The sequence below is a fragment of the Gymnodraco acuticeps genome, unplaced genomic scaffold (genome assembly GCF_902827175.1).
Source record: "Gymnodraco acuticeps unplaced genomic scaffold, fGymAcu1.1, whole genome shotgun sequence".
In the NCBI taxonomy this organism is placed as follows: domain Eukaryota; kingdom Metazoa; phylum Chordata; class Actinopteri; order Perciformes; family Bathydraconidae; genus Gymnodraco; species Gymnodraco acuticeps.
In genome coordinates this window covers 472936-761293 of record NW_022989947.1, presented here as the reverse complement: position 1 = coordinate 761293, position 288358 = coordinate 472936, and the positions used below count along the sequence as shown (strand labels likewise).

The 288358-nt window shown below is 41.0% G+C and overlaps 10 protein-coding genes across 12 annotated transcripts; 4 read left to right on the top strand and 6 right to left on the bottom strand.

Moving 5' to 3' along the window:
* Positions 1-5724: 5724 nt before the first annotated feature.
* Positions 5725-22270, bottom strand: LOC117542530 (brevican core protein-like). Its single transcript, XM_034210245.1, has 14 exons — positions 21868-22270; positions 16585-16664; positions 16011-16370; positions 15479-15653; positions 15239-15366; positions 14651-14944; positions 13635-14501; positions 11514-13262; positions 8143-8250; positions 7869-8027; positions 7698-7780; positions 7180-7324; positions 6871-7053; positions 5725-6470 (listed from the first exon to the last, which is right to left on the bottom strand). Exons 1-14 carry the CDS (start codon positions 21885-21887, stop codon positions 6343-6345), a joined length of 4479 nt encoding a protein of 1492 aa, XP_034066136.1. The 5' UTR covers positions 21888-22270; the 3' UTR covers positions 5725-6342.
* A 10214-nt stretch (positions 22271-32484) lies between these two features.
* mrpl24 (mitochondrial ribosomal protein L24) lies at positions 32485-41047 on the bottom strand. Its single transcript, XM_034210269.1, has 6 exons — positions 40962-41047; positions 40532-40718; positions 40251-40346; positions 39839-39942; positions 33242-33372; positions 32485-32864 (listed from the first exon to the last, which is right to left on the bottom strand). Exons 2-6 carry the CDS (start codon positions 40712-40714, stop codon positions 32728-32730), a joined length of 651 nt encoding a protein of 216 aa, XP_034066160.1. The 5' UTR covers positions 40715-40718; positions 40962-41047; the 3' UTR covers positions 32485-32727.
* A 430-nt stretch (positions 41048-41477) lies between these two features.
* LOC117542591 (hepatoma-derived growth factor-like) lies at positions 41478-47225 on the bottom strand. The gene is made up of 6 exons (XM_034210349.1): positions 46806-47225; positions 44680-44756; positions 44185-44323; positions 43744-43902; positions 43462-43650; positions 41478-43141 (listed from the first exon to the last, which is right to left on the bottom strand). The coding sequence occupies exons 1-6, from the start codon at positions 46890-46892 to the stop codon at positions 43121-43123; spliced, it is 672 nt and encodes a 223-aa protein (XP_034066240.1). The 5' UTR covers positions 46893-47225; the 3' UTR covers positions 41478-43120.
* A 129-nt stretch (positions 47226-47354) lies between these two features.
* utp23 (UTP23 small subunit processome component) lies at positions 47355-49476 on the top strand. The gene is made up of 3 exons (XM_034210348.1): positions 47355-47891; positions 47961-48135; positions 48560-49476. The coding sequence occupies exons 1-3, from the start codon at positions 47704-47706 to the stop codon at positions 48956-48958; spliced, it is 762 nt and encodes a 253-aa protein (XP_034066239.1). The 5' UTR covers positions 47355-47703; the 3' UTR covers positions 48959-49476.
* LOC117542588 (double-strand-break repair protein rad21 homolog A-like) lies at positions 48973-58965 on the bottom strand. 3 transcript variants are annotated; one of them, XM_034210345.1, is made up of 14 exons: positions 58515-58965; positions 57170-57359; positions 56949-57078; positions 56456-56555; positions 56183-56289; positions 55886-56095; positions 55203-55325; positions 54973-55101; positions 54542-54765; positions 54288-54444; positions 53782-53927; positions 52266-52433; positions 52044-52127; positions 48973-50681 (listed from the first exon to the last, which is right to left on the bottom strand). In XM_034210345.1, the coding sequence occupies exons 2-14, from the start codon at positions 57311-57313 to the stop codon at positions 50490-50492; spliced, it is 1914 nt and encodes a 637-aa protein (XP_034066236.1). In that variant the 5' UTR covers positions 57314-57359; positions 58515-58965; the 3' UTR covers positions 48973-50489. The 3 variants fall into 3 exon arrangements, with proteins under 3 accessions (XP_034066236.1, XP_034066237.1, XP_034066238.1); XM_034210346.1 differs by having other exon boundaries at positions 52266-52430; XM_034210347.1 differs by having other exon boundaries at positions 52266-52427.
* Positions 58966-63818: 4853 nt separating this feature from the next.
* Positions 63819-64966, top strand: si:ch211-153f2.3. The gene is made up of 2 exons (XM_034210464.1): positions 63819-64314; positions 64465-64966. Exons 1-2 carry the CDS (start codon positions 64090-64092, stop codon positions 64585-64587), a joined length of 348 nt encoding a protein of 115 aa, XP_034066355.1. The 5' UTR covers positions 63819-64089; the 3' UTR covers positions 64588-64966.
* A 1-nt stretch (position 64967) lies between these two features.
* LOC117542656 (protein FAM167A-like) lies at positions 64968-69750 on the bottom strand. Its single transcript, XM_034210463.1, has 2 exons — positions 69339-69750; positions 64968-66462 (listed from the first exon to the last, which is right to left on the bottom strand). Exons 1-2 carry the CDS (start codon positions 69519-69521, stop codon positions 66160-66162), a joined length of 486 nt encoding a protein of 161 aa, XP_034066354.1. The 5' UTR covers positions 69522-69750; the 3' UTR covers positions 64968-66159.
* A 2574-nt stretch (positions 69751-72324) lies between these two features.
* On the top strand, positions 72325-79635 carry LOC117542655 (zinc transporter 8-like). The gene is made up of 9 exons (XM_034210462.1): positions 72325-72847; positions 73900-74066; positions 75523-75669; positions 76341-76494; positions 76660-76820; positions 77014-77126; positions 77656-77761; positions 77884-78018; positions 78809-79635. The coding sequence occupies exons 1-9, from the start codon at positions 72774-72776 to the stop codon at positions 78952-78954; spliced, it is 1203 nt and encodes a 400-aa protein (XP_034066353.1). The 5' UTR covers positions 72325-72773; the 3' UTR covers positions 78955-79635.
* Positions 79636-101842: 22207 nt separating this feature from the next.
* On the top strand, positions 101843-138160 carry med30 (mediator complex subunit 30). Its single transcript, XM_034210465.1, has 5 exons — positions 101843-101952; positions 102961-103225; positions 105487-105645; positions 112788-112895; positions 137112-138160. Exons 2-5 carry the CDS (start codon positions 103046-103048, stop codon positions 137205-137207), a joined length of 543 nt encoding a protein of 180 aa, XP_034066356.1. The 5' UTR covers positions 101843-101952; positions 102961-103045; the 3' UTR covers positions 137208-138160.
* A 9035-nt stretch (positions 138161-147195) lies between these two features.
* On the bottom strand, positions 147196-268851 carry LOC117542614 (exostosin-1b-like). The gene is given in 12 exon segments (XM_034210395.1): positions 147196-151093; positions 153261-153432; positions 154727-154887; positions 156749-156838; positions 166312-166407; positions 171099-171149; positions 171151-171218; positions 173780-173912; positions 180437-180556; positions 182759-182866; positions 187701-187794; positions 267000-268851. Coding segments are annotated over 12 exon segments (2223 nt in total). The 5' UTR covers positions 267944-268851; the 3' UTR covers positions 147196-150907.
* Between the last annotated feature and the right edge of the window lie 19507 nt (positions 268852-288358).

The window sequence follows — 288358 nt, the reverse complement described above, 5'->3', positions numbered from 1 at the left end:
CCGCCAAAACAAACTTTAGTTTGTGTCAATCACTTGCACGTCACTTCTGGTATGATGGGCATTCTCTTTCCGGTTTGATTCTCTAGTTTGTTAAAGTGTTTCGACACTTGTAAATGTGTCTCTAGCTTTGTAAAAGTGTTTAGCATCTTGTTAATTTGTTTTTGTTACATCGTTTTTTCTTTGGTAAAAGTGTTTTGCTAATGTAAATTTGTTTTATAAAATGTAAATTTGTTTTATAAAATGTAAATTTGTCTCAAGCTTTGTTAAAGTGTTTCACACTTTGTAATTGTCGATAGCACCTCTCAGCCGCCGTAGCTCGAGGTGAATGTAGCTCCATGAAAAACACTATGAAGAAGTCCCAGTATGAAGGAGAAACATTTGTTTCAAAATAAACATTAATGGTACCGTTTGTTATAGTAAAATGTTAATATTACATAACATTATGAGCAGCTCATAAGGAAAGTTTTCCAGATTTCCAGTTAAGTTCTCATTTGTCAATTGTGAAATATATAAACCTGATTCCATTTCTGCTACATTGAAAGAAAAAATATTTAGCATAGATTTGTTATTATAAGTCTTGTATGGATCTTAAATAATTGTGTATCTCATGCCTTATTAAGAGATGTCCTTGAAACGTATTCACTGACGGAGAAAAATGTTCCTGTCCAAGTTGAATTTTAAAGCTGGATATATAACCTGCGCACAAAACCACACACTTTCCCATGAGTGTATGCCCGAATATTGTATAAGAGCATTAAGACAGGAAGGAAGTCAGGGAAGCCGCTTAGACCCAAAAGCAAAAAACACTCTGCATTTGTCTAAATGAAGAGAGAGAAGCCACAAAGGTTGTTTGTCCCAGTGAGCGCTGGTGGTGGGGTGAAGGGTTGTGGGTAAAGCTCACTGCCGAGGTTCCCAGCCAACTTGGCACGCCTTTTCTACTTCTCATCGCCCTCCTGCCTTTTCATTGTAGGGACCAACAGATCTTGTTAGGTCTGACACTGTTGTTCAGTTATAACCGATATGTTCATCATTGTTCAATCGTTTTCTGATTTTGTTGAAAATCCGGCACTTTCACCATAGACTGAAACCATGCAACACACACACTTTTATTAAGCTGATTAGATGTCTTTCAATAAAAAAAACTATTGGTATGCTTTGTTGATAATTTGCTGATTTTAAAATATGAATCAAAATGGAATATATTTGGGTGCTGGACTGTTGGTCAGCAAGCAATCTGAAGTAACATTTAGAGTTTTGTGCACTTTTTACTTTTAAAAGTCAAAGTTGTATAAAAAACTGTCTCGCAGTTAATTGATAAATAAAATATCATTAATAGTGCCAATCTAAGACTCAACCACACAACTTATTTTCTATGATAAAATATAATTTACAAATGTCCAATAATAAGAAAAAAAAGGATATCATCAATAAATAATCAACACTGACACACAGCATTAGCTGCAGCTCTAACAGCACACGGCTCAAACACTTTGCACCTCCCTCTTCCCCCTGCAGGTCACACCAGCGGTCATTTTCGGGTGTCAAGGACCTCGCACTTGGGGTTTGGGGAGGTGGCCCTCAATTAGTGAGCCACGCGTCCTTTGGAAGAAAGAGGAACTCCGTGAGGAGTCCTTAACGACTGGCCTCTGTTCACTCTGCTGTGACCCCGGGTCACAGGCCACAATACGCCCCCATCTGGAGCTGTGTTATCACCTCTGTGATGAAGGGGCTGGACTGCATACCCTATGCATTCAGGCCGAGCAGCGTGACGCTATTCAAGGCATGAGAACTAGGGTCCTGCTCCAACACCTCTCTGAACGTCTGCCCAGCTCTATGAATTCAACGTTACCCTCTGATCAGGTTCGATAATGTGGATCGGTCCATTTTAATTGAGCTAGACCAGAAGGAAGAAAGGTTGCACACATACTGCACACCAGGGGAGCCTCCCGGGGAACTATAATCCTGTATTTTTGGCCACTGAGCATCACTAATGTGGATCTGTTTCTGGGAAAATGCCTTGCTCAAAGGCCCATTGTTGGGAAAAAGAAGAAGAAGAAGAAGAAGAAGAAGAAGAAAAAGAAAAAGAAGAAGAAGAAGAAGAAGAAGAAGAAGAAGAAGAAGAAGAAGAAGAAGAAAAGAGAAAAGAAGAAGAAGAAGAAGAAAGAAGAAGAAAAGAAGAAGAAGAAGAAGAAGAAGAAGAAGAAGAAGAAGAAGAAGAAGAAGAAGAAGAAGAAGAAGAAGAAGAAGAAGAAGAAGAAGAAGAAGAAGAAGAAGAAGAGCTTTCTTGTACCATGTCTTTGAATTGTCACACATACAGAATATTAATGAGGGAAAATTTCATTTTTTACGTTATCTTCCTATTTAATGCTGATACTAAACTTGACTATATAGTCATTCCAACATTACACTGAAGCAGTGGTGGAATGAAATTAAGTTTACTCAAGTAAAGTGTTTAAAAGAATAGTGCAGCATCAAGCATGGCAGATCCTAACTGAAACCCTTCCCTTAAAATACTGCTCTAACAACGCGCCAAGGGAAAAACAGTGTTAGTGACGGTATCTTTCACGCTTTAAGCCGGAGTCAGAGGTCATCCTTACCCTAACACCAAATAAGAAGCAACAAAACTCATGCAGCAGCCATTGCAGCAGATAAACAAGTAGTCAGAGAACTACGTTGGCTTTTAGATAACGTAACACGTTAAAAGGCCAGAGTTTGTTTTGTCTGGTCGGAGCTATTTTAGAAACGTTGCCATGCAACATGGAGGAAGCTGAAAAGAAAGAAAGCAGAGGATGGCATTTTCACTTAATAAATAACCATTGCTAAATGAATCATTGATTATTTGAAAATATATTGTTTTATTTGCTGATCAATTTATATAAAATTAGATTAATAGGGTCACGGAATAATTTAGAGGAAAATGTTTACATCTACCAAAGGTAACATTTGTAGGTTGTAGGCTGTATATTTTCATAAAGCTGCAAATGTTTGTTTTGCAAAGAACAAACACTTTTTTTTATCTAGTCAAAATAAGGTTACTTTAACGTTTAAAATGTAAAATATTGTATGTCTCTTACAAAATAGAGAGATCTTCCTCATCTTTCTTTCTGAAAGATACTTTCAAAATTGATATGGAAAGTGTTGGCAACTATAATATAATTATAGTGATTGCATTCATTGGTAATATACAGCAAGCAGTAAGAAGAGTCAAAGCTGAATTGAACTATTCACATCTTAAACTGCACTGTAACTTTTATCCATGTATTTTTTCTTTTAATGTTTATTTTATTATCTTTTCTTTTTAATGACTGATTTTAAATGCCATTTTCTTAATGTCTTTCGTTTTTTGTTAAGCACTTTGTATTGCCTTGTGTTGAAAGGTGCTATATAAATAAACTTGCCTTGCCTTGAATAAGATCAAAGTACAGACACAACACAAATCTTTCCTCAAAATAACCTGCTAACCCATTTGCCATTGTTCGTCCATAAGCTACAATTCTCGGTAGCAGCTTTGTTTGTTTCAGCATTTCTACTGTTTTGACATGGTGTTGATCCAAATATTTTTGTATGGTCTCCTCTGTGATATCAAACACTGTTCCCTGACATACTGCCATCTACAGTTTCAACGAATCACGAGACAATGATGCCCCCTGGCGGCGGGAAAACGTAGGCTGCTGTTATTGCAGTCAAAAAAGTTGTGCACAAACTGCTGGTTTTATTATAATGGATTATAAACTGATAATTAAATGAAGTGGTAACCAGGCAACCATATGGGAAATGCTCCGTTTAAATGGCCCGTTTCAGAATAATATTATTTAATATTTCCCCCTGAGATAGTGGGCGTAGTGCAGTAGACCTGAAACAGCATACTATCGAAATATAGTTAAAGTGTGTAATTTGGATATTCACCTGCTTAGTTACGACTACACATTTAAACACTGCAATGTAGGCTGTGTGAAGTATACATTTTTCTATATTAACCATCTTGTTTTTGTGACAAAATAAATGACCTGAAGGAACAACATCAGTATTTTGTGAAGCTAGCTTAGTCACCTGCCGCAGGTAGCTACAGAGATCACGTGAGCACAAACACATGTGTTTAGATTAACAACTGCCCTCTACTTTATTACTGACGGTTTCCCGGATGTACAATTTGAAACTTTACATTCAAGAAACACACATTTTTAAACTCAACACTTACTTTCTGTGTTTTTCCTGTTTTTCTCTCCAACTTCCTTTTTTTTGGGGCCGAGTGACGAAACCGTACAGCATCATGTTTCAGGTTTATGTTATTGCAGGTGAAGCCGCGCGTGCGCACAATTACTTTGGTCAATCAATGTTTATGTATATAGCCCAATATCACAAATGTTACATTTGTCTCAGCGGACTTCACAGTTTGTACAGAATATCAGTATGACAATACCACACCCTCTGTCCTTAGACCCTCACATCGTACAAGGAAAAACTTCCGGAGAAAACCCACAGTTTAAAGGGAAAAATGGGAGAAACCTCAGGGAGAGCAACAGAGGAGGGATCCCTCTCCCAGAACGGACAGACGTGCAATAGATGCCGTGTGTAAATTGAAAAGATAATACATTTGCAACATAGGTAGTCCAAATGTTTGGAAATGCATGTGTGTATAATAGGAAGATGAATCCACGAGGATATCCATCTAGGACGGACCTATTCCAGGACCACAGCATGACTCAAGATCCAGGGCTCGCGATCCAGGACACAGGACCGCAGGATCATCCATGACTCCGGATCCTGGCGTATATAGACACCAAAAAGAAAGAAATTTGGGGAAGCTGGGTTAATCGGAACATGGGAGTACACAGGTATAGACAGAGAGAAGGAAGAAGTAAGATGTCCCCCGACAAACTAAGCCTATATCAGCAAAACTAGGGGCTGAATCTAATCAGCCCTAACTATAAGCTTTATCAAAAAGGAAGGTCTTAAGCGCACTCTTAAAAACGGATAGGGTGTCTGCCGCCCGAACACAAACTGGTCACCTTACTTTTAATGTATTCCGGTTGTTGTTGAAGCCTATTTAATTGTAGCTTATGTATTAATGATGCAGAAATGAAATCTTTACTAAAGAACACCTCTACTAATTATTTCCTTTTTTTTATTAAAACTAGAATTTGTTTGAATACATCGTTTTTAATGCAGTTTTATTAGATCGTTTATTAGTTTTATTATAAGTATTTGCAACAAATTGTACTTTAAGGGTCTAAAGTAAATGTACTTATAATGCACCCCATCCAATGTATTACATTTAATATATATATACTGTTATTTATGTTGTAGCCTACCTAATGTTTGTTAGAGTTGTAGTTTGTTGGTAAATGTAGTGCAGTTAAGAAATTAGTATTTTATGGTGAGTAGAGTTTTGAAGTAGGCCTACCAAAAAATAGAAATATAGAGTTAGGTACTTCACACTTGAACTGTAACAGTACTTTAGTAATTGCACACTCAGACCACTGCAAACAATAATTGTATTAAAGTTGCAACTTACAAACCCCTATGACTGAGACACAACTTACCCTAAACCTTGTGTTCCAGCATGAGGAGAGGGCAGGGTCTAGTTGATGCAACCAATGAGTTTTATTTGTTTAATAACACTCTTCCTTAATAACTTCACCAGAATCCTTCTCTTTATGTCACCCTTTCTTTCTTGAGATGCCGCAATATATAGGAACAAAAACGGACTCACAGTGCTGCAGGTAGAATAAGACGATTTAATCTTTGCTCTGTTCTACAAAACTTTATTACAACATAAAGCTGACGAACAAAACTGCGTCCGCTGGAAATAAAAAATGGCTTCCCTCAGCAAATTTGGGACAGCAATAATCACAGGTGAAAAAAAGAATATATGTACAGTACTTATTGAATATTTTGTTAAGATTGAGAGAAAAAGGTTCTAAAGACATTAGCACCATTTTATAAAAAAGGTTCCTGATATAACAAAAACCACAAAGAGGACCATCCTTACTGTAATGTAGATTTGGAGCTGACAGTAATTTGGAGTTCCACATTTACTGTATTTCAGCTTTCATTCTTCCTACTTTACTTATTTGTTACTCCGCTTATCACTACATTAAACAAAAATACAGTAGAAATATTTTAAAGGACATGTAAAAGTAGGAACGTTTAACAAAGCCTTTCTTAGCACTCAGACTTCTTTTCAGTTTGTATATTTTGTTACCGTTTAATTTTGTCAGGTTTAAAGCGTTCATTGGTAAAAAAGCCTTTGATTCTTGGCACCTTTTCATGTTACAACAGCAGAGTTTGAGAAACCAGGAAGAGAGGAAGGAGACCAGGAGGAAAAAGCATTGCTGACTTTTAAAACTTGATTTCCCAGTACTGTGGTGTCTCTTTAGTGGCTTCAAACTCTTCCAAGTCTTTAATAGCTGCAGAGTTGCTGCTGCTCTGTGACGTCACTTCAAGATGCTGGGTTGGACCTCCGGCCTCTGAAAGGTAATTCAGAGGTTATGTGCAGGAGTGATTTAAGGGATAAGGCTGTCAACATTTTTTTATATTGCATGCTTTGTCAACAATGACCATTTTTACAATGTTTGTCTATGTCTGATTCCTAAGTTTATTCAAAATACATTTCAGTGCTTGGTTGTGAAGGCAAAGTCAGCCAGTACAGACCATACAGACATACAGACGTTTGGTGCTAGTACGGATGTGCTTTTCAAAGTTTATAGACAAAAGCTCTATGGCACAGAGGAATAAAACAATAGTAATACTATTGACTAAATACTGAGATATACTGATACTGCAACAGCCTGTGTCACTTCATCTCTGACCAAGACTTAAATTCATGAAGAAATACAGATTATTTTGTGATAGTTATGGTAATCTTACCTGGGATGCACAGGATGTGGGGCCTCTCCCACCTCCCTCCAGACAAACACCTGATCAGAGGATTTAGCCTCTGCTGGAAACCCTCAGCGCAGTGAAAACGCACAACTGCGTCAGTCTCATATTTCTGTCGAACTTTTCCAAAGATGGATGCGTTTCGGACCTTGGGTGGTGGACCACATGAGGCTGTTGGAAGAGTTCAGACTAGTCATTTGGCCTGATGCGTGTATGATGGTGTAACGACACAAAACAACCACATGAGGGAGTTGAAAACATTAATGAGCAGCTCTGAATGTCTGTACTATTACTCACAAGTGCCTTTCTTGCAGGTGTAAGCGAGGTGATAGTTGCAGGGTACATCACTCCAGCGTCCGTCATCGTGCCACACCATCACTACACAGTCTTCACCAGACAGGAAGTAGCTGTCCGGCTGACCTTTGTACCAGTTCTCATACAGCTGTAAGCATGGAGAGAAGAGACTTAAGTCATTTCTTTTTTCCAACTGCATTTAAAGAAATAATAATTCATTACATGGAGAACTCAATCACATTAAACATATGGTTTCCCTTATTCCCTTTTTTAATAATAAGTAGCACAGCCCTTTCAATAATGTAAGCTCTTAATTTGTATTTCAGTGAAATGCTCCTTTACATTTTTTTAAATGTTTGGAAATTACACCCCTGTGCTACACTATAAAATATTGTTTTGTCTTTGGATATGTAATGTTATGTCTCCTTGTCTATCTCCTCATTTGTGTCTTGTTTTTTCAAATGGAGCAAAAAAACAGACTTGATCTGACAATAAAGTATCATCATCATCATCATCCTCACCAGTGGGTTACCATCGGACCAGCGGAAATCATCCTCAATCGTCTTATCATTCAAACCGGTCCACTGGTATTCTTTGTAGTTGTCTGTGGAGGACAAAAAAACATTTTCTTTCAGTCGTCAACATACATTTAATAAACACATGAAAGGTGAAAGCCACATTGTGGAATGTACTGTTGATGTAGCTCTGTTCCTCTGGAGTTATGATGGACACCAGATGAGCTCCCAGCATGCGGCAGTGCAGCTCCGCCACCTGCCAGCTCAGACGCTGGCCGAAGTGTCGGTAGCAGAAACCATGAAACTTATCCCAACCCGGTTCACAATGCTCCAGGTCTGCAAACATTAGAGAAGAGAAGACAACATCATCCATTTAAAATGTTTATGAAAGAGCCAGTATCTTCCAAACTTGTTTGACAGACATGACAAGAACCATTTCCAGACAGCTCACCAGTCTGACAGAAGTCTCCTCCATATGTTGGCAAACATAGACATTGAATCTGCCCTCCTCGGTCAGTACAGGTGCCACCGTTGAGACAAGGGTCTTCCACACAGACATCTAGAAAAAACAGACGTTTTTGCGAGAATAACTATAAGGACAAAAATAGGTTTGCTGTGTCAAAGCATTTAAGGAAGAGGAATACATGTTGAGGATGCAGACAAATCTCTTACACATTTACAGATGTATAAATGTGTGGAAATATAGTATAAGGATAGTGGCATTTACAGGCCACGAAAGGGGCACGTTGAGGTACCAGAATCCACCTGCACCTGAGCCTACAGATGGCAGCAGAGGACAAACTTCAGAGAGTCAAATGAGGTCAAACTCCTCAGGTCCTCTTCTGTCTTCTTTGGTGCATATCTGACGTCGGAGACTTTCTTTTTTAGTTGTCTTCCTTTTACAATCATCATTATCAAGAAACCTTTTAAATGCTACTTGTGAATCTGTAGTCTTAAGGATGCCCGATGCTAAATAAAAAAAATGCTTGCATTGGGCCATTGTTCAGAATTGAAGTTGAGGTAAAAAGAGTATATAAATTGTAGATTATTCAACAGATTTCATAAAGACATAGGGGAAAATCTATCAATAAGTCACATAATGTCATTTCTCATAAAACCTAAATTCAAGTCTTTGTGCTGACCTATTTGGAAAATGTACTCTTGTTAATGTGACTTTATTTAGTCAAACTCTGCACAAGAGATCTGTTTTTGCCCTAGGAAAAGTGTCCCTGTACAAAAAACCTCTAGCAGTTAAAAATCCTGGAGAAAAGGAGGGGTTGGAGTTAATTTTCTAAATTTGTAAAAGAAGGCAAGATAGAGGCATGCGTTATTTCAAAACTTAAATTAAACAAGTGAATATGGTATATTTACTTCCTTTGACACCCTGTAAGCAAGAGCTTTGTGGTGTCTGTCATTATACTGATTATACTGCACACTCACAACATGCCTTTGCGTGTGTGTGTGTAGGAGTTAATAACTGTTTAAGACAAGTCAAATCATTATCATGTGCATCTTAAAGTTAAACCATCATTACGTTTTGCAGAAAAATAAACAACGGGAGATATGTATCCATGTTGGCAGCTCTTCTGAACACAGACCTAGGTTTAATTCTCCACCATTTGTGTGATCAGTCTGCATGATTTCTCTGTGTTTGTGTAGTTTTCCTCCAACACACAACAATAAATGGTCTGTAGGTAATAAGGTGAATTTATTTATCACATGCAGTGATTGGTCGCTTTCCCACTGTCTTAAACAGCAGTCTGCAGTCTTTTAATGCCATGAATACATCCGTATGCAATCATCACTCTGCACCAAAATAAGGCTAAGAAGAGGCTCTGTAACTGAGATAAAGTGGAAAAATATCTAAAGCATCTGCATGCTCTGGGCCCTGCAACATTCAATAAGTGATGCAAGCTTTCTGGTGCTGTCTGATAGCCTGTCTTTTTTAAATATGATCTCTCATCACCATGACTACTAGCATTCTAGTAAAGGAACAAGATGCAGCACCTACCAACCTCATTATTAGTCTTGAGTTAAAATGTGAGATCATTCAGCAAATCTGGATCCATTTGAAAAACAGCAGCACAACTTTGTGAGAATAATGCAGAGTAATTTGACCCTGTTAAATACAAATATATCCAGTATTTCCATTTGTAATGATTTTTTCTCGTTGGTCCTCTATTTCTGATTAGACAAAACTCTAACTAACTAATATTTCTAGATACCACATCTTAATTTGTAATACAAATGTGCTGTTGCTCAGGGACTGCCAACTATCACCAACAAATAAAGCTAACTTGAAAATGTTAAGCAGTTGACAAGACAGAATTGGCCATAAAAAAATGATTGTGATGCTGGACACCAATGAAATAGCTCTGCAAAGATGAATGTAGCTGTATGCAGCGTCATCTAGTTTGTTTATGCATCATTAAAAGTGCTGTTCTGGTGCTGTATGCACTATGCCGAGAAAAGCTTTCCAATAATAAGATGGGCTGGCCTCGTCTTGTTTTCTGAATAAAACATTAGTCTTGCAACTGCTCACTGTGTTAAAAGGCAATTCGCTGGATGTGTGCAAAATAGTACGGATGCCAATTTCTGCCAAAAAAGATAACAATTTGTGCAAAATAAATTATTTAAAATATGATGGATCACAATAATATACGTATATATATATTATAAGAAAATTAGTCAAAACTTTAAATCCTTAAATTGACTTACCTTTATCTTTTTTCATAGCCTAAATGTATGTTTTTTAAGCTTTTCTTGGCAGAAATTGGCTCCCATACTTGCAAAAACAATAAAGAAAACCTTTTCCAGCAAATCAACAAAAACTGAAGGAAAACTTAATAAAGGATCTGATGGTGAGACGGGAAGCAAACTTAGATTAGTTGATTTTATCGTTCTTACACCTAAAGCACAGAACTGTACAAACATTGGAAGATTGTGATTAAATAAAAGAACATGAATTCAGTATGAAACATTAATGAGCTATACAAAATAAACATTAGAAAACATATGGCTAAATGTTACCACTTACAACAAATCAACAGTGAACAATATTTTTGCTTATAAACATAATAACACTGTGCTTCTGGAACTGTCTAAAATAGCAATGAAGTCTAAAAATGTGACAAAAGCATACCGTTTTAACAATGTAGATTTATGGATTACATATAAAACAGCATTGCTGTTGTAATGGTCAGATCTGTTGCATTCAACATTATTTCCATTACAATTCAGATAAAAGTCTCATTATCAAGTTACTTCCAGATTACTGCAAAATACACTGCAAGTTAGTGAGAAGCTGCTGAAGATAACCATCTGCACTTTTCAATTGCAGAGATGTACTATTTGCTTATAAAATCAACTGATGAAGAGAGGATTACCAAGGCTACCATCATCACTCTTAGTAAATAATTGTAGAAGAAGCACTGAATCATTCTTTCATAAACAAACCAGTATTTTACAGTACTTCACAGAAGTCAATCTTCGGATGAGGAAGAAATTATCATGCACAACAAGAATGGGCTGTTGACCAAAGTCAAATGGGAGCCCTCCCAGAGTGAGTATCTCGGAGGGGAGGTGTGATCACAAGGAGAGAAGGGAGGAGCGTTTAAGGTGAAGTGGGAGGAGTCAGAAGGGTAAGGGCTTTTTTAAACAACAAGTTAAATATACGTGGGAAGTCATTTGAAAAAGGAGGGGAGGTGTTTTACAGAAAATGAAGCAAAGCTAGGTTGAGGACAGATCGGGGATTTTAGTGCATCAATTCGTTGAGTAGCAAGAGGAAGACGGTTAGGCTGATAAGAGTGGCTTTAACATTACCTGAAGCTTTCCCTGCACCGCCTACAGCTGCCCTCTCATTGGGCAAGTTAAGCAGAGTGGGTGGCTGGGTGAAACTAAATTCAGCATCCACCAGACCTTGTCCCACTGGCGGTATGAAGCTGGTCTCCTTCTGGGGCTCAGCCGTCTTGTGGAAAGCATTTGGTGCTGAGGCGGTCGGGCTCCAGGTGCGTCTGGACCAGTGTGTGGTGGTCCTGATGGTGGTGCTGGTCATCTTTGTAGAAGCAGCTGTGGGTTTTGTACTTGAAGAGGATTCTGGAGCTGTTGTGGAGGTTATAGGGGTGTTTTTTCTGCTGTACTCCAGATCTTTCAGGGACTCTTGGGGTCCTGTTGTGGTGGTTAGCAGAGCCCAGTCAGATGTTTGTGAATCGAAAGTAAAGACGGTAAAGTCTGGGTCAAAAGTTGGGGCAATGTTAGATTCTTCTTCAAGGGTTGGGCCATTGCTAGCTTCTTCCTCAAGGGTTGGGCCAATGCTAGCTTCTTCCTCAAGGGTTGGGCCAATGCTAGCTTCTTCTTCAAGGGTTGGGCCATTGCTAGCTTCTTCTTCAAGGGTTGGGCCATTGCTAGCTTCTTCTTCAAGGGTTGGGCCATTGCTAGCTTCTTCTTCGAGGGTTGGGCCATTGCTAGCTTCTTCTTCAAGGGTTGGGCCATTGCTAGCTTCTTCTTCAAGGGTTGGGCCATTGCTAGCTTCTTCTTCAAGGGTTGGGCCATTGCTAGCTTCTTCTTCAAGGGTTGGGCCATTGCTAGCTTCTTCTTCAATGGTTGGGCCAATGCTAGCTTCTTCTTCAAGGGTTGGGCCATTGCTAGCTTCTTCTTCAAGGGTTGGGCCATTGCTAGCTTCTTCTTCAAGGGTTGGGCCATTGCTAGCTTCTTCTTCAAGGGTTGGGCCATTGTTAACTTCTTCTTCATGGCTTGAAGCAATTCTGGCTTGTTCCACAAAGGTTAAAGTGACGTTAAACTTTTTTTCAAGAACTGGGAAAACATTAGCTTCTTTTTCAAGGTATGGTCCAGCACTACCTTCTTCAAGAGTTGTGGCGAGGTAAGCATCTGTTTTAAGGGCAAGGGTCGGGGCAATCACTTCCTCTTCTGGCGAAAATGAAACTTCATCCTCCTCTTCAAGAGTTGGGGAAACTACTTTAACTACCTCCCAAAGAGTTTGGTTGACTTTATTTTCTTCTTCAACGGTTTGGCTAACATTTTTTCCAACAGTTGGTGCAACTTTAACTGTTTCTTCCAAGGTTGCAGTAACTGGAAGTTCATCTCCACTTGCCTCTTCATACTCATTGGTTGTAGCATCTGAATACACTCTGTAATCTGATGTTTCATACTGTACAGTGGAGTAATCAGTAGGCATCTGAGAACTGTTTGACCCCTCTGGAGATTCAGTGATTGCTAAACTTATTCCAGAAACAGGGTGGTATTCAGATGTTGTTGGGTGCAGCTGTTTTCCTTCACTTTCCAGAGTCACTGTGTCTTCAATTTCTAAGCTTGTACTTCCCTCTTGTCTAGAAATCGAGGACTCCCACAGCTGTGGTGCTGTGGAGAGGATATCAAAGCCAAGTTTGTCAGAATGACGTGACCCAAATGAGAGGGTTGGTTCTGTGAGTGCAGTCTGAGACTCGGCTGAAGCACTGCTAGCCGAAGCAGAAGAGGACGGATGAGTGGTGAAGCTGGAAGTAAAAGACTCTGATGTGGGGATGAAGCTTCCTGCTTCGACGTCCTTGTATCTCTCTAGAAAAGAGCATAAACACATTTTTAGTGCAGTAAATGCATCTAATAATAGAAGACTTCACCATCTTGGGAAAGCCTCTTATTTGCTTAATTGATGAGAGTTATATATGGATACATTCATGTAAATAAGAAGCTACAACCGCTAGCCTAGCTCTGTCAAAATATGCCTTACAGCACCTATTACGCTCACTAATAACACATTATGTTTATTTGTTTTAAAAAAAAGTCTTCTCATATTACTCAAAAATGCTAATTACTGTTGTTGTTTCCCCTTGAACTCATGCTGTTTTCCCTTGACATCAGGAAAATACTTGAGATCAAATTTGACTACACCACCGCAGCCCAATCAATTCACATCTATGCTTAACATACCTTGAGAAATATCTCCAGACCCATCCACGTAGTCTGACGAGGAAAGCTCCTTCATGGACATTTTGGTAGTTTGAGCTGGTTGGGTAACATGTATTCCTTCTTCTTTTGAGGCCTGAGTTGAGACAAACATTTGTGCAGAATCTTCTACCTCCGCCTTGTCCAGCTTCACCTGAACCACGGGGTCAAGTGTGACAGAGATCACCTCCCAGGAACTCTCTCCTCGGGTATGATTCCTTTCTGCCTCGCTGTAGTTGGCTTGCGATCTGTTAAAATCCAAACTGGCGTCTTGTATTTTGTGGGAATCCTCTGGCCTCTCAGATGTTTTGTCTTTGGGAGTTGTGTCTAGAACTGTCTGATTATAAGTGGTAGGTTCATATGATGATTCGGGAAACCCTGTGGTGTTTTCAGGCTCAGATTCGTCAAAGGTGAAGTTTAAGTTGTGGTGGGAATCTGTCTCGTTGTGAATATCAAGCAGGAAGGACATGTTTTGCGGGGAACTATAGGTTTCTGTGGTAATGAATGTGCTATTTATCAGTGCTGTAGGATGCTGTGAGCTCATTTCTGTGGGAGATAAAGTTTCATTCATTGCCTCGAGGAGGTCCAATGTAGGTGTGATGTTGAGAGGAGACTGTGTTGTGTCTGATATAACTGTTTGATGTGTATCAACAAGGTTTTCCTCTGTGAAAGAGCTGGAGAAAAAGGGGAATGATTCAACCAGAGTTTGGGCTTTGAGCTCCACCTGTTCTGCCCGTTGGTTCAGTTGAAGCTCATGATCCTTTTCCATAAGAATAATCACATCTTGTCCAATGTCCTCAGGCTGAGTGGCCATGTAGCCCGCGGGAGAGTCAGTGCGAGAATTTATATTATCTGTAAAGGTCAGACAAGTGATTGCAAGTTTAATTTAACAAATATAAAAAATGGTTATTTGATTTCAACAGTTTTTATCCAATGTGTTTTTGACATGAACATTTAATTCTAATTTATGTACAAGATCTTTTCAGGCACAAAATACTCACCTCTGAAACAGTGTACATCATGGAGGCTGGATGGCTCGGGGAAGCCAGTTTGGTTGCTGAAGCGATAGACAGTTTTGACGCCTGGCTGAGGCCCTCCGCAGCGCTCTCTGGGGGTTATGATGGGATAGCGCACACTGCCATCAGCCAGCCAGCCAGGGCTACAGCGGTCCAGACCTTCAGTCCAGGCCAAGTACAGCTGCGCTGTTGAAGCCAGCTCCGCTCCCGCCGCTCTGCAGTACGACTGCGCCTCATCAAATGACAACTGCTGAGGGATGGGGTCATGAAAAACCTCCCCTGCAAACACAACATATGTATCCTTATCAGCTCATTTTATTGTATGAGAAATACGTAATTCATTTATTTTCTCATGATTATATGTAGATATGTTCAAACTGAAACATTGGATTAATATAAATAGCAATTCTAAGCATGATACAACTTTGCTTTAATAACCGATGGCAGATATATTGGTTCTTTTTTCAAATATTGATCTCAATATTATTTTATTATTCATATGAAATATATTATAATTGGCCTAAAAATATGCAGTACAGCTCGGGCTTTAGAAAAAGGTAGTTATATTCATACCATCAGATTCCTCCAAATAACAATAAACATCAAAAAGATGATCTGGATTCATTGTCCCATAGTTTCTCACGCCTGGTTGGCCATCCATGTCTCCATAACAACCTTCACGGGGCACTTGGATTGGGTACCTGCAGAAATAGATGTGCAGCCATTTAAGCATGAATGCTTTACTGAGTGTAGGCACCAAACGATGGTTAAAAAATGTAATGTAGAAAAACGCAGAACGAGAGGTAAAGGTACCTGACAGACTGGTCTGCCAGCCAGCCTGCATCACACTGCTCGTAGCCGTCATAATAAGCAGCCAGCAGCTGGTCAGGAGTTGTGATTTGAGCTCCAATGGCCTCACAAGCCCTCTGGGCCTGATTGAAGGAAAACGCATAGCGGCCCAAAGCATCTCTGTAGTGGAATACCACACCTGAAAACACACACAAAGGCAGATAAACACACATATAAGCATATATTTATTCCATCTTGTGAAGGGATCATTGCATGGGTGAATGTGGTCTGAAAAGCATAAGTGCAAGTCCTCTCAAAAAATAAAATGAAAATGGGACTTGCATTTTTAGTTTTTTTATCATATCATATCCACGATCCCTCCTTTACAACATAAAGAAATACAGTACACCTAAAAGGATCTAAAAAGCACCACCAATGTGTATTCAAATTCCATTCTACATTCTTTATAAGTGTTTTACCAATGAACGTTTATTTTACATTTATTTAATAATATCGCCATAACTTCAGTGATAAACCACATCTTGCATTTTGTTACCTTTGACCTTGAGTTGTACAATGTCACTGGCGTCCTCCAGGCCCTGCTGCACCTCGCAGCGATAAAAACCAGAGTCACTGGAGCGTAAATCTCCCAACCACAGCGACAGATCTTCGGGGGAGGAGGTGTAGTTCAGCCAGGCAGCGCGATCTCGGAACGCCTCGTTGACCTTCACCCTTTGACCCCGCGCCACTAAGATCTGTGTTTCCACCCCGCCGGACACCACAGTCCACTTAACCCGCGGTACAGCAGGGGAGGACGAGGACAGGGACACCAGGCAGGGGATGGAGATGGAGCTGCCCAGTGGGGCGGAAATGGGACCTGAGTCTGGGATGTTCACCTGGAGCTGCTGGACATTATCTGCAGGAGGAAAAATAAGTATAGAGAGCGTAAAAAACCTAGAGCTGTCTTTGTAGCCTGTGACCTAAGATTTTCATCGGCATAACTACACTGTAGCTATGTTCGTATAACTAAATAAAGAACCTTGAACCTTGAACCTTAAACCTTGTATTATTAAAGTCGTATGTGAATGTATACTGAAAGCAAGAGATAATGGAAGAAAATACAGACGTACCATCGGCAGATGGAGTCTGTGTGGGGAAGGCCACCGTGATGCGACAGACTGCAATGAGAAGTGGGAGTATTTGGACATGTCTATTGAGAAAAAGAGGAAAAGACAAGATGATATTATTGTTAATATTAGATAAAATATCACACACATAAAGATGAATAAAGCATTGTCTTTGCCTGTCGTAAATTGAGACACAAAAATCACAGATTATTTGTCCCTACCAGTTTCCAATTTCACACATGTGTAACCTTTAATAACCTGAGCGATTATTGATACTGGAAGTCATGTATTGTGTTGGTTCAGTTCCACTGATCTCACCAAACCTGCACACCTTTGTGCTGCAGATTCAATGTTACAGTGTAGTGCTATGTTTGTAAGCCATTTATTTGATGTAGAAAATCATAATGACCGATGTACAAGTACAACACTAGCATATAATCACTAAAAAGCGCATTTTAAAGCTTAACTATGAAGTATAGAAGAGCAACTTCTCTGGTTTTCAAAGGGAAGCTCGGTGACCACAAGCCCATTCATCACCTCTGCAAGCTAACGACACGGCGCCTCAGCCCAGCGGCATCCTGCCAGCTCTCTGTCACCAGCCTGGCCCTGTTATTAACCCAGCAGGCATGCCAGGATGCTCTCAGTGACCTCACACAACCTCCTGATGCAGACACGCTGAAGCTGTGAATCTTCTTAAAAAGCAGCGCTCCAAAGTACTTAAAATATTTGTTAATTGACTCGTAGGTAGAAAACTATTGACATCAAAATCAATTCTTAAGCAAACATGACTGAATTTCACAAGTTCCAGCTTTGCCTTTGGAATAATTAAAGGACAAAAAAAGCTATATGAGATGTTGACTTGGGCTTTAGGAAGTTGTGAGGGGATGGTTTTTACTATTAAGACATTTATAATTGAGCCACGAAAAAAATAAGCATTTTAAATGATAATAGAAATGTAGATCAATAGGCAGTGGTGATATTAATATAATTTCCAAAAGTTACAAAACTTGGAGAAACTTTCGCAGGTAAGTGTAAAAATAAATTCATTTTTTACTGTCACAAAATAAATTATTCATCATAAAGTATCAAGTATTCATGTCGAAATGAAGTTTTAACAGGCATACGATGAAGGTTGTCTTATTCATACACCATGTAATCTTCTAAAAAAAAAAACATATAGCATACATGGTGTTAAAGCAATTAATAAAAAAAGAAAAAACTATTAAAATTACCAAACGCAGAAGCGAACCAACAATTTAACAAGCAATTGATACACCTTTCTGCATCTATATATCAAGCCCATCAGCACAAACACAACTCTCCAACTTGTGTCGGATTAAATGTCCTTCTTTGATGGCAGAATAGTTGCTTTCTGTTTCCTCAGCCAGCTGGGTGGACTCCACTGAGTTGGTATCACTATTAGTATTCTTGACGAGAAAATGGCTCACAAAAAGCGAGCAGTGGGCCAGGAGGACAGCTGCACACTGTGCTTTCACTTCAGGCCGACTCCCTTACAAAAGGCCCTCGGAGGAAAATTAAAGGACGGGGCACTGGCACACTTGCTTGCTTTTTCTCTTGGCTCTTTTCAAAGAAAGGAAATTGAAAACCACTGAGAGCCGTTCTGGAGCAAGCTTTGTACAACACCACACGTTAAGACACTGCACAATGTTTCTGATGAGAGAGAAGGCTTGTGTATGAATGTGTGCATTCAGATTAATGACAGAGGAGAAAAACCTGGTTGCTTCGGATCATTTTGTGACTTTTTCTTCAGCCTCGCAGTCAACAGCCACTCTGCAGCTCTGCTCTTTTTAATGAGAGTTACAATGAAGACAAGTCCAGCTAAAATCAATGCCACCCACTGCAAATACAGGTCTAGAAACGGCAGCCAATGCATTATTCACAAGCAGAGCTAATCCAGTCTCCCCCTCCTGCAGAAACATACAAGTAAGCAAAAGAAGACTGACCTCAGTTAAAACCACATTTAGCCTACAGCATATCTTTAAGGATGTCATCTTTAAATGTGAATGTAATTAATAATAGTGAACATGAAACCAGATGCAGAGCTTTCTGTCAGTGCTGCACTGACAACTAAAGCTTGCTCACTACATCTTGTGGGTGGTCTCTGCAGTACTCTGCATCAAGTTCAGCTCAGGCAAACTATGTCTCCAACAACATGCAGGAAAATTATCTCAGTTTAAGCCAGGTCAAACGCTTTGGCAGTCATGAGTCTGATCAAATACAGGGATTTCCTTAAATACAGGGTAATTGGGTTTTAAAAGAAGAAATCCACTCTAGTACCGGGTTCTGTCTACCACATGAGTAAGGCTTTATTCCTCCAATTTTTTCAGATTTATTGACTCAAGACTATGATTACATACAGAGTTCATACCAAATATACAAACTAAATGAAGTGCAATATAGATAACTTAAACAAGGAATAACTGTCTTTGAATCCTTAAATCCAAACTCTAGCAACAAAGTTACGTTTCGATAGAACTGGATGGATTCTTCCCTTTTTCTGATGAGTGTTTTAAATATGACGTACAAAGGTTTTCAGAAATGGCTTAACAAATATAACTTTTGCCACCCTTCCTGTTAAGACTTTACTTCCAACATCAGCGTCTTTCAGTCTGAATATTGGACGTCAGACCAAAGCAGATGCAAATTTGCAATAGCTGCTGCTACGTATGTACGTATTCACTGTTTCAAGCATTCACACACACCAACTGACAGAGCTCATGCTTATGGTTGCAGCTAATAAATAGTTGTCTTTGATTTTAATTGTAATAGTAACTGGCATATTAGAGTTGATTAATGTTTATTCTTGTCCATTTATGTCCATGCGGGTGGATATTATATCTCCAGTCAACAAACTGATGTTAAAAATGCACCTTGGACAGATTATAAGTGTATAAAGAATAGACACAATAAAAGGGTCTCAATCCTAGCTGGCCTCCAAAAAACAGCTCCGGGAAACTCATCTATGTTGAGTGCATTCTCCAGGTTACTTAGCAGCAGAAAAGTGAAGAGAAGTCGACCTAGCTTGGAGTGTTTGTAAGGACAAAATGTTTGCCACATATGTTGCACAGCCATCTCCACAGCCCTTAACATTGTAAACTCTAGAGTAAGCTGTCCCTGTCTGATCTTCAGTCCTATTCTCTCAACATCACTCCTCCAACATTACCCCATCAAACATGACACCTCCACACATCCGATGGATTAATCCCACCTTCCTAACCGTGCTGACATCTGACTGTCCACAAACAAGACGACCAATGGGGAAAATTCACCCGCCCACCCACCACATGATTCACCAGAAGGATCAAACGAATCTCAGACCTGACTCAGCAAATCTGTGGACTGACCACAGTCTGTGTGTGGCAAGCCCATTCATGTACCATGCAAAGACACACCACCATATTGACTAGCCTGATAATGAGGCTGAACCGTTTCATTTGTTGGGAAAATTGAATCACTGGAAAGAACGAAGATGTTGGCATCGATTCAGAAGCTAGAAATGATTCCTTATAACTCAGTGCCTGTTTTCCTCTACAGGAATTGTTACCAACTTTATCCACAATATGGAGTAGGTTTCCTTGCCCCTATGAGCTGCAATGATTAGTTGACTGATAAATTAGTTGATTGATAGTAAATCATCTGCAACTATTGAGATAACCTATTAATCTTTTAGGTAATTTTTCATGCAAAAAGTGGGGATTTTGGAAAGTCAAAAAAATAAACGTTAAGACCTTTTGAGAAACTGGGATGGGTAGTTTTCCAACCCTTTTGTGTCATTTTATAAATCAAAGGTCAAGTCATTGGTGGATTCAATATAATCATTAGTTAAAGCACTATTGTGCAACTTGTGTCACATGATCGCAGACAATTTACTGATTTTTATAACATACATAACAATTGTGTGAAATCTTCTCTTAAATCAGTGTTCCAATAAGGCAGTGGTTCTCAAACTTTTTCTGTCAGGCCCCCCCTTTGGAGAAAAAAAAAAGTCGGGCCCCCCCAACACAAATAGTCAGGCTCAGTGGCGGCGCCAGAGATTTATTTTGGGGGTTCTGTTGGGTAGCTTGACGTTTCATAGAGGGTGCTCAAACATTTAGGGTTTCCCATTAATGTACCGGTCACTACAGTGGAATTTTCTACTGCAACACTCCCCACGCAAATATACAGTGTACCCGCGACTGTTACAATGAAGGCACGATAATCAGCTCACGGCATATAGGTGTAAGCAGGGGTAAAGTGCTATTTTTTATAGGTGGTGTGTGGACCTAACATAGGGGGGTCCGGGGGCAAGCTCCCCCGGGAAGATATTTTATTTTCGAATCAATAATCTTTCAAATTATGATATATCTTTTTTTTATTAATCTTTTTTTTTTTTTTTTTAATAACCATTTTTCCTCCTGGTCTCTCGCCCCCCCTGGCATGCCTCTGCGCCCCCCACTTTGAGAACCACTGCAATAAGGGCTGAGGTTATGACATCATTGACACTTTATGTCCTTTTATGTCTTAACAGCCAATGTTTAGAATCAACATTGAACCATCTAAATAAGGTTTTATTTGGTTTTTAAAAACATTGTGTCAACACTTTGATCAAAAAATAGCAAGGAAGACATATCATTGCTTTGACTTTCGTTTTGCTTCACAGGCTTATTTTAGAACAGAGTGCCACTGGACCCTGAACTATAAGCAAGAGGAATCCTTAAAAGTCACTCTTTTACCATATCTGTACCCGTCCATTAAGGAAGTATCCCTGAACCCTGAGGTGGAGACATTGAACAGAAGAGGCATAATGTGCACTTAAGACAAAAATATTGTTTGTTGTGTCTCTTCTTCAGGGCATAAGAATACAATTTCAGAGTGCAGTGGTGTTGCCTTATGCAAGGGACCAGTCAGTAAAGTACAATGCTCACCTGTGTAAAAATCACTATATTGTTTTCAAATGTAGGCTACTTAACAATCATGACGATGAGGAGGTGGAAGAGGTAAAAGATAATGCTAAAACAAGGTGAAAACAAACAAAAGGAAACACGGGGCGAATTGGCAGAAAGTTAGGCTTAACTAAGTGCGTCAGTTTCTCAAAAGGAAAATTTCCGGGGATAAAATTAACTACTAACCATCATTTCAGGACCACCTCTGAGGACAGCAACTCTAAAGCAATAAACTGGTAAAGAGGATAATTTCCCTCAGTTTCATTACGCACACCTTTAAGTTAGTTACACCGCATCAACTGCTTGTCATTAACACGAAATATCTAAAAAAAAAAAGACATACCGGTTTCTTCTTAGCAGCATTTCAGCTGATACAGGATGGATTCTCTGCTGTTAAAAGTATTTTCCGTCAGCTCCACTCAGCGTGCTGCACTGCGACTGTCCTGCTGGGGGAAGGCTCTGTGCGCAGGTATGAGGGGAGTTTGGACTGATGTCCGAACCACTCCGATGCTCGGTGAGAAAAGGAGGGAGTTGAGTGAAAGTCAAGCCAGATATGAAACCCTGCACTGCCCACTTTTTCACCCAACATTGGGGAGATGGGTAACGTTAGAAAGAAATTGACTGATTCGACCCATAGGTTCGTCTCTTAACAACAGTAGTAAGGTGAAAATCTTAGCTACAACCACATTTTCATCCAGACAAGCAAATACATGCCGTTCTCCGAGTCAGACAACTTACATTGATCGATCAGCAGCCGGAGGAGAGATGAGTGCCAGGGACCGTCCACAAAGTGCAATGCCAAAAAAAATAGGCATAATTGCAAACATTTTCAATAACTTCCCTGTGAAGTGCAACCAAAATCCCTTCACACATTGATGGTCTACTATTGGTTATAATACAACATTTAATCAAAAATAGTCATTTTTTGCATAACTTTGGTGATTTCTTCATGTGGAAAATATTCAATAACTCCACTATTTTTCATTCAAGTGCTACTAAAGTCACTTTAATCACACATTAGTCTACTACTGGTTAAACTTCCCCAACAGCGAGAGCTGGCCAGTGGTCCAGCAGGACTTCACACCAGTGAGGGGGCTCCCAAGTCAAGCTCCTTTTACACTCGCTTTGGTGAATTTGTATGGTTAACTATTTTCAATAACTTCCCTTTTTTAAGGTTTTTATCTAACCAAAACATAAATATACAGTCTCGGGGTAAATGGGGGTCGACCAATCACTTTATCTGTGGTTCAAAGTGCAGGATACATAGGCTACAGTAGCCCCAAATTGGTTCTACAATATTAAAGTGAATTTAAATCGCAGGTAGTTTTTGGTAGCAATGCACTGTAAAACAGTGAAGTCGGTAAAACATTTCCACAATAAATATTAACCAACGGTATACAAAAGGATGTTTTCCTTACTTGTTGGTGTAGTGTTCCCTGCAGAAGACCATTTGTGACCCGCTCTATTGAAATTAGTCGGAAGTCGTAATGGCTCATTTAAAAATAAACGTGGATTTTCGGGGTTCGGGTGTTTTGTTTGATTTTAAATAAACAAAGTCTTGGCTTTCAGAATATGAAACTTTTATTTCCAAAATCACACGATAAATACATCTTTGAAGATGACAGGCACCTCTCACTCGCACTCTGCTCTTCCGCAGCGCCGCTCCCCCTCCCTCCCGCTTAAATTATAAATGTAAGGCGTATAGTAAGTAGGTAACACGGCAGGGTCCGTGACAGTTTGTTTTCATCTGATTTCAAATAAACAAAGTCTTGGCTTTCAGAATATTAAACTTTTTTCGGCAAATTCAGATGATAAATACAAATGTGAAGCTTGTAACGGCATAATTACAAGTGGAGAACGGAGTAACTTAACGTCACATAGGCATAACAACAGCCGGTGTGTCTCGTGAGTGTTTTCCCCGGGAAACAAACACAATACACACAAACGCAAAAATACACAAACACACACACGTACACACACACACACACACACACACACTCGCGAGCTTCCCCCAGACCAGTAATCCAAACGAAAATATCTTCCCTCCGTACTACTTTGATCATTTGCTCCGCTAATAATCAATCAGATCGATCCAGAGAAGAGGAAACTTTTAAGGCTTTTTTCTCAAAATGATGACTCGTGACAGTAATTATATAATGTGACATATTTCGCTTAATATTTGGAGTACAAATACAATCCTGATATCATTAGAAAGCTAGGAATCTCCTCTTTCCAGCAGTGTATACAACTCAAAATGTGTCTTCGGGTCAATGCGACTGATTTCGTTAGAGCAAGTCACATTTATGTGCCAAGTGATTTTGGTAGCACTACACTGTATAATAGTGAAGTTATGGATATTTGACAACATTTAGCAAAAGGAAGTTTTTCCTAACTGTTGCTGTGGTTAGTATAACCAACAGGAGACCATTGACGTGTGATGTGATTTTGGTAGCACTCTACTACATGACAGGGAGGTTATTTAATATGTTTGCAGTAGCCTATGTTTTTGGCATTGCCATTGGTTGACAATCCCTGAGAACTCTTCTCTTCTCCGGCTATATATAACAACGATTTGATTATGAATGACTGATCTGTCTGTCAAAGGGGATTGGGAGGGATGACATCTAAAATAACCAATGTTATAGGCTAGGAAATGAAGAGAGATGACCCCCATGTGGAGCTTTGTTTTTCCTACAGGGAAATGCATTGAGCCTCATTGTCAGCGCAGCAGCAATACACAGCTGATGCTGATGCTGCTGCAGGTGATATTGCAGCACAGTCACCTACTGTAAGAGGAGGGTGAGGGAGCTGACGGAAACACTTCCTCTACATCAGTAACTATTGGCCTTTTAAATACCCTTCGAAAACTGTGCCTTTATCCCCAGCAGAGTAACATCCTGCAGAATTCTGCTGCACAGTGTGTCGGTGCCCTCTATTCTTCAATCTGCCAGGCGTGTTAGACACCAGCTTTTGATTTAGGAACTGTAAATTCAATGCAGTGTCACTATTTGTCATTAACTGCAGCTCATCCAGAAATAGCCATAAAAAGAAAGGAGAAATGTCACGCCAATATATTTAATTACCAACAGTAAATTTACTTCAAAGTAGCATGAAAGTATATTTTTGTAAATATAGCCTACAAAACTGCTATAATAATCTTTGAAGCTTTTTTAAGAGATCTAACAAGCTCGTAATGCTTTTATGAATGCTGTTGAGGAGCAAAAAACATGCATTTGTGGCTCTTACCATGGCCGTATTAACTTTAATTGGGCTCAAATATTAGCCGTGGGCCCCTTGGACCAGACCACAACCCCATTTTTTTGGGGTGAATTTTCATTCTGTGTTCTGCAAGTAAACTATTTCAACAAATAATACAAAAACACAAAGTTAAGAAGTATTTAAAATGACCAGTGCAAGGCAGGACAAAACGCACATCTGTGTGCCAAAACAGGCTCCATGGATCTTATTGTATGACAACCAGACCTTGCCACCTGTTTAAACTGTATGTAACACAGACATGCAAAATATACATAACGTGAAGGTAGGTGTGTACCTGTGTCTCTGCAGACAGGGCGCTTTGAAAGGGTTATCCGGTGGCTTGGTGCTTCCCACCTGAGGAATCTGACACCCAGGTACCAACAGGACTGTGTTGGACGGCGATGTGAGGTGTGCTTTATGTTCCCGCTATGACTGTCCCAGTGACCCAGACTGTCCACTCAGCAGGTATGCTCACTGTAAGACGTCACTCTCTCTGCTGTCATGTGTCAACAGCAGGGTGGTATACTGAAGAAGAAGAAGAAGAAGAAGAAGAAGAAGAAGAAGAAGAAGAAGAAGAAGAAGAAGAAGAAGAAGGCCCCTCCTCAGACAGAAAGAGTCAATCCAGCGGGGGGGGGCTTTATTCACCGCCGCTACTCTTCTGACGTTTGACTTGACTGTAGATTTGGATAAACATGAGAATATTCTGCTGACAAACGATATTGCAATAAGCCGGAAAGTGGCTTTGGGAAATTGAAAGTAAATAAATGTTTGTTTCTACACATATGAAGATAGAAAGAAATACTGAATGAGAGATTGCATGGAGAAACATTTGCTTCTACGGTCAGACAGGTCAGACTGCAGCTTTCTATTACACACAGTTTTGTTTAGTTTAACTAACCTGGCATGTTTAAGCTCCTTGAGAAAAGTATTTCCATTATATGTTACTTTATACATTTAATCAACAGCATTTCAGTGGGAAATATTGTACTTTTGACTTCATAGGCTATGTTTGACAGCTGTAGAGTTACTATTCTCTTGAGATTTATACACAAAACACATGATATGAGGAATAACCTCTTGGTTTTATAAACCGTTTTGTAATTACTTCTTCATCCATTTTCAGATCTCTGCTGGGTTTTCTTTTAAAACCCTAAACCCCCCCTTGGGGTTGGTCCCTCCCCTCTCCCTCTGCGGATCTAAGGTCCGGTAGAGGGGGATGGGGCTCAGAGTAGCTTATCCAGGCGGGGGAGTGCATCTGACGAAGAGATAGGTTGTTGTGCTCTCTATCTCTGTTTCTTATCCTACATTTTCACCCTGGACTAGAGGGAAAGCGTTCTTGGACGCCTTTTCAGCTCTGTTTCTTACTATATTCTTCCTACCCCGTTTACCTTGAACTATTCTAGGAGAGTGTGTTGACGTTGACTCGTTGGGCCTTTCCTCCTGTACTTGTTTGTTCCCCAGTTCTTTCCTTTAACTGAATCTAGGAGAGGGCATTTAGGCCTCTCTACTTCCTTCTTTTGATTAGTTTAGTTTTTCCCCCCCTTTCCCTTGAACTAATTTATACAGGAGAGTGCATTTACGTAGTCACGTTGTGCCTCTCTTCCTCTGTTTCTGGCTGTTCTTTTCATACCCTTGTTTCTCAGATATAATACTATTCTAAAAAGGAGCTGACACATGGTGTCTCTTCACTTGTACACTTGAGGGGTCAGAGTTCATATGGTGAGGGATTCCATGAGCGGTATGCGCCGGCCTGTGCCTTTACCTTGGACTTCTAATAGAACTGCTCGGGTCTTGATAGATTGAGTGGGGAAGTTCATGAGATCTTTCTAGAGGGTTATCAAGAATAACTTTTATCCAATGACCTTTTCCCTCTCTGTCTGTGTCGGTGTATTCTCTTGCTTCGATTAACCCAGCCAAATCTTTTTTCTTGTTTTGTATCTATATCTACGCCGGGATCCGGAGTCGAGGCTGATCCTCTTGCTGTAGTCCTGTGTCCTGGATCCTCTATCCCGAGTTCTGGATTAAGTCGTGGACGTTCGGGTCGTGGCTGAACCTGTCTCTGCGGTCCTGCCTTGGGTCTCGCCATGCTGCTTCCCTGATGGCTTCCTCAGGATTGTAGCTGACATCCTCGTGGATTCATCTTCTTATTACAGACACATGCATTTCCTAACATTCGGTCTATATGCTGTAAAATGTATTATCTCTTCGATTTACACACGGCATCTATTGCACGTCTGTCCGTCCTGGGAGAGAGATCCCTCCTCTGTTGCTCTCCCTGAGGTTTCTCCCATTGTTTCCCCTCAAACTGTGGGTTTTTCTCCCGAAGTTTTTCCTTGTACGATGTAGGGGTCTAAGGATAGAGGGTGTCGTTTTTTCTCATACTGATATTCTGAATAATCTGTGCTGTTGTATTTGCTGTAAAGTGTCTCTATTGTAGGCTAATTTTATTATATGTACAGCACTTTGGCTCGACCAAAAATCGTTTATAAATGTGCTATATAAATAAAACTTGATTTGATTTGATTTGATTTGATACTTTGTAAAAACAAAGCACCGGTACAAAATTCCTTGCAGTGTAGTAAAATGTAATTCCACCTTGAACAACTACAAGATAAAATCCCTACTATATGCTAAAAATACAGTATTATAGCTTATTTTGTGAACTACAGGCCCTTGGTGAATATATTCAACTCAACATAAATATATATATTATATATATATATATAAATCAAGTCTGGATAAGGGAATTAAAGTCTGACAGAAAAGTATGGGCTGTGTTCTACCTTCCTTTTCAGCTCAGAGTCGTATCATATTGAGGTCATTTACAAGAATCCAGTGAGAGCGTCTGAATTAGACCAAACAGTTACACATGCGAGCCTCAGACCTGCGTAGAAGTCAACGTTACATTTTCCAGCAGCCTTCAAATAAGCAGCCTATAATTAGACACCATCATTATATTGTAGCTGAGCTTAGATCATCAAGTGAGTCAAAAGCAACACTCAAATTTTGTTTTAAAGTGTTTTCAGATGTTCAGGAGATGCTCGAGCGATCACAAATCCTACTGCAAGGAGATCATTATACCTTGTTTTAGGCAGGGTGATTATCTAAAATCATTGTTTTATGTGCAAAACCTGCACAGCAAACTTGCAACCACTAATGATATAAAGACAGAGACAAGTAACTAGAAGCACTTCTGTGAAAAAAATTAAGATATACTGTAATTTGATTAAAGAAAGCTCTTAAAGACCTCCATAAGCATTATGTTAGAGACTCTGACACGTGCCACCTACACCACCAGGTGGGATTCATTAGATTACGTGGCTGAGGGAGCAAATGTGACTCAGCTGAAAATCTAGAGCATTGCCTGCAGTTTATTTTTATGTATTCTTAATTCTGCGTCATGAGTCATGTTGTGCGGTTTCATTCAACTGGCTCCAGAATTGCTCTCAACTCACCACAAAGCAGAAATGACAAGACAGGCTTTCTCAAAACTAGTTATACCCTTCACGAGTTAAGATGGTAATACATCTGCTTTTTGTCTGTGCAAATGGAAATTATAAAGACAAATGAGGCGATACAATGTTCCACTTAACCGACTTTACACTTCAGCTTGATGTAATCCCAGACTGAAATCCACGAAACACTAATGCAATGACAGGAAAGATGACTAGCCTTTGAATCGTTTTTCCTCCCATAAAAGCGAAAACCTCAAAACCCAGTTTCCGCTGACTGGCTGCTTTTATTCCCTCTTGGAGTCGAAGAGGCATAGGCAAACAGGTTCAGGAGAGACGAGTCTGGGAAAAACTGCCGCACTCATCCAGTCTCCAGCCAAACCAACGCCTTGCCATGCTTTCTGCATGATGTTACCGACTGACCAGAAATGAGGGTATCGAGAGCCACTGGGATACTTTGACACATCATTTTTTGTGTCAGTGCCTGGCAACAAAGTTAGTTGCTTCTACAGCTGAGGATCTGGCAGGCCCTGGACCTTCAGTGAATCAGTACTTGTGGTTAACCAGCAGGGGAAAACTGATTTTGCCACCTCCCTCATATGTAATATAGAAATGTGCAGCTGAAGAGAGTTAGAAAAAAAGAGAATTGACCAGAGACCAGGCTTCCCTCTGATAGATGCAGATAAAACGTGATATTGGCAGCTACAAAGGGCTATTTTAAGGCTATTTAAACACAAATTAATAATGGGTATATCCAGGCTTTTAAAAATATCGAGGTCATAAAGAAAAATCCTGTAAAACTTTTTTCCGATATTTGGAAATGTTCTTTATTCATTTAACTTAAGGTGTATACAGTATATATGGGTTTTCTTCGTTAAAAAAAGTGATAAGTGATTCTTATCAGTTTTTTGTCACTATCTGCTAAGATATGCTTAACATATTTTAAAAACACATATATTTAACAGATAATTGATTACTTTAGATTTTTTCATTTATTAATTATGCAACAAACTATGCAAGATATAAATGTAAGTATAAGAAATTAAACATTTGTTATCTAGCTGATCAAAAAGGTGGGAATGTAAATTGAAGGTAATAACAACGTTTACCTGTAATTCAAGGAAACATTTTAATCTAATGGAATATATAATGATTTTATTTGAAACTTTGACAGTTTTCTTAATTTATGTTAAATAATCATAAATGCACGTTTAGTGCTTCCGTATACAAGGTCATATTTGAACCTGATGCCGTTGTATAAAAGTGAAACGAGGTGAGTGAAAAAAAACGGTTCCTTCTGCCCACTGTTGCCCAGACCCGTTGGAAAGAGAGACTCATTCGTCTCAAGGCTTTAAGTTCTTGGAGAGCAGCATGTCTGGGCTTCTGTAAAATAATATGCCTTTTTTTTTAAGCCTCATGAATGATCTGGACAGGCTGCACCCATTACCATTATAAACCTGCTCCCTGGCTAAATGACACACTGCGTGCTAATAGAACCATCCTTCGGGCAGCAGAGCAGAAACGGTAGAAATCCAAACACCGTGACGACCTCCTAACCTATCAGGCTCTCCTCTCCTCTTTCTCTGCTTCGATCTCTCAGGCAAAAAGCACTTTCTTTCAAGATAAGATCCAATCTTCCTATTCCAATCCCAAAAAACAATTTTCCATCTTTTCCACCCTCTTGGACCCTCCCAAAGCCCCTTCCCCCTCCTCCCTTCTGTCAAGCGACTTTGTTAACCACTTTGAAAAAAAGGTTGATGATATTCGCTCTTCTTTTTCTGACTCACCTTTACTCACCGCTGGGTCACCAGACCCTCCCTTCACCCACACACTAACCTCCTTCTCCCCTCTCTCTCCAAGTGAGGTTCTTACCCTCATTACTTCTGCCCGTCCTACCACCTGTCCTCTGGACCCTATCCCCTCAAACCTCCTTCAGACTATCGCTCCTGATATTCTACCGTTTCTCACCCATTTCATCAACACTTCTCTAACTTCTGGTCACTTTCCAAACAGTCTCAAGGAGGCAAGAGTAAACCCTCTCCTAAAGAAACCCACTCTCAACCCGTCCGATGTTATAAACTACAGGCCTGTCTCTGTCCTCCCATTCCTGTCTAAAACACTTGAACGTGCTGTCTTTAAACAACTCTCCTGTTATCTCCACCAGAATAACCTTCTGGATCCGCACCAGTCTGGTTTCAAGGCAGGTCACTCCACAGAAACTGCTCTCCTTGCTGTCACGGAGGAACTGCACACGGCTAAAGCAGCCTCCCTCTCCTCTGTCATCATCCTTCTCGACCTGTCTGCTGCATTCGACACGGTGAACCATCAGATCCTCCTTCGCACTCTCCAAAAACTTGGAGTTTCAGGCTCTGCACTTTCCCTCCTCACCTCATACCTCAAAGACCGTACCTACAGGGTAACTTGGAGAGGGTCCGAGTCCGACCCTTGTCAATTAACTACAGGGGTCCCTCAGGGCTCTGTTCTTGGTCCCCTCCTCTTCTCCTTGTACACAAACTCGCTCGGATCAGTCATTAGCCCGCAAGGTTTTTCATACCACTGCTACGCTGACGACACCCAATTAATTCTGTCCTTTCCCCGCTCAGAGACCCAAGTCGTCGCACGCATCTCTGCTTGTCTAGCGGACATCTCTCAGTGGATGTCTGCTCATCACCTCAAGCTCAACCTTGACAAGACTGAACTGCTTTTCCTTCCCGGAAAAGATTGCCCCACTTTTGACCTAACAATCAACATCGGCACCTCTGTTGTTTCCCCGACTCAAACTGCAAGGAATTTGGGTGTGATCCTAGATAACAAACTGTCCTTCACTGCAAACATCGCTGCTACAACCCACTGCTGCAGATACACACTTTACAACATCAGGAGGATACGTCCCCAGCTGACCCAGAAAGCAACGCAGGTTTTGGCCCAGGCTCTCGTCCTCTCACGCCTAGACTACTGCAACTCCCTCCTGGCTGGTCTACCTGCATGTGCCATCCGACCTCTGCAGCTCATCCAGAATGCAGCGGCTCGTCTGGTCTTCAACCTTCCAACATTTTCCCACACCACTCCGCTCCTCTGCTCCCTTCACTGGCTTCCGGTAACTGCTAGAATCCACTTCAAGACACTGGTACTTGCGTACCATGCTGCGAATGGATCTGGCCCTTCCTACATCCAGGACATGGTTAATCTGTACACCCCAGCACGTGCACTTCGATCTGCATCAGCCAAACGACTAGCTGCACCCCCGCTGCGAGGGGGACCCAAGTTCCCATCAGCAAAAACACGTGGGTTTGCTATCCTGGCTCCAAAATGGAGGAATGAGCTCCCCATTGAAATCAGGACAGCAGATAGCCTGCACATCTTCCGTCATCTTCAGACTGAAAACTCATCTCTTTCGACTCCACTTCGAGCGATAGAATTACTGACAAAGAATTGCTAACAAAGCACTTATATACTAATAAAGGACTGGCTTATCTAAAGCCAGTTGAGTAGCACTTGAAATGTTTGGCTCTATGAAACCTGATGTACTTATATGATTCTGTTTTCTTCAAGGTTGTATCTTCCTGGTCGAATGTACTTATTGTAAGTCGCTTTGGATAAAAGCGTCAGCTAAATGCAATGTAATGTAATAAACCCTGCTAATACTAAGAATAATGTTATCTTTCAAACCATGCAGACTTTTCAGCGTTTATGGAGTATTTTACGACACTAAATGTCAAGGGATCCATTTCCCCCTGGGACAGAAGCTACTGTTTCTTATCTCATTACAGATGTGTAATTCCACTGTTTGCCTAGCGTGGAAAAAGTGATTATCTCTCCCAAAATGACTATGTTGTCAATGCTGATATATCAAAGCCAAACCTTGACGTGTTAAGTTATGGAAACATTGTGGTTTTATATTTTCTGTCGCTTAAGAATCTTTCAATTAGACAAAATAAATCAGGATTGGGAATCTAGCCCGATGGGTTAGCGTTAACGGTTTGAATTAAAATGGAAGAGGATACATAAAACAAATAATCAACTTCATACTTTAAAATAATCCCTGAACCAAAACATGTAATTTGCTTGAATTTTCAAAAAAACAAAGGTTCATTTCAAATGGTATGAATGATATGATTTTCTTTTAACGTTAGCATCGTGGATATGCAGCAGCTATTATACATTCTTCTCCTTTTCTGAGAAGTAACAACTGTAAGGGATCATAATTTAACAAATAGTTTGTATAACAAAGAGAATATCAAGTTACTCTATTAATTGTATTAGTTTACATTTGACATTTATTCACGGTTACAAAGAAAAGAAACATAATTCAAACTCTGACACTGCTGTGGATAGAGAAGGACTGCAACTGAAATCATAGAACATTTGAGAAGAACGTCCGTTTTTCCTCATCCTCTCTTTCATTCTGCATGACTTCCACAAAAACATGGTGTTCAGAGTCCCTGTGAAAACTGGATAGCACGATTGGGCCTGAGTGTCTCTGATGTGTCTGGTCAGTACCAGTAGGACCCTTTGTGCCTTCTGGTCTCCACAATGCCCATTTTCTCCATGACTTCCTCCTCCAGGGTTTTGAGAGACGGTACGTAGGTTTTTTCTAGAGTGTCATCTGGACTGGTGTCTTTTGGACCGTCTGTAATAACAGAAAGACACAGTCTCATTCAAAGATATATATAGATTGTAAAATAACACAAGGAAAAAAAGCAGAAATGTGACACCTGTTCACTCAACTAGTCAGTTCCAATAATTTCCCAGAATTGATGGAAAACAATTATGTATTGGTAAAGGTTAACAATTTCCAGGTGTGTTCTAGTTTAGAAGAAAATGTGTTTCTTCCACTATAAAACAATCAAACTCCATCTCTCACACACCTATTTTTAGAATTAAAGTCTGCATATGGTGGAAAACTGACTGGCAGACAGTTTTATGGGATGACTCTTAGCTAGACATCGAATAAACTGGTTAGTGAAAATAATTATTCTCTAATAATAAAAACACAGACAGACTCACCTTTCCACTGCTCTGGCACGATGCCATCTCGTCGCTCTACGACCGGTTTGGGGATGATTCGCCCCGTCCTGAGAGACACTCGCACTCTATCACCCTCCTCTGTGAACTTCCACTCCACCTCTGTGGGCTTCCTGCAAGATCAATACCATCACGTCATGATTTATGAAGACACAAATTGATTTACATTTATCCACAGTAAATCATCTAAAAAAAGGTTAGGATTTAAAATAATAACATGTCTTCCACAAAAGACTAGATGAATTGCTAAAGTTAAAGGTTGAAAGTTGTAGTTAGAATAGATTGTAAGACCGTGAGTACAGGGCTCGAGCTTAAGGACGTCGAAAAAAATAGTGTCGGGGAGGATAAAAAATAATTTTGGGACGAATTTGGGACGAGAGTTAAAATAAAAATAACCTGCTAACTCTACTACAAATGGCGATGAAAATGAAACCGACTGCACGTTTTGTGTAGCATATTAAACCTCCTTGTCAACATAAACACACACGCACAAAACATTTAGAAACCCGCGAAATACACATACATGTAGCTACAGCTGTGCCGCTGGCTGTCAGCCAGCCGCCCAGCTGGCTGTGCCCGCGAATTCCTGGCCCGCAAATTCAAGGGTCTAGCTATGTACTGAGTGTGTGTATTTCGCGGGTTGAGTGATGTACAATGGCATCCCGCGGAGGAATTCTGAAATGTTTTACCGTTACATCACAAAAACGCACAGCAGAACCAGACCCTGGAGCGCCGGCCTCTTTATTCACTTACTCCTCTTCATCCCCTATGAGTAATAAGGCTGAGAAGAGAACCCTCCATCGTATTTAGTCCTTAGCAATATGATGCGCCTCTCCCCATGTAGGGATGGGTACCGAGCCCCGGTATTAAACGGGCCGGAATTATTAAAGACAGTGGTAACGTTAAGCTCCGACGTTATCGGACTTTTTATCGGTACTGGAGACATACAAAAAATATATGTTATATGTAGGGGTGCACCGAATGGGAAATTCTTGGCCGAAACCGATACCGAAAATAGGAAACAGTTGGCCGAAAACCGAATGCCGAAAGGCCGAAAATTATTATAGAAATATATATATATAATGTATACATTTTTTACCAATGTTGTTCAGCTACCTGATTATGGAAATAGACATGATTATGGCAAAACTTAACTTAAATAATAATCACTATTATGGGTCCATAAAACATTTATTCAGCACTTTTGAATGCATACAGTACATTTATATATGTCATGTATTATTGCTAAAAAACATTATATCGCAGTCTTAGTGTCGCCAACTCGTTTCTAATATGCAAAGACAACAAATGCGTCTATGATGTATTTTCGATCAGACGAGCTCTCTCTCCCCCGTCTGTGTGCGAGGGGGCGGGGCAGTTTACACACACGCAGCTGCTACATGCAGCGGAGCACACTGCGGAGATGGCGGAGAGAACGCGCTCCGAGGTGTGGTTAAACTTTACCCGTCTCGATGTGGAGAATACTTGTTACCATAAGTGCAATAAGAGTTTAGCATGTAAGCACGAGCAATTTGTCTAAACATTTAGCAAAAGTGCACCGCATGCAGACGGAGGAATGTACCGGGTTCGACCGTCTTTCTAGCAGCTCTGTAGCCCCATCCACGAGTAACGTTTCCACGTCAGGTGTTATGTATGCTAGCAGCAACACACGGAGTTAACTCCATGATACAAACATGGGTTAATGATTAGAGGAAACTGAGTTATTTAGTTTGTTAAAATTTCAGCTATTCTGTTTACAGTCTGTCATCAGATTATTTAATATGATTTGTTAAAGGCTCAGGGCAATCTCGATGACAAAGGTCAATGTTCCCCCCCCCCCTGTGAGCCAGCCGCGAGCATGGTCGCCGCGTCTTTATTACGTCATCACAACAACACGTTAGGTTACCAACGTAAGCCTGTTCTGACATTCGGTGAGATTTTTTCGGTGCTAAAACCCTTTCGGCCGAAAGCCGAAAGGGCCTTTTTAACCATTTTCGGCCGATAATTTTCGGTGGCCGAATATTCGGTGCATCCCTAGTTATATGTATTATTGCTACATACACATTATATCGCATTTGCAGTTTTAGTTTCACCAACTCCGTTTCTAATATGCAATAAGACTACAACATGCGTCTATGATGTATTTTCAAGCTTTCCAATCCAGACGAGATCTCTCTCTCCCGTCTGTGTGCGAGGGGGCGGGGCCGTTTGTAAAGGTCTCCTGACTGTGTTACAGACTGTCATCCTGGTTAGTGGTTACTCTGGGTTCTGTCTTCAGGACAGTATTGGATTGTGTTTTTAAATTGGATTGGACTTGATTGGATTCAATATTAGAGTAATTTTCTCGTTTGTGTGTTTGTTTAAATATATTTGGCCTTTGTTTATGTGATTGAATGATTTACTCAAATAAAAAGGTTGATGAATTATCATCTAATGATTTGTATGATGTTTTATTTATGTTAAAGGTCACTTTGAATGATTTTAACTAATGATAATGTAGAAAAACTAACGTTTTAAATTCGGGACGGTCCACATTAATTTCGGGACGGCTTAGATTGTATTTCGGGACGGTTCCGGGAGGATGGGGAAAAAAGTTAGTCAAGAGCCCTGCGTGAGTATAAACACAAAAAGGCTGTATGGTGGTGTACGAACATTCTCTGTTGTTTCATTAAGCAACATTTAGTGGGGAAATGACAGACATATTTTATGTCGTAGATCAATATGTGAAAACCTGTTAAGCACATTGTGTTTAATAAATCAACCATATTTCAGGCCTCTTTCTAAAAACCTATTCAAAGACTAATTGACTTCAAGACAAGGGAACTCATTTCCTAGTTGTAGGACTCATTCTTGCAGCACTAGGAGATCTCTGAGTTTAGCACAAGCTGTTTAAGACTCCAGATAGCAATATCGCAGGAGCATCTAGAAAAAAGGATTACAGCCAAGACTTCTTATCTGTTGTTAGGCTATTGTCAATGTCCTGGGGTGTGTGTGTGTGTGTGTGTGTGTGTGTGTGTGTGTGTGTGTGTGTGTGTGTGTGTGTGTGTGTGGGTGTGGGGTGTGTGTGTGTGTGTGTGTGTGTGTGTGTGGGTGTGTGTGTGTGTGTGTGTGCAATGGCGTAGCGGAGGCCCCCGCACCCCCCGCAGTGCGGGGGAGCCCCGGAGCTTAGGGGGCCCCGCCCCCACTGTAGGCTATCCTCTTAGATTTCGTAACACGGGAACAGGGCGCAGAGGGCGGGCCCCCCCCCCTCCCTGCTATGTTGCTACGTCATGTGTACGCTGCCTGTAGTAGTACAACAGTGTATCATTATAATTATTTGCTCACCTGCGATAGGGCTAGCCGGCTGATAACTAATGTTCATTGGCAGGCTGGGCAGCGTTCAAAACAAAGCGGGAAGCATTGCTCATATAAATAACGTTCATTAGTTGCGTTGCCGGTAAACATGAAAAATGAAGCGCCACTACCCAACGGTGCTCAGAAAAGCAAAATGAGAGCGAAAGCCGAACAGGAGAGGGCAAAACTACCTAAAATAACGTCATTGTTCCGGCAGGCAGCAAAGGTAGACGTAGACTCTAACGTTACTGCAGATAGACCGCTAGCAAACCCCCCCCCCCCCCGGCGGTCAGCTCAGAGTCCAGGCAGACAGCAGCCCCGTTACAGCCGAGCCAGCTAGTCGTGCCTCGCGCTTCGAGACAGGTTAGACATTAGAATAATAGAACGTTTTATTCGCCATAACCAGTAAGAGTATGCTACAGGTTACATTGGAATTGGAATCTAATCCGTTCCTTTTTGCAGGTCAGCAAGAAGTCAGCTGTGCCCCTCCGAGGCCAGTTCAGACATAGCCAAGGTTGCCCACCCAGCTAGCCGTGCCCCGACAGTGACAGCAGCTCCCACCCACCCCAGGAACACGTTGGCCAGCGACAACTCTGTGACTGAATACCCTACTGATAGGGGGAAATTCCCTGTAGATTTAGAAGACGATGATGTTAAACGGTACATTCTGAATAACGGGCCATGCAAGCATGAAGGGCCATTCAAAAGGGATGGGAAGGGAAGGTGCTTTTCAAAAGAGTTCTATAACAAAACACCGAACATTGGATGTAGAATTCCGCGCAAGTGGCTATGTTACTCGCCATCTATGGACCGGGTGTACTGTGAGCAGTGCTGGCTGTTCGGTGACAGACCGTCTGCCCATCACCTCCACCAAGCGTGGAGAATAGGAATAAATGATTGGCAGGGTCTCTCTAAAAAGATTAAGGAACACGAATTCTCTCGCTCTCATTTGGCAGCATGTGTCGTGTATGATACGTGGAAAAATAATCTGACCATTGACGCGCAAATATCATCTGAGTTTAAGAGAGAGGTGGGGTTTTGGACCGAGGTCCTAACCAGAATAACTGATGTTACACTAACACTGGCCTCTCGCAACTCTGCTTTCCGGGGTCACAGAGAGAAAATAGGTGATATAGATAATGGTAATTTCTTATCTACCATATACGCGCCATACCACCGTATGGCGCGTTATGATCCAGTTCTGCAAAGGCTTATTGAAAGCAAAAAGAAGGTGCACTATAAGTCCTCAAACTCAAAACGAAATAATTTCATTGCTATCGAAAAAAGTGCAGGACACAATCATTACAGACATACAGAATGCAGAATTCTATTCGATTATAATGGATACTACCCAGGACATTTCAAAAGTAGACCAACTGAGTCAAGTGTTCAGATATGTTACTATAGCAAATGATGAAAATGGAAACCCTACAGAGGTGAAAATAAACTAAAGTTTGTTGGGCTTCCATGCAGTCACAGACCAAACTGCTGCAGGTCTAGAGAGAGAAATTCTCGAATCGATGGAGAGAAAGGGGATACTACTTGGGAAGTGCCGCGGACAAGGATATGACGGGGCTAGCAATATGACGGGGCTAGCAATATGAGTGGCGTCTACTCCGGTGTACAAAAACGCATAAGGGATAAAGAGCCCAACGCAGTGTACATTCATTGTGCTGCACACAATTTAAACCTTGTACTCAATGACGCATGCCAAAATATACCTGCGATAAAAGACTTCTACGACACTGTTGAAAGGCTATATGTATTCTTTAGTGGAAGCATCAAACGATAGGAGCTTTTGGAAACACACCTCTCAGTGCCCAAGGCTGACCAGCCTACACTGAAGAGACTATGCCCGACACGATGGGCATCAAGACAAGACGCCGTCCAATCATTGCGGTTCCGTTATGCTGACATTATGCAAGCGCTAACTAAGATAGACTTGCTCTCCAGAAAAAGCGAGGAACGTGCCGAGGCGACTGGCTTGAAAAAGGCCATGGAGAGCTTTGAGTTTGTTGTAATGACTGTAATACAGGGCAAGGTCCTTGAAACAGTCAACATTGTGTCCCAAGTCCCAGGGGAGCATTTTAGAGTGGCAGTATTTTACGCAAATATCGATATTGTCGTTGCCGAACTCAAAAATCGATTTGTTGGAATGAGCGAAGTTGCACAGCGATTTTCTTTTCTGCTTCCCCGCGAACTTTTGCACGCAACAGACAAGGATCAGTCTGAGTCCGCAAGTGCTTTATCAGGCCAGTATAAAGACGACCTGTCAGCCGAGTTTCCTTTCCAGATCCTGTCCCTCCGTAATGCTCTTAGGCCTACTATAAAGAAAATTGAGCGTGGAACAATCAAAGACCTTGCACAAACCCTGCTCATTGAAAATCAGTCCATTTTGCCAAGTATCCCCGATGTTGCCACAGCACTGAAATTGTTTTGAACTATACCCGTGACTGTTGCCAGTGCTGAGAGATCTTTCTCAAAACTTAAATTAATAAAGACATATTTGAGGAGCACAATGTCGCAAGAGAGACTGTCTGGGTTAGCAGTCCTTAGTATTGAGAGCCGACGCGCGCAGTATAGATTTAAAGACTGTTATACAGGACTTTGCGCAGAAGAATGCCAGGAGACGTGCTCGTATAAAATAATAGGCCTACAAAGCAGCTCCTGATTGCATCCTCTATGTAGCCTATAGGATGTGTTTTATTTGTTTGTTTTTTGTAGGCTACTTTTCTTTTATACAGAATGTTATATATATGTGAACCGTTCCGTTGTGTGAACTCCAATGATGATAGGCTATAACGTTCTACAATACCTTCATGTTACAAAAAATACACAGCCACTTGTTTGTATTTGTCAATGATGTTTAAATCAGATGTATATTATACAGAAAGTTCCTACTGACCCTATACTGTTTAAATCAGATGTAGCCTATCTTTATACAGAAAGTTCCTACTGACCTATAGGCCTACTGTTTACAAAAGTTGCCTGAAAAAATAAACATTTAAAAAAGTGGCCGCGATGTCTATCCCATGTCACTCTATTATTGATTTAGGGGAGGGGGCGGGGCCCCATGGTCCGACCTGCGGGGGAGCCCCGAAATATTGCGCAACGCCATTGTGTGTGTGTGTGTGTGTGTGTGTGTGTGTGTGTGTGTGTGTGTGTGTGTGTGTGTGTGTGTGTGTGTGTGTGTGTGTGCATATGCATAGCCAACATTTATTTCCTTAGTAGCTAGGTTTACTGTACCTGTCTGAGGGGTCAACAAGCGCAATATCTGCGAGCAGGAGGGGAGCCTCACTGGCAACGTAGGACCCACGGGATTCCTCAGTTTTCCCGACGTACCTGAAATGCTAAAAACAGAAAAAGTTTTCGGAATGTTGTATTCCAACAGATGGATACAAATGTTTCATTATTTTGCACTTTGTCAGCTTGTTTGATCTTTAACAAGACATCTGTCTCCATCTGGTGGTGTGTGACACTTCTACAGTAGTAATTCAATTGAAAACGTAAGTATTTGGTAAAGAAATGGTAAAAAAACATACGGAAGCATCACCAATCAAGAATCTAACTTTATTATCCTCTTAACAGCAGCTCAACAAACTATACTGTGATGCAGTACACAGCTTCCTCTGGGAAAGACACTACAGAAGTTCCTTACTGTGTTCAGGCCCTGCAGAATAACCCAGTTTCTGTGTCTGAAGACTTGATTCACTCTCCCCTGCTTCCCTTTGTCCTTCCCTGCGAGAATCTCCACCTGGAAAACAAAAGAAAAGCAGATACATGAGTCCATGTTGTATTAGTCTCATATTCTGGAATGATATCTCTAAACCAGTTTATTTTGTCAATCAAAGTTTAGCCAAGAACGCTTGAATAATGAGTTAGAAGGCAGGCAACTGAGTCCCACTTTGCCCATAAAGACTTGTGACTTGAGTTCCTCACCATGTCCCCTTTCAGCACCGACCAGTCCTCTGCTGCGATCGGCTCCACGAACACCTTCCTCCTCTTCTTCCCTAAAGGATTTAGCCTCTTAGCAGCCGGCGTCCAGGGTCTGTTGGTGCCGAATCGGTAATCTTTGGGCACAACCACCTTGGCTGCCATCGACAGGAGAGCGGTCAGCCTCATTGTGCTAAAATGGGACAAAATATGTCAAAAGAGTTATTTGAAAAAAGTGCCGAGTTTCCCTTGACAACACAAGCTATGCTAACGTTAGTTTGTGGGAAGCTATCACTATACTTGTGTTAAAACGGCTAACCAAATGCTAATGTATTTTCAAACGCAGTGAAATCTTGAACAAGACTGCTACCTTTCTTGCCACAGTGTGGTTATAACAATAATAGAGTTAAGTAATATAACATGCACAATATCTTACCCTCTGTTGATGTCAATGTCACATGTAGCAGCTCTGCCTCGAACACTATCCTCAGCAGGCAGCGCCCCCTAGTGGAGAGGAGGGTGAGACCCGGCCGCACGCATGCGCACTGGCCCAATAATGTATCTGCATGTATTTGATTCCTTTTTAGGTTACAAAAAACATACAAGGTCTCGCAGATATACATTAAAAATGATAAAAACGTTATAAGAATACAATACAATTAATTATACCAGATTACATGTAGAATTAAACAGAAGGTTCTTTATTAATCATATTGATATTCTGTACAAACTTCAAAGTCAAAATTATAATTATAATCTTCAAATGTAACATTTGTGATATTAACATTTATATATAATAAACATTTATTGATTGATTGAATTACAAGGGATAAATAGGAAACATAACAAAGAGGAATATGGAATTCACAAAGCTTTCTCACTTTTGTACCTGTAAGTTCATAATCCACATTCAAAAAGATGTATAGAATATAAAAAAAGACAAACACATTTCTGTAATCAACATGTTTATTAAATGGACTGGCAACTACAACAGTAAGCAGCAGATAAAGATGAATGCTTCTGAAAGGAAAAGAGAAAGCTTAACCAAGAATAACACCTCAATGCCAAATGATACCCTCGATATTACAGATGGGCCCCTTCGACCATTTTTTAGTTGCAATTAGGGCAATGTTATAGGTGGGGGTATAAGCCGTTTTTAGGCAAAGCAGTCAGTTTCATGATCATTTTTAAAAGCTGAAATTCCCTTAGGTTCTTCACTTGATTAACTGTAACTCCATGTTGCCAGATACAGGCAAGAACACTAAAGCGATGACAATGACATCCAAGTAACACAGTGTCTAAACAGTAGTCTAAACAAATGATAAAATAGAACACACCTTGTACATCACAACTTTGTTTTACAGCCAAAATAATAAGACCATTGAAGTAAAACAGACTCATATTCCAGTTAAGAGGTTTGGAAAAAACTAAGCTTTACAGATGGTTCACTACACTCTTCTCATGAATTTGTGGAGATCATATGATGGCATTAACAATGTGAGCTATACATTAAAAAAACAAAAACGTATTTGGTACAACCAATTCATGAATGCAACTAAGTGTTCTTCCTGGTTACATTTCAAGTATGAACCAATGGCAGCATTAACATGAGCTTAATAAGAACTGGGAGGAATTGACAGTTGACTTGATGGATTTTGAAATGTTTGCCAGATCATTTCTCCAGAAAAAATTGCGACAAATAACTTTTACTACCTGCAAAAGAACTCCAAAACTTAAAGACTGAGCAACAACATTCAGGAATGTCTTTCTGGTTCCAATAATTAACATTCATCAGCGGATGGAAGTAAAATAGGGCTTTGAAAAGTGACTGATTTGATCCTACAATAGCACTTTTCAAATGGGCTTTAAATATTCAATCTGGAGAAAAGAATCCTGTAATTTGGTCACCTGCAATGAAGCATTCCACTACACTAAAGCAACAAAACCTGTGTTGCATTAAAACATCATACAGTGAACTAGACAATGATTAATAGGGCAGCTGAAAAAAAAAACCTAATTTTCAAAGTGCAACTCATCATGTATCCAATGACTGAATATATTATTTAAGAAGAGGCTGATAAGCTAGGTGAGATAGATGTAAGTAAAACATTGAATTTATGAAAGCTTGGGTGAACATTTGTTCTTATTCCTGTACAATAATGTGTTTTAAAACCATCAGATATAAGTATTTTGAATTTTTGTGGGGTTTAAATGTTTTTATATATTCAGTTTTGTATTCCCTCTGAACTGAAAATGTTTTTGACACCTAGCATTCAGTCTTTGTAATTATGTAATTGCACTTAGAAATAAAAAATATATACACACCAAAATCCCATTTATAAATGAGCCTTTAAGTGCTCAGTTCAATAGTTTGGAACCAGATTAGCAAACGTTTTGTTTCTGGGATATATGATATCCCAAAAATGGCAGATGAAGATTTGTTTGTCTCTGAATACAAACTTTTTGTTTTTTGTTTTTTTATTATCCTTTCAATTAAACAGTTGAAATCTGGCATCCTGCAGGTAATCATGTTGATGCTTAAATTCCTGGGAAAAGCATCAAAGTTTCTTGGGTTTTTTCTTCTGAGAGTTGACGTTAAGCGCTGTCTGTCACAGGCTGCAGGGAGAGAAGTGGAGAGCAATTAATGCATTAAGTAAAACACTTGATATAAATAGTGACTCTGTACCAATAACTGCATTTTACTTGTACAATTATCTCTTCTAAAATGGTATTTATTTGTATGTCTTAAAGTACATTGTATGTTGCATTGTTGAAGGTGCCTTGTATTAACATGTTCCATTGTTAAAAACTGTGTTAGCTGTTTTTCAAATGACAGTAAATCCTTTTAATCATTTTTAATACCGTGGTGTTATCCTAAAACCTGCAAAAACACCACAATGGCCACATTCTGTCCTCATCCCTGTGTATTGTCTCACCTTGTCTGCTGTTAGCTTCTCTCCTGCGGGAGCCTTGTCCTGGGCCTCTGCTTTCGACTCGCTCTGTGAGGAGGGGGCATTTGCCTTGGGTCCGGCCACATCATTGAGCTTGGCCTCCGCTTTAGACTTGCTGCCGTCGACTTTCGTGTCACCGTCTGCCTCAGTATCCTTCGGCCGCTTGGGTGAAGCCTAATGAAAAAAGGTTTGAGGGAGTGTCAGAGAGATAAATAACTACGAATCTTCCTACTTGGAGTATGTACGACTGACAGTCTCAAAGCTCACCTCTGTGGACTCCTCTGCTTTTCGTTTATTCCCTCCCCTCTCGTTCTTCTCGTCGATTACCAGAGCCCCTTCATCTTCATCGCTGCTGCCCTCGGCGTCTGCTTTCTCCGTGCTCCCAGCATCCCCTGCTCCTTCTGAAGCGTTGTCCTTCTTAGATGACTACCGGCAGAGATTTAAATAATAGTGTAAGAAAAGGGAGTCGGACCAACAGAGAGCACACGCTTGAGTCTGACTGTTGCCTTGAATAAATTAAAAGGGCAGTTCTCTGACAGTCCTCAATGGGGGTAAAGAGTGGAATGCCATTTTTGTAGAAACAGATTTCACCAGGTTTATACAGACATCAGCATTTTTCTTTAAGGTGTTCTAAAATTACCAAAGTTGGACATAACACAGACAGATTACTCACAGTACAATAAAACAGACTCGAAGAAATAGACCTACATCGTTGGCTTCATGCTTGACGGTGGGGTTGTTCTCGATCTCCCAAAGTCCCTCAGCAAAGCCTTTCCTCTTGTTTGCTTTACCAAACTTCTCTTTGTTTTCATCGTAGGGGCACAAATCCTTGGCCCCCAGGAACGCCCTGTGGTGAGCAAACATAACTCATTCAGTTTCGTTAAAGTGTGCACCTATACACTCCAGCATGTTCATTTCAAATGTCTGTTTGTCAGAGACGGAGTTATGCCACACAATTAGCTTTGTCGACATTCTACATACGGACAGCGATATACGATATAATAAGAAGGTATTTCCGTGATAATTTTCACAACAAATAATCAACTTTTCAGTATTATTTTTTAATCTTTTAAATATTACTGTTTTTCCCCAAAACTCAGAAAGAAGTTGGCAAAAGACAATTTTGTTCTATTTTCTTAAATTCTTAATGTTTACCCATCATATTTTCTCCACCTGGAATAAAACACACAACACATTACTCACGTCTCATGTGTCCCAAAGAAGAACACCTGGTACTTGTTTGAGGGGGACTTCACAGCTCCTTCGGGTAATTCGTCAATCTGTGAATACAGAACACAGCTTCTTAGGAAAGGCAGGAAAATAGGACTATCAAAAATGAAGGAAATAACAAAAGTAGATTAAAATACTGTAATGAAAACCCAGTACGACTAGAACAAAACATTTGTATCCTGAATCATGTTTACAGATTATAAACTTTAAACATTCTTTAGAAGTTAACGTGTTTTGAGTTCACAGAGCATCAGCCATGCAAGAGATTTTTTAAGTCAGGCTTGGATGTAATTATTTAAATTTGTATTTGCCAATATTTATTTGTGTTAGAGCAGAGGCACAGGAAGGCATGGCGTTTGTTTGCAAACTGCCAGACAGACAGCTTTGGCATTCCAAGATAGGGCCGTGGTGTCAGGATAGGTGGGGCCCTGTAGCCTGCTGGCAAGGGCCATGGCTGATAAGACTGAGAAAAAGGTACCGATCAGGACTTTGCGATTTTGGTATAGTATGTTCTGTCATTCAAATGCATAAAAGATTGAAACATAAAAACTCAAACACTGACTAAAATTGTAATTAACTGTTGACTTTCAACTCCAGAAGGTTACGGTTTTTGAGTTATTGTTTTGGCTATAGTGTAGAATAAAGAACAACATTGTTTTTTATTTTGATCCACATTTTATCTGATTTTGTGAGTGCAGAACAGTTTTTTTATAAAGCTCTGAGTGAGGCTGCGTTTTAGAGGGAAATGTAATTCTGTTGAAAGTTCACACTTTCTGTAATAATGAATGATTAGGAAACACTGACTGTAATGCGTTTATAGAACTGGTAGAGATTACGTTATGGTCTGTTGTTATTAGCATGGAACAATGTATTTACCGTGATCAGAAGTGGAAGAAGTACTCAGATTGCGTACATAAGTACAACTACCAGAGAGCAGGAATACTATTACAAGTCCTGCATTCAAAATGTTACTCAACTAAAAGTAGAAAAGGATTGAAATCAAAATATATACTTAAAGTAACAAAAGTAAAATTACTCATTATTAAGATTGGTCCATTTCAGAATTAGATATATTATATGTTTTGAATATAATTATTGATGCATCAAAGTGTTTATCACAGCTGGTAACAGTGGATCTAAATGTAATAACTTTGTATACTGGAGGGTAGCTTGTGGATTTAGTCCAGGTGTGACTAAAGTCTTATTTAAGTGCTGATTATATTTCAGCATATTTAGCTGACGCTTTTTATCCAAAACTAGCTATAAACCCAACCAGATTAAGTGCTACTGCAATAGCTTGTCTTAAAACCAATCATATCATTAATCCAAATCTGAAAAGTAACTAAAATAAAATAAATGTAGTGGGGTAAAAAAAACCACTCTGAATTGTAATGGGGTAGAAGTACAAAGATGGATATACTCAAGATAAGTACCTTAAAATTGTACTTAAGTACAGTACTTTTGTAAATGTACCTTTACTTCACATCACTGGCAGTAATGAAAGTCTATGCTTAGGAGCAGAAACAGTTACTTGTTGCACCAAGTCTGGGCAGGCATGTTTACAAAGTATCAAACCATATGGCTACACACGCAAACATGTAATGCAACAATTATACACAATAACCACCTCCAAATTAGTAAGTAATGTAGATACAAAGTGGATTCCTATCAGTGTCCTCAGGTGGCCCTGTGTTCACATAGCGTGTGCTACTGGCGGTGTATAACATGACCGTTAACTTGTGGCTGCTCTTCTGAACGGTTAGCTGTTATTAGCCTAACAACAGGCCCCCTGGGAGACAAAAGCGGCACATGAAGAGCAGCTTCGGCGGCAGAGAGCAGCTAGCAACGCCAGTCATATTTAGTTAACCGAGCAGGGTAATGATGTCTGTGTCCACGATGACTCACTCGAAAGACATTTGTCTACAGTTGGTTAGCTGTGTGTGGAGGCTGGGCAGCGTTAGCTAACACGGCTGAGCTAAGCTAACTCATCAAAGCTAATGCTAACCAACGTTACTGATAGGCCTGGTAGGTAAACAGAAAGACTTAAATGTACATCAAACCTTAAGCTGGTTCAAATAGATTCAACGTCAGGTGCTTACCCTCGCAGGCCAGTGTGGATACCCCTTCATTTTAGCAAACACCAGATCTCCAGGTTTGTATTCTTTTTGCCTGTTGGACCGCGGCATGTTTCTTGCAGAAATTGCTTGCTATGTCCGCCAAAAAAAGAGTAATAGTTTAGGGTGGGTCAGTGTCCGGGTTGGTCAACACCTGCTGCAAACGAGTCGGGTTTTCATTCAAATGAACCAGGCGCGGAAAACGGGAGCGAAGACGCGGCGGCGGACGAGCTATTTCGCGGATCCAGTGGGATAAAAAAAAAAAACCGCGGCCTTTGATTAGGACAATGCACTGGTTTATGAAAGGAAACGTAAAAATGATACGGCTAAACGCTTTAACGTTTTGGTGTTTATGTTATTCTACAATCCAGGGGCCCGTCCCTCGGTCTGTTAGGGTTTGAAATTGAAACCGCTTCCCACTTTGCAGACGCGCCCCCAGTACCTGGCGAAGCTGCAGTTAGCGCCCCTGTCGACCGAAACCTCACACTGGAGGTTTATTCTCATACAATACATAAATAAAAAGGGACCCATTTGGGGTAAGCAAGTATAAAAACAGTATTTGCTTGAGAATGTGCAGGGCAATTTGATAGAAATGTAAGTACACAGAATGATAATTGTTTTCTTACAAAGACAGCCATAAATAAATGGACAACCATGACTGCCCGGAACCATCGTCGCATATGTTGTTTCCACCCGGAGTCATGAGTAGCAAGCACTGCAAGCATGTTTTGAACTCTGGAAGTGTCCATGCTGAAATATCCGATAATAATCCTTTGATATTTTTGTGTTAAATCCATAAAACGAGTCAATGTAACCGGAAGAATAGTCTGGGATTTAACAACAACAATTACAGCCGTATTTCTGACTGCACCTATCAGTCACCATGGGACTCAAGCGACAGAAAATAGCCAAGAAAACCATTAGCTTCTACAAATACAACTTCAGCTTCAGACAACCATTTCAGATCCTCATCGATGGGACTTTTTGTCAGATGGCTTTAAAGAACAAAATTCAGATCAAAGAGCAAATGCCTAAATATCTGATGGGAGAAGTGCAGCTGTGCACCACAAAGTAAGTAGAGCTACTCATGTATAGTGTTTATGTTAAATGTCAATATCTTACATCTTGCTTATTTTCCAGCTGTGCACTGAAAGAACTGGAGACTCTGGGGAAAGAGCTGTATGGAGCAAGAATCATCCTGCAGAAGTTTCAGTCCAGGAGATGTGCACATCTTAAGGATCCTGTCCCGGCTTCAGAGTGTCTGCTGTCCATGCTAGGGGAGACAAACCCACACAACTACTTTGTTGCCACACAGGTAAATACCAAATAGATCCTTTGTACACTCACACACACCAACTAGAGGGAAAGCAAAATAAGGAATAATGTGTTTTTTGGGTACTTGTGGGTTATCTGTTGCCTTTTTCATTTATCAAAATAACAAACGTTAATCCTAGGGGTTAATGTTGTTTAGAGAGTCTGAAAAAAAGAAACAAAAATGGTGACAGATAACCCACAAGTACCGTTTTTTGTATGTTGGAAATCAGAATCAGCTGACCTTATCTTATGTTTAAACACACCTACACATACAGATATAAATAGACATAACGCTAAAAGGTCAACAAAGCTGTAAAGTAAACATAGAACTCATGTACAAATTAGAACGGGTATATACAAAAAAAATGTCTAAAACTACTAAGCAACAACCTGATGCATTGATTTTGTATCTGTGCGTACTCCAGGACCACACAGTCACTGCAGGTGTGAAGAAGATCCCAGGCGTTCCTCTGCTCTACATCATCCTCAACACCATCGTGCTGGACAAGCCCTGCCAGACGTCCCTTGATCACGTGAAGGCCGTCTCGCTGGGAGAGATGGTCAGCGTGGCGCAGCAGCAGAGCATCCGCAGCCTGAAGGAGGACAAGGGCATCGCACAGAAGGACGGAGAGAGGCGGGGGAAGAAGAGGAAGAGGAAACAGAGCAATCCTAACCCTCTGAGCTGCCTGAAGAAAAAGAAGAAAGGGGGGCCGACACCACCGAAGAACACGGAGCAGGGGGAGAAGAAGAAAAGCGTTAAAAACAAGAAACAAAAGACGGAGGGAGGAGACAACTTGCCAGCTCCTGTGGTTACAAAGGCATAGAGACAAGACATAGACTTTATCCATTCGTTTCTTTAATTAATGATATGAAAAGTTCCACAATCTCAAATATGATACTTGCTCTAGTGTGTTTTACCGATGTTATTAGAATAAAGCAATGTTTTTCACATGATAACATTTTTAAATACTGTTCACGGTATGTTTTCTATTTTGAAAAATGTTGCAACAGTTTCAAGACTAAGGACTTACAGGCACAGGACTGATATATGTTCAGAAACATAGCAGTATTTTTGAGTCATGGAAGATTTGTCTAGGCTTTTTTACAAAATAAAAAAGCAGATTTACAGGCACATAGTTTAGAATATAACATACTTGGACATTACATCATATAAGGTTGAAGTAGATATCAAAAACAATGCATTTAGCTGTCTTTGTAGAAGCACAAGTGTTGTCACAAGGAAATGTACTGTATGCTGTGTGAGTCCAACAACCAATTAGACATCTTGATTGTGTAATTATTCATTCTAGAGATTAAAAATGTTGCTTTTTAATAAAAAAAAGTGAATTCTCTTTATATATACATTAATACATTGACATTGAACAAGTATCAACTTGATTTAAACTTTCAGAAGTTATTCTTAACAGTTTGTTGTACAGTTTTGACTAAATGATTATATATACATAAAAAGGACACAGGATAAATTGAGCCATTCACAAACTTCAAGTATTTTAGGAATATGAAAGCAACACAGTAATACAAATGTTAATTTCTTGAGCAATTACACCAATACATGTCAGGACTAGCATGCAAATATGGCCGGCCACTGCTGTTTACATCATCTACAGGTTGAAACCAAAGCTGTGTCCCACTTCCATAGTAGATACTATTTATATGCAGTATGTACAATATGTTTATAGTGTGCAAAAGTGGCACACTCAAAACATTTGAAATAAGTATGTAGTATGGCTTTGGGACACAATTATAGCTTTGTGCAAACAGTTGAAGATGCAAGCCACGCATTTACAAAATGTACAACTGGAAGTTAGCAATACTTAAAGTGCTACACTACAGTCACACCATGATTAGTTGCTGGTTGAGTTTCACTACTGTAGTGACTGTTGAAATGTTCTCTTGCAGGCTCTGGGTATAGTACATGCTCCTTTTGGCTAATGTCAGTGTACATGAGAACTATTTGTCCTGCAGTGTTGGGACAGAAGTGTCTCCAAGTAACAGGGTTGATTGAGTTATCACTTGCACCATAAACATATTTTAAACTAGACACATTTTAACTTGAGTTCCATGCTGGTGCAACACAACATCTCCTTAGGGATAAAAGTGCTTATCAATTTAAAAAAAAAAGCAAAATAATATAAATAGATCAAATAAATGATAATAAATAAGAAAAGTGCCAATTGTTTTGATTTGCAACCCCCCTTGAATTTGATTTTTTCTAAGAAGACATAATAAACAAACCTGGTTATTCAAACATCTTCGCTCCCACCACAATATTTAAATATTGCAGGAAGAAGAACATCCCACAAAATAACCTTTTCCTTACTAAACTAGTGTTTTCTAGATGATGTGAAAGCGAGGTCCGGGTGTAGCTACGATGTCGCTGTACGGCTCCTCCTGCACCAGCTCCACCGCCTGCTGCTTCTTCAGAACCAGGAAGCTGTAGAACTTGGCCGCCGCCTGCTTCTTGTTGTTGTTCCTGCACAGATCCAGCAGGCCCACCGACTGGGCGCCCGTTTTGTCCATCACCCTCTGTGGCAAGGTGAGACAGAGGAGGTCAGATCAACTGTAATTCTTTAAGCAGCAGATGATAAGATCCTATACCAAATAGAACAATCCAAAGCCTCTTGCGTGTACAATCACAAAAGCGCCTTATCAAATTGAAATTCAAAAGAGCTTTATTGTCAAGTTGTAAGGAAATGTAAATCTGTATTTTTTCAATATATTGTAATTTGTTTGTTTGTTCTAGTGATATAATTCCTAGTTTTGTGTAATATCTATCATAAGTGGGTCAAAAAGGACCCGTATTAGAATAATATGTGTTTTTATGCCATTTCTGTCATTTTGGTTAAGAAAATCACTTGTAATATTTAGTATTATATTTTGGTTCACACTAGAAATACTTTATATTGAATTTTTCACTATTTATAATTTTAGACATTTTTTTTACATTTTGAAAAAAAATGTTTTGAAAATATTGATGCAAAGATCTCCGCTATTCTGAGACCCTCACAGTATTCCAGTCCCTTTTCAAAACTCATCTCTTCTCCTCTTGTCTACTCATAGCCCACCCCCCATCAATCCATGCCGGTTGATCAAGTTTGATAGTCCCACCCTAACCTTCCCTTATATTGTAAAGCGATTTTGAGTCCTTGAAAAGCCCTATACAAATATAATATTATTATTATTATTATTATTATTATTATTATTATACTGACAGGTATCAGATCTTGCTGTGTAAAATAATCTTCCTGAGAGGTGTCACTTGTGATGTAGTCTGTGTGGTCTACAGTGAATGTATTCCTGACAGCAACAGGTGATAAGAACCAAAGGTTCCCATAGGGTTCCATAGGAAATGCATGCGGGTCATTTTTGACCCACTTATGGAAGCTTGGGGTAGTCATACAAAAACTACAATATCTTAAAATGTATTACATTTAAATTTAAAATTTGAATGGCATGATATCCAAAACATGTTTCTTGAGGAATAGCTGGAATATGAAATGATAAAAAAATGTAATTACAAAGATACTTAAAGAAAACCACCTCACCGGGTCAAAAAAGACCCACTTCTACATCTAAGGGCTACAGATATCTGTTTCAGTTCAAATACCTTATTTCCAATTTTTCCGAGATAAAGCACGTTTTCTATTATTATTTTCCCCTAAAACATCAAAAATCATGAATATATTTCTCTCTTTATAACAATTCCTGAAAGGAACATTTTACATAAGCGTGCCTGTGCAATGTTTCATATCTAGTTCTACAGGCCAAATATTACGTATCACTTAAATAGAATATAATCCAGGGTGTTATAATGTATGAATTTGAAGTAGTAGTTGCAAGATATGCTGTTATTCTGGCTCTTCCAATAAGATGTAAACACAAAGATACCTGAAGGCCATGGAGCATCTGCTGGGTTCTCTTGTTCCACTTCCTCTCCTCCTGGTCCTGGTCTCCTCCCTGCACCTCCTCCTCCTGACAGAAAAACGTTTTAAACACTAACAAATTCTCCTTATAATAAAGTAATTGAAAACATAAATCCTCCTTAAATTAATCTGAAAAATAAGGAATAAAATACAAATCCCACAGGAGTACTGTAGATCTGTATCTCACCTCTTCATCAGAGTCGTCGTCGTCCTTCTTCCTGTCCTTGTCGCAGAGCAGGTCCAACTCTATCATCTGGCTGATGTTGGTGCTCTCCTCTGGAGGCAGATCCACACTGGATGACTCCTGCTGCTGCTGCTGGGACTCCAGCTGCAGCTGCTGCTGCTGCTGCTGCTGCTGGTCCAAAGGTCCCATTTAGAGAAAAAAACGTTAACGGATGCTAGAGATAGAATAGAATCATTTAATGTCATTATACAGTACATGTACAATGAGAGAAAGAAATGCTTCTCCTTTTCAAAAGGTGCCATCAAAACAAAAAACATCACAACATAAGACAACAAATACACGAAGCATACATACTTAGGAATAAGGAATAAAGTGCAGTAATTATTTCCAGGGGTATACAAAATAAAATCTAAAATGTAATAAATAATAATAGTAGGTATGTATTTATAATAATAATAATGATATATATGTATATATATACAGAGTCACATTTATTTCTCATGCAGGATGATTAAGAGGTATGACTTTCAGGTGTTAAGAGCGATGATGGCTCTTGGGAAAAAACTGTCTTTGAGTTTTTTCCCAGGGTGGAGACTTTGGAGTCCTGACACCAAATATGGGGTGATCTCAGATATGGATCATGAATGTAACTTTTTTATTTATTTAACCTTTATTTAACCAGATTGAGATCAAATCTCATTTACAATGCTGACCTGGCCAAGAAGGCAGCAACGTTACACATTATTACACATAACACATATAAAATACAGAGAACACAACTAAGTAAACAAAAAGACGAAAAGCAGTCACTACATTGTGCACATTTGGGACAGTAGGAAAAGTACACAAGAGCAGCTGGTGGTAAGGACCTCAGACAACTTCAATTTAAAACAGGCTATTGGGACAAGTGCCATCAGTTTGAGGCGTGATTGAAGGTCATTCCAAGACCAAGGACCATAATAAAAAATACTCCTTTTTCCAGCCTCAGTCCGCACGACAGGTACCTGGAACCGTATCCACTATCCAGGCACTGGTTCTGAGGTTGTAAGAGTCACAAACTGGAGCAAATCTGGCACATATATACAGTGGAAGCTTACCTAAAATGGCTTTATACATTAATAAAAACCAATGCTGCATCTTACGCATACTAAGTGAGGACCATCCAGTTATACCATCCAGCTATACAGTGTGCAATGATGAGTCCTATAGGGTGCATTTGATATATAACGCAGTGCAGCATGGTAGAGTGGGTCAAGTTTGGCCAAAACAGTGGGACAGGCAAATCTATAAATTGTATCACCGTAGTCCAGCTGGGACAGGACCAGCCTTTTTACGGGAAGAAGTTGAAAAACAATATTTAAGTCTGTAAAGGAAGCCAAGAGTGAATTTCAATGTCTTAGTTAGAACTTCAATCTGGTGTTTAAAGTTTAGATTTCTGTCCAACCAAAAGCCAAGATATTTGTATGTATCGACAAACTCAACGGAGACGATTCATCTGCAAGGGGAAAACTGTACTCACGGGCAGGGCTGGCTCCGTGTCCTCGGCTTTGCGTTTCAGACCACGTTGGGAGGAGGGGGGGGGCATGATCGACTCGTCTAGCGTTGTCCTGCTGCCCTCAACAGCTGAAGTCTGCAGAACATTAGCCTCTTCCATGATGGTCTGGTCTGGAGAGGAAATAGAATGGTTAGAAAAAACAAAATATCGTCTTGATTATGCCTGAGGAAAAATGCATGTTTCAGTTTAATGTCACTGAGAGAATACATTCACACCACCCACCCCCCTTTTTTTTTAAGCAAGGTCGGTTCAGGTCTGTAGCAAGTTCAGCTGTTAATTCTGCTATAAAATACTTAGAAACTGGTTTAGTCTACATTTCCAATCGTTTCCGCAAAAAATACATTGTTTTTGTCTGCCACCACCCAATTTCATACCAAACCATAGCCAACCCAAATTCAAGCACTTCAGTTTGTGTTATGTCGGTTCGCCAATAAATCCTTCATACATGTACACAAACACCCATTTGATACCCATGATGTCTCTCTGCTGCTGTGCTGTTGTTTCCTCTCTGGGCACCTCCGGGTTCTCCAGATCCTTGAGCAACTCATCCAGACTGTCGGCCTCTCCGCCTTTCCTCCTCCTCCTCAGCTCGTCTGGCACCAGGGGGGTCAGACACCTTGTAAACATCTACAGAGAGAAAGCAAAGGGGAGGGTGGATATGAAGAACCAGAAAGACAGAGCATTTTAATCGTAGTTTGTCCCTGACTAACTTTGCATCACTAACCTTAAGCAGCCTAACATTCCACAGAGGCTGAGCAGGGAGGGAGAAAAGCTTCTCCACTCCTCCCGTCTCCTTCCACATCATCAGCTTCTTGGTGGGGGGGGCCAGGTCCAGGGTGGTCACGATGTCAGAGTAATCAGACAGCTGTGCACGGATGGTCTTACTGTCCAACTCCTTCACGCTGTCCACAATCAGCTTCCTCTTACGCTTGGCCTTGGTTTCCTTTACTGCACCGTCAATAGAGAGAAAGAGATGAATCAGCAAAGAAAACCAAAACAGCTCTCAGATTTCGAGCCAAAACACTATCCCTGTATTGGTGAAATACATGTCAATATAGATTGTGATATTTGAAACGATTCCAATGCACATTTTCTACACAAGCACACTGTCTTGCTCTCTCTTTGCTCCAACAGCGAGTCGAGTAACTAAATTACCTGTGATGTCAATGGGCTCCAAGGCGAAGGTTTCTTCTTCGTTGTGAACGAGGGTGGTCTGTTCTGTCTGGTCCGCCATGGCTGGTAGGGGCTCTGTTGGGCCGGAGTCGGGACTATCTGGGGCTCCGGCTAACAACACACACCATAACATGTTTGATGTAGGTGATTGTATTGTAGTTTTAGTTGCATATAACAAGTTAAGGGTCTACAGCTGCAGTTGTGTAACTGACCTGAGAGAGCATCAAAGTCGTCATCATCACATCCGTGGTCCTGAGGCATCATCACGCTGTCTGTGATGGCAGGAGGGTCGTCAAAGATGCCGTCTCCTTCCTCGTTACTCAGCAGCTTGTCAACTACACAGACAGGTGAGGTTATTCAGTTATTACAATAAAGATAATTCACTTTGATTAACTGCCAATCTAAATGCTAAAAGTGTTTAGTGACATTTCCGGACGACTTCCTAAATAACCCCAGGAACCTGCTTAAGCACAAAATGTGATGACATATTTCTTTACTCCTAATAAGAAGTGAGGAGGATAAACAGTATCACTTACAGATGAGGACTGTACCTAAAAATCATTATCGAATCTGCTGATTCATTTGTATAGTACTGTATCATGTCTGTATCACCTTTTGTTTCATTTGTATTTTCTTTGGTTTTACACGCTCGAAAAAAATAACTAAACTAAACTAAACTGATTATTATTTTTATTTAATTATCCATTGACAAAATGTCAGAAAAAGTGAAAAATGTCCATCACAGTTTCTACAACTCCAAGGAGATTTCTTTAAATGTTTTGATGTTCAGTTTAATATGATTTAAAACAAGAGAAAACATGGAAAAACTCCATTATCTCCATTATGCGTGTTTTTCATTACAATCTCAGTGTCTATAATATTGACAGGATCTTACCCAGCATGCCTCCCTCAGTGCTCTCCATGGGGTTGTCTCCGAAGTCGTCCTTGTACTGGTCGTCGTACTCCAGATGGTTGGATTTGTCCGCCACGGCGTTAGCTCCTCCCTCGGCCTCCAGCAGCAGGTTGGAGGCGGACACTCCCATGATGTCCACCTCAAATGCGCTCTCCTCCCGCATCATCTCCCGGTCGTCCATGCCAAAGTCAGCTGCACAACAGAATTGTGTTTCGAGTGTTCAAACATATGACTCTGACAGGTTACAAAAGCATGAATGTTGGAAGGAAAGATTTCTACCAAAGTCATTGTCCTGCAGCAGGGTGAGGTTGCCCACCTCCTCTCTCATGGTGATCTCCTCCACCCTGCTCTGGTTCAAGTTGAACTGCTGAGCAATGTCAATATCACTATACAAAACACACAACAGTAAAGTCAAATTAATCTTGTATTTACACCACTATCCTTTAAGCTATTTCATATTTGTTCCTATACGGAGTAGGGTAATTGGGGTGTGCCAATCCTCCAGTTTGAAAACCATTTTACAATTCAAAAGGAGGGGGTCAAAGGACTCACTCTAGATCTGGAAGTGGCTGGTCAAAATCATGGAACTCCTCAGGCAGCGTGATAGCGTTGTAGGCTGCTTCTCTGTTCTCTTCAGGAAGATCCACAACACCTGAAACACCACGACATAGGGTAAGAGTTACACCATGTGCTTTAGCTCATAAGGGTATGGTGAATGAATCAGGGTATGTATATGTTATGCAATTTTAGTATTGCATGTAGGTGTGATGTGTTTCAGGATAAAAGTGCTGCCTGATTCATTGTAAAATATTTATAAACTTGAAAAATCTCCTCATTATGCTGTAGAATTAAAATAATAAATAATGTTGGTCTGTGCACGCATTTGTAGATGCAGATATAACCTTAACTAAATATTGTCTTTATCTAGGAACATAGGAAAGGCTTCAATATCTGACTGACAATGCATGTAATGAGCACTAGAGGAAAGAGTATAATGAGTCACTGCTGAATATATTTGACTTAAAAGTTGCATTTTGTTACCAACCCGGTCGAAACGCCATCTTGATCTTGATGAAGGCTTCGTTACAATCTGCCAGCAAGTACTTGGCCTTCCTGTGGTAGATCCTCACCACCCCCAGCAGCAGATGCCCTGATGTTCGTAAAGCCATTTTCACCTTTAAAAAGGTATGTTCAGAAATGATCAGTGACAGAACTGTAAAATATACTTGCAGTATTTCACATTACCTTTGTACATTGTGCAATTACCTTGGGTGAGATGATGCTCTCTACGCTGCTCTCCAGATTGCACTCAAACACATGAGCCTTGGTCAGCTTCTTGTCCCAGTGGGCCGCCAGCCAGATTTTGGCCAGCGGCCCACGTTTGCTGAGTACAAAGTGAGCATAAAACATCGCCTCACCGCCTTCTCACCACAAGGGAAAGGGAAAAGGGGGAGGCCTAAAAGAGATAACACAAATAAGTGTGTATTTGATGGAAATCACAGCAATTAATAGGCAAGCAAAGCATGACACTTGAGAGAACACATTCATTGTGTGATATAAGCGTTTGCAAGCATAATCTTTGAAGATGATGTCATGCTTGTCTAGCTAAATAGGAGTTATGACAGCAGTTCAAAGCAGGGTGCAAACTGATTAATTGAGACTTTTCTAAAACCTATTCTGTTTTTTTTATAGCAACTACCATAGCCACATTTGTATTTGTATGTTGATCAAGCTAACAGGAAGTGAGATAAATTGGTGATTGATGTTTTGGTTATTTACTTCATTTTAGAAAGGAACAATCTTCGAGCATTCTCATAATGATAACTTGATCAATAATACATAACATAATCCATGCTATATCCAGATAGCATGGCTTATGTTATTTTCAAGTTATTTTAACAAACTGTGCCGTGCAGTAACAGTAACAGTCATAATGTCTAAGCAAAGTTGATATACACCTTTGAGAAATTCAAAAGACAATGTTTAGCAATATGAGAGCAGGTGTGTTTACTTTTTGAATACTTTTTTTTTAAATTATAGAATGAAATTAAAGGTTACTGTGTAGCATATTCTAAATAGCCTACTTGTCGCCTTATTGACTTGAATTATTTCCCCACCAATTGGAACTACCTGACCACTACACAATAGCCTGTGTTGTTTTGTTTCAGCCCAGTCTTAAGATGTTGTAAATGAATACTTTACTGTAGGCCTACATCATGCGATTTTAAGGTGTCTGTCAGGTAGCCTAGGTAGGCTACAATTGGCAGCCATACCTGCAGCACTTTAATGTAACGTTACCTTTAACTGCCCCAATATGTTTTGATTACTCTAAAACAATAAGTCAGTAACGTTACACTCTGGTTAGCATCCAGCGTTATGGGGGGAAGCAGGCACGTTAGTATAGCCGTAAAATATCGACCGCTTAACAGCGTTACACGTTACCGGTGACAGTCACATTTAACCGCATTACAGCTGACGCTCTGTGAAAACAACAGGTGATGATGCGGACCAGCTACCGTTAGCCTCTGTCATGAACCTGAGCACCGCGGAGGTATCTCTGTTGACACTGACAAAAAACAAGGCATATCACACCCTAACCGATATGACTCACCGTTAAGCCGTTTAGGGCTTTCCTCGTTATGCCGGTGGTTCGGCTCCGGGTCTGTTTTTCCACCCCTCCTCTCACTAAAACAAACAAGATGGCGTCCTCTCCCCCCTCCCTGGACGGTTATAAACCTCAGCAAGATGCAGAGTGGTGCTGATGTGGGAGATGATGGAAGGAGGCTTAACTCTGCACCTGTGCATATCTTACCTGTGTCTCTACCCTTAGTGGTTGAACAATAATTCAGATCTCTTACAAACACAGCAATACTGCAGTGTAAGAAAACTAAGTTACAAGTAAAAATACTGTTTTCTGAAATTGTTCAAAGAGTAAAAGTACTCATTATGCAGAATGGCTAATTTCAGAGTAGGCCTAACTATATTATTGGATTATCTGGAACTAAGTGGCTTTCTTTTTTTTATAGGTACAGTTCTATACTTGATCATACATACACATAGCCTACACCTCTTGTTGGCATTTCAAAGTAAAGTAGGCTATACAGAATGATCCCTTTCTGTAATTGTATTACAAAAATGTATCATATCTTCAAAACTGAGCACATTTTTTCTATGCAAAATATAAATCTGCAAAGTCCCAAACTATACTCGCGAAATAAATGTAGCAAACATTTAAGAACAACTCTGTAATGTTATTTTTCTTTGTTGTATTGTTATTTTCCTACCTATTTCTCACCCTTTATGTATCTATGTTTTAAATCCTAGTCCTAATCTTGCTTAATTTTCCACAGGAGGTTTCTGCAAATATATTGTTTGGTCTGTACAATTGTGTCTAAACTTGACCTTGTACCTATACATCTCTCTAGTTTTTATGCACAGAACACATTTGAGGGTCTAGTTTAGCTCCACTATGAAAGAGTTGAAGAGACACAAATAGCTTCACCTGCCTGTCCTATTTTCTTCTAACACAGTTTCTCTTGATGGCACAGAAAACTGCACCAGCCTCTGTTCATTGTTTTCTCCCATGTTGTTTCTTCTGTCTGCAAGTCCACTGGTCCATTAGTGTGTAAAACACATTCTAACATGATGAGTGATACGTGATACATTTGATGTCATGACTTAATCTTTGAGTTAATATTCCCCAGTTAATCTCCCCAGCGAACCAGCTAATGCTTGTAAATAAAAATAGTCTCAATTTGCAGAAATGGCAGTACAAGTTGCATAAATGTAAAATGATTTACTGTTTTTTGAGACTGTAAGTAGCTAAATGTGCCACCAGGTGACAGCAAAGTTGGCTGAAAGGTTACACACCATCAGGAAGCTTATATGATGTGTAACATACTAATTAATATGAAAATACAACTATAAAGGAATGTCATTTAAGGTAGTGACATCACATTTAATTAGATTTATTAATATAAAAGAAAAATAATCCAATAATGCTTCCCCAATATCATTACTTAAAGAGTGACTTGTCATTTAGTTACAAAAATGTAAACAGTGGGACTGAACCCTTCCTGAGTCCATTGCTAAAATCTATTTTTCATCTATAATTCCAACATACGTTCTCACATTAAATGTACGTGTTTGTTCTTAGCTGAAAATATACCAAGTTATCCTCTAGGCGAGTCTGAAAATATAATATTTGCTGAATCCATTAACACATTTGTTTTAAAAAATGTATCGAGGCAAGGCACAGCCAAGACAATGTTTAAGTGGCCCTAAGTGTTTTCATGGAAACCATAACGCCCAAGGGAAAAACATTTCTACTAGTTTATTTAGACTTGTCTCACATGCATTTCACTTGAATTAATCGGATAAGTTTGATGATAGGACTTGACAAAATTGAAAACAACAAACACCAATAACCCGTGATTCATCCTGAACATTGTTTAACTTGCAACATGTTACATACAAGCCAAAACATTAAAAAGCATGTTCTTAAAATTACAGTCACATTTCATACATGTAAAGGTTGGGAAATGTTATGGCAAAATGAACAACCTCAGAGGAGAATCCAAGAGGGCACTTTTGTGGCTTATTTTTCAAACCTGAAGCCCCCAGTGTCCAGGTCCCTAACCGCATCTCTGCAGTTTACACTCACTAAAAAGTGAACACGAAAAATACATTGCATCGGACTGTTGTACAGTGTTAAAGGAAAGACCGCTCTATCCCACCACCTGAGGCTCAGTCTGTGCTTGTGTGTGAGTATTAATTTAAGTAAAGGTACTTATAACTCAATGTGAAAATACTCCACTAGGTGAAAGTCTTGAATTCAAAAACCTACTTAAAGGGATAGTGGAAATGGAACCTCAAATAGTTTCGTTTTAACTTATATACAAGCATAATTACGTACCAAAACAATCACACCTGATTAAAAATATATAATAATTGCCTTACGCATGTTAGAAGCACTTTATTGCAGCTTCCCCGAAGTTTTTTAGAAACGAAATGTTCGACTCAGCCAAACCGGAAGTGACGAAAACTTAGGAAGACGATAAGATAACAAACCATGGCGTCTATGCAGAATGAACGTGGAAGGGCAAATATACCAGACAAAGAAGAAGGATTGTACGAGGTATCCAGTGATGATAGCGAGTCAGAAACATCCTCTCGGCTTTCCTACGAAAATGTCGTTTTAGGAACTGAATCTGAATCCGGTTCAGTAAGCGACGATGGTGACAATATTGAGCCAGACGATGGACCATTACGTCCTTATTTGTTCGAGCCCGAGCCCGAGGTGATGGTTCACGGCATGGGCAATGGCGAGGATGACCAGGACCAGGCGCCAGATGATGCACCCCTACGCACAAATAATCTTGACTGGTAGGTCCCTAAGCATAGCTCACGCATCTTAAGATCACCTGTAGCCTTTACAAATATTAATCATTGTTAACCAGTTAAGCCCGAAGGTCCCCACAGTTTTTTTTTCTCTCACATGTCTCAGGGCTTCTTAACATTTATGAAACTATTAATGTTTCATACCCTTTTAAAGGTAAGAAACTCCGCTAACTGACAATAAGAACAATTGTTAGCTAGAAAAAACACGAGTAATACCAAGCCTTTGAATTAGCATTGAGCGAAACAATGCTAACTAATGCTAACGCTTTTTTACACACAGCACACGGTAGAAATGCCCTTATTACTATCTTAACTGCACAAACAAGATATACGATTTAAAGCTGAGACTCCACAGATTCCACACATGTAATGTCATCACTGTAAGACCTCGAATTCCTGGAGCTATCAGCCAGAAAAGAGAAAGTAAACAACATCCGGTTCCAAAAATATTACAATAATTACGTCTTACCTTTTTTGATTTGTGATCAAAAGTTGTGTTCAACGGAATAAAAATGCATCTCAAGGTTAATCCAATGTCGTTGTGTCACGTATAATTTTTTTTACTGATAATCAATCATCATATTTATGGCAATATACTCGGTATAAAGTATTGACACATCTATTCACCATAATAAAGGTCGGCTATTCACATGCAAATGCTATTGAATGTCCGCCATTGTTTGTGCCCGTCTTCCTATGCTCTCGTCATCACCCGAAGATTCCCGACGATTCCCGAAGTATTTCGTTTCATTGAGAGGGCGCAGTAAAATTGAAAATAAAATGAAACTAGGCGCATGAAATTAAAAAAAATTGTTTATTATGCTCATTTTTAATACAAATACATAAGTTAAACCCAAAATTCGCGGATTTCCACTATCCCTTTAAAGAACCAGCAACATTTACTTATACATCTATAAAAAGTAAACGTATTTCTGTAAATGTTAAAGTTTGTGCTAGTTTTATCTCCTTCACATACTGTTAGTGCATTTTCTAGCTGATTAAAAAGGTTTTTTGTATTGTTTATTTAGCTAGACAAGGTGATGACAAAATATGTAATCTAGAAAGTGACTTAAACAGCCAAACAATTGATGGAAGTAGGCTACAATATTAGCCTTTAAGATCAAGTGCAGTAAAGGTTGGCTATTAAGTATAACATGGACGTAAAGTACCTCAAATTTGTATTTCAATGTACTTGAGCAAAAAGTAGTTACATCCCACCACTGGTTCCTGTCATTGCTGTTATGTATTGCCCTGCTTCCTTGACCTTCAAGACTTACGGCCCAATCCCTTCAACCTCTTCTCACGCTCCACAGATCTCTGCACAAATGGAGTCATAGCTCACATCTTATGAGCTCTGACGAGTGCACTACTCTGTCTCTCTCTCCAACACACTCGTCCAACCGTCTTTACAGATGGCTCTATGACAGAATTGCAAATCTAAGCCATTTATAGGATTATGATTTAATGGTCAATGTGTGGACTAAGCGTTTTGTAATGGGGTGTTGGACACGACAAGGTCTCAAATCTCTCTCACAAACACACTTCGTTTCCAATGACATAGTACTTAAAACTAGCTAAATATTTCCTCAAAGTAATAATAATAATAATCCTTATATTTATTATAGCGCTTTATCAAAGACTCTCAAAGCGCTTTACAAATACACATTACACATACAGATCATACATGTAATGGTCATCTACTGTGGACAATACCCACAGGAACAAATTCGGGTGAAGTGTCTTGCCCAAGGACACAACGGCCTGACGCAGTGTGGCGGGAGCGGGTTTTCAACTGGAGTTCCCCAACGCCCCCCTTGATCTGATGATCAAACGCACAGACCACTGCGCCACCCGTTCCTAAGGTAAATAATTACCTTGGGAAACACTGACTGAGAGTGGTGTCTCCTGCACATTTGCCCTCTCACTCTTCACAGCCAGGCCCATGAGTCAGGCTGGAAAAGACACTAGACACCTGTCTCATCTCTGTACAGAAGTCAGAAAAAAAACTGCTCACAGCCGCCAAAAACCATCCCACTAACCCCACAGGGAATGGACTTAACTTGGGCACAAAGGACCTGGTTATATTTCACCGTTGGATGGCCTTTGTGCCTCTGAATCGGCTAACACTGAGGCTGTGTCTCCTTCCTCGTCCAACCTGTCCGTCTCCTAAGCTGACAAGCAGGTCTTATTTAGGGTGAAGCACTGAATAAGTCCACTGGGTGTTTGATGGATTTTGTCTTACACACACGCACAGGTTTCCACATGGACACTTTCCAAATGAGAGCTCACTCGCAACAGATTTCTCACACTAGAATTGTAAGAGGGCGGGATTGACTGAGAAAGGGGGGGAAAGAGGAGGAGGGTGTGGTGGTGCTGGTGGATGGGGGGGGGGGGTCTTTTCAGTTCCTTTTTGGAGGCAACAATAGTCTTTGTCCGAGATCTTCCACCATTCTTATTAGGGTTACCAAAAGGAGGAGGAGGAAGAGAAGGAGGCGGGGGAGAAGGGGCATGCAGGCGGAGGGCAGTTTCTCCATAGTAACAATGACAAAACAAGCCAGTTCAACACCAGGCAGGCAAAAGGGATGATTGCAGCTGCTGAACAGGAGCACACAGATTTTGGCCGCGTGGAGTGCAGCTCACATAGAGAGAGAGGAGGAAGACCTGTTCAGAGAGGTGGAGATCCATTGTAAAGAAGATTCCCAGAGTGTTATGAGAAAGTGCCTGTCAAAGAAAGTGCTGGGAGGCAACACGTGAGAGGGCACACACGTACACTGTACCCTCCCAGCATGGACCGAGACAGTCACAGCGAGGATACCTTGTCCACCATGGTTCTGGAGAACATCAAAAACAAACTGATTCATGCCTTCAGGGCAACAGGAGAGTCCAGAGTAAACTCTCAAGACTCTGGACCCACTGTCAGACCCGTAAGCATCGGCAGGAGTTACCAAGCCAACGAAGAGCTGCGGAGGGCGCAGATAGATGGAGCGATAACCTGGCTGAGGTCTGAACTGGTGAGTTGACTAAAATATTTTACCTTATATGCTGTTTTCCTTTGTAGTTTGCCACTGTTGTAATGCCTTTATCTGTTGGTGGATATCACTTTCGAATCCAACCTACATTTTCAAAAATGCTGATTAATTTCTTTCATTATTGTTATGCAGCTGGAGATGCGCTCACAGGACCTCCAGCTAGCTCAGACACTACTGGGGCTCAACACAGAGATCCAAAGACTGAGGAGGGAGAGTTTTGGAGGTGTGGAAGTAGAGGGGGAGGATCAGCAGTAATCGGCCCGAGTAAAGAGACCTTTCTTTGGGGGAAGACTTCTTGGAACCTATAGTCCTAATGCAACTGAACAGAAAAGATTGAATCAATTATCTTGGCTCATTGTAGTAAAATGTGTCATGGTAAAACTAGACAACTGTTGCATGTGAAGTAATTTGGGTAGAGGAGAGTTAAATGAGCGCTTTTGTGTAATGCTGGCATTGTTTTTGAATAGATATTTTGCACTTATGCAGAGTTGTACTAAAGACACCTGTATGTACATGTTTTGTTAGGTCATAGAACAAGGCCGTATGAATGGAAAACTGAAATGGAAAACCACATTGTCCAAATTCTATGTTGACATGTTTTGTGATTTGACAATAAATACAATTTGCACCATGAGTGATTTCATATATTTATTTTTATGGCATACTATACTGTAGTACAGCACCTGTTTCAGGATGGTTTGTTAATCCATGTCTCACACTCAACATAAGTAGCTTATTCAATATTACATTCTATACACAAACAATCTGACCAACATTTCAAACATGGATTCACAGGTGTGTTTCCTTTTGACTACTAACTAAAGTATCCCTATAATACTTTCTCAAAGAGGTATTCAAGAATAGTGTCACATTGTCTTCAGAATGATTCATCACTGCATGTGAACAATAACGAAGCATGAACTCCAGGCTGCTGCATTGAATCCATTCTTCATGGCGTTAGTCGTTAAAGGTCAGTGAGCTTTCAGCACATACATATATTATAGAATTTATTCATAAGATATATCGAATATACAACAATCGCAATCTCAACAGTGTTTGGTAAAACCAGCTTTGATGTGTCGCAAGCAGCTGTTAACATTCATTTGGGTGAAGAAAACGTTGCTTTTCTGACACACACACAATGCTACACAAATACATGAATGATTGCCTTTAGGTCAATGTCTGATACAGGACTTATTATATCCTCTGTCACATTTCTACACTTACTCAAATGTTTTTAGACATTTAAAAAAAAAAAAATTGAAGACAAAATTGAGACTGCTCTTGTTTTAGCCATTGTTAGCTTAGCATAAAGACTAAGAAAACGAGGGCAAACAGCTAGTATGGCTCTATTGAAGTCAACAAAAGCCACCTTAAACACCCCTATTGCTCACTAAACAACAATATATTACATTTATTTGAATCTTTACAAAAAATGAAGTCAACATGCTGGCAGTCAAGCTAGCTCTTCCCTCGGTTTCCTGTCTTGAACTCTTTGCCAAAAGTAGATAAGTGTATTTCCAAAAACACCCAACAGTTATTTTAAATTCAACCTGTCTGAAATGGTTGTGAATGAATGAATTAAGAAAGGATACATTGTAAGCTAAAGAAGACATTAAAATGGCTTTAAATTAAGGGGTTTGAATTGTACGAACAGCAGGCCTTTCCTTTTTCCCCCTCAACTCCAGTCAAACCCTTTGCTTCTCTCGAAGAAAAAAAAAATACATGGAAGAAAGCTAATTTATTGTGGGATATAGCAAATGTATTTATCTTGCTCCACCTTGTCTTTGTTGACTGAGACTTTAAAAGTTATATTTCTTATTATTTTCAAGGCACAGAGCTCCTCCTGTTGAACACCCTCTTTGATAAAACCCTTGAGTAAAGGGATGGAGGTGTCTTGAGACAGGAAATGGCAACGCCCACCCCTCCTGAGCCGGACGAGTAGACGCTGCCACTTCCTTGTTCACTCTCAGAGTCCCAGTAGCTGCTTTCCTCTTCCTCCTCTGCTTCCTCCTCATCAGTTTCTTTTTCTTGCTCCTCCTCTGACAACTCCTGCTTCAGCTCCTGGATGCCGGAGTGAAGATCCATCAGCTGCCGGATCAGAGCTTGGTCCTGGGAACGCATCTCCATCTGCAAATACAAAGGGAAAAGTTCAGTTCTCCTTTTTGCTAATACTTTCATTGCTGGAAAATCTGAAATTTCCGTTTCTTGCACCATTATTTAATTGATTTATTTAAAACAAGGGACAGTGTACATTAATCAACATATTAAAAAAAAGTAAAAGTACTCGAATTAGCCAAAAGGCTAGTTTTCATCGATAGTCCCTTTGCCAGATGGTGATAGACATCCTAAAAGCAATAATACAAATACCACTAAGCAGGTTCATGCTCAGTGTGACACCATTTGAGCGTTGCCTTCTTTCAAATGCAAATGCAACTTACTGCCGTTCTTTTTCTTCCCTTTTTTATAAGAGGCTGTCTAATTGCCAGCATTGAAAAATAAGATATTCTGAGTTCCCAAACTTCAGAGTCCAATTTTGTCCTAAGGAGAGAGGAATCTGGGCCGTTCTGCATTTCTTTTCTCTTTAATTACTCCACCAGACTGAGTGTGAGCCCTGGCTGAAAGATGCTGGTTTTACCGCCTTTGTCCACACTTGAAACATTTGAAAAAAAACGTGGATCCAGCCCGTTTTTGAAGATTTGTACTGGACACTGTGTGTGTGTGTGTGTGTGTGTGTGTGTGTGTGTGTGTGTGTGTGTGTGTGTGTGTGTGTGTGTGTGTGTGTGTGTGTGTGTGTGTGTGTGTGTGTGTGTGTGTGTGTGTGTGTGTGTGTGTGTGTGTGTGGTCTAGCATTATACTTGTGACTTGTGGGGACCTACATCTGTTTACATAGTCATGTGTGGGGACTAGTTTCCCTTATGGGGACAAATTGGAGGTCCCCATGAGGGGAATCATTAATTGTAGGGTGAAGACTTGGTTAGGTTTAGGCATCTGTTGGTTATGGTTAAGGTTAGGATAAGTCTCCTGGAAATGCATGTAAGTCAATGTAATGTCCCCTGAAGTGATGTATACATGGTGTGTGTGTGTGTGTGTGTGTGTGTGTGTGTGTGTGTGTGTGTGTGTGTGTGTGTGTGTGTCCCAAAACCTTCTAGGTTTACTATTGGTTAGTGCAAGGGAAAATACATGGTAAATTGGTGCCTTTTGGGTCTTAAGAAAAAATCAATAGTCTTTCTTTGACTCTACTTTCTGGATTATCAAGATTTCACCAAGTAAAAATCCCAGGCATGATTGATTAGATAATAAATTAATTTGATTGATAAAACTAGATAGCCATGGACTAACCAGCATTGGAACATATATAGATGTGATAAGGATTCATATTTATTCTAGATTAAAGCTCAACAGCAGCTACTCCTTGGAACATGAAGTGAGATTGTTTTGTTAACTGCTGTTTCTAAGGAAAAGAATGAACTTTGGAGAAACATGGAGAAAAGAGCTCAAAAAATCATCAAAACATCTACATTTCTCTGACAACATGGTAAACCCTGTCATGTGATATTCAAGTGCAACATCATATTCAACATCATGTGACTTTTAGCTGGTTTCATTCAAGGCTGTTACACAGCAGGATCTTATTAAACTAAGCAGGAGGACTCTGATTTTACTACACATGGTTTTTCTCCTCCTCCAACTCTGTGTCCTCTGTGTTACCATGACGAGCTGTCTGGGTGAATGCACTAAACGCCAAGAGATGTATTAGACTGTGACAATGAGCCGCACAGTTACTGACAGAGGTGCAAACACAACACACACACACACACACACACACACACACACACACACACACACACACACACACACACACACACACACACACACACACACACACACACACACACACACACACACACACACACACACACACACACACACACACACACAACCCCTTTGACCAGAGAGAATGGTTTGAAAGGGGTTGACATTGTATCAACATGACCTACATGCATCTCAGAAACAAAAAGGTAATAACTTCCCACAAAGAAAAAAAATGCAAGATGCTCCCGGGGGTCATCTTGTTGTGGTGACTATGGTGACTAAGGTCTTGACCTTCAGCCTAACGACCAATAAAGTGCTTTTACATTGTCATTGCCAAATTCCCTTTGGCTGAAAGGTTCAATTCAACAGTGAAACTCTGGAGTTCACAGCTTGTCAAATTCAAATATTCAGATCCTTTAACCAAAACACTGCCACAATGTAAAAATACCTCAAATCCTGATTGGAGTGAAAGTTTTACCAACAAAAATACTTTAAGGGAGTCTTTACAAAAGGTCCTCACACCTAAACGATACAACCAATTGTTTGCCAATGATTCGTAAGGCAAAGCAAGACAGGTTTATTTATTTAGCACTTTTCAACACAAGGCAATTCAAAGTGCTTTTTGTAAGGTGTAAGTTCATGCATTATAGCGACTTGGTCTAGAAAAAGATTGTGATTTGTAGTTAAATTAGGATTGTTTTTTTTACATACTTCATATAATGTATATTACTTGTCAATGTAGAAACGTAGTATTTTCTAAACTTAAAATAACAAAACATTTTGACTATTGGTTTGGTTTCACACAGGACCCATACTTTGTGTTTTATAGGTGAAAGTCCTGTGTTTGTTTGACTATTGTTGCTCTTTATACTACTTAAGCTTATTTCCTCCAACATCCCCAAGGAGAAATAACCCAATAGAGGTCAAATGTAGCATTTGATTGTTCATCAATTCAACTTACTAAAATGATTTAAAAAAGGCCTCCTATCATCTTAAATTCTGGAGCTCCCAAGGCACTGGAGATGTAACATATAAATCAATCAATTTAAAAAAGAAATACATATAAAATAAACCTCAGAATTAAATACTTAGAAAAATATAATTTCCACAAAAAAAACATTGATATGGACTTCATCATTATCATCATCATCATCATCATCATCATCATGAGAACACAGCTTTATTCTTACCAGTTCTCTTCGCAGCCAGGCCAGTGCGCTCTCTATGTCCAGTTTTCCAGCTTCCTCTCCAGCTGTGCATCCCGCCCTGCTGCGAGGATCCCTGCACGCACTCAGTCCTGCAGCCTTACTGTCATCAAAGGTGGAGGTTTTGCAGGAGAAGTCCCGCAGTCTGGTTAGGACGACTTCCATCATGTCAGGTTAGTGATATCCTGAATATGTCTAACTTTGTTTCTTCTCTGCTGTGTGTTCTCAGCTGTAGTGCAGATACAGCCTCGTCTGATCCCTCTGTCTCCTCTGTTATGAGATCCTTCTCAGTTCTGACGACTTATGAGAAACTCACCCTCTTTCCCTATTTCATCCACACTCCTGTCTCCCCCCCCCCACTCTCTGCTCTCTGCCTGTCTCTGTGTCGAGTGTGAATGTTGACCAGGCACGTCTGACGTCAGTGCATTGTCCAGATGCCTTAGGAGGAGTTGTTTACCACAGTTTTTGTTAAGGAGGGGGGGGGGGGGGGGTCGTTTATCAGGCTCACAAACACAAGGATCCTTAAGATGGAGAGGAGGCTGGCAGAAGTGGCCTAGGCAACAAGAGTTGAGTATCTTTAAAAAATATATATTGCAGTGGTTCGGGTCTGTTGTTTCTGTCCGTTCGAATAGGATGCAGAGGACATCACTTTACACACTCACAGACACACTCACATATACACACACATGAACACTGACACACATGCACATGCAGGGCTTCAGTGTAAGTAGGGCTCTCATGAACTGGTGAGTGGCCCGTTGCAGGCTCAGGGTCCTAAGAACAGTGTGAACAACCATGTGTAACTAACCCCTCTCGTTCCATTTTACTCTCACCCTGCAGCCCCTAGCAACCTCACTACTATCTATTCACACACACACACACACACACACACACACACACACACACACACACACACACACACACACACACACACTCAAACAGGCCCCTTTTCTTGCAGTCGTATCGACCAAAATAGCCACATTGAAAGCTATTTTGAGTGTCACAGTGACTCCACTTTTAGACCTAATCCAGAAAACAAACGTTACCACTCTCAAAACGTCTTTTGTGTGATTGTCTCGTGATCCTAATGCAGCTTTCGAAGAGACTGAAGAGCAGGGACGTAGGTTGTGTGCACTCTGACGTCACCACTAGCTTGGTGAATGTGTACAAATGAAAACAATATCACACTTTTACCACCCTATGTCATTCTCTATTTATAGCTGTTGTGTATATATAGCTCTTTATCAGGTCTTTACGACCTGCTTCACATTCTACAAGTCATGATTCACCCATTCACACCGATTCATACAGAGCAATGTGCCACTTGCTCGAGAAAGATAGCATTCACCCACCATGGCCATGCCATCAGGAGCAACTCAGGGTTAGTATCTTGCCCAAGGATACATCGACATGTTGCCTGCAAGGGCTGGGATCGAACCACAACCTTCCGATTGATGGACAAGCCATACAGTACATCATTAAGTGTACGTCATATTACTTTATTGTTGCAGCTGGACTAATTTGAATGACTTTATATACACCTGGGGAGCTCATGAATTTCCCCCTATCATCTTATCCTACTTGCTGATTTTATTTTTGGAATTATTCATCTAATTCTGCAAAGTAACTAGATGTATCAAGTAACTGCAGTAAATTAAAAGTACAATATTTACCCTGAAAAGTGGTTCAGTATGAGGGAGCATAACATGGACCTACATAAGTAGCCCACTGAAGTACAGTACTTAAGTGTAAGGAATTTAGTTATTTTTCACCATAATAATAGCAATAATCATAATATTCATAATAAGCAAAAAAAGAAAGAATAGCACCATCAGCATCCTGGGTTTCAAAAAGCTATTTTTCCTGAGATTTGTACCACTCTGAACTGTATATGGTTCAATGTCAGCCCCTTGTGGTACATTTTGGAAGCAAACATCAACAAGTGGTTCTCGGATTAGAGATTATGTTTGCAGAGTAAAAAAGGACCATTCATTCTTGTAGTGGACTTCCCTACAGACTATGAGTTTGAGAAACATTATAATTACATAAGGACAACATTCCAGAACTCATGTTGAACATTGGCAATGGCACTCAGTCTCAATACTAAAATGCAATTTGGTTTTCAGACTGAGTGTCTTATCTCAGTTTTTACTTCACTAAATTCACAATATAAATATACATTTCGGAATAATAATCCGGTTTAAGTATGTTTTTACTTACAAGGAATGTCCTTTAGGGTTGGCCTATACGTAGGTCCATAACAGAAACATAGAAATAGAAAAGTAAAATAATTAAATTAAGTCATAAAACATAAAACAGAAATATAGATATATTTCAAATATATCTGTAATAATTATTAGAGATGTGGGAGGAGGGGTTTCACAGGTTAAGGCAAACGTTTAGATTAAAAAGTATACAAAAATAATGACACAAATAACCGGAAAAAAACATATCAATAGTATACTTATTATGCGTAATGGCCTGCTTCACAATACATTTCTGGATTATCATTATTGATGTATACATGTGATTATCACGGCTGGTAAAAATGTCATTCATTTGAACTGTTTCAGTTTGTTTAATGCTGCTGGATATTTTGACCTATAATTATAAGTGTTTATTTATTAGTTAATTTTAGTTTTATTTAATAATCTATCTGAGTCTGTCTATAAAGTAAAGTAACTGAAGCTGTCAAATAAATGTAGCCTAGTGTAGTAAAAAGTAGACTACAATATTGGCTCTCAAAATATAGGGGAGTTGTTAAAGCAGCATACATTTAAAAAACTCAGGTTTAGAATAAGAACCAAACATTTTCACTAAATTACACTACTTGAGAAAATTCAAATGATTGACTACATTCCTCCACTGGGAATCAGGAATGAAGGGCCATGTGATAACGGAAGCGCACGGCACTGAGTTTGATTGTATAATCAGAGAGTGCCGGCTGGTCAAAATAGGGGGGCGGGGCTGATCGTTTTTGGCTGGCTGAACAACAAAGTGCCCTCCGGGATGTTGATGAGCGAACTGCTAATTACTCAAAGGTGGTGAATGTGTCGTCCTCTTCCTGTGGAGTGTTAAAAACATACTTTGAATCCCCGTGGACCATCACCTTGTTTTGCAGGCGTTGCAAGCGGCCATGCATTTGCACACGGTGCTGCATTGGTCACAAGGCTGCATCACGTATGTAACTGTGTGCACTCTGCTTCATTCCACAGGATGCCCATCATCGGCTGCTTTACGAGAGGAGATAACAACGCCCGAATTAAGTTATCATTAACATAACTATAGCTTTTTTAAAGTAATAGTTAAACATTTAAAGTTAACTTGTATTTTTTGTGTGGCACGTTTTTGTAATCCGGGCATTATACCGACTTTGAGGATTTGTTTTTAAAGAATCTGATATTCTTTAAGAAGTAAGAAATGTTCAGAAAGAAGGATCCGGAAAAACTTGTCCTGGTGTCCGGCGTGAAGAGCTCATACACTTCCCTGGGAAGGTAAATGTTATTTTATTTGCTGCTCTGATAGTAACTGGAATCATTATTATATGTTAAACGAATTTTAGAGAAATTATTTCTTAATGGATATATGCGGTTATTTGACATTGTCCCGGATTATTTGTAAAAAAACACAGTTGCTAATCCTTTTGTTTAAAGATACAAAAAATACTTTTCTCTGCCAGTAATGGCAGAGGAAACTATTTTTGCCCACGTTCCTTTGTTTGTTTCCACACGGGACTGGTCTGGGGTTCTGCTGGTCTGACTGGCAGTGCGCAAACTGCACTTTTCTCTTGTCACCAATGATGGGAAACGTCACACTTAAAAACACAGGGAGGTGTGCACTGTGCACAGATTATGAAGCACTAATATTTCAATGGATAAATTATCCACTTTATTTCTGTATGGCTTAATAACGGCTGGTGGTATTTACTTATGTGTATCCTGCTAGGTGGGCAAACTTTTAAAACATTATTAAGCAGCTCCAATTGGATATGACTTCGATCTTTTTTCAGTTAAATCCTGTTGTTTCTGCTCCTTTGTCAAGTTGGGTTCAGCTGATCAAGAACCAATTTTATTTTTCAGTTTAAACGATACAATTATTATTCAGCTCACAATTTCCATCATTTGAAATGCCACTTAACTTTCCTCATTTGTAGTTCATGTTTTCTTTAGAATAAAACAAAACCACTTCTCATAACTTAAATGTTTTTTGGTTTCACATTTAAATGTTTCCTATATAGGGGCTTTGTGTGGATTTACAGAAAAAGCACTGCATCCTTCCTGTTATATTAATACATATTTTTCATAGTAATGCTCAATAAGTATTAAAGAAATCTTGTTTAAATAGCCAGTTATTTTATTTATTTTCCTAAACCATAAATAACATTTCACCTCTTCACGTATTAAACTGTTTCAAATGAAATGAGTGACCAGTTAATCAACAATAAAAAGGATGCACCTAACATTAAACTAAGCCAATTAGTGATACCTACATGCTGTTATTTTCTGTCAATTCACTGCATTCATTCTGAACTTTGATGTGCGTCCAGCGAGGCCAACCAGGAAGCATTACAGATAGACATAGCTGGTGGCATCAAGCATTGCCATGACAACAGCCGAGCACAGGAGGCCCGTGACCGAGAGAAGAAAGTGGCCAGGAGGAGATTGTATGTGGTGACTGTCATCTGCCTGATTTTCATGATCGGCGAAATCCTTGGTGAGTCTTTTTTGTTTTTCTCCCATTTAAAATCTTTAATCCCTTTCATCTTTCTCTACCTCTTATTTTGTTTTCCATACCAGCGTACATGATGCTTTTTCAAACTAGAACACCTGATGCTTAGCTGTTTTAGCGAAGACGTTCACTCACCAACATTAACATAAGGGGATATCTTTCTTTGTTTACCTGCTAGCTCCCTCTTCAAATCCCTCTTTCCCCAATAGGTTTTAAGAGTTTAGGTAAAGGTTATCTCTCTTCAGGAAAAGCACATTATTTGTTTGCTGTTGAATAGTCCATTATTTGATGCACAAACGCTAACTGAACAGGACCACAAAGCACTTAAGTACTTGTTTTTTCACTTAAAACATTTGTTTTTTGTGAGGTTTTAAAGAGCTGCACTTAGCAAAAACCCTATCAACTTTGTAGACATGGTAATACATTTTTGGATTGAATTTTATCCGCTCATTTATTCACTAAATCACATACTTCTCCTCAGGGATGTGCACAGACATTTGGAGGGGCTATTGCTCTAAACTGGAAAAAGGGCCTCCCCCCCGAAAAAATATATAAGACCTAAACGATTATTACATTAACTAATTTGAACAGTAATTCACATCATCATCTCATAACAAAAAAGGCAACTACTTGCATTCGGTGACTTGATTTTTCAAATGAAAACCAGGGACATTTTTTGTTTTGCGGTCCGTATCTCATTAAAATATTTAATGTTAGTAACTATTAAAGAAAAAATGGGGACGATTCAATGTAGTTTGACCATTGTAACTGCTGTGCAGACATACTGATAAAATAGGGCTTCTATAATTACCTTTTTAAATAAACTCACTAATTAATGAAACCAGTTCAATACGCATTATTCGTATTCTTATCAATAAAAACGTAGGCCTACCTGGTTTAAAACATTTTTGTGGTCATACTGTGGAATGAGTTCACACTGAAAGGAGTTCTTCATTAAAAAAATTGCGGGCAATTACATGTAAGGAGAAGAAGTCAAAGAAGAATGAAGCTGGTGTGTTTCCCGCAGCGAGACGCTACAATACTAACTGTGGGCTTATCATGTTGACTCGACCACAACAGAAAGAAGAAGAAAAAACCTCTCGCTCTCTCCAGAGGGGCAGGTCAGCCAAAAAGAGAAAACGGGCCGTTGCCCGGGCAACATTAGCCCGTACCTGTGCACGTCCCTGCTTCTCCTTCTCACTATAGTTTCCTCGTTTTTCCACTCTTGACCTTTAGTATTTCCTGTGTTTGTCTCCTTTCACTTCCTCAAATGTTTTCTTCTCTATCATGTGCATCTTTTTTTATCTTCGCCTGAATACGTTTACATTTTTTTTAATGTACATTTTTATTTCTTAATTACTTCCCACACAAGTATCAATCTAGCATTCCAGCATCATAACGGTATGATATTGGTGTTGATGTATTTTCTCTCTTTCTGCAGGGGGGTATTTTGCAGGCAGTCTTGCTGTGTTGACAGATGCAGCCCACCTCCTTGCCGATTTAATCAGTTTCCTCATCAGCCTGTTGTCCCTCTGGCTGTCCTCCAGACCCGCCACACACAAGCTCAGCTACGGCTGGCATCGTGCAGGTGCAGTACTGACATTTATCTAGCAGAATTTTGTTTTCAACTTTATTTTTATTCATATTTTCAGACAAAAAGAGTGGGAAAGCATGGGCAACATATTAGTTACAGAAAAGTCAAATGGAGGCTTATTTGTTTTGGTACATAGTAACGGATATTCTAAAACTAGTGGAGACTTAAGACCTTCAGTGCTAATTCAATTGATTGTTGTAATGGGCTGCCCCAATATTTATTTGTTCTATTAATGCTTTTTCCTTACGTTGCGTTAATTTATCAAAAATGCTTCGAAAAAAGGTCAGATTTTTCTTCTTTTAACCTTTCTGAATTTAAGTGATATAACTTGATATTATAAAACCCAATTAGAGTGTTTGTAATTTGCAATACAATTTCTAAAGTTAAATAAATTAACACATTTCACAAAAGGATGTTTGAGGGTACTATAGCTTTTTTTAACTTCTCTAAATGTATCCAAATGTCCTACAATTTTAACTCTGAAACCAAATGAGATGCGATTCTATCCATTACAAAATATTTTGTAAATGATATTATGCCAGCTGTCCTTGTTGTCTGACATTATTCATTTGAAAACCTTTAATTGGAAGCAGCTTCCTGTCAGTATTTGACCACAGTTCTTCTTGTATTTTTCCTGTATTATGTTCCTCCTCATCCTCCTGCAGAGATCCTGGGGGCTCTGCTGTCAGTTTTCACCATCTGGCTGGTAACGGGGGTGCTGGTTTACCTGGCTGTGGAGCGCCTCATCAGCGATGACTTCACTATAGATGGCACTATCATGCTCATTACCTCCGGTTGTGCTGTGTTGGCTAATATTGTGTGAGTAAAACACATCGATATCATTTTTAATCAGCATGCAGTGTGTCTTTGAATTTTCATTATTTAATTACAGAGAGGTGACCAATACTTAATGTACTTTTACGGACTCTGAGTGTTGCATTTCTGCATTAGTTTTATAATTTCAATTGTTCCTACCCTTGAAAGCATGGCCCTGGTGCTCCACCAGTCTGGACACGGCCATAGCCACGGGGGTCTCAGCTCACACGGCCACGGCCACAACACAGGAAAGGGAGACAATCAGGTCTCAAACCACTCACACAACAATGATAACCATGCCGACCTGGAGCAGAGCACAAGCGGTAATGGTAAGTGTCCCCATACACAACTCATTCTTTTTTTCTCTCAAATATATATGCTGAATCAATGTCATATGTATTGCAGCACTGTGGGGGTCACTACTGTCCACTATCATAACATTATAATGGAATATGTAATGAATTATAACCCAGTGTATAATGAATTGAATAGCATGTGTCTTACTCTACCACTTTCTATCAGGACGGAGGGCTCAGCAGGACAACGCCAGCGTGCGAGCGGCCTTTGTCCACGTGTTAGGAGATCTGCTCCAGAGCATCAGCGTGCTCGTCAGCGCCATCATTATCTTCTTTAAGGTCTGGAGTCTCTCTGTGTTTCTCTCTCCTACTTTAAGATAGAGGTTGTAAATACACAACGACATTTGGGACAAACTATTCTCTCTCTGGTAGAAGCAGAAACGGTTGTAACTTTTCTTAACCATAATTTCCTATCAGCATCTCTTCAAAATATTTCTCTTTATAATGAAAAAATAAAGCATACAGTACTGTAGCTCCCATTTATTCACTCATGCATGAGTTTATCTTCAGATTGTCCAATAAAACCCCGCTGTAACTCTTGAGAAATGTCGAACAACACAAGGGTCTGTGTGCAGGAAAATTGTAAGCCGTGTTTTCTGTCCACTAGCTGAAGATTTTTCTCTCCCCAGGCAGACATACACTGCTAAAACTATGAGCTTCTCTTGCATAATAAATACTTTATTAGTTGTTAACAGCCTGTGTCCTTTTAAGTATTTTTCCCATTACTGAAATAAATATTTAAGCATACTTATCCTTTGATGCTTTGGCCAGCAATCCAATATAAATTATTCTGTGTTGTTTTTTTCAGCCCGAATATAAGATAGCTGACCCCATCTGCACCTTCCTGTTCTCCATATTTGTCTTGTGCACCACATTCACCATCTTGAGGGATATTCTTCTCGTCCTGATGGAAGGTGAGGCTCTCAGTCCCCGACACTAAGAACATTGTCAACATAGTTTGTTAGCACTCTCTCACTCTTTGTGCTTCCTCATAATTTCTCAAATTCTTAAATGTTCTCCTTTTTTCATGTCCCAGGCACTCCCAGAGGTGTGAAGTACGGTGAGGTGCGGGAGGATCTGCTCGCAGTGAAGGGAGTGACTGCGGTCCACAACCTACACATCTGGGCCCTCACCATGAACCAGGCCTTACTCAGTGCTCATGTGGCCATAGGTGAGAAAACAATGCCAGGCTAAATGCAAACCTTTGAACAACTGTCTGCACCATTTAACTTGATATTACTTTTCAATTGGTGCCACAACCAGAAGATGTCTAAACACCGTCAGTGGGCGTATCAACTAACTAGCACATTTTGTTCATATGAATTTGCAAGGAATTCTTTGAAACCATCTCTGGGCTAAAATACAAAGGGGCATTAGGTTTTGCTCATACATATTGTAATGCCATGAATATACAAATAATGACTCCATGCCGATGACAGATGTGATATCTCAGGAATGCGCGAGGGAATATCTTTACATTTGGAAAAAATGTCCACTTGAATGTACTGAGCAGATTTTGATGGTCACTTTGACCTCATACAACACGTTTTTGTCCATGACTCAAGAACTAAAATGCTAATTATGTCAATTTCACACATTGTCAAATTTTACAAGATGAAGAAGTGATGACATTTCGGACAAACATGGAAGTAAACTGAAATTTGAGTGGTTGATTTTTTTTTTTTTTTAAAGATGATCATTTGTTTTTAAAAGTACATTTGAAACCTTAATTAGAAAAGTTACTTGTAAAGCTGTCAAATAAATGTAATGGAGTAGAAATTACCTTTTTGAAATAAAGCAGAGCGAAAGTAGAGAGCAGCAGGAAAAGGAAATACTTGCGTAAAGCAGTGGCGAACCGTGGCCATCACAACTGGACCTTCTGTAGACACACCCATTTGCTACATTTACAAACAAGGTGACTAACATGTTCACTGACATTTCTTTTGACTCCCTCTCCACAGATGAGACCGTGGATGCTCAGACTGTCCTGAGAGAAATGACACAGGCATGTTACTCCAACTACAACTTCCACTCTGTTACAATTCAAATGGAGAGGCAGGCTGACCTGAAGCCAGACTGTAATCTGTGTGTGGAGCCCAAGAAGTAGCTACCTGCCATCATTATTTTATCTGACCCCAGCAGAATAAAGCAAATGCTGTTATGGTAAAGAACCTTCAGTTCTGCACTTCTCCTTGGACCCTGAGGTATATTACTGTGACAATATTGCCAAAGTCATATGACTGTCTTTAGTGCCTTTGTGATTACATTCCCAAATAACTGTTTTTATAGCATGTGCCTGAAGGAAAAGCAACCCTGCTCATGATTTAAATTATTTTAGAAGGGACATTCCCTTTTCACATGGTGCAACTTGTCTTTATATCCCTGTGTTGTCTTTGCTTTTAGGTGTATTCATGTTGATATAAATCTGTTTATCCTTTAAGAATCAATAACTGCTTTTATGATTGAGAAACTATTCATTTACACTTCGACTTACTGTCTTGAACGCACATTTTAAATAGTTTGTTTACCTTGTGAAGCAGTCAGACCGAGGCAAAAATACCCTTTATTTGAGCATTAACCTACTTTATCAATATAAAACATTGCACACAGTCGGGTATGTAAATATAGATCAATACATATTTCTATGCATTGACTTTCACACCAGCAATCTCAGAAGTACTGTATGTGGAGAGAATCAAGTGTATTTTAAAAAAAAAGGTGTTTCCACTGCCTTTGTTCAGTTGTAAGGTGAAATGAATTATTAAATAAAATGTATTTCTTTTTTAAATATGTTGTATTGTGAATTTTGCTTTTGTAGTCTGATTTACAAAGTCATGAAATCCTTCACGATGAAGCACTGTATCACTGCAAACACCAACTCCTCTGTTGCTGGGCAACAAGCTAGCACATGGATGCATTGTCCCAAGGTCTTGAGGTTGTTCCCTGTTTACAGTCCCCCACCTCTTTGACCCTAAAACCAAATTGTATGCTGTACAAAGTCAGCCATTTTGGTGTACAAGGGTCCTTTCACATGTTTCTGACACTCAAGTGTTTACACCTCGTTTGGGTCTTTTATTTTGAAAATATCTGCCATTAAGAAGTGGTAGATAATTATACAGGTTATTGACTTGAGCAATGCTTTGTAAAATATTGAGGTACTTTATACTTAACATTTTCCTTTTTTATGTTGCTTTATACTTCTACGCAACCACTTTGCCACTTAAATATAATTTTGTACTTATTTTTGTGAGAGCTGGAGCTGCTTTTCAGAATAAAGTGTTACGGATAAATCAAATTATATAAGGGTATAAACCCATATCTGACCGTATTTAAAGATGCAATAGCTTCATTGCCAGCTTTGGTTAATGTTTCATAAATAAGATTCAGACATTTAAATGCCTAAATGGCCTATTGTCCCCAAGCCATACTTTTACTTATGATATTTCTTAACTTCATCTTCAATCCTGAATGTAAGACTTTTATCTTTATTTTTTTTTACAGTTTACAAATTGCATACCTGCTTTTATTTATTTGTATTCATTCTATCCACATTAGGGTATTCTTTCATTTAACATATTTGAGTTGGTGTTAATCCTCATAACACACAATGTTAACTCTTGTATCTCCTCTTGTAAGAACATTTATTTTTGTTTACATACTGTACTTTATATTGATGTGTTGTTTTGGTATAAGAAAGTGCTTCATTGAAATACGTATTGAGAATAAGTATAGAGCGAATGTGTAGGCTTTTTGCACAGATATTAAATAGATTTAAGTCAAAGGTAAATCACTCATTCACATGGAAGCAAGCTACCATGAAAGGTGCTCTCAATTTGGGAAGTGTCTTGCTCAAGGACACTTGGACATGTAAACAGAAGGAGCTGTCCATTGTTGAGATCTCCATATTAGGTTGAATACTTGAAACGAAAGTTAATATAATCAAATATATTCTTGTATAACCCACAATGAAAATGCTTCATATTTTATGATTTTCTATATTTACAGTATAAACAAAACACAAGTGGTTTGTTAAATTGAGATTGAGGCCTATTATGGTTTATGAGTGTCACTGATAAGAGAGGAGAGACAGTTTATTCCCTCTTCTCTCACATCAGTACACAGAGGGGGGCTCCTGACTTAAGGAGAAATAGACTGAGGCCCCAAAAAGGTGTTTGTGCCATAGCCGAGAATAATATTTTGCAAGTCTTGCACACTAGAGGTCATGACCTTTTTACACAAACATGGGAAGGTGTGTCTTATGCCATAGCCATTGAATATGTCTGGTCATGTCCAGTCCTGTACATCAGAGGCCATCCCTGCAGTTTCCACAAATATGGGTATGGAGGAGGTGTCTTTAGGTTTTTCTGTCCTGTTTTTGAGCATAAAGACACTGGCAGAGAGGGAGCAAACTGGAGAGAGAGGGGGGGTTCTCTCAAACTTGGTAAATATCTCTCGAGTTCCTTTGTTGAATGCGGACTGAATTTCTTGGTTGAATGAGCGGAATTAATTTATGTGTGTTTGTGAATGTTAGTCTCCCGCCACCTGTGAGGAAAGGTGCTTTTTATTATCAACGGTCGTTTATGAGGAGATGCCTCTAAATTATTTCGGGAGATTTAAATATCTAATAATAAAATAATACAATTCAATAACGTGCTTTAACCACCAGGTGTCCCTTTCTATCAGCTCTGCACCGTTATGGTGTAAATACAGCCTATCTACCAATTGGATCAAATATAAAAGTCAGCTGAATTAGTGTTGATACTGCAAGGAGACGTATTGTGTGAAAATAAATGTAAGATGTTGTTTAATTGCTTATATATTTATGATCCACGTCACGTATTCAGTTTTGGCAGCAGTTCTCCTGTTTGTCTAGAAGTCTTCTCAGCAGGGCTCTATAAATAGAGAACTACGGCAGATGTAATATTTAATGCAGCCGAACCGTGTATTACAATGCCGTTATGTGATGACTTTCAAAGACAAAAGCAAGCACACTCGGAATAAAGTTTTATTTTTTTTAAACGTACACCAAATCCCAGCATTCATTAATGCTGGGATACTAAACCATCCAATCATCGAGCTGAGGATCTTGCCTATGTCTGTTTCCGGTTCCACATCCACACACATCTGTGTCCCAATTCAGCGGCCGCATCCTCCTGAGGACCCAGCCTTTGAATTCCGCAGAGGACCCAACCGACGTGGGTCCTCCGCGGAATGCGAAATGTCTACGGAGCATTTCCTGGTACGTCACCGGCAGTTATCCCTACCTTTTGCCGCCCCCGTCGCCTAGCAACCAGCTGCAGTCACAAGTGCTGGTAATAATTTCTGACATTAGGCAAAATATTTTCAAACGGTTCAGTCAGAGATAGTGCTTTTTTTGGTGATTTTCAATATGTTGAAATCAATTTCCCAAGGTCACAACAGGCGCACCATTTATTTCAGATTAATGCAGTGAGTAGTATTATTCATACTGTTTCAATCACATTAGTATGCATGAAAAGTGACAAGTGGACACGCCCCCAATTATGCAAATGAGCTAAGTCCCGCCTCCTTTTGTTCGAGATCCTTTGATGTGAGTGGGTACAATTATGTTAATGAGCTAAGTCCCGCCTCCCTTTGTTCGAGATCCTTTGATGGGTGTTATAACAGGTAGGTGTGAAAAGCCCCCCTGTGTAGTGCCTTTGTTGTCTAATTCTTTGATGTGTTGATTAAGGCAGTCTCTTTGAAGTTATGCTGTCTGGCCCCTGTCCCCTCACACCCCTTTGTAGTCTAATCCTTTGATGTGAGGTGTTATAACAGGTAGGTGTGATATAAGCCTCTGATGTTAATCTAGGTGTTGATTAAGGCAGTCTCTTTGAAGTTATGCTGTCTGGCCCCTGTCCCTCAAAGTTGACTAATCTAATTAGCCTTTGATGTTTGCCCTTTGATGTGAGGTGTTATAACAGGCAGGTGTGATTTCACACTGGTGTGTTATAAGCCTTTGATGTTAATCTAGGTGTCTCTTTGAAGTTATGCGTGAGACTGTCTACCCGCCCCCTCCCAGCCCAGGCCTCGCCCCCTTTTCTCCACCCCTTCCTTTGGCTATGACGCTAGCAACTAGTGGGGGTGGAATTAGATGAAGATAGAAATACGCTCAAACTAAATAAAAAGACAGTCATTTCCACTTACCAAGTCACCTTTTAAAAAAGAAAAATGGCCAAGAGACGCCTCGATAGGGGTTTAATCAGCGAGAGGCCTGTGACAACTTACCGCCGTCCGGAGCGCCAGTCAAGAAACGAATGCAGCGTCAGTGCGGGGTTCAGACGCCTACAGCCGAAAGATCTGTGCACAAACTTATCTCGTGCCCTCTTTTGGTCATGTGTGTTGGAGGAGGGGCTCTGTGAGGAAGTGGCAGATTTCCCCCCCCGGTTGTGTACTTTTCAAATATGTAAAGAGGGAAATAATAAAATATCCTATTACCCCCATGATCTTTGTCTTTTTTACAATTACTTTACACCACTATAAGGAAACCCAATATGAAGTTGTGTGAGGTTGTATGGGTGTAATATTAGAATTTGTTGTAGGCAACAAAAAAGGTTTGACTGCAAAAGACTCTCACTTTTTACAGAGGGCTCCTCATGTTTCTTTTTAAGTTTTTGTGAAACTGTTAACTACAAGGAAGTATCTGTTTTGCAAAGAGGGTATTCATATTCATTTAAAAATATCTTATTTAGGTTTTTTATTAGTGATACCTAAGGATATTCTCTTTAGTTGTAGGGATTGTGAACTAATGTGTAATTACTTTATTAACTATAAGAAAGTCTCCCCGAGAATAAAAGAGAAGTTTAAAAAAAAAAAAATGTGTTTCTGCTCCATTCACTTCATCGCGGCTCCAGCTTTTACAGAGGGCTCCGCCTCCCACTCAACATAACAAGTCCCGTCCTCCTCACCAGATCATTTAAAAGTAAGGGGGTGGAAATAGATGAAAAAAGAAATACGCTCAAACTAAATAACAAGCCAGTCATTTCCACTCGCCAAGTCACCTTTCAAAAAAGAAAAATGGCCAAGAGACGCCTCGATATGGGTTTAATCAGCGAGACGCCAGTGACAACTTATCGCCATCCGTCCGGAGCGCCAATCAAGAAACAAATGCAGTATCTGGGCCAGGTTCAGACGCCTCCAGCCGAAGAACTTCATGAAGAATGGACTCTGAAAAATGGCGATGTTTGGGGTTATGTATTCAACTATATGGCGAATGAACTGCATTTCTACAATCTGAAGAATGGAGAAACGTATGGACCCCGTAGTGTTAAAGCGACACTAACCTCAACAGATTGGGCTGTGTTAACTCTGGTGTCTTCCAGAGATCTCCACGCAACCATTGTATCGGAAGAAGTAGTGCATCAAGAAACCATAGTGGAACCAGTGGTGTACAAGATATTTGCATAGAAAAGCAAAGAAACACAGACAGCATGCGAGATCAAAGAAGAGTTTGCACCGCTGCCCCTCAAGGTGGAGGAAGAAGAAGGAGATATTTCCCCGCCGCCAGAAGTGAGAAGAGTCCTGACAAGCACCGTCTGGGAAACTAAAAGCGGACCATCGGGGCGATGGTATTACCGCGCAAGCCGTTTGGTGACGCTGGGGAAGGACCCCTCTGATGATTTTGTTTTGGAGTATTTCAACTCTACATGCGGGGTTTTTCAGACATCCTTGCGGGTGCCTCTGACTGCTTGGCTGAAAATGATTGATGGAAAAGCTACAAAGCTTAAAGAACTTTTTAAACAGAGTCAGACATCGATGGACATTATACTGGTGAAAAAGACTCTCACTTTTGCAGAGGACTCCGCCTCCCACTCAACATAACAAGTCACACCCTCCTCACCAGATAATTTAAAACTAAGGACCCCTCAAAGAAAAGCATTGTGTTTTCTACCTATGTAAAAAGAGCGTCGGGGTTGTCTTACGAAAATGTGTTATCTCTGTATCAAGATGATGTGTTTAAAAATGAATTTTGTGAAAAATACCAACGGTGTGAGAGATGTCATAAAGACACTCATCTTAACCACAGTGTTTGTTCTCTACAAATGTTTAAAGATTGTTACAAAATGTAAAAAATAAAAATAAAAAGGTCTGGAGACAAAATTAATTCAGGTGACTGTCTTTTATTAGGAAAACAAAAATATAATACAAATGGTTTAGGGGGTAAAAATGTAACCATCTTGGACTTAATAGTCTAACAAAATACTTTATCTGAATACATTTTCTTTTAAATGCACTTTTTGAAATTATTTATTTATTATTTCAGTGGAACAATCCAGTTTTTGTTAACATCAATGCTTTTTTCTCTTTTGTTGTGTTACTAAGATACTTTTAGACACACTTTGGCATATGCAACACTTAACAACTGGTAGAATATGAAGTACTTTGTAAGGAATTTGTTTTTTTTAAAAACACATGTTCAGTTAAACAAGGTTTTTTTCTTTTCTGATAACCTTACATATTTTAGTTATTTTCTGCTACCAAGATACACCTTGATGTACGCAACACTTAACAAAAGGGTATAATATGAAGTACTTGGTAAGGAATGGGGTTTTCTTTAAGGGGTGCAACATTTTAGAACTGGGTAAAATATTCATTAATTTGTAATGAATTGAGTTTTCTTTCTTTTGATTTTCAACATACTATGACCAGAGTTGGGTGTAACGCGTTACAAAGTAACGGAGTAGTGTAACGCGTTATAATTTAGTAATCACACTACAGTTACTAACATTGCCCCGACACGCGTTACTTCGTTACTTTTATAAAATAATCACACTCACTGACAGACTAGAGGGGTTTCCGCCGCAGGTTTATATACACGTAGGCCTATGTAATCTGCGCGACTTGCGAGACCACATCTCCACGTGCAGCAGTGCTGCATAAACATGGATGAGTCTTCTCATCTGTAAACTCCCTCAACGGGGCCGCTCGCTCTCTTTTGTTGATCGCCCTCTCACGGGTGAACAGTTCAATGTCCCGCTTCATTGTAGGAATTCTGTCTCTACCACTTTAGTTTGACCATCTCTGTTACTAAGTTATGGAATACTAAATACTTAAGTAATTAGATACCTTACCGTTACTGCGCTCATAAAGAATGATAAGAATAATGCGTCTTGAACTGGTTTCATTAATTAGTGTCTTGACGTTTCACAGACTGTTAGCTTGTTGTGGTAGGCTGGTAGCCTATTTTAGAGCATATAAAAAGAAAGACTTGTGTTATGTCTTCCTTAATGCAATAGTAATTGGGGGGCAAGTGGAGTCTCGCAGAGGCAAAACTGTGGCGCGCACACTGTAGGTGCACCGCAGTCTGCGTGATCTGCCTGTAGGGAGGGGCGGGCCGGCCCTGCGAGTAAAGTAACGAGTAAAGTAACGAGTAAAGTAACGAGTTACTTTATGTAGAGAGTAACGAAGTAGTGTAATATATTACTTTTTTTTTTTAAAGTAATATGTAATATATTACTTTTTTTTAGTAACGACCCCATCTCTGACTATGACACAGGCATACTATCGGTTTATCGTTCAATTCACACTGCCCAAGTAGATGTTTAGGAGTCTCTTGGAAGTATACGAATGCATTTTTTATATCAGATAAATGCATTAACATCACATGCAAATTCTCTGTCCTTTCACCCACAACGATTATAATCTGCTTTGCTTCTTCTTCGGTTTCACCATTATTAGCTCTGAATGTAATCCTTTCTGGGGCTTCTTGTGCTTCTTGTGGTCTGTTGAATACCTGGCGTAGGATTTGTTTAGCTGTAAGGACAGGTACCATATAATTGTCTTCAAAAGCTTTGTCTATGTCGTCACACGTTTTGGCATATCCTTCGATGTAATGACAACCGATACTAGAATAGAGATCCTCCAATAGTCTTTTAATACATGTTCTGGCACTGTCGCCAATTTGGGCAATTCCATAGTATCTCGCTTTTTCTCTCATTATACTGAAGCAAAGCTCTGCCATTGCTTTTGGTATTTGTTCAACACACTCGCAGCAGTCGGTTAGTGGTAGATGATCTATAAGATTATTATGATCCGGTAATGGCTCTATAACACCATCAGCATCCTCTAGTTTAAATGTCTTCACTTTGTTCCTTTTTCTTTTCACCTTCCTTCTTTTTGTCTTTTTCGTTTTCCGTCCTATGGTCCCTTTTCTTTTCATTCGCATTCTGCGTTTGCTTTTCATTTTTCTTCTCCTTTTCATTTTTCTTTTTCTTCGTTTTTCTTTACTTTTTCTTTTCATTTCTGCTAATTGTCATTTGCGATCTTGGCGAGTGGTATGAGATATACTGTTTCTATAAAGGTTATCTATAATACCATCTTTTAAAGAAAGATATTCTTCATATGTCATGTTATCATAGTCCTCTTTTGTCCTAAAGACCTTACATGGATATGATATAGAGGAGAGCTCTTCTTCGGGAACATCCTCTCCCCTACTTTGTAATATCCAGTCATTAGGCCCATATCCGTTATCCTGGTGATAATAAGGGGAGGCTACATCAGACTTGGTTTTTCTCAGATCCATGCCTAGTTTTCAACGGTCGTCATAGAGGGGTCCTTAGTTTTATATGATTTGCTGAGTGGGGTGGGACTTATTGCGTTGAGTGGGAGGAGTCATCTGTAGAAAGTACTCTGTTTTATTAGATTTCGTAAAGCATCTGACTCTTAATGGCAGTTTGTCATTTTGAGGCTATTTCAGTGAAAAACAAGGCTGTTTTGAACATTTGACAGATTTATGCTTAATTCTCTCAAAAAAGGTTACCGAAAGATACACTTTTCTTTTTAAAAGCTGACCACTACCATGAAAGTACTCTGTTTTATTAGATTTCGTAAAGCATCTGACTCTTAATGGCAGTTTGTGATTTTGAGGCTATTTCAGTGAAACAAGGCTGTTTTGAACATTTGACAGATTTATGCTTAAATTCTCTGAGAAAGTTACTGAAAGATACACTTTTGTGTATAAAAGCTGAAAAGTAGATAATGAAGTACTTTGTTTTAGTAGATTTCGTAAAGCATCTGACTCTTAATGGCAGTTTGTGATTTTGAGGCTATTTCAGTGAAACAAGGCTGTTTTGAACATTTTGACAGATTTATGCTTAAATTCTCTGAGAAAAGTTACTGAAAGATACACTTTGGTGTATAAAAGCTGAAAGAGTAGATAATGAAGTACTTTGTTTTAGTAGATTTCGTCAAGCATCTGACTCTTAATGGTCCTCTCTAAATTTGATTCAGGGTTTGTTTTAAATGATTTGTGCTTTGTGTGTACAGACAGACAGAAAACACTGAAAAACACAAAAAGAAGGACTGTAATACACATGTATCAGACACGCTCCCCTTGCTATAATGAAGACAACAGTTTTTAAATGTAAAAAAACACTTTTTTTATTTTTTCACACACAAAATCAATAGTTATACTGATTGTAACATCCCCATGACCGTCTCCAGCTTAGAATTCCCCATATTACTGGAAATATCGTGATGGAGTTTTTTCACTTCAGTCAAAATATTCATGTGTATGCTATTTTCGACACAAAGATGCATTACATCTACAAACAGAGCATACAATGAGAGCACATGATACACTTTTGATGTTTGTTTCATTTCTGAGATAATGTTACAGAATGTTTCGGAAAATGAAGATTCCAGGACCACTTTAAATGTTTCGTTTACAATCGTTTCCCAATGACCCGGAATAGTACTGCCAGAACGAACGATATCCAAAATGTCTTCCAGTTTACAAACTTCAGCCATTCTTTTTACACAGGGGTCACTACTCGTTCTGTTCTCAATCGTCCTCATCACCACACTTATTAAAAGGGTATTGACTACATTCTGATCAATATATACAGAGCGTTTTGCATAGTAGTTTCCCATTTTTATTTTACTTTAAAGAAAAAAAGTCAATGTATCGAACAAGTCCCTGGCTTCAGTCAACTGCTGGTTATTAGTCTTCTTCTTCTTCTCCTCCATCCAACTCGGCATGGATCTTTTCAAGTCTCTCCTTGAGGCGTCTGCAATTTTTGAGATTGTGAAGAAAAGCCTCCGAAGCGCCTTGGATCCTCCAATCATCCGTGAAAATGTCTTTATCAATAAGAGTCTGGTCGATCTCAGTAATGAAGTCGGTGAGCCAGAGTCTTTTCATTAATGCGTTGTAATTATTTCTGAAGAAAAAATCGGGCATGTCATTCAGAAAATCGTGTTGCCTCTGGCCGGGGTGACTGACTCGGCACCCGTTGCATATTTCTTCTCTGTACCGATGTATCACCCTCTCCACAATATCAACCAACACCGATTTCACTGTGTCCATAAACAGAGACGTCTTGGCCCAAGGAGCAAAATCAGCAGCAGTAGTATTGCAAGATTCGGGTGTCCAAAATGGTGGTGATGATGGTAGTCCAGGAGTCTGTTCCTGGCTGCAACTCGCAGGGGGAGTCTTGGTTTTTCTCAGATCCATGGCTCGTTTACAACGGTCGTCTTAGTGGGGTCCTTCGTTTTAGATGATTTGCTGAGTGGAGGGTGGGGCTTATTGCGTTGAATGGGGGGAGTCATTTATAGAATTGAGAGTTTTAAAAAAAAAAAGTTCTTTAAGCGTTGTAGCTTTTTCATCTATCATCTCCAACCAAGCAGCAATAGGTCAACATTTAAGAATAAGTAATAGTTTGTCAAGATTTTACGGAAAAAGTCAAAAAAGTATAGTTTGTCAGAAATATGGAAAAGTCATTGTGTACAAATAGTATGTTGAAAATCAAAAGAAAGAAAACTCAATTCATTACAAATTAATGAATATTTTACCCAGTTCTAAAGTTTTGCACCCCTTAAAGAAAACCCCATTCCTTACCAAGTACTTCATATTATACCCTTTTGTTAAGTGTTGCGTACATCAAGGTGTATCTTAAAGTATCTTGGTAGCAGAAAATAACTAAAATATGTAAGGTTATCAGAAAAGAAAAAAACCTTGTTTAACTGAACAAGTGTTTTAAAAAAAAGAAAAAGAACACAAGTTGTAAAAATGTGCTAATAACGTTATTCTGAGAGTTATTTCCCTCTGCATTATGAACGCGCATCTAACCCATGGGACCGCGCCGCCCGGCACCTTCAAGTTACGTGTTCAGCACTACATGCGTTTGTCTTTACCCATGGATGCACAATAAGAACGGACCCATATCCCCTTACTGCCATCCCACGGAGCTGTAATAATGGATATATTGTACATGTTTGCTGTAATTCATCATTTGTAAAATATTATACTACATGGGCTGTATGATTAAATCTTGTACCGTAAATGTTGTATTAAATAAAGTTAATATTACCGACGTTAGATTAACGTCCCTGTAGCTTATTATTGCACTAAGAAGCTTATTGCACTGTGTATATATATATATATATATATATATATATATATATATATATATATATACAGTGCAATAATTATTTCATGCTAAATGAAGCTCTGTTGGATATCACTAGATCCTGTTACAGCGTAATATAAGTACATAACGATTGATGTGTACATTAGCATAATTACTAGCTAGCCGCTAGCTGCTAACTGCCGCCTCGTTAATATCAAATCCATCATAATAACAATCCATTACCATGCTGTCATGAACGCACGGTGCTGTTACGTGTACGCAAATTTACGTGCTTGATGTGAACGAGCATTTTGGTTAAAGTTGCGCATGCGCTATGAGCGCACATACGGGTACTTCTCAGGCATGCCGGGTAATCTGTGACGTTTCACTCTCTCAAAAGTTGGGCCATTTTATCATCATGCGCCAATGAGCAACTCTCATAGGAATGAATGAGGCCTCGCCTCCCACGCTGTATCCAGTTATTATTATACATCCATGATTGCGATCAACAGAGGTTTCTCAATACTCAAATTTCCCCTCCTCGACTCAGCAGATAAAAACCAAAATAACAACAAAAAAACATAATCAATCTAAATCCTGCTTGTTAGTTACCCAGCATATAAACTGCTAGCGATTCATTACTGAAATCTTACCTTCAAAGCTGACGAAGTCGCGCTAGCTAACTAGCAGGCAATGCTAGCAAAATTGGTTGTAACAACCAAGATAAAATATAGATAATTACGCTGTGCATATACAAATGAAGACCAGTATAAGCATCATAATGAAGCATCTGATACAATATAGACAGTTGACAATTCAAAAGAGTTCGATATTTCAGCAACTTACCTCTGGAACTAATCGACGTGCCAAGTGAATGAGGTCCAACGCCCAAATGACAATATTTGGAACTATTTCGATGTCCATACCCCGGAAGTAGGCGCCGCCATTTTTTACAACGGAGGTCTATGGGAGTGTCGTAACTCTTAAGAAGCTTCTCAATAGAGAGGCGAAGTCCCTCCCCTTCCGGGAGCCTCCATGGGACCCCGGAAGCGGAAAATTATACATTGAAGTCAATGGAGAGAGAAAGGTTATCTTTTGATCCCGTTTGAATTGTGCCACGAATGACACATATGATGTTTGTCAATTTAAAAGAACATTTTGCAAGTCAAAAAAATAAAAATATGTCGTAAAACTGTGAAGTTACACATTTGTTTGTGTGAAACCGCTCAGTGAACTACAGGTCTCTGGTCTCGCACAATACGCGTCACCATCAAAAAGACGGCCGTCACGTTAGCAAATTTCACCTGTTTCTTTCAGAATGAGGCGAAAAGTATAAAACGAGGTGAACATCACTACAAGTCTGGGCATGTTGAGAGCTGTACATACACGAAAGGGGAGTTAGTCGGTTCTGTAAGAGCCAGCATGCGGGACCGGTGAGTAATATGAGTGCAATGTGTAACGTTAATGTCAGCTAGCTAACATTAGCTAACAAGGTACACTAACGTGTTTTGTTTTAGTAACTAGTTTTCTCCTTAAGAACTTAGTGGTCTCTGTGTATGCTGTGGATAACATTAGTGTTCACAAGAACAAGGTACACTCCCGTGTTTTGTTTTAGTTGCTCTTCCGATTGAAGCGGATAGTTTTATATCGACTATACTGTATGTGTGATCTCCTTTTTCTCGTTGTGTCATTTGACTTTATTTGCTGTGTGTCGATTCAAGGATTTTGGTTATCTAGGCACAGCTGTGTGTGACTCCCTCTGGTACACTGGTATGTGTTTTCCTAATGTAGAGAGCATTGATTAATTAATAAACTACACACTGAGTCTAGATCCTGACCAAATCCTTTTTTATTGTTGATCAAATGTTTACATTTTTTTTATTCATACACATTTAGAAAAATACAATGTACAATCACAACCAATACAACACAAATTACAAAAAATACAGAAAAAACAAACAATAACAACAATCAGACAAGAGGACAAAACTATGGAAAAATAAACCCTCCCACCCCCAGATCCGGACCGTCCTTGTATTATTGCTCATTCAATCTATTATAGCATGCTAACAAATGGTACTTACTTTATTTTTACAGATCTGCATGGGAGACGATGGCGCGATGGCGCGATGCAGAGATACATCGATACATCGATACATCGATACATCGCCAACTGTCAACTGGGGGGTTGTAAACGAGGCCGAAGGGGTGAAGGCTTTTGTGCAGGCCTATCGGGTGACAGTGTTCGAGTCTGGTCTCTTTGTGAGTGAGTCGGGTGTTTTGGGAGCATCACCCGATGGACTTGTGCAGCCATCTGCCCTGCTGGAGGTGAAGTGTCCACACAGCCAGAGGAACATGACCATCATGGAGGCAGTCCAGTTACCATCCTTCTGTCTCTGTGAGGAGGCTGGGTCATATATTCTCAAGGAGAATCACCCATACTGGCACCAGGTCCAAGGGCAGCTGCATATCACAGACCGGAGTCTCTGCTACTTTGTTGTGTGGACCACGAAGGAGGCGATCATCATCATCCCCATCCCCAAAGACCCTGCATGGCATGGAAATCTCCTCCTCCTGGAACAATTCTACACCCAGCATATGCTCCCTGTGTTGGCCAGTAGAGAGGAGGACATTTAAATAAACATACTCTTAACACCCTCGGACTCTGCGTTGTGTTTCGTATGTGTGATGGGGTGTTATGCAGAGGGGAGGAAAACAGTACACAGCAGATTGGGATTGTGGTGGAGATGCTGAGCAGTTATTTAATTGTTGCATGTAATTATTATTATACTGCGTGCTTCTTAGTTATTCCATCTTTTGCTGTAACATGGATCTGTATGTAACTCTATATTTACTTGTTATCTACCACACTACATCATACACCATCATTATACATGATGGTGTATATAGGATATATATATTTGTATACATATCTGTAAATTGTATAATTTTATTTAAACGTCTTTTTGATCTCTCTGTCTATAAACACAAACTGAGTAAGATTGACAATAAAGTTGACTTTGAAAAATATATATATTCTTTATGAAAATAGTTGACTGTTGGAGAAATGAATCCAAATGAAACGTTGGACTGAACTACAACTACGCCTTTAAATCTCTACGGACTGTTTTTCAGTGGGATGGCAAGTTCCTATCTTTAAACATGTATTAGTTTTTTCTCAGAACAGATTTGATTTTCTGAAGTTAATTTAACTTTGCCGACCATGTAAGGTCATTATTAAAAGGTACAATCAATTTGTTTAGGGTTGACTAAAATAATGAAAAACATTTCATTTGGATAATTTACTGACAGAATAAGAAACTCAATGATGCTCTACTCACCTGTTCCCTTTTTATAAAGTGAAACAGTTGAAACGATAGATTTTAGTAAACTTAAAAACAACCTTCTCCAAAAGCTATCAAGGAATATACCGAATACTTGTTTTAGAACTTTATTACATATTTGTATATAGTTTGAATGATCCATAATTGACAGAAGCTTGTGTTTACACTGACCTGTTACTCATATATGAATGTCTTTGTAACTTTAGTAAACCACTACCTCACTAATTTCTTTCATTCATCACGGTTCAGTAAACTAAGTGATACATGAACCAGTTTAATCATTATAATAACGTAGGATTGCAACTCTTTGAAACTGTAGGTGGCTCTTAAAAGAGCCGGTGTGCTGGTCTCAGGTCAGTCTAAGCCCTCTCTCCGCGGATGCGGCGGGCCATCTGGATCTGGATGTCCTTGGGCATGATGGTGACCCTCTTTGCTTGGTTCATCTTACTGGGGGGCAGCTACATGGATGTCGGTGCAGTCCACAATTATTGTGCAGTTGAAGGCAGAATGAATTTAATATTGACTCCGAATGAAGCACAACTTCATGTCATACAATACATTGACTTTATTTGTAATTGTGTAAAAAAATATGAGTATTGATTAGCAAGCAGGACCTGCAGGAACAGAGAACGGTGATGGATGGAGCTGGGAAGAGAGAAGAATAAAGAAAACAGATCACCTTTATTATCGGATATTAAAAATTCAATTTCAAAACAAGTTGCCGCTCCTACAGTTTTCTAGTGTGTAAAGATGATTTCACATGACCTATGCAAAATATCACACTCAATACATGTGTGTCTCTGGGGGGTGCATTGTGCCTTTGATGTATATAAATAATATACCATAACCAAATACTATTATGTACAGTGGAAATCAGGTTGCCAGAGCAGGTCAGTGTGCATGTTCCTCAACGTCTCAGTAGTTACAGGTGAGGTAAAGAAAATAAAAGAGAAAAAGGTCAGTAACAACACTTAGTTTAAAGTAACAACACTTAGTTTAAAGTAACAACACTTTGAATAATTATCTCTTCTAACAATTTTCTCTCAGTAAGCACACAACGACTGTCTTTCCAACAAACAGATTGACTCACTGTCATCACAATGAAACACGTCCAGAAGAATGTCATGCAAAGCTCCCTGCCTGCCTTCGACTCTCCCTGAACTGCTTCCTTAGCACCCGGTGGAGGGCGCAGTAGGCTACTCTTCAAAAGTTTCACGAAATACTTACCATCATGACTACTCTTACTGTTTAACATTTTGGTTTACTTCATGTAATAAAATAATAACTTCATGGTAAGGCTACTAAAAATGACAAGGCTAAGTAATGTAATGCTAACTAACGTGCTCGCTACTCGTCGCTACTAGCTAGGTAGCGACGAGTAGCGAGCACGTTAGTTAGCATTACATTACTTAGCCTTGTCATTTTTAGTAGCCTTACCATGAAGTTATTATTTTATTACATGAAGTAAACCAAAATGTTAAACAGTAACCAAACATGATGGTAAGTATTTCGTGAAACATTTGAAGAGTAGCCTACTGCGCCCTCCACCGGGTGCTAAGGAAGCAGTTCAGGGAGAGTCGAAGGCAGGCAGGGAGCTTTGCATGACATTCTTCTGGACGTGTTTCATTGTGATGACAATCTGTTTGTTGGAAAGACAGTCGTGTGCTTATTGAGAGAAAATTGTTAGAAGAGATAATTATTCAAAGTGTTTCAAAGTGTTGTTACTTTAAACTAAGTGTTGTTACTGACCTTTTTCTCTTTTATTTTCTTTACCTCACCTGTAACTGCTGAGACGTTGAGGAACATGCACACTGACCTGCTCTGGCAACCTGATTTCCACTGTACGTAATAGTATTTGGTTATGGTATATTATTTATATACATCAAAGGCACAATGCACCCCCCAGAGCCACACATGTATTGAGTGTGATATTTTGCATAGGTCATGTGAAATCATCTTTACATACTAGAAAACTGTAGGAGCGGCAACTTGTTTTGAAATTGAATTTTTAATATCCGATAATAAAGTTGATCTGTTTTCTTTATTCTTCTCTTCCCAGCTCCATCCATCACCATTCTCTGTTCCTGCAGGTCCTGCTTGCTAATCAATGCTCATATTTTTTTACACAATTACAAATAAAGTCATTGTATTGTATGACATGAAGTTGTGCTTCATTCGGAGTCAATAATACATTAATTCTGCCTTCAACTGCACAATGATTGTGGACTGCACCGACATCCATGTAGCTGCCCCCCAAGATGAACCAAGCAAAGAGGGTCACCATCATGCCCAAGGACATCCAGCTGGCCCGCCGCATCCGTGGAGAGAGGGCTTAGACTGACCTGAGACCAGCACACCCAAACACAACGGCTCTTTTAAGAGCCACCTACAGTTTCAAAGAGTTGCCATCCTACGTTATTATAATGATTAAACTGGTTCATGTATCACTTAGTTTACTGAACCGTGATGAATGAAAGAAATGAGTGAGGTAGTGGTTTTACTGAAGTTACAAAGACATTAATATATGAGTAACAGGTATTGTATTGTAAGTATTCGGTATATTCCTTGATAGCTTTTGGAGAAGGTTGTTTTTAAGTTTACTAAAATCTATCGTTTCAACTGTTTCACTTTATAAAAAAGGAACAGGTGAGTAGAGCATCATTGAGTTTCTTATTCTGTCAGTAAATTATCCAAATTAAATGTTTTTCATTATTTTAGTCAACCCTAAACAAATTGATTGTACCTTTTAATGATGACCTTACATGGTCGGCAAAGTTAAATTAACTTCAGAAAATCAAATCTGTTCTGAGAAAAAACTAATACATGTTTAAAGATAGGAACTTGCCATCCCACTGAAAAACAGTCCGTAGAAATGTAAAGGCGTAGTTGTAGTTCAGTCCAACGTTTCATTTGGATTCATTTGACAACAGTCAACTATTTTCATAAAGAATATATATATTTTTCAAAGTCAACTTTATTGTCAATTTTACTCAGTTTGAGAGATCAAAAAGATGTTTAAATAAAATTATACAATTTACAGATATGTATACAAATATATATATCCTATATACACCATCATGTATAATGATGGTGTATGATGTAGAAGGAAGTGTGGTAGATAACAAGTAAATATAGAGTTACATACAGATCCATGTTACAGCAAAAGATGGAATAACTAAGAAGCATGCAGAATAATAATAATTACATGCAACAATTAAATAACTGCTCAGCATCTCCACCACAATCTACCTCTACTGGCCAACACAGGGAGCATATGCTGGGTGTAGAATTGTTCCAGGAGGAGGAGATTTCCATGCCATGCAGGGTCTTTGGGGATGGGGATGATGATGATCGCCTCCTTCGTGGTCCACACAACAAAGTAGCAGAGACTCCGGTCTGTGATATGCAGCTGCCCTTGGACCTGGTGCCAGTATGGGTGATTCTCCTTGAGAATATATGACCCAGCCTCCTCACAGAGACAGAAGGATGGTAACTGGACTGCCTCCGCGATGGTCATGTTCCGCTGGCTGTGTGGACACTTCACCTCCAGCAGGGCAGATGGCTGCACAAGTCCATCGGGTGATGCTCCCAAAACACCCGACTCACTCACAAAGAGACCAGACTCGAACACTGTCACCCGATAGGCCTGCACAAAAGCCTTCACCCCTTCGGCCTCGTTTACAACCCCCCAGTTGACAGTTGGCGATGTATCGATGTATCGATGTATCTCTGCATCGCGCCATCGTCTCCCATGCAGATCTGTAAAAATAAAGTAAGTACCATTTGTTAGCATGCTATAATAGATTGAATGAGCAATAATACAAGGACGGTCCGGATCTGGGGGTGGGAGGGTTTATTTTTCCATAGTTTTGTCCTCTTGTCTGATTGTTGTTATTGTTTGTTTTTTCTGTATTTTTTGTAATTTGTGTTGTATTGGTTGTGATTGTACATTGTATTTTTCTAAATGTGTATGAATAAAAAAAATGTAAACATTTGATCAACAATAAAAAAGGATTTGGTCAGGATCTAGACTCAGTGTGTAGTTTATTAATTAATCAATGCTCTCTACATTAGGAAAACACATACCAGTGTACCAGAGGGAGTCACACACAGCTGTGCCTAGATAACCAAAATCCTTGAATCGACACACAGCAAATAAAGTCAAATGACACAACGAGAAAAAGGAGATCACACATACAGTATAGTCGATATAAAACTATCCGCTTCAATCGGAAGAGCAACTAAAACAAAACACGGGAGTGTACCTTGTTCTTGTGAACACTAATGTTATCCACAGCATACACAGAGACCACTAAGTTCTTAAGGAGAAAACTAGTTACTAAAACAAAACACGTTAGTGTACCTTGTTAGCTAATGTTAGCTAGCTGACATTAACGTTACACATTGCACTCATATTACTCACCGGTCCCGCATGCTGGCTCTTACAGAACCGACTAACTCCCCTTTCGTGTATGTACAGCTCTCAACATGCCCAGACTTGTAGTGATGTTCACCTCGTTTTATACTTTTCGCCTCATTCTGAAAGAAACAGGTGAAATTTGCTAACGTGACGGCCGTCTTTTTGATGGTGACGCGTATTGTGCGAGACCAGAGACCTGTAGTTCACTGAGCGGTTTCACACAAACAAATGTGTAACTTCACAGTTTTACGACATATTTTTATTTTTTTGACTTGCAAAATGTTCTTTTAAATTGACAAACATCATATGTGTCATTCGTGGCACAATTCAAACGGAATCAAAAGATAACCTTTCTCTCTCCATTGACTTCAATGTATAATTTTCCGCTTCCGGGGTCCCATGGAGGCTCCCGGAAGGGGAGGGACTTCGCCTCTCTATTCTGAGCCCGATCTCTGTAGATAAATAAAAATAAAGAACTACGACAGATGTGTAATATATTTAATGCAGCCGAACCATTTATTACAATGCATTCATGTGATGACTTTCAAAGAGTAAAGCAAGCACTGCTGAATAAAGTATGATTTTATCTTTTACGAAACGTTTTTTTTTTTCATATGGAATGCAGTTGGAGGTCAACCAATCACAGAGCTTGAGAACTAATCACGGGGTTTGTCAAACAGAGCACATGGTGTAGTCCTAAACGATAGCTGGGGATTCTGGGTAGTGTAGTGTCTTCTGCCATCCTTTACTCCGAAAAAATATTTGTTTCTCCGAATCGAAGGGGAAAAATACAAAAGCATTGCCCACAATTTAAACCAATCAATGTTGTGTAATTAACAAGGATAATCTGGTGTTTTTTAGTCGATGAGTAGTGCAGATATCACTGTAAAATCAATCGACAGTAAGGGGAATACTTACTTCCGGGTGTACAATTCTCTGTTATCCAATGGGAATGGACGCTCGCATTGCCTTTAAGGGCAGCCGACACAAACGAATGCCGTGCTTCCATGAGCGTCAAATCCCGCCGCAGATGGGAATACATTGCAATCAGTTGAAAGCTATTTGCGTCCCTTTATGAAGCTGAAGGAGCCTAGGAGCGTCACAACTGCACGCCACGGGACCCTGACCAAACGTCGCTCCTGGACGATTATGGAGTGAGAGTGTGTTGAAACGGAACACAAAAGCAGGACCAACCATCATTGAATTCCTTGATTAACAAGAGAAAGATTCATTCATTTAAATAAATATTTAACAATTTATGGGCCGGTTCTAAAGGGTTATTCAGTTAAGCCCGATGAGAGGGGATACAGCTGTGCACATGTCATCATTAACAGACGTCGTTTAAAAGTGACGTTTGAGTGAACGAGGACATCCCAATTAATACCTGAGGACTCCTCTGTCCTCGCGTCACCTCCTCGTGTCTCTCGCTCGCATCTTACGGAGGCGGAGCTAAGACGCAAGGAATGGAAGCGAGTGAGGGAAAGGAGGAGTCGAGGAGGGGTATTGGGATGAGGCTCACATCTGCTGCTTCCCCTCCTCTCTCCTCGGTTCCCCTCCTCGGTCCTCCGCTCGCATCTCCTGTGGGCGGGACTAAATCTCGAGGAGGGGAGTCGAGGAGGGGACATATAAGAATTGAGAAGCCTCTTTAGTATCTAGGGCTCTGGGTAGGGCCACACCTCATTTACTGATATCAAAATCCTTCGGGATCGCTTAAACAGATTTAGCGGGTCGTCTGAATTGAAAGAGCAGTTAATTAAACCTGGTTCTTCAGGAGTTAATATAGGTGAGATCTTGCTGACGTTGGTGGATCTGAGCCAAGCAGTACACTTACATGGACTCAATAACTTCTGTTAGGTCAATTAGTAGGTCTGAGTAATTTGCCGGAATAAATGATCAGCCGTCCTGACTCCAACACCATCCAACCAACAACAACCTGCTCTAACCGACACAGTAAGCCATGGCCCTCAGTGAATAGCAAGTGCCTGTACTGTACATATTTATAAGTATGCACACCAGCCCCTGTTCTCCCTGTTACATCCCATTCATGCCGTTTATCCGTGTTTCTCATACCTTCAGCCATACTAATCCTCTCCTAGAGACTTTGTAAAGTGACATTTGCTGTAAGCTTTACATGCCGCTGCCTTCAGAGCAGACCATTGTACTCCCTTCTGTCTCCCTCTGAACTTAGCCCTGCAGGGACCAGATCAGTGTGTATTTAATTAAAGCAGGAGTAATGCACTAGGTGGCTATATAATCCTGTTTTAGTCCTGATACCCCCTCAGCTAATTATAATACAGTTTCATCACAAGGGGTGTTATCTTTCCATTTGTTTTGTTCTTTGCTCCCTGTTGCTTCCTCTCCAACCATTTTTCTACGCTCTCCTATTTGCTTTCCGTCCTCCATTCCCAACCACTTAATCTATCTTTCTCCCCTCTGTCAGTGTCGGTCTCACCCTTTTTTATGTTCAAGGTCCAAGTCCTTTCAGCATTAATGATACAATGCAGTGCCATCAGTTTCAAGGTAATTTGTGTTGTATGACGTGTTTTTATATTCAAGAAGCCTTACAAACATGCAGCGGCACATGGTGCCAAGCATTTTGCACAAGGGTTTATCACCTTGATAACACACCTTGTGATGAACATAGGTCTTTGATTACATTTTGTTTTATACTATATATAAATGAAATTGGAATTGTTTTTTGTCAGCTTGCCTTGATGTGATCAACACACTCACTCACACACTAATTTGTCTTGTCTAATCTGTAATATGAATATGATGTGTGAATGAACTTGAATGATAGATTTAAAACAAAAACAAATGTTTCTTACAACTGGGATATTCATCTCACAACTGGCCCCCACTCACTCTCCATACTCTCTCGTCCCAATTAAGCACAATAAGAAGACAGGCTGGATGATTATGGGGAAACTTATTCCCAAGTGGCATGCCTCAGTTGGTCAGGCTGTATACAACAGATGCAGATTGTAACGATCATTCATCCTAACCAGCACTTATGCAAGTAAGAAGTCAAGTGAACTAAAAACATAGCTTTCACATCAGTTTTGCATATTGCAGATAGGGTGTTTTTTTTAGAGAAAGAGAACAATTAACAATGGTTGTTATTACCGAATATATGTTCCAGATAGAAGAAGTTGAAATACAGCTCCAAATTAGAATAAATAATGTAAATTAAGTAATAGGCTGACTAGTCTACTTTTCAGCCCCACTCAGGCCTAAAGGCAAACCTTTCCTTTTCCCTCTTATTTGCAGGCTCTGTGAGTCAGAGCAGTAATTCTGCTGCATGGCAGAGCACATGCTGAGGAAGCAGCCCAGTCTATTTCTCTTGTATTTCAAATTAATTTGAATTCGGATGGCTCACAAATTAATCCAAGCACAGCTATACTTTATAAGCAATACATGGATGGATGGATGCATTGAATGATTTATTTATATAAAGGCTACAGAGCAGACAACCTACCCATTTATGGGAGGATTTTGATTTAAGCCTTACTAAAAAAGTGATAATGACCCATGAGAAGCAATCATGTGGCGTAAATTGGCCTGAGGCATGAAGAAGGCAGATGTGTGTGACTTGGCTGTTATAGAAGAGTAGACCAGCACATGGCGCTGTTACCCTATGCAGCCCGTACAATCTGCTGTGCGCCTTGCTTTACCGAAACGTTGTCATTAATTTGAAATATTTGAAGGAAGGGGGGCAATTTCAAAGATAAACATGGTTTCACTTCAACCTGAAGGAATATCATATTTCAGTTTCTAGAGATTGTAATATATTATTTTCTAAAAAAAATCATTACTAACTAAAATCATTTTTTCAAGTGGCACTTCTACTTCATTATTTACCGTAACCAGTCATCGTTTTAGGTGGAATTCTCGCGATATTTGATGTAGCTGAAAATCCTAGGAGCAGAGCAGGGAACTTGACATGTCAACAAAACAGATACATTATCACCACACAGGTAACATTACACGTTGTCTTATGTGCTATGAAATAAATATGAAAACTCATTGCGGGGTTGAGTTTCACGTCGTGTCGGGATAGTCAAACGACACAGAAAGAAACCGAGCTGAAGTGCCGTGTGTAGAGTGACGGTCCACTTAGCTTTGCTGTCAACCACTCCACGTTAACATGGTAGCTAATTATCCCGTTATCACACTGAATGCTTTGGGTGTGGTACTGACAACATATAACAGACAGTACTGATGTAAAGGCACGCTTAACTGTTTCTGAAACCCCGCTACATAACTTATATTTCCGGTTATACCGTTAGCTCAGATACTTTGTCAGTGTTGAATCTGTTTAGCTAGATAGTGCATCGTTTTTAATGATTTGTGACAGCTGTTACACTTGAGAGATGTACTGCATTTCCTGAGTGTAAATGATGTTAAACATCATTAACTATACCATTAGGCTATGTCTGATGTACAGCTCTGTCTTTGTTTATATATTTTGTATCGCTACTTTAACTACTTGCATAACAGTTGATTAATTCGAATTTAGTGTAGGCCTATCTGTTGAAGGCAAATTCATATTATTTTATACATTACTATATTTAACGTTTGCTGTATTTATTAATATTTGCATTTTTACATGTGTTTCTATGCATATTGTATGATCCTTGTTAGAAAGAGCCTGAGAAATAAGTTAGCCTCTTCATTGCCAAGAACTGATACTCTCTAATTGTTGTCATTATGAAAATAATGAACTTCAACTTGTCTACATATACAAGCTAAATGATGCCACTATCATTATACATTAATTGGGGCAGTTGCCACATTATTCAGATATTTGCCCGTAAAACAAATATAAGGGGCAACAATTCCCCTGTGAAAAAGACAATTTATTATGTGACTTCTGTTTTCATTTTAGACACTCATCTCATATTAAGGACAGTGAATTCTGTGACTCATCTTCTACTTTCTCCTTCCTCATCTACATTCTCCTCTGTGTTAAATCCTTCATGTAGGCATGTAATGGTGTGGAGGTGTGGAATAGCCTGACAGGTAACCTCACCTGGACCTAGATCCTCCACCAGGATCTTCACCTGCTCTATGACAACCCCTCCGCTAGTGTCGCCTTTTGGCGGGCAGCCCCCCCTGCCCCAGCTGCAGCAGCAGGCCCAGGCAGCACGGGATGTCAACACGGCCTCGCTGTGTCGCATTGGGCAGGAGACGGTCCAAGACATTGTCCTCAGGACCATGGAGATCTTCCAGCTCCTCAGGAACATGCAGGTCTCTCTCTCTCACTTTGCTTGAATTCCTGTCAAATGTGGTTACAGCCCCCCTTCAGATGACAATTTACTCTCCTTCTGCCTTTCATGTTATTTGCCTTTTTCTGCCAAAGCTTCAAAACCCTTACAAAACCCTTAATGCCCTTATTGCAATAGCATGAGAGAAGTAAAAAAGGGAAACATGGTGACACATGGTTAACATAACATATTAAACAGCAGAATGTAATCACAAAAAGCAAAAAGTAAACATACAAAAATATAAAAGAGCATCCAAAAAAGTAATAATAGGTCTTATGGTTACAAAACAGAGCACTATTATGCAAATAACAAAACAGCTGTCATTCAGGAAGGCAATTCTTTGATGTGTTTGGATGCAGGATTATAAAACAAGTCAGTGCATGCAGAGTGAATAGTAAAAGAAAAGCTGTTTACGAAGGCGAGACATCAGTACAGCCAAACCGCCAGAAGCTTAATCAGCTCTTTGTAAACTTGGGATCAACTCCCAAGTGGATTTATGGGACGGAAGAGAGTATCAATTTCTTGTAATTTGGTCCTTATATGGATTGTTAAATAAACAAAGAAGTCCAAATGATGTGTAATTTAGAAGAAATTAAAATCAGAAGCGTACATGCAGAATTCTGCTCAGGCTCAGATTTAAATAACTTGAAGAAAAAACACATTATTGTAATTTGTACAACCTCTATTCTACCAGGGATGTCATTAATAACACATTCTTATTCACAATAGCAGCCTTTCGTTTTGGCAGTTACAAAATATATTTTGGCGAAAGATAAATCTAATTAATTATGATTAATGATTTACTAAAACATGGTCACTGTCACAAATAACACATTAGTAATAAGTTGAGAGCCTGATGATGAGGGCTTCAGAGTTTAACGGCATCCAATACATATTCAATGAAGCCAGATATTTGTAATAAAAATGTTGGCTGAGCAATGCATATTTCCTAACAGGAGTTGTTTGACCAGTGTTGTCAACTTGCTTATGATAGGATATCCACACTAGCTAAACAAGAGTTGTTTCTCTTTGGTATTCAGTGATTTCTCTTGGTTGAAGGAGTACTACTTTCTATTTATATTGTCAGAATGTGACATTGTGCTATTTTATATAAAGATCCACAATCAAGGCCACAAACTAACTTTACGTTGCATATATTCATACGTTGTTAGAGAAACGTATCTTTTGGGATGGTGGAAAGTTGCAAGAATGACATAAAAAATGAAGCTATTGGACCTTTTGGGTATTATATTCAGGATAATGGAAGTATTTTTTATCAGTTTACATGTAGTTCAGCTCTGACGGTGTCCTGAAGGCGAGGTCAGCATGAGTTCATCATGGATGTGCGCGCTCCTCCTTAACCTTGTTAAAATCAGAGACGGGCCAACAAGCTCGCCTCCGCCACAGAATACACAAACAGCATTGTTGTGACTTTTTCTGATCGCAAGCTGCCTTTATACTAAAATTCTTAATTTCTCTTCTCTTCCCTGCCTCTCTCCCTCTGTCCGTCTGTCTCCCTGCTGTTTCTCTGACTCTGTCTTCTCTTTGCTTGCCCAGGCTTGTTTCATGTTATGTAGGGTGTTTATAATCAGACAGTTTTGCCCCAAAGGCTTGTCTTGTTTTTCTTTAACACCCGTTGTAGTTAGAAGACAATGATGCCGCCTCAGTATGAGACTTAGTAAAACATTTAAAAGTTTATCAACTAAAGCATTTAGTATTTGATGTAGCGGAGTTGTTTGTGTGATTTTATTTTTATTATGAAAACCACTTACCATATTGTTGCGGCATGTGGCGCAGTGGGTTGTGCATAGGTGTTGGGTTCAGGGGGTCACAGGTTCAAATCCCACTGCAGTCAGCATGTCGTTGTGTCCCTGGGCAAGACACTTCACCCCAAATTGCTCCTGTGGGGATTGTCCACAGTCTTGAGTATGTAAGCATAAAAAAAAAGCGTCTAACATGTAATGTAAAAAATGTAATGTTGCATGAACACAATGATATTTACTGCATGTTTAAGACTGGTTGCTCTTAAGTAAGAATACATGTATTTTCATTCAGTGAACGTTCATCTTCCCTGCATAAGTGCACTGCTTCTAATGAGATATTACCAGTTAGGGGAACAACAGAGGATTGGAAGTGCATTTGGCAGTCAGGAGGGATCAATGACTGTTTATTTTTATTAGCTCAAGCTAAATTGTAGGGTTGTGCTTTGCTTAACACAACGTTTTCCTCTGTGGTGATCCTCAGCTGCCTAATGGAGTCACTTACCAACCCAACACTCACCAGGACCGTCTGGGGAAGCTCCAGGAACATCTCCGGATGCTCTCTGTGCTGTTCCGCAAGCTGCGCCTCGTCTACGACAAATGCAACGAAAACTGTGCCGGGATGGAATCTATTCCTCCAGAGGTGAGACATTGAGACACTGGTAACATTTGACCTAATTTTCTCATATCGATTTGATTAGATGGTAATTGTATGTTGCCAGTTTGAATACAGGTAATATTTTGGATACTGAAGTCAAAGAATCATGTTTAATCAAATCAAATCAAATCAAGTTTTATTTATATAGCACATTTATAAACGATTTATGGTCGAGCCAAAGTGCTGTACATATAATAAAAATAGCCTACAGTAGAGACACTTTACAGCAAATACAACAGCACAGATTGTTCAGAATATCAGTATGAGAAAAACGACACCCTCTATCCTTAGACCCTCACATCGTACAAGGAAAAACTTCCAGAGAAAACCCACAGTTTGAGGGGAAACAATGGGAGAAACCTCAGGGAGAGCAACAGAGGAGGGATCCCTCTCCCAGGACGGACAGACGTGCAATAGATGCCGTGTGTAAATCGAAGAGATAATACATTTTACAGCATATAGACCGAATGTTAGGAAATGCATGTGTCTGTAATAAGAAGATGAATCCACGAGGATGTCAGCTACAATCCTGTGGAAGCCATCAGGGAAGCAGCATGACGAGACCCAAGGCAGGACCGCAGAGACAGGTTCAGCCACGACCCGAACGTCCACGACTTAATCCAGAACTCGGGATAGAGGATCCAAGACACAGGACTACAGCAAGAGGATCAGCCTCGACTCCGGATCCCGGCGTAGATATAGATACAAAACAAGAAAAAAAAAGATTTGGCTGGGTTAATCGGAACAAGAGAATACACAGACACAGACAGAGAGGGAAAAGGTCATTGGATAAAAGTTATTCTTGATAACCCTCTAGAAAGATCTCATGAACTTCCCCACTCAATCTATCAGGACCGAGCAGTTCTATTAGAAGTCCAAGGTAAAGGCACAGGCCGGCGCATACCGCTCATGGAATCCCTCACCATATGAACTCTGACCCCTCAAGTGTACAAGTGAAGAGACACCATGTGTCAGCTCCTTTTTAGAATAGTATTTCTTCTCTTCTCAGAGAAACAAGGGTATGAAAAGAACAGCCAGAAACAGAGGAAGAGAGGCACAACGTGACTACGTAAATACACTCTCCTGTATAAATTAGTTCAAGGGAAAGGGGGTGAAAAACTAAACTAATCCAAAGAAGGAAGTAGAGAGGCCTAAATGCCCTCTCCTAGATTCAGTTAAAGGAAAGAACTGGGGAACAAACAAGTACAGGAGTCAACGTCAACACACTCTCCTAGAATAGTTCAAGGTAAACGGGGTAGGAAGAATATAGTAAGAAACAGCTGAAAAGGCGTCCAAGAACGCTTTCCCTCTAGTCCAGGGTGAAAATGTAGGATAAGAAACAGAGATAGAGAGCACAACAACCTATCTCTTCGTCAGATGCACTCCCCCGCCTGGATAAGCGACTCTGAGCCCCATCCCCCTCTACCAGACCTTAGATCCGCAGAGGGAGAGGGGAGGGACCAACCCCAAGGGGGGGTTTAGGGTTTTAAAACCCAGCAGAGATCCAAAAATGGATGAAGAAGTAATTACAAAACGGTTTATAAAACCAAGAGGTTATTCCTCATATTTCTAAAATGTTCTAATCTAATTCAGGGTTATACCAACTCAGCATCAAGCTACCAGATTTAGCAACCAATTCAGTCTAGTCAGAACCTTCTCTAAGGTCTCCCCGCCCCCAACCTACTAATCATAAAAAACTGAAACCCCATAAAACCCCAATAATATTAATAACATTTAATAATGTTAAAAATAGTATCAATTCTGTGGATAACTAAATAAATAAATAATTAAACAAAAGCCAGAGAGAAAAAGTGAGTTTTAAGTGTTGATTTAAAAATCCCCAGGGTCTGGGCCGACCTCACATGGAGGGGCAAAGTATTCCAGAGCCTAGGGCCAGCTGCTGCGAAAGCTCGATGCCCTCGGGTTTTAAGCCTGGTCTTAGGCACTATCAACAACAGCTGATCAGCCGACCTTAAGGCTCTGCCTGGGGTATAGCGATGGAGGAGTTCGGCTATATAGGCAGGAGCCAGCCCATTTAGGGCTTTGAAAACAAATAAAAGTTTAAAATCTATTCTGGACCGAACTGGAAGCTAGTGCAATGAAGCCAGAATTGGGGTGATATGGTCACGCTTTTTATGGCCAGTGAGAAGACGTGCAGCTGCATTCTGAACTAGCTGGAGGCGTCTAATTGAGGCCTGATCCATACCCACATACAGAGCATTGCAGTAATCCAGTCTCGAATGTCAGTTGTTTTCGATGTGCTAATGTTTTGCTCTTTAGGCTTGGTTAGGCAGCATTGGGCAAAAAAGCCATTATAAACTTTGAGCATATTGTGATTCAAATGGTACACCAGGTTAGGCCTTTTTAATAGAAAAAGGCAAAAAAAAGAAAAGCCAGAATTTGAAAGTACCTCATCCTGCAGCCCCCCCCCTCTCTCTCCATGCGCTTCATACGGTAACCAGCTAAACTATTAGCTTGAAACATGTTACCCTCTATTTGAAGTAATGTTTGTCTTTGTTTCACTCCATTGTATATATTTAAATTGGAAAGGCAAAATGAAATATAATATTGCAATAACATAGAATTAGGGAATATATTTATTTGATCTTATTGGGGTTTTTACCTTAAAATAAATTGTGATTTTATTGACCCCCTTTTATTTTAATTGACATTTAATGACATACATAGCTTTGATTGTAACTGAATTGATTTGTTTTAACAGGGTAGGTTGGCAGAGAAAACTGTCCATGTCCTAGTAGTCCATAGTTTAGCAGAATAATATTAATATAGTATCAAGAACAGACAGTCAACAAATACAACTTTGATCTGACAGTTAACAAGATTCATGCTCAGCGAGGACAATACCAGACAGGCAGAGAACATGCTGTATAACATAAAGTTATTTAGATGTAACCTCTGGTGGTTAGATAAGTTAGATTTGAATCCTACCTCACATAACCTTGAATTGAGTTTGAATGCATACACCTACTGCACTTAGTTTTTACTGGATGAGGTTGCAATTGCTGTTGCGTAGCAACTTTTATTTAGACGTGATTGATTGATCCTTCCAGATGCGAACAATGTTGAGTCGTGCTGTATAAGCTTGTCAGGATTTCTGTTTGGTGTGCTTGCTTTCAGCCAATGCCTCATATAGCCCAGCTTTTCACACACACTGCCTGCTAAATTAGGAAGGTGTTAGTTTAAAGGAAGCAGGCCATAGTTACTGCATCCCCCTCCCCCTGATCACACACACACACACACACACACACACACACACACACACACACACACCCCCCCATCCACCCAGGGGGACTCTTATCTAACCTACTCCCTCTAGGTCTGTCTCTTTTCTCCGCTCGCAGCAGATTCATTGGTCGCTTCAGGTGAGTCTCCAGGGTCTCTTTACTGCTGGTTACGGTCACCATCCACCTTCAGGAACAGCAGCACTTGAGCTCAAACACACTCCTTTCTGCTTGCCTGCTCAGACACACAAAAATACACATGCATGCACACTATTGTGACCCGCCCAACTTCATATACACCATGTAGACATGCATGTGGCCCACTGTAACATGTCACAAACACACATAGGCTCATGCACTGTTAGGGTCCATGCAGGGCTACAGGGAGGCTATCCACCAGTGTTTGATTGGATTTATTACTGCGGCAGTCCCTTCCCAATTTCTGCAGATTGGCTCGGAGCTAATCTCTCTCACCAGACTCCTACTGAGGATAAAGGAGGATGTGGGAGGAGACTGTTCTTAAATTGGAACACATTTGTGATGCTTGCCATCATGGACATTATCCACATTGAATAATACAACCGCTCGGAAGCATTTCTTATGGTCCATCCACTGGATGTTGAGTGACCCTCTTTTGCAGTTTCGCCTCTAAATCAAAGCCTTTAAAGGTCACCTGTTATGCAAAATCCACTTTTTCATGTATTTTATACATAAACATGTGTCCCCTCTGTTTAAAGAGATTCTGAAAGTTTCAGGAAAAAAGATTCGCTCACTTTTTGTTCTGATCCATTTATATAAAAACCTGTCTGAAAATGAGCCACTTTATGATGTCATAATGATTTTTTGGCTTGTGTAACCATTAGCCAATAACCAACCAAGGTAACCCCCCCCCCCCCCCCCCCCACCTTATCACCTGAAACTCCTCCTAATCAGCACTTTTGAAACAGGGCTGAAACAGAGGGGTTCATGGGATGCTACAATGCATGATCTGTTTGGTATTTAGAGCCAACACCAATAGAGACATGGCCCATTTTGACATGTTTCTTTGCTGTAATGGTGTAAAACCGCATTGACTCATTACTCCACCTCGCTATTTCCCCCTTCTTATTTCCACCTTATTTAAATGTTTATCTGTTTCCCCTCCAGGCTGAGGCCCGGCCCGGGGCTGACCAGCCAATAGCTCAGCTCACCGTGTTTGTCTGGGTTGCTGATTTTGGCTCCGGCATGCACGCCATTTATCATCCCGCAGAATTCAGGTGCCTGCCTGACAGCCGCTCACTATTGGCTGCCCGAAACAGGAAGTGGAATCAATGACTCAGGCAGTGTGACCTCATCGCAGCCTAATTAGCAACAGACCCGTTTAATGAACAGCTGGAGCAAATGCACAGTCAGCGCTTTCCCCTTTTTTCTTTCCAGCTGTCGTTTTTTTCGTTGCAGCTTTATCCTCATCTTTTCCCCAAACTCTCACACTCTGCATCCCTTTTTTCCTCTTCCAATAACACTTTTTTACTTCTTCTTTCTATTTTCTCTTTTTTTCCTCTAATATATTGGCTCTCCTCATTTCCTTATTTCTCCCTCTTTTTCTCGTTCTTGTTTTGAATCTATTTATTAATGTTGGCTTTGTTTCACTCTCTTCCTCTCCAGCTCTCTCTTCTGCCGTTCCATTTTCTGTGTCATGCAAGTGTTCCTCCCCTCTGTCATTTCCTGCTCTGTTCAGCCACTCTTTTTCATTTCCCTCTCCTCTTACCCGTTCACCCCGCAATTTTGTTGTTATTTTCTTTTCAGCTTGTCATCTACCCTTTTCGTTTTGCCTCAGCCAGGCAACATGGAGAACTTCATTAGCCCATTCTTCTCTGTCAGGCAGGAAACCACATCCATCTTTCTGTGGAAGAGGCAGGGGTTATGACTCACACAAGCACACACACATGCACACACATACAGACACACAATAATACACTCTCCATTTGTGTTTCCCACCCTAATCAGCATATTTCATTTTCCCCTCCGAAGCTGCCAAATCATCCCGCTGCATTTCAAATTCAATATGTAACTGGCTTCGATCTGAAATGATCCACATAAAGACGTTCTTCTTTTCCTACTTTAAGTTTCCCCGAGCCAGAGACAAGCTCATAGTTTGTCTGATATAATGTCCCGTACATGTCTTTGCCGTCTTTTCTCTCTCCAACCTTCAGTTGGAGTTGCAGCTTGGCATGAACCTCGGCCTGGAAACTGACAGGAGCACTGAAAGTTATCCAGATGTTGACATCTTTATGTCATTGTACTTCTTACCCTCTTCGTCTTCGTGTTTCAAGTAATCACTCTTTACTTTTCTCTGTTTGTGTTATTTGTTCTCCTCTTTCTTGCCCTTGTTTCCACCCATCTCCCTGCTCTCCTGCCCATCCTGATCCTACAGTCCTTTCCTCACATTTCATCAGTTTGTCTTCATCTCTCTCCGTCTGCTTTAGTTTTTTTTAACTCCATGTTATTCTTGACGTTGGCCGGCTCCAGCCTTACTCAAACACCAGTCAGTCATTACTTCCAGACTGAGCAGCTTTCTCAAATCATCGTCTAGTGTCCGCAGGGCCTCCTCTCCAGCTGCACAACCTCAGGTCAAACCATGTAGAAAGGCAGAAGAATAGCAACAACTTGGCATGATTTAGATCACCATCTTGCCAAGTCATCATTGAAGCAAGGTGTGTTTTCAGAGTATACAGCAGTTTTTATTGGCTTCTAGTTTTTTGAAGTGTTTCCCACCTAATCTGTGTTTGTGATCTTGTCTGGTATGATAGTATTTGTTTGGAGAGGAAACTTTGGAGATGTTATTCTGTCCTTGCAACAGGAACTCATTGCTTCCAGTCTAATAAACTACTGAATATGTTTTTGAAGCTCTATTTGAAACCCTCTTAAAAGTGGCGCCATACTGTAGGTCTGAAAAATGGTTGGTGGGTATTTGAGTGTTAAACTATAAAATTGACTTTATGTCAACATAACTGATACGCTACATTTCCTAGAAACTCTGCACAATAGCGCAGACATTTATCTACATTTACACTTTGTGTCCATTCAGCAGCTCTACAAAGATCATCAAGCTTATCATCGATCACACATTCTTAGTGTAAGACTTTTGATGTCCTTTATGTACGATTGCCCAGGAACAGTGTGTTCTCAAGTCATCCGCGCATGACTTGATGTGTCTGCAGCCTCCTCCTGTCTGAAGCGCCCACTGGGGGGCAGTATGATGTAAAGCAGCAGGCGGTGACCCTGCCAGCTCTCAGGAACGCCGACTCGCCTGAAGGTTCTCGCACATCAGCCTCGCTGTAGTGTCAAGCAAAGAAGGTCAAGCACACACAGCGTTTAAAAATGAATTAATCTCCCACTCGTTCTCTCTACTGTCTCTCTCCACGTTGAAGAGAGACGGCTGAAACTCAGCCTGTGTTCAAGAGCTTACACAGAATCCCCATTTTCACCTCACTTCATGGAGACAAGGTTATCAGACAGCACAGGGAAGCCTTCAGTGTAGGATGGCAGTTACACGCCGAGCTTTCTCATACGCACATAGCTCTGACCTATAAATGCACTCAGCGAGCATATAGGGAATATGTGTATATGCAGCACCATGCTTTTAAATGGATCATGACAGAAGAAGAGAAGGGAGGAACAAAAAGAAAGACATACAGTCCTTCACAACCTTTCTTGAAATGAAGTTGACTGCCACTAAAGTAAAACCGCTATGATTTTACAGTGTAGATGCTGTGTGAGCTGTACTACTGTAATTGATAAACCCAATCCAAATCAGTTGTCAGCTTTCCGAAGTGATCCTCTTGCAGTCGTATTGTTTTACAGTCAATAATATAGCCGGATTGTTGTTTGCTGTCTCTCTTCCAGCAACTGATACCCTTTGTGGAGGATGACAACTCCAAACACGAGGATCGCTCGGCCGGCCAGAGCCGCCCCCCTACCGAGGAGAGGAGAGAAATCCTGGAGGTCAACAAGGTATTGTGTTCTGTTTCTCAAAAGCACAACACTGTATGGGTTACAGGATGTATTCCCAGCTTGCTTAGTAAATGAAAAACGTGATAAAAATAAAAAGAGATCGCAAGATTTCTATCATAGCTTAACATGATGTTGTTTCAGATAAGTGAAGTTTAAGCTCACCTCGGAAATTCATGCGCCCCCAGACATTTCAAATCTACCTGAGCTTAAGCGAAAAAACTCTTAACATCATCTCAAAGATAAGAAAAATAATTAAGCGTGGAATTCATTACGGATTAGTCATTTTACTCTACATCTTAAACCCTTAAGCCTTAATAGCCCTCTTTTCATTTTTTGGGTAGCAGCCATCCAGATTATGAAGCTGTGGTTTCTACAAAACAACATTTAGAGGATATACTCGATACACTTTACTGTTCGTTGATAGAGTGCGTGTGTATAAAGGGTTCAATATGCTGGGGAAAAAGGCAATTCTGATTTCCAGAGGACTTATTTGGATGTAGATGGATTTAGATTATTTGCTGGTGGTAAAAGGTCTTTAGTTGTATTTGAATGACACCTGCCCAACTCTCAATGGAGGTCACTGAAAGTCAGAAGGGGACATGGCACTAGGGGAGAGAGGTAGATGCTGAAGTTTCTGGATGTTGTTTGGCTAGCTTACTCTAAACTTGCTTAAATACATATTACAGAGTACCTATGGACTGGTGTGATGGTTCCCAGTTTTAAAGCGGACCTGAGAATGTGTTTTTTTTGTCTCTTCATCTCCTTAGCCTTTTTAAACCGTGAGCCTTGCTTAACCTCAGATTTGAGACGTGGGTCACAGGGTATCCTTCGCTGTCATCAAAATAAATTGTTACATATTTTTTATATACCATATGCTAATAGACAGGGGTGCACAAACATGAAGTCTATGTTTAAATGTTAGCACCCCCCGAAGAGGCTCAAGCTCTTACGTTGAGTCTGGAGTTTCAATACATTCGGAATTTGGCCGTGTAAAATTTCCTCTTGGGTTGCCGTACAGCCAATGCGTGACGTCATTGGTAAGCGTAACGGACCCCGAACACATCTGGTAGGCCGAACACATATGGTACCTACACCGGTCGCCGTGCGCACAGACGGGGCTGCTGTTAACGTTGTGGGTTGATTATTTTCATTTCCTCGGTCCTCGGTATCACCGGAAGTTGATTTGTCTGCGCCATCTTGAGGCGCTTATTTCTGCCGGAGGAGCGAGGAGCGATAATGGAGGAGCGATAATGGAGGAACCACCAGACCATCCTCCGATGAAATCCACAGATACTCGCCCCACCCCCTTACTGTGTATCACTCACTGATTGGACGATGCAGTGCATGCACTGATCTGATGCTTCTTGACATGAGAGCAGTTTCCCAGCGGAGTGAAGAAAATACATGAAACTCACGAGAGTCACTCCTCAGTCTATACTGTGTTTTATTTCAATTCATGTATCATTTAGTTACAAATATTTGATATATCTGAACAACAAAGTGGTAAAAAATGTTTTATTCATTTATTGGAAACATTTTCATGATCGCTTTTTTCGTTTATACATTTTAAGAATGGCGTTTATCTTTTTTGAGAATGAGTTCTTATTTTATTTAATGTATTTGGGTCTACAACAGATGATGCAAATGTTTGTGTCAGTAAATGTATACTAACAGAGGCGGGGGTGTTTGTGAAAATAAAGGGGACAGAGCTGGCTGCTGTCAGACGAACAGCTGTGCAGCGTCATCACAAACGGACGTCGCTTCACGTGACGCTCCGGAAAAAAGGACGTCCCATTGCTCTTAAAACTCATTTCCCTGCTTCTCGTGGTTTCCTTGCGTCTCTCCATGCTTCCCTGGTGGGAGGGACTAAACGCAGGGAAACGACGCAAGTGAGGGACGCAAGGATTCCATTTAATCGACCTGAGAAGGACCCCTGGTGTACAACGGAATTGTGCCACAACTTCCGGCGCGAGTTCTACGCGCTTTCTCCACTAGCGCCCACCCCTCCCGTCAACGTTCAATACCACACCCCCACAGACACCCCCCCACCCCCCGTCAACGTTCACGAAACAGAGGGGCTGAACACATAACTTTGCGTGGGCAGCCCTGAGTACCACTCCTGGTACTCATTTGAGTAACTCACTAAGAAAGTGATGTGCTCCCCTGCTAATAGAGGTTAACATATCTAGTACGGAAACATTCATTTACTACAGTAAGTAATCAGCCCACCTATTTCATGGGGGTAGTGGAGGGGTCGTGGGAGTTTGAAAAAGTGTTCCTCCTGTCTTCTGGTGGGTTAACGCCATATAACATATCATTTTCAACCAGCCTTGTATTATTGCAAGTTGGGTGGCTCCCTCGTCTGCAAATGATTGGAAATGAAACGTTTAATTCTAATAACCCCTTTTGATATACCTATTCAATGCTTAACTCATGTGCAAGTATAGTGTACGTTTCTTAAAATTGTACATATCTTTATTTAAGGGCCTTTTCCAAGCTGTGTTGATGTGATGCAAGGCATTCATTTGATTTATTAATCAACACATCATATCATGTAACATAATTTTGTTTTTATTGACACCCCTTGTAAGGACAGGTGTGTGTTGCCAGTATGCAAAACAATTTCAAAATTCTAGTATGTGTCAGTTTATAGTCTAGATTCTAGAATATGAGTATAATCCAAAAATTCAAGTGAATGAGCTTTCCATTAGCTACAAATAGCCGACTTGAGCAAGAAAGCTGCTGATGGTGTTTATACACTGAACAAAAATATAAATGCAACACTTTTGTTTTTGCTCCCATTTTTCATGAGATGAAATCAATGATCTAAAACATTTTCTATATACACAAAATAACCATTTATCTCAAATATTATTCACAAATCTGAAAAAATCTGTGATAGTGAGCACTTCTCCTTTGCCGAGATAATCCATCCCACCTCACAGGTGTGGCATATCAAGATGCTGATTAGACAGCATGATTATTGCACAGGTGTGCCTTAGGCTGGCCACAATAAAAGGCCACTCTAAAATGTTCAGTTTTATCACACAGCACAATGCCACAGATGTTGCAAGTTTTGAGGGAGCGTGCAATTGGCATGCTGACAGCAGGAATGTCCACCAGAGCTGTTGCCCGTGAATTGAATGTTCATTTCTCTACCATAAACCGTCTCCAAAGGCGTTTCAAAAACTGTGGCAGTACATCCAACCGGCCTCACAACCGCAGACCACGTGTAACCACACCAGCCCAGGACCTCCAGATCCAGCATGTTCACCTCCAAGATCGTCTGAGACCAGCCACTCGGACAGCTGCTGCAACAATCGGTTTGCATAACCAAAGAATTTCTGCACAAACTGTCAGAAACCGTCTCAGGGAAGCTCATCTGCATGCTCGTCGTCAAGTCGGTTCGTCGTCGTAACCGACTTGAGTGGGCAAATGCTCACATTCGATGGCGTCTGGCACGTTGGAGAGGTGTTCTCTTCACGGATGAATCCCGGTTTTCACTGTTCAGGGCAGATGGCAGACAGCGTGTGTAGCATCGTGTGGGTGAGCGGTTTTCTGATGTCAATGTTGTGAATCGAGTGGCCCATGGTGGTGGTGGGGTTATGGTATGGCAGGCGTATGTTATGGACGACGAACACAGGTGCATTTTATTGATGGCATTGTGAATGCACAGAGATACCGTGACGAGATCCTGAGGCCCATTGTTGTGCCATTCATCCACGACCATCACCTCATGTTGCAGCATGATAATGCATGGCCCTATGTTGCAAGGATCTGTACACAATTCCTGGAGGCTGAAAACATCCCAGTTCTTGCATGGCCAGCATACTCACCGGACATGTCACCCATTGAGCATGTTTGGGATGTTCTGGATTGGGGTATACGACAGCGTGTTCCAGTTCCTGCCAATATCCAGCAACTTGGCACAGCCATTGAAGAGGAGTGGACCAACATTCCACAGGCCACATTCAACAACCTGATCAACTCTATGCGAAGGAGATGTGTTTCACTGCGTGAGGCAAATGGTGGTCACACCAGATACTGACTGGTTTTCGGACCCCCCCCAGACCCCCCCAATAAAGCAAAACTGCACGTTTCAGAGTGGCCTTTTATTGTGGCCAGCCTAAGGCACACCTGTGCAATAATCATGCTGTCTAATCAGCATCTTGATATGCCACACCTGTGAGGTGGGATGGATACTCTCGGCAAAGGAGAAGTGCTCACTATCACAGATCTTTTCAGATTTGTGAACAATATTTGAGAGAAATGGTTATTTTGTGTATATAGAAAATGTTTTAGATCTTTGAGTTCATCTCATGAAAAATGGGAGCAAATACAAAAGTGTTGCATTTATATTTTTGTTCAGTGTATATTAGCAGAAGGAAATAAGAGTTGACTTTTTTTATATGTCATGAGGTGTTCATGTGGCGGACATCAAACACATCTAAGAGCTTTCGGCGGACATCAAACACACCTAAGAGCTTTTTCAAATGTATTCACTGTCAGATATGTTTTAGCCCAGGTCTAATAGAGAGGCTGCTTTACGACACGCTGAAGTGCAGAGCAGAGAGCTTTTCTTCAAACTGACACACCACGTTGTCAGTCAAAGTCTCAAAGTTTGTTGGAGAAAGATTTAATCCCGAGTCATGGCTTACATGCTAGGGATAAACAAGCATGAAAGCGCAAAGAGAATCATTAATTAAACATATCCAAGATTAATAAACCAAGACAAAATTGTGTTGTGGATGAGGCTGTGAAATAACTCATCCTTAACCAAGCTGCACAATCTTACAAGCATTAAGTGTTATATTTATTCTAAAAGTCATAAGTCCTTTATTTTTCGACTGCAGTGGTAGCTGTGTGTAAAACCAATGGCAGAAATATTATGTCTTGATTTGATGACACATTTTTGATGAACAATTTCCTTTCAATGCTAACCTTGGTAAAAAATACATTAGAGTTACTGTGAATGCTTCAAAAGAAAAGCCACCACGTGCTTTGAATGATTTTAATGTGAAGCAGCAGCAGTTAAAATGGTATGGTTTGCATTTGTAGTGAACTGAAGGTATACAATAAGATACAATAACAACAAACTGTAATGCAGGATTCATTCATGCATAATTTCTTGGGAATCCCTTGTGCGTAGGAAGGCAATTTGAATCTAGCATGGTAATGATAGTCACCGCCACTCACAATGGAAACTACAACATTGACGGGTAATTACGGCACTCTAATATTGTACATTGAGTGGCTGTTGCCGGAAATTGTCGACCATAGAGACTACCAAAGTGGAGCGTAATTTCATGGAAAAACTAAATGATAAAGATAAGGTTCAAACATATTTCTGCAAGTGGAATGACATTAGTGTTACATTTGAGGTACAGTGTTACAAATGTTTCAATAGCTAGAATCAAGGCAGAGCGAGAAAAATAAATCCAATTATACATTTCATTTATATAGCCCACTTACAATACAGTGAAATCTCATAAAGGGTGCACTGATGCATTACAGATACAGATACTGATATCCTACCTACACTGACTCATATAGCTGGATAACGTATTGCTGACAATGTGGCCAATCAGGGATCAGATTTCATAAAAAAACAACAACTACCAGCTGATGTTTAAGTATTTATGTACTACGTGTTGTTTCACAAAGTTAGAAAAGCAAGTCTGATGTTGCATTACACATCTTATAATAACCACTGGTATTGTATGTATTGTAGTTCTCAGTATGGGTTAAAAAAAACTCTGATTTAGGCATCCCTACACCCGATCAAAACAAAGGCTGGATCATTTACATTTGATTTTTTTTTCTAATAATAAGAGATATACCAATACAGCTCTATACGGAGTCACATCTTGACACAGTATTGATTCTTAGTATATTATTATAACACATAGGTGATATCAGCAAATATGTGAGTGCATGTGTTGAAGTGTATGTCAATGCAGGCTGCGTTTCCTTTTAAAAAGCCAAAAATATGTTTGTGTTTCTGCACTACAGTACATATTGATCAACTAAAACGCAAGTTGTTGTTGCAGATAGAGAAACTGTAGGAACTTGAGCACGTTTTAAAGATGTTCAATTTATATTAGAAATGCTGAACAAAGAAAAAGGCAGAAATTAATGTTTGAAGATGTGTTATTTTGTCAAACTGCTTCACAGCCTTGCTGAACTGACCATTGAAGCACGACACATGTCATCTTTACACTGACCAACGCTGCCTCTTTTGGCATTCACCATGATAGATTATTTTTGAGTCCAGGATTAGGTTTAATCTCTCTCTGGGAATCGGGCCCATGAACATGACTTTAAAGCGCTGTGTGCTAATATAAGTCCTGGGTCGATGAAGCCTAAATCCTGCATATATGAAGGTGAGGTATACAGCCAGGAGTCAGGCACAATACCTCCCTGGCTGTTCCCATATCTCAACCCAGTACAGTGTTATGGACAGTGGAGTGTGGCAAAGGTTCAAGTAAAACACATCATGCATTATTTAGGAGGCCTTTTTACCTCACTTCGTCTGTCATGGATTTATTTTGTTTGTGTATACTGTATTTGTGTGTGTATATTGAATGCAAGAGAGTGAGAAAGAGCTTTTGTTCTTTCTTCAGACAGAGAAGATTGTGTTTTCATTTGCTTTGACAGAGGCTTTCAGCGTGCACGTGCTGAAACCCCTCTCTGTTTCCTCTCTTTGTATGTGCATTGTGTTGGCTCGGGACAGATTGTTCATGCCAAGGCTTCTGAGTGTGCTGCAATGATAATGGGCCAAGGTCAGGAGTGTCAGCCGCAGAGATGAGAATTGGTTATTTTTAAGAGAGCAGCATGGCTCCCCTGGCTGCTTTTAAATGTTAACACTACAGTGAAACATTGCAGTGAACCCTGCGCTCAGCTGCACTCAGCCCCATCCAAAACAGACCGCATCGCCTTTTCACACAAAGCTGAAAAGAGTACGGTAAGAGCCTGCTGATGTTGTGGTAGATAAATAACCAAGTGCCTATTCCAACTCTTTGAATTCAATACTGGACTGAAATACAGAAATAGGTTTTCAGGATCAATGCAAGAATATTCTTTCCTCAGTTTTCTTTTCAGTATATAAAATACTGAACTCGGAAGTCAATGTTATTGTGTCCTATTAGAGACCTGTATATGGCTATGATAAATAACCTTGTTTGTAGTATGACCTCCTCCCTATGCAAAGCATTAGCATGCAAATTGAATTCCGTCAAATGATCCAAGTATATAGAGATTGAGAAGACAGAAAGCCCAATACGCTGAGGGCAAGCTTTCCACACATTGTGAAATCTTCAACACACAGAAGGAACTTGATATGCAGCACATCTATAACAAAACCCATCTCATTATACTGAACAGTGTGTACACACGCTTATTTTAAAGTGAAATATAAAAGGATGCGTTATCGATTTTTTTGTCAAATCTCACTTGTTGTCTTGCATCGTCTGTTTTCCTTCATCTACCTGTTTATGAATATTTTTGATTTTATAACGGGAATTTAAGAGAGATTTCTGCCCGCTGTTCTCTTTAAGCCACCTTATGGAGTTGTTACCACGGTAAATACCAAACACATTGAGTGTATTTCCTTTTGCCTAAAACCTTTGCCTTTTCTTGGAAACCTGCATGTTTAATAGCTTGTCTTTTTCTCCCCTGCCTTTGTCGTCTTAATGCTGCAGTCTTTGTGATATTTCCGCAACCTTTGGAATAATGAGAAGCTCTTGTCCCGCATCCATAAGGACTAGCAATACGAGTACCTTCACAAAACCAAAGCTGGTGGTAATTGTTGTTACGGGTTGTTGGTTTATCAGCACACCACCTAACTTTTATTACCTCATTAGGCCACATTACTTTACATTTAACAATGTAACAGTTGAGTTCCCTCCGTTCTGTTGATTGATTTGTCGTAGGCCTACTAAAAGATCAGTCATTTCACCTGTGTTTATATGGCCTGTGGGATAACAGTTTCATCCCATAGGTCATAAGAATATTAAACACCTGAACTCTGTAAAGCATTCATCTGTTTGCATCTTGCAAATTATCTATCTATATATCATCTTCCATTTACTTGTATATAGACTCTTCTTGCACTATTTCTATTTTATTAGTATTTACATTTTTGATGTTTTAGCCTATCAAAACCTCTGAAAAAAGAAATGTGTCTCTCAGAATCGAAAGAAAAAAACACAAAAGCATTGTACACAATTTAAATCAAGTAATGTTGTGATAAGGATAAACTGATGTTTTTTAGTTGATGAGTACTGCAGATATCACTGTTAAATCATTTGATCATTCGTTTTATTATGAAAACGTCGAGACCGGAAATACTGTTTTCAACCCGTAACTTTACATGGAAGCTTGCCGCATATACACGTTCTCCTGACGAAACCTCAAATCATCTTCGTAATATCTATCAAACTATAGATCCTACATATCGACTGGACGTGGATTCTAAAAGTACAATATGCACTTTTCGCTAATCAAAAAGCATTTTAATAAACGACCCTCTGTAACGTTTGCATTCAACGGGAGCACTAGAGGCCGAAATCTTTAAAACGTAATTATAGGTCGTATTAAGCGCTTGAACAAACGACATATTTGGTCGTAATAAGGGCTTGAACAATCGACCCATTTGGTCGTATGAGTTGGAGGACTTGTTGTTCTAGATTTATCATTTAGGAGATTTTTCTATCATCCTTTCCATCTTATCAGCCATACCCAGAGGACAACATGAACTCATCTGAAACGCAGCTTTTCAGTTTGGCCCAGCAGAAATCCAGTGTATGCCTCATGTGTTCGCAGCATATTTAGCTGTGATTTTGCCCGGGCTGCCCAGCTGCACATTAAGGCCGCAATAAGGACAGCAAGCTTTGGGGAGTTCGAGCGGTTAGTGTGATCAGCAGAGTAGAGATGCAGCGGGACAGGGGGAAGCAGATGTTTGTGGCCTGGCTACATCTGCTACAGTCACTCCCGCCAGACAGGGAAGTTCTGGATGATAGGGGGACGATTTGGAGGGTAAGAAAGGAAATGGTAGAAAGAGAGCTAAATGGCAGATAAATGTTACCATGAAAAGGTTGATGGAGTGATAGATGAAGAAATAGATGGAAAGAAAGCCTCTGTTGAGTAAAAGGAGAGAGGAATGAAAAGGTGTTTGAAGATGGATGGATGACCAGACAAATAGCTGTGTTGTCACTTAGTGGAGGGTAAAGGACGAGGGGATACTCAGAGAAACAAACAGGTGGTACAAAAATGCAAGTCATATCATTCTTGTAATGTTTTATAAAATGAATGAAAGTGTGTATAGCGATGACAGGGAACCTGGGATTTACAGGAGAGAAGAGACAGGTTAAAAGATAGATGAAAGAATGGATTGATAGATGTGTCGACAGCTGAGGATTGTCAGCGTTAAGCTGTTCACATTCAGATAAGGTCTTCAAAAGGAATAACAGAAGAGCTGATGAAATTCAGCTACAGAGGGGAAAATAGGATGGCTTCTGTAACAGAATGCCGAGTGAGGGAGAGAGAAAGAGAGAAGATTGATGCATAAGTGAAAAGATAAGTCCACGCATGCCTCAAACTCTCCTCCAGATATGTCACACTGGTTTTCGATTGCTTGCCTCATATTTACCCGAAAGTAGATTTCTTTTTTTGGGAAGAAGCCTTCTATCAGAAAGAATTTAAATGCACTCACTGCTGTAAATAATGAGCAATGATATACTGCATCTTCATGGGATGGGTGTGATAGGCGGAGTAATAGGATGGCAGGGTAATAGGATTCTAAATCCATGGATGGGGATTTTTGTGCGCTCTGTTCACACTTCACAGTGGAATAACCTTGGGACAGACACCCCCCTCCTGTGTTACAATTTGACTGACGGGAGTGATCTGAGGAAGCCATTGAAGTGTGTGTTCTGTGCTCCGAGAGGGAATAATGGAAAGCAGAAGTGTTGGCCCAACCCTAAATGTTCACATTGTTCAATCCCTACTTAATCCTTGTCTACAGCCCGGCTTCTGCGATAGTCTGCAGAAATATTGACTTAAGACCTGTAGCATCACCGAGGGACAGATTGAATTCTGAGGTTTGCTACCATATCCATACAATACAAATCTGACGAGCAGGGTCGAGCCTTGGTGAAGTTGGGATTGGATTGGTGCTTTCAATTAAAGTAAACATGCTTAGAAACATGCATCTCTTCAAGTGTTTGAACCTCAGATAAGACAATATCCATTAATAGTAGGCTACCACCGGGGCAATCAACCAACTAGCGAAACTCCTTTAGTGAAACACATTATTGATTAATGGTGATTAATTGATTAATTAATTAATTAATTAGATTCATTGGAGATCCTTCAATTGACATCTGCCTTTTCTTGATTAATTCTATGGTGAAATTCTCTGAGCGCAAACCTTCATCATGAAGCCCTCGAAAACCAGAAACATTTTGCATGTGTTCCTCTTACATATTAATGCATTGTGCAAAAACATTTAGAAAATATTAACAGAATTTCCAGTAAATCTGCATAGGAAAATGTAAATGAATCTTGGTTCCCACACACTCCACACACACTCATGTATCAGGAGTTATTCAAATCAAGATCAAAAACAGGTTGAGCTAATTCCCCAGTCAGTTGTCATGAGAAATCTGCAGAACAATGTAGTGCTACGTTATGAAATCATCGAAAGTACAAAACATGATGAAGTATTGCATTAATGTTAGTTTCTTGTATTCATTTGAGGAACTTTTTATGTCTCTATATTGCATATTTGATAATAATTATTTACAATTTGACCAGAGACTTTCTCTGGCCATGACTGCTAACTTCAAGGGGGACAACTAGTGTTTTTTTGTATGGTGAGAAAAACAGATACAAAAATACCTTTTTATTGAAAGTAAATCTCATGTTTTGGATTTTATGTGGACCATTTTTCAAGATCGTTTATTGCCCAATCGTAGCTGTCACTCCAGGTCAATTCCATCCCCCACAACCGCAGTCCCTACTTCTTTTCAATTGAAGCTTGAAGCCCACCCCCCAAGGCGTTGAACAGGTAGTAGAAGTAAAGATCAGCGTGGATATGGAAGGGGGGGGGGGGGGGGGTGTAGCTGGAGGAGAGGCAGATAAATGACTCCTCCATGGTAATGTCTGGCTGCTTTATGGGGTGTCCTGGCTGTGAGTGATAGCCTTGCTCTCGTTATCTGTCGATTGGGGTAATTGCTGTTTGTCGGAGTCTGGCTGACGGATGGTGATGCAATCTGCCCAGCGTTGGAAGGGGAGGATGGGGGAGGCATTACTCTCATCACTCTCCACAAGTGTCTTCACAAGGATGCATGCTGTGTGTAACAATATGTATTTGAATTCAAGTGTGTTTTGAACGAATACATTCCCCCAGTGTTAATGTGGTGGTGTGCTTCTTTGTCTTTGTTGTATATCTTATATTCTATATAAGGTTTCTCAGTGCTCACTCTTATGCATGTAGTTAATTGCAATTAATGTGTGTGTATTAAGAATAAAGTATATTTGAACATGTGTGAAAGTCAACAGTGTTTGCATAAACGTTTAAGATGCATTAGCCATAATTCATTGGTGCCTAATGGGTTGCGATTGCTCAATCTCTGTGCTGCAGACCTCCGGTGCTGTAGAATGTGATCGTGCATATCAATTCAGGGTCTCCTCCCCGTAAACACACACTGTTCCCGCTCCAATGAAAATACACCCAATTCTGTGGCACCCAAGTGACCACAAATGACATCACTAATGAATACCCTGCATTGCTGGGCACATGCCAATTAATGGAGGGAAACAACAAATATGACAAGTAACTTTTTGCCAGCAACATTTTTCCACCGTGTGCTAATTTGGACGGCACTTTCTGTTTTGAGCAGCTTCCATTTTGGACCAGCTGTCTTGTAGCAAGTGCTGTCCATGTCGGTGGTTACAGCCTGCTTTCTGCCTGCCTCGCAGACATCCGGCTGAGTGACGGTGCATTTTGCAGAATGGAGGACGGGTGATTCATAGCGGCTCTCCGGACTACTTGATAATCATTCCATCTGGGGCGTGGGACAGGCGCTCTTGTCATTGGCACATCACTCATCGTTTGTTCTCTTCATACGGCCCTTTCTCCCTCCATCTCTCCATCCCAGAGGCCTTGGTCATGACCCCTCCGCCCTGCAGGGGAGGTGTAATGCTGAACCTGTGTGACACGGTAGACCCCCGCTGCACCTTACCCCCCCCCCCATGCACCGCCCCGCTCCTGCAGCCTGCCACCGCCACTCGCCTTGCGTTTGATTTAATACCAGCCTAAGTGTGAATAAATTCCTGTCACAGCCCATTAAGGGGGCCTTGGAGAGATCTGGCCTGTTTTTAATTCTCCACAGCTCCTCTCTTTCTCTCCCCTCTTTTAGTTACTATGTCTCTCACTCTGCTGCTGCTCCCTCTCCCATGCCCCCTCACCAACCTCCTCCTCCTCCTCCCCTCCCTCACCGCACACTGCCTTGCTTTTTTTTAATACCCCATTAATTACCGCGTCTGTCCTCTTTATTCAAATGAGAAAGAGAGAAATGAAAAGCAGGGAGATGTTTGTCATTTCAAATAGAGAAAAGCTTTCCACTGTCCGGCTCTCCTCTCCTCAGCAGACCTGTGCGAGCTGGCCGTCGACTCGTGTCTGTGTGTGTAATGAATTCCAGTGGCACTTGCGGTTAGTTTTATCTGAAGAGCAGGCGGAGAGTCTGCCGAGGCCTGGTGATAAACAAACGCACCCTCCTAACTGTAAGAGCGGGAGAGAGGGATGCAGCTTGGTTGGTCTGTCTCTTTCCATCTCTCTTGCTTTGCTCCCTGATTCCCTGCCTCCCTTCTTTCCACTGTTTCTCTTCTCTTTTTGTTTCTCTTTCTACTCCCATAGACGACACGCCCTTGCTGTGCTCCACTTCCTCTCCATTTCTGTCTCCCTCTTTCCCTTCCCATCTTCCACCGCTATGTTCAGGCTCCAGAATTAGTAGTCTGTGCACAGCAGGTGTCTGTACCTCTGTCTTATTAGCAGCCTCATATGTGGCCCATTAGAGGCTCCCTCAATGCCAAGGGCTTTTTAATTGTTTTGCAGGGGTCAGAGGAGCAGTGTAGCCGCACAGCTCTTGCGGAGGAGGAATCAGAGCTGTTTTTGTTTTTGGACAATACATGTTTTCCTAGTATTTTGCTGCATTTAGTGTCAAGTGCAACCCCAATTATCTCTGCTTTGTGTTACAGTGTTTAAGGGCTATGTAAGCAATTAGTTTTTCTAAACCATTGTCTGACTGCGGTGTTGTTTAAGACTATTGTTTACATGAATACTTGAAGTAGATTGGAGATTGTATTTTGCTTGGGCTGTATTGTGTACAGCATTTGCCAATTGAGTACCTGTGTAAGTAAAAGGCACATGCAGGTACGTTTTTATATTTTCTAAAGCTTTTGAGACTGTTGTTGAAAAATAAATTAAATGTAGGAGGCGGAATTGTACATACAACAAACAGAGGTAAGTTCACTTAAAAGACCAAAGGTTCAAGCAGAGAAAGATGTTTTTAATTTGGTTTTAAAGGAGCCTACACTCGGAGCACTCTCAGGTCGGGCATCCTCTGGGAACATAACGTTTTGCCTGGTTCAAAGTTACACAATAAGTAAGCAACTGTAGGTTCACTTGTGTAAAGTTATTAATCTAGGCACTCATTGTCTTAAAATGGTAAATTCTAAAATGATTCAAGGATACAGAGCTTAATCATTCAGAAACACAAGTACATTTTAAAAAATGTGCTAAAATATAGAACGGCAGAAAATGACCGGCAACTATCCGATGAGATTGATATAGTAATGATGCTAAGGATTCTCTCAAGACATTGTGCAAGACAGGACCGAGGATATACAGAGGTTGGAGGGCCGAGTTAAGCATCCTGATGGAAATAAGTTAAGAAGCTTTTTTCAAGTCTCTTGTTTGCTCGAAAACACAAAAATGACAAATCACATATTGTAATTACGAGGAAATGTTCCTATTGGTGAAACGTTCTTGAGTAAGATTACCCTAAGTTCTAAATCAGTGTGCAAAAACATGCAGAATCATGTTAGTAGACTCATCAGAATCCAACATGTATATGTCTTTCTTTATTTCATACACTTAATATTACTAATGTTTCCTATGTGGAGGTTAATGGCTGCAACATAGGAAGTTGCGTCGCAGTGGTATTTGATGTGGTGCCACATCAAATGGTGAGATTGTGGCTTGGGGTGCCTGAAAAATACCTTGTCTGCCTCCTTACTTCCTAGTACAATCTGGAGTCCGGTCTACATGTGGAGGAGGTCAGGGTCTCTCCAAGTCTCATCCACTGATGCAGTGGCAGGCAGACGTACATGCTAAACTTCGTATGCATCTACAGTGCCATCCATCCAAGGAATGTATTAATGAATTAAATATATAGAGAGGAATTGTCAATGATTTGTTAAAATATAATTATTCTTGGTTTTTACACTCATTTTGACTGTCCAGAGAAAACAAACAAACCTCTATATTGGTGCAAAATCATCTCTCTGTTGTCTTCTTGGTCCAGTAAGAAAAACCCTAACCGTTTTTTACTGTGTCTTTTCATGAATGTAGGCTGGTAAAATGCATTCAAACTTCTCTGGAAAAGTTTGAGGATTTGGCTATGTGCGTCTTCTAGAATTATACTGAACATAATACATAGAACATTTGAGTTTAAAGTGTGTTTTCCCCCCAGTTATATGTGACTACCATGCCACAAGAGGGAACATAGCACGGTAGCTAACATGTATTAGTTTTGATTTCCAGAGGGTTTTAAGGCAGTCGTTTTGTTGCCTTGTTGAATCAGGGATTATGAAATAAACAACAAGCTTTTTGGTGTCCTCTGTTACGGAAGTGAATGGAGTGATAAAGTTAATTTGTTTTAAAGAGTTTGTAGTCAGAGTTTGTGAAGATATGATTGAAGATCCTTTCTTCTTTTGACTTTTCTTTATGACGTGCTACAGAACTGGTCTCGCCTTGCCTGTGATGTGGGCATGTTACATCAGCCTGCTAGTGTGTTTTTGCTTCTTCAAACCCTGTCATCCCTTTTTTTGTTCTGCTTTTCTCGATTTAGTAAGGGAAAGCTTCTTGCTCAGGTGTTGGCAGGAATATTTACATTTGAACTTGAGAAATAGCTTAGTGTGTAGGTGAAATATTAGGAACATGCCTGTTTCGACCTCAACTCTGTCTCACAGTAAATGAACAACATCTCCTGCGACTGGAATTACCTCTTTTATCTCTGTATAAATCTGCCTGCCTTTCTCTTTTTCCTTTTTCCACCCCCTACTGCTACCTTCACTCTCAAAGCGAAGGTGGTAATTAGAGCCAATATTAATTTGTTGGAGAGGTGCCGTAAGGGGAGCTGATTTTAAGTTTGTGAGAGTGATTGTACTAATTTAACACATCACTGAGTCGCAAGATGCTTTTGACATCTGAAGAAATGTTGTTGGCACATTTAAATGCCAGGTTTTTTCAAACCCATAGACAGTTTCCACTTCCAATTAGGAAAAACAACCTTCATGTTTACTTATGCCTCATTTCCACTGCATGGTTCAGCTCTATGCTATTGACAATTCCCTCTAACCAATCAGTGGTCTGCATTATTTTCAATTCAGCTTTTAACGACTCTGCTTGCTTGGAACTTTGACTGAAGTGTTACCAAGAAGAACAGGTACACTTTTGCTCATTTAAATCAAAAAATAATTCTAGATGAGCCAAGTTGGTTTACGCTCTGCCGTACCTTGCAGTGGAAATGCGTTTGAGACGAGGTGTTCAGCTTGGCCTCAGATGATTTAAGCTCCTGACAGACATCTAACAGAGATGAAAGAGGGACGTGCGGTCCGCTGCGAGATTTAGACGGCGGGGTATCACTCTGATAATTTCGGCTTCAAGCTTTCAACACTCAAACATAAAACATCATCTTCTCCAGTATACAAATCAGCCCTCACAGGATAGCCATCACTCTCTGCAGCTACCTTCACAATGCAGTCTGCTTGGGACTATTTCCCTACTCTGAATTCATATTTAACTGTTAATAAAAACTATAATATTTCCATTACCTGGAAAGTTTAGTGTTAAGTATTGACTGTGTTTTTATTATTTCTGTCACTTTCTATGTAGATCTCTCTAAAAAATTGCAGGGTATTTTCTAATAAATATGTATTTTTTGAGTTTTTCTTTTACTTTCACATATTAATATGGTTCTATTCCTAAAAGTCACATTTGTCATATCATATTTGTTTGGCTCTACCTGCTGCAACCAGGGCTTTGACTGTCTGTTGGTTTATCTCGGAATAGTTGATCATTTATATGCAGTCAACACATCAGAAACCCAGAAGGTTGTGATTTGAATGTTATTCTCCTTATCAGTCTGCAAGCTGCTGTAGCTAATCTGCTTCTGTGTAAAAATTAACCTGTTTGCTCTCCTGAACCACGTATGAACTGAGATATACACACGCACAAGAGCGTAATGTATGTTCTGATGCCTGCAAAAAGATAATTACTGCAAAATGTGACTTCTGCAGAGAAATAGACATTTTTACTTCATTATGTCCTTTAGTGCATTCTTTGGATTTTGATCTGATTCTGCTGACGGGTACGTCGCTTGCATGGCTGCCCATCATTGGTTTCAAAGCAACAGCACTCCAACCTTCTTGCCCCTCATTTATTATCACTGGGAACCAAATCACAAAGGAAAACACAATCGATGGGGCTACCTGGCAGAGACTCAAGTGCTTAGGAGGGAGCGAGAGGACGCCTAGCATCAGATACCTCTAAAAGGCTAAATCGATTGCAACCGTTCTGCAACAGTCGGCTGACACTGCAGGCTTTCCACCTCGATGCTGAGGACGTACTGGAGAGAACCCCCGTTATGCAAGGATGACAACATGGCTATTGTATTCCTGCCACCCCTGGAAGAGAAGGCTTTTATCTGCCTTCCAAATCCCTTTTAAAGGGCTTCATTCCCCCAGGAAAGCCCATGCCAAACACAGAACACACTTGCACTTAAACCTTCCCGTTGAGAAAAAGCCATAAAGTTTATAAAGTCAATTAAGGCTTTTTTAAACTAATGGCAGGCAGATTAAAGCTGCGTGGCTTGGCTCCCCGTGCATAGTGTCAGATGGTAAACCAGGGCCCACTTAGAGTCACAGGGTCCCCCAGGCAGGGCACACCGCAGTAAGCAGCTTACCCCCAACTCACTTCTGCTTTTTCCTCAGAATGGGCAGTGTGTTTTCCGTCAAGACATTTCCCTTTGGTCCGAGCACTTTGAGTACACATGTGTCATACTAGAGTTCAATCTGGGAGCATTCAGGATTAACTTGACCGTGATATAAAAACCACATTTATTGATACAAATAAATGGCAACAGATATTTAATGTAGCCTGTATAGACACGTGTGTTTATGTATAACCTTGGTCCCCGTTTGCCTCATTTAGTTTGTTCCAAATAAACCTAAAGTATTTTCCATAGTGTAAAACATTTAAGGAAAGGACATGAAATAGCCCAGGTCTATGATTCTGATTCAGAATATATGTATTGTATGGACATGGATACAGTAGTTTCAGAGGTTAATTCATAATTATCATGCACTGATGTTTTTGTGCTGTCTTTTTTGTCAGCAGGATCACAGAAAAACTACTTTTTCATTAAACTTGTTGTAAGGGTGTATCATGAGTGAAGAAAAAACCCATTAGAATTGAAGAGCAGATCCAAATCACAGGGTAGATTCATCATTATCGTTCACTTACGGAAACAGTCTTGGCTCCTGCTCTCTTCAAGTGCCCTTCTACTGGAGTATTAGTTTTATTAGCTCTTACTGAAGACACACTCATTACTAAAAATGTTATCCCCTTGAGTTTGGTTTGTTCTAATTCTTCTGCCTAATGGGGAGTTTCATTTCCCTTGAGGATATTTTTCAATGTTTGCATAATTTACAGGATCGTTGGTTTCTTGAAAGGCACCTTTCCACATAGTTGAGGCTTCTCTCCAAGTTCTTTGTCTCACTTTATTATAAACCATATCATTAAAAGGGATTTGACTGCATGCGTTTCCGCTAAGACACTCGATCTTACTATCTGAGGACAGCAGGAGGTGTTCGCTTCAGCCTCTGTGTGGATGATGATGGAGGTTTCAACCTGCCCCATCTCTGGCAGTGATGAGATATGAAGGTGATATAGGAGATGCAGTTACATGTCTTCCTCTCCATTAGGGACGGGGCCATGTAGTGTTTTATCACGTCCTTCTCAAGCACTCATCCATCTCAAAGTAGCAAAAATGCAAAAATGTCTTATTTTAACATAATGGACGGTAGATAAATATTTAAGCAGTCCTTCCTCCGTTTGTCGTGAGTGCCCCGGCACACTTATTGCTTTTGGTGGATGTTTCATTGACTATGATAAAGTAAATCCACATTCTAAAATCTTTAAGCGACGGTATCTTTATTTGTTGGATAGATTATGGATATAATATTAGATGAGGGATTTATTTGATGCAGAGCATACAAATCCAGACATTGTACCATCTTAGAAACATATCCAAAATGTAACCATCTTCTGGAACCCCTCTCCTCCCCTCCTTACTCACAGACTCTAACTCGTGTAATTTCCAGACATCCGTCGGATCTGTTTTGTTTCCCCATCCTCCTCTTCCTCATCTTCTCTACTCGCTACTCTTCCTCTTTTTGTCCCTTGTCTCCCAGCCTCTCCTCCCTCCTATCATCTCTTTGCTTGCCATTTGATTTGTCTTGCTCATCCTCTACTCTGCTCTCTTTTCATGTCCTCACCTCTCCTCTACTCCACCTAATCTCCTCTGTATTCACTCCTTTCCTTCCCCTTGTCTCCTCTCCTCTCCCTAATCCTTTCTCCTAACTCACAGACACTTACACTTGTAATTCGCAGACAGATCCGTCGGAGTCAAAGCTGCGATTTGAGTTTCAAGTGACAGGGTGGATTAGCAGAGGAATCCTGAGCGAAGACGTGCCTTTGCCACTTGTTATATTTCTCCCTCTCTCCTCCTGCACATGTGTGTGTGTGTATATTTTAATCTGTAGTATAAGTTGTTTCTTCACGGCAATTATCTCAGAGCTCCTCATCAAAAAGCAACGCTTAATTTGTTAACGTGCTCCTAAAGCATGGTGGTCATGATTTTTAATCGTATACGAACGGGTTAAATGCCCAAAAAGCACATGAATGCCTCATCTCATTCATATAATAATATAATTACAAGATTAGCTTCATTTTTCTATAATGTGTATTGGATCAAAAAAGAAAAACCTCCTCCCAAATCAGCTTTAAAACGTGGAGATAATGCTACAGAATTAATTAATATAGAGATGCCAATTATAAAGCTTGATAAGCCCGAAGACGCCCTCTTGTTTGTTGGCCTACATTTGATAAATCCCAAGTGATTACAGATAAGGATCTTGCGTTGTGCATCTAACGTGTCACCGAACAACATTTGAGCAGTATTGAAGACACAAAAATCCACTTAGTTTTTATTGAAAGCGTCTCTTTGATGTGAGTGTATGAATATATATTATGACTAATCGATTTCTAGTTGGGCAATGTCTTGTGTTGGCCCGAGCCAGGATCTATGTTGACTTGTCACACAGACACACAGCTGTTTGAGCTCCTCTCGTGGTAAAGTTTCACCAGCGCAGAATCTTGATATAGTGATTTTGAGGAAATATTCAGCATTTCCCCCCCCCCTCTTCTGTCTTCCCCCTTTTACTGAGGACAGCTTCTTTGATCTGATTTGGTGGAGTAAGGGAGAGAAGGAGCATGATGAAGGGATTCTGAGAAACACGGAGCAGGATGGAGTAACATCCCATCATCCAAACAGCCCCCCGTCTCTTTTGCCATTGTCCTGTTTTAAAGGCTTCAGCTAATGATGGAGCTGCTGTCCTCCGCTCCACTATGCACGATCCTTCTCTGTATAATCTTTTGTCGTTTTAGATCCAAACTGATGGTGTTGATGGTGCACAAAGCATCAGACACTGTCAGGATAAAAGCTGCAGATACTAATAAAATGAAACTAATGTAGGTCAGTGCGACTCCAGTGACACCATGTTCATTTTCTTTTAGAACATGTTTTTGATATGAATCATGGATGGAAAATGACTGCTACTCTGCCATGTCCATCAGGCTTAGCTGAAGTTACAGGGACTGCAATCGGATTTGTTTTAACCCCACCCCCCCAAGCCAAAATGTTTAATCTCTTTGCCAAAACTCAGCCCTATAAACAAACTACTCACGAGTCCATGTGACTTCTTCTTACAAGACACTCAAAACAAATCTCCCCATGACTTGTCCTATGCCCGATGTGCTGTTAGAGAGCTTCCTGCGGTTGAACACTGTCATGACCTTCTCTCTGTATCTAGACAGAACACATACACTAATCTAGACAGAACACATACACTAAATCTCTGAGCTAACTGTAACTCTCATAACATCCAGTTTCACAGTAAATGCTGACAGTTGATAATGTATTTATTGTCACACACTTACAGGAAGTGCTGTAGCATCACTAATTGGACTGAATTGATTAATTGATCAGAAAGATCTGGTTGGTCTGACACAACTAATTGTTTAAATACAGGTTATTTTTTTTGAGGATTTTCCCAATATTTTATCTTTTAAATAATGTTTGTAAAAATTGCCAAAATATTAATCAATAATACAAATTGTAATAGGTCTCTCTTGTTCAGCGTATTATTGCTGCAAAACTGCATCCAATAGATAAGAAATGGATAGAAACCATGAACACTGAACAATGCCGACATAAAAACACATGTTCCTGTGTTCCCACCCTCACACACACATTTTGACTTCACAAACAGACCAGCACATCTGACCATAAACACTTGCACAGCTGAACATTCTCCGACACACACTGACACATCGCTGCATCTCCTCCGTGCGTGCCAATCTCCATTTCCACTCCTTCTCGGGTCACTGTGCTTCTCCTCCGTCCTCCGCCAGTCCTCCGACGGCTGCCAGCATTTCCAGGTTCTGTGTAGCAGGAAGGCAGGCTGCCAGTCTGCAGGAGGCCTTCAGAGACAGGGGCTCAGACAGCGCTTCCTTGTTTACTTTCATGAGTTGTTGACTGGCCACCCTGCCGCGGCCGATTCGGTGTCAAAGCGTGTCAGAAGAGGCCTTCAGCGGATTGAAAAGGCATCAAAACATTATTGTGGGGCCGAGCCGCTGAGTGGCGTGCCAAGAAATGAAAAAGTACATCCGCTGGAGTCCTCCAGAGGTGTTTGAAATCCTTTTAACAGAATTAAAACAATGTTACAGAGCTCCCTTTCTCTGCTTTGCTCTCAGTAGTATACCCTTTTCCCAAACATCGCCTTATACTGTAGGTGTGAAGGATTAGAGTTAGGCTAATTATGAGGTTATGAATGGAAATATGTCTCCCCGAGGTTGCAGAACAATTTCTGTGGAAAAAGCACTCTTGTTATTCATATATCAAGATATGCCAGCAAGCCTTTTATGATGAATGTGCCGTGAAGGCTTCGCTGCCTCCATACTCTCTTATTTCCACTGTGAACAATTTGGAATTTCATGTGTGGTTTCAAAGAAAAGCTCAAAAAGATCTTCTGGATTCTGGAAGCAGTACATTTGGCCTTTGAAGCCATGAAACGCTTGTAAAATATCTCTATGATTGCAGCTTTTTAAATCCTGATGTCAAAAGGTTTTCAATTCAAAAAGAAAAATGAACACGTGTTGTATTCTTTGTTTAAAAAATGTTGACTGAAATGACAAAGGCTCATGGTATCATCTCGTTAATAAAGAGTGAATGACCGAGTTATTTCAAGAACTGCTCGTCAGGGTAATGAGGCATATCCCATGTAATACACACACATATGCACATGCACACAGAATTGAAGTGAAAGTCAAAGAGGGATTGGAAAGGGGGGGTGTGAGAGAGATTGTGAGGCAGCGAGACCCCCTGAGAGTTGAGTAGAGAGAGACTGGAAGGCCTCCAAATGTTCCACTCTGGAATATCTTCAAGGACAATCAGCTAAACAGTTGATATTAAGAGAGCTGTGTGAAATCGATTGCTCAAGGTGTTATCTGCGCTGCAAAAATGGCTGGTAATTAGTCACGGCTAAAGGAGTGTTACCGAGAGAGAGAGACCGATTTAATCTTAAACGATTTCACTGCACTGCAGATACAGTAGCTCCTGAATGAGTGAGATATTTGCTTCCCCCCCCCCCCCCCCCCCCCCCTCCTTCTCTGACTATCCATCAGAAGAAAAAACAGCTGAGTAAGTAGCTGTGATGTACTGCTGTTGCTAAATGTGCCTTCAGATGGAGATGTTTTGCCCGAGGTACTTGTTCAAAGGCAGCGTACATTTGGCAGCTCCTACCTGTTTTTATTCCGACCCTCCAGCAGCAGCAGAGCCATTATTTGTTTATGTATAAAGCTCGGGCATCGAGGCACTTCGGTCCGCCGCAACTGTTGACTTAGAGATCTTGGCGGCACATTCAGAGGCAATCAGCAGACAAAGCCTTCAGTGACTGACGGGAGAATGGCTTGTCTGCCCCTCTGTGATGTACCTGATGTGTTAGCTTAGCGATTAGCAGAGGCCAGGATTGATGCACTTAAGTACTCAGTATTTGCAGAGAGGTCAATGAGCAGGTGGGACAACTTGGTTTATTGTATGTTGGACGAAGACATACACTGATGTGGCTTTCAAACGTCCATTAATCATCACCATATACAAACTCTAAAGGGTAAGGCAGGTGTTATTTCAATGAGTCAATAAATCCCATGAAAAACACATTGTCTGCTTTTACTCATGTGGTTTGTCTATGGAACTCAACCCAGACACATTCATTCCTACTGAGGATGTAAAGGTTTAGATATGGGTAATAGATATTAGCAGAGGTGGGGGAGAAGTACTCAGATCTTGTACTTAAAAGTAGAATGACAGAGTGTAGGAATACTCTGTTACAAGTAAAAGTCCTGCTTTCAAAATGTTACTCAAGTAAAAGTACAAAAGGTAAAAGTACTCAAAGTTGTGGGCAAATGATATGTTTTGATTATAATTATTAAGTGTTATCACAGCTGGTAAAGGTGCAGCTAGTTTGAATGACTTTGTATACTGCAGGGTAGCTTGTACTCCAGGTGTAACTAAAGTCTGATTTAAGTGTTGATAATATTTCACATCATTTATCCAAATATGTGAAATAACTAAAGTAACTAAATAAATGTAGTGGAGTAGAAGTACACGATTTACCTCTGAATTGTAGTGGGGTAGAAGTACAAAGTAGCAACAAATGGAAAGTATCTCAAGGATTGTACTTGAGTACATTTACTTATTCACTTCACTCCTCTGGATATCATTTAGTTTTTTGTCACATTAACAAGAAAGCTGTGGGTATGGAAATGTTGGTCTATGATTCAAATATGTCAACAACTATTTAATGGATTGCCGTCAAATTGAGTCCAGAAATGTATGATTTCCAGACCCTCACTTTTTATCCCACGCCAAGTCAAATATTTACCAATAATTTTACCACATGCTTTACGATCAAACTTGCCAAACTAATAGTCTTCCCATCAGCCTCACTTGTACCTTTTTACGATAAATACAAAATGTGTGTTGGATGTGGAAAGTGTTTAACAACATACCTGCTATGTTAGCATCCAATGTGTTTCTCATGGGATTCTACGGCTGGGAAAAACCTCCCTGTTAATTTCCTCATGCTAACAGCAACAACAGCCTCAGTCATTAGGAACAATGTTACATCTGGAACCAGTTTTTTCATTAATATGGAGAAGTACATTATATTTTACAAGGACGTACAATAGTGCAGGAAGTGTGAAGTTGATGCTGTGTTATAAGCTTGTTGCTAAAGTAGTGCTGTCAGAGAAAACCTTGTAAAGTGTAGCAGCTTAAACTTGGCTCCATTGGACTTTTCAATACCAGTATGACTACCGTATGTACAACATTCATAACCTGTAAGGCTTGAATTATTAGTTTTCTGCTGAATTGTAATTGCTTTGTTGTTTGTGGAAGGTATTTGTTGTGTTTGTGACCTTTCGTAAACCCGCTAGTTAGGGTCAGGGTTAGAAAAAGGCACTCTGACTTTCATATATGTAGATTTATGCGTCTCATATAAGTCTTTTTTTTGTCATTGGATCCACAGAAGCTGAAACAGAAGAACCAGCAGCTGAAGCAGATCATGGACCAACTGCGCAACCTCATCTGGGAGATCAACTCCATGCTGGCAGTCAGGAGCTGAGCCACACACACAAAAACACACACAGGCATACATTTACTACACCTAATGGTGCAGCGGTTTGGTCGTTGACTGGATGTGTAACAGGGTACCACATGCTGGCTGAGGCTGCACTTTACCGAAGAAATTGGGACTTTGGCAATATCAACCCGTTTCCTGAAGAAGACCTGAAACAATGGAAGGAAAGATTAGAGCGAGACACATGAAGACTGAGACGAAGGTGTGGACGACGGCAGAAGATATTCTGTCTACCTCAATATCCTGTATTTTAATCAACAAAATGATAATCTGAAGAGTTGTTATATTATCTATTTGTAGCTACTAGCTCAGTAGAGGGTGTATGCCTGAAGAAATACATTGATATATTCTATTTAATCTTTTATCATAGTTTTAGAACTTTGTGAAGCCCTACATTAAGAAAAATGATTTTATATGGCCCTTAAAAACTTTAAAAAGAAGGAGAAACACTATGGCAAAAATAATGAGTCTAATTCTGACTATTGATCTGATTTTATTTGTTTGATCTGAATGTGTGAGATATGTAAACTCATCTATGCTCTTCTCTGATTGGACATTTCAATACATGCCTTGTAAAGGATTCTGCTGAACTATAAATCTTCCTGTGATTTTTTAAAAACTCAGTGCTGTTTTGTGATTTTTGTTCGCTGTTGTTTATCCCGTCTGTATTCATCCAGCATCTCAGTCACTCTTAGGAATACTGCTAAAAGATCATTTCTTATTACTATAACAATGTACCGGACGAGACCAGCTTTTCATTACTCAATGGTGGACAAATAATGTTTCAAAATGACCTTAAACCAAGTCTGTAATGCATGTATGTTACACTTCCAGCATATCCCTCACTCCTAACACACTAAGTTAACGTTTATCTATGTGAGACACTTTTTTAGATTTCTGGTGTGTGTTTTCTTGTGGAATTAAAACCTGTATTTTAAGACAGTCTTATTTCAATAGCTTCCATGTCATGAAATTCTATCCATACTCAATACTATAACTATCCTGAACACATAAGACACCCCACCTTTATTGGATATTAGTCACCCTTCTGTCTTACTGTATATGAATGTTTGTTTGAATGAAACACACTAAAATTATACATAAAGCACAATTATTTTAACTGACACTCAAAGAGCAAAACATCGGCTCAAATCTCCAAAAACGTTTTCAGCTTTTCACATAATTTGCAAATCAACATGGCACTTTTTGCAAACCACTGCACACGTTTCTCCACGTAAGAAACAGGAATCTGACATACAGTCACGTGTTAGCTGAACAAACAAAGTCGCTGAGAGGCTGAGGCCGGGCCTGTTTGATATTGTGTGACACGCTACAAAAAAGTACTTGCTGAAATCAAAAACTCTGTTGCAAAATAATGTAGTTTAATGAAAACTGGGATAATCAACTTATACTCCTTGGACATGTACATTGTTATATTAATCGAAGCAATTGCGGTCAACAAAAAAGTACAACAGCCCTGTGTCACCCACACCTCACGCAGGTTATAATGAGTGCCGCCCATATCCATATATAAAAACTAGGGCTGTCAAGTTAACGCGTTAATAACGCGTTAACGCAAAAAAAAATTAACGCCACTAATTATTTTAACGCGATTAACGCATGTGTATTTTTTGTCCTCGGCCGCCCCGTAGTTTCAGAGCGCATCGAGTTTAAAATACCATCTACAAGCTGATGCTGACAGCCCCGCTCCTGCCGCCCGCTTGTGGCAGACCACACTTCCACGCTCACCGGTGTTCCGGATTAACTGGTTCCCCGATCAACTGGTTGACAGATGTGGAGGCGTGGCCTTCGACTGAAATACACATTTCGATCGCTTCTTCTGTCGTTTACATACATCTTTTGGTATATTTGGCTGGATAGGAACACTTTGATGCACATTCAGTACCAGTGTGTGAGGTTGTGGTTACAATGGCGATATCCGGACGCGAACAGCGAGGACTACAAAAAGAAAAACGAGTTGACATGGGGATGTCTGTTCAAAACATTGCGAGCTCCAATAAATCATTTAAACCAGCTATTGTTGTACACCTTCAGACAGCCTCCAAGTGAAGCACACGTTGTTTACTCACAGTTTGAAAGCAGCGTGGAGAAGTCGTCAACTGTGTTAAGCTGTGATCCGCTCGAATACATCCTTAAAACCAGCTATTGTTACCCGACTTATCACTGAATATCGTTCCTAATGTGATACCAAATCCATCTAAGACCTGTGTACACCTTCAGACAGCCTCCCAGTGAAGCGTACGTTGTTTACTCAGAGTTTGAAAGCAGCGTGGAGAAGTTTTCAGCTGTGTTAAACTGTGATCCTCTCAGGTAAACTGCGATTCGCTCAGGGGAAAATGGGATCCGCCCATGGGAAAATGGGATCCGCCCAGGTTAAACTGTGTTACGACTTCTGTGGCTATCTACCAGCGATCATGTTTAATATGAAAGACTACACACACATTTATTCCTTATAAAAAAGGCATTCTGCAGCACTCATCCAGATAACATGTGACTGTTAACTCGTTTTGAAAAGATAGCAGCAGAATTGTCATTGCTGCATGTGCAGGGATATTAGACTTTAAAATGCTGATGGGTCATTAATGTTGGTGTCGGCAAACAATATTAGGAATCCTCTATTCAAACTACATAATATTCAGTGTCCATCGACATGAAAATAACAAAAAAGTTCATGCTGGACTCAAACCCGAGTCCCAACAGCAAAAGTCACTCCAGCCCTGCGCGTTATGAGTGCGCCACGGATCAAAACAACGTATCGAACCACCACACTATAATATTTTAGATTAACCTTGTTAAAAAGTTCCAGAAAAATGCAACCCGACCATCATTTATAATGTGAGCGAATGTATGTACACTTTAAGCCATATAATATACATATTATAATATAGTATTCTGACTGAGGTCTGTATCAAGCCTCATTAAGACCCACCGAGATCAGATATCCTAGTTTATCAGCCTGCGAGCCCACATTATGTTGTGATAAATGTTAGTTTTACCATGGTGTCGTGTTGATCCGTGGCGCACTCATAACGCGCAGGGCCGGAGTGACTTTTGCTGTTCGGACTCGGGTTTGAGTCCAGCATGAACTTTTTTGTTATTTTCATGTCGATGGACACTGAATATTATGTAGTTTGAATAGAGGATTCCTAATATTGTTTGCCGAGACCAACATTAATGACCCATCAGCATTTTAAAGTCTAATATCCCTGCACATGCAGCAATGACATTTCTGCTGCTATCTTTGCAAAACGAGTTAACAGTCACATGTTATCTGGATGAGTGCTGCAGAATGCCGTTTTTATAAGGGATACATGTGTGTGTCTTTCATATTAAACATGATCGCTGGTAGATAGCCACAGAAGTCGTAACACAGTTTAACCTGGGCGGATCCCATTTTCCCATGGGTGGATCCCAGTTGACCCTGAGCGAATCACAGTTTACCTGAGAGGATCACAGTTTAACACAGCTGAAAACTTCTCCACGCTGCTTTCAAACTCTGAGTAAACAACGTACGCTTCACTTGGAGGCTGTCTGAAGGTGTACACATGTCTCAGATGGACTTGGTATCACATTAGGAACGATATTCAGTGATAAGTCGGGCAACAATAGCTGGTTTTAAGGTTTTATTCGAGCGGATCACAACTTACCACAGCTGAAGACTTCTCCACGCTGCTTTCAAACTGTGAGTAAACAACGTGTGCTTCACTTGGAGGCTGTCTGAAGGTGTACACATGTCTCAGATGGACTTGGTATCACATTAAGAACGATATTCAGTAATAAGTCTGGCAACAATAGCTGGTTTAAATGATTTATTGGAGCTCGCAATGTTTTGAACAGACATCCCCATGTCAACCTGTTTTTCTTTTTGTAGTCCTCGCTGTTCGCGTCCGGATATCGCCATGTAAGCACAACCTCACACACTGGTACTGAATGTGTATCAAATTGTTCCTATCCAGCCAAATATACCAAAAGATTTATGTAAAAGGCAGAAGAAGCGATCGAAATGTGTATTTCAGTCGAAGGCCACGCCTCCACATCTGTCAACCAGTTGATCGGGGAACCAGTTAATCCGGAACACCGGCAGGCACCGACTGGCTATTGGGAGGACCGGGAGGGTGTGTGTATGTGTGGCACGAGCGAGCGAGAGAGAGCCCTTACGTGCATTGTTGTTGTTAGCATCTGGTGCTAGCTAGCTGCGCTAATGGATAGAAGCAGCTGTTTAAATGAAAACAGAGGAGCGACATTTCGCCACAACTGTGCCGAGCACTTGACTTTATGCAGGAAGCCAGACATTGTACGAGAAGTCAGCACACTCAGCACGGATAGTGCGCAACATGATTGCAGCGTCTAGGCAGCTCCCGTTCGAGCATATGCCTTGAGTTGCACATAGCGCCAACGATCTCTCACACACACACACACACACACACACACACACACACACACACACACACACACACACACACACACACACACACACACACACACACACACACACACACACACACACACACACACACACACACACACACACACACACACACACACACCATTTGTATTGTATTATTGTATGAGAGAGGTTCCAGGTTGAATTGAGGCGAATATTTGTAATGTTCAGAGGTTGTTGCGTTTAATATTCATGAGAATATTTGTCATTGTTCAAATGATAATAAACATTAGCATAAAGCATATTTGTCCACTCATATGTTGATAAGAGTATTAAAAACTTGAAAAATATTCCTCTAAGGTACATTTAGAACAGATCAAAAATGTGCGATTAATTTGCGATTAATCGCGATTAACTATGGACAATCATGCGATTAATCGCGATTAAATATTTTAATCGACTGACAGCCCTACTTGTTATGAAGGGAGCATCTTGAATGATTTTAACTTGTCTCTCAATGAAGTGTGTGATGTCAAAGAATGTTGCTCTGCGGCTGTTCCTCTCCTGCAGCTCACAGACTAAAGTTCTCCACTTGTCTCTGACATGGTAAGGTAACTTTCTTATTATGATCACTATATACGCAGCCATGTCAAGCTCATGCAAATACTGCACCTCTTCCATTGCGTTTGCACACGCTCGAAGGAAGAAGCTGTAGTCTTGCAGAGCCTTAACATCGTCTGTTCTTATAGGAGGTCATGAAAGAGCCTTTTGCAAATATGCAGATGCCACTTTCTGCTCATTTCCAAACTGCTCCTGGATTAGAGCTTTAGCCTTGATGTATCCCCTCTCTGGATCCATGTGCTGGCAACTTCCAACAAGTCCTTTGGGATGACCCTGAGTGTACTGCTCCAGAAAGTAGAGTCGGTCACTGGAGCTGTTTGCGTTTTTCTCAACACCATTCTCAAAAGCCTTCATAAATGTGTGATATTTTAACGGGTCGCCATCAAAAACTGGAATCTCTCTCTTTGGCAAGGATGAAAGGCATTGCTGTTGTATTAACAGTGTGGTTATTTCATTTTCTCATAATGCCCAGTATGTTGTTTTGATCTTCACTTGCGTTCAAGCTATCTCCATAATTCATTGTGTTTGCAAATTGGATTTTTTTTGGGATACTGGCTCTGAGGAAAGGAACCAAGGTGAAATGTTCTCATTAGGCCGTGTTGTTGGATCCAAGAAGTCATTGCTCTCCCTTTGGTTTAGCAACATTTTTGGAGCATTTATATTGTCCTTGACAGTGTGAGGACTTGTGGTTTAAGGTTTCTTTGTTCAATAAGAGTTCATTCCATCCGAAGGCTTTGTTTTTTAACTTTTCCCACTTAGGATGCTCCCTGTTTGCAACACATCTAATTTAGCCATGTGTGCTGCAATATCCTCCTCCATCTGAAGTTGCTCCTTTCTCCTCCTTATTCGTTCCTCCTCCATCTGAAGTTTGCTCCTTATTCGCTCCTCCTCTTCCTCCAGTTCATGTTTGTCCTTTAATAGTTTATTTCTTGCCATTAAAGCTGCCAAGTCAGCCTCTGTTTTACGACATGCAGACGAAGCAGTAGAAGTTGCAGACTTTTTCCCCAAAGCAGAATTTTGTGATCGGGTTGCTCTTCTTCTGATTTCCACGTTTGACACACTGTCCCTTGGTTGTACATCCTCTTGCATGTCATTCGTTGTTGGAATATCCAGCACAGCAGCAGTTATTGTGGCAGAATCCTCTTGTGGCTCCTGTAACCACAGTTTAATGTCCCTCTGAAAGCTTTCACTGTATTCCAAGATACTGGCAAACCATTCCTTTTGTTTCTTTAGTTCATCCTCTGGGAGTAAAGGAATCAACATTTCATGTGAAATGATGGCTTTTTCACCCAGTTGAATCTGAATGAGTTTGCACACGTGAGGCATTTCCCCTTTCTCCCATGTGTGCTTTTATTTTGTTCACACTGGTTTTACGTTCCCGTTGAAGTGTTTCGATGTTATTTACCAATGCCTTCGCAGTGAGTTTGCGTTCTCTTTTCCCATAGTCCATTATTTCAACACTTTCCACGTCAACATTTATTTGACTCATGTTCTCCGTTTGATTATTCAAACTTCCTCAGTGCATTCGTTTGATTGTAACACACTTCAACGATCGGAAGAAAATTCCTTCAAAGCATCACATTTCCACATCAACAGAGCAGCGCAACTTCCATGCGAGAGAGCGGAGTTATACAGTGAAGATGCACAGCGGTGAATACGTGCACATTCAGCGGTAAGGCTTACCTGGCTGTGATCCGCGTTGAATGCGGCTTCGAAAACTGCAGTCTTTATTAACAGCCAGTGCTTACCTCGCTCCGTGAATTATTTCAAACAATTGCTTATCTCCGTTCTCCTTGAAAGATCCTTAATCCATGCGCTGTTTGATGACGTCTTGTGTGATTGTTGCTTTTTTTGTTGACAAAATATAGGGACAGCAGGAAACAAACAAAGTCGCTGAGAGGCTGAGGCCAGGCCTGTTTGATATTGTGTGACACGCTACAAAAAAGTAGGCTACTTGCAAAATAATGTAATTTAATGAAAACTGGGATAATCAATTTATACTCCTTGGACATGTAGATTGTTATATTAATCGAAGCAATCATTCCAACTTGCGGTCAACAAAAAAGTACAACGGCCCTGTGTCACCCACACCTCACGCAGGTGAGCAGGCTTATAATGAGTCCATGTGACCCAAGCCAACCAATCAATACAATAGTCCTCAAACAAATATCTTATATAAAAACATAAAGGATTACTAAACACGTTTCATGGCTCCTACAGCAGGTTTAAAACACTGATATTCAAAATGCCTCACACATGGACCAATAATCAAGAAACACGTTTCACCTGACCAAACACCTGATAGCATAATTGTTGGCTCATCAATCAGGATGTTAGCACTATAAAAAGACCACAGGTGAGTGCTTTCTTACAGCAACAATGGAAGCCAACATGGAAGCAAGAGCAAGAGCAAGAGCAAGAGCAAGAGCAAGAGCAAGAGCAAGAGCAAGAGCAAGAGCAAGAGCAAGAGCAAGAGCAAGAGCAAGAGCAAGAGCAAGAGCAAGAGCAAGAGCAAGAGCAAGAGCAAGAGCAAGAGCAAGAGCAAGAGCAAGAGCAAGAGCAAGAGCAAGAGCAAGAGCAAGAGCAAGAGCAAGAGCAAGAGCAAGAGCAAGAGCAAGAGCAAGAGCAAGAGCAAGAGCAAGAGCAAGAGCAAGAGCAAGAGCAAGAGCAAGAGCAAGAGCAAGAGCAAGAGCAAGAGCAAGAGCAAGAGCAAGAGCAAGAGCAAGAGGAAGAGCTGGGCTGGGCTGGGCTGAGAGTGAGAGTGAGAGGAGGAGGAAGAGTACTCTCTAATGAAATGAAATGTTATCAACCATGGTTTGACGATGAGAGAGGCTGGACAGGGTTCAGCCTAATCTAAACCGATGTACTGTTGCCTCTGTAATCCGGACACTTAGACTTGAAAACAGGTTAGTTACCAGTTGTTAGCTCTGCGTAATGAAAAAAAAGTGTTTATGTAGTTTTGAGTCCAGTTCTTCACTTAGCAGGAAAAATTAGGTGTTTTGCACTTTGGGTGTGTGGTTTTTTGAATTGTGTTTAGTGTTCTGAGAAACAGAACAATAAAAACAAAAAAGTGTGTTAGCAATCGAGAAAAACTCGAGAAAAACTGTAAATGTCTTGATTTTTGTAATGGCTTCCATGTCATGTGACCTATTGGCCCCCAATCCTACTCTGATATTATTTCTACACTGGACACATAAGACATGACTCTTTTCATTGGATTTAAGAACCCCTTTTACATGATAACTATTAAGTATTTGTATGAAGACTTAGCAGTTTTCAATTAAAAACTTTGCATTACCAATGCAGCATTGTATTACTACACTGGACAAATAGGACCAACATATTTTTATTACATTTTAGGGCTTCTTCAAAATGTATGTCACAATAGTCATGTGAACAATACTCAAATGAAATTGAAATATTAATAAAATCTAATAAAAAGAGGTGTGCATTCATTTTGAGTCACAAGGTCACATGACAAGGCAGGTATTGAAAAAAATCCTTGTTTATAGATTGGAAATGTCAGACTGAGTAAGGGTAAGACGGAGAATTCCCAAAGGACATCATTCAATCCAAACATGCAACATGAGCTAAAATCTGAGTACACACACACACACACACACACACACACACACACACACACACACACACACACACACACACACACACACACACACACACACACACACACACACACACACACACACACACACACACACACACACACACACACACACACACACACACACACACACACACACACACACACCACTGCCGTCACAGATATGCATGAGAATATGGCTGTCTGATATGGATGCGTTTAATAATTCAGAGCAAAGCCGGGGTCCCATCTGAGATGTGTTCTGAGGGTACGGTCCTCAGGGAGAGCAGGACAGACGCAGCACTGGAGCTGAGAGGGGGCTTTCAGAGGAGTAAAGACAAATCAATGGTCAGAGTAGTAGTGACTAATAAACCCCCCCTCAGAGGTCTAATACAGGGCTGGTTATAATATCTGTGAGGGCCGTTCAGCATTATGACTGTAATAGTGGAGTGTGTCACTAAATATCACTAAAAATATGTCATTTTTAGTGATATTTTTTAAACATACTATACTATAACCTTTTTTGTGATATTTTCGACATACTAATGCGATTTTTTGTGATATTTTGGACATAATAAACAATGTCTATTTTTTTTATACTTTTGACATTCCATACTATGTTGTTATTTGTGATATCTTTTGGCATACGTTATGTTGTTTTTCTTATATTTTGACATACTGTACTTTTTTTTACTGTACTCGTTTTTATCAGATCTTTTCCACATAATACACTATATCGTTTTTTTTAATCTTTCAGAAATGTTTTACATACCATCATTGGTTGTTTTTTGTGTTATTTGTCTCAACCTTTTCAAAACATACCTCTTTTGTAAAGTTTCAATGACATACTATGCTGTGACTTTATGTTTGACAACATATTATTATTTTTTGTTTGTTAAACTGTAAAATTGCATCTCTTTGGAACACTATACAATTCCTTTTAATATGTTTTACTTATACTACACTATAACGTTTTTTGGCATGCTATGCTAGGATATTTTTCATGACTTTTTATGACACTGTACGCTGATATTTTCCTTATAACTTTTAACTATACTGTCTTTTATTATTGCATAGTATACTATATAATTATTATGGATATCGTTACTATAACTTTTGCATAGTGTACTTGTACTACTCACTATTATAAAGACAATGTTTTATGAGATGACTCATGTTATGCCATTCTTTGCTGACTTTTAATGGCAAAATATAGTATGAGTTTTAAAATACTAAAGTATGACTTTTCACCGGCCTTTATTGTGAAATTCAATAGTATAAAATATCAATTATTTTCACAGCAAACATTCAAAAACACTGTAAAAAAACGGAACAATGCAATGCAGTTATCATCAAATATGAGTTTATTTTTTTATAAATCATTCTTACAAAATTGGCATTTACCTATTTCATTTGTGACCTCTATAAAAGTCTTCTGTTAATTACATGGTAGGAGGAAGGAGAAGGCATCGGGACAGCTGGGCTCGACTGAGTCCATACGGATCAACAGATCTTACTGCTGATTGGTAAAGTGAAAACAGCCAAATCTCTGATAAATAATCCCAAACAGGAAGTGGTCATACGTTGTCGCCTCAGCAACAGTGTCCAAACACAAAGATGAAAACAGGGTTTTGGAATAAGGGAATGGAAGCTGTGACTCATCCAGTGTATGAATGCGGGGCTGTGGGCCCTGCTGCCCGCCTGCTGGAGGCGTCTCGGACAGACAGAGCTCGGCATCTCAAGAACTCACATGTTGATAAAAAGGCACAAATCAAGAACAGACTAGTTTCCAGCACACACGCTGTCGACACTATAAACACCAACTGCCTGGCACATTTTGGGTAAACGTTCCATCTGTTTCCATGCACACAATGATAACTTGCATAATGTTCCCCCTGATCAGGTGACAGAGGCTTTGTAAGCGGATGCAGAGGTTTTCCAGGTGGCCTAAATCACATCCGTCACACTCTGATGGAGCAGCGGACTCGATATACTGTACAGCACGCCAACTGAGGGATGGAGCAGGTCTCTGTTGCCATGTTATCTGACCCGAAAGCAGGCTTTGAGAGAGGCAATTTAAACACAGTGTGTACAGCCTCAGACCCATTACTGTAATGCATGGGGGGAAGAAGTTACAGCACACTCTGAACATGTTTCCATCTGCTTCAGAGGACCCAGCTGCTTATTATTTTCCATGTGTCAGTTGGCGTAGTCTTTATTGGGGACTTTGCAATTTGAATCCCGCACAGAGCCAAGATTGTGCGCCCCAATCCAATTCTAGATCACTGGTGTATAAAATCTTTTAGAGTTAAAACTCAACTCTGGGGAGTTGGGTTTGAGAAAGAGTGTGAGTAAGTTTCCCTGGAAAACCAATGCACAGTGAAACATAACACGAGCTGTGTATCGGCATCTTTGTGGATCAATGTGCAGCGCATAGAAAATAATCAGAATAAATACCACTACCCCCCTCAGCGATGCAGGATCAGTCTTATGTTTGCGCCACGTCATCTTAAATCGTACACTGTTTTGTTTTTTTTCTTCAAAAAATAAATATATGCCTATATACAGTGCTGAGAGGCGCATGGATTTGAAATGGGCGGTGAGCTTTGCGTTTGAAATGTCTGCAAAGCTAGGGGACGCTTGAGATGATCCACATACAGTGATTCAAACGATGGGACATGAAAGGCTTGATTTGGATTCAAACAATATGGTTTTCTAAAGAAGGAGAAATAGGAACCAGATGCACACAGAGTAAGGAGTGTGTTGTTCCCAGAATCACGTTCTGTACCATAGACGAGAGAACGTTGACTGCTGTGACTCGTAAATCTCTCCTGGCAAAACAACTAACACTCCAAACTTGAAGTCGCAGAATGTAACTCCACACATGATATTTAATGCAATGATGAGGGGAAAAAAACACATGATAGTCCTGCTGTTTGATAAATGCTGAAAACCGAGCAATGGCAGCATTTGGATATGACACTTCTTAGCATGAACGACACCTTTGTTGACACTGAAAAGGCTTGCCAATACATTTCATATAATCTGTTCGTAAACAGATAAAAACCAAAGTAAAACATGTGATAATGACAATGTTGATGTAAGCTAATGATTAACACACTGAACAGACATTACGCTGAATGCCTGCCTGGCAGAAAGGCCACTAAAAGCATGCTGCTTTCATTTATGTGTCTGCAAACTAAATGTGAGAGTCGCCTGCGCTCACAGCCGCTGAAGCTAGTAATTTAAGCATTTAGATCTGGTTGTCCAATACCAATAAAGGTCATTTAAGGTGCAAAATGTTAGGCGGTTTGCCGGGGATACTATGGGCGATATGAGCAGATGTTATAAGGGATAAAAAAAGCCCCCCTCCCAAGGCTAGCATCAGCCAGCAGGTCATGTTTGTGGGTCACTGCCTCCACATCACAGCGGTCTCTAATGTTAGAGTGTTTCATCAACAGCTTGTCTCCCGGGAATAAAACTGCACTCCAAATGAAATAGCTTTACCTAATTGAAGCCCAAACATATCTCTGCCTGACAAATGGAAGAGAAAATCTTTTGTCAATTTAATGGCTCCGAGGTCCTCTTATATGTCACGGGGAAAAAAAAATTGTGATGGCATTGGACTGATGACTCGAATATTTCAACACAAGAGCGTCTAGGCATCTCAAAATGAAGTAGGCAACGTGATGTGCAATAAACAATTCTTAAAGGCAGACCCTGATGACAGAATGGCACTGATGCGCTCAGCGTTTAAAAACGGAATCTCTCTACAAGCACTCCTGTGAAATGACGCCGGTCACTAAAGACCTGCGATGGTATGAAATGTTTCTGTTCCTCCCTGTAAGGATAGTGCTGCAGGCCATGCAGGAAGAATACATGGGCGAAACGAGTTTGGGTTAGAAAGCAACGTTATGCTCCATTTCATCTAGAAATGTTCATTATGCTCATTCCAACGGAAGGAAAATGTACTCCGCTTGAGCTTATGGTTGGATGAGCCAACTTTTCAAGGCTCTGCACACACATAAACACAATCACACACGCGCGCGCATAAGAGCGAAGAGTTTGGAGGGGGAAATAAAAGATGATGAAAGTAAGTGAAAAGAAAAAAAAGAGGAGAAATGTACAAATGCCGTGGTGAGTGTGAGAGGAAAATGGGATATGAAAGTAGATATTTTTCTAACTTAACTCAGTGATAACGGGGCAGCGGAGGGACCATTATAAAAGCCATATCAGCACATCAAGGAATGAGCCGAGGAGGGGGGGGGGGTGTTTTCAGGCTCAAGGATGTGTTTTGAATTGCAAGAAATAATGGCTGCTTTGCTATAAAAGAAACCTTGTCGGGCCACTTGATTAACAGGTTGGACACTGCTGTTTACGTTTCTGCTTTGAGAATGGAAATACGACACTGAAGACGCTCTGATTTGAAACCTCTTAGAGAGAAGAGAGTCAACAGTGACACCAGAGAGCTGATTTGTACAGAAATCAAATCAACTAAAGAACAGGGTTTCCTGGGATATGAAGCAGGGGTTTGGGTAGTCCAGTATTACATCCTGATGCAGGCAAGGGGGAGGGTTGCTAGGGGCGATCAGTAGGTGGGCGGGGTTGCCAGGTTTGTGACCGTGTACACCTTCCCTCTTCTACCCTCCTGCACATGTGCCGAGAGAGCAGGAGAGTCAATGTCGTGCTTGTTCGTGTTGTACAAAAAAATATTCTATCCAAGAGTTCTTGTCGTCAGTAGTGTGTGCTGTGTGTTTGCACGTTTGCAGAACATACAGAACTGTTTGGCATGTCCATCAGTTTGTGTACTCTTCTCTGTCTGTCTGTTTGCGATTTCTGTTTGTGTTTTTTGTATCCAAACGCCATCTGCTTGTTTCCTATTCATCCCTCCACACGTCACGTCCTGGCGCTGTGGTCGTTGGCGATGTGCTGAGTGGAAGACAGAGCGGCCCCCCCCGTCCACCCCGCTGGAGTCCTACTACTCCTTCTGCTCTCCACCGAGTCTCTCTCCCGCGCCTCCCCCTGCGTGGGGTCTCCCGCGAGGGGGCGCCGGTCCTGTCAGAGCCTCTCGATGTCCCTGTATTTCTTGCGCAGGATGGAGACCTGGTCCTTGAACAGGACGGGGTCCAGCCTCATCTGGGAGTGGACCAGCGGCATGGCGCCAAACCAGTTGGCGAACTTGTTCATGCAGGTCTGCCGCTGGGCGAAGTGGTCCGGGTCGGCCCAGCGGGAAGCCCTCGAAGACTGGGGGAAGAGGAAGAAGAAAGTTAGCTTCATATTATTACAGCAAATAATGACATTACATTGCATTGAGTTGAGGCTTTTATCAAAGTGACTAACAATAAGTGCAATAAACCGTAAAGATTCAAACTAAGAACAACAAGAACATATTTGATGACATAATTATTACTTTACAGGGGTTTATCTAGAAAAATATAGTGTGAGGGCGCTGATCTTGTTTCTAAGATGTATACTTTCTCACAAGAACATGGCGCCCCTATACAAGATGGCCCCGCAGACGTAAACAACAACGCGACGTCACAGCTCCGTAAACACAAAGCTGTATGCGTCTGACGGTCTATTTGACCTGATTTCATATTTCTTGAGTAATTGTACAGTTTTTGACAAACAGATTTTTTTTAAATGTTACGGGTAATATCGGCATTTTGGTATGAGGGCGCAGTGCCCCTGTTACCCAGATAGGACAACACCCTGCTTTAGATAAGTGATTCATCACCACGGGGTACTGATACTCAAGGATGTACTTCTGCTCTTGCTAAGGGCTGTCTCTCAATTACATGGAGAAATATACAAGGTATGAATTTATATAGCCTGATTTGTGCTGCTGATCTCTAGGAAAACAGTTTTGTCATAATAACCAGTTAGCTAGATAGTTGAGGTAAACCAGTTGACATAACAAGCTTAAAATAATGGTGAACCAGTTCAAATAATAAGAGCTAGTTTGAATGGATAAACAGCAGTAAAGAAGACCTTAAGTAACATTTTACATAATTAACTAAGGGGTATGGTTATCAGTTTGAAATGGTTAGATATAAGGAAATGGCTAAATGGTAAACAAACAAAAAGAAGCTAAACTGTGCTAAAATAAAATGATTAACTGTAGGAATAGTGAGCTTAAACACAAACAATTAAACTGCATGAAAAAGCATTGGAACAATATCCTAGTGTATGCTGTATAACTTGAGATCCACTTCAAAAGCAATTGTTATGAACTTTTTTTTGAACGTGGTGAAGTGGGGTCGATGGGATGGATGTGGGGCCAGACAGAAACCACAGCCTCAGATCATTGGCAGGAAAGAGACGTTCTCATTAAAGGAGAAAGTTCGACAATAACAGTCATCTGCATCCTTTCACTCAATCAGTCACATTTCAGACGCTGTGACAAGAGAACACCATTAATACATGATGAAGGACATTAACGCTTCTCAATAAATCATCAGCTGGATCATATTCTGTATTTGGGAGACTGGAGTCAGACTACAAAACTCTAAAAAGCCATAAAACTGACACGACTCCTCTCTGTGCCTTTGTCTCTGGGCTGTACAGTGAGTGACTTGTCCTGTTTACCCACGGGTCAAAGCATTTTAACAGAATCATTCATGCTGTTCATGGAGCAGCAAGTCATGCTGAGAGGCCATGACACACACTGATGCTGGGAAGACAACAACGATGGCTCCAGCATGAATCACCAGTTATAAAAAGCATAGAATCAAAGAGGATTATATTATAACTCTAAATGTAAGATTCTGAAGAGTTCAATCATATCCTCTTTAATGCAGATCAATTTATTTTTACTCACAAGTGTCCTGTTTCCCTTGGCAGTGTTGAATACCATTGATTCATTTAAAGGTCTCCTATTATACTGTTTTTCATCAATATATTATAGGTCTCAGATATATACAAACATGTCTCTGAAGTGTTTGGCTCCAAACACCAAACAGATCATTGCAGCATCCCATAATCCCCTCTGTTTCAGCCCTGTTTCAAAAGTGCTGATTCTCTGTCTGTTACTTTAGATGAAAATAAGGAGCCCCTCCCCACGCCCCTCTGAGAGATATTTGGTTACAAAGAACACAATGGTGCTCTAGGAGGAGATTCAGGTGATAAGTTGGGGGGGGGGGGGGGGGGGGCTTACCTTGGTTGGTTGGTTACTGTTACACACAGGGCCGCCCCTCCCTACACGCAGATCACGCAGACTGCGTGGGCCTCACCTCGCGGAGGGGGCCTCACCTGAAGCGCAAATGCGGCGCACCTTTATGCGCTTATGCGGCACAATAAGAGCAAGCTCCACTAGCAGTGGATTTTGCACAATAGGTGACCTTTAAGTAATCCATAATACATTTGAAAATGACCTGCGTACAGTCTTGAGAGGGGCTTCATCCACTCTTACCTGTCCCATCATGGTCTCCTTGTACTGTTTCTTCTGTGTGACCTTGATGGGCGGCAGCTTGGTGACGGCAGAGACCAGGAAGTTCATCAGGATGTCCTCACAATTGGCCAGCTGGTCCACCATGCCCTTCAGACTTGTGGGTAAAAAGTTGGTGTAGAGGTGATGGTAGTACCTGCAAGAGAGGACAGAGAGGAGTTAGACATATATAGAAAATAATGATTTGGGTTGCTTGGAAAAAGCCTGAGACCCTAAAATAATGATACATTTGATTTAATTTAGCGTCCACCACAGTGTAAATTGGTCTTGGCATTTTCTAGAACAGCAAAAGTATATTTTCCAATATACATAACATGACCAAACATTAAAACACCAGTACAATATACTGTACAATAGTGCAAATAGGCATGTAGCAGCAATAGTTATAGACATATTAATTAGAGCACATTATTAAAATAGCAAGCGTCCCCTGATTCAATCGTTCTCAGTTAAATGCTTGTTTGGCACAGGCAATAAAAACAACTCATATGTTGTAACTGGCCCTTAGGACCCTAAATCAATGGGAGCAGCCACAACTCTGACCATAGAGGAACATCCCAAAATTCAAAACACATTATGTGTGTGTGTACTGTATCCTGGCCCAAGTGTAACTCCAGTAAGAATCAAAGATGAAAGCATTTCATAGGAAAATAAAGCAGAATAAGGATTTGATTTGCCAACTTTGTTGATGTTCATTGCTTTTTTAATTGCCTCTGTTCGAGAAAACTGTATATCTGTGAGATGTGGTCTGATTACATTTTGTGTTTTTAACTAATTTCCCTTTCCATATTGCACACGTTAAATTGTATATTGATTTGCTTTTACATTCTTCTCTAACAATGCTGACTAAGTCACAAAGAACTGCTTCGACAACTCAATTAAGAAGAACCACACATGTGAGACACCTTTACGTTCCAGGTTGAAGCCTTTGGGCAGAACTCTGATTCCATCAGCAGACTGATTGCTGGTGTTCGAGAACAATCGAGTGTCTGAGTTATTGAAAGCGATTAAGCGTTGGGCTCCTCTGATTGGCTGGCTTCAGCCTAATGGACTGCGGCCGTCACAGCTGAGTGAAACCATATAAAAGCTGACAGCCCTGCAGTGAAACTAAACGCAGGAACTATGAAACGCCTTGTAGCAGACACATTGAAATGTTTTGGGATAAAACATACCAAGTGTCAAAACACTGGTTTCCCGAGGCTGTGCAACACTGAACATCACACCTACTTTTATAATCTACAGATCACCGCATCAAAGTGTTGCATCAAAAGAAAGACGACTGAACACTGGAGAGCAGAGCAGAGCTGTGATCCCCCGTACAACAGAAGGAGAACAGAGCAGAAGTGAAAGAGCATGAGAGGAAACAGCAGAGCGCAGTGAGACAGAGAGGAGGTGTAGTGGAAGTGTTTAATGTGAGGCGTGTTCCGTACCGGTGGTAGATAGCGGCCCCCGTCAGCACCATGGAGTAGTCATTGGTCCATTTGGACGTGTAGCCCCAGCGCTCCTTGTTGCTGTCCCAGAAGTGGCTGCGAGCCGGGTACCCAACGATTCGCTCTGGGAAACTCTGCCACACGGTGAAGGCAAAATCCACCTTGACAGAAAGAAAATACAGATTTCAACATATATGATGCAGAACATGATATTTACAACTAGTAACACATCCTGATAATTCATCTATTTCAAGTTTAGATGAATTATTTCATGATAAAAAATGTATTTTCTTATGATTCATCATTTTTTGGTTGGTTCGAGTTTTTGGGTTGCCAGGTTGGGCAAATACATTTTAAATGGCGTTTATCCTCCTTGAGCAGGACACTTTAATGAATTATTATTTGTCATTCTCTAGTTGATCACGGCAGCGGTTACCAATATATTTTATATGACATACAGTCTTCACAATCGCGTCAAATGAACTACCCCAAGGTACCCCTGTTGTTTATTTCAACCATTACTTTTAAAACAATTAAAACGATTTATTAACTAACTCTTTAATTGATTTGATTTATAAAGCATAAGTATTGCCATATGTATTCTGTCAGTTTAACATTTAAAGACGGACTGCAGGACTTTTTGTATTTTGGAGCATATTGGCGATGTGAGTAACTTTCCCATGCTAGTTTTGTAATTACTCTCCCTGCCAGAGGGGGGAGACAAAAGGTCTACACTGAAGGTTTAAAGCATGACATTTAAAATGTGGGAAATAACATTTGGTTGAAATTCATGTTCTATTTACAGTATTAATTGATCAAAACAAGAAACAAAGGCTGTGCACACTGTAACACACCATAGGGAAAACACAACAGCGGCAAAACCTCATCGAGCACAAAGCAGTCTCCTCTCAGCAGCTGCCTGAACTTCTGAGGACACGATCAAAGCATTCAATCAAATAATCAGATGAGAAGATCTAAAAGTGCTCAGCTGCTCCTCAAACAGCCTGTTCTGCATTACACCACACTGTACTTCACGGAGACTGCTTACATTATGTCAAACCTCACTCTAAAACACAACACACATTTATCTCTTCCTGCCACAATTTGTGCTCACCAACAAATCCCAGAGGAGGAGGAGAAGAGAGATCTGCTTCTCTTCCGCTCTTACTTTCAATGCAAGGCAAAAGCGTAGCAAGGAAAACTCGTTGAACCAGAATCAAACGGAAGTATGGCTGGCATATTTTACAATACATTATTATAAATAAAAAAAAACAGAAAGGAGAACTGGATGCTAGTTTTTATTTTATTATGAATATCTGCTCTGCTTCTCACCATCTTCAGCTAAGAGGAAAACAAGGAGACTGTCCAGAAAGTGATGCTATTTCTCACTAAATTGTATACACATTACTGGCATTTATTTTTCCCAAACCCTAATGTTTGTGAACATGATTCAACTGTCTCCATGTGAGCAACAGGAGTCAATTCATTTTTTCGGTGCTGGATTTTCCCTCCACTGCCAGCTCTGAGTTGCCATTTTGATCCTCGGCACAAACAGCCTTTATGAGATCTAATTCTACCCTGTTTAAAGCAGCATCTGGCTTCCCATGGTGCCACGCCAAAACCTGTCCCCGGGAAACACATGAACAGTCATGTGGAACAAAAATGCCCATAATACTGTTCTCCAATAGGGGATTCGGGAGGTACGGTGTGATTACAGGCGCCACAATGGACAGAAAAGGGAAGAGAAGGGCGGATGTGGATAGGGAAAAAAAATCACTGGGAGTAAAAGTTAGAGTGGTTTAAGCGATTTAAGAATTGAGTTTCAGAGCGATAACTTGAAAACACCAGGGACAAACCAAAAGAGTGATAATAATATAGAGAGAAAATGCAATCAGAGTTGCTTTGGGCACATGGAGAGGGTTTGGAGCTTTGTTTTGTCTCAAGAGGACCAGACTATCGATACAGACAAGAAGCAGCAAGAAAGAGAGCAAACGTTTTCTACTTTATTATATTACAACAAACCTCTGTGGTGGACAACACGGTGTCTTCATCCAGGCTGAGGACAGCGTCGGTCACTATGGTCTCGTAGGGCAGGAAGCGACTGCTCATCACCTGCAGGAGAAACACAGAGCACAGAGGATTAAAACCAGAGGAGTTGGGAGTTCATTTCCCTCATACAGCTTTCATTTGTGATCATTTAGTAGCCTGGAACACAAAAAAGGCAGGAGCAAATATATTTATGAAAGTTGTGGAAAATGTTTGCCCCTTTCTTCATTCAGGTGCCTTTTGAACTAACAGTTGAGAGATGATCATGAATAGAAACGAGAGCCAAATGGAAACAGCTTCATGTCATTCTTACTTCTTGGAGGTTGAATTGAGGGATTTGCTCAAAATATGGGCTTTTTTATCTAACATCTTTCTTTTGAGCTCTGATTTTGGTCTCTACCAACTCCAGAGGGAAAACACTTTAGCTGCCAAATGCTCCACTATGTTTTCCAGCTAACTTTATCTGTTGTTTGGTGCGTGTATAAAGTGTACAGTTTTGGGGGGCTGCCAATTGTGGGCGTAATTAAAGCCAAAGTCCAGCTTTAGAGTTGTGCGAGTGAAACAATACAGTCAATCTGTGTGCCAAAAAAAACAAACAATGAGCTGAAAGACAATACAATGCAATGAACTGGTGATCCTTGTGAGTTCACATGACACTTTTCACGTTAAAGTAGTCAAACGATCCAGAGGTAGTGTAAACACATGGCTTATATAATTGTTAAGGATGATCTTAGCTACCCTGACGTTTTGTTCTTTCAGTTTCTACCTAAGAGAGTGTCGAAAAGCTGAACGTAGGTGGCGAAAAACAAATCTCCAGGTTAATTTTGAAATCTATAAAGAGAGACTTGGCCATTATAATTTGGAATTTAAAAATGCACCACAGTCTTTCTTCTCTGACATCATTAGCAAAAACTAAAACAACGCACGTGCCTTATTTGCTACCGTCGACAGACTAACAAACAGTGACAGTGTCAGTAGCCTCTGAATTTCTATCCACCAAAATTCAGAAAATCAGACAATCAGTCAGTGCCTCTGTATCAGGTACAGCAAATGTTTTGTCCCTGTGTCCACTTAAAATCAATTCAAACACCATGACACAATTTCATCAGATTAATGATAAAAACCTAGAGGACATTATTCAACTTCTGAAATCCTCCTCCTGCTGCCTTGATATTATTCCAACAGGATTTTTCAAAAATGTTTTTCATTGCATGGCCTCAGATCTACTTCATATAGTAAACAAATCTCTTCACTCAGGTGTTTTTCCACAGGCCCTGAAAACTGCAGTCATTAAACCGCTCCTAAAAAAGAATAATCTAGATGCTTCAGTAATGAACAATTACAGGCCCATATCAAACCTCCCATTTCTAGGTAAAATCATTGAAAAAGTAGTTTTTCAACAGTTGAGTAATTTCTTGCATTTAAATAACTGTTTCGATGTGTTCCAGCCAGGCTTTCGTCCAAACCACAGCACTGAGACTGCTCTTGTAAAGGTCTTCAATGACATCCAGTTAAACAGACAGTGGCAGAACTTCAGTGTTAGTATTATTAGATCTCAGTGCTGTGTTTGACACTGTTGACCACAACATATTACTAGACCGACTGGAAAACTGGGTGGGACTTTCGGAAACAGTTCTAAATTGGTTTGAATCCTACCTAAAGGACAGAAACAACTTTGTTTCTATAGGTAAATACACATCTGAGTTGACAAATATGACATGTGGGGTTCCTCAAGGCTCCATCTTGGGGCCTCTTCTCTTTAACATCTACATGCTACCACTGGCTCAGATAATGAAAAACAACAAAATAAGTTACCATAGCTATGCGGATGACACACACATTTACGTAACCATTTCACCAGGAGACTATCCTCCAATTCAAACACTGAGTAAGTGCATTGAACTAATCAATAACTGGATGTGTCAGAACTTTCTCCAATTAAACAAAGATAAAACTGAGGTAATGGTTTTTGGAGCCAAGGCAGAACGTATAAAGGTTAGTGCTGAGCTTCAGCCTGCAATGTTCAAAACAACAGATAAAGCCAGAAATCTAGGTGTAGTCATGGACTCTGACCTGAGTTTCAACGGTCACATTAAAACAGTTACTAAATCAGCCTACTATCACCTAAAGAATATAGGATTAGAAGACTAATGTCACAGCAGGATTTGGAAAAACTTGTCCATGCTTATATCTTCAGTAGACTCGACTACTGCAATGGTGTCTTTACAGGTCTCACTAAAAAATCCATTAGAAAGCTGCAGCTGATTCAGAACACTGCTGCTCGAGTCCTCACTAACACTAAGAAAGTGGATCACATCACTCCAGTTCTGAAGTCTTTACACTGGCTTCCTGTGTGTCAAAGAATTGATTTAAAAAATACTGCTGCTGGTTTATAAAACTTTGAATGGTTTAGGCCCAAAATACATTTCTGACCTCCTGCTAAATTATGAACCATCCAGAACTCTCAGGTCTTCAGGGACTGGACAGCTTTCTGTCCCTAGAGTCAGAACTAAACATGGAGAAGCAGCGTTCAGTAATTTTTAGGGATGTAACGATATATCGACTATCGCGATAAATAAATGTCTCAATACCGTCGTGAGACTGACAAAATATACCGCGTTTTTTTTTTTAAACCTTTATTCAACCAGATGGTCCCATTGAGATCATCAATCTCTTTTTTAAGGGAGACCTTAAAATGTCCAACATGGCAGCAAGTAAGTTACAACATGAACATAACACAATAGATAACAATAAAGGACATCGTATTTACAGGGCTACATGTACATACCTACAGACATTGACAAGTACCAACAGTATATGTACTGTATATCTCGCCCTGTCAATAAGCCTCACCTTCTTGGCAAAAACTGTATTGTTTTTGAAGTGGTGGAGAGACAATGCACAGTTTTACCCACTGCTGTTACCCATGACCAAAGCATATCTCTCTGTCCCAGCAACATCAGTACCAAGCAAGAGAGTTTTTTTCCACAGCAGGGGATATTGTAAACGCCCAAACATCCCAGCTTCAACCTCGAAATGTGGACATGCTCATATTCCTAAAAGATAACCTTGATGATGCTGAGTGAGTGAGTTAGAGTTGAGTTACTTGAAAAACTAAAGTGAAACTTGATTTATTCTATTGCAGGGTCTGATTATTATATTGTTGACACTTTAAAATACTACTATCCTACTAAAATGCTGTACAAATCAGATTTATTATTTAATAAAGAAAAAAAATTCAAGTAAAAATAAAAAATAATTCACATTTTTTTCTTTATTTTTCAATATCGCGATAAATATCGTACCGTGGACTTTTTATCACGATATTATCGTACCGTGAGTTTTTGGTATCGTTACATCCCTAGTAATTATGCTCCAAATATCTGGAACAAACTCCCAGAAATCTGCCGGTCCGCTGCAACTCTGACTACTTTTAAATCCAGGCTGAAGACTTTTCTTTTTGCCGCAGCTTTTAATTGAACTATTCATATCTTAAACTGCACTGTAACTTTTAGCCATGTATTTTTTCTTTTAATGTTTATTTTATTATCTTTGCTTTTTAATGACTGTTTTTAAATGCCATTTTCTTAATGTGTTTCATTTTTGTAAAGCACTTTGAATTGCCTTGTGTTGAAAGGTGCTATATAAATAAACTTGCCTTGCCTTACCCAAAGCTCAGGAGTTTTTAAATCATATACACTGGCAGAGCTTCACCGGGAGATACATTTTCTAAAAACTTTTCTGCTTCAACTATCAACTCTATGTATTTTTGATGACGCCTTAAAGATTCACGGGAGACAACAAGCCATCGCATCAACAAACAACAGCGCACAGAGAAGAAGAGAAAAGCCAATATCCTACGCTTTACTGCCCTCCCATTTCCAACAGTGATAAAGTGCTGATACAAGTTTCCATTACTGCCGCAGGCTCGTCTTTCTCTTTTAAATCAATAAAAACACATAAATGCAGCAAGACACATACAGCATGATTCATGTGTCCTGCATATGGGATACGTTTACCGCTCCGATCCACCACTGTTTATAAACCGAGTGCATTTATCTAACGGCAAATTAAACCAAACATTACATGACAGTCCTTGAATATTTACTGGAAGCACAGAGAGTGATGGTGTCCGGGGCCTGGTGGGCGGATGTAGAGAGCAACATCTTGAGGACATTTAGACGGGGAAGTCTCTCGGTGTGTTTCTGTGATGAAAAGCGCTCGGATGAGAAAACAGCAGTTTCTTGTTGACGAAGTGTGTGTGGTGGTTGCTGGATGTGTGCTCGGGCTTAAACAACCTCCCACACAAACAAGATGCAGCTCACGAAACATAACTTTAATGGACGTAGACACAGATACACAGTTTAAACATATACACACTAACAGCCTGTTATTCAGTTATGGAGCACAGCACTGAAGGTCAGGAAAATAAGAAAAATGTTCTTTTGAATCGCCGCCTAAACTGAAAAGCCCTTTTATTTACATTGGAGGATAGTCAGTGTTGAACTTCTTTCTATATCAACTCCTGGCATTGTCTGCGTGATGCGTTCAAGCGCGGTGACTCACTCTCAACAGGTCTTCATCACTCCTACAGCCGACGGCAGCAACAAACACCCAGAGAAAATACTTTACTGTGGAGCTGTGAGGAGCCTGTTTTCCATTCTGGTAACTGCAGATAATGATTTATTTTTATTATCGACCAACTGTTAGTGTTTAAAATGTCGTAAAGTATTGAAAAAGGCCCGAGGTGATGTCTTCAAGATGCTCATTTAAGCCAACCAAAACTTTAAAGACTTTAGTTTTAGAATTACATCAGTTAAGGGGTTAAATCACCTACACCAGAGACAAGTACATCAATACCTAATTAAAAAAACATCCTCAAATGTATAACGGTCATGATTTGCTTCAGTGTTTGGGTTCTGACTCATTTGATTAGCTGTTGCAGGATGTGGCTAAATAATAAATAAGCTTTTTTTATTTTATGAATCGTCAGGGCCATCAGCTTGCAGTATTCAAAGCTGTCATGATTTCATTTTCCAGACGTCTAGCCGGTGTTCTTAAGGCAGCACTTAGTTTGAGGTAAACAATGGTGATGAAAGATAGAGAGAGCAGCAAATCTTTACAATTTGAAAAGCTACAGCTCGGTATGCCATTACATAATAATTTGTTATTGCTGCAAAACCAGTCTATTCTGATTCATGGAGGAAGAAACTGATTCTGATACCGATTTTGTATTATAGTCCAGGCGATATTACCTACAAATGTTGGTAAAAAAAAGAGAAATAGATTGCATTCACATATCAGTTGACTGGGCAACATAATACAAAATAACTGTATTTAATACTGTTAAATACTAACAATAAAGTGTTTAAAGGTCCCCTATTATACTGTTTTTCATCAATATATTATAGGTCTCAGATATATACAAAACATGTCTCTGAAGTGTTTGGCTCCAAACACCAAAGTGCTGATTCTCTGTCTGTTACTTTAGATGAAAATAAGGAGCCCCTCCCCACGCCCCTCTGAGAGATATTTGGTTACAAAGAACACAATGGTGCTCTAGGAGGAGATTCAGGTGATAAGGTGGGGCGGGGGGGGGGGGGGGGGGTTACCTGGTTGGTGATTGGCTAATGGTTACACAAGCCAGAACATCGTTATGACATCATAAAGTGGCCAAAATCTGATCAGCTCATTTACAGACAGGTTTTTATATAAATGGATCAGGACAAAAAGTGAGCAAATCTTTTTTTCTGAAACTTTCAGAATCTCTTTACACAGAGGGGGACACATGTTTATGTATAAATGACATGAAAAAGTGGATTTTGCATAATAGGTGCCCTTTAAAACCTGATTTCTAACTTTTAGAGCAGCAGATGTTCATGATTCATTTGTTTAAAAGTTTGTGAGATCGGTTTGCTGGATAGCTCAGTTGTTAGAGCTGATGGCCAATAGAAGTGTCCGCTGCCATGTAAGCTGGTTCGAAACCCTGGCCCACCGAACATGTCTCCCCTCTATCTCCTCTCATAACCCTGCATCTCCAATAAAGGCACTCTCTGGCCCAAAAACATCTTTAATAAAGAAAAATATGAGATCCATTTGGTGATGAAAAAGGCAGATTGAACATAATGTTGCTTAAATGTCATAAATAGGCAACACAATAAGGTTTTTACTGTTTTTACATCTAAAGCCATACAATTAAGTATGAATCATGGATTTCCATCCACCATCTCCTACAGCGGAGCCTTGATTTCTGTGTTTGGGCTCGTACAAGTGCCATTTTGGATTCCTCTTCTCCCCAAAAACCCACCAGAAGCAGCACCAGCATCTCAAAGTTACTGTCTCTCTCAGTTAACAAGGTCGGAGGAGCCAAGTCTAGAGAGTGACATTAGTATTAACAAAGAGACAAGGAGGGAGAACATGAGAGTGGAGAGGAGAGATTCCACTGTCACTGCTCTAATATCCTGCAGGCCTGTAGAGAGAAACTATCCCATGTTTTTCACTGGAACGTGTCAGCGGGAATACCAGCGAAGAAGAGTTAGAGACAAGAGGGGAGAAAGTGGCGGCGAGACAAAAGCAAAAAGGGACGAACAAAAATAAAGAGAGGATGAGAGGCTGGTGTTTCCAACTCCCCGATGGTTTGTAACGTTAGAAGTGTGACACATTAGCCCGGGGCTTCTTGGTGCTCTCCAGGAATGTGAGCTCTTACTGCAGGAATCAGCCTCCAGCGCTTCACCTCCTCTCTAAAGGACAGCAGCAGAGCAGGGAGAGACGAGGACCACCCGTTTGTGTAAACCATATTAAGCGCTGCAGGGATTCTCACACGGCTTAAATCAACAGTCCTAAAGCAGCCTTTTGGCCAACTTGCCAGAGAGACAGAAGGAGGGACAGAGAGAGGAAGAGAGGGAACACTGTTGATGATAAGGTGGTGTTATTCCATGTTGTTCTAACTTTCAACAAATTCCATGACAAGAGACACGCTAACAATGTTTGTCAATCTTAAAAAGGCTCAGTGATTTCCAACACAGATGGCCAATTTTTGCAATATGCACTCAAACTGGAGTGAATGCTCAGGACTATTTTAAGCTGCGGATTTGGTGCGTTGGTGAGAATTCATGGCTGTGTGTGACTCAAACTACTCTACAATGGCAACGTGGAGACATTGGATCAGAATTTAGGCCTTTATGCTTGGAAACTTTGCAGAAAACAAAACGTAAGTGTTGATTGAAAAGAAAAAAAGATAAAAAAAAGAAATTGGGGGAAAGGATCCATCAGGGGACTAAGAGTTATTAAAAAAATTCAGGCTCAAGTTTTGAGAAGACTGTGTAAAATAAGAGCGAAAAGGGGAATGAAAAGATGGATTAAAAAAAGGATGAGAAAACGATAAAGAGGGAAAAGAGAGGACATGTAAATGAGAGAGGGGATGAAAGAGACAGGGATCAGTAAGAAAGAGTCAAGCAGAAGAGATGATAAACTCTCTCTCTCTCTTTCTCCCTCCGTGGGGTGGAGGAACACAGCTTGCCTCGCCACAGTCAGCACAACAAACCACACACACACACACACACACACACACACACCACACACACACAACACACACACACACACACACACACACACACACACAACACAACACACACACCACACCACACACACACACACACACACACACACACACACACACACACAACACACACACACTACACACACCACACACACACACACACCAAACACACACACAAACACACACACACAAACACACACACACACACACACACACACACACACACACACACACACACACACACACACACACACACACACACACACACACACACACACACACACACACACACACACACACACACACACACACACACACAGCCTGTTTTGCTCACTTTCCACGGTCACACAGAACCCTCCCACTGTGATTGACAGCTTGGGAGAAAGCACTCGGAGAGGTAAACCATAAACCCAGCCTACCGCCGGGTGACTGACACTGATGTGGAAACCACTTCCTCTGATTGGCAGCTGAAGTTAAGTCCTCACTAAAGAAGGTGGAGAGAACTGTATCGGATGAGTCTGACATCCCCAAATACAGATGAGCGACCAGATCCTGTTTCCTTTTCCAAAAAAATAACTCAGATCAGCGTTTAGAGGCCAATATTCACCCTGTGTCAACGTCTGACCTTTGACTCTGACAAGCAGGGGTCACAGGGAGGTCAAGAGAAACACAGAGAGCCCTTCACCAGGGAAGAGTCTTCAGCCTAATATGGTTGCACTGAGGCTGGGAGCTTAACTTCACTCTCCTGTGACAGTGTCAGTCATAAGAACACATGAAAACAAACTAATCTCCAGACTGACATGAGAACATCTACTGAGAAAATTCCCTTACTCATGGTAAACAATCCTTTTTTGAGTCATTTTTTTTTTCTTTTTTCCCCCTGTGTACTTGAGATATTGAGAAAACAGATAAAGTTAAGGTAGTGATGTTGGTGAAAGACAACAGAGAAAGCATAATAACTATTGTATAACTACTCTCTAGTGGCAGCTTATTAACTGAATATATTGAGACTCTTCATAGTACAGTATGTTTGAATAAAAACAAGTTGTTTTAAGATATCACATTACTGATTGGGCATTTTGACCCTTAACAACAGTCATCTTTAGTTGAATCTCTGAAAAGTATATATTTAAATAAAGATTTTATTCTTATACTAATACTTTTTGTGATATTTTTTCCCTGTGTACTTAAACATATTGAGAAAACAGATAAGTTGACGTAGTGATGTTGGTGAAAGGAGATGTCAATTAAGCAAATAGTCATTCAACACAAAGCATAATCTACAATTATTCGATAACAACTCTCTATAACTGAATATATTTAGATTTTCATTGTAAGTTTGAACAAAATATTTAGAATGATTGAAATTCTGATTTTCGAGCTTAACAAAAGTCATCTGTTGAATATCTAAAAAGCATATAAATAAAGATTTTGTACTCATGCATTTAGACGGCTGCATAGATTTGAGGGTCATGAGTTATTAAACACATTTAATAAAATATAAGCTGAAAAATAATTACATCCGTGTCTCGTCTTCTGGACTTGTATTTATTGTGTTTATCCAAAGTGCATTTTGATAAATCAACTGTGACTTATTCCTCCAGAGAGATTGTGTGACTCTTCATTTAATTATGATTAAAGAGCAAAATGCAATAAAAACATTAAGGATAAATAAAAGCCACTTAGCGGTTATTGCCTCCTTATCTTTCCTAACAATATGCATTAGCTTCTCGCCACGCTTTGCCCCCTCCGATGTATATTATTCCTATTACTAAGCTTTAATTGAAACCACAAAAAATGTCCTTTAATGGAATCAGTGCAGCACAAATCGAAACTCATTAACTCCCAGAAACTCTCCGACTGAATGAAATGGGCAGAGATACAGTAGCTTTACACTTAGAGAAAATGCATAAGAAGAGCTGTGTAATTAGAAATGATAGTGATCACATCTTAAGGGTAAAAAAAAAGGGTTTAGTCTCACCTTATTCTCCCCCTCGATGACGATGACGGGCACAGATGTGGCCGGCCAGCGGTGCTTGGCAGGGAGAGGCTTGTCACAATTCCACAGGACAATGATCTAAAAGATGGAAGAAAAGGTTTTATTATCACCTGCAAATAACTGAATTATATCTAATTTGATTCTCTAACCTAAACAACTCGCAGCACTTCCAAGCTAGCTGAACATGTGATATTTACGGGACCTAAGGCCAGCAAATGTCACCGTATTACAGACTGATTAAACGTTAAAGAGCCAGAAGGGCAACTCCAGTGATAAAATAATTCCAATTATGGCTCCAGGGTGGTTCATAAAAATTCAGCGCTTAACCAATCATGTCCCATTGTCACATATCATTTCTAACTACCACGTTTCGCTGAACACTTTTCCGGCCCATCTGATCTCACTCCACATGACCGTTAAACATGAAAGACTAATGTTTTATCATGCTTGGACTGCTGTTCAGCGACATTCACATTTCACATGCAGTTTAACCTGCTCCCATCCACTGCAGTTCAATTCCAGACATGTTAATGTTTGATGAGAAACACACACATACACACACAAAACATGACCTCCATCTGACCTTACACACAGTCTTCCATTCTTATATCTCAGCAAGTTTTATAGTTTTGTGAAAAAGTTTGATTAACCACCCCTTCCCCAAACTGGCTATTACTCCAATCACAGCCTAGCAAACTTAGCTTTGCATCACAGGGACATGGCAGGCCCATCAAGCTTGAGTTTGGTCTAGTAATACAAATATCTAGATATCAGACTCAAGATGCTGCCTATTCAGTGATATTTGCTCACCTGGCTAATACGACAAAAACAAATCCTTGCTTCTGGTCACTTCAAGGTTATGGTACCATGACATTAGTGTTAACTGCTCATTAGCAACATCCTGCTCTTTATTGGACAACAATATGGTTACCTTTCCTAAATCAACTGGTAAGTTCTCATCCTAAAGCTTCTCTAGTGTATAAATTAAAAACGAATTGTTTTTCAGAACGTAAGCAATGACACAGGTGTGATCATGTGTTTCCTCATAATAGGATTCCTATTATACTAAGTCTAACATGCTTTTCCCTTAGCTTTAGACTATGACTCATATATGTGACAATAGGTGAAAATTAAGGCCCATTTTTACAATATGTTATGATAACAGCAATTTTTTTAACCAACTCATGGCGCTAACGCTAACAAGCTACATTAGCTAGTAAGCTAGGTAAGTGTGTTGGGGGGTTGACAATGGACATCAGTATGTACAAACTACATGCTATTGGCTTTAATATATATAATAATATAGTGTACATTAATGACGGAAGTCTAATATTAGTGCAGTTACCATGCAGCTCAAATCATCTGAAACTATGAGGAGAATGTGAAGATGGATTGCATATCAAGTTGAATCTTTCACCCCCCCCTTCTTTTGACATTTCAAACTTTACAAATGGCAGGTGAAAAATATGTTCTCTAAGATTTATTAGTTTCTTGCCGTGTGAGCTTTGCCTGGAGCTCCAGCACCACCATCTGCCATGCCTTCACTTCCAGTTCCTCATTTCAGTCATGCTGTTGAAAACCACATTCAAAATGTGATACATTTTAGTATGCATGCCAGCATTTTGTCAGAAAAAACAATCTCCAAAAGGAGTGGAGTATGTTTTGAAGTTTGATCTGATCATTATTTGTACAGTAAATGAACCCATGAAATCGAGGTTGATAAATGATTACATACATTGAGCCAAACAGTTAAAACTAATAATACAACATATTTTATCCTCTTGGAATTATTTTTGCCTGAGCATTTGGGAAATACAATACCCAGTTATTAATAATAAGGAAAGCGATAGGAACACATCTTCATCTCTTCCTGTGTGTCAAGCTCACATCTGCCCCGCTGAAATGTCCTTGAAAATGTCGTTAAATTAATCAATGGCAGATCCTGGCGTTCCTGATACAGGCAAACCACAAGAATCTCCCTGCGGGGATCAATAACAATTCACATGATTCTGACATTAACTACGCCAGCCGCAAGCCCTCGGGGACGCTGCGCTCTGACTGGACCTGCCAAATTATGAGCTTGAAGCCATTTGGATGGCCTGTATCAAGGTATTTGCCCTGTACCTACAGTATACAGCAGCTGTGTGGAAATATGTCCACTTGTCTATAAAAAAAAAAGGATGACACACAGCTGTTTGATGAATTGATGGATGCAAAATCACATTATTATAAGACGGTTTGGATAAAAAGCAAAACAAGCATCGCTCAAAAGGAGAGAAAGTGTTTGTCATTGTGAGACAACAGGTATACAGTGTGGATCTCTGCACACACACAGCTGAGAAACGTGTTGTTCTCTTCTTACACGGGCTCTAGTCCTTTATTAGAAAGACAGATGGTGTCTCTGTCAAGCCCACCAGCACTCTCAGGGTGCTGATGATGGCATTGTGTATGCATGCCTGCATGTTTGTGTGTATATGACTGGAGGAAAGGGGTGAAAAAGCGGTTGGTGTATCTATAGCACAAGTGGAAGAATGCATGTGCACGCAGCAGGAGATCCACTATGTCAGAAGACGCCTCAAAAGCTTTCTTGCTTCCAATTTAGGCTCCTCCGCCCTCTGAGTTCTTTCATTCTCTCCTCTCCTCTCCATTCATTTATTTATATCCCTTTCCTCAGCAGCGCCCCCCCCCCCCACTCTTTCTCCTCTTTTCAGTGTGCTCAGAGTGGAAGAAAACACCCCGACTGTGTACCTGGCTCTCCACTCAGCATGCACAGCCTGGAGAAGGCAAACACAGAAGCACCTCCAGAAAAATGTACAGATTATTTTAAAGTAATGTTGGCTAAAAGTGGATCTACCACTTGGGTATAACCACACTGATGTAGCACCATCAAACCTCTATAGTGATCGAAATGTGCCTGAAACACAACATCTCTGGAATCAATTGCTTGCTTCGATCGGTACTTTTCCTATTAGTTGATCATACATTACAATCATTAATCTGAATTCGGCTGGTTGACAAAACAATCTCTACTCACAGGCCACTTAATCACTTGTTCCACAGTTTTGAAAAGTATCACAACAGGGCATCATCAGCATTATAGCATTCCTCAATTTTCTTCTATGTTGGCTACACATTTTAGCTTGACAGATCATTTTTTACCTTGACACGGCAGTTAAAAAGGCCCACTTATACGCCTACTGGAGCTTATCGAGTAAGAGAATCTCGAGTCAGAGAATCTTTAGGGGAAAGTGTTTCATCAGAATAAACTGTCAAGATCAATAGCTTTGTTCATTACACTTGACTTAATTAAGGCAACATTCTTGTACTGGTTATGTTTGGTCAAACACATTTAAAGGGCCAATTTTACATTTCACAGATAATTAGTTCAATGGTGACTCGATGAGTAATACTCATTATAAGAGATATATAAATGTTGGGGAGAGTTTATCTTTCAGAAAATCATAGCAGTGTCATCAAGGTTATCTAAACGAAAGTGTCGATACTGTAAATCTAGAGCACGGACATTTAGCACCCAAGAAAAATATTCTACTAAATTTGATCATTGGAAGTTTGGAGTAAATGTCTTCGTTTTGGTAGATTTGGTTAATATTCCTAAAAATAAGGTATTGGACCAGGTTTCGTTTTTTGGATGAGTATAAAAACATATCAACAAACAATTATCAGTACACAAAGAGTCCAACCACTTACATGGACAGTACGTACACAGATACAACCTCAGACACAAAATACACACAAGCTTGAAATATACACATGTGCAAAGAGCCCACCTACGCAACACACATTCATTTTTAGATAGAACTGCCCAAACCAACACACACACACACACACACACACACACACACACACACACGACACACACACACACACAACACACACACACACAACCACACACACACACACACACACACACACACACACACACACACACACACACACACACACACACACACACACACACACACCACACACACACACACACACACACACACACACACACACCACACACACACCACACACCACACACACACACACACACACAAAATACAAAGTCGCTTACTCATACACTCTGCTGGCCAAACAAAAAAAGACACACACTTGCAAACACACACACACACACACACCAGCAACCGGCCTTTGGAGAGCAAATTCCATTTCATTTCCCGTGCTGGTAAGGAGCAAGCAGGGGAATCAATACATGCCGTCTCCAGCTGTGCTGAAGGGGGTTTCGCTGCCATGGAGACAGATGTAGCACTGCTACAAATTGCTCTAATTCAATCCACCGGTGTTAACACACACACAGGGATGAGTTCTGTTGGTGCTTTGGTAGGAAAATGCGGAGGATTCTGGGAACACACACACACACACACACACACACACACACACACACACACACACACACACACACCACACACACACACACACACACACACACACACACACCACACACACACACACACACCACACACACACACACACACACACACACACACACACACACACACACACACACACACACACACACACACACCACACACACACACACACACACCACACACCACACACACACACACACACACACACACACACACACACCACACACATCACACACACACACACACACACACACACACACACACACACACACACACACACACCACACACACACACACACACACACACACACACACACACACACACACACACACACACACACACACACCACACACACACACACACCAACACACTACCTGTGCACAGTACTGGGACTTGGCCACCGCGACCAGCAGCTTGAGTATTGGGCTGGGACTGCGACACCAGAGGAGAGACGGCATGGATGACTGCTGTGAACTTGGGGTACGGTTTAATGCCTGGAAAACAACAGAAAGATGATCACTTGTTAATGCAGTGTTAAGAAATCCAGGACAACAACACTGGCTGGAACACAGAGAGCCGTCTGTCAGCCATCAATGCAATATCAGGCTCTTTGAAGAGAAGAAAGGGCAACGAGAACTGAAGGCTCTCACTTACAAACACTTCATATCTATTTTCAGAGAGATTTTTAAGATGTTACTTGAAACGAGTCTGTCAGCGGTGCAAAAAATATAGATGATATAATTGTAAGGGAAGTACGTTCTCAAGATCAGCTTAAAAATATTCAACAGCGTTAATGTGTTTTGAAAATGCCAAATCTCTTGATCGCTGAATATTTCATTTTGGAAACTTGTCGGCTGGAGTCTGGAACCCAGTGAACGGACGACTAAGTGCTGACGTGACTTTAAATTTAGTCCGACTTGATGCTGCAATAGATTAATCTAAGCAGGAAATAAGATATTGAGCATGAGCGAGAGAGAACATAGAGGACGTTCAACTTTTCCTAATTTAAATGTAATCTAACCCAAACCAACAAAGCATAACACAGAAGAGAAAGCATTAGCCACGTCTCCATTCTGCCACTGAGCAACTTTTATGATGAGGTACTTAAAGCAGTCTTAAAACTTGTTAAACTATCCTTGTGATTTGTAATGAAAAAGTTTAGAGTGTGCAGAGTTTGTAAAGACACAGGATGTATGGCAAACTGGTTACAAGCTCATAAACAGACCTCCATGAAACATTTGACAAATCCTGGAGATGAATAACAGCTTTTTCTTTTAATGTGGATGCTGTTTTCTGTCCTGAGCTCATGATTCTAAGAGGCTTTTATCACGTCCTCTATCAGCTTATCACATCATTCAACAAGCTAAATGTTTATGGAAACACAAAAGGCTGCTTTGGATCGATCCAGCTGTTGGAGGCGATTTAATACCAACAATGACACTGGCCAAAATGATGTGTCATGCATGTTTACATACTTGTGTGTACTTTTAGTTGCTTCTCATGGTTTAGTTGCAAATCACGAAGGTCTTAAGGCCACAAAATGACTGTCTGTTTAGAGGAGTGATTTCCAACTTATTTGGCTTGTGACCCCTTAGAATTATCCATCCCCATCTTCACAAATGTTTATAAACTAAAAGCAAGTAAGCACCAGATACCCCATTATTTAAATTGTATGATTTTTAAAAGACAAACTATCAGACATTTCACAAGAAATCTGATTAAGATACAACTCCTCTCTCATCAGTCATCAGCCAAACTAGATAACAGCGACTTCTGCTTTTCTGGCAACAGATTGGGAAAGTCCCTCTCATGTTTCAACATGACAGTTAGCCTGTTCTCAAAGCCCAGTCTATCAAAAAATTGTCTTTCAAGTTTTGGAAGAAATGTCCCAGGCTGAGCAGACCCCTTACCCACACAAAGTCCAACACTTCAGATTTGACAGCGAGGCCTCATCACCCAACATCAGTGGTCTACATCACTTATGCTCTTATTAATGAATTGGAGCAAATCTTGTGAAAATGAATGGAAGAAACATCTCAATAGGGTTTTCTGTTTGAGTTCCTGCCATGTTCTTTTCAAAGTTAAAAGCTATGTCGTTCAACTGTCTAATATCTTTACTTTCCTTTATCAGAACATTTAATTATTGTTACTAAGTGTCACATATTGTTATTGGATTCTAGTTTTCTCAAGTATACATTTTCATATCACCCTAAAACATCCGGTATCCTTTGGCTTCTAAATAAAGAGTCCATTTAACTAAAGCAACAAAAACAAACCGTGCTCCCGCTGAGTCGGAGTGGTAATATACATAATGAGTGTGAGTGTGTCTTGTTATTTGCTCTTGGAGAACAAGAGGAAGTGTCAGTTGGAAACAAACTCTACTGCCTTGATGTTTCTCAATTACCCATCAGCGACAAGCCACCTTGTCTCCTAAAAACCCATCCGTGTTTAATTGCTTCCTCTTTGACAAACAAATAGCCAGCGTTGTAATCCCTGCCTGTCACTGTGCACATCCATTTTAATATGAACCCTCCACTCCGGGTGCTCAATCAACTGAATTTCTGCATTTGTACTATCGTGGTCTGTTTATTTAAAAGTGTGTGTGTGTAGCTGGAGGATGAGGGGGTGAGGGATGGAGGGGCTCGCGGGTCACAGACATGAGGCGGGGGATAACTCGCCGCCGCTGAACCATAGCATGAGGAATGGGCCGCACAAGTAGCACCAGTAGCCATGCTGACTCAAAACCCATTGATGGACGGGGTGGTGTGTCAATGTGACAAACATCTGTCAGTGACCCATTCCTTCACACACACACACTTGGAGGAGGGCAGCAGATCAGAGCTGCAGGCCATATTTCAGACAAGCTCCAATTCAACAGTCTAAAGTCGTTTTACAAAAGGGACAAAATACTTGCTGATGATGAAGACACTTTTCTGACCGACTTTTATGGATCAGTTCATTGCCTCCTAGGTGTGTTGAAGCGTTATCTAACAGCACTTTGTACAGTTTACGACATGTCTATGCTTCTGTGTGTGAGTGTGTGTGTGTTACTGACCCAGTGTAGCGTAGTAGAAGGGGAAGTCTCCCAGGTATCCAGAGTACTGCGGCAGGGCGAAGAGCCCCCCAGGGTGACTGTTCCACATCAGGCTGCTCCGGGAGCCGTGCGCCAACACACGGTCCTGGATGATCTGCACGGGGAAACAACACACATTAGACTTTGTATTGACCAACAACTTTTCAATTCAAGATGTTATGATTTTTACCCTCTAGTTGAATTTGTTGACTGTCAATTTTTTGTGTTTTCTACATTACAAATAGGACAAAGTGACCACTTTTTGGGGGAAATACACGAGTGAATTGTGCAAGACTCTTGTCTGTCCTCATAGAACAATCTCTATTGTTGCTCAAGTTATATAATTAGGAGAGTTTTCTTCATTTTTGATGCAAGGATTTCCCTTGCTGTTTGTTGTTTAATATGCATAGGTGTGACAAATGTGTAAATTGTAGACTACATAAATTAACTTGACTAACTCAAGATTATCCTTCAATATCCTTTCTAAAAATTGTAGGAGACAGCTAAGCGGGTAAACCAAAGCCGAGTAGGCCAACATTTTCTGACTTTTATTCCAACAAAAACGTAACTTACACTTTGGATAATGGAACAAAGATTTGTGTGAGACCCGACCTGAGTGGTAAACCACATTATACACTTGTCTTGTGAGGAAATCAGTTATGGAAACAGCATTAATTTAGTGGTCTTATTAAAATATATATATATTTAAAGTATATCAAGTAACTGTAAATGCACATAACATGATATAGATTGAAAATGAATTTACAGATTACACTTCTACTACAATTTGAATATCCTAATACATATAAAAGGGAATATCTGTGTTGCTTCGACAGCCTTCAAAATAATTAAAGGACAGACTGTCTGTATCAAAGTTTTGTCTTTTTTATTACAGCAGTGTCTCTGTTTTTCTTAAAGTCCACCCTGCAGTATGCAAGGCTTCCCTTTCTAAACTGCCTTTAAATTACATTTCACTCAGAGCCCTCATACAACTTTGTGTGTTGAACAAATCTGCCTTTCATTTCATTTCAATCTTTATTTCGAACAGATTAAAAAAATAACAAATACAAAATAACAAATGTGAAAAACAGAATACCGTATTGTTAAAATACAGTATTTATCCACATTCATGATCATATTTATATATTCAACAAAAAAAAGTCTTCATATTAATAATATATCATATGTGTCCGAAAGGGAGCAGGAGGGAGCAAATGCTTATTAATTCCCACCCCTTACTTGATCAATGATTGTCCTTTAAATCATTATGCAAGTTATTCCTACTTACATTTACACTTATACACAATAATTTCTCATCTTCAATCACCTCTCTTCATTCTCATAGTTTTTCCAAAAAGTGTTTCTGTACATCCTTTTGTTGTGGAATATTTTCCAAGGCCCATAACTTTGACCCAGTTTATCAGTTCAAACTGTCCTGACTGAGCACACGCACCTCGTAACCTTGGCTGCTGCTTCCTGCCTGTTGGCGTCAGCTGATAGAAGTGTTATGATTCTATGTTCCTGCCTGTTGACGTCAGCTGATAGAGGTGTTATGATTTTATCTTGTTATGCAGCATGTTGATGATGCTCTCGGAACTAGCTAAATACATGGGTCTGGGGTAGAGTTCTTCAGAAGTGACGTGGCAACTCTACCGTGCAGTCAGATCGTGGCTGCTGTGACTTGTGATGTGAATTCTCCGGCCGAAGCTCCAAATAAACCATCAGTGTTTGACATCAAAGCTCCTGCTCTTCCCGTGTCTCCTTCATGAGTCAGTGACTCCCACTGCATTGCTACACAGAAGTTTCCCTTACACCTTTTAAACTGAATTATGCTTCTGCTATGTTTTAACTCCTGCTCCAAACCATTCCATAAAATCACCCCACAGATTGTTAAACTCATACTTCTCAGAGTTGTTCTGACCTTGAGTTGTTTAAAATGTAGATTCCTCTCAAATTATAACCACCCTCTCTGTCTAGGAACAGTGTTTTTAATTTCCTAGGAAGTAGATTATGTCTTTCTCTGTACATGATTTGTGCTGTTTTAAATTTAACCAGATCAGTGAACCTCAATATGTGTGACTTCAAAAATAATACATTAGTGTGTTCAAGATATCCAACATTATTGATAACTCTTATAGCCCTTTTTTGTAATGTGCATAACGGCTGTAGGTTGGTTTTGTACGTGTTTCCCCAAATCTCCACACAGTAAATCAGATATGGCAATATTAGTGTGTTATATAGAGTATACAATGAGTTGTGGTCCAGAATGTGTCTGGCTTTTCCCAATATTGCGATAGTCTTAGCCAGTTTTGCTTTTACATGAGTGATATGAGGTTTCCAGCTGATGTTGTGGTCTCAAACCACACCAAGGAACTTCATTTCATATACTCTTTCTATGTTTATGTTATCTAGTATTAATTGCACCTGTGGATTTGTTTTATGTTTTCCAAATAACATAATCTTTGTTTTGCTTATATTTAATGATAATTTATTTGTGTCAAACCAATGTTTTACTTTAATCATTTCTGCTGTTATCACTTCCCTTAGCTCTTTCAAATTGTCACCGGAACAAAACATATTAGTGTCATCTGCAAATAAAATACATTTCAATATATTTGATACTCTGCAAATGTCGTTGATGTATATTATGAACAGCTTTGGACCCAACACAGACCCCTGAGGTACTCCACAAGTTATGTTCACCAATTTCAACAAATTGTTGTCTGTTGCTTAAATAATCTCTCACCCAGTCTAATCCCACCCCTCTGATGCCATACCAGATTATAGTCAGTGAAATATTAAGGATTCCATCAATGAGCCTAGTAATCAAACAGATAAAACATTTCACACGACTGCAAAATGAGTTTTTCACACAAAAGCACCAAGAAGCAGAAAGTCGTAAATGTGAATGAATATCAACACGGATAATGTTCCAACTTCTAAAAAAATCCCATTTCAATTCAGAACGATATTCAGGGTGATATTTAATACCCGGGTTGGTGAATAAAAGCAGGTGGAAAGCGGTTTTAAAAGTAAGTCTGCGGTCGTTGTATGAAAGTAAGAAAAGTGGCTGAGCTGCCCAAATGCTTGCTTTGTATCACCTGAATAGCAACTGTTGATCGTGAGTGAATCGCCAGGGCACAATGCTGAGCTAAAATAAATCCATGTTATTGTGTAATATTTCATCCTCGGACAAACATACTGAGCTCTTTTTTTGGAGAAGCAGATCAGCAAGTCAAATGAATATGTGCCGGTCAGTCACACAGACAGAGGCCATCGGAGAATAAAAGAGGCAAAACCCAGACAGAGTCATCAGCTGTGTTTAAGCGCCAGTCAGTCAGCCTGCCCGATCCTTTCTGTGCACAAATAGAGCAGTCGGTCACACGTGACAACGGCCACTATTTTCTCCCCGCCGCCAGCCTCTGCTGAGCAGGCAGGGGAAAGAGATATTGCTGCCGTGCCCTTGAGCCATGCTGAATTGCAGCAGTAAAACAGACACAGGTTTGCGGCCCTGTTTTATGGCCTTGATTGAATCGAGAGGTGACGGCTGCTGGCTTGGCAAACTCAAAAAGGGCGGACGTATAGAAAGAGGTGAAGAGAACAAGACGGGCGGAGGCTAATAGCTTTTCCAATTGTAAAAAAAGTTAATAATGTAGCTGGAGGGGGCTTGACTGTAATAATATTGACAAAGCAACATCAAAATTCATCACAGTGAGGCAGGGATGTGAAAAAAAACCTCTGCACTGGGTGAGTTTTTTTTTACTTTCCCCTAGATTTGTCCCCGAGGGCAGTCGATAACCATTTGCCTCAGTTGAACAGATTAACTCACAATCCTTTAACTTCTCTATAAAAACACCGCCTGCCACCTTAAAAACCTTGAGCCCCTGCTCGCTCGGCTGCAGCTCCCCCCCCGCGCCGGCAGCCCTCAGTCGGGACATGATGGACGACTCAATCTCACCTCAGAACAGCCACAATCAACCAATTAGAGCATGATAGATAAATCCTGCCTCTCTGGGAGCACTGTGTGAGCCCCGCTTTAATAGGTGAGTTTAATAGGTGCACCCGCAGAACAGACCCGGCTATATTGAACTTGTGATTGGTTGAAACTCGACTGCTCCCCGGCAGGAAACACTGCATGATAGGGTGAACTCATGTTTCCTGCTTGCCTTGCAATCTCAGCACACACACATAGTTTGGAGTGGAAGTGAAGTCAATAAAAACAGCAAGTGAGTTTGTGAATGTGTGCCGGCAGATTCAATCTGTCAGGATATCGGAGTGTGTGTGTGTATGTGTTTGTATTGTCAAGGATCTGCAGTGAGGAGGACGATGAGGAGGAGGTTGAGGGTGGGGGGGGTTGCAGGCTCGACAGGATGAATAAACCATGTCGCTCGTTATCTCGGGGGCTGCCACGGCAACGCCATTTACATATGTCACCCCTTCTCCTTTTCACCCTTTCCACAACCACTCTCCCCTTTTTTACAGGACAGTCAGTCAGGATTAAGCATTCAGCCCCTCGCTGTATTCCACACACACACACACACACACACACACACACACACACACACACACACACACACACACACACACACACACACACACACACACACACACCACACACACACACACACACACAACACACACACACACACACACACACACACAGACACACACACACACACACACACACACACACCACACACACAACACACACACACACACACACACACACACACACACACACACACACACACACACACACACACACACACACACACACACACACACACACACACACACACACACACACACACTTTTAGTCAGAGGCTTCAGCCGTGTCACCTTGCTCTTTAGTGCCGAGTGACAACATGTCAGCAGGGTTATGCCTGGGTGGTGCCACGTGAATCTGGGCTGACACACTTTGACATATGGAGATGTGTTTCTGCCTCTAAGTGCTCGCGTGTGTGTGTGTGTGTGTGTGTCTTTGTGTATGATAGCGCACACTGAGACGAGGCTAGATAACAAAAAGAGATGTAAAGCTAGCAAAAAATCGGAAAAAAACACTGAACAAATCTGAAAAATACTGAAGCCACACTTCACTTGCCGGTGCTTGTGTGTATGTGTGGTAAAGTCAATTTCAGATGTAAGATTTGGGAAGTTTTAATGAAAGTAAGATTGCAGTATTGGGGGGGTTCCTTAGTTTTGGATACATGTTTAAAGAGGAGATACAATTCGTGATAGAATACTTGGGTTGTAACCACAGATCAAAGCTAGCACTTAGCTCAGGTGTTATCTGTATTTATAAACAATTAATTCAAACTGAGTAATGAGTAAATTCCAGTCAATAATGTGTATAAATTAATAAGGAAGTGGATTTGTATGGAATAAAGGGATCAGAAGAACGTAAAAGCACATTCCAGAACTTATAATGATACTCCACCAAAGTCTGTATTTTGTATATGAAACCCTTTTTGTAGTTGTGTTGACATGGATTGGATGGAAACAAGTGATGACTAGTTTTTATAGTGGGACAAACATCAATCCGTCTTTTAACACTCATCGAGCTTTCGCCAAAAAACAGAAAGCAGCTTTGACCAATGCTGTTAAAGGTCACATGACATGCTTTTCCGGTTACTACCCGTCCCCTTGTGTGTTATGTAGCTTTTTATGCATGTAAACGGTCTGCAGAGACAAACCCTCAAAGTAAATCCTGTAGCGAGTAAAACTCTAACAAGACCTGTCTATGCTGCCCCAAAACGCCTCGTTGGAGATTTTCCATTTTTTTCTTCCTGGTCATAGTGACGTAACGCACACACACTCACTCAGCCTTATATTTTCTCAGTCACGGTACTCTGCGGAGCTTCGCCGGCACACACACTCACTCAGCCTTATCTTTACTCAGCCGCACACACACTCACAGCACAGTGTGCTCAGGCTGAGTTCCGCGGAGTCTCGCTGTCTCGCAGACACCACGCAGCAACCAGGAAACGGCACCAGTAATCCAGCTCACACTGTCCACTCCTCGAGCCTCAAAGGGCGGAGCAGCGAGCCCCGCCGCAACGTCCCGCCAACACGGCACCCAGACAGCATTCTCATCTGTTTGTCATTAACATTTTCATGTCATTTTCTGGTTGCTAACAAACGCCATTGTAACACATAAACACTGATGTTCCGCTGTAACGGTGGTGGACTCATCAGAACAGAGTGGGCGAGCTGACCAATCAGAGCACAGTGGGCTTATAGTCAGGAGCTCCAACAAGGCGTGTAGGACAGAGAGTGAATACACATACTATACAGAGATGCTGTATGAGAAACCAATGTGAGTTTGGAACATTGAACAATGTAAATCTATTCTAGTAGACCTCAACAATGGAATTATGATCAGTAGAAATGGCCATGACATGAGACCTTTAACATGTGCTGAAATGTCCTTTTTGCCCTCCGTAAATGGCACTGTCCAGCCTTTCATTCTGCTTGGTAAAAGACCAAAGAGATGCCTGAGAATAAAGTGATGCTACAGAGAGTCTGCTGAGGGACCGCATCCCTCTGAGAGAAAGATTGATGATGTGAGAGCAGAAGAGAAGAAGCAGAGAGGCCAGAGTGCGGGTGGTGGTTAGCAGCATGTGTGTCTTCAATCCTCACCTCCAGTGTGGTCTGCACTATCTTCTCCACGGAGGAGAAGTAGGCCTCCCAGAGGAACTGAGTCTGCTGGCGGAGGGAGAGGATCTTATCCTGGTGGATGGAGCGCACCGTGGTTGGGATCTGCAACAAAAAGACAGTAGTCAGTCAGCACTGTTGTGGGACCTCAACTGTGGGGACAGGAAGATTAAAACTGGTCCCAAAGATGCACTCAGGAAGTCCCCGTCAACAGATAAAGAACATTAAGAGTAGTATTACAACTATTTTCAAGCAATTAAGTTCAGTTCCAAATCTCAGGTGTTCTCAAAGCACTTCCAAACACAAGTCTGAAGCCGTTAAGGGAAAATCGAATTTCAGTCAATAAACTGCAAGACAGTACTAAAATGCTGACACAGCAACTCTGTGTATTGAGGATACCACAACGGGTGATGGAACACTTTAGGCGTGTCTATTTTTTTAATTTATTTGTCAACTTCAGTTTACAAGGTTAAGAAATGTACTTTTAAGCAAAACCTGTTTCACATCTCAAGTCATGTAAATCCGGATTTACAAAGTCCTAATATTTGTGACTTTTTGTGAAGAGAAGGTTTCTTACTTGGAGAAGTATAATTATTTGTTTTCTTGCAGTTAGAGGATCAATACACTGATACAAGTATCAGTGTATACACTGATACAAGTATCAGTGTATTGATCCCACTTTTAACTCTATGGTGAATTAGAATGTACTTCCATCAGTGCTTAGCATAGAAAATATACTGATAACAAAAAGGAAAACATAAATTCTTAGAGGCAATATCGACTATCCATATATCTATTTTTGTTTTCACACACAGTTTTTTCTAAATATTAAACAGGTTACATTTCTGTTACCTTTCAACAGCTGGCTTAAGCCTTATATTTAGCAAACTGATATCAGAGACGATATTTAACTGTATCTCTCCGGCCAAATAAAAAAATGTTGAACCTTTTCGTGAATGTAGCAGTCTTGTCCGCCAGGCCTTTTTAAATTCTTTAGTATAGGATCCAACACATTCTACTTTTAAATGTAGAATCCAGGGAATAAAAGCATTCACAGACACATATTAAAAGGAATAAAGCACACAACACAGGGGCTTTACAAAAAACCAACAGCTACAGCAACTATCAGTCATCAAACAGTATTTGGGAAGAAAAGCTAAAATGCTACAGCAGCCTTTGGTGAATGCTTTTGTACGTGTATTCAAATAGCTGTGAAGTTAAGTCCTTCTGTGACTTTATTTGTCATACTGAAGGGAGGATTATGGCATATAAATACTTTTTATATGCACTTTAGTAAATACTGCTATATCCTGCTTACTGGGAACATTTTAGTTGAAGAAGTGAATACACTTTATGTGTAGTATTTAACCCTTAAATGGTTTCTGTATCTAGGAGGATACATTGCCCAGATAGTTTATAAAACATGGATAATTACTATATACTTGTGTTTGGAAGCCTATACTCGGTAGATAATCAGATAGAAAGGTGTAATAACAGTGAAATATGGGTTCAATAACAGTGCAATATGGGTGGAAGACGGTTGGAATATTTGTGTAATAGGGAGGTAGCATGAGTGTAATTTGGGTTATTTAACATTTTATTACCCCTAAATGGGCAATGTATCTTACAAGATACAGAGTGTACGTTGGTAAAAAAGGTCACATTTAAAAATAAAAATAAATCATGAAATTCTTACGATGTGCTTTTTAAAAAGATCAGTTTGAATAGACAATAAATACTTTGAATGTACAGCAGATGTATCCAACATGAAAAGTGAAAAACATACATTTAAATATGTACTTTATGTTGTTTGCATCTCAGCCCATCGTATTTTTGTAAAACCCCATCCGTAAAATAGATAAATAGTACCAGGATGAGTCAGGCACATCACTGCACAAAGTTATAAAGCTCAATGTCAGACAATATTATCACACACTTCATTCAAATTAATATTTAATGAGCATATCATTACTTTTCTCCCCATGAAGTTGAAGCGATTCTATCTAAATCCATTCTCTTTTATTTATTTGCTCTCTCATAATAACAATGTGGGGTTTTGAGTGGCATTTCTAATCAGTCAAAGACTTGACATGCAGCTTGCATTTTGTTTTATCGTCAATCACTCCACAAGAAAACTAAATAAGCTGGATCCTGGGGAATTTAAGTGAAGAGCGTGTGCTCAGGATATCGACAGCAAGAAAAGTATTTTGTTTTCCGGTGTGGGGCTTGCTGCTGTTTCTCTGTCTGCTAACGTTTTCAGGTTTTAGTTTTCAGGAGCATGTGGGAGTGTTTTCTCCGGGCCGTTACCTGCAGCAGCAGCCTCTCGTCGCCGATCACTGCGGCTGTGTTCCAGTCGATGATCTCGGAGAAAGGCAGCTCCCAACCGTTACTCAGCATCACCGGCACACACGCAGCCTGACACACACAGAGAAAGAGGGAGAAGCTTGGACATGATCCTTTACAAACACAATCAGAGCTACGGCTTAAATGATGACTGCTTTGCTACATATTGATCTGGATTATTAAAGCTGTAATATGTGGCTCTTTTCATATAAAGGCTGCACTGTATTATAATTGATCCGCTTGTGTTTGTCTGTGATCCTTTGTGTTCATGCATTAATTCCCCATTTGGCAAAAATTGGATTTGATTTTCGAGCTTCTTTGGTGTCGTGTATATATCACATGAAATCACTATTGAGGCTCGTAGCAGGCGAGATGGGAAGTAGGAACAATGATACACGCAGCAGACGGCCCATTACTGTCTTTATTGATGTCAATGTTATGAGCTGCAGACTAGAGGCTGTTTCAGAGTAGAAATCACATCAATGTGCTTAACTAAACAAAAAGCAGCTGCCTCAAAATTGTCATACTAGAGATTCAATTATAAGTGTTAGCCCTAATTATATAAAACAAATATATATTACACATCATCACCCCTTAAAGTTGATATTGTGAATGTGTTGGTGTGTTTTTTCGCCATCTGACAAATGCAAGTCCCATATCTATTCTTCGTCCAGCAATTGTTTTATATAATGGGCAATAATTATTTGGGACATACTATATCTGGCTCTTTAACTCTTAAATGCTCAGCTCTGTTCACAAGCTAATCGCTAACTTTGCTGCTTCCCGCTGTAAACTATTGATAAGGTAGGTGGGTGGGAGTAGACAAAAACAATAAAGCAGCCTAAAGGGGCTACAACACTGAGTAGAGCTGAAGGGAAATGCAGTGACTTTTGATAATGCTATGTGGGTTCATCACTTTTAAGCGAACCCTATTTGCATTAGACAAAGTATTTTGACCCATTGGTCATAAAAGTGCAGCTTTGATTAAAAAAGAAGCCTTAAAGCACAGATATGAGCTCAAATGTAACTTAAACATGAATACATGGTTTCTGGGTTCTTATACATTCGAGATCAAATACAAGCTCATCACAATGCAGATAAGCAATCAGATAAACAGAAATGAGCTTGAACCTACAATCTAGATAAGCAAGCAGGCAGCCGGCATATGGTCACAGATAGTGAGGAATTCAATATAACAATGACTGATATGGATATGAAAAAAAACAGCAGCCATTTGTTGGAGAGCAGCTCACAAAGCCATTTGGATTCATACAAACCAGCCTACTGTAACAACAAGAACTCAAACAGGCACAAAACACTTTTTTTAAACTGTGGTTTAGATTATCTGTGTTTCTCTTTGATTTTGAATCACTTATGTGTCTGAAATTAAAAGAAATAAACCATATTCAGTGTTAGTCAGTGTATGGCCATTTTCTTTTTTAGATAGTTTCACCTGTTGATACATCTTACATACACATATTAAAATGGTAACTTCCCTTTCTGGAAATGTTATAACTCAAAGGAGGAGAGCATGAGTAATGACTTTGAGAGGAGAAAGGAGAAATCAAGAAGATCACAAGGCAGAAGAAAGTGGATAAATAGATGTTTTAAAAAAAAGATGAGAAGAGAGGAGGCAGTGAAGCTGAATGTGACCTTTGGCAAAGGAGTGGCAGAAGGATGGAGGGATGAGAGGAGAGGTGGAGGGAACAGCTGGTGTGTGTGTTTGTGTGTGAGTGTGTGCATGTGTGTGTTGGTGGTGGGAGTTTGACGTAATGACGGCCCTGTCACTCCCAGGTCATAAAGGTGTCAGCTAAACCAGAGCTGGCCCGCGGGCTCCGCTGCTGTCACGTCCACACACTCACACAACTCACACACAATCCCATGCATACAGATATACACACACACACACACACACACACACACACACACACACACACACACACACACACACACACACACACACACACACACAACACACACACACACACACACACACACACACACACCACACACACACACACACACACACACACACACACACACACACACACACACACACAACACACACACACACACACACACACACACACACACACACACACACACACACACACACACACACACACACACACACACACACACACACACACACACGACCTCTATTAGCAGTTGCTTTCTCATGCAAAGACTAAAGCCTGTAAATATTCTCCTTCCATCTTCCTGTGAGTCGATGGATCGAGAGAGTCATACAAATGTAGAAAGGAGAGGAGAGGGCATATTTCTCTCTTGAGTGAAGTGTGTGTGTGTGTGTGTGTGTGTGTGTGTGTGTGTGTGTGTGTGTGTGTGTGTGTGTGAGTGTGTGTATGTGTGTGTCTGTGTGTGTGTGTGAGAGTGTGTGTGTGGCAGCTGATAGTGAGATAAGCACACTTATGTGGCTGCACTCTGTGGACGGTAAGGAGAGGTAAAGGACAGTGCAGTGGTAATGCGGAAGAGTGTAAACATGGAGAGAGAAAAAGAGAGGTTTGTGAAGTGTGTAGATTTCAAAGGGTTTGAGTGAAGTGAAGGTAAATGCATTAATGGCAAAGGACTCTTGATGGGAAGAATGTACCTCCCTGGTTAGTATGACAGGTAAAGTCATACAGTCTGACAAGGTATAGCGACATTATGTGTAGCCATTTCCACTTAATGTACAATTAACTTCAACAGGCACAACAACCTGATGGGTTTTTCTTTGTAAAGCATTTTAATATTATGAAATCACTTGAACTATACCTAAAAAACAGAGCCAAAATATTTGGCATGTACAGTATGTGGGAACATTTGAATCATTTTGGCTAGCTCTCACTGCTAACACGCTAGCCAGCTGCGAACATGGCTAATCAGTCAAAATAGCTCCCAGAGTTTCTTTCTATTCTTCCTCTACATGGCCATTTACTTACCCCTGGCATTTTCTTACCAGTGAAGACATTATTTGTATTAAATAAAGTATTAGTTAAGAGTTCAGAAAAGCTTTACAAACTAGCGTACACGCGTGTTAGCTTGGTGGCTAATGGGACAATAATGTACGGGATAATACAGGATAAATCACAAAGTTTTATTGAACAGATATTTTATATAGCCTGGTGTGACCCTTCATTCTAACTGTTAATACTCTGAAGAGCAGTTTTTCAGAGGACAACAGGTTCTTGATTGTATTAAAACTAATCAAGAGCACTAACCATTTTATATAAGGTCTAATTATTTGAGCTTTTTAGGTGGATGAATACCTACAACATGATTTTTCGGTAGACTCATGGTAACTAAATATGTTTTCAAAGTTTATATTTTTCCTACCCTATCATTTTCTACGGAGCCCTGGAGGGTTCATAGAGAGAAAAATAAATAAAACGTGGCCACGTTTTACTTTCTCGTGCGCACGCTTTAGTAACTCGTGCGCACGAGTTACTAAAGCGTGCGCACGAGTTACTAAAGCGTGCGCACGAGTTAATAAAGCGTGCGCACGAGTTACTAAAGCGTGCGCACGAGTTAATAAAGCATGGCCTCGTTTTGTGTGTGTGTGTGTGGGGGGGGGGGCATTTGTTTATGATAGTATCGTTCGTTCCGGTGCACTCCGGCAGGACTATAGCACATCGAGATTAAGATTAAACACATTTCTTTCACTTGAGGAATACACTTAACTATGGGGAACCAGATTTGTTTAAAGTACTGTTCGTGGTAATTTGAAAACAAATGCCGGTGGTGTCGGATACACACGAACACGCACACAGAGCGGAGCTGAGCACACACACACACACACACATCATGCGCCCCGGTGACAGGACATCTCCTTCATAAAGCGAGGGGGAATACTCTGGTAGTTCAATGTGTGTATAGGTGTGTGTGGTTAAACGTAGCAGCCTCGATCTCTATTCAGCGGTTCTAATGAAGGGAAACGCAGTGAAGTAAACAGTAAAAGGCACAGCTCTTTGCAGCTGGTGCTGCTCTTCTCAGATTCTGCTGAGTTACACGTTACTGCCTCCAGTGCCCTGTACGACGAAGCCAGTTCAACAGACCCTGGACCTGAATATGTTCGATTTACCCGGCTTAACTGACCCTAACAAACGCGATGTCGATAAGCGGTCCTACGAAGCTGGTTATCAACTCAGTAAATCAACCAGGGTTTCTCTGTCCGGCTGAGAGCGCGTTCATGTGAAAGGGACGGGGTTAGCAACATTTGACCAATCACAAACATGGAGACGCGTGCTGACAGCGCAGCATCATACTTCATGAATGAATAGTGTAAATAGCCAATCCTGCTTCGTAGTACAGGCCACTGGTGCCGCTGAGATTTCATAAAGTGAAGGAGGTTTTCCTTCTATAAAACAGCTGTGGGCAGCAGATACTGTGAGTCACGGACAGGAATCCCTCAATTTAAATAAAACGAGGCCACGCTTTATTAACTCGTGCGCACACTTTAGTAACTCGTGCGCACGAGTTACTAAAGCGTGCGCACGAGAAAGTAAAACGTGGCCACGTTTTATTTATTTTTCTCTCTATGAACCCTCCAGGGCTCCGTAATTTTCAGACAACAAGTTGAAAGATTATCTGCAAATTCAATCCTGTTTTACAATGTACCTTTTAGTTAGAGGAAGGAAATCGCAGCAAATCTCCTCAGTGAAGGGTGTTTGTTTATATTTATTACACTATTAGTCTCACATAAAAGTTGGTAATGATTTAGAGATCCTTTATTACTGGAAGAAGCAGCAACATTAAAACAACAAATGCGAGTTGGTAAGGGATTCTATTTATTCCTGGTGATATTGCCGGTAGGCATGCATTTACAGAGTACAACAGTGCCTTCCCGTAATGAGATGTTGTGTGTAATAATGTCTGTTCATGTATGTGTGTGTGTGTTACTGCAAACTACCTGCAGCGCCTCGAGGAAGCGGAATGAGCCTAGGCGTCTGCCACGGGGCACCAAGCAGAAGGTGGAGTTGTGGAGCATCTCCTTGTAGTCGTACCTGCAGAGACACACACACACACACACACACGATGAGGTTACTGAGCAAGAACATGTTATTTATGGCAACATGCTCAAAAAATGTGTGTAATTACAGGAATACATGCATCACTGCTACCTGTTGTAATGAGCTATACAATTAGATCGTTTCTCATAGTTCAAAAACATTTTCAAGTTAAACACCGCTTGTGGGTTATGTCAGACATCAATCATGGAAAGACACTTTTACAGCAACATTATCAGCTTTTTTATGACATAAGTAGACAAATCAGGAAAACATTAAAATCCTGTTGAACATTTTCATTTTACAACCAGCCATTCCTGTGGTTTAAGCTTTGGTTGCTGTGAAACTCTACTGTTTCTGTTGTAATTGACTCAAAGGACAAGTCCGGTCTATTACAAGAAAACATGGGTTGAACGATAAGCAGTTACACGTCCTGTCAGACAATCTGTCAGGTTATCTAAACCCCTTTATTTAGAAGGTCAAAGCTGATAACAGTTTTACTAAACATGTGTCATAACTCCCTGACTGCAGCGTACTAGAACTGGTGCTAGGTCATAAATGGGTTCTATAAACCTCATTGTCTTATTTCAAGCAATGTCTAACTTCTTCCCAATGATGTGGCCGTATGCCCAAGCCACATCAATTACATTTGTGAGCGATGTTATTGTTACAAATAGAAATGACGGCAAAAAAATATGATCCGGATTTCATAAATCTCCCCCTTTTTGCTTGTTACACTTTCACTTAACAGCCCTTCCATACATAAACGTCATACCCACCCGCCTTCAATCTCCCCAACCATACGCTACTTTATACACCTCCTCTTTCTCACTTGCTGCCCTTCTCAATCCCTCTATCTCTTAAAGCAGGAGGTGGATGTTCCCTCTCCTCCCTCCCTCTCCCCCTCCATCCCTCTATCTCTCCAGTGAGGTGTGTCTTATTGCTCTCCAAACAGGGTGATCAACCCTGCCAGGGGTAATGAGCTGAGAGTGACACCTGCTACCACACAGCTGGCTCTCTCTGTGTGTGTGTGTGTGTGTGTGTGTTGTGTTGTGTTCAAAGAAATAGAAAGACTGAAATATGTGCCTCAGTCTGTATGTTTGCCTCTTTTCTATGGGTTTTGCCCGTTTACATTTTATAAATACAAGCAATGGTGCCATGTACGTACGTCTTAATAAAGTACTTACTTTCTTTTCCACTAAATACACTTTTACCAAGTAACTGAATGCCTCAATCTCATGGTTTTTTCTTTAGTTCTCCTTTCCCATCTTTATTTCTTCTTGCTTTCTCCCTCTCCGTCTTGCTTTCACCAAGTTTAGCCACAGCAATGGCTCCCTGTGTGGATTATCCTTCTCTATCTCACTCATACAGACACACAGAGCAAATACATGCCACCTAACAACTGAAGTGCCGGACCAGGAATTGCAAGGTTGTTGTGGTAAGTCTAATTATTAAGGTTAACTTCTTTTTTCAACAAAAGGTTCAGAAAATGCATTTTACTATAAAGAGATGGAAGAAAAAAGTGGAGAAGAAGATGAATGACATGCTTTGTTTGCATTAGGGTAAGAATGTCATGATTATTTTATATCCATTTATTTTAAAGGTTACCACACACACACACACACACACACACACACACACACACACACACACACACACACACACACACACACACACACACACACAACACACACACACACACACACACACACCACACACACACACACACACACACAACACACACACACACACACACACACACACACACACACACACACACACACACACACACACACACACACACACACACCACACACACACACACTTGGTGGTGATGCTGATTGCTGATGTTGCTGGCGGGATTCTTTAGCAGCGCTCTAATGAAGTGCAGGGGACATGACAGCCTGTTATAAAATCCCACCCTCTTTTACACCTACATGCATAACGTGCTGTGCAGCACATAACAGTTATTGTGGCGAAAACACATTTAGACAAACATACACACACACACAGGCAGGCAGACACACGCGGCGTGTACAAGCGACAGCTGCACGCCCTCACATTGACGTTCCGTCACCTGTCGATGGAGAAGCTATCTTAGCCCATATTTCCCACACCAGCTGGGTGCCTGGACGGTGTGTGTGTGTGTCTGTGCATGTGTGTGTGTGTGTGTTTCCACAAAACAGACAGGCATCTGATGGCAGTGAATATCAATGTGTGGATTTAACATGCAACAGCCCTTGGAAAACGTTTGTGTGTGTCAGATCTTCTGTAGGTCTAAGTTATCTGCAAATACTAATTACCTAATGTAATCTGTCATTAGCAGAACTTTTAAACTTTTAGTTTGTCTTTCAGGTTTTTTTTTTTATTCCCGAAAGTCGCTCCAGTTAATCTCCGTTTTATAAGATGCAATACACATGTGGCTGTTCTCTTTAAAAGGTGCCAGTACAACACTCCTACATGATTCACCTGCTGTGCATCTTCACCTTATCATGACATGATTTACTCTGAGCAGGGTAGAGATTTGAATTTTGGCGAGGAGGTTACAGGGAGATGCCAACATGATTTCTCTGCTGTTTAAACCCACATGTACCTCCCTTCTCCTCTCTCCTGCACCTTCCTGCTGGTTAACGCTGGGTCCAGAGGCCACAGCTTGCTTTTGCCATCTTTTCACCCTGTTTCTCTCCCTCTAATCTCCTCTCCTCATCTGTTCTGTCTAACAACAGCCATGCTTCGTTTTGTCCCTGTGACCTTGAGCAGGCAGAGGCAAACCACAGCGAGCTTGCGGGGTTTGATTGTGTGTATTTCAATCTTTACACTAAAACATGTGTACGATTCTCCATTGCATATGTGTGTTTATGAGAGACAGATGACACAATGAAAGCAGGGTATGAAGGAAACAAAGCAAGTGTGACAAAGGTAATGCGACAGCCTACTGGGAATGTGTCTTGCCATGTTTGGAGGGAACAAGTGTGCACTCAGAAGATATGAAGCAGACAGAAAACAAGGCTTTGTGTAATAAAGCGCAGGAAGTGACCTCTGTGTATGCACCCTGTCGTTTGGTATGCATACGAGTGTGTTGAGTGCACGCGTCAGCATGTCCAACAACTGTGAAGCAGTTTAGAAACACTTCAACGCAAGCCCTAACCGGCAACGTACTACATGGTTACCGTGGCAACCTGCCATTAAGGCCTTCACTTGCGGCAACTTAATTACATGGGATGGCGCTACATTCACACAGACAAGAAGGTCAGGGGGTGGAAGAGCAGGAGGATGGATACTGTATTATTTTATAAACACACTATCTAGTTAATGCTCTCTTTGTCAAGCTGATCCTTCAGTCAGTAAGTATCAATAATAATAATGAATGTTGCTAAATCTGTCAAGTTTTCCACTCTAGAGTAAAACAAATGAAGTTCACAAAGATAACAGAGGCAGACAAGCCATATTGAGGATTAAACAAGACATTGGTCTTTTGATGCAAGAAGAAATCAAAGCAAGCTTCTCATTTGTGGACAAACGGTCTCTGAGCTTTGCCATCTTAACGCGTTTGTCAGCTGTGGCTAGCTAGCAAAATAAATGTTATTCCATGAGTTTGCTCCAAAATTATCATAAATTCACTTTTTAATGTATCCTTCAGAGGCCCCATCATTTAGTACCTCTCCTGTGACATTACAAACCTATACACTACAGAAAAAGGGAAAAAAGCACAATAGGGCCCCTTTAATACTGAACGATGTACGAGGTGTCATACATATGCAACTGATGACTACACAAAAAACGACTCAAGCAGGCTAAAATGTTAATGATGCATGTGGAAGACATGAAAATAAGGAGCCCCATTGTTCTTGTATTGCAGGATAGTAGAGTCTATTTGCAGATTACATTAGAGCACAAAAGCAAGGAGCACAATGCAAATAAGCCTTGGGCTGTATTGTGTTATCCCAACTTTCACTTACTGTGCTGTCTGAGCTGTTGTTTACTTTTAAATAAATCAAATCAAAACACACTGAAAAGATTCAAAAGTGCTATGATTTCCTGTGAAATGTAGTGTAGTACACATATAAAGCACATTAAATGAAGTAAGGTATCTGAAAACTGCCCTAACTTGAGTTAATGTAACAACTTTAGTTAACTTAAGTCAAGCCCAGATTCCCAAAGGTGTGTACTTGGTGGTCTGCCATCTGGACTTTCTGGTGCTGTGTGGGCATCCAGCAGTCGCCTGAACATGAAGCCTGAGGGTGATGAAAACACAAAACCACAACCAGCCTGCGAGTCTTCCAGGGAGCAGAGAATAAGAGATCCAATGTACTTATTGCGGCTGTTGTTACATTAGCCTCCTGGACCTCTCTCCTGTCTCGCTTTCTTTAATTTCTTTGTCTTCCAAAGTGGGTTTTGGTACGTGTGTGTCTGCAACAGTGTGTGAAAGAATGGGTGTCTGGAGGTCTGCTGAAGTATTTTTGTACTGCATTGTAGCCAGGTTTGTAGTGTGTGTGTGCTCATGAGATCTTGTTACTGAAAAACAGCCCTCTAGTAAATTATTAATTTATGATGAAGAACGCTCTAATTTCCTCTCACTGTGTCCTTCTGCACATGAAAGTGAACTGCACAATGTAGAGGAGGAACATCAAAGATTATATACAAGTTATTTATCATTATGAATGTCATGGCACAGATGTGCTAATTCGTCTAGTTAATAACTCCTGAAAAAAGACTAAGGACAGATTCCAGCAGTAATTAAACAGGAGCCTCGTCCTCCTCATAAACACACCAGTGTCTAAGTTGAAGCATATTGTTGCGTGTGTTCCCATGAGAGGAGGACAGATGTGCAGGCTAACCGAGCTTCTGGGTAATACAAAAAAGGCGGCATCTCTGGCTCCTGACTAACAGAGATAGTGTGTTTGGTGAGGGGGAGAATGTGTGTGTTGTATCCACATATGCTCCAATGTGTGTGTTTGAGGATGATAAGATGTGTGCGCACATGCGTATAGCGACAGATATGAGCTTGAAAGAGAAATCAGTAGTGTGTGACAGGAATGTGTGTCCCATAACTTTCCGCCCTCTCTTCTTATTCCCCCTGCAGCTATGTGGGGAAACTTGTCCGTATGTGTGCATCCAGATGCGTGCCTGTCCATTTTTGTCCCATCTTCCTCCTCCTACGTAGCCATAACGCCCGCTGTACACACTGCATCTAATTCATTAGCCTAATTAGCGCTCATTAGCCAGCTTATGCTAGTTCCAATTAGCTTTCTAGCATGGAATGACCCAGAGGTCCGCCGCCAGTGGCGGTTCTAGACCAATTTGACTGGGGGGGGGCCAGGCTGGGGCCAGTTATTTTCTGAGGGGGGCACAATAAAAGCAGGACGACAAAGACAGTATGAAGTAATTGCGCATAAGAAGAAGAAGGGTGCTATGGGGTAGCTTGACGTTTCACAGAGGGGGCTCAAACATATAGGGTTTCCCATTAGCTCAAACATGTAGGGTTTCCCACACGCACATACACGGTGTACCCGCGACTGTTACAATGAAGGTATTATTGGGTGTAGTAGAGGGTAGGGCTGCTCGATTATGGCAAAAATCATAATCACGATTATTTTGGTCAATAATTGATATCACGATTATTAAATACGATTATTCATTGACTTTGAAAACATCCATTTATTGAACTTTAAAACAAATACAAATAATAATTTGAACAGTATCTTTTTAACTGTTGATAACCCTGAACGTATAATTCAACTGAAAAACCAATACAAAAATAAATAAAATAAATGATACATTTATATCTACATTTAAATAAATAATATCAAAATAATAAATACCAATATACAAGATCAACAAATATTTTGGAGCACACTTCAACAAGCTACTAGACATATATAAATATGATAAATAAATGAGACTAAAATAAATTAGATCAAATATGTTGCAGTGCACTGGCACAACCTAGCAAAGCAAAATAATCGTTTTTTTCGATTATGTTGTTTTTGTAATTGTGGCAGGCCAAAATCGCAATTGTGATTAAAATACGATTAATTGCACAGCCCTAACAGTGTACCCGCGACTGTTACAATGAAGGCTCGATAATCAGCTCACGGCATATAGGTGTAAGCAGAGGTAAAGTGGGTGGACCTAACATCCCCTAGGGGGGTCCGGTTTGATTTTTTTTTAAATATTGAACTTAAAAGCATCAATCTGGTGCACTTTGAGAGCAACATTAAGAGATCTATGGATACATCTCTGCATATGAAACAGAACTGTAAGCAGATTTTCTTTTTTTTAATGAATATTTTACAAATCACTCCCCTTTTAAACTGTATTCTTGTTTTACTGTCATAGTATTTCATACCTGTTTTTCATTTATTCTCTTATTTTTGTATAACTATAATGCACATGACATGTGAAACACAGCTGAGTGCATGTGAAGAAAACGATGTCATGGCGGCTGGTTTGATGGGTAGAACTTGCCACATCTAAAGAGTTACACGTTAAATGTAGCAGCTGAAAAGACAGCACAGCAGTTACAAGCACATGAAGGACAACTACTGGAGCTTTAATGTGCATTGGATGAAAGCGTCCACATATGGCGAGGTATATTTTAACGTGACTGTATAGCTTAACTGCTATCGCAGACGACACTGCTTCAAGTGAATTTGTAGACTTGTCAGCCTTAAAATACATCCTCTGTAATTTAACCTTTATTTGACTGGCAAAAAAAAGAAAAATGTTTTTAAGAGTGTCCTAGGCTGTTTCAAAGAGTTCCCAACTTGCAGAATGACAGAAATAATGAAAATAAGACTCATAAGTTAGGTTAACAAATACAAAATCGTGTTAAGAAATCACCAATATTAAAAATGTTGAAAATCACTCCCTGAAATTAAGCCAATAAAGACAAGCTGAGAGCAGTGTGAGCCATCAGACAATACATTAATAAAGCACACACATCTAGATTGTAATACCCTATAACAATATTAGCCAGATGAAAGTGCATTACAGAGAGACAGCTGTTGTCACAGGTGTGGCAGCTCACTAAGCAAACGGAGGACGCATCGGGGACCGGACCGCGCAGGCCACACACCAACATCGGTCATCTGCATAAGTGGAAGAATGTGTTCCTGCACATGCTGGTTTCATCATTGAGAGTGCGAAATAATCAGCAAAAACAGATGACAACCTCTTTGAGTGTCCAAAATAACAATATTGATCCCCGCGGATGGAGCATAATGAAGTGTTGATGATCGTGTGTGATGTTGTGACTTTGATCGTGAGCTTTCACAGACAGTTGTATGCATAATAAGTTGGAAAAGTAAAACAAGTGTTGGCTAGAGACTCTTCTGAGAGGTATTCTGATATCAGGTATGAACCCAAGACCATCTTGACTGGATTTCAGCGGAACACGGATTTATCTGTGTATAACATTTGAACAAGAGTTTAATATGACAGGTCTTTCCGCCCCGTCAAGAACAATTTATTGAGGGGAATTGCTGACTGATAGGTCCGTGGTAATATCTCTGTTATTCTTTTTTCTCCCCTTTCTAGCTCCCTTCACTCTTACCCCTACGTGAATACATTTCAATCACAAATAACAACCCTGGAAATGTTTTCAGGGACAAATACACCCCTTTCAGTTTCAAAACTAAGAATCAAAAGCTCTATTACATTATGAAAATCTGCACAGCTTGACACAGGCCCTGGTGACCTGCAGCCTTCACAGCTAACGTATATTAAATCTCCTCAAGCTGCCAATAAATGAACCATACTCGTCGGATATTGCCTGGAAAGTCCCAGCTCAGTGTTGCAGCTTGAATTCAAAAGTAACTGACTTTAAGGAATTTCTGAGATGTCACGCTAGTTTGCATAGCTGCGCTAGATCCATATTACTATTCAAATGAGTGCTGGGAAGTTTAGCTGCAGGTGGTGGGAATGAACCACATAAGCCTAAACAAAAAACATGTCCACACAGAAGGCTCATATACATGCAGAGTCACACTCGGTACTCTCGCGCAAACTTCTGAATCAGTTGGATTCAGCGGCCTGTCCTCTCCCTGCAGCTACCCATTCCCCCCTCACACGTGTAAAGCCTGAATATTTTACAAATACCCCGATAACAAGAAGTCTCCCTGCCGCGACACTAATTCAATATGACGGCTTTATCCTTGCAATCTTTTCAATTTGTCCTCTCAGATTTTTCCCACTGCCAACAGATGGAGGCAATTTTTCAGTTACATTTAGTGTCTGCACAGTAGTCAGAGTTCCAAACTGCTCACACACACACATTTCTCCAGAGGATGGAAGTGAGGTCGATTTCAAACTAGGCGACACCTATTCCAAACATGTTTCTAAGAATATTTGGGGGATTTGTTATCATGGGCATCTAGAATCACGCTTCACCCCACACACACACACACACACACCAAGTCAGTGATTGGCGCCTTGCAGATGAGGGGTCCGGACTCCGTGGATGTTCACTGAATACCAGCTGTGCCTCTCTCTGCACTTCCAGATGGCTCTCGGGAGGACTCACTGTGCTTGTTACTTGGCGTGTGTGTGTGTGTGTGTGTGTGTGTGTGTTTGTTCATGTGTGTAGATCCATACGTGTGAGATGGTCTCAGATTTAGACATGTCAGCACATGCTCTGCGGCGGCCTCTTTTTTTAAACACTGACACATTTTGTCATGAGAGCCACTGAAACGAGGAGCGCAGAGGAGGCCGGAGTTACCCCTCTCCTTTCATCTGACTGACACACACACCCCCCAGCAACAGTCTCACAAACACACATGCAGCGTTAATATGCATACACTGCACACACACTAACCCCCCCCCCCCCTTATTTTCAAAGCCCCACCGACCATTATCGGGGTCCCATCTGCCGGCAAAGACCATTTCCACTCTCATCCAATAGGTGAGTAGAGACTTAATCGCCTCTAATTTCTTGTCTGCAAACACACTAATGTATTCCCTCTGAAGACTCCTCTAAATCTAAATAAAAACCCGGTCGTGTAGCCACCTGGGTCCCTCAGCACTGTGAAGAGTGCTATGAACCTGCATCCAGCGCCATGACTACCACAGTAAATGGGTGGATGTGATGGTGAGATGCACTGTCGTCAGTTAAGATAGCACCCTTTGAAATGTCAGCTTTGCAGAGAATTTGGAAAAGCAGGCTTCTCTCCAAATAGTTATTTTGAAAAAGGCTTTAGAGTTGCCAGGGTCCAGAGACTTGAGCTGCTGCAACAGGGTAGGATACTTCAACTCACTCTTAACAAAATTGGAAAAAAAGACATCACAGCGACTAGAATGGGGAAGTTTCATGCGTTTCTGATTTATATGCAAATCTATCTATCAAGTTGGAAAGTCATATTTAAGTGGCTCTACGGTTCCAGAGAACCACTTTTTCACAGGACTCATGTGCCAGTGTGATTTTTATAAATGCGCGGTGGAATGAAACTGTGTTATGACTCTATTTCCGTTATAATTCTTGTTCATTCTTCAAATTTCTATCCATCTCTCACACACAGACCTCATACGCTCTCATTTGAGAGTGCGTTTGACATTGGCGTCAGACTATGTCAGCACCGCAGCCCGCTGGAGAGCAGCATGATGTCTGAGACAGTCATTGCTCCCAGGGTGTGTGTGAGAGAAAGAGAGGAAGTACAGCTGTCAATCACGAGCAGAGAGGCGAGCAAAGCGATACGCTACCTAGTGGGTTCATCAGTGCCATGTGTCAGTCACACCCTGAGATCACATTGATTGTCTGTCGGCACCCATTGGAGTGCGTGTGCGTGAGTCTGTAATACATGTGTGAGAAAATGATAGTGAAGAGGGCAAATTTGGCCTTGAGAGAAGTATCACGGGGAGTGGGATACAAAGGACAAGGAAAATAATGAGAGAAAAGGACGAAACGTCCGCCATGATGCAATTATGATTCAATTTAAAATCCTGCATCAATTATGCAAACACATTCAAGAGTCATGTCAAATATTGATAGGCTCTTCAACTTCTCCAACTGTATTCATTAAGGAGCCAACATGTAACCTGGACTCTCTCATTAATCATGGATAGATGTCAGCTGGAGGTCTGCATTCAAATTCAGCCAGCACTCCCAAACCTCTGCAGCAAGGCTACTATATGTAGGTGTGTGTGTGTGTGTGTGTCCATATGTCTGTTTTTCTGTATGTGAGTTGCTATATAGCTGTTGTCAGCGTTAACCCTTCACGTTGGAGTGTGTGCACGGCTGTAGTTAGTATAGGTAGAGCTGCGGTGTTAAGTTAAATATGGTGGAAAATTGCGCACGGATGCTATATTGGTAGGAAAATGATCAATGTATCAGCCATGCTAGAGCTGTAGCTTTCTAAATTGAAGTCGGCCTATTACTTTTGCATGCTAACGTGCAACAAACCAGTAAGCAGGTAAACAAAGACACCTGCAAGGCCACAGGATGATAGCATTGTCATTGTGACAAAGTTATCGTAGTAATGTTAGCATTTAGCTTGTGGCACTGCTCTGAAGTAAAGCCACACAAAGTTGCTAGCATGATGGTTTTGATTTAGAAAAGTTTTCCATTCTAAGTTTTACAGAGTTTAGATGTCTGATGGTGATATATAAGTGTATTTTTTATATATATATATATATTTTGTTGATTTGTTATAAAAAGGTAAAGGGAATAAAATATGAATGCAGTTTTTTTGCAGCACAGAAACACTAATAAAATGATCACATCGACACTGCGTTATCCCTCTTTTGTGTGTGTGTGTGTGTGTGTGTGTGTGTGTGTGTCTGTTCTGTCTATCTGCATTCCTTTGTATCTGTGGGATGTCACCCTGGGGAACGGTTCCTTCAGCTACAAGCGCTCCATCTCAGTCATATGACACACACCTCTCAAGGGCTAACCTGCTCTCATGACTATGAATTTAGGCTCCAAAGCTGGGTGGGGTCACAGTGAACAGCTCAAAGGTTACTCCGGTCCCCACCCTGAGTAACAAAAGGAGGAATAAGCCTTTCAGCGAGGCTCGCGGAGGCTGAGATTCAGTCTGACTGGGGGAGCATGCAGAGTTTGGATGATCGTGTTGGGAGTTATATCAGTGCATTTGTGTGTGCATATACCTTTACTTTATTATATACAGCTTATGTCTCTGTCTGAGTGCAAAGGGGTGAGAGTTCATGCTCATGTCAGACCACATATGTCTGTGTGTGTTGTAACTGTGATGATGAACCCATAGTGCAAACCTACTGCAGGCTTCCCCCGGAGCACTGCACTTGGCTGGTTGGTGTGTGTGTGTGTGTGTGTGTGTACAGGGAACAGCTGTTCTCCAGTGCTACATGGAGAGGTCAGGAGGAGACACGGACGAGCTACAGCTGTGGCCCCGGGGCTTGTGGGAACTGTGGCTTGAACAGCATGGGAGAGGAGGAGGCGGCGAGAGGGAGGATGAGAGAGATGCAGAAGGGTTGAGATTTAAAAGGGAAAGACAGATTTACAAGATGAGACCAAATGAAGCTGCAACTAATAAAAGAAACGAGCACATGAGCCACGACAAGAGGAAGTATTGAGGAGATGACGCAAGAAAACCAGACGTCCCTTCAGTCCTCTGGGTCTCCAAAAGCCACAGAGGCCAGGGGGCGACGTGGATGGCGGCGTGTTTTCGCCACAAGGTCTTCGCGGAGAGACGCGGGATGAGGAGCTGATCCAGACTCATCAACCACAGCCACTTGGCATTCTGCATAAAGCCCTGATGTTTAAGAAAATTAATCACGGTTTTTGCGCTCGTAAACAAGTTCACTTTCCTGGTAGAGAATTGTCACGCTGGCCTAAGATGGCAGAGCAACGCCAATAAATACCCACTGTTGGAGATAATGCTTATTTTGGGACAGTACATAATGGGATGAGTCTGAGAAACCACTTTATATTTTCGCACAGACAATCATGAGCTGCGGTTGAGAGCAGAGGCCCTGCTCCAACAGAGAGAAGGGGGGAGGGGGTGACAGTGAAAACTAATAAGCCCTGTGTATCGGGAGAGAAATTGGCTCATCTCTCTGAGGCACCAAGAAAAACTATCGGGGCTGTTGTATTTCCAAGAACAAAAAAAAAGGCCGCCTCATCTATGCTGAAACCCAACACTAAATCCCTGCTGCCTGACAGATTCGGCGAAAGAATAATATCTCCAGCAAGTATAATATTTGCAGCCTGCATTATGGAAGCATATGAAGGAATAGAATAAGAGATGGAACTAGGCCAAAAGCCAATTTATGGGACAAAGATGTTCAAGGTGGTCCTCCCTGACATCCTCTCACTAGCAAGCCTCAATTAAACAATGCCGCTCTGTGAGGTAACGGAACCTAAAATCATTAAAAGTCTGCGAAGATTAAAAGTAGACGAATGCGAGGAAACCGAGGAAAGAAAGAGAAGAGAGGAAAGGAGGTGAGTTCTCAGATATGAATGTTTGAGGTGACCTTCATGGAAATATCTTTGAGCTTTCGATCTTAAGTGTACTCTCTAGATGTGAAAGGTAACGCAATGAATCCTTCTCTATAAGGTGTGTATATGACCTGCTGTTCAGAGGCGGTGTTGGTCGGGGTGTTAGATTCAATAAACGGTATCCTAGCAACATGCTGTGACATATCAGAGGGTATATTTCCTGACAAACTGATTGCCACATGTTCAGTATGTAATATCCTGTATGTGATGGGAGCTGTGGGTCAAACAGGAACATGTTAGGTCTAAGTGGGGCTTTACTCAGATCTTTATACAGCGGAGGGTGATGCATGTGAGGAGGCTGTTGATCTCCCTGCTATCTCATATCTGTATGCAATGTCAAATCCGTGGCCTGTCTGTTGTCAGCATGGCTCTGCACCAGTGCCAGATAGATGTTATCTTATTGTGCCAGGGAGTCGACAAGTTCTAGGAAGCCAACTCGTTTTTTTAGAATAAGAAAAAGCTACTTAAACAGGATTAACAAGGGTTCCCTGTTGGGACATTGGGATAGTGTTTTGATTGGCAAATGAAATGACAGTGCGTATTGTACAACTTAATGCTTTTTCTGTGAGGTAGTGTGAGTGCCGGATCAAATCATAAAATGGCACAGCTAAATTAAATCACACAAGCTCATGAAAAAGGGAAGTTGAATTTTAAGAGACCTATTAAGTACTTGTGAAACGTTTATATTCTATCCCGGTGTCATTACTGACTACAGATCATGCTGCATCTCAGTTTAGGGTTGCAACTGATGTTTATTTGACTTGCCATTCAATTTCCCAATTATTCGAATGATTATTGGTCAACATATTTCAGAAAATAGTGAAACACTGCCATTGCAATTACTGAAAACCCCAAGGCGACAACTTCAAATTGCGTTTTGTGTTCGACCAAAAATCTACACCCAAAGAGTTTCAATGTAGTATCTAAAAAGAGAATTCTCACAAGTTAGAAGCTTGAACTGGAGAATATTTTTCAGATTGTAAACTACTATTTATCTGTTGGTTTTTCTCTAATATCTTGTCTTGCCAAGCCACAACCCAAAGATATTCATTTTTTCTTACAGAAAAATAGTTTTGATTGGATTTTGGTCAGAAACTATGCCGTCATAAAGGATTGTGTGAATGAGCCCAACCACAGGTCATGCAGTGCAAACCTGTCATTAAATGGTGATAAAAACACATCCAATAACTTCAAGATATCTGATTACTATCGCAGTCCTCTTGTCCTTATCTTTCGCAAAACTCAACAGCTTTTCGACTGGAGAGAAAAGTTCATGTATTTTTTAACAAAAGCAGCATTCTAATCAAAAGCCCTCTTTTCTAATATAATATGAATGAAGCAAGAACGAACATGAAGAGGCAGTTCTTGGAGAGAATCACTGGAGGTTTAACGATACATGCTGCAGTACGTTGGAGCATTGGGACATTCCTCCCTGATCTCTCGACTCCTCTGAATGCTGTCTTATTATAGCTGCCTGTCTCTGGGTATCTTTCGCAGGATGACTAGTTCTTCTCTGAGACTGCCTTTATACAAATCTGTCTCCTGGGGGATGAGATGAGGACAACAGAAACAAAAAAAGAGACTGGGAACGTTTTGACAGCGATGTAAAGATACGCCAAGTCCAAAAAAACCTTCAAAGTTCAGAAGAAACTAACCTGTTGTCTTATTTCTAATCTTACACATGGCATTCACAAGAGAAGAGCACTTGAGGATTAATGGTTTCTTGCTACAATCTGGATACCGGACAAATGTTAATGTGAGGTGTAAAAGCGGGGCCTCAGTCTCTAACGCATTTCTGCAGTGCATTGGAGCAGAGAGCCAGCCCTCTCCTCTTGTACCTGTAACAGAGGGATATTGTTGCAGCAGAACCCTGACTTGGGTTACCCAGCATTCCTGCTTCTTCATTTCAAAGACAGAAAACTTAAAAAGGTAAGGTGAGGCGGGATAGGGAGAAGACAAATAGGTGCAAAATAAAAAGGTGCAGAAAGGAGAGGAGAATATATTAGCAATATATTACCAATTACTGGTGACTTTCTCAACTCGCATGTTTAGCAGATCAAGCAATAATCAACACCTTACTTCTCAGGCACACACTTATCTTAAATTCAACAATAGGTGTCTTTTCCTAGGTGAACTCTGATTTGACTCGATGAGAGATTGTCATCTTCAATCCCAGCATGTCATTCGGTTTGTGTGCACACTTTGTACTTCCTGAAAGTCATAACGCTCACACCACTGCGGTGCATTAACCATCCGCGACATGAAACCTCTGCCTGGGGAACACGTCAGAAACACTCACACACACTTACACTAAAACAGTTTAACACCTTTTAGACTCACTTAGCTCAGGCTATCATTTCCATAATCTGCACATGCGTGGGATTGCGTGTCTAAATTTGAAACAGCAATCATTTCATGAACACAAATCGCTGTATTTTGTACATTCACACATTTGCCTCTGATATACAGAGAAACGTTTTTTCCACCATTTAGTCCCACAGTAATGGATTTACCTCCAACTGATAGTCCAATTACAAGAGCAATAAGTGGTAATGGTAAAGCTAATCATTACAACGGCATCATGGTTTAAAACCACTAGCTAGGACACGGTGCTTGATTTTCTCCATCAACAGCGCTGTGCCATTACAACAAACACATAAACCGGGTATTACAACAACACCTGCATCTATACTCATCACTCTTTGACAAAATATCTACCTCTCTCTTTTTATGTATTTAAAAAAAAATCTGTACTCATTATAAAATCAACTCAAACCTTCATTATTGATTTTCTTGGCTACTAGTGGGCAACAAAACAAGCCCATAAACACAATACGGACACTTGAAAGCCCAATATGGCTGGCCTGTTAACACATCCAAGGTGAGAGTCTTCGCAGAGCATCACCTGTTATATTACACACATTAATTGTATCTATTGCTAATAGGGTTAGCTATTCATCAAACCTTGTTTTAGGCATGCTACAATGTTTTTATTCCAGCAATGGGCAATCACTGTCTGTCTCTATAAAATAGTTTCCTTTTAACTGGCGGGGCCCGCCTTTCCTGAGTAGACTCAGGAAATGATGCATAAAGGCAGAACGGAAAAAATCAGAGCATGCAATATAACTTCATATTCATTTGCGTTGCGATTCAGATATGTTGGTATTAAATTAAATTATATATTGATATCATGTAGCATGTAAATATTCCAGGGTCTCTTAAGTCATTTCTATTTCCTTTTTCCCTAGGCTTCGGTACAGCTGTGGTTACAGACTTTTTCTCTATACGTGTAAACAAAGAAAATACATGTACAATGTTTTGTCCTGATGTAAAACACCTTAGGCAGAAGTAATTAGTAGAGTTAGAGAGATTAAGCCTTTGAGCATGTACAACTAAAGAAAATACAAATGAAACAAAAGATGATACAGCACTATACAAATGAATGCAATAACAAAGCGAGACATTTAATTAATAATTGAATAATCTGTAGTATCATTGTCTGATATCAATAAACAACAAAGCTTTAGCTAATTACACGTCCGAAAAGGGGTCGGAAGAAGTTTACACTTATTTAATCTGACCCCTTCTCCCAAAATCTAAATTATTAACATCTTAATAGATGTTAACATACAATATAAATGTATACTTATAATCTTGAATAATATAATCATTAATATCATATATATCAACATATACAGGCAAGTTAGGAGAATGGTCTCTATATATTTATATATATATGTACACATACAAATACATACATACACAAATTCATAAATAGAATACAAAATAAGAATATAAACAGTTATGGTTTAGCAATCCCTGTACCTTGTGAGAATTGTGTCTTTATACCTCTTTTTGAATAGTTTGATGTCTGGACATCCCTTTAGCTCCTCACTCAAATTGTTCCAGATCTTCACCCCACAAACAGAAACACAACAACTTCTCTTTGTTGTGTAACATTAGTGAGTATAAATGAACCACGTAAATAATAATTCCCTCGTCTTTCATTGAACATTATCTGAATATTCCCAGGTCATTGAACTTGGAATTCAACAAGATCAGACAGTTTTAATAATTTTAGCTTTGACAATAATGGGTTTGTATGATCCCTATAGAATAAATAGGGATTGTGTTGTAGCTTTAAAATTACTGCCCCAAACCTCTGCACAGTAACTTAAATAAGGTCAAACCAATGAACAGTAAGGAATGTAGAGGGGATTATGATCAATAATCAGTTGTGTCTTGTTTAATATTGCAATACTTCTTGAGACATTGGAATGAATATGTTTTATGTGTGGTTTCCAGCTCAGTTTCTCATCAATTGTGATTCCAAAGAATTTATTTTCTTTAACTCTCTCAATGTAAATCCCATCTATCTTAATGGATGTTTGTGTATTGCTATTTCCAAATATGATTAATGTTGTTTTATTCAAGTTTAATGATAACGTATTACTGTTTAGCCATAACTTTAGTTTGCATATTTCAGCTGTGGTCATCAATGGGGCCTGGATTTCTCTGGCTCACCTCTCATCCTCAATGTTAACTGGGTCATCCGACACACACACACACACACACACACACACACACACACACACACACACACACACACACACACACACACACACACACACACACACACACACACACACACACACACACACACCACACACACACACACACACACACACACACACACACACACACACACACACACACACACACACACACACCACACACACACACACACACACACACACACACACACACACACACACACACACACACACACACACACACACACACACACACACACACACACACACACACACACACACACACCACACAACACACACACACACACACACACACACACACACACACACACACACACACACACACACACACACACACACACACACACACACACACACACAACCTCCAGTTGAAGTAGTTCAAAGAAGGCCAATAAAACATTTACAACGTGGTAAAGCCTTTTTTCTCTCCCCCCCTTCACTCTCAATCTGCTTCTCTGGCTTGTTTTGCATCGTTCCTTCTCTCTCAGTATTCTGCCTCTGATTCTCTCTGCTCTTACGAGTCTTGACATCTCTCCGAGACTCGTCCGTTTCTCTCGGCGAATGACCCTGGGTTAAACACATTTAATTAGCGCTCACAGGATCTACACGCCCCCTCCTACTGGCAGCTTAGAGACGAGCCCCTTGGACTAACCAGCTCGTGCAGTGTGTGTGTGTGTGTGTGTGTGTGTGTGTGTGCTTAACAAGTTGCACTACTACAGTGGTAGTCAGATATCGCATGGGCACATACACACTACCCTCAGGCTTGATAATTACGATGGTGCGAGCCAAGGTCTTGTGGTGCTGAAAAACAAACGCACAGTTTGGGGAAGACCATCAGACCAACTCTCAACCTTAAGGCTTTCTACTTCCTCACATTACACCGAGCCACAGTGGAGCCACTTGCTTTGAAACATGCTGCTTCTGCGCTACACACAGCAAGATGTCTTACCCAGCGTGGGTCAGTATACACACACGCATATGGTGGTCTTTCATGTTTTTGACAGTGAGAGTGAGCAGTTATCTGGAGAGGCCCATTCAGTATGCTTACAGAGAATACTCAAAGACGTGCCCGGCTGCACGTTAATGAACTGAAAACTGTTCGGTGATACGGACTACAAAGGTCCGTGTAGGAGTAGGAGAGCACGATAGAGCAGGTCAGAGCACAAGGGTTCAATGAAACATAATCAGGCTGCATTGTGGGAAATGGAGGCTTTTAGTCCTTCTGAGGGATGGACCTGTATAGTGGAGCATCTCAGTGAAAATCATGCTTTTCTCATTGGGAGTTTTGGGGAAATACATGGGTATTGCTTTCTATGATGGGTCTATAATTTTTGTAATTATACAAATTCCAATCCCTTGTAATTGGTAATAAATTACATAGTTTTCCTGGGAAACACGCATAACAAGCTTACAGAGAAGACATTCAGTTCTTGTGGTGGCAAGAAATCCGCCAATAAACTGTGCATAACAGATAATGAGGGGACGTTTTTCGTAGAACATTTCACGCCTGAGGGAATTCAAGACGAAAACAGGAAATTTGGTGTAACGAAAGCAGCTCTTCTTCAGAAAACCAGCAGGAGCATTTTGTGTGTTTAGCTTTAAAACACAAAACGGAAAATGCATGTTTTGCCTTTGCAAGAAAAAACCAGAGCGACAAAAACTAAATGGCCTTCACTTGGTTTCGAAATGAGAAAAGAGCAATTTAGCAGACAAGAGGAGAGAAAATAAAGCTGTGGCGCTTTTGTTTGAAATCTGATGCAATCTACCTTGCAGTGGAACATCTGGGGAAATAAAAAGGTCACAGATTTATATTTAGATGCCGCAGGTAGAAATATGCCTCTCCACTCTGCTCTGCAGCCACAAGCTAACAATGGCCCGGCTATATAGAGCCAAATTAATGTAGCATTAATGGCTGCTGATTTTCTTTCTGTACGCCATCTGACATAAGCAAATGGTAAACACGGTTGGCCTCAACCTATGGCCTCAACATATGTTAGCTTAAAAGCTAGAAAGATAATAGCTCTGTTTTGTGATTTTTGATAATACAACCTTCATTATTTAGTTTGTAAGATCTCTGTCTTTACTTCTAGATTTCCCAATTTGTTCTAAAGTTACTTTATTATCCTTTGTATAAACATAGGACAACTCTGGATCATCATAAATACATCAGTATGAACAAACATTTAAATGTTGAATTAATTACTCTGTAGCTATGTTAGTTTGACAATAAAGAACCTTGAACAGTTTTGGGGGAAAAAACTTTTACAGGATTTCTTGCTGACAAGATATATTTAAACCCCTGTCTTATCAGTACGCTTATTATGAAGCTACCGCCTGTAGCATAGCTTAGCACAAAGATGATGGTCACGACACGATGACACTTAAGTTTCTATATGGGTTGAACAAGGGGATTTAACGTCTTTAGAGGTATTGGTAGAAAGGTTTTGATAGCTGTATCTCCCGAGTCTTTGAGCTAAGCTAAACTAACTAGCTACCGGCAGTTGCATCATATTTAATGTACAGCAGGGCTGTGTAATGGCAAGAATCTGGTGCTACAAATCCTGACACAGGGGAAACTGTAAGCAGCATTTTTTTTAATGCAATCACAGCATTGGGATTTCCACTTGTATTATTCAGTCACTATTATATTAAAAGTCATATATGTACTTTGTGTGTCATTTAAACTACTGCTATGAATCTTTGCATGCAAACTATTATTTAAAAAGACAATCTTTTTGTTGCTATTTTTGCTATAGTAACATAAATCCTTGCTCTACCTGCATATACTGATTTTCAAGAAGCTAAAAGGTGAATAAGAACATTCCCAGATTATGATAATATCCCCTTAAAGTTTCTGGGATTTATGATTCAATTAAAAAGCAGTAAAGTATGCTGCTGCAGTTTTCTCACATTAAACACATCTTCATTAAAGCAGAGTTAACACTCACTTTCTTAGATTTAGAGCTCAGACTGTATTTATCCTTTCTAATACTGAGTATTTTATTTTCACAATTTTCATTTACATCTTTTCATGTAAACCTTCCCTTTTCTTTCCTCTGAGCGAAGGGTGGTGCTAGCTTAGAAAATGAAAGCTGACAATAAAGCGCTGTTTGGCTGTAGGTACACAAACATTAGCTATTTGCTGATGGCACTGTCTGGCGTTAATGTCTTTCCTCTTGCTATGGAAGCTGAGATCTCATTTGTCTTCTTTATGACTATTTGTGTGGTAAATCTAACTCCCTTGGGGACACTCTGAAGCTTGAGAGAGAGAGAGAGAGGGAAATATATAGCAAATGTGCAGAATGAGACTAACCACAGGGACTAGGTCGAGGAGAACGCCAGTGAACATTTCAGGCAAATACAGGATTAATTAGGGTGCATGGAAACACCCGAGGGCGCCCAAAAGGCCTTGCTTTACTCGTATGCTTCAAGAGGCTTAAAGGGTCTTCTCTATCTCTCCAGTAAAGGCCGTGTAGACAGACTGTGATTAATGCAGAACACTTGCAAGTGGGCCTCTTTTCTGCTTAAGAACCAAAGGGGCAAACCATTCATCTGTGATTGAGCCGCGCTGATTCACCTCTAATAAATCAAAAAAGGTATTCCACCTCCCGGGCTCCTTTGGCAAGGCAGCGCATTGGTTAATATCGGTCATGGGATGCTGTTGAGGCGCTAACCCTGTCTAAAGCAGCACCATCTGTCTGCTGTCCTTTATAGCATGGAAGCTTCTCCTCTGACAGGCAGGAGGGCATCATATTACCGGCACCATGGGGTGGAGTGTGAGTATACAGGAACGGAGAGGAAATTAATCTGTATTTCAATATTTGTACGCTGCTGTGTGCTGTTGTATATGGATACCTGAGGAGCTGTAGAGAATATTGGACGATGCTGATTCTGTGTAGCTCAGCCTCAAGTTTATTACAAAGCACCATGGCATAAAGAAATGTAAAATGAGATGCTTTTTTTATAGACGGCCTGGAGTCCTCGCAGAATACAATGAATAACAAAGAGTTTAAACATTGATCAAAATGCAGCCTTAAGTTAAATATTGTCCACCAAAGTGTTGTAAAGTTGAAGTGTAAAGTAGGATGAAATGGCAAAACTCCAATAAAATACAAGTAAGGACATTGAGCTACATCAGTGATATATTTAGGGTTAACTACTTCATGAGTTCTGTTGAAAACCCCCAAAAGATTATTCTGTGTAGTCACTATATTTGCTTAATTGGGAACATGCAGTATAAGAATACGACCATGGAGCTAATTAATCATTGTATCCCTCTATGTAAACGTTTTATAGCTCTTTTACTGTTAACCCATTTGTCCTAATATCTTTAATGTAGCAGACCAAGGTCAGCCTGAAATTATATAATAAACCCCCCCCCCCCCCCCCAACTAGTGTGCAATTGGTTCGTGCAATTGACACACACACACACACACACACACACACACACACACACACACACACACACACACACACACACACACACACACACACACACACACACACACACACACACACACACACACACACACACACACACACACACACACACACACACACACACACACACACACACACACACACACACACACACACACACACACACACACACACACACACACACACACACACACACACACACACACACACACACACACACACACACACACACACACACACACACACACACACACACACACACACACACACACACACACCACACACACACACACACACACACACACACACACACACACACACACACACACACACACACACACACACACACACACACACACACACACACACACACACACACACACACTTCTGACTCCCCTGTGTGGTGTGCTGCTTTTAACAAAGCTCCCAGTCAGCTTTTCCAGACGTACTTTGAGCATGACACAGTGGGTGCCGCCGGATTCATGATTCACTGTGTTATGACAATAACACCGACTTTTGGTGATGAACAATGACTTTTTATGGACTTGGAGGATATCTGAGAACCCCAGGTTCTCCTAAAACTGTACACAGAATGAGCTCATCTTTCAAGGAGGGTTTGAAAGTGAGTAATGCCAGCTTCCTTAGCTATGCTCATTACAGCCGAATTAGGCCGTATCGTCGCGGTAAGCTCCAGTAATCAGACTACCTCGGCAGCTCGGCTTAATTGGCTCATCACTCAGCCGACACTCACTCGATGCACATTAAAATAGAAGGGACTCATGTCATTTCGCCCGCACTTGAAACGCCAAAAAACAAACTACAAAGGATGTTTTATAAAAGCAGTTGTTCCTGATCTTAAAGAAGGCAACAGTGAATCTGGGTCAAAGAAAAAAACGACAAGGATGAGGATATTGTAATCATCAAGGATATTGTCGTATTGCTCATGTTTTTCCCACAGCTACAGCAGACACAAGCATCCCCTGTGGAAAGTACCCCGTTCTGTTTTCAACAAAGAACAACCCAAGACACATGAGTAAGAAAATAACCTTCAACTGCATTTGATTCCAACAATTCAAACGGATACCTCATTATAAAAAAAAGTGCCTTGATGCTATCTCATCATCTATTTCATGAACCTCCAGCGCAGTCACAATGCGAACGTTAAGGATTGTAGCCCTACTGTTAAAGCAAATATGCAGGTTAATTTATTGGACGTCATACCAGCAGGAAGACAAAACAGGAAACAGATGAGCGAGAGGGATGGAATAACATGGACCGGGAGAGGAAATGAATGAACAAGAGTGGAAGAATGCGACAGAGGCCGGCAGTTTTTGTTGGCCGGCTCGGGCCTCTCCGTGCCAGCCTCTCTGAGAAGATCAGATATCCATCAGGTCTGCCTCTCTGTGCTTGACAGCGGGTCTACAGAGGGTCCTTTTAAAATCAGGCCTCTCCCACCGCTGGCACAGCTCCAGATAAAGGCCCACTCTGAAGGGGATTCCTACGCCCACAGACCTCCGCTGGGAAATGGCTGGGACGGACCAATGAGCGCTTTTGTAGAAGGGGAGAGCAGGGCAGAGCGGTCAAGGAGACAGACAGACAGAGAGGAACTGAACACAGAATGAAGGGGGAAAAAGAGGCGAAAGATGCAAACACATGTACACAAAACACTTTCAGGCAGCAAGACACAAGCTCGATAGGGGGTCCTGTCGGGACCTATTGGACATTTGTTCAATGAGTCCTATATACGTTTGTGTCCCCTTTTCTCCAGGGACGCTCACTGGGAATCGGAATGTGATTAAGAGCTGCAGCTATGCATTTGGTGTGTGGTGAAAATACAAAACACCTCAGAACATGTGACCAGGTTTTTAATAACTTTGATCCTTTTCTCCTGATCGTAAGGTTACTTTCACACCTGTATTTCAGATCTCTTGGTCAGAACAAAAGAAACAATAATAAAGTGCAGTTGTTTCTACTTTGTTTTGTGCTCACACTTACTCATTATAAATTAATTATAAGTTGGAAGATGGAAATTCAAATCGACAAACACAAGTCTGGAAGTGTTTTGAGATCGCCATCCTGCATAAGGTATACATAGTAAATTACAGCAAAGTCTCGCTGCACTTCACTGTGACCTTTGGGTTTAAACAGCTGGTTATTATCCACTGGATCGGCTCTAATTCTTATTTGGAAGGTTGGTTTGTATGTCTTGGGTATTGATTGGTCAATACCCGAGAGATACCATCCATCTGCCAAACACCCAACAACCAAACTTTTTTAATAAAGCTGTTTCACAACAGGTTAAAAACACACCAAGACATGCTTGGAATTGGGTAAAAATGAACTTCTTAATATATATATTGGGAGGGATGAAACCCTCTTTAATGGTCACACATGCAGAGCACACAGCACACACAGTGAAATGTGTTCTCTGCTTTTAACTAGGGCTGAACGATTAATCGATTTTAAATCGAAATTGCGGTTTTTAATGATGTGATTTTTTTTACATTTTTTTTTCTTCTTCTTGTGTGTCAGTCATCCACACCAATCAGAAGTGCTGTGCTCCACATGTACCAGCCATTGTTAACCAATCAGAAGTGGCCCATGATAGGTGATAGACAGATTGATCCAATCACCTGCCAAGTGCTTTTGAAAGTGCCTGCCCTTTCCCAATGGCTTCCAATGGAGCTTTCCTAGATGGTTTGGTGAAACAAAGCATCTGGGTCAGGTTAGTAATGCTCCATCACGTGTTTCTATTACAGGGGGAATCTTAAACTGAAGCTTGACTTTAAAGCAACCCAACGGAAGTTTCATGTAAGTTTAGTTCTTTCACTCGTAGCTCGGGCTGCGGGTGTGCTAGAGAAGGGAGCACGTTGATATGACCTTCCAAGCCGGAGATATGGCCGCATTTTACAATAAACTTCCGTTGGGTTGCTTAAAAACAAATATCGCAATTCAAATCGCAATTGCAATATTTGTCAGAAAAATCGTATTTCGATTCCCAAAATCGTGCAGCCCTACTTTTAACCCATCCTAGTACCAGAAGTCTAGGCAGCTATTGCACAGCGCCCGGGAAGTAATGGGAGTGAGGGTGGAAGGGGGTTGTCCGGTGCCTTGCTCAAGGGCACCACGGCAGGGCAAGAGGTGAACTGGGACCTCTCCAAGTAGCAGTCCACACTCCATTTTTAGGTCTGGTCGGGGACTTGAACCGGCGACCCTACGGCTCACAGTCCAATCCCCCTACTGACTGAGCCACTGCCGCTGCCACTGAAGATGTGTCAGAGTGGTTGAACACTACCAGTCGAAATAACCAAGGTTAAACCATTCTAAAGAAACCAAAACGAACGGGCAAGTGCACCGTTCAAACTGGAGAAGCTGATCTCTAAAGATGACATCCGTGGATATTCAAGGTACATTTTTTCTTATTTTGTGAAGTTTGGAGATATACCTGGCATGCTATACTTGCATTTCAGATAAAGGCCCCTAATGCATGTCTATCTATCGCACAAATCACGACCCGATTAGAGCTGAAAACTAACCCTTGAATGACACCTGTAACACTGCTGTTAAAAGCCACTCTCTCTCTGCGCTGTACTTATCAAGCTTTTTGGAGCAGCAGTGGAGAGCCAATCTGGCATCGCTCACCACCCTTCTCCCACTATCTCACTCCGTGTGACTTGTCAGGCAGCCCTGATTCTGAGATGAGCCCTCCCAAGGGCTGACAAACGGCACAGTGTTGACTGAAGCACAACAAGCCTTCAGATGTGCCACGCTTGCTAAACAGGACACACTAATATCCACTCGCCATACTCGGCTACTTAACAGTCAACGTGGCTCCGGGATTGGTTCGGTTATCTGTTTACTCCAACCAGCTGACAGCCGGTTATGCTGGAGTTAGCTCTGCAACACAATGGAGTGTATATACAGCAGCGTTTTCTCCGTAAGCCCCTCGAGAGTGTTTACTTATCGGTGGGCACACACCCCTATCAACTGCCTTGCTCCAACACACCGCGCAGAGGAGTGTCAGAAAAAAAGACGAGGAGAGAAAGAGAATGAGGCAGGAAAAGAGGCTCTCTGGAAGGTTTTGATATGAACTCAAGAACATACATGGCTACTCCACCGGCTAATGTTGCACTCCTTGAACACATCTGTGTGTGGGGCGGGAGGGGGCCGGCTTATGAGCTCCGAGGAGTACATTTCTCACCCTCTCCTGTCCCTTGAGACTCATTCTGCCGCCTGTAGATAAGTGAGGAATCCAGGCTTGGTGGCAGGCGTGCCGAGGTGAAACGGATGCCGGGGCTTCGGCTCATGCATGATAACCGACCGTTGGCCAAGACGGAGGCCTGCCAACAAGCGCCGACTGTGGAAGCTTATAAAACAATTCTTATGACAAGGCGGGATGAAAACCAGCCACCCTGTGAACTACACAGGCCAAAACGAAATATATGGGCACTAACAATGTCAGGATGATCCTTTGGGCTGTGCGGGCTTCATTACTTGTGTTTGGCTGGGCTGTGCTGGTGAGATTCCCTCCATCTGCTGAACACAATGCAGCGAGCCCTGCTGACTGCTGTCTCCTCTCTATACATCTCTAACCAAAGCACAGTCACTTTTAATTACATTTATAGTAATGGGACAGGGTGGCTTGACAGGACAATGTAAGTGTGTGTGTGTGCGTGTGTGTGTGTGTGTGGTTCAGTGGGAAAGAAGAGAGATCAACCCTCGACTGAAAGGTCTTGGCAGCCGTTGTCTCTCAGCGACAACTGAGAATATTCAAGCACCCTGAGGGGAAAAGTTGGACTCTTTCCTTCCTATATGATGAGAACCCATAAAAAGAAGCGCTATAAACCATTTGTTCCCCTTCTTTAGCAGTAGCAGCTGCAGGAAGTGGCGATGACAGTTTACATCACATCTCTGAGAATCTCTTTCCAGAGGCAGCGACAATTTGAGCTTCAGTTGCTTATTTACACAGAAAACACAGGGATGAAGGGTGACGCTTTGAAAAAGAAAACACTTAGAGGGACAAATGCTGATAGAAAGATGAGGAAAATAAAGGAAGCGAGGGCAGAAGCAAGGTGTCATGGAGCTAACACAAGCCCTGTCAGATTCTCCAATTAGTGTATCCGACAGCGTTAACAAAAACAAATGTTGAAAGCCTAACAAATGTTCTTAATGTCTTATTTATTGGATATCTTATTATTGTGCAGATGTTTCTGTTACTGTCCCCTTGTCCAAGCTGACCGGCATATACAGTACGATTGCACTAAAAAAACTCGTGCACTTATTTGATTATCTGCTCCTAATAAATGTAAATCTTTATTTTTGCACCAACTCATGATTAGTTATTGATTGTTCTGCTTGTTATTAGGTTGATTAATTCATCAATCTTTTCTTTGGTCTATTAAATGACTGAAGATATTTGAAATCCCAAAGACCAACAGAGAGATTGTGAATCAATATTAGAAAACAGAGAGCAGCACATGCCTAACAAGACAGGTGATTTGAAGTTTTCTTTTTACTTGAAAAATGACTAAAACGACTAACGATTTATCGGAATAGTTCCTGAATATTTACTTTGAACGACTAATTGGCGGAACGACTAAATATTTGGGCTTTAATGTATAAATTCTACAAAAATAATCTTTCTGAAGTTACCAAAGAAAGTAACAATTTGTATTCTTAAGAGCTCAGTAAAACAATGAGAAAGTGCAACATGCAGTACTATCTCACCAAAATACATTTCGTAAATGTATAACACTTGCTGCACGACTAAGTGACTCTGATTTGTGGAGTGAATGTGATTCCCTGCAGGGCAGACGGTTATTCACATCCAACCTCCAGTCAAATGGGGAAAAAAACACGAAGGGGGAGCTGCTGCCTCATGCTGATGAAAAGCAAGGCAGAGAGGGAGACCGGGCAGCCACTGGAGCAGGGTTAACATCGGAGAGAGCAGGGGAGGCATGTTGAGGGGGAGTGTGTGGCGGCAAAGGCCTGCGAATGTCGCCGCTACCACCTCGACCACTTTGTCTGACTGATGAGTTCAAACAGGACATGGTAATAGCCTGTCTCCAACATTCCCCTAACCATTAATCTCTCTGCAAGAAAAATGGGAAAGCAATCAGGTGGGAAGAAGGTCCAGTGTGTGGGTATGTGTGTGTATGAGAAAGAGGGAAAAGGAGAGGAATAGTGAGTGAAACTAGAGAGAGCATGTAGTTGTGCAACGCGTACCTGCAAAAGAGGGAATGGTTTGTATTTGTGTTGAACTACAGACACGAGAAGGCCACGAATGAGCATCTACTGTATGAAGGCAAGCAAGATGATGAGTGGGCACTCAAGCACTTGAGATATGAAGCTTGTTTTAGTGCACATCAAAAAATGGAGCTGTCGTTCTTGCCCGGCACTTAATATGATTAAAGAGTGAGAGACAATAGGAAAGCCTTGCCCTTTTCTTTAGAGTAGTTAAACCATTAAACGGGGCAAGAAGAGTTATTCTGGGGAGACTTTTGGCAGGCGGAGCGGGTGGAGAGTGGCCAGAGATTTAAGGCTTTACTGTGAGAGATGGAGAGGGATACGCCTTGGCTAGTAGCGGATGTATATCGCAGTACTGCCAGAGTATCGATCAGACCCTGACCCGTCCTGTTTATCATTCAACACGTTATCACGACGGGCATTAATAAATATCTCCACACCGCTGTGTCAGCCGCTGGGAGGCTAATGTAACTGTGCAAAGGTGCAGGGGGGCACACAATTTGGCGTGTTGTTGCGTCTGTGTGCTTTAAAGTCCACAGTCGCCATCAGCTCCGCACACACACAGTTGCACACGCAGACCCTTGAGGGACTAAGATGTAGGGCCTCATCAAAAGCACAATGCAGCCAGTGTGCTGGGCGCGCTGCATTCAAGCATCAGCGCTGTGCGACAGGGCCGTCAGGTCTGCCAAACAGCCTGCTGCAACACTGTGGCAAATGAAGTCGGAGTTTATTGAACGGGGAAGGAGGGACCGGGGGAGAGAGGGGCTGAGGAGAGGTGCGGAGGGGGAGGGAGGAGAAGAGTGTGAGAGGGAGATAAAGAATGAAGGAAAGTGCATTATTCACTGCAGTGAAAGAGCGAGGAGGAAGGGAAAAAGTTGGAGAGCAGGTGAGGACAGTGAGAGGCTAGTCAGTTAGGGTTAGCTAAGCTAGCGCTAACATGTGTGCTAGCGTTTTTACTGCCAGGTGACCACCAAGCAAACCAACTAGTCTTTGCTGTAGAGAGTTAACAACTATTTTTAAGGACAGCTGTGTCATGTGCTTACTCACTATTCACCCTCTTCTTCACAGAACAAACAAGCTAGCAAGCTAACTGATGCAGTAGGTAGGAAGTTGTAGGAGTAATGACATTGAAAATGAGCCTTTGCTAACAGCGAAACCAAACAAACTCTCTCACACTCTCACATCCTCCTCCTCGTTGGGGGTGAGGACGCGCTGCCCCAGTCAAAACAGCGGACGCTGTGACCGCAACGATTCAGGCAATTGGCGTGGGAGAGAGTGCGGTGGCCTTCAAACTCAAAGCTTTGTTTGCCTGAAAACAGTCCGCAGAGAGCAGACCAAAAAGCCTCCCACCAGCTGCTATAAACAACCAACAGACCCCAAGCAGGAGAGAGGAGAAGCAGGAGAGCGCAGGTAGTGTTTAAGGGGAAGGACATGATGGTGGGAGGGATGGAGAGATCCACAGCCTCTGATCCTGTGGTCTGTTACGGCGACACCTCTCTAATATCAACTCCAGGCAGGGAAACCGTTGCCCTTTGCTTTCAGTTTATATGCAAATGTAGGTCTGAATTGCTGCGCCCAAACAAGTGGGAGGAAGTTAACCATGCATGAGTATAATGTGCAATAATACAGACTATTTTATTGTGTGGGCATGTAAGCAAATGTGTATGTTAATTGAGGAGCCTGTGGTTCCCTCTGTGACCTATCAAGGTTGTTAATTTGTAAGCTGTAAACAGTACATGCATATGAATACACTGCTTTACTCCCATCTAAAACAACCCCGCACTGACATTGTGTAGATTGCTTCAACATATACTGCTGCTTTTTGCTGTTAGCCCCAACTGTGATATGAGCTCTTCAAGTCGAGGTTACTTGTTAATGTGAGGGCTTGTTGAAAAAGGGAAGAAACTGTCTTTTATAAATGTTTGTGGGCTATAAAGTAGGGCTCCACGGTATGTTTAAAAAATATATTATTTTTGTGTCAACATACCCATAAAAACACATCACCTGTCTGCTAAAAAAATCCTCCATTGGACAATTTTGTTTGCTTTCGTAACATAATGACATCACTTTGTAACACTAGCGATAGGGCTGCTCAATTAATCATATTTTAATCGCGATTACGATTATGGCTGGCAATGATTACGAAAACAACGTAATCGAAATAAAACGATTCTTTTTTTTTTATTACTTTTTTTTTTTTTTTTATATAATTTTTTTTTTATTTGGGTTTTTCAGTTGAATTATACTTAAAGTTCAGGGTAATCAACTGTTACAAACATACTGTTCACATTTTTTTCTCCAAGTCAATGAATAATCGCATTTAATAATCGCAATTACAATTATTGACCCAAATAATCGAGATTATGATTTTTGCCATAATCGAGCAGCACTAACTAGCGATCCACCACAATGTACATGATAGACTAAAGGGCGGGACGACTAAGTGGTTGACCAATCACAACAGAGCAGGCAAGCTAATCAATCAGAGCAGACTCTGGTTTCAGACAGAGGGTGAAAAGAGGTGCCACAGGCAGTATGAGAAAAATAAAGAGCTTTTTAAACATTAAAGCATGGAAACATGTCACAGTAGAGACAACATATACTAATAACAACCTGACATTTAGCATAATAAGTTGTTCTTTTTATATGTTTAATTTAATAAGCAATTTGTTGTATTTGAGCATTGTAATGCAAGCAACAGAAAGGCATAACTAATATCTGTCATCATCGCAAGTAATGTTGTTATTGCGATATTTAACAATGTTTTAGCATAGTTTCCTCATATCGTGCCACTATACAAAGCTATGCCATGCTCACATTTTACTCCAATATCTGAGTATATAAACAGATATTTCCATAAACATGCATTATAGCTTCAGAATCACTGTGATTTCCCTCCACAAAAAGTGTGCAGAATTGAGTTCAACTTTTTAAACAGACACAAATGTGTTCATCCATTCACTTTCCAATTGTGTGAAAGAGTTTCTTCTCCCTCTCTGTTCTTTCCTTCTTTACATTCGAGTAGATAATCTCTCTTTTTGGCATACAACGAATAAAGAAAGTGTCTCTTTATTCGGTCAGCTGAAAGAGGTCCATGAGAGGCACAACAGTGGCCCTTTGACAGGAACCCTGCCTCTTATTTCAACATGTTTGCTATATGTTAGGGAACTGTTTGTGCGTGCTCTCGGGCGTCATTGATATGCCGAACATGTTTCTCTGTGCCACCCTCGCCAGTTCTCACGCCCCACCCTACCTCCCACACATTTTCCACAGCACACAAACACAAACTCACAATAAGGAGAAAAAAAAAAAGTGTTCTTACCTAGATGATTGGTGTGGATGAAGGGCGGCGCAGGGAGAGAGAGAGAGGGGGTGAGGAAACACAAGGAGAAAGCTTGATTAGTGTGAGTTCAGCACTTGTAACCTCTCCTACGGCGAGCTAAGCTGCTCGCTCTTGTTCGGCTCTAACAGGTTGATGCCGGGAGTATGCCTCAACAGATCCATCTCGCACTCCTCTGGGTAAAACACTCTTTTATGTTAGCCTTTTCTCAATCCTCTCCATTTTACATTTCTCTCATCCTCACAAAAAAGGCCAGCTATTTTGTTTGATTCCCTCCCTCTCTTTTTATGAAATGTTCCTTTTATTTCTTTACCTTTTATTCCCCCTGCAGACATTTCATTATCTCATGTCCGCCTCTAATCTCCTGGGCCTCCACTTTTAACCCCTCTTCTCTTTCTCCACATGCTTTCCATCCACCTATTTTTAGCTCCCTTACCACTTGTAGCAAAGAGACAGAACACCTCCTGTGGGAAGCCAAGAAACTGGTGAACACCCCAATTAGAAAGAGTGAAACCAGCATGTAGGCCTCCTTGCAAGTGCTCCACATGACAGGGGTGACCCTTCACTACACCTCGCATCATATTATTCCCTCCCATTCCTGTCTGCAGCCGTCTAAAGGTGCACATGTATACGCCTCTCACTACTCCTCGGGGGGATGTACATCTAAAACCTCGAGGCACGGGTCAAATACAAGGGTGGAGTGGGAGTGGGCTGGCTGGAAGAAGAGTGTGCCAGACTGAAAAAGCTCCTGAGATGGTAACCACAGGAAATAAAATGTGCTTTTGTATATTTCTTATGGAAGAATTTACTCCACGTTTCCCAGGCTGTTCCTTCCTGTTGCAAAGAGGATGTTGCTACTTGCCCTGAGCGTCACAGAGCGAGGTTATATGCACTACAGCAATCTCATTATTCCTCACTTTCAGCAGGAACCTTATTCAACAAACATGTACGCTGGGAGCCTGGCTTCCTTGTAACGGGCTAAGGGAATAAGAAAAACCCTGTGAACACAACATTTTGCTTGGAAAAGCTTCATTACTTGGACTTGTACTGTACACCTTAATTGCCATGTATAAAAAAAGGTCAGGACCATCCTTCTTTTTTCTTCAAACTACTTCTTGAAAGTGGAGAATAATAATAAGTAAATTACAAGTATTCCTTTTTTGTTCTACTGCATGAGCTGTTGCCCGAGTAAACAATACATGTGTTAATGAAAAATTGAAGGAAGCAGCGAGAAACTAAATAAACAGAACAAATCTGCAATTGATTCTATGATTAGGTTATTTGAGTTTGAAATTGTAAAATAATTTGCAAAACGAATTTGTGTACATTTTAGTTCTCAATACAGACCTGCTTATTGCTGTTTCAAAAAATGAAATAGCAATGCTAACAGTGACAGTGCTTACATGCTGATGTTTAGCAGGTAATATTTACTAATGGGTCAGTATGCTAACTTTTTCTTATTAGCACCTAACACAACAGCTGAGGATGATGGTAGTGAAATCATTCAGGGGGGGGGAATCATAGAGATGAATCCTCTTAGGGTTAATTCAATATGGTTCACCCTGAACCATCACCAAAGGCATTATGATATGTGTCTGTACCTAACCTCGTGGCAATATATCCAGTAGTTGTGAGATACGTCCATGTCAACAAAAGCGATGGACAAACCGACCGACAGTCATCCATTATCCAAAATCCTACTGAAACCAAACCATTTTGTTTCTACTACACATTTCTGTGTTCTCGTTTCCAAGCCTGTCCTTGCCTGTGCCTTCAGTCCAGAAGTGCTGCCAACAAATCTCTCTTACTCTGACAGGGCCATAAAACTGATCAGATATCCACTCAAAACATGATCTGAAATGGTTTTGCAACAAAGTGCTTGATAGGAGGAAACACTGATTACGAACCAGCTTAATGTAAACTGTGGTTTTAGAGTGTGCAGACTTTAAAAAAGCCCACGCTGTTTGGAGATAAGTGAACGTGACAGCTTTTGATAACAATGAACATGTTTCCTCGACAAGGTAAACAGATGTGTGCAATATTATCTGACTGATATAATACTTTAGTACAACAAAGTAAAGCAGATTTCCTGTACTGGATTCAATTGGAAACTCACACACAGCTTTCCTTTGTGTCTTACATTAATTATTATCACAACATGTTTAGATATTTAAAATGTTGAGCAAACACAAACCTCTTCAAGGGCATGTTAAAGGTCTTAGTTCTCTCTCAAACACTCCCAAAAAGTATTTCCAGGGACAAATCGCTCCTTACTGTAAATATTCCTTAATGTCTTTCTAAGAGTGGGAGATCTAAGCCTACCAATGGCTGTAAGTTGAGGACACTAAGCAGCAGCCTAAGGTCTGAAAGTGCCTTTAAAGTCAGCCAGGCAGCCGTTCAGTCAGACATTTAGAGAGCCTGCAGTGATGGGAACATTTCCTGCGGTTAAAACAGGAAGAAAGAAAGAAAGTCAGCCTGCTGAGGAGGCTAACTCGGCCTCATGTGGCTTAAAGCAAACCCGTCAGATGACAGGGAACAGGCGAGGCGAGAAGATGCGGCATTTCTGACACATGCCGGAAGTGTGTGCGAATGTTTAACCTCTCTCTATGTGTGTGTGTGTGTGTGTGTGTGTGTGTGTGTGTGTGTGTGTGTGTGTGTGTGTGTGCGTGTGTGTGGGCAATTGTTTGCAAGAGCTGTGGGAAGTGTGTTGTGGTGAGAAGGCAAACAGGTTTGTCTCATACATTTAGAATGGCACAATCCCGCCTTCTCAAATGTCAGGATTTAATGATTTTCTTTGCTTTAATATTTATTTTAAATTAAACTTTTGGAGATTTGGCAAAACAAGTAAATGCAAGATAATACTTAAGGATGTTGGCGTTGCTATATTTCACGGATATTGTTCACTATTTTCTAAAATTATATTACGAACCCTGTTGGCTGATATCCAACTATCTATGATTTTTCTTTAAAGTTTTATATAATGGTAAGATATGTCAAGTGCAATTTGCCAGAGCTGTGAGTCAAAGGTTTAAATTGTTGGTTTAATCTGACGGTTTTATAAGATATTCTGTTAACAAATAAGTAGTGTACCCTAAAAAATATCAGGCAGTAAAAGATAATGGAAGGAGAAGGAGAAAATCTTCACTTTTGAGAAACTGAAATTAGAAAATGATAGTTATTCCAGCCTGAAAAAGGACTAGAAATTATGAAACTGTCATTTAAATGATTGCCTATCACTGACAGATTAATCATTTTAACTCAGCTCTTCAATAAAAAATAAACATTATTCCTTGCATTAATAATGGTCAAAAGTTTGAATTTGAACATGAAGTTTCTTGTGAACTGGGTATCAGACTTTTTGGGTAAATCTTGGCCACTGTCTGACAAGTATACGTCTCCCAACAACAGAAGCAGCAAACCTTTAAACACATCACACACTGAGCCAAAAGACTGTACAACAGTATCACTCTCCTAGATCACGCATCCCATAAATCTTAGCGGCGCAGGGAACAGCTGCAGCGAGCGTTGAACGATGAGCAGCCCTTCTGCTCTAAGGCTTTGTTAAATGCCACGCCAGCGAGTGCAGAGCGCATTGTCGGAAATTCATGGCCACTAAATATCAAGCTAGCTTCTGTCAATTAACATGCGGGGAATATATTAGACAGAACAAAGCCTAAAGGAGCCTTAATGGGAACCTTAATAGTTTTGCTGTTTTGAAATATATGCTTTCAATGTTGATGAGGCTCTTTGGTGGGGAGTACAGTGCTGAATGGTGGTAAAGAGGTACACAATTCACCAGCACACCACCTAAAGGGTCCCCAAGGGGGGATGTGCGTCAGTCTAAATTAATGTTGGTGTAAAGTAAAAGAGAGAAGAATGTGATTTGAAAACAAATAAAGGGCAAAGTGCTTTCTGAAAAGGTTACACAGTTATCACTGAGGTTTCCAACCAGTTTTTGTCAGACTGTGTGAGGCAGAGAAAGGTTGATAGTTGTCAGGTCCAGGCACAGCCCGCACCCCCCTCAGGTGTTTTGACATTTTAAGTGAATTTAAGCGCGGCTGCAACCCTACACCACGAGCAGCCTCTCACCGGCAGCAGCACCTGGGAGCACTTGTCTCCCAGCACCAGCCTGACATTTTGTCTTTTCCTCTGCGTGTGTGTTGCACCTTCATGTGCGCATCTTCATGTGTGCTTCCATCCACCCACCACTTTCTTTTGATAAAAGATGAAACCTGCACGATCAGGTGTCAAACTGCACAGGGAAGTCTGCGTGGGCTGCAGAATCTGAGCGAGGTAAAATGGAGAAATAAATCATCCTCCTCATCATCAGCTATAGACGATGCTGGACCTGCAGCTATCTACAGGACTGTGTTTTTAATTAATTACTCAAACACACAGCATTATCAGATCAGACAAGCAGTTTCATTTGTAACTGAGATGCTGCGTAATTAGATTAGTTTCAGATTAACTGGATTATTTTCCACTCTGGTTGCAAAGCAGCAGGAAGTGATCACAACCACAGAATGTAATGAGCTGATCCGGAAAGTAGTGGCTTAGTTCACCCACTCTGCTGACCTTTGACCCACATTGTATCTCTTGATTCTCAGGCAGGAAAGCATCTCTGAGGCCCTTTCACCCAGCAAGCACCCAAATGTCTTTAGCAGATGTTCCTGCTGTCAAAGATACGCTGAAAAACAACACATACCAGTTTTCTAAGTGTGTTTCCAAAGGAGCCCAATTATCTTTTTTACTTTTCACAGCACAAACAGAGTAGGTCTGGGCATTTTTTACCACAATATACGTGTTGATATGACACCATGACTTTCAGTATGGATTAAAGATAATAACAATTTGTATTTTGTTTGTTTTGCTACAAGATTCTTACCATATTAAACAATATATATTAAACAATATATATACACACTCACAAAACACACACACACATATATATAGTATATATAATTCAAAATGCAGGCTCTCCTACATCCAGACTACTGGGTTTGTTTGAGTCTTATTTATTATCTCAACTTTGATATTTTAGTTAACTGCTAAAATAAGGCAATTTAAGGGTTTACTAAGTATTTGCCTATAAAATTATTTTTCAAATTGTAAGTTGTTTATTTGAAATACAAACTCTTAATCAGAAAACGAGTAGACCAAGTAGATTTCCTATCTGACCAGACATTCAATGCCAACTTGACAATCTTTGTTGATCTTTGCCATACAAAAACTTCAGCTCTACGACAGAGCACAAACAGCTGTTCTTTTTGTAGTTAATAAACACAACTTTAAATGCTAAATCTTCTTTTGAGTAGGTCATTTAAACAGCAGTAGAAAACTATAAATACAAGGACATATGTAAGGACATTACCTAGTTAGTGAACAAGCTGCTTGCTATAATTTATGCAGCTGTTACAACTGGAGCTAATCTAATGTCATTCACAAACACCAAACAGTCAGTGTGTACATAATGGATATTGGTCGGAGTCCATGCTGCTGACGCCTCAAATTTCCCGCTTGAAGCACATCAAATAAATGTCATATTACGTACGTCCATTATTGCTTCCATTGCATTTCGGCCTCAAGGTTTCCCTGAGCAACAGAGCGGCTCGCTGCTGTCGGACTCAGAGTGATAATGGAGTGCTGCGTGTCAGTATTCAGGACTTCTGCATTTACTGTGGGAAGTTGAAGTTACTCTCTGGTTCTTTTGACGCTTCACAACTTGAACGGTTTGTTAATGAAACACAGCCTCTCATTTTAAGCTATGTTTATTGACTTGTTTGCTTGTACAACGATTTAGAGAGCCTTTGTGATAACTACACAGATTTGCACCAGCGAGGATAACAAGGCTGCCAATTAACAAGTCTTCCACTTCAGCTCTCTGTTAGCGCTGAAGATTCACCTCCCATTAGAGTTAGGTAAGGCTGACATTACAGCTTCAGAGGTTTTAGCTGCTCTCGTCTTGTACCCTTATCTTGTAAAGCGTGCCGGGACATGGGACACATAATTGGTTCCAGAAAATCTGCTTGTCGCTCTTGACCTGTGTTTCAATGCACGTGATCTTTAAAAACTGCAGCTTCCTCTGCTGTGAGACACATTCAGACTTGTGGGAAATCACGACACAAGTCTGCTAGTTCCTGTTCTAGAGGTGTTAGACTAATTTAATGGTTGTTATTAACACAAATGATTTGTCACGCAAAAACTCATATCCTTATGGTGAATCACTGTGGTTTCACTTCTTAAACCGTCTGTCATTTATTGCAATTACAAAGACAGTGTGGATCAATAGCTATAACAAGGGTTTGAAAGTGCTTTGCTGTTACATAACACACCATTAAGAACAAATCATTGCAAAGAAGCATCAAAACAATGCAATGGATACATGACTTCAAAACTTTACTTAATAAAAGCACAAATGGTCGAAAGTATGGTATGTGATGTATGTAAAGTATGTGATGTGTTTTTGATGATCATCTTCTCACAGCAGAATGCAAATCTTACCAACCAACTCAAACAATCTCAGTTGACTTTATATCATAGTGAACCTCTGGTCTAGTAAACAGCAGTACAATTGTCACTGTGTGTTGACATGTGTGTGTACTGCAATGGCTCCATTGACAACCGTGGGCCCTGAGAAACCTCTGACAAACTGAACAGAAACTCCTCCGCAATCAATTCTGTCCACGCAACAAAGAAGTCAAAGGTTGGCAGATTACCATTAAAAGAGAACAATGACGCCGAAACAGAGCCGGCATCTTAGTCTGCTTAAAATTGCAAATTGGGCCGAGGCCTTTTCAATGCAGTATCAAGTCTGACACTTAATTATTGTGTACTTTACATCTATTTATTTGCACGCAAGAACTTGGCAGGAACGTGTGTGTGTGTGTGTGTGTCTCTACACGTCCTCACAAGGCCCGCCTGGCTACTTTGGAATACAATAGTCTGAGCTAACAGGAAGTTAAGCTGGATACTTCCTGCGCTTTATCCAATCAGACACTTCCTTTTCACTTCATTTTGTCGTGTGTGTGCGTGCGTGTGTGTGTGTGTGTGTGCAACTGTTGCTGGCATCATGTGAGGCATCATGTGAGGGTCAGTAGGGGGAGTTGCTATAAAAACATCAAAAAGCAGCGGCAGACAACATGGGAGAAAAGTGCGCTCCTACCAAGACACAAAATCAGAGGACATCAAAGCTTGGCTAAGTTACCCTGCCTCAACAGCAACATATATCCAATCGCCATGAGCACCTGTGTGTGTGTGTGTGTGTGTGTGTGTGTGTGTGTGTGTGTGTGTGTGTGTGTGTGTGTGTGTGTGTGTGTGTGTGTGTGTGTGTGTGTGTGTGTGTGTGTGTCCTCAGACTCCCAGAGAGGGAGGGTTGGCTGGTGTTTTCAAAGAAGAGCCATGTGTGCGATAAGCGGTTGCAGATGACCTGACCTGGATAGAGTCAGCGGATGAATAAATAAAGAAGTCAACAGCACACTCAGAGACATCTCTCTGTGTGGGTGTGTGTGTGAGAGAGAGAGAGATAATTATCGATGCAGCCGTTTTCTATGCATGAACGAGTGGGAGTATGCTTGCCAGGTCAAGATCAATGTGCATATGAGGTAAAGACACAGCAGCATGGAGTGTGTGTCTGTGGAGCTCAGTCAGTACAACAAGCCCCTGATGTGATTAATAACTGCCTTACTTCGTGTGTGTGTGTGTGTGTGTGTGTGTGTGTGTATGTGTCCTTCTGCAAGTAGCCCACTGTATTTCTGAGTGTATGTGCAGCATATGTTTTGTGAGTGCTTATTAGGGCCTGTCCCATAACATTATACATTGGTCTTGCTGATTTTCAATTGTACCGTATTGGTACTTTGATTGATGATTACATATATTAATTTACATTTCTGAAACATGTTTATTGTATGGGTTTTTGTACTTTTTTCTTGAGCACGAATATTTGCTGTGCTCTAAAATCCCCATATTTCAGATTTGAGTAGTTGGAACTTATTGGAAGGATGTTTATGCAAGGTAACATGAGGACGGAGATTGCTTTGGCACTGAAAAAGTGTCCCATTGGATAGATCTAATTGCTGGAAATGATTAATGAAAGAAAATGGGCCGATGCCCAATATGCATACAAACCGTGGAAATCTTATTGGCATGTCCCTAATTGTTATATCAGATTTGCCATCACGTTTCTAAATCGTTACTGAAACTAAATTAAATCTCAGTGAGGTTTTAACAACCGTTTAATTATTTTCATTAAGTGCATGTTAGGCAAATGTAAACCAAATGTCAGTATTAGCCTAAAAAATACAGTTTTAAAATACAGTTTTTTCCCTTCCCTTTTCCCCATGTGTTGCCTGTGTGCTCATGAGGGCCAATGGCAAATACCAAGTCAACATTAATAAGAGGAGTACATTAGCTCTTCCTGTTAATGGCTCTGTGCTCTGCCAACCACTCTGCTGCTGCCCGTCTAACAAGCTTTCTATCTGCGCTCTCTTTCCCTACAGGACGCCACCGCGGCTAAAGCTTCCGGCTGTAATGAGCCAAATTGTTTAATGCAACCACGAAACAATGATACAAAGCTAAATGCATCTATTTTACATGACAAGCAAGATAAAGGCTATGAGGTTTGTAAAATGAGTTGGTGCCTCTCGTATAATGCGTGTAAACTAAGTAGGTGGTTGTTAACGTTGGCGGCGGCATTATGTGTGCACCCACATTATCTCCTAAGCTTCTTGCAGCCCTGCTTAGCAAGGTGCTCATCATCCATCTTCATTTCCCAAGGTGCCAGCGCTCGTGTGTGTGTGTGTGGTGTGTGTTTCTGTGTGTGTTGAAAGGCAGATTGAGCGAGAGTAGGAGGACATGGGATTCAGAGACGGTGCAATTGTTTGTGACTGTTAAAGAGATCCATTACAGGCTGATAGGACGACCTCCACTCTTTCTCCCTACGTATGTCTGTGTCAGGTCCCTCGTTTCCCTCCTTTCCTCCCGCACTGAAATTAGACGTTCTACACGCCCCGGTTTGCAAGACGCTGTCTGATGCACTTAACTTGCTCCCCCATATGCCTGTACATTAACTCCTCCAATGTGAAACGCCTCACTGAGCCAAAAACACTCAACCTGCAACAAATCAACCACATGAGAGCGATCCGACTCTGTACTGCAGATATGCGGCTCCTGCCAGCAGAATCAAACTGAAATGGACATGAACACATCACTAGCTATTCTTTCCACTCTGTAACGCACGACTTTTGATGTCAGAATTTAGTCTTTTCTCATCCGTTCCATCTTCTCCCATCAACGAGCATCTGTCTCAACAATGGCCTAAGGCGGTGACATTAATTGTTTCGACTCATGGCTTGTATTCCACAATTACTAATTGTGGAATATTAATGTATCAGCAAGAGTGAAATATCAAGTTTCATGCTGTAGGTCAGAATAATCATCCTCATATCTGATGCAAACATGTGGTCGTGTTTTTGAATAAGGATGAATTATTCTGATTGTCATATTAATAATCAACACAAATACAAAGTAGCAATACAGACGGCATCTGGAACCACATGAACAAGCTGTTGATGCATTTGTTTATTAATGAGTAGACAGTAGAGGTTGGGCAAAAACTGTTAGTGACATTCTGTCTAATTTTACAGAGCAATTCATCCAAAAAAAGCAAAGTGCATGATGAGTGCAGCAGTAACATATGGCCCATCTTGGTTGGTTGAGTCTGACCTCTCTATCTGCATTTTTCAAAAATGTTTCACAGTAGTTCTCAGTTTGATCTCAATTTATGTGTAGAGCTGGTTTAGAATACAATACTAGTATTTATTACACAATACTAAAGTTTCGTTACAGATGCTACTTATTTTCAAATGTATCCAAAAATGAGTCAATAATCACTTTAGAAAATAGTGAAACATGTCGGTTACAAGAAGGTAAAGCTCATAATGTTTTCAGGTCTTGTTTTTTTTCCAATCAAAAGGCCCAAATATATATCATTTCTTTATTCAGATGGTTCACAGAGGTTCAAATTAAGACAACAATCTCCACGAAGGTCCACTGAGCTACTATTCTCGAGCCTACAAACATGACATATGTCTCTGCCATTGACAATGTTGGAAGCCTCAAACTGTAGCCGATGAAAGACTCCCAAACATTGTCAATGCCAGAGACATTGAAAAAATAATTAGGGGATTTGATACCAGCCTTATGCATGAATACTGAAAGCAACACTGGCAGGGATATCATCTTGTAAAAGCTTATCAATTAAAGCAACCTGATGCTTAGTATTAGTCAGCAAGATAAAATAAAGCCGATACAGAGACCCAGATTACTTTCATGTAACATCTCCACAAGGCCTGATAGGAAAAGGATATCACCCTCATGTATGCATTTCATGAAGATACACATTTGGTGCTGATCTTGCACAGGCAAGAATGAAAACTGTGAGATAAATCGTCAGGCTCTGCATGGTCTTCCAAGGCCAAGCGACATTCTCCAGCGCTGATGCACTGCTGCTCTACCCGGGCACAGCCAGCCATCAATCTTTATAAATCATTCAGCTCTCCTGCGCTGAACCTCCACACAAAAACACGGGAGGACACACTCTGAACACACACCAAGTACACACACCTTGGTCCCCGTCTTGTTCCTGCCTTTCTCCTGCAGTGCTCCAGGATCACTGGAGTTTACGTAACCATGTGCACGAGAACGAGATTCAGCTGGAATGACAGCTAAATCTTTAAAAAAGGGCTTTTTTTTTTTTAGACGTGGGACCTTAAACAGCCTGCCCTGTGGAGTCGCTGCACAACCCGACATGACACAGACTCAATCACAAGATGATACGAGAGGAGTGATATTGATATTTCAAGCAGTGATCCATGAAATATTTATATTTGAGTAGGAAATGTCTTTTGTCCTCTGATGAATCCCAATAGTTACATCATCCTAAATCAGCTTTCATTCTTGTTCTTCAGCATGCCCATTAAATCACTGCTGCATTCAAAAGATCGTTTTGAAATGGAGGCTGGAGAGTTACTATGAGCAGCTGTAGTCAGACAAATTACAGAGAATAAAAAAACCAAACAGAGGCAACTATACCGAAGCAAACTTCCTCAGATGAAAACTCAACCACGGGATATGTCATGCACACAACGCCACAACAATGACCACAGATAAGGAAGTTGAGAAGTATCACTAGGAGGTGCATGTGATACCTTGTAAGCAACACCTGATAGTGCTGAACCACAGTGTGAATTACAAGCGTATGGGCTACCCGAGATCGAGTTCCTTCCTGTCCTCCGTTCTGTTTCTGGAAAATGGTGTAACACATACTAACATTGACCTTAATGGTGTTGCGGTCTGTACTTGTATTTTTGCTCAAAAACTGTCATTCTCACTTTTTTCTAACAGTTATGGTCTAGCCACTGCACAATGCCTGCTTAATAACACAAGTCAAACAATGATGAAGGGTTCAAGTTGAACACTTAAGATCATCTTGAAGATAAAAAGTAAGAGTTTAGCAGTCATTTGGCCTGATTGGGACTGTAAAGGGAGACAAGTGGATAACGGTGAATAATGCATCAACTCCTTTATAAACTCAGTTGGGAAAGAATTTAAAATATTCTGTTGGGGAATTTTTATCTAAAATCTTAGTATTTGGAGGGGATTTAAATCATTTAATAAGTTGTGAAGACAAAGTTAAGAAGGACTTCATGATGGAATGTCATCTGGGACAGGATAAAAAGAGACTTTTTTTGTTGTTGATGAGGGGTGCTTTCTGTTAGCAGTGCGGCTGTTGTGACCCCCCCACCTCGTCCCTGTGGTCACCTTGTATTTAAATAACATCGCGGCCCATTGATCTCTAGGGAGAGGCCATGTTGGCTCCGATTTAGACTGCAGAGGAATGCTGGAATGTCTCTGGCTCTCAGCCAGCAGCCTTTTCCTGGCCTGACCTCTGACCCCTGCCACTGCGAAGGCTGTACGCAGGGAGGGGGAGTACCAGGCTAAGGTAGGCGGCGACCACCTGCTCCCTCTTTGATCTAATGACCTCGGCTCCCAGCGCACCAATACAGACACCCACTACAGACACAAGCTAACAAACTCAGGCCCCATTGTGCTCCTGCATCCGACAAACACGTGCGTCGCAGCCTATGGACGGAGTCATGCACTGCGGCCGTGGGTAAATACACAAGCGAGGGGCTGACTGCACATGTCAACACACACTGAGCTGCCTGTTCCAATGACAGCATAAACACGCAAACACACAGATGAACAACACCTGACTGACTCAGTACATTCAGGGCTGAAAGCATCATAAAACTAGCATCATACTATATGTAACTCATGCAGGAGACAGTTATGGCTCCCATCTGGTAGCTATACATAACATCATTACCCCATCAGACCACATTCATGTAAAACTTGGAAGCGTGTCGGTGGCCTCTGCTGAGTGTGTATATTTCCGTGTCCATAGCCTGTTTCCATGTGACTGACTCGCTGGAAAAATCTGCTTCATTACATCATCTGGCCTGTGCTAACCTCAGCCGCTTGGCATGGCCAAGAACGGCCTGGAGCGCCAGCGTTAAGGGAACTTGGAAGCATTTTTTTTAAATAAAACGTGGAGCTGTAAAACCCTGAGTGACTAATCGGTGTGGAAGGTAAAGCCGGGCAGCGTGACGGGGGGAAAAAATAACAAACCCTGGAGCATGGCCGAGGTAATCAGACTGAAAAGAGGCCATTATGCCTGGCGTGCCAAGTCCACGGAGATATATGCACAGGGGGACACATAAAGAGAGAAATATGGAGGTGGAGAATATACAAGACTGTCAAGAAAGTTGCGACTGAGAGAAATATAGTATGTGTGTGAGAGATGGGGAACAGTGACGGCGATGAGGTACGGCAGAAATATGGTGGAGGAAATATGTGCAAGCAGGAGTGACAGCGACAGAGTGAGAGGCAAGATGAGATGAAATTAAGGAGGAATGTGGATGAAAAAATTAAGTAAGGGTGCCGAGTATAGAGGGAGTAGAGGGGTAATTTGAGATGATGACAGTGCTTCCTCTCCCAACTCTCGTTCTGGCATTTCCAGTCCGAGACACACGGATAGTGAAATGTAATGCAATACTGGGTAAGTATAGGCAACAGTCTGAGTGAATGTATGTAGGTGTGGTGAAAGGAGAAGCCTTTCCTATAAGAAATATCTCCTGAAGTGAGAATACGCATGTGGTCTGCCTGATTGGGGGACAGGAAAGGATATATTCAGCTCTCTGAGAAACATATACAAGTACACACACACACACACACACACACACACACTGATAAATACAGCAGCACCATCTTTGTGAAAGCAGGGGATAAACACAGGGTATTCCCTCACCGCCCCTGGCTCCCGTTTTTGTCGACGGAATGGAAACGGAGAGGAAGTCTCAAAAAAGAGTGCGAGAGGGAGAAAATTATAGATCTCTCTGTCAGTGTCTGCTTATGTCATGAAAACCGACCAACCACATAGCATTAGCCCGGACGGTTCAGCGCACTCAGACATTGAGACATGGTATTAGCAGTATGTCAAAGGTTTGGTACGGCTACGTCACGCAGCCCATAAAGAAAAAGGAAACCAACAAAGTAAAAAGAAAAGCGGCGAGGAGAGCTGGTTTTCGCTAACCGGTGAATAAAGCATGGGACCATTGAAGACAAAACGGGGGGAGGGAGGGAGGCTTCCCGAAGATGACGGTGTGGTCTTTGAGTGTCTTAACCGTGGAGTCGCTCCCACCGCAGATCAAAGGCAGAGAAGTGGCTTGGCTCTCAGTGGCATTAAGTCACGTTAAGCCTAGACGGAGGCTATACACATGCTCCCACAAATAAAGCTGGCTGGGATTAGACTGACAATGGCCCACAGTGAGTCACAGACTTTCAAACAAGGTCAGACCACAGTCACACGGGCAGAGGGCTCACAGGAAATAAGATGGGATGAACTACTTAAGGTGCGCTTGATTTAATTCACCAGTGTAATGAAAACCTTTTTGGTGGTTTGCTTCATCGGTTCATTTGAGATGTTAAACATCCAGCGTAAAGTGCCGACGCGGGAAGCAGTGTGGAGTCTATGTGGCGAGGCAGAAGAATTCTAAGGTGTCAAGGTCAAGTTGGTGGATAGGAAAGGGCCAAATCTGCATTTAATATTCACATTCTTTTTTCTTTTAACATTTATATTATATTAAACATTTTCAAAAGACAAAAACACACGGCCAAGGACATGGCTCACACACGTCACAAATAGGACAGGACATAACATGAAGGGTGGGGGGTAGGGGGATTAAAGTATGTATGCATATGGTGTTGTATTTATACATGATTTGCTTCATAATATAGGTATACGTCATTGTTTAATAGGTAAATAAATAGATAAATAGTCAAATAATAAATACATATATGCACATATACATGCACTCATCTCTTCCTTTTATGATTAATTCAACTATTCATCAATTTCCATTTAATTTCACTTCTTTCATTATTATTACCGTTATTTTTCAGTTTCTTCGTCGCTTATTTCTCTTTATTTATTAATATTATTATATTTATTGTTGGCAGCCGAGATGGTTTGAGTCCAAGAAAGCCCTTATCTTATCCCAAAGCCTGTTGTCTGGCTTAACCAAATATAACAGGGAGAAAGCAGCTTCTTCCATACTTAAGATGTTTAGGAAGTCCTCCAGCCATTTATTTAAATTGAAGCAATTGGGCTTTCTGACTTTCCAGTTCATAAGAACGAGGCAATAGTTGAAAGGCATGCTACGGCTATAAGTTTACTTGCACATTTTTATTTTATGCCATTGAGCGGGGATCCCAGCAAGCATGTAGCTGGAGTTAAGAGTATCTCTATGTTCAGGATCTCAGCGAGAGTATCTCCAACTACGTCCCATAGAGATTTTACAGCCGGACAGACAGGACCAAAGACAATGTAAAAGGGTACCCACTTCTGCACAACCATGCCAGCATAGGCCCGAGAGTGTTTGATCCATGTTTTTGAGTCTACAGGGTGTGATGTATGCTCTGTGAAGGATTTGTAACTGTATTACTCTAAACCGGACACACTTGGAGATTGATGTTGAGTTCGACCAGATGCTGTCCCACTCAACTGGGGTAAGAGTGATGCCTAAATCCTGTTCCCATCTTTTCTGTGTCTGCAGATTAGTATTGGCGGTTGAGGTGAGGAGAAGTTTATATATATATACCTGAAATCATTCCTTTCTTGTTTGCAATACTTTTTAGGTTCATATCAAGGTGTTCATGACAACCTATCTTTATACCTTTTGATGTTACGTTTTTAATATTTGATTGTAATTGCATATAGGAGAAGAAGAGGGATTTATTCAGATTAAAATGTTCCATCAACACTGAACGGAATTATGATATTGTTTTTTACTATTTGCCCAATGTGTTGAATGCCATGTGCTTGCATATGTATATTATTCAATGAGTGAATATTGGGTTTTTACATAATGGGCATGAAGGGAGGGAAACACCAGTGATGCCTAGCCTCCTTTGAACAGATGTAACCACACTGATAGAAAATTGAATTACTGGATTATTCAGATTGGATTTGGGGGAGTACCATAATGAATTTAAAGATATTGATTTATTGTTTTCTGTAATTATGTGTCCTTCCTGTTTTCTGTAATGATGTGTCCTTCCTGTTTTCTATAATTATTTGTCCTTCTATATATATATATATTCACATTCTTAAAGTCTTTTACCTGCATCCCAAACATTATAATCATAGAGATGTCACTGCTTGTTGATGTGTGACACTCGCGTTAACGATGGAAACAGCAATTACAGTGTAATATTACAGTCAAAACTCCTGGAGGAGCTACTTATTTTTTTTCAGGAATTCACCATAACAGAAACTGGTGCATTAGTTTCCACAGCAACCAAACAAACAGATGTTTTAATAAAGAGGTCTGTCAGACATTTATGAGCCGATTTCATGCTGTTTTCCACAGAACAGCAGCACATAGTGAAAGGAGAAGGTTACCTTGCAGAGGAGTTGGAGACATGCAGTCTGTCAGCCCTCTCTTCATCAAACAGTTCACTGTGGCTACTCATTCCTATTAAATTGGTAAATGCCAAAAATTACCATGTTTAGTGTGGTGTGGTTTTTTTATTGAACAATCGACGGCCAACCACAATGACAGATTCTAAATAAAAGACCAGGTTTTGCTAATTGGATACTTTTGTATGTGAACAAGTAACAATGGAAAAGGTTGGTTGGCATTAGCATTAACAGCTCATTTGGGTATAACAATAACATTGGATTACATGCTACATGTTTAACTGGGATTCTCAGGCATCTGAATCCAGTACAGCAATGGTGGACTTTGTTCCTCACACTGAAAACTACTACATTGTATAAAAGATAATGAATGAACCAGTGGCGGCCGGCCCATAGGGGCGCCGCCCCACCTCTTCCCACATTAAAAAAAATATATATAAAAAAATATTAAATAAAAAAAAAAAATTAACATTTTTTTAAATATATATATTTTATATTTTTATTTTTAATGAACAAGGTAAATATCATACAATTGGTATCAGTAAAATGTATAATCTACAATAAAATCTTGTTTAAAATTGTGTTACGATGTCTAAAGTTACTGATAAGTCACATGTTTCCTGCCTGGCCTTGCCCATGGCATTAGTTTATCATTACCAGGCGCCGTGCAAGGAGCCCCCGAGCCAAACAGCAGCAACCAGCACGTTGCATAAGTCTCAATAGTAAACTGTGCCGCCGAAACATAATTTCAGCCAATCAGCGCCGTCAAATATTTTGGTCACGAGGGCGCTCACGTTGGCGCCCACGTTGCTTACGTGCGTTGACGTGAGTTGTTTTTTAGACTTGTGAGTGACCAAGGTGACGCAGTAGTTGGATGAGAATGGCTTTGTGTGCAGGTGGAGTCGCCGGACCTCGGCCCCCGCCCAATTCCGTTCAAGAGCTAATTTCCAATCCTTTCGAAAGGAGAAGTTTGGGAGATAAACTGTTGCTTAAAAGACCTTGGGCCGGACCAACCCGATTTATATATATATATCGCAGCAAGCTCGTGAAAAAGACAAAACGTATCAACGAGGCTTCTCACGTAGCTGGTACACCAGAAAGGCATGGCTAGCTGGATGCAAACAGGTAAATGATGTCTTTTGTTTCCCATGCTTGCTCTTCAAACAGCCGGGGACAGATACGATCTGTTCAGAAACTAGACAAAAATTAAACAAGTACAAACCACAGACTGTCTGTGTCATGGAGAATACAGTCGCTGGTTTATTTATGTCTGTATAGGCCGTTGTTGTGAGTGTGGACGGTCGGAACATATATAACGTTAGCTTAGCCAAGCTCCATTCAGAAAACAAGCATTTTAAAAGGTTTTTCGCCTGCCGTCTGTCTTCAGACTTGTCAAAGCATTAATTCATGGTTTTTACTAACCGGTATCAGTATGTTGTTACGTCGGCATCATTTAGAAACGTGTATTACAATTTAATCACGGTAAAATATGTTCATTTTGTTGTAGTTGTAGCTCCCGAGCGCGTCTTGTTTGAATGATGCGAGTAAACACAGCTGGCAGCCGCGGTGAAACTCGAGCGACTAGAGCCATGCGATAGGAGCGTTTAGAGCGAAGCGAATATTCGCATTGCGTCCGGTCTGAACGCAGCATTAAAGCGAGCTCCGCACTGCACTGGAAACGCGCCATTACATCACCAGAAGTCCTAATTTAAGGGGTCATTTCTCCCCCCAAATTTTTTTTTACTCACTATATCAACAGCCCCACCAAAAATATTTTCCACCAGCCGCCACTGGAATGAACGTTAACACATCGGCTGGATATTGCTGTAAAAATATATGCTTAACATTAATACCAGAATACTGATTTGATTTCATGTGTTTTATCTGTGTTTGATTACATTAAATTAAACACAGATCCAATGTCAACATTTTATTTCGCACACCCAACACTCACATCATGGATGAGACTGCATGGTCTGAATGCTGATACTGCACTCTGAGTTCAGATTGGTGCCATAAAAAGGGCCTTCAGAGAGCTGGCGGCGGGTGAAATAGAAAAACAACAATTCCCTTTAAGACAGCTATATAAACCTGTGAAGGCCAACAGAGGGTCACCGAGGCACAAAACAGGATAAAAAGCAAAGAGACATGAAAATAAAAAAATAACACGAAGAAAAGGCGTCAAACTGTGTTTAAGTTAATAAAAAAACCTTCACACAAACACACACATAGACACAGGTGCTGGAGTGTCACTGGGCTGTCATTAGATAGCAGAGCAAGGCAACACATTTGGACTTGCCAACACTACCTGTCAACACCAATATAGGCTTTAGCTCACAGGCAGATACACACACACATATGCACAGAAAATAATTTGTACACACACACACACACACACACACACACACACACACACACACACACACACACACACACACACACACACACACACACACACACACACACACACACACACACACACACACACACACACACACACACACACACACACACACACACACACACACACACACACACACACACACACACACACACACACACACACACACACACACACACACACACACACACACAGAGACAGAGAGACAGAGAGAGAGCGACAGGCAGCTAAGGGGAGCGCTTTGGCTTTAAATATCGACGTGATGAAAGGGCGAGGCTCCACTAACTCGCAGGAAAGAAGGGATGGAGGGAGACGGTGAGGGAGAGAGTTCAGAGGGGGAACACATGGAGATCAAAGGAGTCTTTCAGAGTCAATCCCTCGTTGGGCTGTTTGAGAGCTGGTGGCTGTCAGCAGGCATGAGAACAAACACACAAACGTGACACGGCGAATGGTTTACATGCAAAGCTTTTGCCGCTGTACAGACACACACTCCTGAGTGTATACACAGAGAGGCAGACGCATCATTACCACAGATGAGTATACAGAAATAAACGTAATCAACGAGCAGGCTTCAGAGGAAATCTCTCCCGTGTTTTCTCTCTAATTTACATCCATGCATCCCCTGTGTTTGTTCCCGATTTACTCCACACACCTCTCACTGCTTCAATCCCAAATGTAGTGTCTGACTGCGCAGTGTTCTCTTTTAGCCTGGGTGGCCCCGGTGGGAATCACACCCCCGTCTGTGGCAGTATTAGCAGCGTTCTCTTAGTTACACAGGGTTTTAATTTAATGTGACATGAACATGTAATAAAATGTGTGGTTTGGATCATAGTGTGAGAGCAGCCCAGCAGATTGTAACTGCAACATTAGCTCATGTTAGGTCGTGTTTCTAGTCAAGTCATATCCCTTTCAAATGTAGTGCTTTACTTTAATACATACATTTTCTTTTTTTATTATTGGAGCTTTAAGTTCAAATGACAGCCCTCGGCTAATGTTCAGGAAACATTGTGTCCTCTGTTCAATATTGAATCTGTCAATACTGACTTAAAGATGATTGATTACATATCTGGCAAAGCAGATTAGAAGTCCATACACAAACTGTGTGGGAGTCAGGGTTGCAAACTGCAGAGTATGGCTGCTCAATTCATCGTATTTTAAATCGCAATTACGATTATGGCTTGCAACGATTACGAAAACAACGTAATCCAAATAAAACGATTATTTTTTTATCATTATTTCCTTTGGTTTTTCAGTTGAATTATACTTCAAGTTCAGGGTAATCAACTGTTAAAAACATACTGTTCACATTTTCTTTCTCCAATAAATTAATGTTTTCAAAGTAAATGGATAATCGTTTTTAATAATCGTGAAATCAATTGACCCAAATAATCGAGATTATGATTTTTTGCCATAATCGAGCAGCCCTACGGCGGAGTGTATGTGCAAAATGGTGTTTTGGGGGTTTTAAAAGAGGTTAATATCTATTCAAGTGAAGTAAAAACTTGAAAATCCCTCAAACAAAAAGGCACATTTACTGGCAGGATAACAGGAAATGCTTTCTCTTTATGTGCTGCATCCTCTGCTTAGCTTTCTTTAAACACCCACACAAACAATCAATCTGAAACCTGACATTTTCAACCTCTCCTAAAGGAAAACCGTTGCAGAATGAACCAAAATCAGTTTGCTGGAGCCACTAGAGCAGCTCGCACCTCATTTTCCTTTTTCCATGCAGATGGGTTTTCATCTTCCTCCTGGCAAAAACATCACCTATTGTTTCTCTGCTATTGTGCTTCTCACACCTTCCATTCATGGCTGCGAGAGGCGGCCTATTCAGCCGTGTGGAAGGAGGCCGATTCTGTTCCTGTTCTGTGCCCGCTTCCCATTGACTGTACAAATAAATGATCATAGAGGTAATTTATCTTACATTCTCCTCACAAAAACATCACACAAAGGGAGGTAAAAATAGTCAACCGTGGCATTTTTCTCCCGACGGATGACCTCCCTGGGAAGCTTGTATCTGTCTTTTTCCTGTTTCTAACACGCAAGAAAGAGAGGGGATTCAGTGCAGAAGGAGAGAGGGAGGAAGTAGCCCTTCCAGGATACTGACCACATGTTTTCCCCCACTGCGCCTCACTGGCCTCTGGAGGATTAGTCCATCTATGTGTGTGTGCATTGCCATTGGCTGATGGGTTGCAAGGCAAAGAGCTTCTACCTGCTTTGTGTGTGGTTGCTTCCCTCCCTCAGACACACACACATTTCTCAGACCCCCACACACATATATAACCACAAAGGCTCAGTCTGAAGCAGAGATACATGCTGGGATACACACAGCACACACAGTGGAAAGCTTCTGGCCTCATGCTGCTCAGGTCTGGGAGGAATGGCTAACAGCAGCGGCAGAACAGTGAGTCTCATCACATTCAAAGGAAAGGCTTCTCTGCAGATACATCTGGTTTTCTCTTATGCTCAAACACATAATCGCACACAATCTCCTCTCCTTAGTCCTACAATAATGTCAAGTGCGGAGCCTCAATTTCTGTTTTATTGAAGACTCTCTGGGGTTTGCTGGAAAAATGATGGTAAGCTATTACCTTTCAGGAGGCTTCACAACATAGACACGATGTGTGTGTCTGACATACCTCCTTATTTACAGCCCAGTCCACTGTATGTGTTCAGGTGTCACATATTCATTTGATTTAGTGATCAGTGATCCAATATGTTGATGCAAATTGAAAAAATTGATAGATATCATCCTTTATATAGACATTCTAAAATGATTTGAACAATTGCACTTAAAGTGGGAATAGAAAACATTCTCGCTCAAACTGCTCATTATCAAGCAAATTTCGATTTAATAATGTAATCGCTCTAGATTAATGACTAGAACAGCATTAAGATGGGTTCCCTATAAGCCTTGCTTCAAAATGCAATTCTGTTTGCCAGCATGTCACATTTAGACTTTTCCGAATAAAAGCCCAGGACATTAACCGTGCGTGCATCACTGTCTACCAGAGAGCATTTCTCTTAGAGAAAACTCAACTAGATAGCTAAGAGTTCTTATCTACTGGCAGCGGTAAAAACTGAGTAATGTTAAATGTTAAAACTCTAACCCACAAAAGTTATCCAAAGAATGTAGTAAACCACTAGTATTTTCTGTCCTCCATTTTATTTGTCTTCCAAATTAACTCATGCAAAACTATACCAATCATGGTCAATATTATGAGTTGCCTTACATTTTAATGTACTGTTCAACTAATAAGGGAACATGGTAGTCATTTTAAACATAGCCTTGATGATTACTTTACACAATTAGACTCAGGTCTTTGAACATATCAGTGCCATGACAGCAGACATCGGTTAATACAGTGGTTCTCAAACTTTTTCTGTCTCCCTTTGGGGAAAAAAAGTCGGGCCCCCCCAACACAAGTCAGGCTCAGTGGCGGCGCCAGAGATTTATTTTGGGGGTGCTGTGGGGTAGCTTGACGTTTCATAGAGGGTGCTCAAACATTTAGAGTTTCCCATTAATGTACCGGGCGCTACAGTGAAATGTTCTACTGCAACACTCCCCACGCAAATACAGTGTGACAGTTACAATGAAGGCTCGAGGCATATAGGTGTAAGCAGGGGTAAAGTGCTATTTTTATAGGTGGTGTGTGGACCTAACATAGGGGGGTCCGGGGGCAAGCTCCCCCGGGAAGATTTATTTTTAAATATTGAAGTTAAAAGCATCAATCTGGTGCACTTTGAGAGCAAAATTAAGAGATCTATGGATACATCTCTCAACACTCATATGAAACAGAACTGTAAACAGATTTACTTTTTCTTTATGGATATTTTACAAATCACTCCCCTTTTAAACTTTATTCTTGTTTTACTGTCATATAGTATTTCATACCTGTTTTCCATTTATTCTCTTATTTTTTTAAAACAATAATGATCATATAAATGTGTGCCTCGGAAATAATTGTTTACATTAATGGTGACTAAAACGTTTGAGACCCACTGAGATAACGCTGAGAGAGTCCTTTAGCTCACTGAGTCTCTCAGTCTGACAGGAGAGGACTCTCCTCCACTTTGTTGTTGAAAAAACTCCTTATATCCGTTAGTGTCGCTCGCTAGCACCAGAAGCTAACAACAACGATCTCCGGTACCGGTGCGCTCTCTCTCTCGCACACACACAAAATGGCTCGTTCTACACACACACACCCACACACACACAGCCGAGCTTTAAACACAGAGACCCAGACATAATAGTACTGTATCATATTATTTTTGAATCAATAATTTTTCAAATGATTTCTTTTAATCTTTTTTTTTTTATAACCATTTTTCCTCCTGGTCTCTTGCGCCCTCCTGTCATTCCTCTGCGCCCCCCAGGATGAATGCATCCAAAGAGGAAGTCATTGGCTCATTACAGGTCCCCGCAGAGAAGGCTTCCCTGTTTTGTTTGCTGTGTAACTAGGCGATTGATTAAATCTCAATTACAATGCGCAGATTGCAGAGCTATTTTCTTGATTTGGTTCATTTCCCCCTCATTGAGCACTTGTGACTCAGATTTAGAATATGAGATGTTTCCCAGTTTTCTTTACAAAAGGATATGTGGGCCTTTAAGCACCAGAGATGTATATATTTACAGTCGGGAGAAACATCTCTGTTACAAGCAGTAGGTCAAAGGATGAACATAGGGCCAAGTTTATTTACTGGAAAAGTACACTAACCTTTCTTGACTTTTGCAAGCTTTAATAACCTGAGGTCTTATGCCAAATTAGCAGGAATTGAACCGCTAACCACAGCAGTGCCCTTCTCTCTCCAATTATAACACAGAAACCTCAAAGCATAATATCCACATGTGGGCACAGAAACCGCACCGACCCCAGCATGATTTCTGCACTAATCAACACCCGACCCACGTGTGTCAGCGAACAGAAGGGCCACACAAGTCGCCACCATCTTCCTAAGTACCCATCATTACCACCTCACCTCTGTACATTTTCTCACCTCTCTTTATCTCTGCCTTTCCTCCCCTAGTAAAGCGTCCATGCACGGGGGCTCAGTGTTTGATCTCCTCTCCCCTTTTGAAGAGTTCTGGCCTTGACTTGTAAGGCGCTGGGAGATCTTGTGGTGCGCATGGGCATCTGGGAATACCCCACTATGCCGAAAAAAAAGCCATCGGATCATGGCTCCGAAACAAAAAGAAGAGGGGAGGAGTGAAGCAAGAATATGAGGAACGGTAAGTGTAAGGCATAGACAATGGATAAAGCTGGTCGTTGCACAGTACGATTTAAAAAGCGGGCAATAAATGGAGCAGGAACGGAGAAAACACACTAAAATGTAGGAAATGTGGAATGTGTGTTTTACCATCGTCCTACTTTTACCCTTCAGTCAACAAAACGCTTTTCTGAAAGTAGCAGCAGATTCTCATCATTTGATTATCCCCGGAGATCCATTTTCTGTTCTATACTGTTCTCTCACAGACAGATAGCTATACATCCTGTTCTAGCCCTCCTCTACCACCACCTGTCTTACCTGCCTCCTCCTCAATGCCAGAGTCCCTAATGAGGCTCCATGGGAATGCTCGGAGTCCATCCCTGAAGATAGACCAGTTAGCTTTCTGTTGTTTTTGAAGACCTGCTGGAACGGATCCACTCCGGATGACAAACACAAACACAGCCAAGCAAAGGATCTCACACTTGCATTTGTGTTGCACGTTTTGTTCAAGCACACGTCTTCATATAGAAGAGATGAACATACTGTATGTGGGAACCCAAAGACATACGCACAATCATAGAAATCTAAAAGAAGGTACGGAGGAAATACATCCATAGGATCCGTCACTGAAACATCCCTTGTCATCGATTCTTTGGCAATAAAAGTTGCTTTCATCTTCGGCAATTTAAAACGAGCCGAAGAGAAAGCAGAAACATGATGCTGAGATTATTTATTTGAACATTTAGAAGATTTCCTGGGGCTGTGCTCAAGGTGTGAAGGTTTGTCATATTTGAGTGTGTAGTTCTCCAGCGTCATGTTGTGAAAGCACTGCCGCCATTATTGTTCATTATTTTCTTTCGAGATCAAAGTAAAAGGGACTGCTTTAAGTCATGTAAGGTTGCTGCTGGTTGAGTCACGAAAACAGTTTTAAACTTGATCTGGATCAAAGACAATTTGACTAGCCTATGTTAATGTTGCTTATTTTACAAGTTGCAGAGCGTACATGCAAAACATAATCTTCCTGTTGGCAATACAGTTAGAAGATAATGTGGTCCTTCCTGACAGTAAATCTGATTCTGATTAACTGTGTGCCATTGACCAATTGAAAACGTGTTGGCCATTTCTGATATTTAATGGACCGTAGAGAAGAATGGACGAGGCTACTAAATGTTATCAGATGTACACCATCTAATGCTCTGCCACAAAGACAGAGATATGCTATTCATATCAAGTTAGACACAAAATAATTAGCCACAAGCAATGGAAGCCGTAAAACAAGCTAATACATCAACGAAATGTAAGCACCACTATTTCAGAGGAGATAAAAAATAATTTATAGTCACATTTTAGTTTGAGGTCACGCTGAGATTGACACAGCCCTCTTATTAATTGGAATAAGGCTACTTTGTGCAGTGTTTTAGTGTCTGATAAGTCTTCAAACTCATGGATCTATTTCTTAAACGTCACCGAACTAAAGCCACACACCTCCCCCATGCAGGGCAATTTTCTGTCGACTCCAGCACTATATCTCACGCCACAAAAATGTTATTGTTATCTCAAGAGGAAAAAAACATTGGAGATCAATCACATACATGGAATCATGCAGCTGACAGCTGTGTGTACAGTATCAGACCGAATGTGAATCGACCACAGGATAAAGCTTATAGTTAGGGCTGATTAGATCCAGCCCCTAGTTTTGCTGATATAGGCTTAGTTTGTCGGGGGACATCTTACTTCTTCCTTCTCTCTGTCTATACCTGTGTACTCTCATGTTCCGATTAACCCAGCTTCCCCAAATGTCTTTCTTTTTGGTGTCTATATACGCCGGGATCCGGAGTCATGGATGATCCTGCGGTCCTGTGTCCTGGATCGCGAGCCCTGGATCTTGAGTCGTGACTGTGGTCCTGGATCATAGGTCCTGGATGGATATCCTTGTGGATTTATCTTCCTATTATACACACATGCATTTCCAAACATTTGGACTACCTATGTTGCAAATGTATTATCTTTTCAATTTACACACGGCATCTATTGCACGTCTGTCCGTCCTGGGAGAGGGATCCCTCCTCTGTTGCTCTCCCTGAGGTTTCTCCCATTTTTCCCTTTAAACTGTGGGTTTTCTCCGGAAGTTTTTCCTTGTACGATGTGAGGGTCTAAGGACAGAGGGTGTCGTATTGTCATACTGATATTCTGTACAAACTGTGAAGTCCACTGAGACAAATGTAACATTTGTGATATTGGGCTATATAAATAAACATTGATTGATTGAGGATGAGTCGCCGCGGCTGGCGAAAAGCATAATGACAAAAATATTGGCTCTGCTGTTTCAGAATTGAATGGAAAAGATGTTTAGCTGCTGCCCCCCTCTCTTTCTCTCTCCAACAATATGCCAGTAATTGGATAATAAACTCTACCTTGATGGAGAGTTGAGAATATTGTGGTTTTTCTTTCTTTAGCGCACTAAAGGTCTGCGTCTGATGGGCTTAACGGGCGCTTGTTGAGGATATCGAGTGCATCGTGATGGGTCAGGTTCATTCTGTTTTGCTTGCCATTCTCTTTCACTCCCTTCATCCTGGCTCTCACTATATATCTCTTTTTAGTCTAGAGTTCTCTTCTCTGAGTCATGCAGTTAGCAAGCAGACTGTTTTGTCCAGGTCTATTTCTGGATGTGATGCTGTGGAAGAGAAAAATAAGATTAAAAACAGAGAGGGAGAGAAAGAGGGACATCTCCCCGAGGCTTAAGGATCTTGGAAACTTAAACCGTTTTATTCAAAAATGATACTCAGCAAAAAGGACAGTCTGTCACCAAGGCGATATAAAAACGCACATCCTGCACAAACACCAACATTAAAAATAGCTAAAATACCATAACCATTCCTCATCTCCCACACCGAGCGTCAGGAAGCCGGCATAAAAAGTGAGCCCACAGCTGTTGGATTGATAACTGAACCTGATAACCTATTAACAAATTGATTTTTGAAATGGAGCTTTAAATGGATAAAAGGCAGCAGGCCCACAGATGTGGGTTTGGAAATGAAACCATGCAAGCTTTATATTTTTTCATACTCAATTTACAGCTTAATGCAATTTAACCAAGCTATTTTCTTCTTTTTCTAATAATACTCTTATGAGTTTTGTAACTCTCTTTCTGATAATCCAAACGTTTTTGGGTATCTAGAAAATTGTCATCACTTTTTGTGAAGCGTGTTACATTTTATTTTTTTTACATTTTCTGTCAAATGTCAAAAATGACACTTGAAAGCAGAAATGTGGAGAACATTTATTTCTGGTGGAATTATGTTCTGTATTCAGAAAGACAATGTATTATTTTCATTCAGGCTGATGGAAGCATTTCTGATTTTACTTTTGTGACATTTTAAATTTGCTTGAGTCACATTTGACAGTTTGATTGAAGGTTGGTGAGTCATCACAGAAAAAAAAAGTTCTTCAAAAAAGAATTGCTGAATTCAAATAAGAATTTTTAAGTTAGAAAAGGTTCATTAGTCAGAGTTTTAAAAAACACAAACCCTTCGAGCCTCTAAAAAGTGCAGGGCAGCTAAACCCTCAGCAAGAGTAATCAGTGAGTCAGTAATATTGCAACAGCAGATGTGAGAAAATCTGGATCTCGCACTTCCAACATATATCCTACTTTCCCCTCTCCTTCTTTGTTCCCATTTCTTTTTAACCTTGGAAACCTAACTCCAGCCGTCCTCCCTTTGATAAATGTAATTTGCTTTGGACTCGACAGAGACTGTGGAACAAGGAAAGAGGAGTCACCCCTCCCTCATGGATCATAACAAACACTCTGTATTCATCATTCCACTCATTAGATCACTTCTGACTGAGAGATTCCACCGTCTCTTTTTCTATTCCACTCTTTTCAAAAGGTCACCAAGTTCCCCTTTTTCTCTTGCCAAAGAGGTCAAGGTAAGTTCAGTTTGTTCCAAGCATCCATGTGAAAAGGAATGACACACACATGCACACAAACGGGTCTCACGTTTACTCAAAACCACAGAGGTGCGTCTGCGTGTGCATGACTCATGATTTACATGAAAACTTGAAGAGGGGGCAGGGGTGTGATTCGGGAGAAAGGCTTGGTGCGAGAGTTTTTTTTTCTCCTGGACAAACGGCAGCACCAGCAGAAGGTTTTTCCTCGCTGCCGGGCGGAAAATGTGGGTCCTTGCGGATCAGCGCAAAGCCCAAGAATGTGACTCCTCATACGACGGCTGAGCTTTGAGCTTTGATCCCTGACTGAAGAGAAAGTCGGATTTTCCGGCAGTGAGTGACGGGCCAGCGAAAAGCATGGGGAAAGCCGGGCTGTTACTAAGGCAAAAAGGAGTGTCTGTGAAGAAGGGATAAGGGACATTTTCCAACTCCTGTCTTTCATCTCCCCTTGCCAATGCTAAGTCATTTCTTTTTTGGCAACTGCCGCCTAAAAAAAACTTTTCTCAATGGAGGGACAGAAGGGATGCGAAGGGCTAAGACTTGTCTGTCGTCTCTCTGGGGGCTTTTTGCAGGAAGCACCGTACCAGAGGCGGACGGAGATGGATTCGGGGACAAGCTGGGAACAATGGCGGTGACATGGCATAACTAATCGATATGAGAAAGCTCTAACTCGAGGGACGGGGGTCAGGCTCTTGATGTGGCAGGCCCTGTCTATACCAGCCTGTTCCACTCGTCCTTTCCACTCCCGCCATCCCTCCACACCCTTCATTTCCTTTCTCAGCATACATGCTTTGAAATGCTAAACAATCAGGGCGAAGTCCACACCTCTGTTTTCCCCTGAAGACCTCATGGCACATTTTTCCTTGGCACTCACTCGGTTCGCCCAGTCCATAAGCTCTTCCCTCCCAGGAAGCTGGTGTTGATGGAGGGTTAAAAGCCCGGAAACTAGCAGATTAGGGAAAATGAAACTAAATAAATTGTGTTTTTTTGTAATAGCAGGAGACTGCATTTGCTTTAATTTATCAAGGACTCCTTTATCGTTGCCCCAATTAGAAGATGCAATTGATTTGCACATTAAGCAGCAGCTTTTGCCTGAATATAAACTGGAGTTTTTTTACCAATAGATATTACAGAATGAAAATAAACCTTAATACTGAGGCCGTCTGGCTTAACTAAAGCCGGTCTAAATCTTTTTCTAGACTTTAAATGTGTTTCTATTTGCTGTTGCTGTGCGTCTTCCCTAATGCTGCGTTCACACCGGACGCGATGCGATGTTTGGGGGCGGCACGATTACATGTAAAGTCAATGTAGAGACGCAACAGACGCGAATCAGCTCCGACGGCGAGCATGAGGCGGTGGACGCGGCGCGAATCACGCGATTGAACTGTGCCGCGTCAAACGCGAGAGTTCAATCAGCCAATCAGCGGTGAGGATCTCAGCCTGCCGTTACTGACGTTCAACCAGAAAACATCAGCCATTAGCTGTTAGCAGTTAGCACACAGAGATCACAGCTCCTCATATCTGTTCAGAAACTAGACAAAAGTTAAACAAGTGCAAACCACAGACTGTCTGTGTCATGGCAAATACAGTCGCTGGTTTATTTATGTCTGTAGGCCATTGTTGTGAGTGTGGAGTGAGCATATACAACGTTAGCTTAGCCTGGTCGACCCAATCTCCATTCAGAAAACAAGCATTTTAAAAGGTTTTTCGCCTGCCGTCTTGTCTGCAGACTTGTCAAAGCATTAATTCATGGTTTTTACTAACCGGTATCAGTATGTTGTTACGTCGGCATCATTTAGAAACGTGTATTACAATTTAATCACGGTAAAATATGTTAATTTTGTTGTAGTTGTAGCCCCCGAGCCAGCGCGTCTTGTTTGAATGATGCGAGTAAACACAGCTGGCAGCCGCGGTGAAACTCGAGCGATTGAAGAGTGAAGCGAATATTCGCATCGCGTCCGGTGTGAACGCACAATTAGACTAGAGCGATGCGATAGGAGCGTTTAGAGCGAAGCGAATATTCGCGTCGCGTCCGGTGTGAACGCAGCATAAGTGAAAAGCAGTTCCCTCTACAGGGCAATTACTACTGTCAATTTCATTGTTTATTTTGAACTAAAATGTCATTGAAATTATCTCATCTAGTGATCATGATAACAAAACAAATCAAGAATCGTAGCTGTAGATGCAGTAAATATTTAAAGGTGGATGATCCTGGAGAACGTCTTTGCCCATCTCACATTTGATAAGACTTGTATATTTTCCAGGATCCCAGGAATCCTTGTACAGTAGTAGTTCTACCTGAGTTTTACTTCTTGGTTTGTTACTAAATCCCAAAAAGTCCCTGCCCTTGATGACGGATTTGCCAATGGTCCAGGAACATAAAAAAAAAAAGGGGTGTGCATTGTAAATATTTCTAAAAGTGCAGATTTGTATTATTATATTCAAATGTCAGTTATATAGCCAACGTTCGGACCGGTCTGAAAACAATTGACATGAAGAGAACGTGTGGGGACCAGTGGGATAAACTCATTTAAAACGTAATGGTATTTGCAAATTGCCTCAATATGGTTACACATGAAAAAGGGAAAACCAACCACAGAAAACACTCTGAAGACCAATAACTGATTCAATTAAGCAGCTTGTCGTCTTCTGATATTGGAAAGTCACTTGTAAAACTACACTTTTCAAACTACAGTATCAATTAGATCAATCTCAAGATGCAATGGAAAAAAAAAACTGTATTCTACTACACTTCCAGACACTATTTGCTCAAAACAGCCAAATAATTTCCTTACAAAAGCTGGACTTCCGACCCCTCAGAAAAGGAAACCCAGAAGATATATTACATTAAGTGGCAATAAGCATGGGTGACATTTAACTGTTGATCTTGGTACTAGTGTTCCTTATTGTGAAGCTCTACTGTTGCTCAGGCAGTAGTGCTGTTCTTCATTACCGCAGCACGCAGATCACAGCCACACATCACATCAACAGTACTCTTCTGAGAAATCCTAAATTAATATTGGCAGAGTGGAGGTGTCTGGTTCAAGTCCCCAGTGACAGAAAATATGAATGAGGTCCGGGGCGATGCCGGGGTTATCGCTGACCACATTGGCTAGAACAGCCGTTTGCTTGTGCTATGTTGTGGTTTTACACAAACACTGTCAAACACGCGTACATACACATACATATTTATACACATACACAAACACACAGAGCCTGCCTGTTTCTGTGTTTTGGTCAGGAGCAGAGCGAGCCTCTGTGGTCTGGTGGGGTTCAGTAACACACATGCTCTCTGTTTATGTTCAGCTCTCCTGTGGTCTGCCTCGCTCCAGACTGACACAATATACCATCCAACTTTTATCCTGCATCACATCACTCCAAAATGTCCCTCTTCGTTATTAAATGTCACCTAATTTTCTCGAACTTTCAATATATTGATTCTACGCTAAAACTGTGTTCTGTTGATATTTGGGCAGCAGATACAGAGATAGCCATACTTTTGGTTTTGTGCAGGGTCACGCTTTAAGTTTCTTCCATTCTTCTTGCCTCAATTGATTTCTCTTTCTTTCCTCAATTTATTTCTCTTTCTTGCCTCAACCCACTTTCTCACCCTGTTAATCTCTCGTTTCCACAATCTCCCCTTCTTTCTCTTTTTTTTCGTCTGCCCGCCCAACTCTGTCTGCTGCGTCTCATTTTGCAGTCCATTGTTGGAAGCCAGTGAGTTTATAGGGGGAGCCGGCCAGCCTGAAAACACAAGCAGGGGTCGGCGTGGTCGCAACCGAGCGTGACGGATACAATAACCCCTGCAGCGGAAGCAACCATGTGCTAAATTACTGCCGCAAATGTTCTTCCATCAGGCCATGGCAGGACCATCAAAGCCACTCAGCTATCTCAAGCCTGGACGCACTTTTATTTTTCTGTGTTACATAATTGGGCGCTGACCAAGTGCGTCCAACAAGTCAAACTCCACTTAAGGGTGGGATTAGGTTGATTGGAGGAGAATGGGACAAAAATTGGGACTGGCGATATACACCAAAAGAAAACTAATTTGGTGTGTTATCAGACAGCTTTTTACTTTGGCTCAGTAAGCTAATACCATTTTAAACATGGTGTTGCTAGTTTAGTTATGAATCCTGAAACAAGTATAACTCTATAAAAGAACACCCAAGTGAACAACACGCAAAAAAAGCCATATTTAAAGGATACAAACCAAAGTAAGGGAGTTCTAAAGGGAAATATGTGCTTCTGGGTTAAAAAAATAAATGTATACTCTTAAGCTAAACTTTTATCAAGCGGATAATCTCCAAATATTTTTGACTTAATTCATACAAAGTTTAATTTAAGGCTTTGGTTTTTAAGTGATTTGGTTGGAACTACAGATGCAGACCTGGGTTTTGTGTAAAAGGCGATGACAAGGAACTACCCTGCGACTTGAGTACTTTGTTGTTTAGTTCACTACAGGACATGCGTGAGAAATTGCCACAAACATTCAGAGTTTTTTTTCCGGAAAGACCATCAGCTGCTACTCCTCTGGCATTTCCCCTCGTCATTCTGCGATTTAAACCCATTCACCTTTCTGCCGCCAGCCACAAGTCCATAACACCTATTGTTTGCAAGGACCGGCCACTTCACACCTCCCATTCAGAACCTTGCAAAGCCATCTATTCAGCCGTGGGGAAGAACTTGAACCGCACCCATATCACAATCACAGTGGCCAGAGAAAAGACATAGGACTGCCAGCATCACATTTCTTGTGGACGTCTCGCAAAAATTCAAATGATATGGGTTTCTGAAGCTGGGGGCTATTTTTAGAAGGAGTATGCGTGGCTATTGTTATGTGAAACGGAGCATGAAGAATGAATATAAAGAAACAAAATGCAGGCATCAATGCTCCCCGGTAATCACTGTGCTGGTGCTACCTAACAGGGTCTTTAAAAGGTGAAATGTCATTCCACAGAGTTTGATGGGAATATCAAAAAATATATATTACTGAAAAACTATTTAAGTAACAGGTGGTTACTTATCAAATCAAACTTTGGAATAAAAAAGGAAAGTTTTGCCACAACCAACAATTGTTTTCATATAGATTAATCCGAAAAATCGTATAATATCTGAAAATATGCAAAAAGTACATTCAAAATGTCTTCTTTTCTCCTTATTTAATTTATCACAAAATAAGACAGAAAAAGCAGAAAATCCTCACAATGGTAGGCTATTTGTCTTATATGCTTGATGTTGCAAAAAATATATATAATAATAATTGTTTTTCCGTGGACTTACCACTGAATCAACTAATGGTTTCAGCTTTAACAAGGAGAAATAACTCCATGCATTCTTTGTAGAAAGTAATATCTCTGTGGTACACATCAACACACAGATAAAAGGCAAGACATAACCCTTTTACGCTCTTAGTGACCACTGATATGTGCACTTGCTTATTGCCCAATTGATTAATAAATGATGTGCTCCTGCCTTCGATTGGCTATTTACTGCACCATTAATACAATGTATTCAGATCGGCAATAGCTTGTTTGCCATGTTGAAACTTTCTTGAGAAAGAAAGCATGAATCTCTGATGAGAGAAGAAGTGCTTTATGACAACAGGGGACTCAACCTGATTTGATCACATAGAAGGTCTCAGTTAAAAGCATCTTTCACTTTAACACGGTTCAGTTGGCAAGCAGGCTCATAGATCCCTGCTGCATTTTGTCACCTAAGACCTGAGCATCACCATGGCAGCAAAACAGAGCCCGCATTAGCATACTGTAATGAGAAAGTCACTATGACTGAGAAGAAAGGAGAGAAGCACCATCCAATGGGGAGCTATGAACACAGCACACCTCCAAACTGTGTATCTCAGTGTTCAGCCGGCTAAACAGACGGGCCTTTTCATTTGCAATGCAGACTTTCCATGTTCATTTTGTGTGTACATGTGCATCCATCCTTGCAGTTACACACTGATAAGGAGTGACAGCCTGACACATGTGGCCTTGATAAGGTTATGTTATCTGACAATCATTAACAAACGGTAACTACAAGAGGACGACACAGGATGTGACAAAGAGCACGAAGAAGTTGATAAAGTAAGTAATACTTTATGTGGCTTCACATCCAGAATCTGAAAGTGCAGAGCATAAAATATGCATAGCAATAATGCATAGATTCCTGAGTGCACCTTGTTTAGAGTATAATGCACCACTACTTTAGAGGACAGGTGAAGTAGACAGCTCTAAAGTGATTAAAGGATAACAAGGCTATTCAAAGGCTAATGTCGCCTTTGCTCTGTGATTAGCCCGGAAAGTAGAGCTAATGCTAACTTGACTTGTGCTAATTAAACCTTCAAGAAAATGACACGCAGGGATTTCAACAAAATAATACAGGATCTCTCTGCATTGACAGTACAGGATGAGGGACCAGGGATAAGATATATATATTATAAAATATATAATTTATATTATATTTACTAATTTAGAGGGGCTAGATAACACTGAAGTGCTGAAGTGTCAAAGTAATGTAGACTCAACACTTCCTGAATGAAATGTCACATTGGTGGGTGTGGGTGTTTTAAAAAGAAGCAAGAACAAATGTTAGGAATGGGAGCCATTTTAAAACTCATTGAATTTGTATTATTGTGATTTTAACAATGACGGATTATTCTTTCAAATACAATTTAGAGTAAACACGGTAAAAAAGGAGCCTTTGTTTTACTTTGTGTGTCTAAAGCAGCAAAAGATAGAGTCTCACACCGCTGAAGTGGTTAAATGAAAAGGTGCAAAAGCTTTTTACAGTGTGGGCCAGGCCTCAAACTCCCAACATGTAATGAAAGATGATTGCGGCCTTTTCTCTCCTGTGGCCGCTCTGTGGACTTTCAGAGGGCAGCGTGCCCGGAGCATGGACTCTGATCACAGCTGCTGTGTACACCAGTACTCCTACACAAGGGACTGAGTTTGTAATGTGAAAACAGACGATTCAGACATGGTAAACGTATACATGAAGCTTCAGAGGGTGTGTCTACATAGAGCAAATTAGCTTCTTTTCGTCAAATGTACACTAGAGAAGATGTTAGTGTCAGCTCCATAGTTGTAGATTAATTAGTCATATTAAAATGGCCTGAAACTAAGAGAATGCTGCAAAGAGAGATATCTTTTTCACTGACATCACCATGGGGAAAAAAGGCTCTGATCAATTGGTGAAACTTAAGATATGCAAGTGTTACAGATCAGCTTCACACAATGCAAGTAACGAGAAGGAGATTCTTAAGATTTCTCTGTGGCTGGAGATATCCGGATTTGTTTTGGGAGATTTAAAATGGAAAATGCCCAGTAGATCCGGCAGCAATGATGAAGCTACAGCAAACTCAGTAATGACAGAGCTCTTGATCTACTTTCCTCAGCGGTCCCAAAAGATACGGCAGCTGGGAAATGCAAAGCAACGCATCTATTTTTTGGAGATGTAGTCCGTCTGTTCCCGCTCCCAAAAAACCTCCCCTGTGTCATCCTCTAAAAAGCTTATCAGCATCCAGAGACGCCTCAGGCTTTGAGGCTCATTTGGTCTCGCTTCATACTCCACATTAAATGCAATTTATTGAATAATGAATCTCCTCTGCTCCTCAGACCGTGTGAACTCAGTAAATTCACTCAGCATTCAACCCAAAAAACAGGCCTTCAAGGTCACTCTCTGATCCTGGATGAAATTCAGATGAAATGTTCTCCACGTCAAAGCGACACCCAGGAAGTCAGATGAAAATATTGGTGAAATCCTGGGGCTGCCTGTTACAAGGACGATGTGAAGGCCGTGCTGCACTGTACCACTGCATGGGTATGTGTGGACATGCTACTTAATATGAAGAGCAAAAAAAAAGAAGAAAAGACATGAATAAAAACGACTCTTGCTGATACATTATTCATGGTTTGTAGCTTCTAGGGGTTCCACATGAGTGGCCACAGTTAGAGTTAGCGCCGGGTTTCGGCCAAACAAGATGCTGCTGAGTATGTGAGAGGGAGGGGTGTGCGTGCGTGCGTGCGTGCGTGCGTGCGTGCGTGCGTGCGTGCGTGCGTGCGTGGACAGGGAGGAAGAAGCTTGGCAGCAGGATTTCTTGATGGCTTAAAAAGAAGAACATTTACTGAGAAAAGCAAAAGTGGGAATGTGAAGACACACTTCTGAAACAGCACTGCCTCGCTAAAGGGAACACACGTAGGCCCAGCAGTATGCACACATGCAGGCGCACAATTTAACACACACACACACACCTCAGACTGCAGTGTAAACTTAACACATACTTGTCTAAAATTCTGTCTGTGCCCTCCACGGCTACAGTGCAGATACTTGGGGAGAAAAGCATCCCTCCACTGTTTAAAAATCCAACCGATAAAACAGAAAAGGTGGAAAAAACACACAATTCATATGAGGTCATTCATTTCTTATTTCATCGTTTTTAGTTTTATCTTTGATTTTATCTTTAATTGTATTAACCTGTGTTCTCCTGTTCTTCACTCTTACCCTGTTGCTGTTCGAACCACTGAATTTCCCAACGAGGATTAATAAAGCTCCATCTTATTTTATCTTATGTATATTTTGACCTTTTTATCCCATGCTTTCCTAAAGCTCCTGAAAGAGTTAGCAATCCCACTAGAATATACTGCAAGTGTGTGTTTAGATAGTAAGCTATGCAAATACTCTCCAGTCACCAGATACCCCACAAACTCCAGACTGGGCCCACTAGCAAATAGAGGAGCTTCCCTTTACACACAAGGACAGACACAAATACACACTTACACATCTGTGTCTGGGGAACCTGAGGAGGATTTGACCCGTCACCTCAATATAGAAGCAATGATACTGAAAACACTTGGGCACAGCTGCTGATTGAATGTGCCCCCAGAAGTCTTGGGACATGTCTCATATGTAAGAGTCTGAACAGTTTTGGAAATTCACTCAAACAAACACGCAACAATGAGAAAAACCGAGCTTTCGGATTTCAAATTAATTAAGACATATTGCCTGGTTTAGTTTAGCATGTTGAGAGTGCCAGGAAGTGGATTGTGATGAAAGGCAATATAAAGTCTGTACCCTGACAATCTGCCAACACGCCATAAATCCTGGTTTATCCTGAGCACAGGAAACTCTCAGATTGAGTTTCTTTTTAAGACGTTCAGGCCAGATATACAAATCCTCATATTGGATTCTGGGCTGAAATAAGGAAGCTTGGGCATCCAGGTAGGGCAGGGCGATATGGAGAAAATCGAATATGACAATATTATTGAATCAATGCCTCGATATTGTAGTGTATAAGTGGGTAAGACGAAATACAACTGGTAGATCTGTCTGGAAAGTTGAGTACATTGCATAACTTAACTGTGATAAACCTTATGAAAGCAGGAAAATACTAAACTTATGCAATTTACTAATATGACATTATTCAAATTCTCACATAATATATTGCCTCATTTGACAATATCAATATAATATGGATATATTGCCCAGCCTTACGTTCAAAGTCAGAGCATTTGAGACCACCTCGGGATATTCGGTTCAAGTCCAACAAACAGAATGGTGTTTTTATAAGCGGGAAGCTGTGGAACCTTTCCCTCTTGAAGTAGGAACATGCCTCATCTGCTTTGTATATTCGTGCTTGCTTGTGTCATCGCTGAAAGACAACACACATCCACACAAAGATATTTGTCTTGCTTCCTACAGGATCCAAATATTGCGTAAGCCGGAGCATCTCAAGCTTTTCCCCGCCGCGCTCACTTGTCTCACCGCAGACAGCCGGGGCACGTCAGGTCTAGCGAGCGAGCAGCAAAGGCAAACAAGACGGAGACGCTGGAAACACAGTGCTGTCGTGTCACAACTTTCTGTGGAAATAAACACTTCAAATCACCCCCGCGAAAAAAAACATACAACCCGTTGAGCTGCTAAACAAAGCAGGCTGCTCATTCTGCTACACATTCTCCATCTTTTATCCCGTCCTGTCTTTCTACTTTCCCATTCTCCTTTTACCTCAATGCCTCTGATTCAAGAGAGGATCACTGGTTTTTCCCACTCAAGCTCTTCCTCCCCTGCATTTTTTTAATTTGGGGGTCTGCTTTGATGGCAGGGATGTGGTTGGATAGACACAACCAGTTAGGATGCAGCAGGGTAAAAATGAAGCCACTGAAATGGGAAAAGCGTCCTACAGCTAGGGGGTAGAGCCAGGGAAATATATGGTGGTGGAAAAGGTAGAAGAATATCAGCTTACAATAATATATATCTGATGCTAACTGGATATGCTGTGGAAAAATGCCATGAAACCACTGAAACTCTGTGGAAATGACTCATACAAATGTACTTATTCCTTAAATGTTTCCATCAATGATGTAATGACATACTGCAGGCCAGGCTTACGAGAAGTAATGCTGGCAAGCTGTCTCAGGACATTTTCCACATGTATGCAGAATAAAATAATTGTGTAAAGTGCCATTTTTAGGCTGTGGGAGTGTGAGAAAGAAGAAATGATTTCATAAAGAAGCAAATAAATGGTTGGATACAGCACAGAGAAGAAAAGGCAGGAAGAGTGGGCGTTAATTTAAAATATCCAGCATTACCACCAGCAGCTGCACTTTGTCCTACATTGCCTTTGCCAAAAACAAGCATTCACTCCTTCTACATTATTTGAAAAGGAGGCCCCTTCAAGCTCATGAATAAACACCACCAAACAAACGGTCAAGGAAACTGGGGAAAAAACAGCAATAAACCAAAATGATTCTTTCCTTCCTCTCTCTGGTCAATCATACACCCACGCTTTGGGCACACTGAGACTCTCCTTGGTGAGACCAGATGCCTTCTTCCCTTGAAACCGTCTCCACCTCCTCCTCCTCCTCCTCCCTGGTTAGATTTGGCTCAGCCCCTGATCCGTGAAGTGCCGTGGAATCTGCCAAACCAGGGCATGGTTGTCGGTGGCTGAAGCTGTGAGAGCAGCCATTGTTTCCTGTTGTCGCCCTGGCACCAAAAGGAAAGAGGTGCGCAAGGAAGAGAGGCCATGGAAGTAGGAGAGTCAGGGTTGATGGAGAGAGGTGAAACACGAGGGAGTAAAAAGGGGACCATATGGGGAGCCTGCAATGTCAACAAGGCACAAGCGTTCCCTCTGGAAAGAGAGCAAACTTTAGCACAAAAGGACCCCTTTGGAGCAGCCCCAACTTTTTACACCCCATGAGTGGAAGTCAAACTGAGCCATAAAGCATGATGAACCAGACGGGGAAAAGAGCCCTTCCATCAGCCTGCCAGGCAGCCAGATCTGCTGCAAACAACACCCTCTTTCTCTGCGCCAAGCCTTGGCCCCTTAAACATTGAGCCATGCACACATTCTTCAGTGACATAATGCTTTTTTAAGCTATTGCCCTCTTCAACATCCCCACCCCTCCACCAATGCCTCCTCTTTACCCTTACTCAGATTCCCCCCTTTTGCCAATTACTATTTGAATATGAATACCAGCAGAGGTTGAGTGTTTGTTTTCGCTCCTGCGGTGGTGAGAAGTGAAGGAAGGAGGTCCGCGTGCTAGCTGACGTCAACGATCTGACGTCCCATTGATGTGCCGGCAGTAGGTGTTTGCTGAACAGCCTCTTGGGGCCATAAAAGCTGCCATAAAAACGAGCTACTATTCCCACCTCCCCCTCTTTCACCCCAGTGGAGCTGCTGCAACGCCCCAAGGGAGTTGCAGAGCTGGCAGGAGTCGAGGTCGGCAACAACTGCTGACTCTGAAGAGTCCGTGGAGTTCTCCTATTTGGAAAGAAACACCCTGATAGTGTCAGTGTCCACAGCAGATATAGGTTGGAGTTTCTGCCCACTGCCCCTCGTTGATGAGATGACTCTGGTCAGGTGATCCACAGCCTGGGGGACCACCGAGTCATTCAGGAAGCGGGACAAATCCCCGGGGGCACACGGACCAGCCACACACACACACACACACACACACACACACACACACACACACACACACACACACCACACACACACACACACACACACACACACACACACACACACACACACACACACACACACACACACACCACACACACACACACACACACACACACACACACACACACACACACACACACACACACACACACACACACACACCACACACACCACACACACACACACACACACACACACACACACCACACACACACCACACACACACACCACACAACACACACCTACACACACACACACACCACACACACACACACACAACACACACACACACACACACACACACACACACACACACACACACACACACACACACACACACACCACACACACACACACACACAACACACACACACCACACACACACACCACACACACACACACACACACACACACACACACACACACACACACCGCAACAATTCAGTAGCAAAAAGATAACAGGCATATAATCACAGCCTATTATACTCTCAGAGAAACCCATATTCACTTGACCGATCACAGAGACAGGAAGGATGAACTTGGGCACATTGTTTGTACATACAATTGTTTGTAAATCAGAGCCTTGTATATCAAGAGCTAACTTAATTTCGTGGACTAACTTGGACAAATACCTGTGACAGTTTGCGCTAGACTTTTTCACTGCCCGTCATTTTGACGGACAGGATCATAAAATGTCCGTCAAAATTCAGTATTACCCGTCGGCCTTTACACTCTGGGGGGGGGGGAGAGAGAGAACTGTTAACCGGGTGGGTGGGGGGGTGGGAGAGCACGGTCGTGAACTGTCAACGGGGGGCGGCGCGCACGCTTGTGAACTGTCAGCGCCGTGTTATGCATGCCCAGTGCACCTCGCGGGAGTGCGCACAGCGTAAAACCAAAACTCAGACATTTCAATGATTTGTAAGGCAAAGTTGGGTTTGGAAACGGTATCATTTCCTTTTTGGCAAGCATGCTTAACACCGGAGCCTCGCTGCGGGGAAACTTTGGCGCTGTTCCGAGTTTGTTCTAATCTGTCAAAAATGACGTACTGCTTTCAGATTTTTCCATCATAAAATCCGTCATAGACGGAAAATATTCGGTTAACGCAACCTCTGGACAGGACCACACCAATTAAGCCAAGTGCCTTTGATACATTGTAGACAGTCAATAAAGCCCTGTAGTGTAAGGCATCATTAGCATGCAATTATATATTTTTGGGCCACTTAAGGCACCACAACAAGCTAAAAAAACAGCTAATTACTAGCTTTGCCTGTTCGCTCTTTGGTGAAGGCCGTACAGCAGATTTAACATCTTTTTTGCTGCACTTATCGGCCATGAGAACTGTGAGAATGAATCAGTAATGTTGCCGACATACTTTCAAATCATTTAAAGATAATTTAGCCATGGTTAATATAAACATTTTGACGAGAGCAGCTTTAAGGATACAATGCCAATTGAAATCCAAATGTAGCAGTAAAGCTCTTTAGACATTTCCCTGACTTTCTTCCAGCAACAAACACCATCCAGACATTCATTACCTCAGCAAATTTGCTTTTAGAATGTGTGGGTTTTATATAAAGTGAGAGACAACAGACAAACAAACTGTGGTTCTCAGACTCAATCAGTTAATGCTTGCTGGATGAAAGGTAAAAAGAAAAGAAGGGGGCTGATGGCATAACCCTGCAGCATCTCAACTAGGGAATGTTGGAATGATGGAGTTGGGAATGTTTGCTAGAAGCAGTGTTGCCCCCTGTCTCAGCATGCCTTTTGCCACTGAGATAGAGCAGAGATGTGCAAATGTTTTTTTATACTCTGTCTATTTGCTTTAAAAAAAAGGACAGGTGCCAAAACTCAGTACTCTGTGCTCGCCAAACCTGCAGACAGCAGCCATATCTTCCCTCATCTCTCCTCGGCAGAGAATTTAATGAGAAGCCAATCACGTGTCTGTCCTGATCAACTCTTCTCGCCTCAGCCAGTCACAAACCTGTCTACTTTAATGGAGTTCACAAGGACCCAATCAGCTTCTTTCTCTCGGCTCTCGTTCCCTTTCTGTTCTGCACTGTCAGAGTCGTCCAAAAACACTGCGGAGCTACTCACTTAACCGTCTGCCTGCAAACTTGCTACATCACTGTATCAGCACTAGTTAAGGATGAGAGGGAGAGAGTGACAGAGAGGGGTTTTACAATTTGTGCCCCTGTCTCTTATTCATTCTTTCCTCTAAAACATTTCCTGACAGTTCTGGGAAGGGAAGGGAGATTTGAAGCCTTGTTATTCTTCACTCTTTCAATTACTGTTACCGCTAGCACAACAAGCTTCCGGACCAGTGTTTTTCCACAGGGTGGGAGTGGGCAGGTTTTAATAGAGGAAATGATTCCGGGGGCTAGCCCACTGCTGTGCTAATACTCTGATCGATTTTTATTTTGGGGGAACCCTCCCAGCTGATCAATTTCTTTACAGAGGCTAGCCGGCAGCTGGCCTGGGTTTCACTGTCTGACACAACATTTGAGTGGAGTTCATGTCCACCCCCCCAGTTTGTCCTTCTTTCCCCCCCCCCCCCCCACTGCCCCAGCCACCACCTCTGAGGCCAGGGGCGGCTTGGCTGTGCTGGTAATCCCTCAATGAATGTGGGTCAGTGAGTCGAGCTTTGCCTTCGTCACTCAGCGAGGGGACAGACAGCGAGGTTGTGACCCCAGTCATCCTGCGTGCACTCGCGCACACACGCACACACACACTGGTGTTCACCCACGTACGAAGACAAAGACTGGAACACTGGGATGCGCACACACATAGACCAACAAAAAAATACACGGATGGATGAGCAGCCACACACCGACAAAACTCACACAGACGAAAACAAGCAGCAACACAAACTGAGAATAGGTTTGAGCAGATCTGAGATTAGTAGAGCAGAAATGATTGAAAGATTAATGGAGTAGTTGACTGATGGAAAATAAATGAACAGTTCTGATCATCATGCTGTTTTAAAGCAAAAGGGACAAAATAGCTGGTTTTAATACAAGTCATTTAAAGATGTCCCTGTTGGGCTATAGGATTTTTTCAAAAATATAGTGGACCAAACATTTAAATCGAGAACATCATCAATTCAGGCATTAGTCAAAGATTACAAATTGTCAGTAGATGCAGCCCTCGAGATTAGTGCAGTCAAAAAATATTGTCCAGTGATAAACAGCTGAGGCACGCATGACAGGACGTTTCTTAAACAGACAACAAGAGTATAAAAGATCAAAAGTTGCACTAACACCTAAAACTATATAAAAGAATGTATAGTTTAGCAAGCAAAAATACCAAAGATGTTGCTTTAACTTCTTATGAGGTCTTACAGGGTCTATATAACACTATTATGAACGGGATTTTGGACTGCCATTTGAAATATATCACCCTGACCTTTAGGAACTTGTGTTTTCATTGTTTTGACCTATTTTAGATTATCAGGCTTAAAACAAAAGTTTATTTCTGTATTTCTGCAAGGCTGAAGCAAAATGAATACACACACGAGACCAGAGAAAGACAAAGGGGATGTATAAATTGTAGGGGTCGACCGATTATCGGCCTGGCCGATTATCGAGGCCGATATTCTGCATTTTACAGATTATCGGTATCTGCCTTTTTTTTAAAATCAAATTGCCGATACAACTTTGGCTCTGATGCGGCCGTTTCTCTGGCTGCGTCTCCCAGCAGAGAAAACTGTGACGCGCTGAGACAACTGTGACGGCTGCTAGCCTCACAGAAACTCTGCTTTCTGCACCACAATCTGGTGCTGCTGAATTGGAACTACTAAATGAGTGAGACTCAAATATCAGAAGTTCAGAACAAGTTTTAGTAGTTTTTATTTAATTGTTTACTTCATTTACTTTACTCAGGGTCACAGAGAGGAAACCAGTTTTAAGATGTTGAAAAGTTCATTAAACATAAAAAGGAATTTCAAAGAAGTTGTGTTATTCTACATTTTGACACCAAGATTTTCTGATTTTACTGCAAATGTATATCGGTTCGAAATATCGGTTTCCTTGATTACTAATAATCGGTATCGGCCTTGAAAAAGCCATATCGGTCGATCCCTAATAGGTTGCACAATAAGGTAAAGAAACAACAGGTTTTCTCAAGGTAAAGGCATAAGTCTGTCACTTACACACATGCACACACCAAAATATCAAAGAGCCCTAATTACGCTGCTCTGCATTCAAACGCATTATCCTCCATATCATTAACATTCCCCATCACAAGCTCTGGTACTTTATCTAAGAGAGAGCAGGCAATCATGAAATATTCATGATTTATTAATCTGACTACAGAAAAAACAAACAATGGCAACCCGGGGAGTGTGACAGCCTCCTCTGCCAAACAGCGAGGCAGCAACATGAATGTTTGCTCCTCGCTCGGCACTCTACAGATCTCCAACAGGAGTCCACTATCGGGCGCCGCCTCCGCCGCACTGACATTCAGGTGAATGCTGGTATTCCAGCATTCACCTGAATTCACTCATAAAAGTGTTTTACTGCGATAAGGTGGAGAGGAAGCGGTTGGTGGTTCTCTTCACTTGGCGCGGATCAGCTACTGCCTCTCATTATGTGGCATTGTGTCAACAAAATGTGAACCGCAGCGTCATCATAAAAAAAAAGAAACGAAAAGGGAAAAGGAAAGGTGGCGGGGAGCCATCTCAAGACAAATCACATCAGTGTTTCTATGTCGTTCTTACAGAGAGGGGAAAGGAGGGAGAGAAATCTAAAAGAAACCAATGCAGAGGGTAGGAAGGAAAAGGGAAGCCAAAGGAAATCATGGGGGGGGAATTGAGGATGGGAGGCAGGCTTTCTTCCTCTTTTCCTCCCTCTAAGCCACTCACGCTTTTGAGGATTTTCTCAAGTGGGAACATTTGTGCTGATGACATGGTTGTGAAAGGAAAATGCCACAGCGCTTGGTTGATGTTACGGTCATTGACTCCTAATGGGAAAAATCCCACTACACGCGCAATTTTCTGGACCCTCCATTTCCTTCATCCCAACTCACGCAGACATATACCGCACACCATTATCACTCAATATCACACCCACTTGCTCTTCCTCTTTGTTTTCCCCCCTTCCACACACTTTCAGGCAACACAGACACATCTTACGCATCTACTCTTGACTTTCTCATTCTTAAATCTCTTTCTACTTCTCTTCATTGCCCTTCCACTCTCTCTCTATTTTCAAGTCCCTCGGGTGACCTTGAGAAGCAGCTGCCAGTGAAGTAGCTAAAGTACAAAGTCAATATGAGCCAACAAAACTGGTTAAGTATTAAATGGGGGATGATGACGCTGCTGTTATCCAGCAAAAGGCTTAACAAAGAGCAAATAAAAGGAATGTGCTGTCAGACTTTAATGGAACGCTCAATAGTAATAATGATGCGATTCAAGCTATTGATGGACTTTGGATTTTTTCAGGATAAGCTGCTTGCTGGTGTAAAAGAAAAGCGCTGTTGTGCTTTGGAATGGCAGATGAATACAACAAGTTGAACAATCCATGCCTGAAGTGATTCATTCTTATTACAGGAAGTCGAACAAATGTAACTTCCCATTTAAAGAGAAAAGAGAACTTTACTTCCCCCAACTGAAATCATAAAGTTGAATATAAAAATGTACCTAGTAAGAGGTCTGACAGGAACGGAGGTTTAGTCACCACAAGGCATGGCAGCAAAATCTTGCAAACGTGAAATTTTTCAATTGTCAGGCCTGTAATAGCCTTTCACTGTCCTCTCCCAGGATCATTGTCGGCAGTGCTGAAAACTCAGTGGATAATGTAGCACTGAATGAGCCCTTTCATCAGCGCTTGGCCATGGAAGTGGACCAGAGTGACTCCAATTGAAAGCTATTGCAGCTAAGAAAATCAATTGAATAAATGTGGGGAGCGTGGTGCATTGTGTGTGGCATTGTCTGTGTGTGTGTGTGTGTGTGTGTGTGTGTGTGTGTGTGTGTGTGTGTGTGTGTGTGTGTGTGTGTGTGTGTGGGAGCCTGTTTGAGTACCTATCGGCTCCCAGTCTGCCCTCCTGCTGCTGCATTCCTTTGAAGAGAAGCATTCCTCTGTAAGGCAACAAGGTCAAAGGCCAGGCGGCCAGGAGGCAAAGGTGAGCCTGGATGTAGCATAGCTCTGCAACAACAGCCTTGGCATGGTGTAGGAGTGTGTTTTGGGTTGGTGGGTTGGTTCATATTGATTATAAACATCCGAGTAGATAAGACCAGGTGTTACCACATCACTTCTTCTGCGTTTTAAAGTTATGTATCAGGCTACATTTAAAAAGCATCCAGGTATGTACATTAACTGTACAGCTAGCCGGCCTGCCTTGGCAGTGCTCCCTCCTCAGCCGATAACAGCTGCTCTGACATGTGTGTGCATTCCTGAGTCTGCAGCACAGCGCCCCCGCAAGGCACCGCTTGTCTGCCCCCAGCCCCTGGAAATTGAGCGCTAAGCCCGGCCGGCTACATATAGATCCATTTACCTGAGAGAGCTACGTCAGGGTTTTTAGCTGAGCACGGGCTGGCACCCAAAGGACTTTAAATCAGATTAAAATGAAAGGCATCAGTTTGATTAAATATAAAACAGGCTTGTCAACCATAACATGAAAAAAATGCTTTTAATGTATTGGTTGTAGCCCGATAACAGAGTAGTGAGCAATCTAAAGAATTGAAACTAAATACATTATTTTTAAAGCACAAAAAGGGTGACGGTGGTTCACAAATAAGTGCGGAAAGATACACAAGTAAAGCCAATGCATGCTAAATACTGTAAAAGTGTTGTGGTCTAACGAAATTGGATTCATCAACTTTCAGCGGCGACACAAATCAAATGCAATATCGATGCTGGAAGTGAAATGACTAACAGGCAGTGGTATTGATCAAATAAATCAACCGTGAAACAGACTGCAGTGGAAAGAGTGAGCAGGGAAAGCTCGGTTCCCAGAACTCAATGAGATCAACTGTGTCAATCAGCTGATTATGGCCCCCAGATGTGCCCTAGACAGAGGGGCCTCTGGGAAAACAAGGCCCCGATCCGCAGGGAAGCAGAGCTCTGAGCGGAGCGGGGCAGAGGTGGGCTGTCCAGGGACGACTGGAATGTCAGATAATGGATGACACATCTCTCCAGGTGACACCGAGCCCAAGGCATCCAAGGAGAAAGCGATGGAGAGAATGAGTATGTGAGAGGGGAAAAAGAGTGACAAATGGATAGACAAGTGCATGCTTGTAAACTTTTGTCAGCGGTCCCTCTTTGGCATTATGAGTTTGTCTGTGAAGGGGTTATAGAGTTCATTTCAAGTTCAAGGAGAGTCACATCCTTCCTTAGCCCAACACAAATGTGGTTTAAAATCTTTCTTATCTTTTTCTGACTGATTGAATGGAAATATGTGTAGGTTCACTTTCCATATGCTCCCCATCCGTGCTTTCTCTTAACCTTGACATGCCGTGTGTATAGGTACACACACACCCACAAGAAACAATGTCGACAAGTGCTGTTATCACATGCCTGAGTTGATCCAGGCTTAACAAAAGCCATGGGATCCACAGGTTAATAAATGCAGATCAAACCACTGTCACTCACAGAGAAGTGAACCTGACAGTGAAGCTCACTACGTAATCCAGCTATGTAAACATCAGAAGACACCGCTTTCTATATTAAAAACATACCACGCATTCAAGTGCAGCTGTTGATCCTAGGGGGGAATCATTTATTACCACCTTGACAAAACAGAGACCTCCGAAATTAGAGGTAATCAACTGTCCCTGGGGGCTAAGTGGAAAGGATGGCACTAACTCCTGGAAATGAAAGTGATAATTAACCCATTACGACTGATTTATTCGCAATAAATTGCTTCATATTTCAACCAAACTTGTTACACGCCACGGCGAACATAAACACGCGCCCTGAAATGGGAAGCAATGTTTTGTCATGACAAGGTCCCCAGAACGGATACTCATTTCCGAGCAAAAAAAGCTCACTCCGTTGACTTTCACTTAATTTGCACTAAGTACAGGGTGCAAATCAAACATGTCCCTGCATATCCTGGTGAAGGCTGCACTGAGTCTGTTCCCATGGAGGGGAGCTGGAAGGTGGTGGAGGTGGAGGAGGAGGGTGAATTCCTTCATAGGAAAGGAGGGAGGGATGGGAGGCTGGGGGGTGTCCGCCCGGGGAGCTAATAGACTGGCTGGAGAGCTTTTACTTCATGCTTGAAAGGGAGCACGGGAGGGTAAAAACCAGTCATGTAGTGGTACATAAAAAGGTTGGTTAACTATGACCTGCAGTTGGAGATCTTTACAAGGCTCGCCATCATTGATAGTGAACCTGTTGTTGGTGGGAAATAAAAGTCTACATTTCAATAAGGGGTTGTTACTTGTTACCTATTTTCAGTAAGAAATGAGAATTTAAGGAAAATTGCTCCATACAAATTCATCTAAATGCATAGCCTACTGTGAACTAAAGAGTGAGAACCCAGGGGAATGTGAGTGACAGCTCAAAGCAGCCATTATACATAAAAGTTTAAAAACATCAAAATACACTTTTTTCCCCATAAAACCTTCTCACTTTGTGTAACTTACTTGTCATACTCTGCGTTGTCCTTGTCACACCGCGCGTCCTTGTGTTTCTGCCAGTCTTTGCCATGTTTGCAGGTGGTGAGCAGCACCACATCCTCTGCGTTGTGGACGTGATGTAAGGCATTCCTGGTGTCCGAACCGATACCTGTCAGGTAACGCTTCCCTTTGAACACCAGCATGTATTTTCTAAAAGGCGGGATTGTGTTGTACTTGAGGAAGCCCCTCTCTCCGCCGGTCCTCAGGTGCTCCTTGGAGAAGAGGGGTATGGACACGTCGAAGTGGGGCCTGAAGTTCTCGGTGCTGATGCTGGCCTTGGCCAACATGGCCTGGCCGATGTCAAAGCCCAAGTCTTCCGTATAGTCCGGCCACGTCCCCGAGTACAAGTTAAATATGAGGTGGTTCCTGCCGTCGTTCCACAGAGGCAGGTTCTGGACCTTGGTCTTCAGGTTGTGGACGTATTGCGGGGACAGCTGGTCCCGGTCCAGAGTGTCCAGACTCAGGATGAACAGACACGCCTGTCCAGGGTCTGAGGTGTAAAACCTGGACCCTTCAATGGTTGATAAAATAATCTGATAACTCTCTGAGATCTTCTCCCCCTTCTGCTGCGGGTAAACATAAACTTTGAATCCGCTCTTCTGACACTGCGAGAAATCAAAGCATGAATCCATGCGGCACCGTTTGCCTTTGTAAACACTCGTGTTGACGTCCCTCTTCTGCCTCGGAGATATGTGCAGGTTGTACTCCTCGGTGTCCGTCTGATCCAGCGGCAGGAAAAGGTGTAAAGGGTCCGAGAAGTGGGGCCAGGGCTGATCGGGCCGGTACCCATGTCGGCTGCGGTCATGCCGGCTCCTGCTCGCCGCTGGAAGTGTAACCCCTCCGAGGTAGAAGAGAAGCACCAGACATGCACCAGCGGAGAGCAGGATCAGGTAGCGTTTTTTGGCCTGCATGTGTCCTGGGAACAGGGGCGAGTTGTGAAGGAATAAGAAATGTAAAGTGGCCCGAAGTTAGGCTCTCACCAACCCCGGCTACACCGCTCCATCCTCCGGCAGCCTCCAAGGATCCCCAACCCCCCTTCTGCGTATTCGGTTCCCAAATCCAGCAATTGATCCAGTGCATGTGGGCGATTTTAAAAGTAGTGTCCCGTTCTCCCTCTTCTGTAGAGTTTCAGCATATCGCACAGCGCCTACAGCGGGGCTGAGCTGCCTGAAACAGCTCCGTGCTGCCTGGACCCTCGGACACAATCACATGCAGCCACTCTCTTCCGCGGCGCTTCCTCTCACCCTCATTCAGGCTGGCTGTGTGGGGGCTTTTCAAAGGGCAGCCGCCTGGGAACTCTCTTTCCCCGGGTGTAAAGCGGCAGGGGTCCCCGAGGCTCTCCCAGACGGATAGGTATACCCCGGTTTAGATAAACTCGGTAGCACCAGTCGGTGTGGCTGCTGTGCTTGAATCCAAATGCCTCCGGGTGAATTCGTCCTATTCCCCCTGTTTTACCACTCCATAGTCCCGTGTGAAGAGAGGAAAAAAAACCGGGGGAAGCTTCGTAGCGCAGGAGCAGCTCAGCGGTACAACTGTAACCTGACGAATCCCTGCATTTCCATTCTTATTTATTACAACCTCCACTCCACACACAGCCTCGCTCTCGCTGAATAAAAACCTCACCGGCGGGCAGCAGGCGAAGTTATCCGGTTGACACGAGGGGACAAAACGCTCACCTCAGACCGGGTGAATAGCTGAGAAAATGTTCAAAAAAACGGGATTCCTTGATCCTAGTGTCCAATTACCGAGTGCTCAGTTGTCCCGATTGTTAGTCGGTAACATTCCAATCCCGACACGACGGCAGCTGACGTGACGTCCCATCGATGCACTCCGGCGCCGCTGATTGGTCCGTCTGTGGGGACGGAAGAGGCGGGACTTAGGGAAATACACCCATTCATAACCGGAGTCCTCCGCATGTGCAAATTATCTAATTGTAAAGCCTGTGGAAGTTGTTTGGAAATGTGCCGTGAGAGCAAAAGGCATCCTCACTTAGTAAAGAGTCCCACTGAGAAGTTATATTATGGTAGTAGAATCAGTCTCATGTTTGCACTCAATCAAGTCAAGAAACGTTTTTGATGTATTATGTCTGCCTATTATTGATGCATGCTTTGTTGCTTTAATTTGTGTATTATATTTGTGTTTGACTTTATAATTGTATTTTAATGGTAATATATATAGATATATATTTTTAAAGAACTATGCTCTATAAATTGTCTTGACTTTAAGTATAAAAAGACACCGTTTTCCACTATCCTTTTAACCTTAATGTATCCAATGTTGATATAATAGCCATAAATATTAAAGCATTAAAGCAAACACATTACATAAATGTTACAAAATTAAGGCAAAGCATATGCTGGCTGATTTAATATTCAGCCCCATCTGCGGGTTACATATGTACCCCAGGTTTTTAGATTTACATTTTTTAATTTATTAATAACCGCAAAAGGCATAGTAAGGCATATTTTGAATTGAACATTATTATATAAAACTCACATGTGGAAATAATTTTCCGTTCCATTTTCTTTCTTGCTTTCAATCAACTCACTAAGGGCACAGTTTCAGTCAATTTCCTTTCATATTAAGCTCCCCGGTAGAATATCATCAGTATTACTTATTGATCTGTTTTTCTTAAAGCTTATTATCTCATACAGTGAAACATCTTGCCAACAATGCCAACAGACAGTTTTTTGACAGAAATCCAAAACAACTAATCCACAATCCTGACAGTGAAAAGAAAACCAAACGCCACGTAAGAAATATAATCCCTGAGCAATTTTAACAAGTTGTAACACTGGTATCGCCTAGAGGACTCAGCATCTGTTCAAAAGAATGATCTCATAGTTAATTTGTACCATAAACGTACACAGTAAAATAGTTAAGACATGAAGGCATTTAATGAAAACAACTTGTTGGAAGTCCTCCCCATACTAAAGTGTTCTTGTATGCACAAAGAAAAAGTGACACAGCATAGACGACCCCATTGAAAAGGAAATGAATAGCAGCGGAGCGGCTGTCGCTAAGTGTCATCATGCCTCATAATCCTGCCTGCTGCCATTTGGTGGCAAAACACTCCGGCTGGGTGAAGAGGCCATCCTCATTTTTTATCGGCCAATTAGCTCAGAAGAGGGGGACTAATTAGCGGGGCTGGCTGGGAGACAGGCCAGGATCCTGTGGTTGGCCGGCGCTCATTGTCGGAATATGCTGGTGATGAAGAGGCCTGGGTGCTGTTCCAGAGGGCTGCTCCAGTCTCCGTGGTTGTCCAATGTCAAGAAATCCATATAAAAAGTTGTTAAGACTGCAAGAAAAACATACTTCTTGTTTTTCAGCCCATAATAAGCTCTATACCCTTATATTTTCTCCTTTTCACACAAGACTCTTAGCTCTGCACTCTAGCAATGCCACACATTTTACCACCACTGTCTCTCTTTGGAGAATCAAGTTGTTGTTTATGCCTGGGGGATTTGCTTCTTAATTGCTTACAACTCTAATGGGAATACTGCAGTTGCTAAATGACACTTGAAACCAGGATTGTGTCAACAGTAGAAGATGTTGTAATCTAAATAGAGTTGTTCTTTCCTAAAATGGTGTGTCTCTTGTTAATGTAGTGCGGGTTGTTCACATCATTAAGCCTTTGTGTGAGTGCAGGTGAAACACTGTGGAGCCGGAGCAGACTGCAGTGTTAAGTGCTGCACCATCAAAGGCCCTCCTGTTCATCCCCTGTGTATCCCCACTGCTTTGGAACATTTTGGAGCTGTGTGGTCTCTGCATGACAGCGGTAAGGACTGGGAGTCCTTCCAGGGAGCATCGCCTCACTCCCTGCCTTCATCCTTCCTTGTGTACACTTCTAATATTTCCACCCCCTGAAAAATCCCCGCTTCAATCACAGTTTGGATGCCCTCCTTCTCATGACTGTAGCCGGTCTGAGATATGAGAAGATGAGAAAGCCTTGCTAGCTGTGAAATAAATAAAAAGGTGGATTTGGAAGAATCAGATTATTTTTATCGGATGACACACAGGGTTCAATTTCGACAAAGTGACAAAATACTACAGAAAGGGAAAAAAGTTAATGCTCTGCGATCAAAGGGATCATTAGTTTTCTTTGATATGAAGTTCAAAGTAATTAAACAAATATTTACCAGTGCCAATGTGTAAGGTAAACGTTCAAATAAATCTAGTAAGATGACTTAAACTCATATCTTACTTTTGTATTGCCCCAGTGTTTACCTCTCATGTATTGTCATTACATTTGAGCCACAAAGCTATCCATTACCTTTGCAGAAAAACACATTCTTAGTGACCTTTGAAAAGCCCAGAAGGTCGTCCCATAACACTCACTACTGTTTGAAGGTATTTCAATTTTCCTCAAGAGTTTTAAAACCATCTGGATAAAAGAGCATAATGTCTGTTGTGCAATAACAACACATTCAGCTTTTTCCCTAAATTGCTCCTTTTTTTCCTCTCCCAAACTTTTCACAGGATGACCTCTAGCTAAACTTTCACAAAATTAATACAAATAAGAAGTTATTTCTCTCCTTGTTTCATACAAAATGGTGTGCTTATATATTGCTTGTGTCTTTTCCAGATGGTTAGAGGATTCTTTGAGGTTTCTGGATATGGCTTTATTAAAGTTTATTTTATGATTTGGAGAATTGGATGCTCATGCTTTGCTCTGCAACTCAAATGTAATGCTGATGAATGAGTGGCTCAGACTCTGTGGCTAATACAGTTAAGCTTTTGTGTTACTTGTTTTTGCTTAACTTGTTTTTTATTAAATTATTTTTTATCACATCTTGATTATTATTATTTTAGTTTATAACGTCAAAGTTAAAAAAAATAAAATGTAGATATCAAAGGAACACAATTCTTTATATTTGGTTAATGGATACATGGACTTACAGTAGGTGACTTCTTCACTCTATGCTGACCTGCACTCTCATTTTGCATTCAAATCAAAAATAATAAAATGATAACTATAGAGCCAAACAATTCAGTAATCTAAATAGTTTTATATGTCCTTAAAGACCTGGATTACCTGTTGACTTCCTATTTTCCTCCCGTTGACGCATGTGAAGCATTTCCCCTTAGCGACGGCCGGCAGCCATGATAAAGACTTGCAAATTCAGGCCACGGTAAACAAATACCCATGGCTGGAAAGTAATCTGTGGGTTCAGGGAGTTTCAGGCAAGAGGAAGACAAAACAGCCTTTGAGAGTCTTCAGGCTGCTGCTGATCAGTCGCTGATAAACTCCCCTCTGGATGATGTAACAAGCTGGGCTCCTGCTAACACAAAGGGCATGTGTGTGCGAGTGTATCAAGGTGTGCACAGGCACTCATGCCCAAATTCTGCTTCTCATGGGTGCTGTGTACGTCTGGCTCCATGCACCTGGCTTGGTTATGCACTTGAGAATGTGGAAGTGGTGTGAATAACCAGTCGCAAATCCGCTAGGGTTTATACTTTTAAAAGTCTTGTGAAGTTCCTCCTAAAACCTGAGAATAGTGAATAGTACGCCATCAGAGTTTAATCTTGGCTTCACGGTCTCACAGGGAGTGTGCTCCTCCTTTCTGGAACGTTGTTTATTTCGGAAGACTCGTAAAGCAACACAAACAAGTAAATGATTTCATTCTTGTCACCTGTTCTTTTATACATACATATGTGTCCCCTCTGTGTAAAGAGATTCTGAAAGTTTCAGGAAAAAAGATTCTCTCTCTTTATGTCTATATATAATATAAAAACCTGTCTGAAAATGAGCGGAACAGATTTGTGCCACTTTATGATGTCATAACGATTTTTGGCTTGTGTAACCATTAGCCAATCACCAACCAAGGTAACCCCCCTCCACCTTATCACCTGAATCTCCTCCTAGAGCACCATTGTGGGTTTTTTAGAGCATAATAGGGAACCTTTAAGAGAATAAAGGTTGATAAAGAATGGAAATATAAACATATTGTAATTAAATGGTGGTCAACACAACGACCAGGTCTCTACCTGAGGCAATGAATTAATTCCATACAGTTCTCAAAGCTGACAAATTGTAGCTTTGTAACAGTGACAAACAGGGCAGAAGTTTAGCTTAAAGAGCAAAGTGACTGATGCAGACGTGGTAAGTGAGTGGGAGCCAATCTGGACTTGGACTTTGCGTCCTCCGACTGGCAGCCCTACGGATGGCTTCAGGCTACTGAATGCTAAATGGTGTAGCCTTGGCTATCCTTTGAAAGTGCGGCTCACTCCGTGTGTGGGATGCTTAGTGATCTGCCCATTCTTTATTTATTTAAAGTGACCTTTCGACTCCCAAGCCGAGATTGCTTTGGGCAAACTGCGCTGGGTTTAAATGTTCGGGGTTGTGGGAGGGAGGCCATGGTTTGTTGCCAGGGCACTGAGCGAACTGAGCTGAAACTTTACAATTTTAACCCCGGAATTGGGAAGTCCCGGCTGGCAGACAGCAGCAAATGAAGCGTTTCAGGTTAGATGTGGTGATAGGTTTTTGTCCTCATTAAAGCAGAAATCCCTGCCACTGCCTGCTCATTTGTATTCCCTCGCAATTCATTCGAGGTGGATTTTGATTTGGGGGGATTTAGATGGTGTAAAGCCACTGAAGCCAGGAGGAAAAACGAATGCGTTGTAATTTCTTCTTACGCAAAGCCCTGAAAGAGTAACTTTACATGTCCTCACTCACTTTCCAACTTTGTGATTAAAGACACATCTTGGCTGAACAACGTGAGAGTATCCCTGCTGGTATAAAAGGTTGTAGAGCACATCCCATAAAACACCTATTCTTAAACACACTTGTAGCTGAATGTGCCAATCACTTGGGCCACTCTTTAGGGATCTGAAACATAATGAGTGTCATTAAATCCACCGTGCTGATATTAAATCAGTATCAATCAAAAGGACTCATGCCGGTATCATTGCTTCAGAAAGTGCTGATGCTGCTGTGCTAGTACGATAGGATTTTGCATCCATTCAGAGATTCTCTAATTCCCTTAGGGACTATACTGCACAGTAATCCACTTAATTTACAATTACCCATGCAATCCACACTCATATGGAATGATAAATGGACTGAAGTAATCCCACTGCTGGAGCCGGCGAGCCTGGAAATCATACCATATACCCTCTATATGATCTGTTTCCCATTCTTCGTTTGTCTCCACATGTACAGCATGTTGTCATATGAAGGTCTCTCAGTTTTAGAAGCTCAAGCATGCACACACATATTTGAAGATATATATCCTGCACATATGCCTCGCCGCGCCTGCATACTGTATGAACCTCCTCCCTGACTTTGAGAAGATGCAGGGGTAAAGCCTGGCTGTGCAGGGTGAATGTTAATGTTTTAACTCCCCTGCCAAAGATCAGAGCTCTCCTCACCCCTTTGAACCCTAACCCACTTTTCACTGTACCAACCTCTGGTCTCGCCACGTTCGTGCTGCAGGCTGCTGGGTATTTGGTATGGAGTAAGGATTTATTGGCAAAAGGATTGAGAGATTGGTCCAACACCGGTGGTTGTGATGCTTTGAGCGTCAGGGTTCTGCTCTGGGGAAAGAAAACCTACATTTGTAACGCTTATAACAAAAAATCCATCTTTGGCTGAGAGCCCTTCTCACCAGAATGTCATGTGACTTTCTTGACATTTCTACATAGTATTGTTTTCGATTCATAATTCTGATATAAACAGCCTTTAGAAAACATCATTTTTCATAAGCCCTAGCCGTTCATGGGTTAATCGCCCGAAAAAAGAGGCGAATCCATGTGTGAATCAAGCGTCTGTGGTGAGTTCAGACATGTCTGTTACAACAACACGACAGAGTGCTGTTCTGCTCATAAATGTTCGCAAGACTTACTCATCAAGTAATCACTTAACATTATTTAGATCACAAAGGTTTCAGTTTCTAATGGCAGCACCTGGAGCATCATGAAAATTGAGTCATCGATGGCATTACGTTACAGAAGCCTGCCGGTACATGGAGTGGTGAAATTGACTCATGCTGATATTTACGCCTTTAATGTTTATCTTGTTCACCATCTTAGTTTAGGGAGTTAGCATGCTTTGCTAATGAGCACTAAATACAAAGTGAGCAGAGGCTAATGGGAATAGCTTTGAATGTATGTATAGTTTTTTTGACCTGATGATGAGAATTTTTTTTAACATCATTGTAAAAACTCCGGTATCTCCAGAAACTACAGTTTATTAGGTAAACATGATTTTTGATTCCATAATTGTGTATAATATATTGACCTAAAACCACTCATTTTAACCTCATGGTGGTGCTAGAGAAAAAAGTCTGGGGATCATTAATATCAGACGGCTTTGTCCTCGGTTGACCATAAACATTTCCTGGCAATTAAGCATTTTTTATCTCATCCTTGGGATTAATTTTCCCCAACATTTTCTAGTATTTTTCTCCATATTAGGCAAATCTATCTTTAATCTTATTCTCTATCATTCTCTCCCTGTGCCCAGCTTGCGGAGGGCGCTTCATTTTCCGTAGGGAGCCTCATCTTAAGCAAATGCGGCGCACCTACAGTTTGACCCCTAGATTCGACCGGGTCCGTCTGCGCGGCGTTACGGCCGCGTCTACACGGCGGCGTGCGTTGAAGCTTCAACGCTTCTGCCCATTCACTTTGAATGGGGTGACGTCACGCTTTGCCGAACTGCATTGTGGTTCCGTCGCTTCGCTTTGCTCGCGTTGCTCGCTTCAAAAGTAGAGCAATGTTCTGCTTTTAAAGCTTCGACAGAAGCGTCAAATCATATGCTGGTACAAGCTCTAGCCAATCAAACCGTGTGCTTGTGTGTCCGGGGCGGGAGATTCATGTGAATGGTTGTTGGTCGAGTTTCAGACACGCCCGCCGGCAAGCTTCAACGCACGCCGCCGTGTGGACGCTGCGTTACGGCTGCGCCGCGGCGTTCACAGTGATCGCGGCCACTCTAGTCAATGGTTGCTATTCCACCAGATGCGCCGCGTTACGGCTAGAACGGCCCGTCCACACGGCGGCGTGCGTTGAAGCTTCAACGCGGTGACGTTACGCTTTGCCGAACTGCATTGTGGTTCCGTCGCTTCGCTTTGCTCGCATTGCTCACTTCAAAAGTTGAGCAATGTTCAACTATTGAAGCTTCGACGGAAGCGTCAGCCAATCAAATCATATGCCAGTACAAGCTCTAGCCAATCAAACCGCGTGCTTGTGTGTCGGGGCGGGAGATTCATGTGATTGGTTGTTGGTCGAGTTTCAGACACGCCCGCCGGCAAGCTTCAACACACGCCGCCGTGTGGGTGCTGCGGAAGAGTCCCAGAAGCATCCCAGAAGCGTCTCTGCGCTGGGCTCCGCTAAAAATAGGATGCAAGTCTATTTTCGACGCGACGCAAGGCATTGCATAGCGCCGGGCAGGAAGTGGACCGGTCAGAGCATCCAGTCAATCCCCCAAATAAACTAATTTTGCAGACCCTATCCCTCCGTAGTCTTTCAAGTAGGAGGAGACATGCCAGCGTTCTCCTCCGGTTTACAGGCGCTGTGTAAATTATATAGAATAATTATGATGATGAATGCATTTTTTTACCACTAAAATACAGCAACACAGCTTTGATTAATGTCGTTTATAACTGGAATATAGCCTGTCCAGGAAATATGCCCAAATCAACAAAAACTGCGAGCCGGCACGTAAGATACTCCGCTCCTGAAATGTGCCCGGTGCGTTATGACGCTGGAGGAGGTCGGACCAAAACCGCGGCCCAGACGGACTCGGTGGAATCCCGGGGTAAGCGCGCCACAGTTTCGCTGCTGTGAGGCTCCACTAGCAGCCCCCCCCCGGTTGACGCTCGTGACACAGAGGGCCTCATCATGTAACTTTGCGTGGGGCCACATATTGGCCAGGGGCGGCCCTGCTCCTGTCTCTGATTCACCTTTGTCTTTCAATTCTCTCATTTTACACCTCCCTCACACATTTGATTGGCCCTTATTTTTAGTTTCTAGTCAAAGATACGCAAATCAATCTCCTTCTTTCACTTTTTAATCACTGGCTCTTTTTCTTGTTCCTTCTTTCTCTCTGACTTAGCCTCTCTGACCCTTTGACTCAGTCAATTGCACTCCCCATAACTATCCGCTTCCTCTGCTTTGATTCACACATTTTAATTGCCCATTTCCCCATCTCCGGAATTAATGAAATCTTTATTCATACAAAGATTTATTAAGATTTAGAGTGATAAGAGGGGAATACTGAGAAGGAAACAGGAAACGAAAACTATATACTTTTGCTGAACAACAGATGTTGATAGCAAGGATTACCCTATGGCCAAAAAGCTCAATCACTTTTACTAACAGGGAATAAATCTGCAAAATCACTCTCAACAAAAGCAAATGAGAAACACATTTTTCTCCCTCTGTTCCGAGTATCATTTGCAGCCCAAAGCCTTTGAGAGAGAGGCTGTGAAGGAAACACAGATCAAAGCCTTCTCCCTCACCCTCTCTCGCAGCAGTCCTTATGCAGGGAACGACAGATCTGGGTGACGAGTTGACGGCGGAGAAAATTATGCAGGGAAAAGGTTAGAATGACATGTGAGGACATGTTATGACTGCTGCCTTGACTTGACAGTGCAGGGTTAATTATGGATGGCCTCCTCTGTTGGCAAGGGCTGAACTAAGTCGCAGTGACGACTGAGGCCCGGCTGCCTTCTGGCTGTGTGCATTAGGCTCCTCTTATGTTTTATTACTGCTGGAGGTTGCATTGGGCTGGTGGAGTTTCACTTAGGATTTGAAATGAGCTTTCTGACAAGAACAGTTTCAGCTGATGTTTTATGGCTGACCCATTTTACTTGTGGGTTATTAGCAAAACACATCCTCTGAGGAGAGCAGATGTTTGAGCGAGCATGTTCTTGATATGGAAGGAATGTTTCTTGTCTTCAAAGATTTCTGAACATGTGTATGCACTTGAACATAACGTTGTTAGCTTAAAGCTAATGCTATTAGCATGCCTGTGAGTTGGAATCTTAAGAATGTAAAAGGGAATGTGAATATGACTGCTATAATGTCTGTAATGTTTAAGTTATTTCTATGGTATTTATGTATTGGCTGTATGTGATTTCATAAATGATGCAGAAACTTAGGGGCATGAGGGGGATGGCCAGGAACTAGGCTTAACGTTTTTATCAGTATCAGATTTAGAATTTATTTTTACACTCAAACGGGATTTGCTTTACTGAATAATGATGCATACATAAACAAAGCAAAAGTAATTATAATATGAGCAAAAATTAAAAACAAAAACAAATAGTTTTAAAAACTATTATACAACATAGACAAACAAAAATAAATATAAATATTATATCTGAGTTAAAAGTGGAAAAGCTTTGCAGTCTTAAAGTGGTAGTATTGTGCAGTAATTGGAAACATGGTACGAAGAATTTTACAAATGTTCACAATGTAAAGAATGAGGAAGCGCTGAGGGTACAGAGATATAGTCACAAAGATGATGTGTTAATAAAATGCATAGTGTCCATGGGAGGAGATAAGAGTATGTATCTGTCTGAGGGGGTCTCGGGCCTTGTTAATGAGGGCAGTAGCTGTCGGGTAGAAATGTTAAAGTTGAGATTTATTAGAATGAACGACCTTGGTGATAGAAAGTAACTGAAGGTGCTGAAAAAAGGCATAAATAGCGGATATGGACAGAAATCACGCTTTATGCTGAATGGAACGATACAATTTATGAAAGTAAAAAAATAAAGATCCATTTCATAAACTTGTTCTAAGAAAAAGCAATTTCCCTTCTGTTCTTCATCTGATCCATTTCTGCTGTGCATGTTCAATCAATCAAAGAGGACAGGCTGACATTACTGGCCCATCAGCTGAGCTGCATTGATCTGTTAAAAGATGTCAGGCTTCTGTGGTTTGTAAATGTGTGTCTGAAGGATCTGTTGTGTTTTCACATCATTGTTGAGGCGCTGCAGATTCATACCCACTTGATTGCCCGCATGCCACAATTAGCCTGGTCAGGCCAACACGCTGCTCTGAAGTGCTTCTGCCTGAGTGTATCTATTTAAGAGACCTTGTTTATTCAGAGGGGTATTTTATTGGAATAAAGTGATGTCAGCAGGAAACAAAGGGCTGAAACATTTAGTCGATAGACCGTCCTGACCTGGCGAGGGGACAGTTGCTCAAGCCAGAAAAGTACTGGATTTGTCTCCATATTGTCGACAATCTGAGGAGTAATTTCACTGCTGCGTCTGCTGCTGCAGGTCTCCCTTGAAAAAGAGATCATTGATCTCAATGGGATTTTACCTGGATAAATAAAGGTTTTGAATTGAATTGAATGTTTGGGGAAATGGGGGGTCGTTTTTGCTTTGTCATGGGGAATGCGATGATTCATGCTAAAAAGAAGCCTAACATCTGGCCTCATTAATCATTTCTTTCAGGCCTGGATTTTGAGGGAATACTTTTCTCTTTTCATCATATTCTCTCTGTTTCTTTCTTCCTCTTTTGTTGTATCTCCCCCCCTGTTATCTGTTGTGGCATGCCTCATCACCCATATCGCTCCTCCCTCCTCATTTGCTCCCTAATTTGTTTAGATGGCTTGAGAAAAGAGTGGGATGAAAGTGACTAAGGTGTGGAGGAAGGGGAAAAAGGGAGGAGAGAGTGTGGGAAGGAAACAAAAAAAGAAGAGCACAGTTGTAAATCAAGTGTAAAGAAATCTGTGTAACAGTTAGGGAGTTCCTCATTACTCCCTGAGCTCTGAGTGAATGCAGTGACACATCCTCAGTAATGGCACATGCTACAGTGCCTGGGGCTAACCAACACAGTGATAAGAACAACATTTTCCATTCACTGTGATGTCAAAGCCCCCACACGTCAGCCGTCAAATATTTACAGGGAACGGAAATGGCTGCTTTCTGAATAACTTCCCATGACCGCTGTCGTGTAAACTGACATGTTTTTTAGTCTTTATTACGTTTTACCGCTCAACGGGAAATCCTATGAGATGTGCTGTTCATAAAGTTGACAGAGAGAGATTTACTGTGTATAATATTAGTAGCATCAAAAGATTAAACTGGGGATCACATTGAAGAAATAAAGCAGGAACAGATCAAAAGGTCTTGTTGTGTTCAACTTAAACTGTATGAACCTTGTCTGAGTGTCAGCACAACACATCAAAAAAACATCTCCTTCCTGACCTCAGAAGCAGTAGTTATACTCAAATGTATATATGTAAAGCTAACTCAATGCTCACATATTGGCTTTTTTCTGGGGTTAATCACAACATGCGTTGTCTCTCAGGGGATGGAGTTTGCTTTGTTGTCATGGAGATGCAGTAGGATACATGTCCATGACAACTGAGCAAAGCCATCAGCTAAATAAGAGCATAAAGATGTGGTTGAAAGATCGGGGAAAGAATGTGTAAGCGGATCTTGAGTTACAATTATTTACAAATCAGAGGAATGAAGTTAACAAAGTTTCGTGATGCCTTTGTTATGTGACTTGTAAAACAACATGAAGCAAATAAACCTTGGTGAAGAAGTCAGAGCCAAACTGACAAAGCAGCATGCCCAGCATGTTTTTAAATGTGGCACTTTTTTTTAAATAAAAGCACTTGCAAGTAAGAGATAACTTATTCATCTTAAGAATATGCATATTCTAAATAAAGTATAACTAAAGACTCGCAGTACCATCAGAATATAATTAACATCTCCTAGATACACTCAGAGAACAGAGAAATGTACTCACAGGTATGTCTTTCAAAAGGCCAATTCATTAAGACGGAAGTATGGGGGCCACAGAGCAGGCTAAGTAAACAGCTGATAATGTAATAAGGTCTGATAAGGTGGTTTACACACTTCCTGCATCAGGTTTATGGCTGGAAAAACCCAAATGGTGTTACAACCGCAGTTTTCTTCCAGATGTTTGCCAGATGGTATATGGTAGCTATCTGAACGCATCAGTATCCATGTACAGAGTCATAGATCTTTTGATTACGTTGAGTGCTTGAACAAAACAGTCAGAGAATAGAGAATAGAATGTATTCTACAGAGAAGCTCCTCAGGATGCAAATAATACAATGTTAATTACATTACATTGCATTTAGCTGACGCTTTTATCCAAAGCGACTTAATAATGTGCTCTCTAATTCTTTATGTTGTTAAAGTCAAATTATAGTCCACAATGATGCATTAATTTAATGGTTTCTTTGAAACGGCTTCTTCTTCTTCTTAGTTTTTAATTGTACCACATGATCTTAATTAAATGTAAAGGCTGCTTGTCTACCTTGCTCTAAAGGTAGATGTTTAAAGTTTATTCTTGATCTTACTTTTCTACGTGGACATTGCTGTGTTGTTTCCTTAACTGCTGTTTCCCAGGTCACGAATGAACTTTGAACTTGTTTTTCTTGAACACTGCCTGCCACTGCTGTTATAATCACCAGGTCTTCATCCGTCCATTTCATATGCCAGTGTGCAAGGTCCTCAAAACTTATATCAATAAATCAAGCTTGATGGAATGCTCCAGAGCAAAACTTGAAATGTAACTCCTCAAAGAGCTGGACAATATCCTTTTTGAAGAGAAGTCCATTATCCACTAGACACAGCTCAACAATTTAATAACAGTGATTCATAGCAGTCTGCAAATGTTCCCGTGGAGAAGCATAGCTGATTGTATATTCACGTACTGTCGTCATTTGTTTCCACATATGACTATACCATAGGTTTCATAAAACCTGTCTGGAAAATATAAAGGAGATAAGTGCTCAGTTTATTTTTAGACACAACAACAGATGCATGTGAAGATGATACACTCTGTCTGCTGTGTGATGTTGGGGGAACTATTTCAGTTTTTCATTGTAGTACAAATTCAGAAATCTGCATTAAAATGCTATATGTTGTTTATTTTTCAAGATAGACAGTAATGAATAATGCCTGAGAAAATAGGCATAATTTGTATAAAACTTCAGCAAGAATATCTTTGAGTTAAATTAGACATTTACATCAAAGCACATACACTGAAATGAAAGCAGAGCAGTGCACAAACATACAAACACACATTCGCACAAACAGGCTTGCATAAAGAGTCATACAATTAAATGATTGTGCTGAACAAAGGCCAACATCACAGTCTAAATGCACACACTGAAGCCATTAGCCATTACATAACTGCGTTGTCAGCCAAGTTGGCAGTTTAAACCAACCTCAGTTTGATATTGTGGTGCAGCGCATCAACCTCTATTCAAAGGAATGCATGCCACATGTACATGGCAGTAAGAGATATCTTCAAACACACACACATGGTCTGCACTGCAGTATATAAATAATGGGTTTTGTGCACTTAGATCTGTAGATTGTCAAAAAAGCAATTCACAATCCTTTTACAGTCATCTTAAAATCATGTTAGGCAGTGAGTAAAAACAAGCTTTTAAATCAAAGCAGGTTATGTCTTGACAAGTACCACCTATGTTGAACATATAGTAAATCAAATGGCTCATAACCTGTGTAAAATATGAACCAAGCTCTGAACCCTCACCCTTCTAAGTGATTGACAAATCCTAGCATACTAGCATAGCAACTGTAACCAAGCAAAGCAGGTAGCCTATGTCAGGCTTTGGATTTCTCGATGCTCAAACGTTGAAAGTATTCTTTCTTTTACATTTCTTTAAACCCATCTAAAATCAAGAACACAAGAGCATTATTGTAAGGAATGGATGTGTGTATCTTAGCTTAACTACACTCATTAGTATTTCTGGCTAACTAGCTTAGCATACTCCCCAATGTAGTAGCTAATAGCATTCTTTCCACAACTAGAACATCTACTAAAAAGTCAACACAGTCTCACGGCATTTCGTGTTATAGTCACAAAATTAATCTATTGATTCGTGTTCACCAACACCGGTAGTACCGGCTAGCGGGTACTATTTCACAGTTTTTCTAGCCCCATCAAATCGAGGTTCTTAGCGGGCCAACAACTAGGCTGAGTCGGGCTGAGTATGCTAAACTAGAGAGAGAATCGCTGGCAAGGGGGCTACAACTACAACAAAATGAACATATTTGACCGTGATTTAATTGTATACACACGTTTCAAAATGATGCCGAAGTAACAACATAGCCTACTGATACCGGTTAGTAAAAACCATGAATTAATGCTTTCACAAGTCTGCAGACAGACGGCAGACGAAAAACCTTTTAAAATGCGTGTTTTCTAAATGGAGATCGGCTAAGCTAACGCAGTATATGCTCCGACCGTCCACACTCACAACAACGTAGGCCATAAATATGGCCTATACTCATAAATAAACCAGCGACTGTATTCGCCATGACACAGACTGTCTGTGGTTTGTACTTGTTTAACTTTTGTCTAGTTTCTGAACAGATATGAGGAGCTGTGAGCTTGAGTGCTAACAGCTAACGGCTGATGTTGTTTTTCTGTGGTTCGCATTGAAGATGACGTCACGGCTCTGCCTACACTAAGTTACTATAGTTACTGCCCCAGCTACTAAACTGTAATGGAAACGCAGCATAAAGTGAGCCAGTCCTAACAAGGCCTAACTATACCGTACTAAGCCGAGCGAGGCCCTGCAATGGAAATGCGCCAATAGACTGTATATATAAATGGACGTAGTGTCCGTGACGTCACCCATAGGATTCTGCATAGGAGTTGCCGAGAAGCCTAAAGTAGGCGGTGTCGGCCACTAACGGCTCGACAGTGACGTCAGAGTCTAACTCCCGCCTGATCCAAATAAGGGCAAAGAGGCGGAGCCGAGGCGGGACCTGCTGCTGAAACACAAGGCGGGGCTCCAAGCTCCCACTCACAATCTGCAAGATAATTAGCTATTTTTTGTTATTCTTAATGTTTGTCATTCACACGTTAATAAAATAAGTACCGATACATAGCAGAACAATTGTGGTGATGTTCAGCTTAATAAGCCTTGTTCAACATCATTTCTTTAGCTAATACTACAGCAGGCTGCAGGCGAACCAAGTCCGCGTTTTGCTGCATTCCTTGATCTCCAGTTATAACGCCGGACTCCGCCTCCGGGACGCTGGCCGGAGCTAGCCCGCTGCGGCTCCGTTAGCTCCGGCGTCGGACTCCGGCGGCCACCACTGGGATAATTGGGACCCCTTTTAACATTTGCTCCCGTTTAGCATTATGAGCGACATAGCCATAGACTTTAAAAGTCTTACCCAAGGCTGAATCATAAACTAAACTGTACTATAGGCCTACATGTATAAAGGGTTACGTCCTTAGCTGGCTAATAAGCTATAAGCTAAGCTAACAAGCAAACAAACACCTGCTAACGGGGTTAACATGTATAATATTATCATTTTACTCACCGAAAAAAGCTGAGAGTAGACTTCTTGGAAGTTCTGTTAGTACATTCAACCGCACAGCACGACATTTTAATTGTCTTTAACAACATTCCCTAAAAGGCACAATCACCACGAACACGGCTAAAGGGTCAAGTTCAGTTACTACAACTAGCTAACTTTGTAGCCTAGCAGAGTGGACAAGTTGCTGTTAGCTGACAGTGAGGCACGTACCTGTCCATCAAAGTGACCACACCCTAATGTATGCACAAACTTCAAGACCTAATATAAATAAAAGGGTCGCGTTATTAAACAATTCACTCAACAATCCATAATTATGAAGGTGGAATCTAACTATATCCCGAATAATGTATTGCTTCCAAGGGTAGAAACATGTTTATTTCTGCTGTAAAGTTGGGCATTTTAACATGGGGGTCTATGGAAATTGCTCCTTTCTGCAGTCATCGCCTATCGGCCAATAGATGATAGTTTGTGGCACTTCCTTATTGTCCTCCCGGCTCTGCCCCAGAGTTTGCCGCTTGGTCACACAGCACGATTTTAAAAGCAATGTAAATAATAACAAATTAGAAGGAAAAAGAGATTTTTTAAAAATACAGATTTCAGTATTCTGACACAGAACGATTTTAGAAGCAATGTATTTCTATAGTATGTTTCGTGCCTGCACCAAATAATAACAACTTAGAAGGGAAAAAAAAGGATTTAATTATTTATTTTCCTCACGGACGGCAGAAAAACTCAGACATTATACAATTTAAAATAAAAGGCTTAGGGTTAGGCTTAGGGTAAGATATTGAGTAAGAAAATGTTTTTATGAACCACACAGCTTCTGGTCTTCCAAGACCCGACCGGACAAAAGGACGTGGTGCAGGCACGAAACATACTACCAATGGAAATACATTGCTTTTAAAATCATTCTGTGTGACACGAAATAAATGCAAAAATCGTGTTGGTGAACACGAATCAATAGATTAAATTAATTGCGTGACTATAACACGAAATGCTGTGAGACTGGGTTGAAAGAGTATATCCCAACCGTGAAGGAGCCAGTCCTGGATGATATCAGAGTTTATTGCAAGTCTGTCCTTTACCTTATCCATGTGGGGAAATTCATATTTCTGCCATGCCAGCCAGTATCACCGGAGATATTATTACAGTTGCCATACACAATGGCTAATATCCTATTAGGTTTCACTAACATTAAATGTTCGGAAATAACAAAAAATTGCAGTCAGATCATTTCCATTAACATAACGGACTTTTTCCATCTACAATGCAATGCGAGAACTTGACTAACTTATGGCGTGGAAAATGTAGTCAGCCTGAAGCTCAATTTTTAACCGACTGAGATCTGCAAGAAACAGCTGCCATTTCAGCCTGTAACAATAATACTCCCTGGCTTTAATTAGGGCCTGAGCACGAAGTGCAAAGACCTATTGAAATCGTCAGCAATATTATTCTTATTTTACCGGTTCTGCACTTTCTACCTGTTTTTGAGGGGCTTGCGACACTATTCATGTAGCGACATTTGGCAACGCCGCCAGGACGGGTGAAAATGTTGACATTCTGGATTCGATGGGTGAAACATTTCAAACTTGCTCTCTAGCGCCACCTGTGAACATTCAGTTTTTCGAACAAATTAAAAAAGTCCTAGCGTAACTCTGACGGACCTGAAATTTTGCACACTTATCCGGGTGCAGCAGCTCTACATATTATCTCAAAATCCCCATCAAATTCCGAAGCTCCGCCTACTTTGATTTTTTTTAAATTAGCATAATGTGAAAAACAGTGAAATATTAACTGAAATTCCAATTTCTTGATTTTCCACACCAAACTTAGTGCACAGCATCAATGGAGGGTCAGACACATTACCGTACAAAATGAGCATGAGGTGTGGAAAAATGTGGCCGACATCAATCAAAACGTATTAGCAAAAGGGTGTGGCCTACACATAAATGCTCACAATTCATCCAAAATGTATCCAAATATCACAGATTTCGGTGGATAGGTTTAGTGTGTCTTGGGGAATAGGCACAACAAACAATGTTAATTTCTGACAATAGGGGGTGCCAAAAACACAACTAATTTATATCTCAAGAACCGATGGACTAAAAAACTATATGTTGTCATAGACATACTGGCAGGGTGAGTATAAACTGAGATTTAAAGGGTCGCAACCAATGAAAAATGTGGGCGTGGCCTATTCAGTTTTTTCTCAAAATTGAAGGGTTAAAAAATGTACCGAGCCATAAGTAGGGGGAAAAATGAGTTACGGCCTTTAAATTCGGAACACATGTTACAGCCCACAACCTTTTCCAGACTGTAGAAACAAATCGTACGTTTTAGCAAATATGGCTCAGTAGCGGACATATTTCAAAATGGCTTCCATTATCCCCACCCCCCATGAAGTCGGCCATTTTGAAATATGTCAATTTTAAGCGCATTTTCACATACTTCTCCTAGGAAAATGATCGGAAAAATTCCTAACCAGGACAAGATCAGCCCATATCCAATGTGATGCTAAATTGCGAATTAATAGTCGACTGCTCAAACGGGGAGCTCGTAAGCTAACAGAACATGTACCTGAATGTGTTGACGTTGTATGCTTTTCATTGGAACACGCGGTGGGTGTGTGCATTGCTAATGCTAGTTAAGCTAATGAAGCATGTCCATGCTACCTCACGCGGGGATAGCAATGCCATTGAACACCAGTTTAGACCCGACAAAGAGGAAGGTAAGCTATGTTAGCCTAGCGCATGTTAGTACCTAGCGCCACTTGTTTTGATGTACGTTTTTGTTGATAACCTCGCAAGTTTGTATCTTTCAGTGTTGAGGTGGGCACCGTTAGATTCTGTGTCTTTACGGTCATAAACAATGTGTTGGATGTGGAGCTAGGATAAGTAATAAGGGAGCTAGGAGTGATTTTCGGTGCAGTAATAGGTTAGCATTTTTCGCTCGGGGCTAATTCAGAGGCTCACTGTTAGCATTGTGTGTTTTTTTGGAAAAAAAAAATGAAAAAGATCAGTTAAATGAGTTTTTTCCCGTTCTATGGATATACAATATTCATATTGTTATTAAATATTAAGGTTCCTTAGACGTTGTTTCCTGCAAATGACGCGATTTCGGGTCCGTGGGGCCTACGAGGATAACAGAGTATGTTTTATTTTTTTATTTTATTTTTTTTCACAACAGTTGTATTTGGATGGAATGAATACCTATAGTGATAATTCAAAGTAATAAAATGATTTTTACAGTGAAAACGTTCAAATGGAACTGATGGTTCCCAAATTACCCTAGGTGAGTCCGCCTGGACTTTATTTTTCTAAACCTCTCTAAAAAGGTCAAATTTCACTTGTTTTGCATCAATCTTGATACAGGGTACTTATTATATGTTATAGTTTGGATTCCTAAAGCTTTTAGTCTACTAACCCATCATTCAAGGGTGGTTTTCACTATACAGTAAGTAATGTTTTTTTTTTTAGGCGGACATTAGAATTTACATGTTTTTACTATGTTCCATCTGAATTTACTTTAAAATAAAAACATCTATATTGTACGGTGGCCCTGAAGTGCAAGACACCACAGCATTTCACAAAACACAACAGAATTTCACAAAACACAACAGCATTTCACAAAACGCCACAGCATTTCACAAAACACAACAGCATTTCAGAAAACACAACAGCATTTCACAAAACGCCACAGCATTTCAGAAAACACAACAGCATTTCAGAAAACACAACAGCATTTCACAAAACACCGCAGCATTTCACAAAACGCAACAGCATTTCACAAAACGCCACAGCATTTCACAAAACGCCACAGCATTTCACAAAACACCGCAGCATTTCAGAAAACACAGCAGCATTTCACAAACACCGCAGCATTTCACAAAACACCACAGCATTTCACATTGGACGGAAAGGGTATTCCTTAGGGAGAACACTTATTGTTTGTGATTGGACAGAGCCAGCCAGAGAAGCACTGCTGTGATTGGTTGTTTTTGCTGCCAATCAAGAAATGACTTCGTGATTG

What these genes read in the sequence shown, in the direction of transcription:
- LOC117542656 (XM_034210463.1), bottom strand. Translation starts at nt 69,521, where the DNA reads ATGATGGAAGTCGTCCTAACCAGACTGCGGGACTTCTCCTGCAAAACC. An exon ending in CCTGGCTGCGAAGAGAACTG is followed by an intron (nt 66,463 to 69,338) that starts GTAAGAATAAAG and finishes TTGTATTTGCAG; the next exon opens with ATGGAGATGCGTTCCCAGGA.
- LOC117542655 (XM_034210462.1), top strand. Translation starts at nt 72,774, where the DNA reads ATGTTCAGAAAGAAGGATCCGGAAAAACTTGTCCTGGTGTCCGGCGTG. An exon ending in CTACGGCTGGCATCGTGCAG is followed by an intron (nt 75,670 to 76,340) that starts GTGCAGTACTGA and finishes ATCCTCCTGCAG; the next exon opens with AGATCCTGGGGGCTCTGCTG. An exon ending in GCTGTGTTGGCTAATATTGT is followed by an intron (nt 76,495 to 76,659) that starts GTGAGTAAAACA and finishes TACCCTTGAAAG; the next exon opens with CATGGCCCTGGTGCTCCACC.
- med30 (XM_034210465.1), top strand. Translation starts at nt 103,046, where the DNA reads ATGACAACCCCTCCGCTAGTGTCGCCTTTTGGCGGGCAGCCCCCCCTG. An exon ending in TGGAATCTATTCCTCCAGAG is followed by an intron (nt 105,646 to 112,787) that starts GTGAGACATTGA and finishes TCTCTCTTCCAG; the next exon opens with CAACTGATACCCTTTGTGGA. An exon ending in AAATCCTGGAGGTCAACAAG is followed by an intron (nt 112,896 to 137,111) that starts GTATTGTGTTCT and finishes TTGGATCCACAG; the next exon opens with AAGCTGAAACAGAAGAACCA.
- LOC117542588 (XM_034210345.1), bottom strand. Translation starts at nt 57,313, where the DNA reads ATGTTTTATGCTCACTTTGTACTCAGCAAACGTGGGCCGCTGGCCAAA. An exon ending in AGAGCATCATCTCACCCAAG is followed by an intron (nt 57,079 to 57,169) that starts GTAATTGCACAA and finishes ACCTTTTTAAAG; the next exon opens with GTGAAAATGGCTTTACGAAC. An exon ending in GCTGCAGGACAATGACTTTG is followed by an intron (nt 56,096 to 56,182) that starts GTAGAAATCTTT and finishes TCTGTTGTGCAG; the next exon opens with CTGACTTTGGCATGGACGAC.
- LOC117542530 (XM_034210245.1), bottom strand. Translation starts at nt 21,887, where the DNA reads ATGCTGCTAAGAAGAAACCG. An exon ending in TGTACAACTCAAGGTCAAAG is followed by an intron (nt 15,654 to 16,010) that starts GTAACAAAATGC and finishes GTGTGTTTTCAG; the next exon opens with GTGTGGTATTCCACTACAGA. An exon ending in AGGAGACTTCTGTCAGACTG is followed by an intron (nt 8,028 to 8,142) that starts GTGAGCTGTCTG and finishes TAATGTTTGCAG; the next exon opens with ACCTGGAGCATTGTGAACCG.
- utp23 (XM_034210348.1), top strand. Translation starts at nt 47,704, where the DNA reads ATGGGACTCAAGCGACAGAAAATAGCCAAGAAAACCATTAGCTTCTAC. An exon ending in GTGCAGCTGTGCACCACAAA is followed by an intron (nt 47,892 to 47,960) that starts GTAAGTAGAGCT and finishes CTTATTTTCCAG; the next exon opens with CTGTGCACTGAAAGAACTGG. An exon ending in ACTACTTTGTTGCCACACAG is followed by an intron (nt 48,136 to 48,559) that starts GTAAATACCAAA and finishes TGCGTACTCCAG; the next exon opens with GACCACACAGTCACTGCAGG.
- mrpl24 (XM_034210269.1), bottom strand. Translation starts at nt 40,714, where the DNA reads ATGAGGCTGACCGCTCTCCTGTCGATGGCAGCCAAGGTGGTTGTGCCC. An exon ending in CGGTGCTGAAAGGGGACATG is followed by an intron (nt 40,347 to 40,531) that starts GTGAGGAACTCA and finishes TTTGTTTTCCAG; the next exon opens with GTGGAGATTCTCGCAGGGAA. An exon ending in TTCTGCAGGGCCTGAACACA is followed by an intron (nt 39,943 to 40,250) that starts GTAAGGAACTTC and finishes TTCTGTTTTTAG; the next exon opens with CATTTCAGGTACGTCGGGAA.
- LOC117542591 (XM_034210349.1), bottom strand. Translation starts at nt 46,892, where the DNA reads ATGCCGCGGTCCAACAGGCAAAAAGAATACAAACCTGGAGATCTGGTG. An exon ending in ATCCACACTGGCCTGCGAGG is followed by an intron (nt 44,757 to 46,805) that starts GTAAGCACCTGA and finishes CTGTATTCACAG; the next exon opens with ATTGACGAATTACCCGAAGG. An exon ending in AAGCAGAGGAGTCCACAGAG is followed by an intron (nt 43,651 to 43,743) that starts GTGAGCTTTGAG and finishes TTTTTTCATTAG; the next exon opens with GCTTCACCCAAGCGGCCGAA.
- si:ch211-153f2.3 (XM_034210464.1), top strand. Translation starts at nt 64,090, where the DNA reads ATGGACCGAGACAGTCACAGCGAGGATACCTTGTCCACCATGGTTCTG. An exon ending in CCTGGCTGAGGTCTGAACTG is followed by an intron (nt 64,315 to 64,464) that starts GTGAGTTGACTA and finishes ATTGTTATGCAG; the next exon opens with CTGGAGATGCGCTCACAGGA.